Genomic DNA, 243,793 nt, shown 5'->3' on the forward strand with positions numbered 1-243,793 from the left:
GGGTAATATCAATTAAGACAAATTAAGACAAAGAAAGTTGGGTTGGAAGAAATATTATTTCTTCCCAAGAAATATGACTGGCCCCATAGTGAGATTTGGGCCATGGGAGTCAAGAAATGTTTCCATCTGACTCTGAGAAAAGCTTTCATAAATAGTTTATGAACTCTGAAATTACAATCTTTTACCACTTCGGCTGCTTCCCAAACACAACACCAAGACCACCTATATCCAAAAAGAGGGGTGAGCTGTAGAAAGAGCCCACCAAAGAGCTTATTCCTTTCATCTTTGACCTAGGCAGTCACAAATCTCATCTTGCCCTGGTACTGTTAGGATTTTCTGATCCTTGCTCACCCAGGTACAATGAAGAAGCCAAGCTATACTAGGAACTAAAGGCTGGATTTTGCCCACTTCTCATATATCTACCCTCATTCACAGGAAGTGCTCTAAATAGTCTCATTCCAAGCATAGGAGAAGATGCACTGTCCAAGAACACAGATTCTCCAATCAATTTGGGGGCTCTGACACTGACTATCAATGTGATCTCAGATTAATCACAGCTTCTCTTGGCCTCAAGTTATTTATTCATGAGCTGTGGTTAATGAAAGTACCAACCTCTAAGGTTGCTGTGACAATGAAATAAGAGAATGCATACCAAGTGCTGAGCACGATGCCTGGCACGTGTAAAAACTATTACTATCCTGTCTTGCAGAGCTCCCTACTGCACATGAAAGAGGAAGCAAAATTTGCAAGTTTTTGTCCCCTGTAACGATACTGCTGGTGCACTTTTATTATTAAGTCACTGAATGATTAATAATATCATTCAACACCTAAAGTGTTCCTTCACTCTCTGGGCCTTAGCCACCTGACCTGTAAAATGAATGGATTATATTAAATTGCTTATGGAGGTCTCCTCAGTTCCCAGAGGAACTGTTGAGTTATTATGGAGCAATCCTCCAGGTTGCGAGCAAATCCCCAAAGAGCCCCTCCTCAAAGGGGGGATGGGAGCTGAGCCCACATTAGGGCTGCCTGGACTCACACTTTCCCTCCTGGGATCCACTCTGCACCTCTCAATCAAAAAATGTCTGGAGAGAGAAAGATCAACAGTCAGATGTTGGAAAACACACACAATTTTCCCCCACGCAGAAATTCTGGAAAGGCTTCAGCAGCCCCCATGTGCCCACACACCTCACCTTACCTGTCAGCACACCTGCTCTACTTGCACCTCATGCTTCGCCAAGGTTAGATGAGGAAGGTTTGAGGCATGGGGGTAAAAGGAAAGAAAGCCATTTAGAGAAAAGAAAGCCCTCTAAAACTGTTTCTTCCATATCTGAGAAAAGGGATTTGCCAATATTATGGAAATTGACATACTTGATAAAATAGCAGGCCCTCCCCACCTTTAGTGGACATAAAGATCCATATAAATAGCTAAATATATAATTCATACTATCCAGTGGAGATTACCTCTCAACAAAAGTGCATTCATAAAATACCAAATGAGCAAAGCATCCGTGGACATAGGACCAATACAATCCATGTACTCAAACCATGAAATTCAAAATTATCAAATTGATAAGGCTGCCTGTATTTGCTCAGAGCTTACTTGGCTGTAGGAAAAGCCCTGTGTTCCCTAGAATGGTTGGTTGTCAACCTGTCTTCCACTTCAAACTATTTCACAGGTACCTCACATCTATAAGACTTATGTCCTTGCCTAATTCACCAAGGTTAAGTTGATATTGTTTCTTTTTTCTCTCACACCCATAAATCCCAATGCAGTATAAGTGAGGAAAAGAGATATTACAATATAAATAGATTATCTTGAGTATGCTCTGAATTATTTTTTAAGTAAACCATTTACAAATTTGGAACTTTGTTATGCATAATATACTTTTTATGCAGCCATTTAACAAATATACGCTGAGTGGCCAGATTATTATGATCTCTGAATGCATAATAATCTGGTCACTCAGTGTATATTCTATATAATAAAAGGCTAATATGAAAATTGTTCCCTCGACCAGAAGTTTGACCAGCAGGCAGGCCAGCCAACCGCCCATGTCCCCTCTCCCTCGTCAAGCTGGCAGGACCCCACCCATGTACAAATTCATGCACCGGGCCACTAATATGTAAATATACTGAGTGGCCAGATTATTATGCATTCAGAGATCATAATAATCTGGCCATTCAGTGTATATGCGGCACCTGCCAAGGACTGAACTGAAAACAGCAACAGGTCCTCTGTTCTCTGCTTGGAAGACAGACAATTATGTGAGCATTTAGGTAGGGGGCAGACAATCGACTGGTCAATCAGTCGCTATGGCGTGCACTGGCCACCAGGGGGCAGACGCTCTAACCAATGGATTAGTTTGCTGCTGGGGCCGGCCAATTGGGACTGAATGAGATGGGCCAGACACTCCCTGAGCCTTCCTGCAGTCCCTCCCCAGCTGGCAAACTCCTGCATCCCTCCCTGGCCCCATTCATGCACTGGTGGGGTCCCTTGGCCTGTGCCCTCTTGCAATCTGGGACACCTCAGGGGATGTTGGAGAGTTGGTTTTGGCCCAATGGCTGAACAACCGGTGGCTATGACATGCACTAACTACCAGGATCAGACACTCAATGCAGGAGCTTCCCCCTAGTGGTCAGTGCGCTCCCACAGGGGGAACACCGCTCAGCCAGAAGCTGGGCTCACTGCTGGCAAGTGCAGCAGCGGTGGTGAGAGTGGGCCTAAGCTGTCAGTCGGACACCCTCCAAAGGCTCCGGGACTGCAAGAGGCTACAGATGTGCTGAAGGACCACGCCCCACCCCCACCCCCATGTGCACAATTTTTGTGCACCTGGCCTCCAGTTAAGTATAATGAATATGGTGGTAGAGGAAGTACAGAACAATCTGGGGCACATAAAAGGGGCACCAATGTCAAACTGAGAGTGCCAAGAACTGGTTCCCATAAACTTGGTTCCCAATAAACCCGCCATTGCATATAGTGATATCAAGACAGGCAATAGCTATTTCTTTCTCTCTCTCTCTCTCTCTCTCTCTCTCTCTCTCTCTCTCTCTCTCTCACACACACACACACACACACACACACACACACACACACACAAACACACACAGCCAGACTACTTAACCAATGTCTGAGCAGGCAATCCATCAGCTCAATGGGAGGCTCAGAAGTGTCTGCGTTCAAACTGTGTCTCAGCAAGGCACCTCCTCTATTCTGCAAACCATCCTCCCTGGTCCCATAATAGGACACACTGGGACAAATGCCATAAAAAGAGCCTGGCTCCCATTGAGTATAAGGCCATCCAGACTCAATCATGGAAGGGGCCAAATGAAGAGACCCTCAGGCTTCCTGCAGAATCAGGGTTTTGAGAACAGTGAGAAATTACAGGTGTGAGCTCTTCCCTACCAGCCTATGCCTGCAGACAATTACTCCTCCACAGCAAACCAAGTGTCCGTCACGTCTCTTTAGAGAGCAGCCTGCAAACAAAGAGAAGACAACACTGCCACTGTTTCCTAGATGCCCACCCCACACAAGGCTCCTGAGCCCACTGTCACTCAAACAATCCCCTCTGAGGAAGATTAAATCCTGCCTCTCTGACTTTCAGCCGCCTTCAAAGGAAATGACAAATGAAACTCAGCTTTGCTATTGAAGTTTATTTTTAAAAGATGGGTTAGTTTATTAAATAAAAATAGACAATATTCCAGATGTCGAGTGTTCTTCGTTATTAAAGAGATACAGAGTTAATCAAAATCTGCACCTTCACATGCAAAAGTCCTTTTTGACCCCCTTGTCCCCTTGTTAGTTCTCATTATCTTTTCCTAGCTCAGGAAGAGAGGGGAAAAAAAGTCACTTTTTTAAGGACTTACATGTGGATCTTTGGCTCCACTAGCTGGTAGTTAATTTAAACATAAATGATAAATGAAAGGGAAATGGGGGGGGGGAGTGGCTAAGGACAGATCATGGAGAGGTGTAGGTGAAATCCACATGCTTAGGAAACAAGGTGTGTATTGGGAGTTTATAAATCCCCTGTACTAATCCTTAGTGAGTCTTAAAAAAAAAAAAAGCCCATCACCCTCCAGTGTTGAAGAGTTTTTCCCACTAACAAAATGTCCCCAGACCTTAGCTTTACTCAGTGCCCTCTCCCAACTGTTTCCTATAATATTTTAGTGCTTTCCATGTCATCCAACAGCCGCTAGGCCCTTCTGCCACCCATGAGCTCCTTTGTGTGTTGGCATCGCATCCCAGAACAGTTCCTGGCAGGCAGGGCCCATTCTGAGTCCTCTAGTGACAGCTAATCTGATCCAGAGCTAATCCCCTTAAGAATGTTTTGGGAGTCTTAAGATCTGCATCTGGGAAGAAAGACTGTGGAAATTTGTGTCACATTTGATGGCATCCTCCTTGATCCTGAGACCGATTGGGGGAGGGAGAGTGGAAGCAGCGATAGGGCCAAAGAGAAGGTGAAGATAGGCATAGCTATTTTTCCCAGGGAAGAATAGAAAACATTCTCTCAATTCAAAATAAGTCTTGGTCTATGTCTTAAGTTTTCCTCAACTATTACCTCCAAGGGCACAGGGTAATTAATATAAATTGAGTCCCCAAAATTGTATTTATTTAAACTCCCCCCACCATGATTTTCTCCATATCCAGGAGAAATTGTCATGTAGATTGGAGGGCACTATAGTCTCACAAGAGTGAATTTTCTCCTTTGAGGTTGCAATGGTTTAACACATATGCTTGCCTTGAAGACAGAAACAATGACATTGATCTGACTATTCTCCCAACTATCACCACAGGGCCCATAATATATACTCTTCAAATGTTGGTGGATGGGTGAGTGTGTGAGTGATATTATAGTGATTCAGTGTTAGACTCAACTACCTGGGAGTGATTTTAAACTTAATTCATCTCTTGGTGATGGCCTCTTCCATAACTTCATTGTCTATTGCTCTCTCAATATAATTATGGAGCATACATTTCTCACACATCCTTTATAACTATATATTATAAAATTTCAGACTGTGTTGAGAGTATTGTCACAGGATTCTTATGCTGCATCTCACTTTAACCTATCTGGGAGACATCCAGGAGATACCACCCATGTTTGTATATTGGGACTAGCCCCCCATTTATCCAATGTCTCCTTGGATCCCAAATGCCAATCCCTGAGCTCAACCTCTGCCAATCACCAGGACTTCCCAAATTTCTCCAGCTCTCTTCCCCTTCTCTAATCACTTGACCTTTAAGAAATTTTAGAACTATCTTACAACTCTAGATCTGCCCTATTCTGGATTAAATTGTGTTCTCCCAAAATTTATATATTAAATTTTTAATCCTGAGTACCTCAGAATGTGATCTTAAAGTACCTCAGATTGGACCTTTATGGAGGTAGTCAAGTTAACATGTGGTCATTAACACGGGTCCTCCTCCAGAATGACTGGTGTCCTTAATAAAGAAGGGGAATTTAGAGACAAACATGCATACAGAAAGAACACCGGGTGAACATGAAGACAGCCACTTATGAGCCAAGAAAAGAGGTGTGGAGCAGTTCATTTCCAAGCCTCACAGCTCTGAGAAAGAACCAGTTCTGGACAACTTAATATTGGACTTCTAGCCTCCAAACATTAAATTTCTATTGTTTAAGCAACCCAGTTCATAGTACTTTGTAACAGCAGCCCTAGAAAATGAATGCATTCCCCCAACTTCCCCTTTTCATGTTATGACCCCAGGGTCCACAAACACCCTGACTCTCTTTAGTCAAGAAGTAATGTAGTGAGTGATGACAGGGCCCAGAGTCAAACTGCCAGGGCTCAAAGCTTGCTCCCCCCACTTGTGAGATGTATGACTTGAGTTATGTTACCTACCCTCTCTGTCCCTCAGTTTTTGCATCTCTAAAAAGAGACTGCACCAGAATAATACCTCAAATTCCTGCTGTGAGAATTAAATGGGATAATCTAGCCCAATCTCTGATATATAGTAAGAGCTTAGTCGATGTTAGCTGTCGATTTGGGTGGCAATGGTAGTTAACGGTAGTAGTAATTTATATGTGCCTTACGATACATATATCAAAAGGAAAAAGAGTTTCAATATATACAGACCCTGATTCAAACTTCAGCTCCATTTCTTAATAGCTTTATCGCTTTGGGCAACTCATTTCAACCTCTCTAAGCTTCTGAAAATAGTAGATAATCTAAACATGGGAGGTAAAATTGTTGCTATGTAGATTAAATGAAAAAATTGATATGTAGCATGTAGCACTGTCTCAGGCCCAAAGTGAAGCCCTAAGAAATGGCCACTTTTAAATACAGATGACCTGATTCCTCATCTCCCACTTCACTTGTTTTTCTCCAACCACATCCTTTTCCCAAGCCTCAAAAAGATACATAATTTGCCGAAACCAGTTTGGCTCAGTGGTAGAGCGTCGGTCTGCAGACTGAAAGGTCCCTGGTTCGATTCCGGTCAAGGGCATGTACCTTGGTTGCAGGCACATCCCCAGTAGGGAGTGTGCAAGAGGCAGCTGATGGATGATTCTCTCTCATCGATGTTTCTAACTCTCTATTCCTCTCTCTTCCTCTCTGTAAAAAATCAATAAAATATATATTTTTTTAAAAGATACATAATTTTGCCGGGACCGGTTTGGCTCAGTGGATAGAGCGTAGGCCTGCGGACTGAAAAGTCCCGGGTTCAATTCCGGTCAAGGGCATGTTCCTTGGTTGCGGGCACATCCCCAGTGGGGAGTGTGCAAAAGGCAGCTGATTGATGATTCTCTCTCATCGATGTTTCTAACTCTCTGTCCCTCTCAATTCCTCTCTGTGTAAAATCAATAAAATATATTTTTTAAAAAATAAAATAAAATAAAAAGATACATAATTTTGCAAAACAAAAAGGCTGGAAATGGTTAAGCAATAGCTGTTCAGATTTCCGTCTAACTGTAGTGTGAGCAGCAGCATTAAAATGCATTCGTGCCCCGTACTAGAAGGCAGGCTCAAACACAAGAGGGCAGTTCATTTCCAAGCCTGCACGCTCTCCAACCAAAATGAGCCATGCATCCCTGAAAGGCACTTTTGAACAGTATTTCAAGGTCACTACCGAGGATAGAAAGCCATCCCTCAGGAGTCACATAGCTGACATCTCCTTTCTTTCACCTGCAAAGGCTCCTGAAGTCTTCTGAGTGAAATCCTTTTGCCTTCAAAGATTGTGCTGCAGGTAGAAGTTACTGACTGCTGCAGGCCTGGGGCTCTCCATTCCAAATGGTTCATAAAATACCCCTGGTTTTAAAACATACACAATAAAGTAACTGATAAGGTTTCATGAGGAGTAAAAAACCATTTTCTCTCTTTCAGACCATTTGAAGAAACTCAAAAATCTCCTCAAATTTTTATCGATGATATGAAGCATTTGCCATTTTTCTCCACACAAACCAAAGCCTAGCCCTCAAACAGATCCAGGGCAATTGTACAAAGAAGAACAGTTAACTATTGCTTTCGTGATCCTTTGAATGCTTGTATCCAGAAATCACTTTTCATACATTTAGATAAAGTTATTAAAATTTCTGATTCATTCATTCAAAGCAATAATAAAAAATTAATTGACAACTGACCACCAGGTAATTGAGACAGAGAAAGACAAATGCAATATGATAACATTTTTTTGTAGAATCTAAAAAAATCAACTTGTGCCGAAACTGGTTTGGCTCAGTGATAGAGCATCGGTCTGTGGACTGAAAGGTCCCAGGTTCGATTCCCATCGGGGGCATATATGTTGGTTGCGGGCACATCCCTGGTAGGGGGTGTGCAAGAGGCAGCTGGTCGATGTTTCTCTCTCACCGATGTTTCTAGCTCTCTATCTCTCTCCCTTCCTCTCTGTAAAAAATCAATAAAATATATTTTAAAAATAAATAAATAATTAAATAATTAAAAATTCAACTTGTGAAAACAGTGAAATGGTGTTACTGAGGGGTCGGGGAGAAATAGGAGGTGTTTTTAAGGGAACAAACTTGCAACTAGTGGACAAATAAGTCCTGGAGATGCAGTGCACATTTCAGAGAATACAGACAACTACACTGTATAATCATCAAACATGCTAAGACACTAGCTCTTAATTATTCCCACCCTGAAAAACAATGATAATTATGCAACCTGATAGAGGTGCTATTACTATAATAGAAATTATGTAACAATATATACCAACTAAACATGTTGGATACTTTAAATTTCCACAGTGTTATTATGTCAAATATATTTCAATGTGTTTATTTTTTTTTTTTTAAGAGAGGCTGAAAAATACAGTTCTTTAGCAGGGCATTTTTATTTCTCATAATCAAATTAAATTTCTGAGAGTAAAAATTTATATTGGGTAGGCAAAGAGAAGCCTCTGCCAGAAGTGGATCCTTGAACAAATTCAGGGTTTTGAGAAAAAGAAAGGGGCACTGACGATTGGGTAGGTAATCCAGAGTATTTATTACATCCAGTGAAGAAAAGCCGCTTTGGCATCTCTGATAAATAAATGTATTTTGCCACCAATTCATATCACATTGTCCGGTTTAGACAAGAAAAGAAACTGTAAACAAATGTCTTACTTCTCTTTATTTTGATAGGGAATGTCTCAACTGCACTGGGAATTAATGTTCCCTTTTCCCCTGTACACCTTGTCTTAATGATACTGCAAAGAAAAAAAGAAAAATCCTTGAGAGAATCCCTTTCTTTTAGATTCCTCATTTTATCCACCTCCTGGGCATACTGTCCCTTAATTAACATTTTGGATGAAAGGTGATAAAGAAACACCAGTGTCACAAAAAGCAAACTGAAAATATTTTCTTTCTGGCAGAGAGGAATTTTCACCCCCGGATTTCTACCCATGGCATTAGAAATAATGTTTAAAAGTCATTTCCATTTCATTCTCCCATCTGACAAGTTAGCGTTGAGATGATTCTTTAAATATTTAATAATTACTTGAGACATTTCCCTTTATTATAATTCTGTGGTCAGAATCCCCTGGTTCTTTCATCAGTCCCAGGGTCTGGAACAAACAGAGGCAGTTAATTTTCAGGCAAACCTGAAGTCATGTGATCTCTATTCTCATTTCCTGAAGGTCAAATGAGGCACTTAGTTGAAGGGAGTGTGTGCCTGCCTGTCCTTCCTGTTCGCCATTCTTTCAGTGCCCATATGACTCCCCACACCTCCGCCCACGCACCACCTCCACCCATGCACACCTTCCCAATCAAATCAAGCTGGGCTTCTCTTAATCATCATCAGGGAGACAGAAAAGTATAGCTTTGGAGCATCGAGCCACAATTTCACACTCCATTTGCACAAGAACTCAGAAGGCCACTAATGCGCTGTTGGCTTTTTAGCAAGCGTCTCTGCTGTCATCATGAAAATGTATTTTGGCGCATCTCCCAGGGCATGGGGGCTGTTTGTGAAAGCTGGTCTTGAAGAGCCTACATGTAGCATTAGGAGGTCTGCCGCCATCTGCAGCCTGGACGTGGCCCTGAGACCAGAAGAACTTTGATATGTGAGGAAGGTGAAAGTAAATACAATTTTCATTTATTTCAGCCCTGCCTGCCTCTCTACCAGCCCAGTCCCATTTGCCAGGCACTTAGAGGATCTACCCTTCACCAACCCTCTTCTCTATCACTTGCCAGTATAAAATCTCATTTTAACCCATCTTGATGGCAACTCAAGTCACGTCCTGCTTTTCTCTGCACTCTCAACTCATCAATTTAGAATGAAAACTGACTCAGGCTTTCTCTCTTCCCTGCCATCCCATACCTCCAGATCAGTATTCACCACATAAAACCGTCTAGATAGCAAGAGAAACAGTGGCCACATAATCATCTTTGTCACATAATTGTAATCATAATGTTAACACTTCCTGCCACACTTCCTAAGTTCTTTTCTTTTTAAATATATTTTATTAATTTTTCACAGAGAGGAAGGGAAAGGGACAGATAGCTAGAAACATCGACCAGCTGCCTCCTACACACCCCCCACCAGGGATGTGCCTGCAACCAATGTACATGCCCTTGACCGGAATAGATCCTGGGACCTTTCAGTCCACAGACCGACGCTCTACCACTGAACCAAACCGATTTCAGCATACTTTCTAAGTTCTGAACTCTTGCTACTCTAGTCACAAAGAAGCAATTTATGAATAAGATCATTTCCCATTCAGTCTCTAATTACTGAATAACAGCTCTGTGCTAGGACAGAAACTCGGACGAATTCCTTGTCTGGGGAAACTTGCTGTCTACCAGATTTGCTAAAACAAAGAAACTGCGTATCTCCTTTAGTGATATACATATGAATAAATAACATGTACATATCTAAATTAAATGTTAGGATGGTGGTGTGCATACACGGATATATAGGGGCAATTAACAAAACCAGAGAAATTAGAAGCTCTTTCCTGGGGAAGAATGTGCATGATGAGTTAATCTTGAAAAAGGTATAAGTTCCTTCCCCATCAAGTGGTGGGGGGAAGATATATATGGCAGAGAAATTACAGTTGCAAAGGTGCAGAAGCAATAAACCTAAGAGGAGGGGAGAAAACAGCCTGCATTACAAGAGTGAACTTGTGAGGCTAGAAGTAAAATGAATTGAAGCAAGACAGAGAGCTAGGTCAGGTCAAAGAAGGCCACATATACGATGCCAAGGAACATCGGTTTTACTCCTCATGGTGGAGCAATTGAAAGGATTTTAACAGGGGAGCTATCTGGTGAGATTTATGCTTCGGATGGGTCACTCTGGTACCTGAGCAGAGGATGGATTTAAAAGAGAAAAGACAGAAGCAGGTGGCAGTTAGGCTGTGCCATAGAGCAGAAAGGAGGTTATGAGAGCAGGCATCGTGGAGACAAAGGGAGGAGATGGATTTGAGAAAATATGTGGGAGGGAAAACTTGCAGGATTTGGTGATTTTCTGGATCTGTGGAGTGAAAAAGAGGTGGCAGATAAGATGACTCCCACATCTGTGACTTCTGTGATTATGGATGCAAATATACAATAAGGAGTTGGTGTGAGGAGAAAAGACACCGTGTTCTGTTTTGTGCATATGAGTTTTAGAAGATGCATGTAGGACAGCGGTTTGGAATGTCTAGATAACTGGCTGTTAGGATGTGGAACTGGAAGATGAGGTCAGAGCAGGGAGCAGAGATATGTGAGTTATTTGCCTATGGGGGTTATTAAAATCATGACAATATGGAGGTCACTTTATCAAAATATATAACAACAATAAAAGAAGAATCAGTGAAGAGGGGCTAGGAAATACCACTATTAAAGCGAGAAGCAAAATAAGAGCTGCCCATGAAAATTAAATAGAAGGAATAGACAGAGCAAGACAAAGCTAATCAGGGAAGAGGGACTAATAGAAGCCAGGGAGGCATAGAGTTTCAGAAAGATGTATTTGTGCAAAAACAAAGCAAATTCAGCACATATATTCATCACATTTCTCTAAAGAAAATAACAATAAAAAGGACCATAAAATGTTTTTAACCTATAAATGCACAAAAAATATAGACTAGGAGATACCAGCAGATTGAACATGTTAACAAAGTTTCATAAATTGTTAAGGAGATGGGCAAGTACCACTGACTTAGGAGACCAAAGGAAACTAAAACAAATTGACAAGAGTTTGGGGTGAGGTTGAAAATACAAGAAAAAAAGTTTTATTTCTACAGCATGTTCAGGTTCTGGAGAGCAAGTTCTTTGCAGTTCCAGGTATGAATGGGATGAAAACGGAGAGTTTGAAAGTTTGTATAAAGAAGAACTGATGCCCCACAGCTAGTGACTTCTCTGACCCACCCCTCCCAAGACTGGACTGTTAACACCTGGAAAAGTTGAACAAGAGAGATGCTAGTCCGATAAACAACACTTCTGGATGACAAAGGAGCAAGGAAACTCTATGAAAAAAAGAACGAGTTAGTGGAATTCTGGTATTGAACCTTGAGACTTGTCTCTTCTTCTTCCTGGCTCTCAAAATGCTGGCAGCCCTTCTCACCTTCTCCCTCCACATAAACACCACACCACTCCATACCACACACACACACACACACACACACACACACACACACATCTAAGAAAAAAAACAAAAATGTAAAAAGTTCTAGACATAGAGAATTAAGGAAACACAAGAGAGGTTGAAAAGAAAATGATGCCAAAAAACTTTCAAAACTTAAGGACACCAGTTTCCAGAATAAGAGGGTGCAACAATTACCCAGGACAAAGGCTAAATTAACAGCGAGCCAAACTAAAGGAGATGCAATAGCCTCATATTGAGAATAGGAGATAAATAGGTCAAATAATACACTCGCACAATCCCTAAATGTCACAATATCCAATGAGCTAAGAACTAAAAGAACAAATATACACCTTCAAGCATTTAATTTTCTCTACTCAAAATACAAACATGACCCTATTAATCTGAATCAAACCAACAACTTGTAACATTTTTCTCATTTAAAAGACTACTTTTCAAGTAAGCAACTTCAATTTCTAACCCTGAGTTCAAAATTCTAAAAACTCAACCCTGCAGAGTTCAAGAACTCTGGGTCTTTTACGGCAGGAAACATGAGGCAAGATAGTGTGTGATTCACAGGTCACCTCACAAATTCTCCAAAGGGGGCTGGTCAGACCTAATTTCTCCTACCAGGAACAAAGGCATGGAAACTAAGGAGCTGTCTCACATGCAAGTACTGATTTATTTCTCCATCTTTCCTTTCTCTTATTCTGTTATTTGAATCTCTTTCATACTAGTATAAACACTGAATGCTACTACTCTGTTTCCCCGAAAATAAGACAATGTCTTATATTAATTTTTGCTCCCAAAGATGCGCTAGGTCTTATTTTCAGGGGATGTCTTATTTTTCCATGAAGAAGAATACAGTACACATTTATTGTTAAATGAAAATAAAGGAAATTTATTACCTGTATATGGTAAGGTAAATTAATTTTCATTCTGAGACAAAGTCTACGGAGGGACCTTATTTTTGAGGGGATGCCTTATATTTCACTCAGAGGGAAACCTGTAAGTAGGTCTTGTTTTCAAAGGATGTCTTATTTTCGGGGAAACACGGTATGTGTTAAATGGTACATGATTTATGTAGATGAATTGAATATTGCATTTGTTCAGTCACACGTTCTCACTAGGTCTTCCTGGCATGCATTTAAGATTTTGAAGTCAAAATTCATGTACTCAATTTAGATCTCAATTCTCTAATGCTAAACTCATTAGCTCAGTGCCCTTACTAAAAATATTATTATTATTATTAATAATAACAACTACCCATAGACCAATTGTACCATTATTGGTATAGAAATAGTCATAAATATCAAGCAAATGATACAGTTAACTTTTAATTATCCACACTAATGAAGGGGAACAGTGGCATGGTTGTCCCAAAATAGTTTATAATCTGACATTAATTTCTATTAGGATTTGGAATTCATTATGTGAGTTTCTTCCCAGAAGATTTACCTTCTGATTATGTTTTCTGTGATGATTACTTAAGTGAAAAATTTAATTTTTTTTAGAGTTTTAAAATTTGTAAGCTTCAGCCTCCATCCCAGGCTCACAGATCTAAAATATAATGTCTTTCACTAAAGTTTATAATAGCATCTTATAAACCCATTCTGAACTTGCTATGGATGATGAAATATCCTTTGATCCTGTCATCCTTTCCCAACACATAAATACATAAGGGCTCATGAAAACAGGAATCAAGGAAGGAAAGAGCCAATTTGAAATACATTTGGGATATGGGAATCAGAAAAACAATTAGATGGGAGAGAGGAAGAAGAAGGAGCCTGTTTTCCAAGCTTATACAACTAGTTAAAAGGTGAGGCCATTCTTCTTTCCACTTTCCAGAGCACTGTGCACTACTGTTCCTCTTCTCCACATCTCCCCTGGAAAGAATGGATTCTGCCTCTTAGTTCATTGAAAGTGCTAAGGCAGCAGAACAGAAGAGGGGCTGAGGCAAAGAAAGAGTTGCCTGATGGGAAAAGACTGATATGATATATCCCTTCCCATAATCAGTGGAACACAGGTGAATAGATTGAGCAAGTTCTTTATCGAGTCCCTTTAATCACCCAACTCAAATCAATGCTCCTTTACAGCAACATAAATTAATTCTCCAAACAAACAGCTAATGCCTGCAGAGATGCTTGCAGTGTTTACACACTCTAGCTCCCCTGAATGGGAGGGAAGAAGTGATGAAAGAAAGGCAACTCTGAACCCATGCTTGAGAGTACATAGGACCAGGGAACAAAAACTCCAAATTCAACTGACTTATATTATTTCAATGTCGTCCAAATTGATGCTGGTGCAATTACCACAGAAAATACATCTCCCCTTTTCCACCACTAAGCCCTCAGATGCTGAGTAGGATGGCTCTGCTATTTCTCCATTTTTCCAGTGAAAGGGAATGAGCTTGCAAGTAGCTACTAAAACTCCAAGCTCTCAACAGAATCCAGTGGAAAAGAACAGAGATGGACCTGTATGTGGAGCCTGATTCATCACCTGTATGATGTTGAACAAGTCTCTTCAACTCGTTTCAGCATTATATGAATGAAAATACCTACTTCTCTGCTTATAGTGGAGCTGGGATAAGATGACTCCAATGTCTACAACCTCAGGTGCACTCAAAAGTGTTAGAATATTTTCTCCCTGGTTCAATATATTTCTTTGCTAATCTGTGGCTGATTTGCTGAAAGAACTGTGGAATAAAACTGCTTACAAAACTTCCCAAGTTGAACATCTGAAGAGATATGTGGCTGGTGCAATAAGCTAGCATGATGCTCATTTCTTCAATCTTTTTTCTGCTACTTCCTCTGATGAGAAGAGCCAGACAAAACTCTAAAGACCAGCCATCCGTGCTGAGAGCAAGGCCATGGGTTAACACAAGACTTTTTAAATGATCCCAGTTGTTCTAAATAATGGTAGTCATTATCAGCGTTATTGAGAAAGGCTATTTCACCAAACTGGTGTGTGTGTGTCCTGCTTAAATGTGGGCCAGAGAGGTCAAGGCATGAAGGATGAGGTTGGATTTATTTATTTATTTCTTCTTCTTTTTTCCCCAGAATTATCTCAGGGTAATTTCTAAAAGATTCAAATAAAAAGGAAGCAGGCACACCATTTCTTCCTGCTTTGGATTACTTCCACCAGATTAGACATTATTTCTGCAGCCCACAACAACCCCCGCCCCCAACCCCAGTATGAGAATTAATATGCAAATTTCCTAATTATATACATAACCAAGAATTTTACAGGTCTCACCTGGAGTGATAAATAATTTCATAGGTCTCTACATCCTCAGTAGGGGGTCTAAGAACCTCAAGGTCAGGATTGTCATAGAAACCATTAGTGTCACTAAATTAACCAGCTTTCAGAATTAGCCAAGAAAAAAGTGTATATTAATCTGACTTAGCGATGCGAGAACAAAAACACTTTCTTTTGTGATAAACCTTTCACAGTCCTCTTAGGCCACTTGCATATGAGTTGATGGAAAGATTACTGAGAAATCATTAAAATGCTCCTAAAACCATAGTCTTTGTGCTATTATTTCCTTTAAAATAATAAAATTACTTATACCTTCAATTGTAATTCTCTTTTAGAATTATCTGGGCAAAGATATATAGATATAGAAATATAAAATAATGCTCCCTCTCCCTTAGGAAAGTCAGTACTTAACAGATAAAATTATTATTGTCATTTCTATATCTTGCTAAAGTTCACAGAATGCCTTTCATACTCATTATTTCATTAAAATGTTCACAACTATGAAAGATGAATAGTATCTTTACCAAGAGTCTCATAGCTAGGAAGAACCCAGATGAATGGGGCAATTAGTTCTGCAAGAGGAAAGAGAAGTACAGGAGATCAGGAAAACCTACAGAAGATAATGATGTTCTGAGCTTTGAAGGAACAGCACAAGTCTGATGGATCAAAAAATAATTTTTAAAACTTCTGCTATGTGCCAAGCACTGTGCTTGAGTCTGGGACACACAAATGCAAGGCAGCTGCCAACTGGCCTTCAAGTGATTTATAGTCTAACAGTAGACAAGGCATGCAAGGGGCATCTCAAATTCCACGGAGAAAGTACAGCTTCAATCCCCATGGCACAGTATGCCTCTGCCAAAGCCACAGTTTCTCCTCCATCCAGCTACTCCCCATTAAATACTTTTAGTAGAAGCAAAGGAATGGTCAATAGGTCACTCAGAATATAGTACTATCATCTAATCTCAAACCAAGGCCCTTTCAGGTTGGTGAAAATGAATAAAAAAGGCAGAAAAATGGATCCACCCCCTTGATGTCAGGCATCCTCTATAGCCACTATGTGAGCATAAGGAGTCCTGGACTAAAGGGGTCATGGGGCAAATCTCTTACTAGTTAAAGAGAAAACAGCCCAAGAGCCATCTTAGAGACAGGCACTTGCAAAGAATCTTTATGGGCCTTATTTTGGAGAGGACCTCTTAGATGAGTTGGTTTGTTGGGGGGAAGAATGATAAACAGAGGCAGTACAGAGCTTAGATTTGAGGGTCAAACTGCACTGGTTTGAATCCCATCTCTGCTATTTAATTATGTGAACTTGGACAAGTTATAAATCTCTCTTGACTCCATTTACTAACCTGTAACATGGGGATAATTAGTAATAGTGCCTATGTCATAGGGTGTTGTAAGAATTAAAATAATTAATTAACAGATGAAAAGTTCTTAGAATAGTGCCTGGCATATAATAAGCACCATTTAAATGATAATACTCGTACACTGAGTGGCCAGATTATTATGATCTCTGAACGCATAATAATCTGGCTACTCACTGTATATCTTATATAATAAAAGGTTAATATGCAAATTGTCTCCTTGACCAGGAGTTCGACCAGCAGGCAGGCCAGGTAACTGCCCATGTCCCCTCCCCCTGGCCAGGCTGGCCGGACCCCACCTATGCATGAATTCATACACTGGGCCTCTAATATATATATTAGCATGGCCAGATTACTATTTGTTCAGAGATCATAATAATCTGACCACTCAATATATGTCAACACTGAATGTTAATAGAGGGACTCGGTCATTCTAACCTGCTTCAAAAGCTATAATTTAATCAATGAAATTTATTATATTTGGCTCTTCCAATGATTATTTCCAGAACGCAATTCAAATGATCACTTCAGAGCAAGTTATTTACCCCCTTCAAGTCTGCCTAAACCCATCGCCTTAGGAAACAACACAGCTTCCAGTGGGCAAGATAGCTTTTAGGAATATTGTCTGGTATTGACTCACAATTTGCTCTCTGAAACTTTCTCTGATCACATGCACCCAGAAATACTTACACATACACACTTGTACACACACGAATCCATGCAGTGTGGGGTCTTTTGTGTCGATAAACTCAACTTCAAATCCCTTACCACTTACTAACTGTGTGACAGTGGGCAAATTAGTTGAATTTGCAGACCTCAGTCTCCTCGTCTGAAAGTGGGAGTAAGAAAATCCATCTTACATGAAAAGAGGTCCATCTGTCAGCATGTGGTCAGAAGCTGTCAAGAGGAAGCAGTCTTTAAGTGGCAGTTACAACACCCTCTGAGCGTTACTCACCTGGAAAGGGGCCTCATAAAAATGATGCAATTTTTCTTTCCAATGAGGTTATTGATTCCCTTTAAAGAGACTCTCAGTGGGATAAATGACCCTTCATTATTTCCCTGGCAGAATCCTAGCATTTTGGGTTTCCAAACAAATGGGACTTACCACCTCTATGAGTCCCAGAGGTTGATGGACATTGCTTCATAATGGCAGAAAATTATCACATCCGTAAAAGTTGACCATTGTTCAGATACTGATTCCTCCAAATAACACTACCTGCAATAATCTGGAATGGGAAGGCAAGGCTGATCAGGATCTACCATTATCATCCAGAAAGTCCTTAACGGCAGACCAAGCCTGGCGCAGCCACAAAATAAACCAGAGAAGAAAAGAACTACTGGTTTTCTGCCTTTGTCAATCAATCCCTCACACTAATTCTGAAGGGATGCCTTGAAATCTATATTTAATTACATCATTTCCCTTTAATATAATTCCAGGGCTTCCATTTTCCATAAGCTAAAACTTACCCATACTTACCTTCCCTCATTCTACCTCTTTAGCCTCACTTCTTGCCACTCTCTCCCTATAATCCACACCCTATACTTCAGCCCCACCAATTTCACTGAAAACTCATCGTATACAACTTGGACTCAAGACATTTTACATATAACCTTCTTAAGTCAACCATTTTATTGTCGTTTTGCTGCAGTTCAAAAGACTATATACAATGGTTATATTTTTTGCTCCCCTTTCAGCCATGCCCAGTCAACAATCAAACTAGAGAAATATTTTTATAGTGACCAATTTTTCCATACTCTATTTTAGATTATAACCAATTTTCTATCAATTTTTACTTCTATGGAGCTTATTATGTAACCCTCTTAGAACATCAAATTCTGCTTTTGAGAATGTTTACAATATCTGAGGTCACTCATTTACATTGTCCTTCAGCTCATGTTGAAAACAGTATACTAAGAGCAGGAAGGCAGGAACTAAGAATCTTACTCAAGATGAAAACAGTGACCTGGTTGCTTATGTGTGATACTATAAAGAGAGAGCCTTTACCCAACTCAAAGTTTTTGAGAGGATTACTTGAGTCAATAATTGGAAACAGACACACACAGAAAATATGGCCTGGCACATAATAAACACTATACAAATGTTTGTTAAATAAAATAAATACAACATTGTGCAGTTATGGTGCTCATGGCAACAAATGCCCCATGATATCTGTCAAAAGCTGAAATTTCAGAGGTTTCTTTTTTGGATAATAAAATAGGTATTATCTACTGTTGTAAAATAGACCCCAATTTGTTTTTTACTAGAAATGGAAATCAGTACCATTAGCCTTCATTAAACATTATTGACAAAGGTCAGAAACCTTCATTTCTCAGAGAGAAAACCTACACAAAAGCAATGGACATAAAGTGTCAAAACAATGACATCAAAATGTCCAGCTTTATCCAGTGATGATACCCTATTCCTCTTCAAGAAAATTTCAACCAGAAAATAGTAACACCTCCACAAAACATCTTCAGCACCCCTTTAATCCTAAATGATCTCTTATTTATATAGTGATTACTAGCTACCACCAAGAATGAAAACATACATAGAAAAACTACAAGACAGTATCAGGGAATTTCAGAGTAAGGGAAAGTGACTGTCAGCTACTACTGAGTCTACTGCTAGTAGGAAGTCTACTACAGCTTACAGAGATACATCAAGATATGTAAGAGTTCTAAGGGCTTCCATCCTAGACACAGGAGGGAGGAGCAGCTGACTATGCACCTGGAATGATACAGGGAAGGAGCATGCACAAGCTTCCTGGTTTGGAATCCATTGCTCTAACATCTACTGTCTGTGATACCTTGGGCAGCATATCTGCATTCTTTGAGTCTCAGTTTTCCCAACAGTAAAATGTAGATAATCCCTTACTGAGCTGGATTGGTTAACATAAGACTATTGAGCCTTTATGTGCTGCCTGATATACAGAAGACAACCAATTCTTTAGCTCTTCTTTTCTATTCAACAAAAGTAAAAAAAAAAAATCTCCAGAATCTGTGGAAGGAAATTAGGACAGTTATGTGATCCCTATTATCAAATGAGAAGTATACATTCCTGTACTTCACATATCCAAGAGTACTAACTAGTGAGAGTTCTTGTTGCTAGTGGAAGAAAATGACTTCTGAATATTTCAGAAAAAGAATTTGTTGGATCAGTTGGAGGTGCCGTGGTCCAGGCTTGAGAATTAAACAGGAGACAGGAACACTGCAGAGCTCTGCAGCAGGATTCTCTGACAAGAATCACTGAATGGGCACAGGACACACCTGCCATCATGCTGAATCTCATCTTCAAATCTCCCTCCTTCTGTAGGTCCCTTGGGGCTCAATGTCCCTAGATCTAGCATCACTTGGAGAACAGGCCTGTCCATGGCTATTATAGGTCATGAATAGAGAAGGGATTTGACCTCTTTGCTTCCAAAGAAAAAGGGAATAGTCAATATCAGGAATAACCCTCCTACCAACAACATGAAGGACTCTACAGAAAGAAGATGGGGGTAGTAACAGAAAGAAAGGGCTAGATTCTGAAAAAAACAAAAAATAACAAATCATACACATTGAGGGAAAGGGGGAGATAAATGAGCTGCATCCTCTGTCCAGTTTTGAAACAAGCTCCAATGTACCTCCATCCATTCATGCAGCTGATACATATTAACTACAATTTTCATTCACTGAGGACACAGTGGTCAAAGGCTCATGGGTGATCCCTGTCCTCAAAGAGATCAATAAAAACAAGTAATTGTCATAGTAGGTATTACTTGCAAATAAGCACATGTTCCAGAACTTATTCCTGCATGAGCATCATGTAGTTCCACATTCTCTACCCCAGGACACTGGACTCCACCTCTTCTCATAGGGACATTGTATGGTTCCACATAATCTACAGCAAGAAAATTGAGACTCATCCTTCCTCATGGACACCATGTGGTTTCCATGTCCTCTGCTCTAGGAAAACTGGACACCATCTTTTTTTATGATACATGGTTCCCACATTTGCGCCATGGCTAGCATGTGTGTCTTGTTTGGTTATACAGAGACAATCCAATCTTAATTCCAAGTCCTAGCAAGTCCCTGAGTTTTAGATGCAATAGCCACACAGTGCAATTCTTAGCAAATGACCCAAAGAAACATACTGAACACTTAGAGTGTCCTTGGAGGAAGCAGTAGAAATGGTTGCCCTCCTTCCTTGGTGCCTTATCTGGTGCTGTACAGAAGTTTAACTTCTGGAATCACACTGCCTTCCTTTTTGCTTTATTTGACCTTATTGTTACTACATTTGGGAGCCAAATTATAGCCTCATAAAACAGCAGGAGTGCCAGAAAATTGCTTAAATACAGTAACTAGTAAAACTTCAAACTGCTGTGCTAATTAAATTGCCTTATTGCAACAAATTTTATAATACAAGGCAAGTTAAAACGCCAGTCTCCCTTTATGAAAAGAAGAAACAACTCTTTCTGGTTATGCTGACATCTGATTCCCAGGCAGATCTCAGCCCGGGAAGAAAGTGTATGCTGGGATCAACCTCTCTTACCCAGGGAGGTTTCTTCGACTCAGTCAGTGAAGGTGACTTGGAGCTGGTGGATAACAATAGGAAAACAAAGAGGGGCCACTCAACAAGGGTTGATTGCTGACTCGATCCAAAGTTCAGCAGAGAAGCTGGGAAGATTCCGTGCAGCTAGTGCACATGTGTCAAACACAAGGCCCGCGGGCCAAATCCGTCCCGCCAGGCCTTGCAATGTGGCCTGCACCGCGCTGTCATCACTGCACTCTGCTGCATTTCCATCACAATGACAGTTTATGACTGTTCAGTAAACCATTCGGCCCGCGATTTAGGCTGGATTTTAGATTTTGGCCCCTTCTCTGATTGAGTTCGACACCCCTAAGCTAGTGCCTACCATGTAATATGCTAAGTCCTCTGTGCATGAAAAAGGTACACTGGTATCCAGTGACTGCTTAAGGCGAGACATGGGCCAAATGTAAAGGATATATAGTGTACAGATATAATACAAATCAGGAAAGTTAATAACACAGGCTCTAGAGCCAGACTGCCTAATCAGAAGCCTAGTCTACCACTTACTAGCTGAATGAACTTTACTTAGCCTCTCCATGCTATATGTAAAACAAGGGTAGTACCAATAGGTATATGAGAAGGTTGGGTTAGGATTAAATTAATACATGAGAATATCTTAACACAGGTCTACCACAAGTCTACCTACACTAAATTTTTGAAAGCATTGTTACAATTACTATCACTTATCACTGAACAGTATCAAAATTCTGACTAGGAGATTGAAATTCTAGTCCCAACTCTACCTTTAATCTGAGACCATTCCTTCTGAGTCTTCAAACACATTCACTTATAAAGTGGGGGAATAAAAAGGAAGAGTTGAGTTACCTCTTAAACTCCTTCCAGCACTAAAATATTATGACCAATTAGAGTTGTACTGAGTTAACTGAGCAGGGTATCAAGGGGAAGACATTTTGTGTTGACACTATTTTAGCATACAGAATTTTTTTTTTGAATGCCACAGACCACCAGGATATAAGCACCTTTGCCACAGACTTAGAAAAGTTGAAAAGCATACAAATAAAACTCTGTTTAAAAGTATACTTGCTGATGTCATTTTTCCTCAAGTTCCTACAAATTTAACTCCTATAGGACTCTCCACATATATAAAAGCCAGTGACCTAGGCTTCACTTAAAACCATTTGAGGCATGTCCTGGGCAAATAAAACAAGGTTCCTTTTCCAGTCTGACCACACCTTGTTCATAGGTCAATTCCAAGAAGCTAATCTTGAGCACATCGGCAAGCCAAGAGATGCAGCAATACTCAACTAAAAAGCCTACTGGAGTCATCCTTATCACTCCTAATAATGGCAGTCAATTTCAGCCATCTATTCCCATTACAGAGGAAGGAACAAGGATTGATGGCAGAGCACCTCCATGGAGCTCTTATCCATAAAGCGAAGGGCTAAAATACGATAGAAGAGATCTTTTCAGATACACCTGTCTTTGAGATACATAGCATTTCCCACCTTTTTCATCTGGAACTGAATTAATTGCCTGAGATTAGGTAATTGAGTAGTTCCGGGACATCAAGGCAGTTGTAATTAACATATCCTTCCTTGACTCCCTGGCTCTGCCCTCCACTGTCACTCATCTGAAACAAAGAACAGAATGCCTTCCCCAGTCTCCAACCAGTGGAAAATGAAAAAAAAAAAAATCTGACTTTCATCCCATATCATTTTCATCTTTCATCTTAATTATCAAGACTGAAAGTACAGAAATCATTATCTTTACAATGATGAACGTCCAATTAGCATTTCCCATATAAATTTCATATTAAAAAGGAGGTTGTAATGGATAATGCAAATTGCTAATACCTTTTTTTTCTTCCTGAGCTAAGAAATTGAGGTGCTTAACAAATTAAATCTGAGTCATTTTCAAACAAGTCAAGAACTTTAATTACTTCATGAGAAAAGAGGAGAGACAAAGTAAATTTTTAAATGGTTATATTTTTAAATAGTTTCCCTTTCCACCACACTGCTCAAGCTGTCTAGGTAGCTAAATGTTTGTGCTTGATGGTTTTTAAACTATCGTGAAAATTGTTAAATGTGATTTTTTTTTCATTAATAGTACTATTTAGTAAGGTGGAAACTTATTCCAAATAAACATTCCATTTGCTCTATGGCATTTTAATTGGTTCCCATCCAGCATGGCTCCTCAAAAAGACAGATCTTATAGGTGACACCATCTCCTAATTACAATGTCTTGATTTGACCAACACAAGAGACTATGATTTGCAAAAGCAGAATTCTGTACTGACCAGTCAGATAAAGCTGGCAAGGTGGCCCAACTCCTAAGTGGCAGAGCCTGGATTAGAATCTCCCTACAAAATCTTTCCTGTTCTTATTCCAGCATATTGCCTCTTGCTTACCCTCTCTACCAAGCAAATATTTCAATCATCAATAAATTAAAAAGAATTAAACACAGGATCTTAAAGTCCTCCATCTTCTCCAAATTTGAGAAATGTTTTTGATAGACTCAAATATATAATATAACTCAAGAATATTATTCTCCAAGCTACCAAGTCTAGGGCTAGACCAGCCAGTATCAATTTAGCTTTGCTTTATGTTAGAATCGAAGCAGGAATCTTTATAGCCTATAAATCCACTTGGTGTTTGTCTTAAAAATCCAAAAGATTATATGGGAGAGTGCCAAAGTTTTACTACCCACACAGATAAATAACCACCGATTTTTAAATTTCCTTATAGAGAACAAAAACAAGCCAAGTAAAAATCAGTAGCAAGATATGGAATGAAACTCACTTATTAAGATGTATTAATGATAACTGGCAAGTCTTTGCATTTATGGAGGCAGAAAGGTGAGTAAGGAGACATCTTTTGAGTTCCTGACTGATGGCCAAGGATCCAGTTTCTAAAATGCAGCCTTTATAGGAATCAATAAAATACACTCATCACAACACTAAATGGAGACCCCTGCAGTGAGGAAAATGAAACTGAGCTCGGGCTCAGCTCAGGTTCTACTCTTGCCAGGGTTACAGATGTTGATAAACAAACAGAGAATAAAATCACCATAACTGATTTAAAGAAATTAGGGACAATTCATTCATTTTACAAATATGTGGGAATCCACATAGTATAATACAAAAATATGTAGACTTCAGTACAAAACAGACTCAAGATCTCATCCTAGCTCTTCCAGTTAATAGTAATAATTACAATTGTGACTATTGCTAGCATTTATTAATTGTTTATTGTGTGCTTCATACTGTAATATGTATTTGACTGTGTTCTCAAAACAGTCACATAGGTAGTGAGTGATTCTAACCCAGGTCTTTCTGACTTGAAAGCTGCTCTTCACATCAGAAACACCTTCTCACAGATACCTGGGATCTCCTAGCATTTTCAGAAAGGCTAGATTTCTTCCCACAGAGTCCATCATTTTCATCCAATGTACTTACTAGATGTGAGAATTTAGAGAATTGATATGGAGCCTCCACTGCTTCATCTCCAAAGTGTGGGTAAAAGTATTTGCCTCACTGGGTTTTTGAGAGAATTACATGAAATTATGTCCCAGTACAGGGCTTATCTCACGTTGGGATTTTAATAAGTATTAGCTCCAATTGTATATGACTACACTAGGTAGTTATCTGAAACTCAAGAATTATAGAACCCAGCCCATGTCCCTAAAATGTTTATAGTCAATTGCATGTTATCAATAATGTGGAGCAAATAGTCTATCCTTACTAGGCCATGCCTTGACATCCACACTTGAACAAAATTCTGGGCTAGGTGACATACTACGTTGACCCCATGAGACATTTCATTTATATGTAGGTCTTTAGCATATAGAATACCCTCCCATGGTATCTTCTAAAATAAAAAAGAACTTAGGCTGAAACCGGTTTGGCTCAATGGATAGAGCGTCGGCTTGGGGACTGAAGGGTCCCGGGTTCGATTCCGGTCAAGGGCATGTACCTTGATTGTGGGCATACCCCCAGTAGGGGGTGTGCAAGAGGCATCTGATCGATGACTCTCTCTCATTGATATTTTCTCTATCTCTCTCCTTTCCTCTCTGTACAAAATCAATAAAATATATTAAAAATAAATAAAATAAAATAAAAAAGAACTTACCGTAGTCTCAGCCAATAAAAATGCACCCAACTTCCTGGTGCCATCATGTTATAGTTACACCATCTTTCCTCTTATACCCTCTATACTTCTGAGTTTTCTTATAAAACCTCCAGTTAAAGATTAATTACTAGAAGCCCAGGGATGAATTGGTGCATGGGCAGAGTCTACTGGGCCCATCCTTTTGATCAGGGCAGATCAGGCCAGGCCTGTCAGGGGGAGGAGATGCAGGCAGTTGGCCAGCTGGCCCTACCCCCTGGTTGAACTCCTAGTGCACATGTGTCAAACACAAGGCCCGCGGGCCAAATCTGTCCCGCCAGGCCTTGCAATGTGGCCCGCACCACGCTGTCATCACTGCACTCCGCTGCGTTTCCATCACAATGACAGTTTATGACTGTTCAGTAAACCATTCGGCCCGCGATTTAGGCTGGATTTTAGATTTTGGCCCCTTCTCTGATTGAGTTCGACACCCCTATCCTAGTGGAACTTCTGGTTGAGGGGACAATTTGCATATTAGCCTTTTATTATATAGAATTATATCCACATCACATATATCATTAGAAAAGAGACTCTTCCACTGATCCCACTATTCTAAATAATGTTTATTTTCTGCAAAATATATCATTGCTGAAATGTACATTTCCATTCCCTCATCCAAATATTTATTTAGCATCTACCATTTGCATGGTTCTCCACTAGGTATTTACTAAGTTATAAAGATGAATTAAATGAAGACATTGCTTTTCGGGAGTACATAATCCAGTTTTGAGAATAAGACAATCATCAATACCAAATTAATATACCAATAAAGCACAGTAGTTAAAATTTCTAACCTTGGATTCAGATAGATAGCTTAGAGTTGAATTCTAGTTCTGGTAGTTCACAGCTTTGTTTACAGGGAGGGAGAGTGGTGACAATTGTCATTGTATGAGGGAGTATTAGATTGGGACACCTGACTGTGGGGGTCGTGGAGGTAAAAGTTGTCTGAGCACTTTGGTGAGTAATGTGGTTGATAAAGGAGGAACATTTACTGTACAAAATGCTTCCAAGTTCCAAGCTGGGAGGGAGTCATTCCAATGGAGGTTATCAAGAAAGGCCACCAAAGCCAGTTTGGCTCAGTGGTAGAGCGTCAGTCTGCAGACTGAAAGGTCCCAGGTTCGATTCCGGTCAGGGGCATGGACATTGGTTGCGGGCACATCCCCAATAGGGGGTGTGCAAGAGGCAGCTGGTCTATGTTTCTCTCTCATCGATGTTTCTAGCTCTCTATCTCTCTTCCTTTCTTTCTGTTAAAAATCAATAAAATATATTTCAAAAAAATTATTTAAAAAAAAAAAGGCCTTGTGGACTGGCCAGTGTGTCTCAGTGGTTGAGCGTCAACACATAAACCAGGTCACATTTGATTCGCTGTCAAAACGCATGCCTGGATTGTGAGCTTGATCCCCAGTCTCACTCATCATTGATGTTTCTATTTCTCTCCCCTTCTCCCTTTCTCTCTTTGAAATCAATAAAAACATATTTTAAAAAGAAAGAAAGGCCTTGTGGAGAATGTGGCATTCCAGCTTAATCTGGAAGGGTGAGAAATTAAGGGCATATGGAGGAAGACAAAAAAAAGGGCACTGATGCATTATCATAAATAAAAGCGAAATAATGGGAATGTAAGCAGAATATTCTGGAAACACAGTATTTAATCTAAAGCACAAAGACAGAAATAAGGTTAAAGAAAGGTGCAGGTCAGATTATGGAGAATTTTGTTTTATTTTTGATTTTTATTTTTTTTAAATATATTTTATTGATTTTTTTACAGAGAGGAAGGGAGAGAGATAGAGAGCTAGTAACATCGATGACAGAGAAACATCGACCAGCTGCCTCTTGCACATCCCCTACAGGGGATGTGCCCACAACCAAGGTACGTGCCCTTGACCGGAATCGAACCCTGGACCCTTCAATCCGCAGACCGACGCTCTACCACTGAGCCAAACCGGTTTCAGCAGGTTATGGAGAATTTTAAACTTGAAACAAACTAAAGGATTTTGACTTTAATTAGTATGGACATTCACAAGAAGGTGTAGGTTCTAGTACAAGTTGATAGTTTAATACATTTCTATTACTATTATCACAGAAAATCAATAACTTTGCAGTGTATTCCATACTGGAATCATGCCTTCCACCTGTCAACAGATCAAAGAGAAATGATTTTCTGGCAACTAGACATGTAAATTGAGAGAAAATGTGTTTATTGATGTTTACTTTAATTTATTGCTGCTTGAAGGACTTGAAAAAAGAGAGATGATATGCTTAGAGGAAAATTGCAAAGGTGGTAACATGGCTCAGGTCATTTTAAGGAAATACAGAAATTTTTTATTTTCTCAAACTATCAAGACACAAAATCAAGTTACGACTAAAGCAGATCCTTGAAGGATTTAGAAATTGTAAGGTACTCATGAAATCAACCCAGAGGTCACCAAATCAATAATCCCCCATGAGAATTTACTCACTTTTTTGCATTGCAGCTAACAAAATAAAAGTTCTTATATGGCAAAAATCAAAGACCTCTGAAATTTCATAAAGTCGTGCAATTACAGACAACTCTCACTTTAGCTCCTGGTTATAGTAGCCAGGCTTTTTTCAGCTGCAAGTGACAGAAACTCAACTCAAAGTAGTGTAAACAAAAAAAATTAGCTCACATAACTTCAAAGCCTAGGATTTTAGACACAGACAATTCCAAGTGCTCAAATGACCCACATTTGCCATCACTCAGCTCTGCTCTCCTCTGAGTTGGCATCACTGTTTTACTAAGGAGAGAATTACCACAGCAATTCCAACCTAGATTACCTTTGTAACATAAATCCTCTCAAATTAAAATAGCAAGTCTCTCATTTATCCAATAGTCCCCATCCTCATTTGTAAAATCAAGACATCATATCAAGTTTCATGGAATGTTCTGATGGGTCATGCTTAAAACATGTGACCACCCCTGGGATCAATCACTAGGGTCAGTCAGAAAGAATCCAGCCTGTCCAACAGCTGATGTTAGGATATCACACCAACCCTGAAATCTCAGAAACTGAACATAAAAAGTTATTTTTCTTGGTCTAGCATTCATATGTTCAGGTTGTGCCTAGTTGGCAGAGGGGAGCTTGGATCCATGAAGTAATTCAGGGTCTGTGTATGTACTCTATACATATTAGAAAAGTAAAATATTTTTGAGCAAGGAAATGAAATGACCGGGTCTTGTATCTTTGTTTTACAAATAAGGAAAGGTTCATAAAGGGGCAACATAAGACAACTATCTTGTTCAAAGGATCAGAGTCCTAGACCCAGAAAAGTAACTTGTTCATTATGTGACCCATGATGCCTCTCTTCATTTTATCTGAGAGTCCCTACCCTCATTTGTAAAATGAATCCATGGCACTTCCCTGCTCTAAGTGTTTATTTTTAAAATATCTGTACAATGCCTACAGATACAGTATTCAGCATTCCTTACAAAAATTGTTTTCTCTCTCCAAAATATAGATAATTGAACTCACTTTGACACAGTGGGCTCCAGGGAGTGAGAAAGCTGTGGGAGTCCAATATCAAAAACAGAGATGATGCTGCTCTCACAAAATAGAAATAATGTTCCCTACGCCCACATCTTGACATATGGATGCTCATGGGTATGGTGTTGTGATGAAAAAGTGAGAAGTTATTGTCATTTTAAAGTTTATATAATCTTGTGAAAGCCTTGGTCTCTGAGTCAAGCTTGGATTAGGAAACTGTATGAATAAGTTCTCCTAAGATTCTATCTTCCAATAGGCCTCCAATGGGTTATAATTACTGGTAAGAACACAAAGGGCTCCTGGTACTGAAAACACCTAGAATCTAAGCCAATAGACACTTCTGTCCAGAGTAGATTAAGCATCAATAAATGTTCAAAAAAGAGGTAGGAAGGAAGGCAAAAGTAAAGGAACAGAAAAAGAAAGGAAAAGGAGAGTAAGGGAAAGAAAAAAAGCGGAGAAGGAGGAAGAGAAAGGTGAGTTTAAGGTTTTATAATGGTTGGAGAGGCTTGTTTCATTGTGCAAGTATACACAAACACACATACAATCACATATACATACATAAAAATACCCACTTGCCCTTTGCTATAATCATGAAGCATTTCCTTGTGCCCAAGCATTTCCCTGTGCCCTTGTGCTTTCAACAACCTTACCCATCAGGGATAAGAGGGAGTTACTATGGGAAGCAAAAAGGCCCATTAAATGTAATCTTGTCTGCCAGCAACTATGTTGCACAGAAGACATTCCCATGTGTGGTTATCATGAGGCTAATCAGTAGGAAAATATTTTGCTTATGATAACCACTCTATAACACTTAAATATCAGTCAGAGGAGGATAAATGCTATAACTAACAACTTCAAAATGGTACATAGACATTTTTTCATATCACTGTCTAGTGTGGACAAGCCATGGGGAAGTGGGTCATGCACGGTGAATCAAGCTCCTTTTATCTTGGGGCTCCCCAGTCCTCTAAGTCCTTGGAATACTCCCCATTCAGTTGTTGACTGGGGACAAATAATAGAGAATCATTCCTAGACAGTGGGCCAAGCCTAACATTGCCTACAATCCGCCCACATTCCATTGGTCAGACTCAGTCAAAGGGCTCCACCTAACTGCAAGGAGGTGGGAATGTAATCTACCTGTGCTCAGGAGGAGAAACAACCAGCCAGACTCTGACACAAATTACACGTTATTTCGCCCTACTTTTCTCACCAATTCCAGCTTTGTGCTCATTTCTGTGACTTCCAATGCCAACAAGTTTTTTAATAATTTTTATGCTGACTGTAGTCACCCAGAGAGGATTTTACTAAGTGGCAATAAAGAGGCTAAGACAGCACTTCCACCATCCAACTCCCAATTATACAAAAATATTAAGAAGAACAATAAAGAAAAGAAAACTTTTGGGTTGCCCAGGTAAGCATCCCATGTTGACCAACCAGCACATCCTGACCTCTAATCCCTTCTCCAGCCACAATCAGGGAGGATGGTCCAAAAAGGTGAGCAGCCTTGCACCAATGACAGAGAATGGCAAAAACAGCCACATGGAAAACCACCTTAAATTCTGCTGCACAAATCATGTCATATTGTACCTCTCCCTTTAAGATAATAAGGCCATGTTTAATAACTGTTTCTGGTAACTACAAGTGCTGGCAGCCCACACCATTAAGATAGATAAGAAGCTTTGGCTAGTGTGGCTCAGTTGGTTAGGTGTTGTCCTGTGAAATTGAGGATTGCCAGTTTGATTTCTAGTTGGGGCACATGCCCTGATTGTGAGCTCAATCCCCACGGGGAGACTGCAGGAGACAGGCTATCAATGTTCTGCTCTCACATCAGTGTTTTCTCTCTCTCTCCATCTCCCTTCCTCATTCTTAAAAAAAAAATCTATATAAATTCTTAAATTTTAAAAAAGAGAGTGGTGAGAAAGTGTTCATGCTCTTCTGAAACCAGTCTTAGTGTGGAAAGCAGAGCCTGAAGAAAAAGTTTAGGTGGTCCTACTGTATTTGAGAATTTAGACACAGGCAACAGGGTGAGGAACAAGGTAAGTAAAACAAAGAAGGGGAAGAGCTAACTGAAAATACATTATCAAACTGGCTACTGCTAAGCACAGCTAATTGCTCTATCTGTAGGATCATCATCTAGAAAGCTACAAATGCTACTGGGTAATTCTCCCCCAGTCCTATTTCAAATTTCCAGAGAGGAAATCATTTTTAAAGCCATCCTACAAATATCATGACTTATTGGCTATGCTGTCAATCTCCCTGCCTGCCCCCACACTGTGCCACTCCTGGTTGTATTCACTGTGGCTGAGAAATAAGGCTCTGACACTTGCTGCCCATTATTTGAGACTCAAGAAAAGAAAAGCTCCTACCTACCTTTCCAAATTCTAAACAAAGGAGGCCAGCACACGGAGCAAAACCAGCATCAAATTGGTAACCACTTTAGTACTGGGCTTCCTCGCTTTCACCTCTGCTCTGAACTTGTCCACCCAATTATAGACAGAAAGCTCGGAACAGAGAAAGTGGAGGCCTAGCTAGAAGCAGATGCCCTTCGGTCATTTACCAAATGTAAGCCAGAAGGAAAACAGTCCACCCCCTTGAGCAAAAGGACAGCAGCTGATTCTAGTAAACTCCTGGGGACCCACTGGTAACTTGGAACAATTCCTCTAGTCATTAGTCCTTCAAGTAAGAAGTAGGAAAGTGAAAACATATTTAGAGGGAGCAGACGTGCTGATATATGTTCCTTCTATGAGAAGAGTCAGAAAGGTGGTGTGATAAAAGAGAATGGCTCCCCTCTACTGACTCACCAAGGATTGCAGGTGGGAGCTTCTAGCACCCACCGAGAAATGAAAGTCCTGCTTTCCAAAGAAAGTCAGAGCAGAGCTAGGCAGAGAGCACGAAGCAGACAGTTCAGGGATATTTTAAACTCTACGTAATAAAAGCCTATTGTGTTTTCCTTTTGCTTCTAAATTGAAATCCATAAGATGAGGCATCTGGAATCCAAAATGAATTTTAACACCAAGAGGATATTACTCAGAAGAAAGGCAATCAGCATGGGCAATTGTGCATTCCCAGTGGAAAGGCACTGGGGAGGTATTCAGAATTGTTGCCTCTCCTACTGGACTGACAGATTGAAAGCTATTTCTTGGATCTCAGTAGTGAATCTGATCTTTTGCCTATTCGCCTTGCCTTGGGCAGGCTACAGGGCTCTCAGCAAAAGAGATCAATTCCCATAGCACCCCCTGAAAAATCTTCCTTCTCTATTTATGGCTTGAATGATTTGTCTCAGCATTTGCCCAAAGTGGCAATATAACTAGTTCTAAGTAGGCTCTTGATGCACAGATCTGCCTCAACAGATTATCCATGTCCACAGAGGGGTGGGATAAGGAATTGCACATGCTGGGACAGTATCGTCCTCACAGTTTGGGGTGCACTCCAGTGCACAGACAAGTGGGCAATAAACACCCCCAAAATCATTTGCAGACCAACTGTGGGTCTTAGTGTGGGAAAGATGATAAAGTGATTCATACATTCTTTTACTTGCTCTTCATTTAACTATATTTATTTAGTGTCTGCTATGTTCCTATAATTGCTACAGAACTTTTACAAATTTATAGATGCACCAAGAATTTGTAAACTGAATAATATATTCATCTTGCATATATATGAATAACTTTAAAAAAAAACAAAAAACTAGGTATATAATGCAGATAAAAAGCTACACCTGTGCTAACTTCCTCATCTACCTTACATTGCTAATTTGCAGTGCTCCAAGCCTCATATATCTTCTTTACATATACCCATTCTTTGGATAATGTCACTAAATTTCATGAGGGATTTTTTAAGTTCACTCTTTATTATTTTAATTTATTTTTTAATATTGGCAGTATTACAGATGTCCCCTATTACCCCTCTTCCGTCCCCCCATCCACCCAGCTCGCACCTCACTCCAGGCCTTCACCACACTATTTATTGTTTGTGTCCATGGGATATGCATATATGCATAAAAGATCTTAGGTTTTCATAAGTTATCAGTTTTAGATGCCTCTGAAATTTATATATCTATCTCAGACCTCCCCCATAAACCTGAACTTAAACTTCCTCACTGAACTTGAGCCTAAATTTTTCTACTCCCTGATTGCCATCTACCTGCTGATGTATATAGGCTAAACATGGCCAAAACCAAGCTCCTTGTCTTCCTCCAACAAGCACATGCCTTCCACAGTCTTCCCTGTTTAAGTAATGTTAACCCCATCCTTCAATGTGCAAATTTTAAAAGCTTAAGACATCTTTATCACTTCTTTCTTAATGATAAATATAACCAGTCAGCAAATTCTGCTAGCATTGCATTTAAAATATATAGATAAATCATGTAAACTTGCCCTTTGGCTATAAAAAGGCGTAAGTTTACATGTAAACAAGTTTGCTTCTCTATTCCCAGGGCAGAAAAAACAAGGTTTAAAATTATTAGATTTTAAAATTTATTTTAAAAAATATAAAAGTTTATTAATTTAAAAAAAAGGAAATTATAACCCCTGATGAACAATATTAACTGTTGATTATAATAGAATCAGAGATATGGGAGGGGAGTGGACTGACAGTTATTGGGGAAAAGGGGCATGGTGGGTGTGGGAAGAGATTGAACATAAACTGTGCACCTATGGATGAGGACAATGGGGGGTTGGGAAAGGGCAGAGGGTGGGGTGGGAACCTGGTGGGGGGGAAATGAGGAACTTTTGTAATAATATGAACAATAAAGATTGGTTTTAAAAAAAAGGAAATATTAAAAAAAATTTTAAATAAAATATATAGATAAATCAAACCACTTTCTACCACAATCACCACTACAATATCCCTAGACAAAGCCCCTTCATCTCTCCCTGGATTATCATAACTGTCTTCAGTTAATCTCCCTGGCTCTGCCCTTAGCTCTTCAGCATCCATTCTCAAGACACAACCAAAAAGACTCTTTAAAAACATAAATGGAACCCAGATATCAACCCAAATCACTATGCTTAATTACTATTTGACAAAGGAGGCATGAATATACAATGGAGTCAAGACAGTTTCTTCAATAAATGGTGTTGGAAAAATTGGACAGACACATGAAAAAGAATGAAACTAGATCACCAACTTACACCATTCACAAAAATAAACTCAAAATGGATACAGGACTTAAACATCAGACGGGAAACCATAAAAATACTAGAAGCATCCACAGGCAGCAAAATCTCAGACATATGCCAAAAGAACTTCTTCACTGTTACTGCCCCTAGGACAATGGAAGCTAAAGAGAAAATAAACAAATGGGACTACATCAAAATAAAAAGCTTTTGCACAGCAAAAGAAACCATCAACAAAACAAGAAAGCCCACGGTGTGGGAGAACATATTTGCAAATAATACCACTGATAAAGGTTTAATCTCCAACATTTACAGACAGCTTATACAACTAAATAAAAGGAAGATGAATGATCCAATTAAGAAATGGGCAATGGACCTAAATAGAATATTTTCAAAAGAAGACAGAAGGAAGGCCAAAAGGCACATGAAAACATGCTCAAAGTCACTAATTGTCCGAGAGGTACAAATCAAAACAACAATGCGGTACCATCTCACACCTGTCAGAATGTCCAACATCAACAAATCAACAAACGACAAGTGTTGGTGAGGTTGTGGAGAAAAAGGAACCCTTGTGAACTGCTGGTGGGAATGCAGACTGGTGCAACCACTGTGGAGAACAGTGTGGAGTTTCCTCAAAAAACTGAAAATGGAACTCCCATTTGACCCAGTAATCCCACTTATAGGAATATATCCCAAGAAACTAGAAACACCAATCAGAAAGGATATATGCACCCCTATGTTCATAGCAGCACAATCTACAATAGCCAGAATTTGGAAACAGCCTAGGTGCCCATCAGCAGATGATTGGATCCAAAAACTATGATACATCTACACAATGGAATACTATGCTGCCATAAAAAAGGAGTTCTCATCATTTGCAGCAACCTGGATGGAATTGGAGAACATCATGCTGAGTGAAATAAACCAATCAATGAAAGAGAACCACCACATGACCTCACTCATTTGTGGATGATAAAGAACATTATAAACTGATGAACCAAGAGACAGATATAGAGACAGAAAAGCAACAGGCAGACTGTCAAATTACAGTGGGGAGGGGAGGAAGATCTGGGGGAGATAATAGATCAACCGAAGGATTTGTGTACATGCATATAAGTACAACCAATGGACATAAAACTCTGGGGAGGGAGGGTATGTATGGGAGGGAGGGAGGGAGGGGGGCAAAAAAAATCAATAAAATATATTTAAAAAAAAAAAACTAAAACAAAAACCATAAATGACATCAACTCACTCTTCTGTTCCAAATCTTTGGCTTTCCACTCAAAATAAGACCAACATTCCTTCCCATGGCCCATAACTATATCTTAAAGTTGTACAGAATATCGATCAATATTTCAAGCAATCAAACAGGCAAAACATCTTCATTAACTCCAGGCGCAGAGTAATAAGTGCTCAATATAAGTAATAAGTGCTAAAATATACCAATATATTGTAGAGTAATAATATATTGTAGAGTAATAAGTGCTACAATATGCTAATATATTGTAGCTATCATTATTATTATGCTTAGAGCTCTAAACTCTAGCTAATGTTTATTTAAAACAAGGTATAATGAAACCCACTTATATGTATTGTTTCATTTAATGCTTACTGCCTACTTTGCAGATAATGCAATTAAGGCCTAAAGAGAGTGATATGTTGCCAAAATTATATAACTAGACCATAGCAGAAGGAATATTTGTACCCCGATATCTATCCCAGCTATATAACAAAATAGTCCCATACTCAGTGAAAACAGTATTTATTGTCATGCTCTGCAGGTCAACTGTGAATTATCTGATAAACTTCAGCTGGGTGGCTTTGCTTCAGGCTGCAAACTGTAGGTCTGCTCCATGTATTTCTGGATCGCAGGCTGAAAGGAGAGCTGCTACGAGGGCCTTGTCCTTCCTGTGATTGACAACCAAAGCACCACGGTGCAGTCCCAATCATGCTTGCACATTTCAAGCCTCAGTTCCCATCACATCTGCTAACATCTCAAAGCAGGTCACATGGCTAAAACTCAACATCCATGTAAAAGGCAAGTATACCACTCGGTAAGGCAATGGGGAAAGAATATTTTCAAAACAATAATTCAGGCCGAAACCGGTTTGGCTCAGTGGTAGAGCGTCGATCTGCGGACTGAAAGGTCCCAGGTTCGATTCCGGTCAAGGGCATGTACCTTGGTTGCGGGCACATTCCCGGTAGGGGGTGTACAAGAGGCAGCTGGTCGATGTTTCTCTGTCATCGACGTTTCTAGCTCTCTATCTCTCTTCCTCCTCTCTGTAAAAAAAATCAATGAAATATATTTAAAAAAAAAACAAAACAATAATTCAGACTATCACACCAAGTCTCACTAACTCCAGAATGTGAGCCCTTATTTATTATCCTATAGAGCCTCTCGACTGTTCTAAGCAGTACCTCTGTAATGAATAAATAATAAAAAAGTCATTATTAAACATTTTTCTCACTATTAATCTGCATGGGATTCTAGGTTGATCCTTTTACTTATTGCCTATAGTCAGTCACCTGGCTTGGCTCTTCCAAACAGCTGAGAGAGCCCAGCTGGAGGGTAAATGTAAAGCTGATCATCCATCATTCCATGCTCATCGCAGAAGCAAGACTGTAAGGACCCAATAAACAACCTGCTGGGTCTACAAATTTGCCATGCTTCGCTCTGTTAAAACTTTATCTGGACACAGTATGGTGACTCAATTAATGGTGAAAAGGACACTGGCAAGTGTTACCAGAATTGCAAGCAGTTATTTTTTCCCCTTAATATCTTTTTAAATAACAAGCTGACCAAGTTCAACAGGAGGCATGTTCTTCCACAGGGCATATTTAGTCTGTCTCTGCCTTCCACTGGCAGAGTCCCACAACTCTGTACTCACTGCAAGCCTCTCCCTTCTCCCAAAAACAGTGTAGCTTCCCCCCAAAAGAGCTAACTGCAAACACAAATCAGGGGATGTGGCAGGATTTTGTGTTATTGGTAGATTTTTGTTTGTTTTCCCTATAAATCAATAATTTGCTGGCTTTTTTATTCCTCTCAGGGACACTGATTTAGAAAGCACAGACACAGAAACAAACCCCAAGGCCAAAGCCAACCTGAATTACCATCTAAAGAAATGCACAAAGATAAATTCAAAACCAACGAGCACCTACCCTGAAAAAACCTGCTCGTGCCTGGCCTTCTAAGGTGTCCTGGATCCCAGCTGTCCCGTTGGACTCCCCATCTTCAGTCCAAAGTTGAAAATCATCTGAGTCACAATAGCCACCTGGCCTGCACATCCCACGGCTAAAAGTCAGAGGATGACTACTTTTATTCATAAGCAATTGCCTTGCCAATCTATGATCCTCAAAAGATAAAAATTCTACTGTTCACAATGTTCAATCTGAAAAATCTCGTGATTAAGAGTTGTTCTGAGCCTTTTAAGCTGAAGTCCAGATGGGCAGGAATGACCTTCTGTGTTAAACACGTATTTGTCAAGATTGAGGAAGTCTGTGTCATCAGAAAAAAGAAGACATATGTACTTAGAGTTTCTCTTAGAAAAAAAAGAACTTCCAATCTTGTCTCTTGGGAATGGATTCTGAATATTACGGACTGAGGAAGAGACAGAAACCTGAATGGATATTGCTGTGATTGTTGAAACACTGCAGCATCCCTCTCCCACCTCCGATTCTGGCATTTCTTGTGACTCACAGGTTGAGAGCCGCTGCTGTAGAGCCTAAGACCATCAGAAAACACAGATATTTACAATACATTACAATTCATTAACGGTAGCAAAATTAGAGTTAGGAAGTATCAACAAAAATAATTTTATGGTTGGGGGTCACTACAAACTCAATATCTGTCACCTTGCCTCTATACTGACACCCAAGGAGGCCCCACCAGTGAGATATTGATATCAAACTATTGCACAAAGTTCATGGCCAGTCAGAGAGGCTACCAGGAAAAGAATCAGATACAGGGAGGGCGGCTTCCCTTTTGGCATACACATGCCTTCTTCACCTGCTGCAGCTCGCTGAAGTCACCTCTGGAGGCAGTGGCCCCAGCTCTGAGCACAGGACCGTCTGCTTCTGCTTCCATTCCGCTTCCACATTTCTGTGCTGAGTGTGCAGCCTGCCCGCTGCAGCGCTGTGCCTGCACCTGCCCCTGCACCTGTGGTTCTATTTGGCCAATTTTTCCACTGCCAGCCAATTAGTCCAATCCAGCCCTCTGGTTTCATAGCAGTGGGTGACACACTGGTTTCACAGTAACCCTAATGAAAAGCAACCCCTCCTGAGGAGCAGGGGCCTTCCCCTGTGCTGTAATGTCATAACTTTGCCTGGAATGAACTCTTGCATGCCTGAGAATTATCTGAGGGCTTATTAACACACGGGACACGTGTCCCCATTCCCAGAGATCCTAATTCAGTAGATTCTGGGTCAGAAAGGAGATTTTGCTTTCCTAATCACTTTCCAGGTGATGTTGATGCTGCCTATGAGGGGAGAACTATTGTTTACAGACCATGTTTTGAGAACCACTGCTTTGACTCCTAGCAATTCTGAAAGAAAAACATTGGGGATCCCAAGATGGCGAGGCTTGGGACCATTCCCCGTCATCTTCTATCAAAACACAAATTCTCTGTTTTTCACATCTGGTGAGACTTCATTAGGGGACAAGGGACAATTTTTTAAAACAAATGGATTATGTTGATGAACTATGGAGAAGAATGTAGAGAGAGGTTGGAAAAAATAGGCAAAAAAGGAAGTAACACATCAAGAAAGTCCTCAGAGACAAGGTGAAGCCGGTCCTCCCTCCTGGCATGGCCTTTAGGTTGTCTGATTCCCCCCATAATAACAGGGAGACTGTGATAGAAACAGGAGCGCACAGCCACAGAGGAGGAATGCCAAACAGCATGTCTGAGAGAGGCCAAGGCTGAACCACAAATGCATGCCGAGAATGGTTTGGGGTAAGATGGTTCTAGAATAAATTCTAGAATAAAGAGAGATAACATCTCATTGGAACTTTCACTGTCTTCCTCCCACCAACACCACCACCACCAAAATAAAGTTTTCATAGGAAAACAAAGGCATTTTAAAGGAGATGAAATGAAACAAATAGAAGACCTGTTTTAAGATAGTAACTAAGAAATCATTCGATCAATAATCCACTTTTAAAAAAATAATTTCTTTATTGATTAAGGTATTACATATATATCCTTATCTCCCCATTGCCCCACCCATCCACCCCCACTCATGCTCTCACACTCCTGATGTCTGTGTCCATTGGTTATGCTTATATGCATGCATACAAGTCCTTTGATTGATCTCTCCTACCTTCCCTCTGAGGTTTGAAGGTATGATCCATGCTTCTCTGTCTCTGGATCTGCTTTTATTGTCTTTACATTTCAAGTACAAAAGTAAATAAGCCACAGAAATCTCAAATCCAAACGTTGTTGGAGAACCATAGCAAAAGGTTCTTTCAGATTCATTGTAGGATAAAGGGGTTTCTAAAGAGGATTGAAAACAATCCTCTTTCTACTGTAAATACATCATCATATGAAGGTGTACGTAGTCCAAGACTAACCATCTGAATGATGGGTACCTGGAGCTTTATTATACTCTCTATATATAGTATGGAGATGTTTGAAATGTTCCATGACAAAAATGTCATCTTCATCATCACCATTTGTTAAATGCATTAAGAGTTTGCTAGGAGAAACATCTCTTTTAGTTCATAAAATTATTGCCTTCTTTTGAAGAAAAGGAAACGTAAGCTTAAAGAGATTCGCACCCCCAGGAAGTGGCACATTTAAGGTCCCAAAATATATATCAGCTCAAGATATCCACAAGGAAAAGGGGGGAAATATGATATTCTCCAGGGAAAAGAAATGTTTCCTTCTTTGTGCAAACTGTAAGCAAAACCCCAACCTGAAAGCAATGAGACAGCTGTAGACACTTATGTGGCCCGTGGCCTCCTAGGGAATGGAACAAGTAGAGCAGACAGCAGCACTAACTGGGGATGGAGCTTGCAGAAGTGAGGAGACAGCACTTTCATTGAGATTTATCAGGAAGGTAGATCAATCAGAGAATTTAGAATGTGCAGTGCAAAAACTGGAGAAGGATTGAATAATCCATCCTAATGGAGATTTATCCAGATGTTTCTTCTCCAAGGAAAAGTGTGAAGTGAGTACTTTTCTTTGATTTTCAGGAAATTCAGGCAGCATAACCAAGTGAAGTAATTACCCCATCATTTCTCAGACAGAATGCAACTTCACATGCCTGAGAAGGAAGAAAGGAAGTGGCCATTTAAAGTTCAGTGTCAAACAGAAATTTTCAATGACAATAGGAGAGATGCACGCATAGTGCTTTTTGTCAACATGCAACAAATATTTATTGAGCAAATATTATGGTCAGCACTGTGCCATATGCTGAAATACAACAGCAAACAAGATAGATTTAATTCTTCTAAGCCAGTGGGGAAACAGATGTTTAATCAAACAACAAATGAATAAGATAAAAATTTCTAAGTGCCACTATTTGTTATCTGGGGCTGAAATAATAAAATGTCAGAGACTGATATAATAATAATAATAATAATAATAATAATAATAATAATAATGCAACAAAAATTTATTTTCTCACAATTCTGGAGGATAAAAGTCCAAGATCAAGATGCCATCAGGTTTAGTTCTTTGAGGCCACTGTCATTGACCTTCTCACTATGTTCTCACATGGTCATCTCTCAATATATCATCTATGTCCTAATCTCTTTTTTTAATATATTTTATTGATTTTTTACAGAGAGGATGGGAGAGAGATAGAAACATCGATGAGAGTCATCGATCAGCTGCCTCTTGCACGCCCCCTACTGGGGATGTGCCCGCAGCCAAGGTACATGCCCTTGACCAGAATCGAACCCGGGACCCTTCAGTCCGCAGGCTGATACTCTATCCACTGAGCCAAACCGGTTTCGGCATAATCTTTTCTTATAAGGACACTAGTCATGCAGGATTAGGGCCCACTCATATGATCTCATTTTACATTAATCACCTCTCAAAGGCCTTTTGGCCAAACACAGTCACATTCTGAGATAGTAGGGGTTAAAGCTTCAACATATGAATTATGGGGGGATATAATTTAGCCCATGAAGTTGAACAATGAGATTCTGCTCTCACTTCTTCTGGAAAGTTCTATCTATCCAATCTGACTAGATTAGAGTCTAATTCTTTCTGATAACATGGGGCACCTGCTCTTCATGGCACCTTTACATTTGCAATTTTACATTTTTTTGTGATCACCTGCTTAAGGCCTTTTCTCTCCTCACTGTAAGCTCCAAAGGGGCAAGAATCTCTTCTGCTTTTGCTTATCATTGTACTCTAACACTTATCAGTAAGGGTGCCTGGCATATGGCAGGTGACATGCTCATAAATGTGCTAAATAAAAGAATGAATTAATGAATGAGCATCAAGATTGAGAACAATGTGGGATGGTAAGTATCATCTAAACTGAGATTTGAAAGATGAAATGAACAGCTAGCCAGGGGGGTAATAAATGGGAAAATGGCAACACCAACAAAAGGAGGAGTCTATGTGAAAGGCCTGAAAAAAGAACCAGACATGTTATGAAAGATGTTACCAGTGTCACATGTTAAACTTAATATGACATCAAAATAAGACTGTCTTGTGTTTTAATTATTCTTGGATATGCGGGAAAGTTGAGGGGATGTGGGGGAGAAGGGGCTAGCAATATCCTATGAAGCTAATTACTTTAGGGAATTTAAATAAAAGTAAAGCAATAAGAAAACAGCAGGGACTAATAGGTCAATTTTTCCTGATCTCAAACTAGAGGAGTGTCTTCTTCAATAAGAAGTAAACCCTCCAAAAGGGAAAGGGTGAGGGGGGAGGAGGGTGGTCGGGAAAAGATTAACCAAAGAATATATATGCATATACATATTACCCATGGACACAGACAATAGGGTGGTGAAGGCCTGGGGCAGGGAGGGATCTGGGTGGAGGAGGGCAATGTTGGGGGAAAGCAGGCTAGGGGAGCATCTGTAAGACTCTCAACAATAAAGATTTTTTTAAGGTAATCCCTCCCAAATTGCAAAACAGCAATCACAAATCTGCAGAAATTCAGCAACCAAATAACCTATGAATATGATAAGACTTTATTATAACTTTGCAGCTAAATTGTGTATGACCTTGGGCTGTTTATTGTTACTGGATGGGGGGCTTTTTAGTTCTGAAACTCCTACAGTGGAATAACTCTTTCTGTATGTGCACATAACTTTGAAAGACGGCTAACACAGGGCTTTATGAGTCTTCATGGAGAGCTGCAGTTGGTAAGATAAGCAGTAAACATGTTTAAGCTTCTGTGCCTGAGTTACACATTGCTGGAAATAAATAAATGTATACATCTTTTATGAAACAGTCACACATACCATGCACTGTTCACCAGAAAAAAAAACAGAGTCTAATGGTCCAAATATTCAATATTTGAGTCCTAACCTTGGCAGGAACCAGCTGTATGACCTTGATCACATCAGCACAATATATTCCTGAGTGTGTTTATCTCCATCTTTAGATTATAATCTCATAATCAAAAAGGCCATATTTCATTTTCTTTCTTTGACAGGCACTCATCAGATAGATGCTAGTTGACTGCATGGAATAAACAATGCCAGTGAAAGATAATATAGGTGTTATCCTATTTACCAGTGAGTTTTTGGAAATAAAACATATATAAAACAATTACAGTCCAGATGCTGTGGCTCAGCGGTTGAGTGTCAACCCACTCACCAAGAGCTCAGAGGGCCAATTCCTGGTCAGGACACATGTCCCCGTTGCAGGTTTGATCTCCAGTAGAGAGCCTGTAGGAGGCAGCCGGTTGATGTTGGTGTTTCTTTCTCATTGATATCTCTCTCTCTCCTCTCTCTCCCTTCCTCTCTCTTAAAAATAAATATATTTTTTAATTAAAAGTGGAAGGCATATTTAAATAAGGTGAAATTATATGGTATTAATAATAACTTCAATAGAGGGGAGAGAATAAGACAAACCAATTTGTCTCCAAACTTAGCTAAGACTGTGTCTGACTCAATTAAGAATACCTCTGATTGAGGGTGTCTAAGTTGCCCAGCAAGGAAGCAGCAGCAGAATTAGTAACCACCGTGGCATTTGGGTTCTCTATCCTGGGGCACATTCTCTCCCCACTCCTTAAACTCTTTAGAATATAACCATGCTCATGTTCTGCTGTAAAAGGAAGTGAAAACTTCACTTTTTTCCAAATCTAACATTTTTACTTGGTTCTGTTTTAGAAAAATTGCAAATATCTTCCTTATTTCGTTAAGTATATTAATCATACTTATGTTAAATTTTCTTTCCATCTGTTCCAATACTTTTGCTTCAGATGGTAAATGTTAACCAAGTTTGTGTTATCTCTCTTTTGGGTAAATTGTACTCTTCTGGTTATTTTTGACTTATGAGCTCATGTTCCCTAGGGTAAACATCCAGTTTTGTGGTCATACAAATTGAGAAAGGCCCAAAGGCCAGGCTCTTTCTTTGTCTCTACCACAAAGATTAAGGAGAGGAGAAAAGCTGGGTCTCAGGGCATAAAACCCTGCTTGTTGTCACTGCCAGCTAACTCCTCTGGCCAGGTTTCCAACTTTTAAAATCTTATTAAAGGAGAAACAACATGGGGAAGAGGCATATCCCTAGTTTGCAAAATAGTTTCCCCTAACATCTTGTAAGGTAGTAGGAATTAATGCTCCAAAACCGTGAATCCATACTTATTTCCATCAACCAAGCCATCCAATAAAGCAGTCCCTTGTACCGGTAGCCTAGTGCTAAAATAATCAGACATCAATTTGCCCTAAGGCAGTGGGAAAGAGGTGAGAGCAATCCCTAATAATTTCCCTGTGCCCCTAGCCACAGTCACTCACCTCCTATACTCACCATCCAAGGTAGCCTTCAGTCCCCCAGGACTTCTCATGCTTTGCTTTGTTTATTTCGAGATTCCACTATCCCGGATTCTTCTTCTACAGATTCTCTAAGGGTGACACCTGGAATAGGTTGCCAGGAGCTTTTGCTATTATAGTTTGCTTATTTTTAGCACCTGGGAGCCCATCTCCTTGATGGGTTTCTTTTAACTCATTAATCAACAGAGCCAAATATCAACAGTACAATGATTGAAATTTCTTTTGAGAGCCAAATTTTTTAAACTTAAACTTCTTCTAATGCCACTTCTTCAAAACAGACTCGCCCAGGCCATGGTATTTTGTGGAAGAGCCACACTCCGGGGGCCAAAGAGTCACATGTGGCTTAAGAGCTGCAGTTTGCCAACCACAGTAATTTAAGAGATGTTTTAACCTGCTTTCAGGTATCAGGGATCAACATGTAAATTGCAATACCTTTTGAGAAGCAGTTTAGCCATATGAATCAAAGCCTTCTGATGTGCCTAAGCAATTCCACTTTGAGAAGAAATGTATCCTAAGGAGATAAGCTGATATGTATGCAGGCATGTTTAAGGTTGTCCACCTCCATGTATTATTAATAAAAACAATTTGGAAACAACATGATAGTCATCAGCAGGGAATCAACAGGGAAAGCTGGTACACAAATGCAACCCAGTACCAGCCTAAAAATGATGATATAGATCTATATTTCTGAGCATAAGAAAATATTCTCAGTGATTGTTAAATTGCATTTATAATATGGTTTTATTTATGTTAAATAAAAGGAAAAAAAAGGAGAAATTGATCTGGACCACATATGGCAAAATACTAATGATTGCATTAAATTGCACAAGCACACAAAATGACCGTCTCAGAGTTTGGGACTTAAGATTATTGTTGCCGTCTTCATGGTGATTTTTTGTATTTGTAGAGTGGCAGGGGCTTCAGAATAATCTGCCACAGGCCTTCACCAATAATTTGCTTGTTTTATAATTTAATAGCTCCTGTAACCTAAGGGTACAATAAAATAGGAGTGCTCATTCAGTGGAGCTGAAGGAAGACTAATTATCCTGGGGAGAGGGCATCCCCTGTGTTTAGTCACTTGTAACCCATGGTAACACCAGCAGGGGTAAGGAGGGCCACAGCAAGCTGATGAATTATTCATGGCCTTGACTGCTTGAAGGAGATTATTGAAGCACTGTGTATGCTGCTACTTCCAGTTATTGAGGCACTGTTTATGCTGCTACTACCTTTCTGAGGTGACCAATCCGCTTGCCTGTGTTAGGTTGGGAGAAATAGGTAGCATTGAACAGAAATATTGTCAGGGTCGAGTGTTGAAAACAGGAACCAAAAATATGTCATATGACTGGCTAACCACTATGCTGTACCACTGAAATTACTACAAAACAATGTTGAATGCAAACTATAATTTAAAAATTTTTTGAAATAGCCGAAACCGGTTTGGCTCAGTGGATAGAGCGTCAGCCTGTGGACTGAAGGATCCCAGGTCTGATTCCGGTCAAGGGCATGTACCTTGGTTGCGGGCACATCCCCAGTAGGGGGTGTGCAAGAGGCAGCTGATCGATGACTCTCTCTCATCGATGTTTCTAACTATCTATCCGTCTCTCTTTCTCTCTGTAAAAAATCAATAAAATACATTTTTTTAATTTTTTTTGAAATAAAAAATTTTAAAAAGTTTTTAAATAAAGAGTCCCAATCAGAAAAGAACAGTTTTGTGGCTTGCTACAAAGATGACAAAAAGAATTCTGCTTATTACCCTTTTATGCAAACATATATCCTATATAATAAAGAGGTAATATACAAATTGAACATCACTTCAACACACAAGATGGCTGCCTCCATGTGATCAAAGATGGCCACCCCCATGTGGACACAAGATGGCTGCCACAAATGGCCTTCAGGGAAGGGAAGTTAGGGGGAACTCAGGCCTGCAGGGGAGGGCACTTAGGGGTGACCAGGCCAGCAGGGGAGGGCAGTTAAGGGTGATCAGGCCAGCAGGGGAGAGCAGTTAGGGGTAACCAGGCTGGCAGGGGAGGGCAGCTAGGGGCAATTGAGCTGGCAGGGGAGCAGTTAGGCATGGATCAGGCTGGCAGGCGAGTAGTTAGGGGGTGATCAGGCTGGCAGGCACCAGCAGTTAGGGGCAATCAGGCAGGAGAGTGGTTGGGAGCCAGCTGTCCTGGATTGTGAGAGGGATATCTGACTATCCATTTAGGCCCAATCTGGGATCCGGCCTTAAGGGGCAGTCGGAGATCCCTTGAGAGGTCCCAGATTGGTGAGGGTGCAGACTGGGCTGAAGGACACACACTCCTATGCATGAATTTCATAAATGTTGAAATTTTACATAGAAAAAAAATGAGTCAAATAGTTTGCTGATGCTCCACAGCCTTATGACCTTGGGATTCTAGGCTTAGCATGTGGAAACTTAATTCAAATTAGCTTATGGGCTCCCCTGGGGCAAATAGCTTTGGGTCTTGGTGAGAAATGAAGAGACAGCTAGTTTCCTGAAGCATCAGGAAAGGATCAACACTTAGATCAAATATAATGGGTGAGGCTTCCCAGGGCAAGAGAAAAACTACTCCAAGTCAGCAAGATTCGTGGAGCTGCTCACTGTTGGTTATTGATATTAAAATGTGTTTATATTTATTAGAAATTTTAAGAAATCAAGTTTTTACCATGATTTAAAGAAGAGATGCTAAGAATAAGAGACCAAGTTATTTCACAATCTATCTCCACTTCCTATATAAGGAGATACAAAGAGGCAACCACAGCTTGCCTGATGGACTAAATAGCCCAAGGAAGTCATTATGCTTATGATTTCAGAGTCAATTTAGTGACTATAAACTAAAAGGGAACTTATCTACCCTGTGCCATGCATTATACTGGGTATTTTATATGCATAATCTCATTGACTTCTCACAAAAGAATAAGACAGGAAAATTATCCCCAAGTGGCAGATAAGGAAAAATGGGGATCAAAAAGTTATTATCTTGGCCAAGATTCAAAGCCAGTTCAGAGGTTCATACCCAGTTTCAAGAATCAAATCTGATTGGCCGCAGAAACAGAATAAATGCTCTTTATAGTCTTTCGTTCATCACATTGGCTCTCAAACTCCACTCTTGGCCCAAATACTAATAGCTCCAAGTCAAAGCTCTTTAATGTGACTTCTACGATGAGTCTCAAGTCCGAGGCTCTCAAAATTTGGCTAGGTTTGTTGTTTGTTTACTAGGTACACCAAGGCTTCTAACATGGATACTGAATCAGCTTACTCATGGCTGATTCAGTATCCATTCCTTCTTCCCTTTGCTTGATTATCCTTCCAACCAGTTCAAGTACTTCAGGAAATTCTGACTCCATCCTGACCCAGGGCTAAGCCCAATTTATTCAAACCAATCAACACATTCCGTTATCCTAGATGAAATTATTGGATTGGTGGGGAGTGTTAAGGAGAGGGGAGGGGAGGAATCATGTGACTTAAACAAGTCTATTAAGCTAAATTTCAGAATTCTTGCTTGAAATTCTGGTAGAGCCAGGTGTGCAGATGCAAAGCCTAGAACTGCTGCAGTCTTTTTTAACGTCAGGAGGGAAGCACAGTATGGGATGAAACTAACACAGTAAAGGGCAGAATGAAAAAAAAGAAAGAAACTGGATTTGCAATCATAGCATTAAATTGCTAGGTAGGTCAAACTTGTGTCAGGTTTTTCCTATTGTGTAAATAAGTACATCATCATTATTAAGGCAGCATGAATTTTGACATTGTTTTCTAACTGATGCAGAATTTGGTGCCTGAAGTAGAATAATGGAAGTAAAAAACCTATAAATGAGGAATTATCTGGGAAGAGAAGTTCAGTAAGAACCCATGGATCTGAAACCAGAGATTTGATTTTGAAACAGCTGGTTACACTACAACCTATTAATAAAACAATCTGATAGTTTATTGTACAAACTAGATGCTCAGTGCACAAAATTTGTGCACTGGTAGGGTCCCTAATGGCTGCCAGCTGCCAGCCAGTTACTCCCTCCCTTCCCTTAGCCAGACCTATCCCCTGGTCAAACTCCCAGGTGAACTCCTGGTTGAGGGGACAATTTGCATACTACACTTTTATTATACAGGATCAGAGCACATTTGAGAATGAAATAGAAGTGTCATAATTTATATCAAAACAAACATTTACTCTTCAGGTTTTAACCTACTTTTTTTTTTTAACCTTTGGAGCTCAGCAATTCATTTACCATATATATCTGTTGTCATTTATCCAGGATCTGGTGTATTTTAAACTCAGAACACTGTAACAGTTCATTCTGACATGACTGAAGTTGCGTGTAGGAAAAGGCAGGCCAGGAGAATAGAAAATTGCCACAGACAAATCACAGAAAGGTTTTTGCTGAGCTCAGGAGGCAGACTTGATGTGAAAGTGATGGGAAACCACTACAAGAGTTTAAGAAAAGTAGTAACCTATCAAATGCTCCTAATTTTATTAGAAAAATAAAGAGTTTAAGAAAAGTAGTAACCTATCAAATTCTCCTAATTTTATTAGAAAAATAAAATTAGATAGATGTGCCTTTAAACTATCGATAGTTGGATCTGAGGCTGTTAAATACCCGAAGCCAATAGAAACTACATTGAGCCATGCTTGGCACTTTCAGGCCATAAAGTTAATCTTGAGTTTCCTGAAACAAATGCCTAGCTGGGCTTCCAGCTGTGCAAGGTCTTCAGTGGGAAGGTGAGGGGCAGTGATGCAGAGGTGACACTAAGTCCTACTGGAAAAACCTGAAGGATTTCAAGGGCTAGGTCTCCACAATAGATTCTTCCCACTAAGCTGTCCTGGTGATCAGGCAGTCCTATACTGGCTCTTTTCTCAAAGAAATCTCATACACTTGAGGGAACTCCCAAGTTCCATGCTGTCCAGAGCATTTTAGAAACCAATGAAATAGGCAGCCAGCATATCTATAAGCAGTTTTCAAAATGTCCTTATCTATTTGCATATCTTGCTATACCACCTCACCAGACTTAGGGATCTTACAGAAAATAAGTGTGGTGGACTGCAAATGCCTCCTCTACCAAGAGGTAGGGTCTAATTCTCCATCCTGAATGTAGGTTGATTGCCCATGTGATTTGCTTTGGCCAACAGGACACTGGCTAACGGAGAGGAAGGGGTCTCAGTTTACTCACCTCCTAATTGGGGCTATAGTACCAATATGATTCATGTGCTGGTTTATATGGTAGTTGTTAGAATTTGACAACATACTAACATAATATCCTTAGCATAGTAGCTAGCACATTAGGTGATCAACCAACACAGTTTCTTTCCCTATTTTTTCCATACTTATAAAGCTACAGTTGTCCATCTGCTGACATTAATCACTGCCCTATAACCTGAGGGTACAGCAGTATGTGAAGGTCAGCACACTGACCACAGACACTCCTTCTAGTTTTGTGACTTTGAACCAATCATTTAGCCTCTCTGTCAGTTTCTCATGGGCTGAGGATAATAAATGGGATGATTCATTCCATATTAAAACCTAACTTAGGCCTTGATGAAGCTGTGTAGAAAAATAAATAAAACACAAAGGAAAGTCAAATGATTAATGTTGAAAGTCCTTAGGCACTCATTCCCTCCATGTGCCTGTGCTTTGCTGACTCTCTCTTCCCCCTGTCCCCACTCTAAGCCTGCAGCTCCTCAACATGAACAGAAAGCCAAAACTTGGGATGACTATGTGGCAGGAGGCAGAGCTAGAAACAGGCCTAGGGAAATGACACAGTCATAATTTATTGAATACACTCTGTGCTAGGCACTCTGCTATGTCCCTGCCATGGGTTACCTCATCTAATTCTAATAATTCATTAAAGGAAATACTATTAGGTTAAGGCTGGTTGACCTCAAAGCGCACTAGTTTATCCTTTAGAGCAGTGTTTCCCAAACTTTTGACATATGTATATCCCTTCTATCGATATAATTTTCGTAATGCTGAGTACCCCTCTTACTAATGAGAACATAGAATTAGGTGCAGCTAAGCATGGTGTAGTGCATATCCCTACCAAACTCTGGTGCAACGCATTCCCCCACCAAACTCTTCCCGTACCCCTGGGAGTACGCGTACCACACTTTGAGAAACACTGCTTTAGAGTACAATGTGTATTCAAGATCATTACAGCAAAGTGCTTGATATCACAGGGTCTGGAGTCAAGGCCTGGTGTGAATGCAATATCTAAGATATGTGATATGTACAAATATAGGATATCATATGTATGTCCTATTAATCATATTATATAATGTAATATATGTAAATATATGTGACATGACATACAAATATAATAAATACATTATATGGTAAACATAAATGTCATTATGTGATATTTATGTACTTATACATAAATGTCATTTATGTATAAGTACATAAATATATGTAACATGCCACAGTACATATTATATATAAATAATACATATGTAAATATATGTAGTGTGCAATATATTGCATATGTAATAATAATATAACAATAATTTAGTATGTTATATATATGGTATTTATAGTAGACTAGAGGCCCAGTGCACAAATTCATGCACAGGAGGGTCCCTTCAGCCTGGCCCACAAAATTGAGGCCTATTTGAGGGGGCCAACCTGCTGGGGAAGGGACTACTGGAGGTTGGCTCACCAGGGCAGGAGAGGCCACGAGAGGTTGGCTGTGGGAGCACACTGACCACCAGGAGGCAGCTCTTGTATTCAGCATCTACCCCCTGGTAGTCAGTGCACATCATAGCGACTGGTCAACTGGTCGTGTTCATTCTGGTTGTTCATAATGGCCAGTTAGGATTTAATACATATATATAGATTCCCATATACCAGATCTGTTCTTGATGCTCACAACAAATTCATGAGGAATATTATCTCCACTTTACTAATGGAGATAGTGAGACACAAGAGGTGAGAACATCTGTCCGAGATTACACAACTAAGAAACTGGCAGAACCAAGATTCTGAACTTGGCCCGTCTAGTTCCAGGACCTATATCCTCAGCCATCACACCCAGCCTCCACTATGAGAGATGCTCAACTTCAGACCTGACTCTGCCATATTCTTAAGACCTGTTGCTGTTTTCTGGCTTCTCCAGTCTTGAGGCCTGCCAACTTCTAGGAGGCACAAATAAGGTTGTTCCCAGAACCCTCATCACATTTCACTCTGGCCAGGGGCATCATCAGGTGAGTCTAGGAGCTCCTTCAGCTCAGCGAGCATCCCACTAGTCTTGATGCCTGCCAAAGCTTTCTCCTCAGTTCTGACTAGCTAGGGCAGAGATGGAAAAGAAGCCAGGCTCTCTGCATGCAGACAGCCCCAATCTCCATGAGTGGCTCTCTTAGGGCCCCTCTTTTGGCTTGAAATGCTGGGGTGGGGAGAGCAAGTGCCTTCTCCACAAATTTCTTCTGTAGAAAAACACTGTTGCTGTCTCTGCATCTAAGTCCCTTGAGATCTCTTTTATCGGCTCATCCCCCAGCTTCTGCAGTGTCTTGCTGCTGGTGCTGGCATTGGACGACTAAGAGCAAGCCTTGTGTGGGAGAACAGAAGCCCAGTGCCTCAAGAGGGAACAAATTCTGAGGAGTAATTTACATTTCTCAGCTCAGCCTGTAGCAGCCTGCCCAGGGACCTCAGCCAAAATAGGAAACTCACTTGGGTTACCTCTTCCCTGTCCATCCATCCTCCCACTCCCTTGCTGACTTCTCCAAGGAGCTTTACCTTAATAAATCACTTGTACATGAATCTTTGGCTCTGGTTCTGCTTTTGGAAGAACTCAACCTAAAGAAGAAATTTTTGGTTTGGTTTGTTTTTAATGAATTTCTAGACTATTATTAAATGCTCTTGTTCAGAGTGACAGACTTGGTGGCTCTCTTAGCAAGTCTTGCACAGACATGACTGACAGTTCTCTTTGCAGAGGGCGTGAGCATTTATCTACCCATGCCCTGGCTTCAGGGCCTCCGCTGACACTCCAAAAAAGAGCAGGGTATTTTTCAGGTAACCTCCTGTCATATGATTTTTCCCCCCCTCTCAGCATTGTCCAAACTCTAAGATAAAAGGCAAACCTTTTTCTTTTCTCCCTTCTATGGCTGTTTTATAGTGGAGCTTTCTCCTCGGCTCTGACATATTTACTGAGGCACTTATGCCTTAGCTGCCATGGAGATGACTTTGGAGAACTGACAGGCAGGGAAAATGTTTATAAAACAAAAATCAGAACGAAGATACCTGGCTGCCACCTGGAAGCCTGACAGTGCCACACGAGGCTTTCTCGTCCACAGACTCTCGTCAGTCTCTCTCATGCTAACAGGCCACACATTGGTTCTCCCTAGTCCTCTCAGGTTCGTTTCGCAGAGGCCAACAAATTCTTTCCCTGCGGGGTGAGTCCTGATCAGGAACCATAGCCTTCATGTCCTGGGGTCAGCAAGCGTGTGTGGTTGCTAAGAGCTGAAGGTGACTTCCCAGGGGCCCCTGCTGCCCCCCTCCCCCACCCTACCCATCCCACACAGGCCTGGACTCTAACAACAGGAAGCTGTGACCTGGGGAATGAGGAAAGGTGAAGAAAGCATGTGGAGGTCCAAATCTCCCCGGAACAGGCCTGTGTGAAGCCTCCTATTCTACATCAATGACATAAGCTGCCACAAGAGCAGCCTGGAAGAATGCTTAGAGAAAAATCAGTGTTGCATGCCACCTACTGGGAGAGCACCCAGCTTAAAGTCACACAGATGTAAGTAGGAAATGCCTAACTGGGATTGTACCTGAATCAAGTGTATACCTCAAATAAACTCTAACTTCTTAGATCTCAGTTCCTCCATCTGTACACTGCAGTGCCTGCCTTCAAAGGGTGCTCTGAAGATACATGAAATAATCTATGTGGAATAACGTCACAGAACATGGGCTGAGGTTTTGTCTGTTCAGTTCAACCAAGTTAGAACGACGTTTTCCAGACCCTTCCAGGTCACAGAGAAACGTGTGAGATTTGGAAAGCAGAAGTGAAGCCGCAGGAATTGGCTCTGTTGGACTGTGTGGGCACCAGGCTCCACTACAGCTCATATGTGTGATTTCTGATCTATTGGCATCCTGGGTATTGTCCGTTGAACTCACTCTCCAGCTTCTTTGAGCCCCAGGCCAGAGCAAGACAGGACATAACAGCAAACACTCATGGAGTACTTACATGGAGACTGCGTTTTTCTTCACAAAAACACTCTAAGGTGTAGGTTCCATGATGGTACAGAGAAGTAGCTTGCTCGGGAACACTGAAATGTTAAATGGCAGAGTTGTGACTCAAATCCGGGAGATCTGAATGGAAATCTAAATTGTTAACCACTGCTGCACAGTTCAGAAAATGGATGGCTATAGGCATTCATAATAAAAGAAGAAATGGGAGCTGTGGTTACCAAAGGAAATACATTTCATAAAGGATATTGTGTTTTTAACTGGGCTTTAAAAGAATGAAAAGCATAAATGACAAATATAGAAAGGTGAGAGAAATTCTAAGAAGGAGGGGGATCTGAGTAAAGAGAAGATATGAACACAACAGCACTGTATGGGGAGAGGATGAATAAAAATCTTTATTGGGGTTTTTTTTATTCTAGGGAAACAAAGAAACTATATATAAGGTTCAATGTATACCATTACATTCTTATTCCATAATTATTATTTCAGAATACTAATTGGAAGAGAATGAGTTAGCCAAATCCCTGAGCACATTGGTACTGGGGCAATTAACAAGGAAAACCTGTACAAATCTCCCCATCTCTGTGAACAAAGAGGAGCCTCACAGAGTATACTTTGGTATCTGGCTAGCTTTCTAATCAGATAAGTTGGATTCAAAACTCAATTCTGCACCTTACTAGTTATGTGATGATAGGCAAATTATGTAACATCTCTGAGGCTGTTTCCTCATCTGTACAATGGGGTTAAGAATCTCCAAGTGTGGCTCAGTGGTTATAAAGTGGTTTCATCGATGTATAAAACAGGAGGTCACGGTTCAATTCCCAGTCAGGAAATATGCCCAGGTTGCTGGCTCCATCCCCAGTATAGGTCAGCCAATCAATGATTCTCACTTATCATTGATGTTTCTATCTTTCTCGCCCTCTCCCTTCCTCTCTAAAATCAATAAAATATATATATTTTTTTAATCTCTAAATTATGGCATGGCTTTCCAGTTTAAATGAGGTCACTTATGTATGTGCTTAACAGAGTGCCTGACGTAAGTAAATCCCCAATAAATGGCCAACCCTATCAGTAATATTCTTAGTATCAGAATAGAGTAAGAACAAAGGAGCTTATTTGGTGCTGCAAAGATCCAGGCCATTTGGCTGGATCATCTAAGCATCTGTCCCTCTGGAAGGTGGGAAAAAAGAGCCATCAAAGCCAATGGAAACCATCTATCATATCACTTTCCCCTTATAAGCCAAATGCAATACGTTTTTCCAGCCACTGAAATAAGGATGTTCAATCTGCTGGTAATTTGATTCTAATTAGAATTTCCATCCACAATACTGGAATTGTAAGCGGGGTTGGGGAGGGGTGGGGGCGTGAGACAGAATGAAACAGCAATTAACCTTTGGTTCTGAGCTTTATTTGCTCCTACCCAACCCAGGTCAGTTGCCATAGAGATTATACTTAACGTGATCTGCAGATGCAACAAAAGCTGCCTGGAGGCTCTGAACTGGCCTCCTCTCAGTGTGGGCTTCAGAATAATTAAAGATCTGCTGCGAGAGAATTGAAAGTTGATCTGAAACTCTAATCCAGAGCTGACTCGAATGGAAGTAGAAGGAGATGAAGGGGATAGCAAGGACGACAGAGTCAGAGGGAAAAATTAAACAACACACACTATTTTGCCTGACTTTGAAAGAAAACCCATCTCTTTCAACCACAACTGTCCAGTCTGACTATCTGCAGCTTGAAGAGATTGATCTGATGAGGAGGAGGCAATGGTTTGTTGCTTCTGTTAGAAGTGGACTTTCTAGCTTCAGACTGTGACCCAGCCTCCCTTAGGCAGGGAAGCTGAAAGAGAGAAGTGGTTAGCTTCAGTAAGATTTCTAGACTAGTTTCTAGAAAAGAGGGTGATGATGAGGCAAACAAGCAAAGCCAGTGGGTAGCATGCAGATTTCTTGGTTCAGGACCAATAGCATGGGAATAGCTGCCTAGACCATGACATTTAGTGTGAACAGACTAGAGGCCAACAGCCTGAGCCTTGCACTATCACCCCTCTCCAGGAAATCCATTGCCCATTTGCATGGTGGATTCCTTCATAGCCAGATTGAAGTAGGTCTTCATCTGTCTCCAATACCCAGCTAGATCCTTAGTCCTTTCTTCTTTGGACTCAGCACTCACAAAATCAAGGTCAGGCAGATAATTAAGTTATTTCCTCCTCCAAGTCTAAGAGCTGTTAATTAACCAAGACAGTGCTAATCACTATTAGGGAACAAGCTAGCATCTGACTTAAGTGGATTCTAATTAAAACTTGAGTGGTATCTCCTAGAGCAGTGACTTTGGAAGTTTTTGTTTCTTTCATGCATAAGATATATGACACCCGTAGAGGAGGCAACATATCCTAGGAGTCCTTCATAAATGCCCCCTCCTCAGTGAAGCCTTCTCTGACCACTCCCTGTGGAATAACCTCCCACCTCTCCCCCCCATGATTCCTGATCACATCATCCTGTTATAAGACCTTCATAGAACTTATCACTTGCTGGAATAATCTTTTTTTTTTTGTTTGTTTGCTATTATTTGCTATAAGCTTCCTAAGAGCAGGGAACTTGGTGCCTTGCTTTTGACTTTATTTCCAGGGCCTCAAACAATGACCAGAGAAAATACTCAATGTGAGTTTGTTCACTAAATAAATGAATGTTCCCACAAACTTTGTTTATGGGCAACTTAGAGCAAACCAGTTCTCATTCCACCCCTTTCTTTCCCTCTTCAGAAAGTATCTCAGAACATGTGACTAAGAGTGACAGAATTATTGAACTATTCATTCTTTTAACAAATAGTTGTTGAATGTTTACTATATGTCAGGTTCTGTGATAGCTGCTGGCAGTAAAATAATAAATAAGTTAGACAAGACCCTGGCCTTCAGATGGTTCTGTTATACAGGTGACAATAGCTGCTATACATTGATCTACAAATAAAAATTGAAATCTCATCATTGATCATGGTGCTCATTACTATGGGGGAAACCAATGGGGTGATGTGATGGAAAGTGACCAGGACAGCAAGTGTGGGGGGCTATTTCAGCTCAGATAGAGAAACTGAAACTCAAAGAATTAAGTAAGTCAAGTTCAAGTAGTGCTTGGTTGTTTTTTATCTCCTCAGATCCCAAGAGAGATCTCATTATATTCTCCCCTATAATTCAAATAGCACAGTAAAGAGTATAAGGGCAGTCAGGGGGTACTCAATAAACATCTGTTGAATGAATAGATGAATGAGGTAACATTCTCCCATGAGGAAACATTCAAGAGCCCATATGTAAGGGGCTGGGATAAAGGAATTCTAGGCAGAGGAAACAGAAAACACAAAATCCCAGAAATGGCAAAGAACTCAGTACTTTCTACAGCTCAGAAATAGTGGTCTAAGGCAGCGTTTTTCAACCGCTGTTCCGCGGCACACTAGTGTGCCGCGAGATGTTGCCTGGTGTGCCGTAGGTGCAGACAAGACAAGAATTTTATAATTTTTCACTATTTTGTTTACTTAATATTTCATAATAAAGTAATTATAAAATACTTTCTTTGTGTTTATTTGATTCCTATTCAAGAGAATTACTTTATATATAGTCAATATAGGCACAGAGTTAAATTTTTTAACATTTTCTAATGGTGGTGTGCCTCGTGATTTTTTTCATGAAACAAGTGTGCCTTTGCCCAAAAAAGGTTGAAAAACACTGGTCTAAGGGGAGAGAAAAATATGTGAGTGGAAAGGTGTGTTCATTTTACGCAGGGTTTTAAGGATGAGAAAGGGATTAGCATTTTATTTTTAGTACAATGGCAAGGCACCAGCAGATTTAAGCTGGAGAATGACACAATATGATTTACATGTTAAGAAAATTACTCTGACTGCTGGGCAGAGAATGAAAACAGGGGCAAGACTAGATGTGAAAGAGGGTCAGGAGGCTGCTACAGTTAGATGATAGTTCGTGCTTGTCCTTGGCTGGTTACAAAGGCAAACAAGGAAAATAGAGATAAATCCATCTTACTGTAATGTTTTTATTAAATTTTTAAATAAAACCATTTGCAAGTTTGTGTTCCTCATTATAGTAACAAAACACAAATCATACCAATTAGGACATGCAAGCATGCCATGATGCAATGATTAGGAATTGCTGTTCTGGAGGAATTTGCCTGGGAAAGGCAGGCTAAGATGAGGCCTAGGAAGACCAGGGTTTATGCACATGAACTTTTGGTCCTATAGGTACCACTGCTTTGGTGTCCCCTCCTCACCTGATTTATCATCTCTCACCACCAAGGGTCAACCTGGGGCCTGACCTCAGCAATGCTGCTTTGACCGGGTCCCTTCAGAGCAGAGTCCATGGCTGCTGGGTTAGTTAGCACCCTGCCTCCACTGTCAGCACTCTCAGGTGATCAATGAGTGACCCACTGGCTGGGAACTAGTCACATTGAGACAGAGGTAGGAGTGGACAGTGTTTCACCGTCGAAGTCATCTGCCCCCTAGGATTGCCCAGGCCACTGAGTTTCAATCTAGTTGTACAGTTAGAATCACTGGTAGATTTAAAAAATTATAATATTGCTGAGACCAGTTTGGCTCAGTGAATAGAGCGTCGGCCTGCAGATTGAAAAGTCCCAGGTTCAATTCTGGTCAAGGATATGTACCTGGGTTGCGGGCACATCCCCATACTGGGGATGCGCAAGAGGCAGCTGATCAATGATTCTCTCTCATCGATGTTTCTAACTCTCTATCTCTCTTCCTTCCTCTCTGTAAAAAAAGCAATAAAATATCTTTTTAAAAAAATTTTAATATTGTAGAGATAAGAATCTCTGGGTTCAGAGATCATTATGCTTTTAAATCTCTGCACGTGATGCTAATGGATTGAGAACCACAGGTCTTACCCAACTGTTTTATCACAGCCTATAGGACCCTGTGGGATCTCCTGCTCCCCAATTCTCAATCCTATGTTAGACTTTGACAAAAGAACACATTCCAGCAGACTCTAACAATGACCATTTATTTGGTGCTCAGTTGATCAATTGATACTCAGCAAGGTAATCATTATTTTACTAATATTATGTCATTTCACTCTCATAACCACTCTATGGATCTAAAAAACAACAACAACAACAAAAAAAAAACACCTCTGGCCCAAAGAAGTAGTATAATATGTCCACACCAGGTCTTATAATTCCACACAGCCCATGATTTCATCACTAAGAAATTGTAACACTGTCCCTTAGAGAAACCAAGGTTTCAATCCCATACTTTTGCCTTACTAGCTGTGTGATATAGTGAGTTATTCAATGTCTCTGTTCCACCTTCCTCTCTGTAAAGAGTTTTTGCCCATAGTAGCTCTCCTATCATCCACACTATATTCGCATGACTTTGAATATATTATACATCAATCGATGATATATGTATTCAAGGCAAAGTTGTAGATGTAGGACACCAAAGATAAGAGCATTTTCCCACATGTAATGCAGGAGTTAGAAAACCATGCAATTCTACAGAGCATTGAAGCCAAAGTTGGGGCTTCCATATGATCAAAAAAGTGACTCTTTTCAGCATGAAAGGAGAATAAGCCTAGGTTTGAGTTAATGATCAAATATCATGAAATTTAATCGGCATTTCTAGTCTCCACTCCTCCAATCTTTCACTATTATGAAACCTGAACGCTAGAGGAGAGAAAGACATGGGGCTCACTTTTTCACTCTAGATCCCTTAGGAAGCTCCAAGAGAATAACTATAGTTTTGAGGACCTTTGCATTAGAGGAAATCAATCATTCCTTCAATCCCAGAAGAGACTTTTTGTTAAAAAGTCTTTGTGAGATGGCAAGTGCTTACTAAAATAATAATAATTTTATAGTACTGATTCTTGTGTTCATTTATTTATTCATTCATCAAATATTTACTGAATACCTTTCTACCCTTCCCTGTGCTGTTAGGATTATAGGGGAGAATATGATAGGATTATAGGGGAGAATATGATAAGATCTCTGTCGATCCAGAACTCACAATCCAAAGAGACAAAAAGCAACCAAACACTACGTGAACTTGAGTGACTTTCTTTTTTTAGCCTCAGTTTCTCTATCTGAAAAATATAGTATAAAATTCCAATTCTCCATAGTTGGTGTAATAAATTATAACAGTTTCAGTGTGGCTTTTGGCACACAGGTGGTCCTCAATAAATGAGAGTTATCACAGTTATATTGCTATAAGAGAATATAACGAAGGCAATATGAAATCACAGAGATCACATACTTTTTGAAACTATTTAGGGGGGGAAATAAAGGCATCAAGTCACCAAGTCAACACCATACTTCAGGATTTTACAGCATCACTGCTTATGTACCACTTAGCAACTCATGAATGCCTATTAACTTGTCACTTGAGACCTCTGCTCAGGGCTCTGTGTCTCTTTCTGTCCACAGTGACATCTGATGTCTAACTCTTTACTTTCCTGATGGACCTGGGATGTCTGCTAAAGAGAAAAATATAGGAAAATTGAGAGTACATAACCATTAAAATTAATTGCTCACAAACATTAGAACCCAGACATCCATTGCAGTCATGAAATATGGATAAGGATTTTCTGAAAGCTATTTATATTAAATTACTTTTATAATAGTATTTAACTTTTAATCATTAAATATTTAGTGCTCCTTTTTGTCATTTGCAAAGAAATTTCTAGCTGTTTCATAGCTGTAGTAATCTACGCCCACCCTGTTTTGAGGGCCTACAGGGTTGAACGTCAGACCAACAGCTTTTAGAATTGAGACCAGCAGACAACAGTGACTCCAAATCAGCCAACTCACATTCATTCAACAAAAATTTGCTAAAACCCTTGGTGTTCCAGATATGGGGATATAAACATATATAAAGCATGATCTCTGGATTACAAAAACTAGTAAGAGAGACACAAAAAGATTTATGATGTGTTGCCTATATTTCCCCTACTGTCATCTCCAACAAAATTACTTAATACCTTTTGAAATGCATTTCACTCTTTCTCAACTCCAAATCGCCTATTACTTCTGCCTTAAACAGCTCCCTTCTCCCCTACCATCTCCCATTTCTCCTTATGGACATATTTCAACTGATACTGGTAGCAATACTTTCAGGAAGCTTTCCTGGGCACTACTTTCAGTCTGATTTAAATGTCTGTCCTACTAACCCTCAATCCACCCTGTGCATTCTTCAGTCATAACACCAATCACTCTACTCTGCAAATGGTGATTCACTGAAGTCTCCCCTGGCAGCCTGTGAGTTATTTGCATCAAATTCATCATTTTATCCCTGATATCCTCTGCAGTCCCCTGAAACAGAGTAGGCGTTCAATAAACTTTTTCCAAGTCAATAAATTAATTGAGTAATGAATTTAATATAAATGTTATAACAGATAGATTTACTAGGTATAATGCGAATAGATACAATAACTGTTTGTGGGGCATGAGGAAGAGGGATGCTCTCAGGGAATACTTAGAAGTGATCATGACAAGTAAATTCCTAGAAATACCAGGTATATTATAATTATGGTCATTAAAGACTAAAATTATGCAATTATCATTGTGCTCTTAAACTATTACTTCAAATATTTTCATATCTAATTAGCATTGGCCCTTTCCTTACGGTATCATCTATCACTTCACCATCTTATACCCACTAACACCATATTGAACATGCATTTGTTCAGTATGAACAAAGAAAAGAAGAAATAGCCTTTTTCCCATTTCCTACATACTTTAGATAATGTGAAGTCCACAAAATACAATAGTAGCCCTCTGCTAAGGTATACAGAAAGAATTCCAGCCAGGCACCTGTCTTAAGCCTAGTTGTCTCATAAGAAAGTCGCCATCCTAACTCTGATTTCAATCCATAAGCTTATTAAAACCACCCTTTTATGGATAGAACTTTTAATCTACAAAATATTATATCAACAACAGGATTCAGAGAGACACCAATTACTCCTGACTCCATTTCAACCCCTCAGAGAGTTTTTCAAAAGATATAGGGTTGAAGAAGTTCTGGGATCCTCTAGCCCTAAATTAAGTAGAATCCTGTAATTATCATTACCTGATACAACCTCAGTTTGAGCCACCACAAAATAAAGTTGATGATTCACTAAATTGGTTAGAAATGAAACTGTTACTATTTCTAGGAAAAGTATCTGAGAGAGAGAGGGGGGGGGGAGGGAGGGAGGGAGAGAGAGAGAGAGAGAGAGAGAGAGAGAGAGAGAGAGAGAGAGAGAGAGAGAGAGAGAGAGGAATGGGCCAATCTCTGCACACAGGGATGGGACCTCTATCTACTTCTTCTGTAATTTTGGGTTCATTTGGCTTGCAAGATGCTGGAATCCCCTTTAAGCACACCCAAAGGAGGTTACCCACCCTTTGCCATGTATGCAGGCTTTGCTCCATCTGCAAACCCCTTTGACCTGTGCTTGAAACAAACCTTCTGTGACTTCTTGAATTTTTAGATAAAAGTGTTGGTGTAATAGAACAAAAAAAATGTCTAAGCACAAAAGAAGTTTACACATTGTCTATGTATCAGTCTGGGCAGGTGAATGGGTTGTCAGTGGGAACGGGGGTAAGGTCCTGCTCCACACCATCATTTAGGGAACTATGCTGACAGAGACTGCCATCGTTCCCATGTGTGTTCTGTCACCCCAGGGAAAATCTCCATTACAACTAGCTACAAAGACAAGAACACCTGAAAATGAGGCACATTACAGATGCCCCTCTTCCATTGAGTAGACCTTAGTCACATGGCCACATCTATCTGCAAGGGAGGCTGGGAATGTCCTCTATTGGTGTGCTCCAAAAGAAGAGAGGAACACAGATTTTGGTAAACACCTATTATTAATGGAAAACACCTTGAGGTTTTTTTTAAGAGTATTCATGCAACAATAGCAGACAGGACCGCAAGGGCAAGAACACAGTAGACCTGAATTCAAACGCTGGCACTCCTGCCCACAACCCTCTCTGGGGCTTAGGTTCTTCATCCCCCAAATAGAGATAAATACCTATGCAGGATTTACTGAGCTCATGAGTGTAAAACACCTAGCACAGTGCCTGGCACATGCAATAGTAAGTATTCAACAAATGTAGTGATGCTGGTGGCAATTTGCAGGAAGTGGATATTCATGGGTAAGAGATAATCATTTTGCAATATGGAAAAAAAGTAAGTGCCAGTCTCTAACCTGTGTTGGCGGAATTAGTCACCAGTTCAGTTCACGCCTTTCCCCGCCTCGGATTTTGTCTCCATGGGCCCCACTCCACCTGCATGGGAATGCTTAGCCTCTGCTCATGGACCAAATATTCTGCCCCTACCTGAGAATGCTCCTGTTCAGCCGTTACTAGTAACTGCAGCCCAGGCAAGCCACTGGGGTCAGTCTGCCTGTCACAGCACAGAAAAGTCCAACCATCATATGCTGATGGCACTGCACCCACCACTGGGTGCACAAATCACACTGGCTGGAAGGAAGGCTGATTGCCCAGCAAGTCCATTTGTCCTTGCTTTAAAGCGATCAATCATTTACTCAGATTTCAGTGAAATGGCCTGCGTGATAAAAGAGCTCAGAGCTGGGGCACCACCAATGAGAGGCGAGTCTCAGCAGTGGAACCGAGCAGGCAGTCACGTCAGGAGCAGCAAAGCCCTCAGGTTCTGGGTTTCTCAGCCAGGAGGTGAGGGGATGCAGCAAGATTGAGACTCAGTAGGGATCTACTGCTCTGGCGTCTGCTGAACTTCAGATGCAGACACTTGCCAACGCACTTAGAGCTTTTCCAGTTCCAGGTCATTCCTGGAGTCCCATCCTCAACTTCTGGAGCACCAGCCCCTCCAGTTCATTTCAGGCAGCTCTCCTTCAGCAACTACCAATATATGTATGTCAAAAAGCTTTCACTCATTCAGCAATTGTACCATCAGTAACCTATCCTAAGGAAGTAATCCGGAATATGGAAATTGAAAAATGCACAAAGATGCTCACCAGCAATGCAATAATAACAAAACAGTGGAAACAACCTCTACAATTGGTTGGAATTCTATTGCCAGGCCAACAGCAAGGAATGTATTTAGAGTATAGCACACCAAAATGTTAAAATACATGTTTACCATAAATTTATGATAAAGGAATATATGTAGACTATTCAGTTAAGTGAGAGGAGTAAGGAATAACAGCAGTATGAATACAGCTCTGTAAGAAATAAATAAGCAGAACTAAATTTATGTAAGATATTGTCAGTACTGGGTGAAAGGTGCACAGAAAATCACCATCATTTTTGCAACTTCTTGTAAGGTTATCTTAAAATAAAAATTACTTTTTAAAAATAGCAGAAGCAATTGTGCATGAGGAGGTAGTATAAAATAATTGCTTTAACAAAAATAAGCATAGGGGATCAGTTATGGAAGGAATTTTAAATCCAATCCACTCTTTCCATTTAATCTCTGCTTTGCCTCCCTGTTTTATCTGAGAATTCTTTCCCAGTTCCCAAAGGCAGAGCTAAGAATTCTGTCATCCATGTTCCCCTATGTGCCTTAGGCAACCATTAAAAATCCTGACCATGCAGAATCATTAAGAGCACCATTTTGCTCACCTCTCTTATAAGAGTTATTTCTTCTTGAGAGCTGTGCCATGTTCACTCCTGTTCCCCTAGAACAGAGGCAGCAAACTCATTAGTCAATAGAGCCAAACATCAACAGTACGATTGAAATTTCTTTTGAAAGCCAAAGTTCTTTAATTTAAACTTCTTCTAATGCCACTTCTTCAAAATAGACTTGCCAAGGCCATGGTATTTTGTGGAAGAGCCACACTCAAGGGGCCAAAGAGCTGCCTGTGACTCTCGAGCCACAGTTTGCCAACCATGGCCCTAGAATATGGTATGTGTCTAAAACAGTGCCTTAATATTTGTTGAATAATTGAAATAATGGATGGGTGAATGAGCAAGCAAATCCTGTGCTTGGGTTTCACCAAAAGAGGTCCAAATATTTCCAAATAGCTTCTTCTCCAGACCAACTACAAGGTCTCCTGATCAACAGCCACTTCCATTGAAGTCAAATAGGACAGAGTGGTCAGGAGAAGGGGGAGGGTGGGGAAAATGTAGCCAAAGCCAACTTCTCACAACTGAAATCAGGGTTCTCAAACTGACAGTCCAGACACTATACAGCCACAGAGGTGTTTTGTTTGGCCAGAAAGTGTTTTTTTAAAATGAGGACATTTCACAAGTAATCCAGCTCAACACTTCCTCCTCAACTATCAGAGGATTAGGCGGTCCTGGACCTGCATCCTCACCTGGCTACAATGGCTGGAGCTGGAGCTGTTGCCCCCTCTGAGAAAGCACAGTGTGCTCTTCAGTCTGCCATAGTCCCCACCAGTCCCTATTGTCTTCACCCAGCTCCCCTCTAATGCTTCCTGCCTGACCTCTGCGGGCATTTAAATTTGCAACCACTGGCTTAAACAACCTGTTTCGGTAAAGGAGTTAGAATGCCTATGTGTGCTCATTGTTTGTACCAAAGAATTAAAAGATTTTTTCAGCTCCATTTCTCTCCAGGGGAGGGAAATTTAATACAATTCTGCTAATGCTGCATGGATTTAGCTCCAGGATGCTAGGAGCCAGGGCAGAGGAGTAGCTAGGTGTGACACAAGTAGATTCTCTGAAAGTGTGACCCTCTGCTCCACCAGGCTAAGATAAGCTCATGGTGAGACTGTTTCCACAAGGTGAGGAGGAACCTGGACACATACCAAGGCAAGACATTTGAGCAGGAATTCCTGAGCAGGTCTGTGGGACAAGCAGCTGTCTCGTGAAGCTTTAGCTCCACTCACTGGCTGGCTATAAATTAAGTCCCAAGAAGTCAGCAAAGTTCCCTATGCTTTCAGGCACAGAAGGAACAAGGAAGAGGAACTTAGGCCCATGCTTTAGCAGAGCCCCTTGAAAGGAATCAGGACCAGTGTTAAGATCAGCCAGGAAGGGGGTTAAATGCCACTCCCAGAATTCACTCCCAGTGGTCTGTTTCTCACTTTGTCTGTTTCCTCATCTTTTTCCTTTGACTCTGAGACCCAACATCGAGGAGAGAAAGCAGCTCAATCTTTTGAGCACCCACTGCAGTTAGGCTCACAAGTGGACCAAAGTTTAAAGCTTATATAATAAAAAAAAATTACAAAAATATATGTACAAAGTAAACTCAGTGCCTTAAAGGGGAAGTTCCAGCTGGCTGTGTTCCATGTACTATCACAGAGCAGATGTTGGGCTCAAATTCTGACTCTGCCGCCTATTAGCTGGCAGACAAATATCTTAACTTCTCTGTGCCTCAGTTTCCTCTTCTGTAAAACAGGGATAACACTAGCAACTAGCTTGTGTTGTTTTAGGAAGGATTAAGATAATACACATAGATGACATTGGCTTAATGAAAGTTCGTTGTTATTGTTACCTCATTTGATCTTCATGACATCCTGTAAAGCAGCCATTGTTCTCCTGACTTTATAGGAAAGACTGGGAACTCTCCCTCCTCCCCATCCACTGCAGACCACAACCAAGCCTAGTTGTGACAGAGAAGAACCAAAGTGCCTGGACCTCCTCTTTTTATCTCCTCAACTGCAACTAGGATTCACTAGCAGTCTTCTGCTCTGTCAGGGACTGGCTAGCTAATCTGACAACCAAACCCAAGCCATTTGATAACACGACTGTGACATGTTAATAGATGATGTGCTCATAGGTAGCATGCATGGCAGGTAACTCCTCCTTGGAGGACATTTCAACAGACATAAGTTTGTTTGTTTTTTGTCAGTGTTGTTTCAGGTCCCCAGGAGATTTTCACATAGAGCCAGAGTATAGAATAGGGGTGTCAAACTCAATCAGAGAAGGGGCCAAAATCTAAAATCCAGCCTAAATCGCGGGCCGAATGGTTTACTGAACAGTCATAAACTGTCATTGTGATGGAAACGCAGCGGAGTGCAGTGATGACAGCGCGGTGCGGGCCACATTGCAAGGCCTGGCGGGACGGATTTGGCCCGCGGGCCTTGTGTTTGACACATGTGGTATAGAACCACTGCACTAAAGAATTGCTTCTCCGGTAGCTCGGCTGCCTCCTGAGCCACCTGTGTCCCAACTGGCTCATATGGGATCTCTCTGAGACGACAGAAATGAGAGTTACAATCTCAAACATAATATTCCAGTGTCTGTGTTATATTCGAAATGCATTTGCACAGACTCACCTTCACTTGGTTTTCACAAGAACATTGAGAGGCAGATATTGCATTTCATAGTTGAGAAAAGAGGTTCAAGGGCAGGACTGGAATCCAGAAGACAATGCTCACAAGCCAAGAGCACAAATGTCACAGGGTTAAAGACAGAGAATTTTGTGAGGCCCTAGAAAGAGCATCAGAAGGGAAGGCACAAACAATAGGGTGGTGAAGGCTTGCGGGGTGGGGCCAAGTAAAGGGGATTATTTTTCCAATAGAGGGGGGAAAAGGTGGGAGGCATCTGTAATTCTTTCAACAATAAAGATAAATTAAAAAAAAAGAGAGAGCACTGAAAGGATTCAGAACACCTGAGTTTCTAATTCTAGAGGTTTGATCTTGAGCAAGTCACATGCCTTCTCTCTGAGGCATATCACATTGATAACATGAAGAGTCTGACCCCTTGATCTCTCAGCTCCCTTCCACTGGCATGCTGAGATAAGATCTCGAGTCTAGTTCTATTTTTTGCCATTGAAGTATGACTTTCAAAACTTTAACTTCTCTGAATCTCAAATGCTCCGCCTGTCATACGGGGAGAGGGCAAAAGAACAAGATCAGGCAGGGGGTGTAGTGCTGTAGTGCATATGCTGGCTCTCTCTATGATTCTGTCAGCCGAGAAAACAACTCTTGAGCATATTATAGGTGCCCCTTACATTTTTGAAAAAATATCTTTATTATTAATAGTATTACAGATGTCCCCTTTGTGTGTTTTTTTCCACTGACCTCCTCCACCAGCCTTCCATGGGCTGTGCATATAGGCATATAATTTTCTTAATTAATCTCCCCCTACCCCCTGCCTTTCCTCTGAAATTCATGTCTGACCTCTACATTTTTATTAGCTTCTCTTCCTGGGAGTAGGAATGATTCATCTAAAGAGGCAAGTGATAGGAGGCAGGCATCTAGTCACTCACATTTTTCTGTTGAGGGAAGGTGAACATGGTACAGGTCCCTTGCATGGAAGACCTTCCTCTCCTTGGCTACTTGCATTCACCTGGTGGGAGGCAGCTACATTTCTCTGCTCAGCCGGCTACAAGCCCAACCTTTCCCTTCTGGGAAATACATATCCTAAGGTCCAGCTGCAGCAGAAGTGGGTAAGGGGAGTATGAGGAGGGGCACTTGTCATAAAGCAAAGACACGTGACCCATTCCAAGTAATAAATCTGAAGTTGGAATCCTTGACTACTGTGTATATTTTTCAAATGATTCAGGATTCAAAAGAAGGGGTCTGATTAACTGACCACTAAAATCCCACAGCAAAATTTCCCGTATATCTCCAAAGGGTCCTTGTAAGGATCCGAAAAGATCGTGGATGAAATAGTCCTTGCTTCTCCATTACTTCTCTATAGAAGGTGGATTTCTTAGACACTAATTGGCCAGGGTCCCAGGCAAAATGAACACTACTTATTCCAGGGATTCTCTTAGAAAGGCAACCTCATGTTTCATTTATGAATTTCAGTAATTACTTAATTAGCATGGCACTTTCACCTTCCTGATTCCACTGCTGTATGCTGAGCCTCAGAATTCTAATGGGAATTTCTCCTCCAGTCAGGTTCATGCCTGGCTTTTCAAGAAAATGCTCAAAATGGCTTTGTCATTCACTCAGTTGTTTTTCCTAAAAGCAGAGCTGAAGTGAAGCTGTTGATTGAAAAGCACATGAGGGAAAGAAGAGCAGCCTAATGGTTAGAGACTGAATCCTTGCCTCAGACCTTTCAATTCCACAGAATTCCCTCTGCCCAAGTTCGCTTCTCCAGGCCACCTTTAATCCCCCATCTGCTCCTCCTTTCATACCTGAATAAATTCTTTCCTGGTTACTCCATGACCCCACACATGCTCACTGACCTCAGGGCTCGCAGAATCAAGACATCATAGAAGCAAGGTAAAGTCTTACGAGTATTTTAACTGTCCTCTAGAATATAAGGCCCTCTGCAAACACTACCACTAAGTATTCATTCAGATCGCTCCTTAAACACCTTGGTTGAAAAAACTCACCCCCATCCCCACCCTGAAGAAGTCCAACCCACCTTGGTCAACTCTGTCAGAAACTTACACTTAGTCCAGCCCTCTCTCGCCATAGCATCTAACAGTTCCTTGGCTGTGGCTTTACCTTTTGCAGGCTCACAGTATGGGATGACTCTGCCTTCAATATCACAAACTTTGAATTTAGCTTAGGGTGCATGTATATCCTAGCAACCAGATTAAAAGTTTCTAGCAGGCAGTCACCATGTTTTATGTTCTTGGTGTCTAATAAGTGCTTTAATAAATAAAAGTTGGGAACACTTCCTTGCTATGTTGCCTACTTGCTCTTGGTCAGATTCATTCCAGTAGAGCCACCATAAACAATTTTTTTCTCCTGAAGTATTTAACAGTAGAATCTTGTAATGCTAAGTAAATGGAAAGAGAAAAAGAAGGAGGAAAGGACTTTTTTTTTTTAATTCCATCTTCAGGTGCACCGGGAGGCAATTTTCTTTCACAGGCACATTATTTGCAACCTGACAGCCACATATCAAAGTCAGGAACAATCTAAGTGCTGTCCATTTTCCTCCCAGTATGCTTGGGAGCCCACATTACATCCTGATGAACTATAGATAAATGGAAAGAAGTAGAGTGTATTCCTGATTGCTGCTTGCTTGGATTATTTTGAAAGTGGTCAGAGGGCTTTGCACTTTGCTGAGCACTTTATACAATGCATACAAATTTCAACTGAATATGTAAATGTTTGGTCCATGTTCAAGTGTATGACAGCTGACTAGGGGAGTTTTTTCAACAAAGGCAGATAAAGTGCCCTCCCATTTTCTGCAGAATATTGAGGAAGAAATTGTTTGACCGATTTAATACTATCTACAGCCAAGAAACTCCAATCTGGTTAAATTTAGAAAATATTATGATTTTTTAATATAAGAATGCTCAGCATTTTGTTTTTTTGGTATTGGACTAGGGAAATGATGTGATTAGAGACTGTGTTCATTAAAGTTATGCAAAACATGGGCATCTAACCATATCCATTTGCAAGAGAATATTAAAATGGCACTTTTCCTATTGCCTCAGTTTGGACTAAAGCCTAAGGGTTAAGAATAATATGTGCCAGTTATACCCGCACAATAGAACAAGGTGCTGGGTTTGCAAACAGACAGCCAAAATCAGCCTTGTAAATTCACTTCTAGGAATAGATCCTAAAAACTCCAAAACATTTATCAGAAAGAATATATCCACCCCTATGTTCATAGCAGCATTATTTACAATAGCTATGATCTCGAAACAGTGCAAGTGCCCATCAGTAGATGAGTGAATAAAAAGCTGTGGTACATTTACACAATGCAATACTATGCATCTGTAATAAAGATAAATAAATAAATAAATAAATAAATAAATAAATAAAAGCACGGAACAGGCTGATGAATTTCAAAGGGAAGGTGAGGGAGGGTAAGAGGGTGGGGAGAAATTATCCATATTATATGTATATATGCATAGCCCATGGACACAGACAATAGTGTGGAGAAGGCCTGGGAGGGGTGGGTGCAGGATGGAGGTCAATGGTGGGGTGACAGGGAGGACATCTATAATACTTTCAACAACAAAGATAAATTTTTAAAAAGACATATTTGGACAAGTTCAGAAAGTTTCTCAAGAACATAGAACCAAACAAGTCAATAAGAGCTTTGAATCAATCTTGCAGCCGACAAGTGTGTTTTCTCAATTGCCAAATCTATTTGTCACTTTATAAAATCTTTGCTCTGTGGCAGGTATTGTGCTAAGGGCTTTACATATATTATTTCATTTAATACTCTCTGGGTACCTGACACATGCATGTGATATAGATGGGAAATAGGAAGCGCAAATTGCAGCATACACTGTTGATTTTCTCTTCTTTTCTAACAGAGCACTAGTATTTCTCAGGTTCTTCCATGTGATCCTCATCTCAAGCTCCCAGAGTAGATCTTCTTTAGCCTAAATTAATCTTAATAATCTTGTTCCCCTCATGACAGATTTATAAATAAGCATGTAAGCTTCTCTGGCCAGTGAAAAGTGAGGAAAAGTTTGTTGTGGAGCTTAGAGGAAAGGTTTTATCCTTCCTATAGAAGAAACAAAAAATAAATCAGTTTCTCTTCTGAAGATTTTCTATCCTGAATGTGGTACCTAGATTTGCTGCCACCATCTTTCTAATCACTGGAACACTAAGCTGACTGCCTAAGGAGGGCAAAACCAAAAGGATCACAGAGAGGTGTAACCAGAACCCTAATACACTAGGCTGGCAGCCTACCTGGCCTCAGTACTTCTTAAAGTGTGAGATATAATAATTAGTCTTATCTTTAAATCCAATCTAAGTTGGATTTTCTACTAAGTACATTTGTCAAAAACAAGTCCTAGGATTTGAACACGGGTCTGTCTATCTCCAAGGCTGGAGCTCTTAACCTTGACACTCTATTTCTTTTTTTTATTATTATTAAGGTATTATATGTGTACATATCTTACCATTGTCCCACCCCACCCCACTCCCAAACATGCTATTTCTTGTGAGTGCTGAATGCCTACATGATGTCTGGAGTATAGACATAGCATTTCCTCATATCCCTACCAACACATACCCTATATACATATACACAACTTTGTATGAATCAGTGAGATGTAGCCTTTTACACTCCCTCACCAGCCCCCAACAACCAGCAGTGGTATTTCCAACTACTAGAGTTCATCCAGAAACTAGTCTTTTAATGGAAACAGAAATGTATTGAGCATCTGATAACCAGGCTCAGTTCAAGGCACAACTTTCATCTCCACTCTCTTAGTCACTGGAATGGCTCACTACTTTTTAGACCTACCACCACCACTACCACCACCAAGGACTGGTCATTACAGTCTCAGTTGTACTTAGGTTTTTCAATATAGGCAGATATCATTCAGCTTGTGTCTGCTGCCATTGTTTGAGTTACCTGCTATTTCCTACCTTGTCTTCCCAGATTATCTAGATTTTTCTCAAAGAAAATATTTTGTTTCAGTTTCTTTAGAAAACTGGTTAATTTGTCATTTATTTTGTGGGCAAAGCAGTTTCAATTTTCAGTCTCAACTATATAAAATCTACATCATAAGAAGTTTTGCAACTAAAATACAACTCTTGTGCTTAAAGAAGAAAAGAAGCCCTAACCGGTTTGGCTTAGTGGATAGAGCATTGGCCTGTAGACTGAAGGGTCCCAGGTTTGATTCTGGTCAAGGGCATGTACCTTAGTTGTGGGCACATCCCCAGCAGGAGGTGTGCAGGAGGCAGCTGATTGGTGTTCCTCTCTCATTGATGTTTCTAACTCTCTGCCCCTCTCCCTTCCTCTCTACAAAAATCAATAAAATATATTTTTAAAAATAAAATAAAATGTCAGATCTTTACAGCTGCTATCGCCTGAAAGAATGTCATGAAGAAAATAATACAAGAAAAGAACGAAGGTTCATAACTTTGTCATCATGAATTTGCAACCTCCTTCTGGTACATTAAGACAGCATCCATTGCTATTCAAAGAAGGGGACAGTAGAATTAATTGAACATATGTGTCAGACTCTATGTTATACTTTTCATATTATCTCATATTATACTCAGAATCATCCCATGAGATAGGTATTGCTAGTCCCTCAATTAACAGATGAGCAAATGAAAGTAACATTAAACAACTGCCTTTAGGCAATACAACTAGTAAATTTAGAGAGTTGGAACCTATGTCTAGCTGAGGCTGATCTCTGCAAAGGAGAAGGCTGTCCATGAGTATTCTGAACCACCCTGGCATACTTTTCTGATTAAATATGAACATTTATTGGGTTTTAGCTCCAGCCTTTGATGTTATTTTAGCCTGAGACAATGCTTGTGCTCTTCAGACATATTGCCCAGTGCACTAGAGGGGTAAGTACAATAAGCAATTAGATATGACTATTGTAAGAGATTTAATAATAGTTATGACTGCAGAGAAGGAAGTAATTTATGTCATTTTCTGCCTTTAAAAAAAGTGAGTCAGGAAATTACTAAGGTTAAACTAAGTCTGGGGCTCATCATAATTCAACACCATGGCCAGCAAAAGAGGGGCAATAAAACTGAAATATAAGACAGACCAGAGATAAAAGAAGAAGAAAAAAAAATGCTTAACTCCCAGGTTCCTCCAATGAAAATTCAAACTATCGAGGATTTTATTCACCTTTTCACTCAGGGCTATTTATCTTCCTTATGCCATCCAAGCTCCTTCCTGCAGAAAAGCCATACTCCCACCTACCCGACAGTGCAAATGCCATCCTACAAGGGGCTCAAACCAGTTTGTATAAGTTGTTAAGTGGCTTTACTGGCACAGGTGTCAACCAACGAGCTAGAAGCATTTTAAGAAGCATGAGGTGGGGTCTGACTACTACTTCTGGCAGAGGTGAAGAAGCACCTAGGACCAGGAAGAATGTGGCACCAGACTCATCTGTATTAGTTATGCAAGCAAAAATTTTTCCATTTTTTTTAATACCACAGGGAGCACATTTAACCTAGGAAAGTGGGGCCTCTGATAAAAACAAAACAAAACAAAACAAAACAAAACAAAACAAAACAATGTGCCCAGCAAGTGTGGCTCAGTGGTTGAGCATTGACATAAGAACAAGAGGTCATGGTTTGATTCCTGGTCAGGACACATGCCCTGGTTGTGGGCTCGATCCCCAGTATGGGGCATTGTAGGAGGCAGCGGATCAGTGACCTCCTGGTTCATAGGTTGAAGCTCAACCACTAAGCCATGCTGGCTGGGCTAACCATATACATTTCTCCATCTTAGAAGAGAATTGTACCAAAGTGGTCTGAGAAGCTAAATCCCTCACCTCTCACTTTTTTTCTGCTTTATTGAGGTATAATTGACATATAACATTGTAAGCCTAAGGTATACCATGTGATGATTTGATGCATGCATATCTTGCAAAATGTTTACCACAATAAGGTCAGTTACACCCTTCATCTCACATAATTACCATTTTGTTGCTGCTATAGTGAGAACAATGAAGTTCTGTTCTTAGCAACTTTTAAATATACAATAATTATTAACTAGAGTCACCAGGTTATATACTAGACCCCCAGAATTTATTCACCATATAAGTGAAAGTTTGTACCCTTTGACCAACAACTCCCCATTTCTCCCACCGTCCAGTCCTTGGCAACCACTGTTCTTCTGTTTCTATGAGTTCTTTTTGTTGTTCTTCTTCTTTTTTATTGAATTTACTAGGGTAACATTGGCTAACAAAATTATATACGATTCAGGTATACAATTCCTGAATCCTATATATCTGTACATTGCATGTGTGTTCATCCCACCAATTCAAGTATCCTCTCATCACCATTTATCCTCCCTATACCCTCTTGTACCTCCCCCGACTCTTCATCTCTTCAAAGGTTCAGAACATGTTTTCTCTGATCCAAATGCTGCTTGCTTCCTTTTATAACTCAAGACAGTTTCCCTACTTCTGAAATTACATTGTTCTAAACACCATAAAACACATTTCTACATGAAGAGAAAATTAATAAGTCAACTTTCATGGAAGCTAATTTTATATTTTTCCTTCGGCTTTTCAGTGGTTCCATTGCATTCATAAAAATCATGAGAGATTCTTCCAAAGGATAATTAAATAAATTACTTTAGTTTTTACCCAGTGACTATGTAGCCTATAAAATAATTTCACTTTGTGAATTACACTGGTCTGTTCACTACATACTGTATATGGAGTACTACTGATAGTCTCTCTTGCAAATCTTAAGCTATAAAAACATTCTCTCTATATACAGGATTATCTGTTTGATACAGGCTCAATTAAACCTGGAATCTGTTTTAAATGAGCTCCTGGCACTTCAGGCAATTGACCCATGCGGTTTTGTTACCGCTTAGCAGGTGGTTCCTGCTTTTGGTGGTTCCTGCTTCCATACCATGGATAGAGCCTGTCTCCCACCTTTGTAGAGTATATACATATTTATAAGTTTCTTAGGCCTCCACAATTCCCAGCAGTAAATACAGGAACTCAAGGCTAAGTGTAAGAATTATAATGTCTAGGTGTGAGAGAGCAGTTAAGAACCAAAAGCGTACCTGATTTGCCTTTTTTAAGAACAGATGCAACTTTTCCACAAAAGAGACCAAAAGCTGAGCCAAGCATGTTCAAACCCTGTGGAAATTGTGCTTTTTAGAAAAGATGTCCAGTTGAAAGATCTTGAAAAAACCAATTATATTTTATTCCTCCATCTATGTTATTTATCCTACAATTCACACATGTTTCTTGGGATTCAACTCTTCTTAACAGGTATTCAATAAAGTGTACAAGAACTTCTTTTAACTCAGTTGAACTCAATTAAACCAGTTTGGAATAATTTTTATCTTATCATAGTCTTACTGGGGTCTATGTCGTAAGGTTTTTGTTAAGTCTACACTGTAAGGAAGTTACCTGTTTATAAACATAAATCTTAGTTCAGAAAATGTGAAAATATCCCTTCTCCCAAAAAATCTTTAAAAAATAATAAAATGATTTTATTTAAATGACCAAGTGTAATATAAACTAAAATGAACCAGTACAAAAAATGTTTAATATTCATTCATTTTGAAAGCAGGGAAGAAATATAGGCCTAAATCCCTCATTAGAAATCCTTTGGGCCATGTATATTTCAGAATTCAGAATGTTTAATTTTTAGAACAATATAAAATTGCACATTATGTAACTCCCCTAGAAGGATCTGAGACAGCACAAATAAACACTTATATTTATATAGCAAAACCTATAAATATTCACATTGAGTAGGATAAAGAGTACAAATAGCTCACAGGATCAGTAAAAACTTTTCTGCCAAGTGAAATATGATTAAACAGTTGAAGTTTGCCAAGAAGGTTTCAAGACAACAATTTTCACAACTTTTTGGATTTCAAAATTTTGGATATGAGACTGTGGACCTAGATTTATTGAGCAATAGGCATTACACATGCATTAAAAATTAATATTTACAGCAAACCTCTGAGGAGCATTTTATTATTTCCAGTTTATAGATGAGAAAATATAAGCTCAAAAAAATTGAATAATATGAATTAAGTCACACATGAGTGAGAGGGATAACCACAAATCAAAGCAAGTCTTCCTGGCTCCACCACCAGGGCACTTCCTCTTATACCTGCCCCACCCTATCCCTCAAAGAAGCACCACCATGACACGCAATTGGACAGTCATTATTTCTGTCCCCATCCTGGTCAGACTCACAGTGTAGAGGAAATAAGTGCAATATTATTTTATAAGCCACAAATTGTAACTGGAGATTTCTCTAAACATGTTTGTGGCAGAGAAACTTATTCTACTTTATTCCACCTCAAGCATGAGAAATAAGCCTAATTTCCAACTTTATCTCATTCTGATGTCTGTTTCCCTTATGATTTCATGTATGTCATGAATACTACCTGACAGTCATCAATTGCTGAACTTCACAAAATTCTACTTTCTGCACTGGGAGAAAATTAATTAGCAACATTTCCTGTAATCTACCAGATTTTTGCAAAAAAAAAATGTTTTTTGTTAACATGATCCCATGTCCTGAAATGTCTCTCATTGTTGTGACTCATGAAAAGTTTTAAGGAGCCTGATAGATGGAAAAGTCTTTAGTTATCATCCAGCCCAGTGGTCAGCAAACTCATTAGTCAACAGAGCCAAATATCAACAGTACAATTGAAATTTGAGAGCCAAATTTTTTAAACTTAAACATCTTCTAATGCCACTTCTTCAAAATAGACTCGCCCATGCCATGGTATTTTGTAGAAGAGCCACACTCAAGGGGCCAAAGAGCTTCATGTGGCTCACGAGCCTCAGTTTGCCAACCACTGATCTAGCCTAAAGTGTCTGAAGCCCCAATATGCATTTTCTCTTTCACTTTATAGGGCTTATATTGAATCTAATTAAAATGAGAAGAAAACAATATTCACCAAGACAACTAAATGTAATGTTATATTCATCCAGCATCATCTTAAAGTATAATTCTCAAAATAAAAACAGCCCCTGTTAGCAGGAGTAAAGTTTGGAAAACTGCAAGTAAAGGGAGAAATGACCTAGGAACTACCCTGGCTAACTTATATGCAAAAATTTTACCAATGTGCAAATGAGGTGACAGTATTGCCATCAACTAGACACGACTTAACAGATCAGTAGATATTCTTTAAAAGGAGCCAATGTACCATGTACGAACGTCAATTCCATTTGCCCCACTGGCTTTTCCAGTTACATTTGCTAGGATGAGGATGCTACTATCCCCAAAATTCGCTATTTGGCCAAGAAAAGTTCCATACTATTAACCTATGCTAAAGACAGATGGAGCAGTGCAAAACAAGCAAATGCTCTGGACTGAGATGTGCCAGTGTGGTAGATAATAATGACTTTGACCTGGTGTGTGAGTCAGCCAAAGGAGACCAGCACAGGGAAATGATTTCATACAAAACTGTGGTTGAGAGCATAGGTTCCCGGGGAAGACTTAGCCTTGACTGCCACTTATCAGATCAGCATAAATGTTGGCATGTTAGTTATCTGTTGTTTCAAAATTTTGTTTATTCATTATAGATCACTCTCGTAATGAGAAAATAATTAAGTGCGTTAACTGAAAAGTGCTGCCTTTACCATTTATGACTAAGTTATGCTTCCTACACATCCTTTGGGCACCTGGAGGCCAGGAAAAATGAGCAAACCGATATATGGAAGAAAATGGTGTCAGAGAAAGCACTGCCCTCTATAAATCTGTTATTATTGTGTGTTTCCGTTCCCTCATATCCTGTCATCACAATACCCATCTCACATGTTTGCTAGGATATTTGTATTTTTAAAAAAATCCATCCTTGTACTTAGTGTACACTCTATTTTCAGAAATGACAGCTACCATTTTCATGAAGAATGTTAAGGCTATACATTCTCTTTAAAGCCTAATCTAAGTAAATTCACACAAAGACTATTAGGATAATATTTTCTTTTTTATGCATTTCTTTTTTGAGCACATTAAAGCCCTTACTCTCTCCTCCTGTAGGGAACACAGTCTGTTAACTTTGGATCCCATTGAATTGAAACAGCCTGTATCCAGGTGACATACAGGATGTCTCCTCAGGAGGAACCTAGACACGGAGGAAAGCCCAATCTGGTGCTTGGGAATAACTTGGCAGGCACAGTAATATACAGGGGGGAAGAGAACGACAGACAAAAGGAGCACAGTGTCCAGCTGTAGGGGAAAGCACTGAAAAAAACAGGAGCCAGAATTAGATGATGACAATGACGATGATTATGATGGTGACAATGATGGGTGATGATGGAGAAGTGTTAACACTGGTGATGAGAAAACTGAATTACAGTGAAGTTAAGGGAATTGGTCCAGTTTTATACAGCAGGTAGGAGGCAGAATTTAAATTTGAATCTTAGAACTCTGGCTCCAAAGCCTTTGCTCTTAACTCCAAAACAATGAGATAAGCACAAAAGTGGAAAGACAGCCCACTTCACTCCCATGGGAGCAGGCCCAGCTATTTCTGGAACACACTTGCCTCATGTCTACTGCTCAGAGCTTGGCTTTCAGACTCAGCCACTGTTCCTCACTCGCAACACATTTCTTTTTGACTCTGTGGAAAGTAACTAATTATCTTTGTAATGATTGAGATAAAGCACTTCCTACAGGTAGGATGGCCTGCAAGACCCTGTCTATCTCTATAATCCTGAGATTTAGTCAAACATTAAAAAGGGAATATAAACCACACCTGATTTTACTTCACTGATAGTTAATCACTCATTCTGAAGCAGGTAGGTGGGCAATAACCTTGACTTGTTCACAGTATAATTACAGCCTGGAGCACTGATGAAACAGAGTTTGAGAAACAGAATGAGTTTTTCTTAACTGCAGACCAGGGATGTATACGTGCATATAGCCATACAGATGCACGAGACCTGTTGGATATGCCTGCTTGTGTATTTAGAACGATAGAGGAAGAGAGGTTTTCTTTGAAGACATGCCATTGAAAACTGGAACTGGGCCAGTGCCAGCCCCACGTTTCCATTGCGGGAATTAGAAAATGTTCACCTTTTGGGTGAATGCAGCCACAGTGGAACAGTTTGACTAACGTAGGTCTCGTCCAGGTAAATTAGAAAAAGACACCTTTTTCCGATTGGATTCTACTCCATGACAAGGTACATGGCTTGGCAAGCAAACATTAGAATGTAGTTTAACTCCTACTTCCACCCTCAGTTACATGCCCTGTATATAGCACAGTCTGCACAGCATAGATGGTGACCCTGCCTAGGGACATTTAGTTGTCTTAGAGATTAGATTATAAGAATGAGTCAACTAAGCAAATGGCAAGGCATTCTGGGAAGCCAACGGGGACATTCAGACAAATGGCATTGATAGATATAGCATAAGATGCAAGGACTACATAGAACAAAGAAATCTGCCTGCACTGAACACCTCACTGTGGCATCAGAGACATAATTACCCAGAGTTTATAAAGAAAAGGGCTCAAGATCCAGGAGTAAGCATATCACATCAGAATCACTCCTAATTCTTTCTCACTTTTTCTACCAACCTACATAGATGTCCTTAAACTCTGCCATTTATCATCCAAGTTGATTTATGGGGACATAGGATCACTATTAGGCCCTCAGAGAATCAATAACACCCAGACCTAGAACAGATTGAAAGGTCCAAAGAGACATGGGTGATGGAATCCAGTTTAGGGTTAGAAAAGTGACTGTGAAAGGATAAATCCCGGTGGGGTTTTATTCCCTTTCTGGATGATGTTCAAATGTCTTCTGGCATCTTATCATACTTCTGGGAACCTTCAACTCTTTACAGCAGATCCATTCCTTGGCTGTCACCTGCCACATAGTACAGCCTTTACCTTTATAAGAAATCACTCAAAGTGTCTCTTTTGAGTTGGCCTTTCCCATGGCAGTGTGGGGATCCACTGGCGTGGCATGATTTGCAGGACTCCAAAAAGGTCTTTGCACTAATACCATCTCGTTAATTGTCACCTGAAATGCTATTATTAACATTTTCTTTCTCTGAGTTATACATTTCCTTCTGCCCAGTACTTTTGCAATGATAATACAATGCATTTCCTCCAGATATGTACACAGCTCTCTCCTTTACCTCCCCATCTTTGCTTAACTGATAACTTCCCTGATGACCTGATTTAAAATTCAACTCCACCACTGCCTTGCTCTTTCTGCCTTTTGTTCCATAGCACCTACCGCCATCTGACATAAATGTACCTTATTATATTGATTTATTCACTAACTACTTCTCTCTTCCAAATTGAATATCAATTCCATGAAGGCAGAATTTTTTATATATTTTATGTATAACTCCATTCTCAGGGCTAGAACAGTGTCTAGGACATAGTAAGTGTTGAATAAGTATTTGTTGAATGAATAAATCATCAATCAATCAATAAAGACATGATCTATTTAATATAATATAAATTGGTCAAAGCGGTTGTGTTTTGTTTTGTTTTGTTTTGTTTTGTTTTGTTTTGTTTTTAATGGAGAAGACCAGGCAGAAAAAGAGTCTGGAAACGTGAGAAAAATAATTTGAAAAATAGAGAAGAGAACTTGGTGCATTGTTTCCAACCCAATATAGGACTGCCTAAAAATCAATGTTTATACATCAGGGAAAAGATGTGACCATCTTCAACAGATGTGACCCATTATAATCAGATCACCCCCTATCAAGTATAGGTTCCAATAAATGAATTTTAACATTGCTTCCTTCAAGTATGCATAAATTAATTCTCATATCTTCCCACTGCCTCTTTTATATTCGTATGTGTGACTATGAGTCCCCTTGCTCTTTTAAGGTTTGCCTTATTTAATTCCTTTCCTCTACTTTCCTGTATTTTCCTTTAACCCCGCAAGCCAATGCTACCTATCCAGATCTAAAATACTGGAGGTTCCACAAAGAGCACAAACAGAAGAACCCATAAACAAAAGAGGCCCGTGTAGTCCCTCTTATGGACTGTTGAGAGCAGAGTCTATTAGAAGCATAAAAAGCATTTAACCCAATGCATTATTTTCAGCAAAACTTGCTGTTTTGAAATTGTTAGGTCCAAAATTAAGTTTAAAAGTACTGAATACTTTGCATGGTTTTATGTTAATTATTATTATTTAGGTAATTAATGTCTTCCCTTTATGTGTATATTTTAAAGGTTTTTGTGTTATTTAATGTGATTTTATTGCATCTTGAAACCATGTGTTTCCCATAAGTGTTCCAGGTTCAAGGCTCTGCCTTATTTTCCTCTCTCTTTATGATAGTGAGTGGCCCATTAGAAAATATCTAAATGCTAAAAATCACAGAGTGGAGTGTTAGTTAGCAGGAACAGAGGGAGGGGAGAAGTGGGGAGTTATTACTAAGCAACAGACAAAGTTTCATTTGAATAAGATGAATAAACTCTGGAGATCTACTGTGCAATACTATACCCATGAATGTATTGTATTAAAAAAGAGGAAGAAGACTTGAATAGACACTTCTCCAAAAAGGACATACAGAAGGCCAATAGAACATATGAAAAGATGCTTAATTTACTAATTGTAAGAGAAATACAAATTAAAAGCATAATTTGGTATCAGCTCACATCTATCAGAATTGTTATCATTAATAAATCTACAAATTATAAGTGCTGCTGAGAATACGGAGAAAAGGGAACCCTTATGCACTGTTGTTACAGTTGATATTTGTTAAAAGAATAGATCCAATGGTAAGTGTTATCACAATTTTAAAAAATTTTAAGAATGTATTTATATGCCAATTAATTCCCTAACATTTATCTCTAAATCTGATCTCTCCCCCAGAGTGCCTGGCTTATAGATCCAGTTGTTCCCTGGACATCTACACTCCAATATATAAGAAGCAACAATTCAACTGGGACAGTTTTAAATGAAGCTTCTAATTTTTGCCCAGTATTGAACAGTTAAGTAGGATAAGTGAAGCATTTTTCCATTCCTTCATAAACTAAAGTACATAGTTTATTTCCAAGGTTTTATCAGATTTGAGAACACACTTAATAATTGCTGCTCTTAAAACAAACAGCATTGTAGCAAAACCTATGGTTTTCAACTGGAACCAAACTATGGAAGCCCAATAAGCTGCCCTGAAATGAAGGTATTCCTAGAAGTATAATATGGCAGAAGGAGGCTGGATTGCCTACATAAGGGCTAAGAATCTAGTTTACATTGTAGGAGCAGCTGTGGTGCAACTGACTTCAATGTACAATAATAATTAATAACAATAATGACACGTTAGGAAGAGGAAATTAAAATCTGACTTATGCATTCATTTCTGAACATCACCAAGGTCTTACAAGACAGTCAAGAGCCAACTCTGGGTCAAGAGAGAAGAGGCTGGCAGTCTCACCACCATTCTGTGTCAAGTTCTTTAAAAGACACTGATGCTGGGAAACTTTAGTAATGTGCATGCTTACATCTTGGAATTTAGGTTTAAGACACACACTTTCAAGAATTACAGAGAAGCAGTTTTATGAATCCTCTGCCCACTTCATACCACCCATTCTGTCAGTGTCTTTCCTGAGGCCTATGCAATGTCTACCCATCCAATCTCATGTGAGTTTTTAAAGGATTACTTCTAAATGCAGATATACTATAAATCATAAAGATGGGAAGATGATGGCATCAGTTTCCTTGCTTCTTCCAGGAAAAAGTAAGAATATTCCTACAAAATAATGGTAACCATGACTCAGTAGTCAAAGGCCACTAATACATTCAGAATCCCATTGTAACACATGAAACTAATATAAAATAATATTGAATGTCAACTGTAATTGAAAAATAAAATTTAAACAAAAGAATCTTGTTGTAGCATTAAAAAAAATTTAAAAAATAAAAATAAATAAATAAATAAAAAACTAGCTCTGACCCTAGCTGGTTTGCCTCAGGATAGAGTGTCAGCCTGTGGACTGAAGGGTCCCAGGTTCGATTCTGCTCAAGGGCACATGCCAGGGTTGTGTTGTGGGCTGGATCCCTAGTAGGGGGAATGCAGGAAGCAGCCAATTCATCATTGATGTTTCCATCTCTCTCCCTCTGCCTTCCCCTCTAAAACCAATAAAAATATTTTTTTTTAAATTAGCTCTGGAATCTGGTTTCTTGTATAGGGACATACTGACTCTATGCTCTTCTGAATAAGTTACTAAACAGCTATGAGCCTCTATTTTCTCATATATGAATTAAAGATGACCAAACCTACAAGAAAGGCCTACAGTGAGAATTACTTATGTGGTCATATATTTAAAATGCCTTGGCAGTACATATCTCATGGTAAGCCCTCATTATTAGAAGATTAAATCTTAAGCCCATGGTATAATTTTAAGGCGTTATTGTGTTAATATTTACTACATCTTAGGCTCTGCAGGAAGCTGCCTCCAAAAAGGAGAAGGGGAGATTTATCATCTGAATGGATCAGAGTTTCATAAAGCACAAAGAATCATGCCAGAGGCTCTATCAATAACCATAAATAAGTGACCATGCATGTTTTATGAACTCAAATCTCAAATTATTATCATTTTTAGTTTTTATTGAATTTATTTGGGTGACACTGCTTAATAAAATTATGTAGGTTTCAGGTATACAATTCTATAATTCATCATCTATATATTTTATTATTTCACCATCCTGAGTCAATTCTCCTTTATCACCAATTATCTCCCTTTTACCTACTCCTATCTCCTCCCACCCCCATTTCCTCTGGTAATCACCATACTATTGTCTGTATCTATGAGTTGTTTTTTCCATAATCCCTTCACCTTTTTCACTCAGCTCCTCAACACTCTCCCTTCTGACAGCTGTCAGTCAGTTTTCTACACCTATGAGTCTGTTTCTATTTTGTCTGTTAGTTTATTGTGTTCATTAGATTCCATGTAAAAAATGAATGCAGATGGGATCAGTCCAAAAGAGTGAGTAATCTTAACCAAAAAAAAAGGTATTTTAGATTTATTTTCACAGTTGCATTGAGTTCAGTTGAATGGGATATCCAGGAAAAGGGACTTATAATGTATTTTTTATACAAAACTCTGACTCAGGACAATCCGTGTAACCATGGCACTTTCTTATATCTCTTCCCATACAAGGACTAAGAAGATCCTCAGTGAGGTCTATTCAAGAAGATCAGTGCAAGCCAAGCTTCACTGTCTCAAACTTACCCACCAATACTGATAGCTTCACTACCTTAGATAAAATCTGCATGCATGATAAGTTTGAATAGAGTGAATAAAGAGATATCAGCAGAGCAAGTGATTGAGTGACCTCAGATATATCAAAATATATATAATCAAAACATGCATAATAAAGAGTTGTAGTGTTGTCCTTTGGCAATAATTCATGGTATAAGTTTTGCAATGACAGAAGGCCTAGCAAAAAAGATGTTGTTTATGGGGCCTCAGAACCAAAGACAGCATCCATGAAAATGGCCCCATAAAGCAAAGCACTTGCACTGGGCATTGCATTTGTAATTGGAGACAAAGAAAGCACTTCATTCAGTCCCATACAGATTGCTAAACTCTACACCTATATTTTGAAATTTCTAAAACACACACACACACACACACACACACAAAATAGTCTAATGTTTCCTCAGGCCTACAGAAACTAAACCTCCATTGGCCTAAAAAACTATCCCAAGCAAAACACAAGTCTTCTCCAGGCTGTAGAATATTGCTCATAAAACATGGTCTCAATATATCCCTCCCTGCATCCACACTTCTTGCAATGTGACTTTGGAGAGCCTCCCATCAAGAAGAATTTATTTCTCCAATCAGGACCAGCCTTGTGCCTTGCTTTAACCAACAGAAAAGAGAGTCTGCAGGTTCCAGGGCCTAGGCCTTAAAAAGCCTTGCCACTTCTACACTCTGAGAATCTTAGTGGCCATCAGAGGAAGCCTGGGCTAGCCTGCTCTAGGATGATAGTCCACAAGGAGCAGAGATAAGCTATCCTCACTGAGGCCACACTGATTAGGCAGGCACAAGACAGTCTGGCAGTTGATTAAGATAAATGAGTGAGCCTAGTTAGAGAACAGAAAAGCCACCTAGCTGGTCTCAGCCCAAACTTCCAACCAACAGAATTATCAATTAAATAAATGGTTGCTGTTTTAAGCCACTATATTTGGGAGGTGATACAGCAAAAGCTAACTGATACACCATGCCCGGAAAAGATGTATGAAAAACAAGCTTCAATGTGCACCATGAATGACCCTGGATCTGAGGGGAGGATTTCTGGGTAAAGGACTGAGGTTAGAGTAAGGGGGTATTGAAGATAGGGTGAATAATATCAAGACTTGGCATCACTTCATGAGCCTACACATAGCATTTCACCTCAGAACATGAATGGGCTAGATTTTTACAGTTTTCCTACATTTATTCAAGGGCTACAATGAACAACTCTTGTGGTTTTACTAAGAGATAAAGTCCTAATTCTGTAATCTCCAGCAGAATGGCTTCATTAAGTTTCACAGGTTTATATAACTTGTTCAAAGAAAGACCTGACTGAATGAAGGCTTCTGGATCTCTCTTACATGGAGCTGAATTTCTTCACTCTTCAGATTTGATAAACAATTGCTGGGAAATACCTGAGGGCCCAGAATTGCCCTTGGGAATTGGCCTAAAAATAACCAAATTGCTTTCATCTTTACCTAAATCTTTGTTTCTAGATTCCCTCGAGAGGATGAAATTAGTTTAACAGTAGTGGCACGTCACAAACATTTGTTAGGGCAATTTATTTCAGTTTTACAAGTTACAATTAAAGGAATTATTAGAGGCCAAGAGAAGCCTTCTATAGGCAGCAGACAACACAAAACTACAGCACATTGCTTCTGTTCCTTAGAAAGGCAAATTACTCTGGACTCAGAGAGAATGCTGGGCATAATGTTTAGGAACAGAGGACCTAAGCAAAAACTAGGTGACCACGTGAAATATGCTAAGTGAGTATCCGTATCCAGAGGAAAGAGAGAGGTTCACTTTAGTTTAGAAGTCTCCTTCGGTGGGGGGCACATACGTTTGGGGAAAGTTTTTAATATAGCAAACGCCCTAGAGCAGAGGTGAGGAACGTTTTTTCTGCCAAGGACCCTTTGGAAATTTATAACATCATTTGAGAGCCATACAAAATTATCAACTTAAAAATGAGTCTGCCATATTTAGTCAAACATTTAATTAAATCAACCCTAATGCCTTGGCAGGGCCAGACCAAATGATTTATCAGGCCAGATGGTCCCCACCCCTGTTCTAGAAGATCAGGTTAGCAAACACAAAGAGAACATGGGAACATGTAGAATGAGGCACAGTCCTTGAAACAAAATTCAGTTCAGAGAGAAGTTCTAGGTGGATCATTAGTGCTCTATAGACAGAGGAAGAAAGGAAGGAAGGAAGGAAGGAAGGAAGGAAGGAAGGAAGGAAGGAAGGAAGGAAGGAAGGAGGGAGGGAGGGAGGGAGGGAGGGAGGGAGGGAGGGAGGGAGGGAGGGAAGGAAGGAAAGAAGGAAGGAGAAAAGGAGGGAAGCAACGGAGGAAAGTCGGTACGCAAGTAGGGGGGGAGGTATGGCGTTGCTGTAGGCCGTACCTCAGGGAAGGAAGGAAGGAAGGAAGGAAGGAAGGAAGGAAGGAAGGAAGGAAGGAAAGAAGGAAGGAAGGAAGGAAGGAAGGAAGGAGAGGTGAATGGATTGATGGAAGGAAGGAAAGAAGGAAGGAGGAAAGGAGGGAAGGAAGGAAGGCAGGCAGGCAGGAAGAAAGGAAGGAAGGAAGGAAGGGAGGAAGGGAGGAAGGGAGGAAGGCCTGAGAAATAGGTACCAGTAAAACTCTTACTTCTTGAGTCCTAAAAACAAGGATGCCACATCCCTTTCTCCTCATGCATGGCAGGACTTTACTCCCCTTTCTCTATCCTCACTCCACAGAGGCAATAGACTGACAAAAGCCACCACTGTTAGGGGTATCTGCCTCCTGCCAGGAGAGAAAGAGCCTAGGGCTAATGGCTCCTGGATAGAATCAGTTTGATAGAAAGGATGAAACATCAAGAGATCTGTTTAGTTAATATCAGGCTCTCCAAGACACAAAGACAAAGAGCATTTGACCCTTTGGGTGGCTGCCTCACAGTTCATCTCTCCTCTGAGTGCAAGGTCTTACCAGCTCTCTCCAAGTTAATGCATTGTAGCAGTTCTTTGCTCAGGCAGACAGAATAAAAATCGTCATACAGTCATCTCCTCTTGACGGTCTTCTCACTTGTGTGCTTCTGATGGTGTTCTCTCTCCTGCAGCTCCCTCTGATGCTAAGGGTTTAATTTTTAGGGCCTGAACCTAGAAATTGCCATTTGATGGAAACACCCACACAGAATCCCAGGGCGATACAATATATTCCATGGCCAGTGAATTCTGCTGGTGAGCTTTCTCAGTTGTTAGATCCCAGGAAAAATGAGGCCAAGAGATGGAGGGGCGGTTCCCCAGATAGGCTGCCATAAGCCATCATCCCAGTCCCCACCTTGAGAGTGTTAGTGTGGGAAGCTCAGTGCTAATCCAACTCAACAGTGAGGAAATGGATCAACTGGCATGTCTAAGAAACAGGCCAGGAGTGTCATCTACTTCAATGAAGGACGGCTCATTGTGAAAAAGCATTATATTCCTATTCCTCATTCAGAAATCATACCCTTCTCTACCCATAAGGAAGTTGTAAGACTTTACCCAATTGGAGTCCTGTTTCTGCTCAGGACTCTCTGGAAATTTTCCCTCAAAGCCTTGAGAATGTGTGGTGACACTACAAAGAACAAACCTTCAAAACAGTCAAAGTGGTACTGATCTCACTTGCAAGTTTTTCCAAAGCCCACATGAAAAGCCCACAGAAACAGGTCTCCCTGGGGACTTTCTCTCAACAATAAAGTTAAAGAAATCACCTCAGCTCTCTTCCTTCCAACGGAAGCCCAATGGGTATGGCAAGCGCACTAAGTGCCAGGGTGTGTGGATGTGGATGTCTCATTGGAGATAAAATGTTGCCAATATTTTGGCAAACAGGTCTTGTTTTAAAATCCACATTTGCCCATTGGCTACTTCTCTTAAACTTTGCTCTCTGCGACTTCCTATTGCAAAATACAATAGCAGCAGCATTATTCTTAGGTATTACTCCCTGTTGTTGTATACTCCCTTGCTGCTCGCTCTTCATCCATCTAACAGCTCCCATTATGCAGCACTTGGGAGCTGCATTTATAGTACCTAACAATCTACAAATCTACATAACATGCATAATTTTCCACTCTTCCAGGTCGTAAAAGAGCTCAGAGAGGAGGAGGAACTTGCCTAAGGTTGTAAGAGTAAGAAATAACAGCGTGTCAGGACTCTATGTGGCTACAGAGCCAAGCTCCTAAGGACTAAGGACTGTGCTCTATCATCCTTTTACTCATTCACCTGATCATTGGAGGCTTCCTAAACCCACTGCCTGCCTCTGTCAAGGCTGGCAATTGTCATCCCAGAAAATCATGATAGGAACACTTGCTGAAAAGCGCTAACTCTTGCTCAAGATCCCATAAACTATTCTGACCATAGATTCAAACATGTCCTGTCTTCCTAATGTCCACTGTGCTCTTCGACTGGGTGCTCCAATAGAAGTCAGGATCATTCAATGGTCACACGTGCCAGTCTGGAGTCAGCTGTCCCTGCATTAGAATAACAATGTCATCATTTCCTACTGTGCTTTTAGGCAGACTCCTTTCTCTCACTAATTCAGTTTCCTCACAGTAAAAGGAAAAGTCACACCACCCTACCTCCCACTGTATAATTTAGATGATTAAAGTAAACAATATAGATAAACAATATACTTTAGTTGAGATATCATGTAAGGGTTAGTAGAGGGAACTCAGGCATGTTGGTATTGGTGCTATGGGTCATTTTTACACAGAGCAAATTAGATGTGCAGAAAAAAAACCATTTGGTTGCTTGCTCTACTGGATATTAAGTAGCCTCATCTCAGGTGACCACATGCCATTGAGGAGATAATGGAGCAGAGGAGTTTCTGTCCCCTCTGCTTTTTCTTTCCCCTTCCAGTTGGGGTAGAAATTACCTGTCCATCATATTTACCCTCATCTTTACTTGGTAGACATTGCTGCTCCAGTCAGATCCCTACCCCCTTCTTTCATGTGACATCAACTTTTATGGCTTAGCCTAAATACTAGCAGGCAGTATGTAGGGAGAGAAGTGAACTTATCAATAAGGCCATCAAGATCAAAGGAACAACCTTAACTTAAGAAATTCCATAGGTAATGGAAAAGAGACCCATTTCACAGAATTGAAAAATTACAAAGTCTGGATAATGCCAGCATTATGGAAAATGTAGAAAAATGATATTCTCTTTATATAGCTATTAAAAAAAAAAAGTACAAATTGGTATAATCACTTTGAAGAGCAACCTTTCCCACATGATTTCAATTTACCTCTTCTCCACCTCTAATTGAGAATCACTGTTCCTGGAGCTAATCTATAATTGTATGTATGCACATATATATATACCTATATATTTATACATATACATGTACATGACTTGAGAGTTTTGAAGTAAAAAGTACATGTTTAAGAATTATCTGTTCTGTATTATTAGATTGGTCCAAGATGGTAATCATCAGAGGTCCACTAGTCCAGATAATGGAACACTTTCTTCTTGAGGTCATTTAGATGGTTCACTGAATGTATGGCCAGGCATTAACGTACAACCCACTAATGTACATCCAGGTACTGATGCAGGACCGAAAAGTTCAAAAGTTTAAGATCCTGAGTTCAGATAAAACAAGAATGATGGTTTCCTTATGCATCAGCCCACTTGAAGTTAATAATTTAGTAGCTTGACCACAATGACTCCATTTTCTTACTTCCCTCTATTCCTCGAGTTCATTACAAGTTTGATGCTTAATTTTTAAATCTAAGAATTATCAGCCTTTTAGAAATAACTTCTAATACATATTAATGAAAATTAAAAATAGATGAAATAATTTCTTAATGCCTTTATTTTCTCATAAAATCATACACCATTGCCTATATGAGACTCTAGATATTTGAGCAAGTTCTAAAATAACCCCCTTTTATGGGTCTTTATTAAATGTTAGTGGTATTGGCAGAATGATAACTTTGTTATAGTCATGACTTGCTATTTTTTAAAAGATTTTTTAATGTTTTTATTGATTTTAGAGAAAGAGGAAGAGAGAGAGAGAAACATCAATGTTAGAGGGAAACATTGACCAGCCGCCTCCTGCATGCCCTCTACTGGAGATCAAGCCACAGCAAGGACATGTGCCCTGACTGAGAATGGAACCATGACCTCCTGGTTTATAGGTCAATGTTCAACCACTGAGCCATGCTGGCTGAGTGTGGCTTGCTATATTTTGTAAAACTGAGTCAATGGAATACATTCTGGTAGGAGAGAGAATCTCTCGCCAGCCTCTCCTGGACTTCAGGGAGCTGTCATTTAATATAAAATGACAAATGAGCAGTACTAAACACATTTTCACCTAGGTCAGTGGTCAGCAAACTCATTAGTCAACAAAGCCAAATATCAACCGTACAATGATTGAAATTTCTTTTGAGAGCCAAATTTTTTAAACTTAAACTACTTCTAACCCCACTTTTTCAAAATAGACTTGCCCAGGCCGTGGTATTTTGTGGAAGAGCCACACGCAAGGGGCCAAAGAGCCACATGTGGCTCATAAGACATAGTTTGCTGACCATGGACCTAGGCAGTATAACTCAGAATAACATTTAAGACAGCGAGCTCTAGAGTCAGCCTGAGTTCAAATGCTGACTACACCGATTATTAACTGTGTGAACCTGAGTCAATTACTTAACTTTCCTGTGCTTCATTATCTCAAAATGGAGATATTATTCGTATCTGCCCTACAGGACCCTTAGGGATTAATCAGGATAATGAGAGAGAAAGCATGCAGATCAGTGCTGATTCTCAGTAAATGGTAGCTAGATTTACTGTCATATCTTTCTCCTGCTCTTTTTCTGAGGAGAGGGGGCTGTTTACGAAACAGACTGGCTTCAAATCACATCTCACAGAAATGAAAGAACTGAACTCTTACTTAAGAAAAGCCTTCAGAACTACATAACTGCACTTAAGTAGGCACACTGAGTCATCTGAATGATAAATGTCACCAATATCATGTACTTTAATACACTGACAATTGAAATTTAGTAAAGGCAAAATTCTAGAATATTGCTGCAGTTTGCAAAATGCTTGGCAAATGGTCCCAGGACCTGAATGTGGCCAAAATAGAAAACACACTTAACTGAGAGATCAGAAAACAGCTTTTATTCTAGCACTGTTACTTCTGTATGCCCTTGTGTCAACTGCTTCACCTCCTGGAATCCCAGGTGTCTCAATCAGGACATGAGAATAATAACAATCCATGTACTATGTATTGCTACACATGTATTTACATGTATGTATAACTGGTGCTTGTGCAGATAAAAGGCGTATTGCTGCAAAAGCTTTGTACCTTGTAAAATGCTATGCAAATTTGTTATTCGTTATCAGTACTCTCAGAATGTTTCTTTGCCTAGTTGACCTGTAAACAAAACAAAACAAACAAACAAACAAAAAAAACTAAAACAAAGGTTTATTGTGTGTGCATAGTTTGTTTAGAAACATTATCCCCGGGAGCAGGAAGAAGAGAGGTGCAGGGGAAGTGAAATAGAATAAAAGGAAAGACCAACACAAGGATGCATTACTGAGTTAGTCACCACTGTGATGTGAGCTACTAGTTACTGGATCCCCCAGAACTTTCCTGAGTACCTTCCAGTGTACATCTCAGAACCTCCACTGGGAGAATGAAGAGGGAGCATTGTACTTACCAGTTTCTGACAATGCAGATTCCTTTGCATTTGAGGACTATATCTATTCCACAGATGGCCTCCACCATAATGCCAGCAAGGTCCATGGCGGGAAGTGAGAAAGGGGAGCATTCGAGTTGCCTCTATGTGGAGCTGGTCTAAGCCTGCACAGAACTGGGTACCACACAGTGGCTGGAACATAAGGCCTGAGATGATTTGAAGTGGCTCATACACAAGGGATGCCCTACAGAGGCCTACTAAAAGATCTTAACTTTTATTATCTCTCTCTTGGGATAATGAAGAAAGGCAAGCTCAGGGTCATTACAATTTGGAGGCCAGAATTCTAAATTACTTATGTTTCCAGCCTTGCAGTCAAAGGGGTGGTCGCCTGATCCTATTTTACCAAACCTCTGTGAATTTTACTCACTCCTGCATCCCACTGCCCCATCCTAATACTACAAGATGTAGCTTTAATGGAAATCCACAGTTCAAAGATTGTTTGAGACAGCTCCAGGCTGGCTAGTTTTTTGCTTTCCTGTGGAATGAAGTGAAAAATTATAATTGAAAGGCTTGATGGCTGCATGGGCACAATTTCTTGTCTTCCCAACTGTGGCAGAAAGTAATTCGGGCATTTTCAACTGCAATGCTGATGCAGTGGGTCCTGATCCACAATCAGATACATGTTGCATTAGCATTTGGATGGCTTTGATAGCCACTTTTGGGGAAAAGGGGTCAATGGAAGGTGTTGGATAGAGGAGCGTACCCAAGGTATCGTCACTAGGATTTCTTTCCTTGCTCTGGCACATGGAGCTGGATGATCTTAACCCCTCTAAGACTATATTTTCTCATGTGTAAAAAAGAGAGTTTTGAAATGTATGCCACCATAGTAAAGATTAGAAATGACGTGTATTCTCACCCTAAAATGAAGCTAGAAAATAGAAAACATTAAATAGCCATTATTATTATTATCATCAACAACAACATCATCATTGTTATTAATCTTTAAATTTTTGATGCTTCTTACAGAAAATGTAAGCTAATGTTGCCAGTTCCAAAAGCGAGATCGGTGGCAAGCCAGAGAGAGAAGTCATATTTATCACATAGAGAGACCCTCCAGCTCAGTGGGATGTTTGCCAGGCGTAGGTACTCAGTCCATTCAAGAAATATGTATTGAGCACCTAGTATATGCCAGGCACTGTGCTAGATGCTGTGAAGAGTACACATATGGCTAAGGCTCACAATTTGATGGACAGATACCCAGTCTCATCATCTCTACTATTGCTTAGTTTTTTCCTTTAAATTTGCCTTCTTTTAGTTATCTAAAAGATAGGGAGATGGAGGGTCCCAGATTGCCTTCTAAAATTCTTTCTTGAGCTAATTAATTATTGCTCATTAAATGAATCAATTTATCTGCCCTGGCTAATGTGGCTCAGTTGGTTGGAACAGCATCCTGTACACTGAAAGGTGGGTGGGTTAGATTCAGGTCAGGTACATACCTAGGTTGTGGGTTTGACCACCAGTCAGGGCATGTATGAGAGGCAAGAAATCAATGTTTCTCTCTCTCATGTTCTCTCTCGCTGTCTCTTTCTCTTCTCTTCTCTTCTCTTCTCTTCTCTCTCTCTCTCTCTCTCTCTCTCTCTCTCTCTCTCTCTCTCTCTCTCTCTCTCTCTTCCCCTCCTCCACCAGCACCACCCGCTATCTCTTCCTCTCTCAAAACACACAAAAAAAATATATAAAAAATTTAATGAATTGATTCATCAATCAATGTCATGCCTAAATCTGGATCAAGCTGAATTTCCTGACTTGGTCAAATGGACAAAGTGTGTTTTAAGAGAAAGAGACATTTGCAATCTCCAGCAGCAGTTTAAGAGCACCTTGTTTGGCTGCATCTAAAGTTGCATGAACATCCTTCTTCTCATGGTCCATTAGCTTCCAGGAAGCAAGTGACGGGTCTGGCAACTATCTTTTCACTTGATCTTTGCTTCCCTCAAAGAAAGGAAAGTGCTTCTAGGCTGAGCTCTAATGGAACTGGAATCCATCTCTACTTTGGTCATTTTAGTCAACACCCCTTAACCCTCCCAAATCCAACCACTGCCTGAGCTCTGGGCTGAGCATTCATCCATATGAGAGGAGCAGGGCAGCATTAAGAAACAAAGAGGGGTTTCAGACTTATTTCTTCCTGCACAGCAATTTCCATGGGTTGTGTACTGCCACTCTCAGCATTTAATATAATGACCTTTTTTGTCTTTTGCTCCCAATGTGTATTGATTGGTTAGCCTAAACTAAAAGCTATATGCTCTGATATAGTCAAAATATTATGACTGTTAGAATCAGAAATACTTCAATTTTAATCTGCATTTTGCCACTTACTACCTATGAAATCTCAGGCAAACAATGAACCTGAGTGAGCTTCAATTTTATTTCCATAAAAGAAAAAAATACATAGCAACATATGACCATCCAACCTGTTTCACTAAAGAAACCCAACTTTGGGAATTTCCCCTCCTTTATTTTTATTTTATTAATAGTGTCACAGACCAGACAAGAGAAAAGAACAATTTACTCACTCAATCCCTCACTCCTCTCTATAGCCTTCAGAAGGAAATGAATATTTTTCCTGTAGGGAAGATGAAAATGGCCCCAGGGTTTTGTTATATTATATAGGATTACACTTTATTTTCAAGAGTTTCAGAGTGATGATAATACTTTAGCAGAGATTAATTCCCAGTTGAACATGGGAAAGAGCATCATCTGAGGTCAGGAGATCCAGTCCTGGGTCTGCACCTGACTAGCTGGAAAGTGTCCTTAAAGTCAGCCTGTTTGGGGGTCTCAGAGTCCACATCTATAGGTGAGAGGTCTGGAATGCTGCTCCTTATTTATGACTCTATCACACTATCGAGTCCTAAAACACTGTGACTTATAAGACAACCAAAAGAGCAATGCCTTTAAGAGAAGAAAATAGGATCGATTGAACAGATGGTGGGGTTGGAGGGAGTATGGGAGCAAGAGAAGAAAGGACTCAGGAAGGCTTCGTAAAAAGGCAGGCCTGAGGGCCTCCCAGTCAAGCTTTGTCTATTCCCTAATTTCATCCCTAGCTACCTCACTTCTGCCCTCTCCATCCCTGTGTCTTCAGCTGCAAAAACAAGTATGCAACCAAGAGGCCCAGCTGGATGGGTTTACACGTGCCACCTATTCTGATGGCAGTTCCGACTCCCCTACCCCCACCTTTCACTGCACCCTGGCCACTCTCCATTCTCTGTGGCCTGTATATCATCTTTATAGGCTCAGGTACTAAAAACCAGGAAATTATTAAAGCCCAGGTCTGGCAATTCCTCTGAACTTGACAGATCATTAAAAAGATTCATTCTAAATACATTCAGATCAACTCTGGCATCTTCCCCCAGCCTGAAAGACAGGCTCTCGTCACACAGGGCAGAGAGAAAAGCTGGCTTTGTCCTATCAGCCCCCTTTTTCTCTAAGGCTGTCAGGGACTCCTGTTAGGTTTTCTTTGGCATACAATTCCCAGAGCAAGCACTACAATTGTAAATGCTTGGAGCCAGTAACTCTTCTGCAAAAGATAGTGTCCAGTTATCTTTATTTGCATGTTGTTTGCTTATTATTTTGCACATAATTAACATTAATTTTTGTCACTTCTCAAATTGATGTTTTAGTACTATCTTTTGACTTGATTGCATTTCTTATAGCCTATATATTATAAATAGCCATAAACTTCTTTATATTAAGTGTAAAGAGTAGAAGTCTGGGAGATGAAAAAAGCCAATAGATATTAAAAATCACCTATTCCAGTGGTTTCCTGCCTGATATATAAAGAACAATCAATATTTTTTGAATGAATGAATGAGCCAATGAACAAACTCTTACACCAAATGAGATCTTACCCAGATGTTTGTATAAATCATTTGTTGCTGCCTTATAAATAACCACTAACATATCAGTGTCATATAATAATGTGTTTATTTTAACATGCCTCATGTGTCTCACTGAGGATCAGATTGGAGGAGCAGAAGCTACCTGGGTCATATTCTTCTCGTGGCTGATAAAAGCACTGCCTCTTTAAGGCCTAGCCTCAGAAAAGGCACCTTGTCATTTCTACCTACATTCCACTGACCAAGGTAAATCATATAGTTGAGCCTAACATCAATGTGTAGGTAACTCTCCTTGCATGGAGACAAAAGGAGAAAGCAAATTAATAATTACCCAAATAATAAGCTAATCTATCAGAAACTCCAAGTATAAAATAGAGCTTCCCTGCTTGATGATTGGGACAAATCAACCCAGAATCTTCTCTAGAATCCTGGTTTTTGTCTCCCGCCTTCTATGGTGGTTCCTGGGGCACTTCTTCAGAAACTAGGACCCTTCAGGACACAATTTTAAAATAAAATCAAGTGGTTATGTTTGCCCTGGATATGATATCCAAGTACCAAGTTCATGAGTGGGGTGGGAATTCTAGGCTGAGAGAACAAGATACACAAAAGACATGTTTGTTTACTTTAAAAAAACAAAACAAACAAAAAAAAAAAACACTTTATCCCTAGCACCAAGTATCATCCTTAGCACATTATTGGTACTCATTAATCAATGTTTGACAAAAATGAATAAAATTTGAGACCCAGGCTCAACTTAGCTGAACAGAGCAATGTGTAAGATTTTCATCTGGGTTTCTAATTTAAATATAATATCAGCCCAATCAATGTGATTCAGTGAACCATTTCCCTGGTTTGATTCCCAGTTAGGGCATATGAGCAGGTTGTGGGCTTGATTCCCAGTAGGGGGTGGGCAGGGGGCAGTTGATCAATGTTTCTCTCTCATCCATGTTCCCTTCCTCTCTCTCTAAAATCAATAAAAAACATATTTTAAAGTTTTGAAAATAAAAATAAACTTAACACCTAACACTTTTGGTACTTCATCTCAAAAGATGCAAAACGAGTCAAGGTAATTACAATTCTCAAGATGCAGGTAGACTGAATCTTGCACAAGAAACAAGACCTTACAAGCAAGAACCTTGCCCTAACCGGTTTGGCTCCATGGATAGAGCATCAGCCTATGGACTCAAAGGTCCCAGGTCCAATACCGGTCAAGGGCATGTACTTGGTTGCAGGCACATACCCAATAGGGAGTGTGCAGAAGGCAGCTGATCAATGTTTCTCTCTCATCGATGTTTCTAACTCTCTATTCCTCTCCCTTCTTCTCTGTAAAAAATCAATATATTTAAGAAGAAAAAAAAGCAAGAACCTCACACCTGGTTTATTAGGGAAGAACAACTGATTTCCAGGATCTCAAAATACACTAAGAAATTACTAAAGAGATGTTGATGCACAAGTAAAGACATAAACATATCCATTAGGCATTTCATCCTTATGTAGCAACTGACCCATATGCAAAACCTTAGTCCAACTATTGTGCCATTCCAGATCTTGCCTCTTGACCTCAGGGCCCCTGGGCTGGCTGACCCACTTTCCAAACTATTTAGCAACTTCTCAGGAAAGTGTTCATGCAAGCAGACCAAAGGGCCATAAACTTCAGGACCAGCTCACTCTTTCTAAGTATAATACCCAGTAGCAATGAGGCTGGCTGTATTTATTACTATTGCAATGATTTCCAGGTAAGAGAAGCCATGGCTATAGACTATCCCTCTCCCTTGCACCAATGCAGCTTTTAAAATCTGGACAATTTCCCTGCATCCAAATGGGGCCACTTAGAGTTTATCATCCACTGATAGGAAAAGTTATCTGCACAGCTGTGGTTCCACATTACTTATTCTCTGAGCAGGACAACACTGTAAATTATTTGCAATATGCCAGAACACAATATGAACTGAGTTTATAAATATGATATTAAACTCTTAAGAGGCAATTGCAGACCTTTTATAAAGCCATTCATTTTTAAAGTGGTTAAGAAGTCCAAATTAGCAAGCAGGTGTGAGTGTCAGCTTCCAAAAACAGATGGCATTGGCTTCTCTAAAAGCAACAATAAGATTCTGAGTTCAAAAGGGAAGCTCAAGATCTAAATGCCTTTCAGAAATCTATTTCAAAGCCCTGAATAATGAGCAAGATTCAAAATGCTTCTAGAAGTTTCCATGACCACCCTAGTCCATGGTCTGACATGCCCTCTGTACTCCAATTATGCTAGCTACATGCTGCATTCATTTAAAAACTAATCATATATAGCTTAGCATGATTAGTATCTCATTTATTTTATTTATACTTTATTATTTTCCCCTAACTAAATACTAAATGAATAAAAGATTTCTGCTTTCTTCTAGAAATATATTACACAGAAAGAAAATATCTCCTATCATTTGACCTCACAAAGGTAAACACTGTTCACCATTTGATGCAGAGTTCTTCAGGTATTATTTTTGGTCCATGTACTTATGTACTAGTATATGTTATCTTAAAATATAAATTATATCATTCATACTATGTTATACTTTACTTTTTTCATGTTTCTCCAGTGTATACCTTAAGCTCCTTGAATGTAAGGATCATAACTCAATAAATTATTTATTCCATACATGAAATATCTACTATGTATTAGTTGCTACCAGATATAAAAGTGAATAAAGCAAAAAAGCCTCAGATTGAAGGAGCTTACCTACCTGGCAAGGAAAAAAAACACATGGGAAATAATTATTATCTATATATATAAACGTCTAATATGCAAAGTGTCCCCTCAAGAATTCAACCAGGAGTTTGATCACTCACTATGAAGTGCACTGACCACTAGAGGGAGTACATAAAGAAGGAAGACCCCAGCAGACAGCCAGCAGATGGGGAAATGAGTCCCTGTCCCGAAGCCGGAAAGCCTAGATTGGCCCTGATCGCCAGCCAGGCCTAGGGACCCTAACCATGCACAAATTTTGTGCACTGGGCCTCTAGTATTCTTATCAGACAATGTGACACAGGCTGTAGTATAGGTTTGTAAATGTCATGAAGAAATCTTTTAGTCAGCCCACGGAAGAAGAGAACACACACTGGACTAACTCAACCAGCTACAAAAAGATATCTTTGGAATGGGTCTTACTTCTGGGGACCCCTCTCTTTAAGATGCCCATACCTCAAAAATATTGGTTCTAAATGATTCCTTGGAGCCAGTTGATATGCAGTATGGTCAAGACTCTCGCTCTCTCCCTCTTAGCTGCCCACATTGACATGAAAATGTAATATATAATATTATTACACATCTGGGTCTAGTTTTGGAGATTGCTGCACTCTGACCCTAGGACAGCAGGATTTTAAAACTGAATGTTTCAACAAGATGGATGTCTCTAGAAACACTTCCTGCACTTCCACACCCCCAGGCCTACTACCCAACCCTTCCTTGATGTGTGACATGGTCAAGTTTCTCCACATCTCTACGCGCTAGTTTCCTCCCTGTGACGTAAAAAAATAATCATTCTGCTTCGAACACTAAGAGAAAAATAAATGCTCTCCTCAATTCTGGTGATTAAATCAGGTAATATATATTGCCACTCCCAGCTTTTACAGTGGCTGTTTAGTAACTGTTAAGGTAATGGGCACATAAGCAGGACTCAAGAATGTAATCAGCAACTTTATTGTATCTTTCATCTCAGAATCCCTTTAGAATGCTCTGGATAAAATTGTAAGTAGACCCCAAGATTTTTCTGCTCACTCCACGGAGTCCTAGGGTTACATTCAACTGTAAACATTGTCTCAACGCAATAATTCGAATGTCCTGTCCTGTGCAATATTTTAAATTCCAAACCCAATTTTAACTATGAATCTGCCTTTGCCTAGCTGGGGCCTGTTGCCACCATCAATAAAAAGGTGTTGTGGTCTTTCTTATCTTCTCCACACAGGTCTTCCATGTGGTTCCTCTTCCTGATAACAGAGGTTTCTGACTCCATCACAATGGTGCTGGTGGTTGGGAAGTGGAAGGTAAAAATGGGGCAGCCAGGAGAGGTTAGGGGTCAGGGATGTCTTTATGTGACATGCTTACCTTTGATGGCTCTGTACCCTTAGAGCCTACCACATGCTTAAAGCTGACTTTCTCTCATAGTTGCTTTTTTGTTCATTCTTCACAGATCTCCCAACATCTCTCTGACCTAAGCCAGAGTTCTCTACATTAGCACTGTCAACATTTGGAGTGAGTAATTCTTTGTTGTAAAGAACTTTCCTATGCATTGGACTATGGTTAGCTGCACCTTTGCCCTCTACCCACTAGATGCATCTCCCCAGGCTATAACCAAAAATGTCTCCAGACATTGCTAAATGTCTGCTGGAGGGCAAAAATCACCCCTGGTTGAGAATCACTGATCTAGGCAAATACATTCTATTTCCTTCCCATGCTAACACATAAACCCAGCATCCACTTTCAGCTTCCTTTATCTCCAGGTACAGTTGCCATCTATTATAGAAGGTCCCTTTTGAAAAAACCTAAAGTGACCTTATACTGTCTCTTTTGCATGCCAAGTCCACATCCAGTCCATGAGGGGAGAGGAGAGGGTGGAATATAGACACATATATGGGGGGAACACTCCCACACATGTTTCCTTTTGGGATTATATACCAATCACAAAATACAATAAGTTTCCAGACTACCATACCAAAGCATTTACCACTTGCCTCTTGTATTCAGGATTTCCTGGGGAAGTTCAAGGCAGATACTAACTAATCCTCTGTGCCCTCCAACTGCAGAGAACATGTGTCAAGCTGTCCAAATCATGCAGTTGAGGTCTCTTGCACTAGACCTGAGGGAAGAAGCAGATATTCCCTCTCTCTTGGAGAATAAGCTCTAAGAAAAGGATCCTTGCAAATTATTTTCCTATCTTTGTTCACTATATTTTTAGGCCCCTCAACCAAGTAAATGCTAAATTTCTGGGACTCCTGCTTTGAACTTTTTACTAGTGGTCTAGATCACAGCCTATCTGGGTAACTATGTTATCTTATCTCATTACTTCAACCAAAACTTATAGTTTAATATTCTTTTATATGGACACCATGTCCTCTAGCTTTCCTTTATAACCAAACCACAGGCTACATAAAGACAGTAAGAAAATAGCTATTGTAAAAACACTCAAAACCTGGTGGGTAAAAACACTTACTACTCATGGGTCTATGAGTTGACTGAGTAGATTTTTTTTCTCAATTGGACACACTAATGCACCCCTGGTCAACTATGGGCTGGGTAGGCAGCTCTGTGGATCTTAGGTTGGATTTGTCACATTTTTAGGCATCAACAAGCTATCTGAGCTTGTCTAAGATGGCCTTAGTGGTGGAGATGGGGGTCCGGGAGAGTGCACAAACTCTCTTGAGGATCAGGCATAGACTGGCACACTGCCACTTTTACCATATTCTATTGACTAAAGCAAACACAAGCCTGCCAGATTAGAGGAATGGAAAACAGACTACATCTCTTACTGGGAGGAACTTCAATGTCACATTGCAGAGGGTGGACACAGAGAGATGAGAAGGATTGGGGCCATTTTGCAATCAATCTATCACACTGCGTGGTGAAGAATCTAAGTTGTCCATCAATATCCATTCTCCCTTTTTCCATAGTAATAGAATTGTAACCAGCCATGTAAATTACATTTCATAGTCTTTGCAACTGGGTGTGATCATGGGTGACTAAGTTCTCATTATGAACTAAGTTTTTACCAATGGATATTAACAGAGTGATGTGTATTACTTAAGATATCTGGCAATGTTTTCTGGGAGGTTCTATTCACTTATCATCAACTGGAATGTCGATGGAGCATCTTTTATGCTGCTGATGACACTGTCCCAGGAGATAGAGAGGAGTAATGACTTGTGAGGAACTTGGGATCTCAAGTGAACAAGATAAGCAGAGTTTTCTCGTTACCTGAACTGCTCATATTGGGAATGCTATGTGAAAGAGAAATCAACTTTTTTTGTTCTTTAAACTGCTATGTTGTTGGGTCTCTCTATTACGGCAACCTACCTTCTTTTAATCAACACACTGGGGCAACTGAAAGTACAGTGGCCATTCATTTAGAAAATTTAATCAATAGAGACTTCACTCTGCAATTTTTCAGAATAAACCTAAAGGCAGTCTTAAGGCCCCCATAGACCAAAGCTTAAGAGGTGAAAATAAAGCAATGATCTGAGTACTTTTTTAGTGGATTAAGATTAAAAGGACAGCAAGGGGGAAATATCACACTCTGCCAATACTTATCAAATTTATTTATTCTCACAGAAGCTGGGATTTTTTTCATCTGATGAATCCGCAGCATGTATCTTTAACCTTTGCCTGAAGAACTTTTCATTATGGTTGCTTTTCATTTAGGTCTTCATAGCACTAAAGCACTGAAATTCTGACATCACAAGTTACTAATAGAGGGTCTGCCACTGGCTATCCTTCCCTCCCAGCTGGAATCTCTGAAAATGTTGAGAGGTGGTGGAAGAACGACCTGAAGAATGACCAAATCAAACTGAGATCCATTGCTGTTGGATTTTAGGGGAGCCTGGTGACTAGAGAGTAGGATAATATTGCTTCTCCTTGGAAGATTTTTAAAATGTTCAAAGAACTCCTAACCTAAAACCTTGAACAGAGGCTACAAGACCCTGAATGATCTGGCCCTTCTCTAAACAGCCACATCTCCTCCATCCACCCCCTTGCTTATTTCTTTCTCTTTTCCTGCCTCGTTGGCATTCACTCTGTTTCTCTATTGCAGGAAATTTCCTTCTGGGATTCTCTCCATCTGGCTGTTTTCTCTAAGTTCTCTGCCTAAGTCCTTTCATATTTCAGAACACAGCAGTACTGTCAATTACTCGATGATATCTTCCTCGAACCCCCAGACTATGATAGAGCTCTCAATTCACATTCTTGTAGGACCCTTTCCAGCACTACAACAATTCTATGAACCAACATTCCTTTCATGTTGAACACTAGACTAACAGTCTTTTGTGGACAGGAACTGTGTCAACTTTCTTTACTTCTACAATATATCCCAGAACCTAATACAGTAGAGTAGACCCACAGTCAACATTGAATAAATAAACACTTAAATAAAGGAAGAAGGCAGTGTTAGGAAGAGACAGATGGGGAAGAGAGACAGACAGAAAAAAAGGACAAGAAGAAAGGACCAGCTTGCCTTCTAATAGGAAATGAGGCCAGGGAAGATACACTTCTCCATAAGCCATTTGGAAGGCAGGTTGATTCGAGTGATGCACAGGCCAATGAGATCCTGAGGGGACACCCCAGGAGAGCCACACAACATCTCCTCTCCATGTCCAACCAGAAATTTCCAATGTTAGCCAACTCACTTCATTCTCCCTAGGGAGACACAGCCCTGAGGAATTGAAACACACCTCACTGCACATCCCCTTGTAATAGCAAACACGGTGAATTGAATCAGCAGTCTGAGTTTAGGGACAAATTGCATTTGGAAATTGTATTTATGTATCAAAAAACTAATTATTGCCAAGTTCCGCCTCAGCAGTACTTGATGATTTCATTATTGGATCTAATTGCACTTCTAGTCAGGATAAGAGTTTACCATCTTTTAATTGATAATGGAAATTGAAGATACAAAACTGTGAGTGGCTACGAGGCCTCTTTCTTTAGCTGATTTCTGGTCCGTGGAAAACAAAATAGCCTTCACCATGTTCAGGCTAAAAATATAAATATTTGTTTTGTTTATCTGTGTTTGCTGGTCTTTTGGGAGTCTGCTGGCCTTGAAGGATTGGATCTAATAATTTGTACGCACTCTTAGGAATACACCTAAACGACACAAGCTTTCAAATCTGAAGTGCTCACTTTCACAAAATCACAAATGGGCTACTTCACAAACGTTCACCATTCTTTCTCTGATAGAAGAAGTGAGGTGATAAAAGGCACATGTCTCCATCGCCACTTGGAAAGCAGGTTGGTGCCACTGTCCCCAAACTCAGAGCAGCTCTGTTTCCAACTGGGACAGACAGGGTTGCAGGCTGGTTCACAGAGTCACGGGGGAAGAGTTGGGTAGGATATTTTACCCACTCACTAAACCTGGGAGTAGCCAGATCTCCATTCCCTTTGAGTCCTGCCACGTTTTAATGAATAAAACGCTGGATTATCCGTTTACATTGTTGCTGATTTATCACTTCATTGAGTGGCAAAAGGATAGGCATTTAGTAGCTGAAGCATAAGATAGAACCTGAACTCCCAAAATCTAACAGGAAGATCCACATCCTAACCTATGTCCAGAAAGAAGGCATAATAATGGGTTTTATTTTTAAAACAATGACAAAAACAAAAGACCCAGGACAATATCACACAGGGTGCAGGGGTGGGAAGGGGTGGTCAAAACAGTGGCCTTCCTTCCAGCTCCATCAGAAGAACGAGTGTTTGCTGGCTGGCTGGCTGGCTGGCTGGCCTGTTTCCCTCTTCTTTCTCTCATCTTTAGAAAGTGCCTCTATTTAGTTGGTGTCTTGGTAGCCTGAGGTCTTTGTAGTCAGTGAGTTGGAGAAGGAGAGTATGTAACTTCTGTGTGTGGAGGGCCAAGAAGCAGCCAAAAGCCAAGGGCATACCCTTCTTTAGGAGAGGACATCAAAGGGGGACGGACTCCCACTCTTTAATCAAGTTATTAATAGGCTTTACTTCCTGGTTCCCTCACACTTTTGCCTCATCAGAGCAGTTGAAATACTGTGTGTGTGTGTGTGTGTGTGTGTGTGTGTGTGTGTGTCTATCTTAGTCTTTGTTATTTTCTGTCTTGTATTGCTTTTTTTCTCATTCTCTCTCCCCCTCTCCTTTCTCCTTCTCTCTCATCTCTCCTTCTATCTTTCTCTTTTTTCTTTAACCATTTGCAATAGCATGGTTGGAGATCAGACAAAGACTAATATATGATTACACTTAACATGCAGAACCTAAAGAACAAAATAAATAAAATGGAAATAAGACTCATAGATACAGAGAACAAACTGATGATTGCGAGAGGGGTAAGGGGATTAGGGGACTAGGTTAAAAAATTGAAGAGATTAAGAAGTACAAAATGGCCAAAACCGGTTTGGCTCAGTGTGTCAACCTGCGGACTGAGGGGTCCTGTGTTCAGTTCTGGTCAGAGGCATGTACCTTGGTTGTGGGCATATCCCCAGTGGGGGATGTGCAGGAGGCAGCTGATTGATGTTTCTCTCGCATCGATGTTTCTAACTCTTATCCCTCTCTCTTCCTCTCTGTAAAAAATCAATAAAATATATATATTTTTAAAAGAAGTACAAAATGATAGTTACAAAATAGTCATGGGGATGTAAAGTACAGCATATGGAATATAGCCAATACTATTGTAATAACTATTACGGTGTCAAATGGGTGGTACTTGATTTACCAGGGTAATCACTTCATAAAGTATATAAATGTCTAATCACTATGTTGTACACCTGAAACTAATATAATAATGTATGTCAACTATAAATGAAAAATAAAAATATACTTTTTAAATTTAGCCTGTCCATGACCATATGCTATTAATAACCCTAATCCCACATACTAGTAGTTGTCTATCAAATGCACACTGTCAGTTATAAGGAAGAATGCGTGAGAAAGTGTAAACAACATTGGAAATCTATTTCCACTAAAATGAATGATGTTGCGTCATTATAAGATGCAATAAGTGCCACCTGTGTGGAGCCTCTGGGTAATTGTGAGAAAGGTGTCCAGTCTGGGAAAGCCATTTAGATGCAGCACCAAGGCCCAGCTCAGGGTTTAGCTCAGGACTTAGCCACTCTGAATTTCTACCTTTGCTCACCTTAGTCTGGGTGCCTTAGTGCAGTGGTTGGCATACTCATTAGTCAACAGAGCCAAATATCAACAGTACAACGATTGAAATTTTTTTTGAGAGCCAATTTTTTTTAAACTTAAACTATATAGGGAGGTACATTGTTATTAACTTAATTAGGGTGCTCCTAAGCTGGCCTTTGCTAAAAACTCAAGGAGCCAAAGAGCCACATGTGGTTCTCGAGCCGCAGTTTGCTGACCACTGCCTTAGTGCATCCATATTCAGCACCCCCAACAGAAAACTGTATGATCTTAGAATGGCAAATGAGGCCAAAACACTATTTCAAAGAATATTCAGTAGTCATTTAAATTCCAGGACACAGACCATGCTAGAGTAAAGAAATCAGGACTTACAGAGATGGCTAAACCATAATAGAATTTATAATCCTGAGAGTGTCACTTCTCATCTTTCTGATCTCAGTTCTCTCACCTGCAAATAAAGGAATTTGAACTTGCTGACCTCTAAGGATACTTTCAGCTCTGGTTTTCAGGTTTCTAAATTGGCCTGGCACAAAAGTGGTACAGGGTAGCATAGTTTGCAATGACAACAACAAATTTTTTAAATGATAAAGAAAAAAAAATAACCCTGACCACCACCCAAAGGTCTACCAATAAGGAATGGAAGTAAACAATGGTACATCTATACACTATAATAATTTGCAATAATTTTTCAATGAACAGATAAATCTATGGTTAGTAGTATAGAACAGTATTTTTTAAAGCTATAGAAATGTCTGATTAGTATGATTTATATGTGTATAAATAAGTATATGCTTGCTTTAAAGTAAAGTGATCTTAGGTGGATGACACAAGAAGCTATCCACAGTTGTCAGTCCTAAAGACTGTGATGGAGGTATGGTAAAGACAGGTCTTTTACTTTTACTTTACATCCCCTGAGTTTTATTATAAGCTTTGATTACTTTGAGGATAAAAAGGAGATCATAAAAATTTTTAATTAGACAGGCAACAGTTAAGATCAAATTATAGAGGAAATTTGGTTCACTTTGAAAATTGTATGCCAATATCTGGATATTGGGGTTTTCCTGGATCCATAGCAGTGCTGGTAGCATACCCAACATGTTGTTTTGATACTTTGGATTTTCCTGAAATTCCTTCTTCTCCAGGTTCCAGCCCCACTCCTCCCTCCTCAGCTTCTCCTGGTAGAGGAGCAGGCCCTTCCCAGAGTCCTGATTTACCTTGTGAAATACATGGAGGGTTTTTCAAAATAAGACCTCTCTCTTCTAGAAATTAATTAAGAAGCCCAGTTGCAGGTTGACTGACTTTCCTAAGTTCCAAACAGAAAAGTTTAACTTCTCTTACTCCACGGAGACCAATAAAAGCCTCTCTGAGGAGACTCTAGATAAGCAAAGAAAATTCATTTGGAAAGGTGAGGCCCATCAGTCAGCAAGAAGCACTAAATCCCACTGCCGGTGCATGTCAATTTCTGACCTCCACTGCAATAATATCTGTTTCTGTTGAGGGCGAGCTGAATTCCATCAGGCTGGGTTCTCAGGGCCTCAGTGACCTGTGCTGATGCCTCCCAAGGTAAATCTATTTTTTAATCATCTCCTCCGTTACCATTTCCCTGTCTCTTTAATGGGGGTACCTATCCCTCCCTCTCCTGCTTTCAGGTGAGAAGGAATCAATCAGGAATGTCCAAAACACTGTCTATAAAATATGACACAATAATCACAGCTATTATCATTTTAAAACCCTACCAGGGCCTCTAAATCTCTTGGGAAAAGCATTTTATATGTGAATTTAAATCATACCATCTGCTGCACTCCCCTCATTTTTAAATCAGATCACTGCCAAATCCAGATATAAAAAAGGGGGGGGGGAGATAAGACAATTTTTTGCTCTATCAGGCCTTTGGGCCTCTACCTCACAGCAGCTCAGTGTTTCCTTCTAAGACTTGAGTCTTTCTTAAGGATATTCATTCAGATTAACTTTACAATTGATTGATTTTTTTAAATGTACACACATGCCTATACACATACACATACACATACACACACACACACACACACACACACACACACACACATCATTCAGTAGAAGACACTCTCCAAATACTTTTTTTTGGGGGGCGGGGGGGATCTGGCTTGTCAGGTAAGAAGGAAAGAACAGTTTCTAGAGATCTAATTCTGAAGAAGTTGATATAATAAACAGACCAGGAAGTTAAGGACCATCCTCTCATGCAAATGTGTTTGGCCTCCTCCATCTTTATTTAATAAATATGTATTAGTCATCTCCTGGGAAGGAGTAGAAGAGCACAGGCTTTTGGGAAAAATGAATCTGGCTGTCCTAATTGTTAATTCTATGGCTTTGGGCAAGTTGCTTGTCTCCCTGGAAAACTTAGCTCTCTCTTCCGTTAAGTAGGGAATTTTGATATCTTCTTTTTAGAGCTGTTTTGGGAATTTATAGTAAAACATATGCAAAGTACCTAGCACCGCCCCTTGCATAGGGGAGAGATGGAGGATAAGTTAGCTATCCTCATTCTCTGTCCCATGAGATGGTAAGAGAAAAAGAAGAAAAAAGATCGTTTGGACCCTCAAAGGGTTCACCACCTATAAGAGAAACATGCCTCCCAAATTCTTTCTAGTTTGGAGAAATGCTGTCACACCTAGACTGGAGATGTTTACATCACATCTGCTTCCAGATCACAAACACAGCTAAATTACACACACAAGGGAGGATCAGAAACCAAGAAAATCTTTCCAGAGGAAAACTGGGGCCAACCCTGAAATGCAAAACTGCATTATGCCAATTATTCCTGATCTAGGCTGAGGTGTCTGGGTACAGTGGATAATTAGAGGCTGCCCCAGTCTTCACACTGACATGACTGGTGCTGTTTAGTGTAATTACATTACCACAAAATGATGAGTTTTCCCATAATTGGTAGGTACAGCATAATTATGACTACACCGAATATTAACACCCTATTTGCCAGAGCCTTCCAAAATGTTAACTAAGTAAATGTTTTCCTATTCCCTGGGCAGCAAAATGAGAGAACTGAAACATTCTTAGCCTCTCACATCCACCCTTTTTTCCTTTAGATACCAATTAGAGGACCGATGCACGAAGATTAGTGCAAGAATAGGCCTTCCTTCCCCTGGCTGCCGGCATCAGCTTCTCTCTAGCACCCAGGACTGAGCCTTTGCTCTGGCTGTCACCTTCTGCCTTCACTCTGGCCCTGCCACCCTCCTGTGGCTCCTTACACCCCCCGCCCTTTCCTCATAGCAGGCATCCCACCCCACCCCAGCCACTCTGCACCTGTGCATATGCACTGCCCAGAGGTCCATAGCAGCTGGGGAAGGACTGAACACCTGTGTCATCACCATGGTGAGGATGCAAGCATCCCAGCCCAGCCACCACCATCTTTGTCGCAGTTATTTGCATATTCCCTCCTATTGGCTGTGGGGGCCGCCATGTTTGCCACAGAGTGATAGTCAATTTGCATATTGCCCTTTTATTAGATAGTATCCCCACCCATTCTTCAAGAGATACCACTTTTACCCCTGCAAAGTCACAAGGTCATCCACTTTCCACCTTCCTTCTTTATAAAACCTGCTCTTGCCAACTAGCAAACATCTGACAGATTCATTTCATTTGCAAGTATTACAGAGAGCACACGGATTATAAGGAGGCAGTCCTGGTTCAAACCCTGGCTTGCCCACTTTGTTTCCATGTGACTTTGGCAATCAACATTACCTAGCTAAGTCTTTAGTTTCCTTGCCTGGAAAATGGAGATTATACCACACACCTCATGGTGCTAATGTAGTGAGGAAATGTTAGAGCATACAATAGGCACTTAATCAATAGTTGTTGAAATTAAGGATAACTTACTAATTAAAATTAATAAAATGTTATTCCCAGGAGTATTTCCATTTTTTAACAGTAAAAATGATACTTTGAATTAAATCATTCTAGGTCATTATTCAACAGGTTGGTAAAGTATCTGAGGTTTTTCCAAAACTCCTTTAGTCTAGCTACTTCACAAGCGGAATAGGATGATGGCTTAATCTACTTACCCAAAACTCTGATGGCCCAGGTTCAAGTCCCAACTCTGCCACTTTCTAGCTGTGTGACCTTGAGCAAGTGACTTAACCTATCTGTATTATTAACTCCATATATAAAGGAGGAATAATATTTAATTGTATTAAACTCCTGGAGGTGTTATGAGAATCAATTAGGTTAAAACATGTAAAACTAAAAGTAAGTGGCATGTTGTAAACACTCAATAATAGTTTATGTTATTATGATGATTATTCTATTGACTGCTGATCTAATTGTGCCTTCACCCATGAAAGGGATAAAATAATTACCAGAGCCAGAAGAACATTCCCTTGTATCAAGAAAGGTACAAATGCAAAGATGGAGAAGGAATAGATGGTTTATAGTCTCATTGCAACAATAACTCATGTTCACTTTATGATAAATGCTATACCCTAGGAGTCACTATAAATAGAAAAAATATGTGTTCAAACATCCCACCAGTGAGGTAAAGATATGACTGTCACTTTGAGACTTTTTAGGCTACTCTAGAATAGATCAACAGAAGGGCTTATACCAGAATTGGAGTACATGGCCACAAATGATGAACAAGCTCATCAGTAAAAATATACTATTATTTTAAAATCCAAGTATTGGATTAATTAAACTATGGCAGAGTATAAATTTATGCTTATCCCTTTCAAGTGTCTTCCCTTTCAAATTTGACCAATCCAATGAGATGCATTAAACTAGCATTTTTTTATTATTATTATGTTTCTCAACTTCTATTGCCTTATAATTAGAAAGGTGGTTTGAAATATTCAAAAACTAAAAATTTGTCCCTTAAATTAAGTGTCATTTCAGAATCTACATAGAGGTGAACATTAAGATGAACTAGAATTCATTAAATGAGAAGAGACAAGTTACCCCTCTTATAGTAGGATTGTTGTCATTTTCTTGGTAGAAATGTCACCTCCTCACCCCATATACAAACTCTAGCCATGATAATCATATAGGATGTACCACATCTTGTAGATCCCAACCCCATAACCACTAGTGACTCATCCTGGGTCGGGCCCCAGACTCAAACTGAACCCATGATAATATTCCATCCATTTGACTAGAATTGATTGGCTCAGGGAAGCCACCACCTCCAGCCAATCAGATACTCTCCAAGGACGGAAGCCACAGATGTGTGATTAAATCCTCTCCAATGATAGGAGTTATAAGATGAAAAAGTTAGAGCTGTTGCTAGCAATAGTTTCCATCACTGTGAAAAGAAAGAAAGCAATCTTCAGTGAGAAAGCATACAGGTGGCAAAGTGAAAAATAAAGATCTAGTGATACTCCATTCCTTGTTCTAATCTTTCCTGTCTCCAAGATTTCTATGATTTGGTAAGCCAACCCCGCTCCCCACCCCCTCAGATTCTATGGGCTAATAACCTATTCTTCTGGGAAAGTTGTATCTCTTTCCCTTGTAACCAAAGAGCTCTGACTATTATGCCCCTCAATCCCAGGAAGAAGCGCTTAAAAGTCATAAATAGATGAGCATTGACATCTTCACCAAAAAACTTTTCAATTGCTTTCAGAAAAGGAAAGAAGAGACGGGCTGGCCAGTCAGGTGTAGCTCAGGGATTGAATGTTGACCCAGGAACCAAGAAGTCACCGGTTCTATTCCCAGTCAGGGCATATGCCCAGGTTGCGGGCTCAATCCCCAGTGTGTGTGGGGGGGGGGGGGGAGGGGGGGCGTGTGCAGGAGACAGCCAATCAATGATTCTTTATTATTGATGTTTCTATCTCTCTTTCCCTCTCCCTTCCTCTCTGAAATCAATAAAAATATTTTTTTTTTTTTTTTTTGTGGTGTGTTCCATAGGGCAGGCAACAGGAAGAGTGTCAAGCTTTGGGCTAGAGACTTTTCTCTCCCATTCCCTAGTGAGTTACACGGGCAGGCCCTTTAGCCTCTTTAAGTCCGAGCTTCCTCATTCATAAAATAAAAGCATTACAAGACATAGAAGACCCCTCCAAACCCCAAAAGCCTCGTTTTCAGTTTCATTTCTGTAAGTCAATTGCTTCTGAGCTCTCAGGATTCACTGGTATTTGTCTAACAGAAGTTGTTTTTCAAAACGTCTTCCCATTCTCCTTTTGTTAGCCTGGAAACTTGTGTTAGCATTTAAGCCGCTAATTTTTCTCATTCTCATCCTTTCTCCAATTAAATCCAACACTTCTTGGAAACTGGCTGGCAGCCCACAGCTGGGTTGGCAGAGAAAGAGGATTAACAAGAGTGGCTTGTTGGCGTGATAAGACTAATGAAGAAACAGTGTGTGGTGATCACTTCTCTGGGGAGTTTAACCTTGGGAAGGATTTCACCAATAGTGGCTGAAGACATCAACCCTTTGAGAAAGGGTTGCCAACATTAGCCTAGGATAGCATTCCCTGAGAGAGAGAGATCCTTAAGTAAAGGAAGGCACTTGCTATTTATTCAGGGCAATCTATAGGGAGCCGATGTCACCAGGAGCTTGGGGCAGAAATGTGAGCCAAGGTCAAGGAAGAAGTCAGGAAAACCTTAGTGACAAATCTGTTGAGCCAGCGGCCATGTCTGTTATAAAAAATGCAACACTTGCTCCCAACATTCGCAGCCAGCTTTGCTGGATCGGAGTGGAGTTGGAAGGAACATGAAAAGATGACAAGCACCTGCCAAGAAGACAGCAGCCTTGCTGTGGCGTCTGAAATGCCATGTTTAATCACTGCAGCACACGCACCCCAGACTACTCATGACAGAGAGAAGTTCCTAATGAAGTTATTGCTCTGCTGATTGAATTAATGATTTTCCGTTCCAGTGCTTGTAAACACACTGTGTTACGGGCTCACGGGTTCACAGAGGCAGCACTTTGGAGACGATGAATCTCCACAGTTAACTCATTGCGGGACCAAAGTGCTGGGAAAAGACAGGGCTCACCAAGGGAACAGGCTATGGCTGCCACTGCACGCTGAGCCTGGTAAAGTATTCTGATGAGGGAAGGGGGAAAGGAAGAAAGAGAGAGAGAAGGATGAGAGTTGGATAAAACCCAGAAGGAAGGGCACCAGAGGACACATAACCCCATTCATGTCCCTGATCGGTGGCAGTCTCTGCCATCACCTACACCCAACTTCATATCCATCTCTTGTAGCATCACCCTCCCACCTTCAACCCAACTCTCCCATCACAAACCCCAGATTTTGAACCTAATAGGGAGCATGTTTGCCCCATAGCGAATCTCATACTATGATCAAATATGTTGGAGAGAGAGAAAAAAAAAACAACACATTTTTCTGAAGGTGTTTTTTAAAGCCATTAGAAGGGCACGCATGTTTAGAGGTGACAAACTCACCTGTGGCCTCCCAGGGTCCACAGCAAGGGAGACACACACAGGCCAGTCTCAGAGACGAAAGGCTGCATCCCACCGCCACTGGCTGCAGCAGCTGCCACCTGCCTCTGAGTCCGTTTTAAAGAGCTAGGAGTACTTAGAGCGGTGGGAGGGGGAGGGAAGGAGAAAGCTAACTAATAGCTTGCAAGTATGTCTTCTTAAAATCGTGTTAACCAAATGAGCTGCCTTCCCTTGATCCCTCCCACTCCTGCCTGAATGTGCACTAATTGAAAATTAAGTTTTCCATTTTTCTAATTCCGTCTCATTCAAGAGCAGTTAGAGCTGCAGTGTTTTTGCTGAATTCCCAACGTATTTTTTCACGAGCTCCCTCAGAAAGCAGACAAAAGAGCTTTGTCAACAAGTTACTCACAGCAGCGGGAGGGCGGGAAGTTTTGTGTCAAAGGGGAGTCATCTTGGAAGCCAAGAAAAGTGAGACCAGGACCAGGTTTAGGATTCTGCCCATCTTTATTGCAAATGGAAGACATTTCCATGTTCCTTTTCCCACCCATTCCTGCCCCCGCTAAACCATCCTTGCAACCTGGCAAAGGGATCCTCTCACTCCTCACTGTCCTGCCCCCAGGGTGTTGGGAAAGCCTCCCCAATAAAACCATAAGCTTCCTGTGGGCAGGTTCTTGGCCCCCAAGGCTAATTGACCTTGAAATCTACTTAAAAGGAGAGCAAAATGTCACCATAAACAGTGACAAACAGGTTTATTGGGGGCCCTCTACTAAAAACTGAAAAGAAAACTTATAGAAATTGATTTATTTGGGCTTATATTTAACCAAATTTAGGTCATTATTACTCCAGAGCAAAAAATAAATCATGTATTGATTCCTTGAGCATCGTTTCCACACAATTATGTGATTGCACAATGGGGCATTCTTGGTTTCATATTTAACTTTCACAGCAGGAGAAAATAAGAGAGTCATTTCTGAAAAATAGGTAGTCTTCCTCTCTGTTCCCGAAGGACTCAAGATCTTAAGTGTCTTATATTCTAATCCTTCACCTCCTAAGGGTACTCTGCAATCCTGTCTTGCCAAACAGCATGTATGCAATTCAGACAGCCTTCTAACATCAATTCCATTGACTTCATGAAATCCTACACCCTTTGCAGAATCTCTAGGTTTACTTTGCAACCGACTTACATTGAATTCACATTGAATTTTTCAGATGTTTACCCTTCGTAAATCATCAAGAGCCTGACACACACCCACCAAGACACTGGGTAATACAAGGGGGTGGAGGAGAGACTAGGGCTGACCAGGGGAGGCTGCCTGATTGGGAACTGCTGTGAGTGATGAGTTCATTAGTGGATGTTTTCACTTGCAAAGCCTTTCCCTATGCAATTTCATAGAACCCCATGTGATTTGTTAAGTAATTCAGATATCTGCCAAAGGTTGCTACCAAATAGTAATTTAGAGTAATCTAATCCTAATGAATGATTGGGCTATGAGGAAGGAGAAATAAAGAGGCATTATTTAGGAGCTCAATTAATAAGGTCTTTCCAAGGCATCATTATAAATAAACTATGAGGAATGACACAGCCATTACGCCCTCTCAATGTCTATGAAAAGCAAGATTCTCATATGCCTTGACTAGAATGTAGGCCTGAAAATGCACATTTTATGATTTATTGGAACATGGGTGACATAAATGGAATGCTAGAGAAACCAAAATCTTGTGGACAGAAGGAAGTGTGTGGATAATATGTGTGAATTTGTCTAGGGCTTGAGGAATGGGGTAGGGGTAGGGATGGTAGGGCAGAAGCTCAACAAAGCATCAGATGCCAGGTAGAAATAAAAGGATTTGAGGAGACTTTAAGCCCAGGCTTGAGAAAAAAAGTAAAGGAAATATTCGAGGAGTTATCAACTCCCTTTGCTGGAAAGGGCCTAGAACACCTGCTATTAAAAGTACTATTCACAGGGAGAAAATCCGTGGCTCGTGGTTTGATTGCTTTAGAGAATGTAGCTTCAATAAGGAACTTGAGAGTTACACTTGGCTCCCTACCAGACGACTGTGGTTCAAAGTCTGACTCAACTGTTGCATGACCACATGTGACCTAATTTCTCTGACCTGCTGCACCTTGTTAATACAATGAGGATGTCACTCTCCATTTCAAAGAGTTTTGGAGGCTTAGAACTAACATCCATCTTATCGTAGGTACTATATACTATCTGTCCGCCACACATTATTCACTAAGTGAATTTTATGATGACGATAGTATGAATGGAGCTACGGTGTACCCAGCTGACCTGAAGACAGACAGGTGGAACTGTGCTTAGCTAAGCCAACAACAGTTTCAAATCACCATTTCTGTTGCAGAACAGAGCAAGCACTGGGAAATGGGATGCCAAAATGAAGCAAGGAAGAGCCCTTAGCAGTCCAGCGTTGAGGTACACTGAAGAGAAATGCCCCAGGTCTGCTCACACTCTCAGAGGTGACTAGTAGCAATGAAGGAGCAGCTTCCCCAAAGGGGTGGCCTGGACAGTCTCAGCCCAGAGACGACTCGATGTGTTTGAGGTAGCTTTGCCATTCTTGGCATGAGAAGATGAGTAGCAGGAAAAATAAAACACAATTGCTGTATCAAGTCATGGGGAAAGGCAGGAAAATTGGTAGGTTAATTCCTGATTTCCCTAAAAATGATGATAACATCAGTCTCATGCTTTCATCCTTGACACTCATCTTGAACGGGGTTCTCTGAATCCTGAGGCCAGGATTCCGAGGCACATACATAACTTACTGAGGTATTGCTCTCAGGAGGGACTATAAGGGAGTTGAGGCAATAGGGAAGAACTGAGCAAGGATGTGGTCTCAGGTAAGTCCAGCCTTGGTCAGCCAACCAGTTCAGGTTGTCAACCTCCCAGGCACCTTCAATAAAGTGGCTCCGGTCAGCCAAGGACAATTATACATAGAAAGTCACTGATGTGAGCTGTTAGCCATGGCTCAGAAGGGGTGCACCAGCTGGTAAAGGGATCTCAGAGGGGCACCAGCTATTTCTACTACAACATTGTTCTGGATAGGTGCTTTAGGCGTATTAAGTCATGACAACCCTATGAGGTTCTCCTAATTGTCCAAGGAGAAAAGTGAAAGTCAGAGAGGCTAAGCAATTTTCTCTGAGTCACCCAGTGTATGTGGCAGAGTCAGGACTTGAACCGTGGCATTCTAATTCTGGAACCCACACACCTGGCCTTGTTTCTACCTTATGAGACGCTGTTGTTCATTGAATTGTTATCTGCCCCCCTCTCCCCCCACTCCTCCCACAAATAAAGATGTTGAAGTCCTAATTCCCAGTACCACAGAATGTGACCTTATTCAGCTATAGGGTTATTACAGACGTAATTATATTGTTGGGGGTCATACTGGAGTAGCGTGGACCCTTAATCCAAAATGAGAGAAGAAGGCCATGTACAAACGGGCAGAGCTTCGAATTGTGCAGCTACAAATCAAGGAACGCAAAGGATGACTAGCAAGCCATCAGCAGCTTGGAAGAAACAGGAAGAATTCTATCCTAAACATCTCAGAGAGAGCTTGGTCCTGCAGGTGCCTGGATTTCACACAGAACTGGTCAGTTGCTATTGTGTTAAATCAGTGTTTCCCAAAGTGTAGTACGCGTACCTCCAGGGGTACGGGAAGCGTTTGGTGGGGGTACACATTGCACCGGAGTTTGGTGGGGATATGCACTGCACTATGCTTAGCTGTACCTAATTCTACGTTCTCATGAATACAAGGGATACTCAGCATTATGAAAATTATAGAGGGGGTACACATATGTCAAAAGTTTGGGAAACACTGTTAAACCATTCAGCTTGTGGGACTTTGCTACGGCTGTCCTAAGAAACTGAAACAGGTACTAAGAAAAGGTACCAAACATTAGGGAAGAATGCCCTGGTATAATTATTCATTTTAAGCTCAAAATAATGATTTACTCCAAAGTAGGTTATAGTCATAGCTAAGTGTTTCAAAATGACATATATACCCAGAATTTATACAGCCCTTGGAGGGAGCTAAATCTCCCGTGTGTAAGCTCTCAGGCTTGAAGTCATACTGTCTTGAGTTATAATCCTAGATCAATCATTTATTTAGCAGCTGCATGGCCTTCAGCAAGTGTATTGACCTTTCTATGCTGTAGTTTTCTCATTTGTGAAATGGTGACAATAATAGCAGCCTCCCCTTAGAATTATAAGGATTATCTGAAATAATATATTTCGTGTTTAACATAACGGCCTGGTACATGGCATGCGTTGCATGTTAGCTATTATTCGTATTACTAACACTAATTTGAAATCCAATCATGATGGACGCAGAAGACCTGAGCTCATGTCTCTCTTCTGCTGGCTCCTCCCGCACCTCTGAGCCTCCTTAGCTCAGCTATAGATGAGATTGAGCCAAAGTATTGTTGAGAAGGGACAGCAACCCATGACCTTCGGGAATAATAACAATGCAAAGATGACACAGGATGGCACTGCTCGCTTATCCTTCATTCCCCCGCTGAATTCAAGAGAGCCAGCTATCCTTGGGCTTGCCGGAGGAATCCTTTCCATCTGAGATCCCGTAGGCCAGAACTTCTCCAACCTGAATGAATATAGGAGTCATCTGGGTTGCTTGTGACTTATATAAAGCAGATTCTGGGCAGCGACCCTCAACCGCCATGGTTGGGGCTGGCATTGCAGCACCGCGTGGTGGATAGCTGCCGTGTCGTTGCCGGAGGCCTGGCAAGTCTATGGTGAGGACCACCGCCTGGCCACCTTCCGGCACTGGCCCTTCCAGGAGGGCTGCGCCTGCACCCCCGAGCGGATGGCTGCGGCCGGCTTCATCCACTGCCCCACGGAGAACGAGCCCAACCTGATTGAGTGCTTCTTCTGCTTCAAGGAGCTGGAAGGCTGGGAGCCAGAGGACGACCCCGCAGAGGAACATCGAAAGCATTCGCCTGGGTGTGCCTTCCTGTGTCTCAGGAAGCGGGTGGAAGAGCTGTCCTTCGGGGAGTTTTTGGAGTTGGACAAAGAAAGAACTAAGAACAGAATCATGAAGGAAGTGCACCGATGGCGAGAAGGACTGGAGGAAGTTGCAAAGAAGGTCCGCAGTGCCATTGAGCGGCAGCTGGCGGACCCTGAGTGACGGAGTGACGGCTCCTGCAGGCTCCCTGGTCCCAGCACGGGGGCGTCATTGCTAAGGCTGGATCCCCAGTGTTCCCGGCTGCTCGCTGGGGCCAGAAAGCGACTCTGCAAAGGACATTTTGAATTTGAAATAAGAAAACATAAACTCAGTTTGCTCTCTCTAAAAAGTGGTGCCAGGGCTACTTCTGTCTTTGCACCTGGTGTTGCTGGTCCTTTTTCCTTGCCAACTTCCACCCAGCTGAGGTTTTGGCTGGAATAAGTACTGGAGCTACCTCCTGGGCAGGCTGTGTGCCGAGACCGACCCGGGTACACTGGGTAGCTGCTCCTCTCGGGGCATAAAACCACCCCTTGGGCCTGATTCCCGCCTTTGCCCACGCTATCTTACTCTGGCTTCTGAGCCCTCTACCTCCCTCAATCTCATTCATACATGTGTTGCCTCCCTTCTTTCCCACTGAGTTTTTTTTTGTTTGTTTGTTTGTTTGTTGTTGTTTTGAGACATCTCACATGGATTGGTTGTCTCCTGCACAAGCCCAACCAGGGCTCAGCCTGGCGGGGAAGAGCCTGCAACTGAGGTATGTGACCTCGACTGGGCTGGAATCTGGGACCCTTTGGTCCGCAGGCGGGCGCTTTATCTACTGAGCAGGTGGGAGCAGGTGGGAGTTTGTGCTTTACTGAGTATAGGAGCCACCTGGGTTGCTTGTTAAACTGCAGTCTTTGGGCAGCGGCCACCAATCACCGGGTTTGAATCGCAGCACGGCTCAGGGGTGTCAGTGGGAGGGATGCGGGGGCGAAGGGGGGGGGGGGGTGAGAGGTTGGATACATGGGCAGAGACCTCTTCCACAGCGTAGCGTCTGGGCTTCCTGCTGACAGCTGTTACAGATAAATACGTAAACTAATTAATAATTAAGCAGATTCTGATTCCGTGTCTGATTCCACAGCCTACCTTGCCAAGAAGCTCCCAGGTGTGATCCAAAATTCACTTACACATTTCCATGCTTTGCAAAATATCATGAGATTTAACCGTGAGATAGGACTCAACTCCTAACCATTGAGATTGGGTCCCCTCAAGAATATATAAAATATATCATTATATATATCCATATGTGTGTGTGTGTGTGTGTGTGTGTGTGTGTGTGTGTAGTCTTATATGTGTCCTTGTTCTGGGAACAAAATAGATCTTTTCCTACAAACATAAAGTCTGTATCTGTGCTTGCTGTGTTGGGGAGAAACGCCCATTAAAAGGACTCCAGAGAAGTCCTCTGGGTGGCGATGAATGCCTACTTGTGCCCTGAGGGGTGCTTAATGCCTCCCAAAGGAGACTCCTCAGTCTGGATTGTTTCAACCACTCCCAAAGGCCTCCTCCCACAGCAGGCTGAACAGTGAACGCTGGATTTTATTTTATTTCTTCAATGGAAACTTGTCTCCATCTGTTGGATAAAAAAAGAAAAAGTACAGTAAAACATGGGGGTGGGCAAAAGTAAGCTTACAGTTGTGAGTACATGAAACATAAGTTTCTTCTTGTCTTATTGTTTATTGTTTTCTATCGGAACCTTCTTGTCCCACCTTCTATTTCATTGATTCCAGCTCTTAAATCTGAGAAGGGCCACAAAGGGGGGTGAGGAGGTGAGGGTTGATTCTGGAACTGTAAAATACTATGGAGACTGCAGTTTTAACCCTCTGGTCTCCCAGTCCGGCCCTGTAACATAAACCATCTAGACCAGAAGGGGAAAGAGGCATTAAGCAAATCCACAAAGAAATGCATTAAGTAATTGCTTCTTTCAGCATCTCCAGAAAGGGAGGCATCCATTTTAAAGGGCCTGTTGAACCTGAGAAAGAATTTAACTGCTGAGGTGGACTCTTCATGATCAGCCAAAGGCCTAAATCCTATATAATAAAAGCCTAATATGCTAAGTGTCTGGTCAGCCGATTGGCCGTTCAACCAATCAAAGTGTAATATGTTAATGATATGCTAAGGCCACTCAACTGCTCACTATGACATGACCACCAGGAGAACATACAGTCAACCAGTCACTATAATGTGCACTGACCACCAATAGACACTCCCAACTGGTAGGTTAAGTTGCTATTGGGGTCTGGCTGATCAGGACTGAGCAGGCAGACTGGACATACCCTGGAGCCCTCCTGCAGTCTCTCCCCACCTGGTCAACCTCCTGTGTCTCTCCCAGGCCCCAATCATGCACTGGTGGGATCCCTTGGCCTGGCCTGTGCCCTCTATCAGTCCAAGACCCCTCATGGGATGTCAGAGAGCCAGTTTCGGCCCAATTCCCACAGGCCAGGCTGAGGGACCCCACTGGTGCGCAAATTCATGCACCAGGCCTCTAGTTTTACAAATAATGAGACTCTAGAGGTCACCTGATGATCTCACGTACACCAGGAATAATCTCTATCAGCTTCCACACTAGGCCCTGCCTGGACTCTGGTCTCACAGCAACACTGTGATAAAGTGCAAAACATGATGATATATATATATATATATATATATATATATATATATATATATATATATCTTGTGGAAGAATTTCCTCGTTGAGTTAACACATACATCACTTTTTTTGTTTGTTTTTATCTTTGTTGTTGTTGTTGTTGTTGTTGAGAACATTACGAGTTTTAAAATGAAGAAAACTTGCCCTAGCCAGTTTGGCTCAGTGGATAGAGCGGCAGCCTGTGGACTGAAGGGTCCTGGGTTCAGTTCTGGTCAAGGGCACGTACCTAGGTGCAGGCTCCTCTCCAGTACAGGCCCTGGTCAGGGCCCGTGCAGAGGCAACCAATCAATGTGTTTCTCTCACATCAATATTTCTCTGTGTCATTCCCTCTCTCTTCCACTCTATCTAAAAATCAATGGAAAAAATATCTTTGGGTGAGTATTAAAAAATAATAATAATAATAATAAATAAAATGAAGGAAACTTGACAAACTATCACATAGTAAGTACCCAATTGTCATCACAACATAATTGGGGAGTCAAAGAATGTAAAGTCAAAGTTCTAAATCAGACAGACCACCTGCTTTAAATCCTGGCTTGGCTCATCCTGAACTAGCTTTGTTGCTTGGTACATTACCCTCATTCATAAGCTAAGAATAGCAATACCTACCTTAAAGGGTTGTGGTAAGGATTAAATGAGTTAGTTTATGTAAAGATAATTTATGTAAGCTATGCTACAGTTATTAGCACAAGAACTTACTAGGCACTAGAAACTTCTCAATAACGTTTAGCTATTAATATTTTAATACATGATAGAGGGAAATGGAGGGTGAGCGCCATCTACTGGCCCCAACTGCAAGCCAAGTGCAGCAAATACAGTCGAAACACCAGACTTCATTTGAAACTTAATATCCCCAAAGTCAAAGCTTCTAGCCTCACCCCACCCACTTCCTCATAGTCTGGCCAACTTCTAAAAGCTGATATAGCAGGTGGGGGGGGGGGGGAGGTTGAGGGGGGGAAGAGCAAATCAGAGATGTAATTTTCTAAAGCTTTCTGAGCCAGCCCTGGTGAGACACTCAAAGCCCATAAACTGGGGCTTTCTGGAAAGTCTTAAAAGCCCTTGAAGCGCCAGGGATGAAGTTACTAACAGAGTTTAGGGAAGCTGAGCTGCATCTTAGCTGCCTTCCCATCCCCCTCCCTCGTTGGAGAATCCCCCCCCCACACACACACACACACTACATCGTGGTCTTACCCCTGTTTCCTAATGTACCACTACCTCACTTAAGCAAAGCAGCATGGTGCTTAGGCAAGAGCATCCCACGGACCTGAGTTAAGCCCCAACTCTGACCCGACTAGCTCTGAACTTTGGGAAAGTCATTTCATCTCACTAAACCTCAAGTTACCCCATCTATAAAATAGAGTGGTACTGCCCAATGGGAGGTGCTCCTCTCTGTTGTGAAACGGAGCTGGGCTGATGTCCTGAGCGCCAACTTGGCTTCTCTGAACTGCCCATTTCTCTTTCACCAGAGGCAACAAGTGATTCCAACCTTGATGAGTTGTTAGGAACTAATTGTATGGACTAAAGTTTGTAGACCACTGGACTTAACGGACGATACAGAAAATAACATGGCTCTTTTCGTTAGTCATCCTGCAGGTTTGCTGCGAAGGTTGAAATAAAAGGACCTCCATGGAAGTTCACAACACAATATCTGGTCCAGAGTAGAAGCTGGATGTTGTGGATGCTGTGGGACACTACCCAGATCCCCCCAAAACCTTCACTGGTGATAGCTGAGAGCACACAGTGGAGTATCTCCTCTGGTCTTATCTAAAGACAGCAGCCTTGCCTAAGGTCAGGTGCCTTATCGGGGTTGGCCCACACCCAATGACTGTCAATTTGTGGATCTAAAGCACATGTGTCAAACACAAGGCCCGCGGGCCAAATCCATCCCACCAGGCCTTGCAATGTGGCCCGCACCGCGCTGTCATCACTGCACTCCGCTGCGTTTCCATCACAATGACAGTTTATGACTGTTCAGTAAACCATTCAGCCCGGGATTTAGGCTGGATTTTAGATTTTGGCCCCTTCTCTGATTGAGTTCGACACCCCTAATCTAAAGGCTCAACCTGATGCCTCCTTTGGGTCTACTCTGTAGGTTCCTTCCAGCTTCAGAGCTCCCGATAGAATGAGGAAGGTAAACCACACTCAACCTTCCCCCTCTGCCCAGTCCTGCTTCCCTCGCTTCCCCACAGCTGTCATCCCAGAGAGCTTTTCCCAATGACCTCACTTCATGCAAATCTACTGAGTATACTCCCTGGGAATTGTCCTGCAACACTTAAATGTTAGTTCTTTCTTGCGCTCCCCAAGTCCCTGCCCCTTTTTGACCAACCTGTAAATTGAGGATATGGAACAGGTACACTTGTTTCTTGCCACCATAATTGGGCAAGAATTAGGATAACTTGAACAACAGCAAAAGAAAGAACCCTAGCCAAAACCGTTTTTGGCTCAGTGGATGGAGCGTTAGCCTTCGGACTGAAAGGTCCCAGATTCGATTCCAGTCAAGGGCATGTACCTTGGTTGCGGGCACATCCTGGGTAGGGGGTGTGCAAGAGGTAGCTGATCGATGTTTCTCTCTCATCGATGTTTCTAACTTTCTATCCCTCTCCCTTCCTCTCTAAAATCAATAAAATATATTTTTTTTTAAAAGAAAGAAAGAACCCTAACACCTCAACCTCAATTTCCTTCCCTTTAAATACCGTGCTGTCTAATCCCAAGAAATTTCAGGCAAATCAATGAAATACAGAGGTGAGAACATTCAGGAAATAATATAAATATTCTATAAAATTTTCAGAAATCATCCCTGGCTGGTATGGCTCAGTTGGTTGGGTGTTGTCCTGTGCACCAAGAGGTTGCCATTCAATTCCTGGTCAAGGGCATATGCCCAAATTGTGGGGGTTCAAATCCCCCATTCAGTGTGCAGGAGGCAGCTGATCTTTGTTGTATTCTCACCTGGATGTTTCTTTCTCTTCCTCTCCCTCCCTCTTTCTCTTAAAATCAATAAGCTATTATCCTACCTAATAAAAGAGTAATATGCAAATTAATCATCACCCCCACTCCACAAGCTGTGCCCACCAGCCAATCAGAGTGGGTATGCAAATTAACCCCAACCAAGATGGCTGTAGCCACCATATCCATTGCTGGGTTTCTCTGGCAATGGAAGAAGCCAAGCTTTCCGCCTGCCCTAGCTGGCGTAGGCCTCCACTCCAGGCTACAAAGTTTCAATTATAGAAGGTAAACAAGAAACTGCTGCCTCCAAGCTCCAGGCTACATAGTTTTAATTGTAGAAAGTAAATATATATCCCAGATACCCGGGCCTCTGTTTGGGTCGCTGGGAGGCATGGCCAGCTTGCAAATCACAGGCCCCTCACTCAGGCCACCCCATGCACCAAGGGAACCCCCACCCTGATCCTGGACACCCTTCATGGCAAACCAGCTGGCCCCCACCCATGTACCAGGCCTCTATCCTATCTAATAAAAGAGTAATATGCAGATTGACCATCACTCCAACACATAATATGGCTGCCCCCGTGTGGTCAAAGATATTGCCCCTATGTGGATACAAGATGGCCAGCGGGGGAGGGCAGTTGGAAGGGAGCAGGCCTGCAAGGGAGGGCAGTTGTGGGTGATCAGGCAAGTAGGGGAGGGCAGTTGGGAGGCACCAGGCCTGCAAGGGAGGGCAGTTGAGAGGGACCAGGTCTGCAAGGGAGGGCAGTTGAAGGCAATCAACTCTGCAGGGGAGGGCAGTTAGGGGTGACCAGGCCAGCAGAGGAGGGAAGTTGGGGGCAAACGGGTTTGCAGGGGAGCAGTTAGACATCAATCAGGCTGGCATTGGAGTGGTTAGGGGGTGATCAGGCTGGCAGGCAGAAGCAGTTAGGGGCAATCAGAAAAGCAGGCAAGGGAGCAGTTGGGAGCCAGAAGTCCTGGACTGTGAGAGGGATGTCCCAAATTGGAAAGGGTGCAGGCTGGGCTGAGGGACACTCCCCTCCCCAACCCCATGCATGAATTTTGTGCACCAGGCCTCTAGTTTAAAATAATTTTCTAAATCAGGAAACTCTATTGAATTGACTGACAGTGAGCAAGTAATTATAATGGCCACATTTATTGGATGATTAGAATGGGCCAGGCACTGTGATAAATACTTTACATAAATGATGTCATTCAATCATCATTAAAAAAAAAAATCCTGTAAAAGTACCATTCTTATGACCATTTTACAACTGAGGAAACTTAGGCAACGAGTATTATATGATTTGCCAAAGGCCACATAGTGATGAGTGGACAGGAGGCAGGATTTGCACCCATTACCCACCAGGTGGACTCTATTTATATATAACACACTGAAATAGCAACAGAGCGGGACTCTATTTCCTTGATGCTTACCCTTTCCTTTTGCAATAATTCTGATTTTATGTTTTAAGACCATTACTTAGAGTTCTAGGAATTCTAGTAGAAATTCCAGGAAACCCGAGGCTTCTGGGCAATGTGTGGATTGGGGGTCAGAGGCCACCATTTCGTCGGGACAGCTGAGTCACTGTAATGACATAACAAGACGATCAGGCTAAAAGACTTCCATTACGCTGACTTCAGCTGCCGCTTACGCAGCTTGAAGTCACCGGCTCAGACTTCGTGGAGCCTCGGGGGCCGGAGGCAGGAGGAGAGAGACTCCTCCATTCATTTGGAACTCAGTTACTGGCACCTTCCACGCCTGTGACGGCAGCACTCCTTCAGCCATTTCTTTTTTGGCCCTCCTAGAACCTTTTGACAGGGATGCTAACAACATATGCTGCTGACTTTTTCATTTTCCCAGTGCTAGGCCTGAGAAATGAGGGCATCCCACTGCAGGGAGTCGTCAGGAGTGGAGCCATAGCGAGTGGGATGTTCTCAAGAAAATGAGGACACTTGGAACAAGGAGATGAACGTGGCAGGTTGTTTCCCTTATTTACAGCAGCAAAACTAACGGTCCCAGAATGTAGCGGCCTGTATCAGGGCCAGCAAACTACAGTCTGGGGGCCAGATTCAGCTCACCACCTGTTTTTGAAAATAAAGTTTTCTTGGAAGACAACCACACTCATTTGTCTCTGTGTCATCTGTGGCTACTGTCACACCATCATGGCAGAGTTGAGTCATTAGGACAGAAGTCTGTACGGCTTGCAAAGCCTCATTATTTGCTATCTGGCCCTTGCCAGGAAAAGTTTGCAGACTGTCAGCCTACAACAGTGATTTGTTTCTATCTCACAGTCCTATGGTTTGCCTAGGCCAGTGGTCGGCAAACTCATTAGTCAACAGAGCCAAATACCAAAAGGACAAGGATTGAAATTTCTTTTGAGAGCCAAATTTTTTAAACTGAAACTTATTCTAACACCACTTCTTCAACATAGACTCGCCCAGGCCGTGGTATTTTGTGGAAGAGCTACACTCAGGGGGCCAAAGAGCTGCATATGGCTCGAGAGCCGCAGTTTGCCGACCACTGGCCTAGGCTGCTCCTGTTCCGCTGCTGGTTTGTCCTGGCCTCACTCAGGCAATATCAGTCAGCTGTGGGGTGAGCTGGGGGTGGGCTCTGTGGAGACAGCTGGGATAACTGAGCTTGTCTCTCTGTGGTCTTTCAGCCTCAGAAAGGCTAGCCCCTAAGCACAGTACCTAACCACACCCCTACATGGTTGTGGCACAAGTGCTAACACACAAGTATTTATCAAGCCTCTTCTTTTTTTTATATAATATATTTTATTGACTTTTCACAGAGAGGAAGAGAGAGGGATAGAGAGTTAGAAAGATCGATGAGAGAGAATCATCAGTCAGCTGCCTCTTGCACACCCCCCACTGGGGATGTGCCTGCAACCAAGATACATGCCCTTGACCGGAATAGAATCTGGGACCTTTCAATCCACAAGCCGACGCTCTATCCACTGAGCCAAATCGGTTTAGGCTCAAGCCTCTTCTTGAATCATGCTTGTTGCTGTTCCATCAGCCAAAGCAAGTCACATGAGCAAGCTCAGGTTAACGTGGAAGGTCATTACACAGGGTATGAACACTGGGAAGGGTGGGTCCTCGGGAGTCACCTCGACTGCCTTGGGATTGGACCTGCACCCTCAGCTCTCCTGGGTCCCTGCCTGATGGCCAGCACTTCATATTGGAACCTGCCAGACTTCATAACCGCATGAGCCAATTCCTTATAACAAATCTCTGTTTGTATTGGTTCTGTTTCTCAGGACAAATACAAGCCCAATGTGGTTTTAGGGAAAGGGTGTCAGCTGTAATTGTCATTTTCTCAACATTAAGGCAGAGAAAAGATGAGCCACTCACTGTCCCTTGATTTGCAAGGGTGGAGGGGATATTTTTAAAGACCATCATGTTGAGAATCTCTTACACATTGAATAAGGAGCACAGCCAGAATCAGCGCTGACTGACTCCCAAGCATCTGGTCTTAATCCCTTGGAGCAGGTTGAATGGTGGTCCCCAAAATGATGTACCCACTTTCTAATCCCCAGATTCGAGATATGACCTATTTGGGGGGGAAAGTTTCTTTGTAGATGCAATTAAGTTAAGGATCTTCAGATAAGATCATACTAGATTATCTGGGTGGGCCCTAAATCCCACGACAAATGTTCTTATAAGAGACACAAAGGAGATATTAGGTCTAGTAATAATTAATGTCGTTTTCTAATACTTTTTTAAATCGAATTTATTTAAATAATACAACAAAATTTAATCAACAATATAGTTGCCGTTGTTTTCTACTACTTGTGCCCAATGCTCAGGAAGCATTTTAATCCCTCTGTTGTAAAATTCTTGTGATTTTGATGCAAAAAATTCGGTCAGTGCATTTTTGAGGCATTCTTCATTATTACATTTTTTTCCAAGAAGAAAGTTTTGCAAAGAACGAAACAAATGGTAATCGGAAGGGGCAATATCAGGAGAATATGCAGGTTGAGGGAGAACTTCCCATTCCAACTGGTGCAGTTTTTCAGCAGTGATTCTTGCAGTATGCGGTCGTGCGTGATCGTGGTGAAGAATTACGCCCTTCCGATTAATCAGTACGGGTACTTTTTCTCTTAAAGCTTGGGCTAACCTTTCCAATTGGGCACTATACACTGCACTTGTAATGGTTTGGTTAGATGGTAAAAGTTCATAATGAAGAATTCCTTTAAAATTCCACCAAACACACAACATCACTTTTTTCGCATGCAAGTCAGGTTTTGGTGTGGGCTGAGGAGCCTCATTTTTGTCCAACCATTGAGGCCGCCTTTTCAAATTAACATACAGCACCCATTTTTCATCTCCGGTAACAATTTGCTCTAAAAACGGCAAACGGTTTTGACGAGAGAGGAGCGAACTGCAAATTGTGACTCTTTGATTACGGTTGTTGTCGGTCAACTCATGAGGAACCCATTTTCCAAACTTTTGGACTTTGCCAAGTGCACCCAATTGATTGGAAATTGTTTTTTGTGAACAATTTAAAGTTGTCGCAAGCTCTTGTTGGGTAATTTGAGGATTTTGCACCAAAAGAGCTTGAAAAGCTTCTTGATCAAAATTGGACACATGGCCTCGACCACTCTTGTCATCTAACGAAAAATTTCCCTCGTGAAATTTCTCAAACCAATGCTGGCATTTTCTGGTGCTAACTGCATCTTGACCAAGAGCACTACAGATGTTTTTTGCAGCCTCACTTCCTAATTGGAACTCGTAAAGCATGCAGTGCCGAATATGCTCTTCATCCGCCATCTTCTTAGCCCTAGTTTTGCAACAAAAACCAAACCAAACACAAACTTTTTCAAGCAAAACTTGTTAATTGCACTTCACACGTTCTGTAGATACCACGTCTTTGAAGGTTATGTCAATACAAGTCAACGCCAAGCAAGATTTTAAACGAATGTTTGAAAACGACATTAATTATTACTAGACCCGATATTTGATAGACAACAGAAACCCATGTCTGTTGTTTTAAGCCACCAAGTTTGTGGTAGTTTGTTGACTGCCACAGAAAACTAATACACTCCTATTTCTGATACAGGAGATACATTCAGAGGGAGCAAACCCAACTCCAGAGAATAACGTGCAATGACCAAGGGTCACTCATTTTTTTAAATACATGTGATTAAGGTAAGATAGTATTAGAAAAGGAAGCTAACATTGACTGGGGCCTTACTATGGCCCAGGCGCTGTCCTATGCACTGACCTCTAGTATTTTGTTTTATCTTCACAATAATCTTATAAAGTAGGTTCCACCAATAAGTATGTAAATCTCTTTTGGCAAGGCCCACATTAGATTAGACTCTGGATTCCAATAATTACAGGCTGTTGTTGTTCCTCGTGATTAAGTCCCTGTCCCAGTGGTCGGCAAACTCATTTGTCAACAGAGCGGCAAACCGAGGCTCGAGAGCCACCACTGGTTAGGAAGTTGGCTAAGCTTGAATAAAGAACACTGGGACTGCAGAGATAACACATCTAAGAAAAACGTTGACCCAAGAAGTAGTTAGGGGTGCAGCCATCCAAGCCAGACCACCTGGATATGCACTCCAAAGCCTCTATTCACCACCTGTGTGACCCTGGGCAGGTCCTTAGCCTTTCTGTGCCTTGGATTTTCTATCTCTTCAATGGGGATAGTGCAAGAACCGGTCTCACATAAGGTGGTTGTGAATGAAAGCCTGTGAAGCATTTAGGGTCAAGCTTGGCAGCTAGCAGCCTCTCCATAAGGGTTAGCTATTCCTCTAACACACATGCTGTTAGACACACAGCAAACACTCAATGGATATTTGCTATTATTATCATTAGTTCAATTAAGACCCAGCTAGACCTTAATCTTTCTTTGATTATTTTTTTAGAGTCATGATCTTTTTTCTGCTAGAATTAAAAAGGCCTCCTTGGAAGACAGAAATTGGATTAAAATAACAGCTCTCAGAGTGTAGGCTCTAAGATTGTACAAGGCATGTAAAGTAAAGGCAGGGGAGGGGTTGGCACATTGAGCCTTTCACCATATACTTAATAGACAATTAAACCCAATTTCAAGATTGCAAAATAAATAGATTCAAAGATAGTCACAGCACTTGAAATATCACAACAGAAGCCGCTGATTGTTAGGTAGGTTGGGGAAGGGAGAGTAATAAGGAATAGGGAATGGTTTTCCTGAAAATAACCATTTTCCTGAAAATAACCAATAAAAATAAAAACTAAATTCCTTCTGACAAAAGGGTAAAAAAAAAAAAAAAAAAAAAAAATTCCTTCTGACAAAAAGAGCTTTTGCCATACTCTAATAAGCTGTCAGAAAAGTTTGGATTTATTTGTTTATCCCTTAGTTCATGCCTTTATTAATTTAACATTTGTTTACCATGAATAATAGTCCTTGATCTTTATATATCTTATATAATAAAAGGCTAATATGAAAATCAGCCAAATGGCTGAACAACTGGTCACTGTGACGTGCACTGACCACCTGGGGGCAAACGCTCAACACAGGAGCTGCCCTGATGGTCAGTGTTGCTCTCACAGGGAAAGCTGCTCAGCCATAAGCCAGGCTCATGCCTCTGCAGCAGCACTAAGGATGTCAGACTGCGAGAGAGCACAGGCTGGGCAGAAAGACCCCCCCCCCTCCGCCGCCCGAGTGCACAAATTTTGTGCACCAGGCCTCTTTTTATTGATTTCAGAGAGGAAGGGAGAGGGAGAGAGCAATAGAAACATCAATGATGAGAGAAAATCATTAATTGGCTGCTTCTTGCACTCCCTTACTGGGGACTGAACCTGCAACACAGGCATATGCCCTTGACTGGAATCAAATCCTTCAGTCTGCAGGCCAACACTCTATCCACTGAGCCAAAATGTCTAGGGTTTGATCATCAAGTTTTATTAGCTAGTGGTGGGATACACAAACAATTGCAGCCCAGGCTAGGGAAAAAATAGTGCTATAGCAGGACAATAAAAGGGAAGTGACTTCCCAGATCTTAAGGCTGATTCCAGACCATGACATCAGTCACATACCACAGTGTCAGTATATGAAATCTTTCTATCGGTTGGTTGTACTGTGTCTGTTGACATTGTTGCTTTACTTTTGTAAGCCAAATGTGTTTTACTTGTGCATTTTGTTTATGATTACTCTCCCTCTACCAGAATGTGAGCTTCATGCCTTCTTGGCTTTGCTGCATAATAAAGCTCATAGGCGGAAACCGGTTTGGCTCAGTGAATAGAGCATCAGCCTGCGGACTGAAAGGTCCCAGGTTCGATTCCGGTCAAGGGCATGTACCTTGGTTGCGGGCACATCCCCAGTAGGGGGTGTGCAAGAGGCAGCTGATCGATGTTTCTCTCTCATCGACGTTTCTAACTCTCTATCCCTCTCAATTTCTCTCTGTGTAAAATCAATAAAAATATATTAAAAAAATAAAAAATAAAGCTCATAGGAGGTGTTCAGTAAATACTTGTTGAATAAAGAGCCAAACATAGCCCCCACTCAAGCATGCAGCTTGGTAGAATGGAATTCAGGTGGCCTTCAAACATTCTCTGGGACCCACCCCACTCTCTTTCATCTGTATATATGGGCCCCAGCAGCCAAGTTTGCTTTGTTTGACTTGCTTTCCTGTCTTAACTGATTGTACCACAGCAGACATGTGACCTAAGCTAGGCAGTCCATTATTTTCTTTTCTGGGACTTAATTTTGCCTTATAAGAATAAAGGGACCTTGAGAAAACAACCTCTGGACTCACTCACAGATCCAATGGCAAGGAAAGAGAATATAAATAAATTGATAGAAGTCACTATAGAAAAGCTGGACACTTCAGAAAAGCACAAAGTAGGAAATAAAATCACCCATTTATTGGAGTTTATACTGAAGAAAAATAGGAAACAACCGACATGTCCAAAAATAAATGGATAAATCAACAATGGGGCATTGATAGTAGGCAATACTGTCGTTGAAAGATCTATAAAACACATTGCCAAATAAGTAAAACAAGGCACACTGATCAGAAAGAATATATGCACCCCTATGTTCATAGTAGCGTTATTTACAATAGCCAAGATCTGGAAGATCTTGTGCCAGAAACACTAAATGAATTAAAAAACTGTGGTTTCACTAATATGTGGAATCTAATTAACAAAATAAACTGACAAACAAAAAGGAACCAGAAGCACAGATACATGGAACAAACTTTCGGGAGCCAGATGGGAGGTGGGTGGGGTGATTGGATAAAGAAGGTGAAAGGATTAGCTAAAGAACGACACATGCAAATCCCATGGATTCCTGCACTCCGCTGCCACAGGTAACAAGCTTTTTCATGCATGTTAGGCACCAGATTTTTGTGTCTCTCACTACAGGAACACATTTCAGGCTCCTCAGAATGCTCCTAGGACTTGGGGAAAGGAGGTAATAATTGCTTTAAGCTACTCACAAGCAGAGCATCTCTCTCTCAAAAAAGAAGGAGGAGGAGGAGGAGGAGGAGGAGGAGGAGGAGGAGGAGGAGAAGAGAAGAAGAAGAAGAAGAAGAAGAAGAAGAAGAAGAAGAAGAAGAAGAAGAAGAAGAAGAAGAAGAAAGAGGAGGAGGAGAAGGAGGAGGAGAAGGAGGAGGAGAAGGAGGAGAAGAAGGAGAAGAAGAAGGAGAAGGAAGTCTCATCTATCCTCTCCTTCTAATCCTTTTTAATATCTTCAATCTGACTGAGGAGTACAAGGATAGGGGATCTGTTTTGCAACCATTTCCTGCATATATTTCTGTACAAGTGGATCTGGCTTTGAAATTTACCACCTTTTAAAGGTTCATGTTTAAAATTGAGATTTAATGTTAGCATTCTTTTACACATATGCGCATAACTTTGTTTTGTATGCTTTTGTTTTTGTGAAAATTAATTTTGTGCAAGAAATAAATGCACTTTTACTACTTTACTACCCAGCAGAATGGAAGATTTCTTTCCTTTCCCACAACAGCCAATTAGAAACCATCACCACCTGACCTTTGCTTTCCTCCAATAGACTTTCATTTAAAACAGCCTCTTCCAATTTCCTCCTTTTTCTCTATAGGATAACGGTCCTCTCCTTTGTTGAACTTGCCTATGGTTTTTCGCTACAGTTTGCTTATCCTCTGCTATTCCCAAATTAATCCATTTTGCTGATAAAATAACTGGCTGTTTTATTTTTATTAAAGTCATTTGTTTACATGGTGATTATTTTATACCTGTTTTTACAGCTTCCATTTTTAAATTTTAAACTTTTAGAGACTCTTATCAGTAAGTGCATCTAGTTTCATGTACAATATTTGTTACCCTCTTACAATTAGAGACAATCAAACGGCCCTAACTTTACTCTGGAAGCAAGCAAAAATAAACGAACTTTTCCATCAAGCTAAACTTCACCTCAAGATTTGTTTAGATGGATGGACATAGTTTTTATTTATTTTTTTAACAGCATTTGGTTTCTCATTCATTCATTAATAAAACTGAACCCACTGCCTCCTATTGCTAGAGATTTGTTATCTTTCTTGAGTCACGAGGAAATAGAGTTTATGGCTTATCTCATACAGCTTGAGATCTAATTAAGTTAATTAGTGGAATCTAATTAACAAAATTAACTCCCTCCCCTTATTCTATTTTTCTTCCGTTAAGATCACTTTTCTGGCCAACTTCGTGCATTCCTGCCCTCAAAATCAAAAAGCTCCTTAGGCAGGCGTAGTGCTCCCCACAGGCACCGTGCTTACCGCCTTTTGCACCTCCGAGCGTTAGAGGGCAGTGAAACCCCAGGCTGCGCGCCGGCTGTCACTAAAGCCGCTCCCGACGCGCGCACGTCATTACGTATGCGTTGGGGGCGGAGCCTCTCCGTGCGCGGCGACAAGAGGCGGCGCTGGCGGCTCGCGGGCTCGGGGCAGGAACTTCGGGGGCGGCGGTGGAGCCGGCGAGGACAACGACGACCGCAGGAGCGAGCCCTCGGCTTGTCGCCCGCCATGCCGACGGTGGAGGAGCTCTACCGCAACTACGGCATCCTAGCCGACGCCACGGAGCAAGTGGGCCAGGTAAGTCCCCTGGCGGCCTGCAGGCCCTGCGCTCCGCGGCCTTTCGGGAGCGCTCCCCGGGCCGGGGCGGGCCGGGCCGGGCGGGGGGGACCGCGCTGCGCCGTCGCGCGAGCGCCCGGCCGCCCCGGCTGTTTGGCCGCGGTGGGCCCCGGTCTGGGGCAGCCTTTCCTCCCCGTGGCGCTTTCTAGCTCGGCCTCCCGGTATTCTCCTCTCGCGCCTGTCTCCCTCCTCCTTCCCGGTGGAGCTCAGTCCCTCCCAAGGCTAGATGGAGAGTTCTCCAGAGGGTTCTCCAGAGGTCAGACATGTCTTCCTTGGGGTAAAAACCTGCTCTTCATTTAGGAGACAGAAGTTTGTAGGGGGGGGGGGGGAAGAAAAAAAAAAGAAAAGGAAATGAGCCTTTCGCCCGGACTGGAGTGAGGGCTTGAGGTTTCATTTATTCGGGACCTGATTTAAGCGCCTACCACCCACCGGGACGCTGTGCCGGGCGCTGCAGGTACCAGATGGACTGGCCGGCGCTCTGCCGGGATGTATTCTTACAGAGGGAGAGTAGCGAAGAGTCAATAAGGAAGATAGGTTTTTTGTTGTTGTTTTTAATGAAAAGGGTTGTAAAGTATAACGGGCCGAGGGCGGGGGGAGGAGAGGGCAGCGTTATAAATAGAGGTGTCGGCAGCAGGTCTGTCTGCTGCGTTTGTTTGCCCCAAGCAGTTGGAGGAGGGTGTTTGTCTGCACCCCCCTTGGCCTCTTTGTGAGTTTCTCAGCCCCGGGAGGGCGGGGACGTGGAGGAGTTGCTAGCTGGGCGTGTGCCTGTGTTTTGTTGGGAAAAGAACGTTTTGTTGGGAAAAGAACCAGGTTCTCCCGGAGGGTGATCTTGACCGGTTTTTGTCCGAAATCCCATGCCGTCTGTATTTTTTGGTGCTTGGGACTTCATGGGCAGTAGGAAGTGGACGATCCTAGAGCCACTAACGTTAGCTGAGCTGCGGTACCGCCCCCTCCCGGTCCCTTCTCTGGACATGTGTCATTTCTGAGCCGACGAGGGGGAGATGTTGGAACCTTATTTTAGCTTAATCAAGAATTGTAAATATACAGTTTCAGGTATCATGATTTTCCTTCCCCACATACCTCCCGCTTCAGTAGGGAATTTTGACATTATTAATGAGAAAAGTAAGCGGCCTGTTGTAGATGTGTATAAGGTGTGGGTTATAGATCAGCTGTGGAGGAGAAACTGCGTATTAAGAAAAGGTGGAGAAAACTGTGGTCAATCATAGTTCGATTTTGTTGTTGTTCCTGGAAAGAGGTAGTAGTGAAGATATTCTCTTCACTGTGGCTGAGTTGGCAAAGATTATAATAAACTAGAGGCCTGATGTGCGAAATTTGTACAAGAGTAAGCCTTCCCCAGCTGGGCTGCCAGCAGGCACCCGAACCCGGGCTTCCCTGGCAGCCCCTGCTTTTTTCGGAAGGTCGTCCGGAAGGACGTCTAGTCTAATTAGCATATTCTGTCTTTATTAAATAGGATTTTTCTACCTCAAATTGTACATCAGCCACCACAGTAATTCTCAGTCGGTTTGCATATGATGCTCTCCCAAAGAGGTGGATCAGGAATCTTGTAGGGAAACTTTGAAACTATATACATAGATTGATGTCCCATATCTCCACCTTCATCTTTTTAAAATTTTGCAGTGTTGATTACTGCACCTGCCCACCCCCTCTTGCCCACCTCCACCCACTCCCACTTCCTATCCCTTGGTCTTCACCTCACTATTGTCCATGGTATTTGTATATATTTATTTTTAGCTAATCTCTTCACCTTCTTTATCCAATCACCTCCATTTACCTCTCCTCTGGCTCCCGATTCCATTTTGTCAATTCATTTTGCTAATCAGGTTCCATACATTAGTGAGATCATACGGTATTTTGTCTTTCTCTGACTGGCTTATTTCGCTTAGCATAAATGCTCTCCAGATCCATCCATGCTATTGCAAAATTTAAGAGTCCTTTTTTTTAGCAATAAATGTACTGCAGCTTTTTTATCCATTCATGCACTGATGGGACTTTTTCCAGATCTTGGCTATTCCCACCCTTTTGCTGGAATAGAAAAACTGTTGACAGCCACCTATTTACAGTGTACAATAGGGCAAATGAAAGCCAAACTAGAATCTATCTGTGCAGTATGATGGATAATGGAGAATTGCTTGCATTCCCCTCATATGGCATCTTTAATTATAAATACTACCAGATTAGATCCATTTCCCTCAAGAGGTCAGAAATGTCTTTCTCAAAGCAAAGATCTGCTTTTAATTTAGGAAGAGTGCTTAGGAGCCATAAGTTTGTGAAAAGCAGAAAAGGCATCTTTCCTGCAGACTTCACTGAGGGCCCAGGATTTTATTTATTTAGTACATTTTTTGAGTGCCTACCATGTAGCGGACACTGTACTGGGCAATAAAATTTTAGCACAGTTCCCTGTTAACGATGGGAGATCAGTACCTTCATAATACTGTAATGACAGCTGTCAAGCAGCTACTTAAGACAATGCCGAAACCGGTTTGGCTCAGTGGATAAGAGCTTTAGCCTGCGGACTGAAAGGTCCCAGGTTCGATTCTGGTCAAGGGCATGTATCTTGATTGCGGGCACATCTCCAGTGGGGAGTGTGCAGGACGCAGCTGGTCGATGTCTCTCTCTCATCCATGGTTCTAGCTCTCTATCTGTCTCCCTTCCTCTCTGTAAAAAAAAAATCAATAAAATATATATATTTTTAAAAAAGACCTCTGCATAATGAAGTGAATTCTGAGGGACTTAAAGCTCAACTAAGCCATAATGCTTACAAATTCTCTCTTGTGTAATACTTCATCCCTTTTGGGGGGGGGGGGGAAATAATCTCTAAAACTTCAGCCAAAAAGGATGGTGGCTTTTAGGATTCTGCTTGTGAATTTTAACTTAACAAAAGCAAGAGCCAACTTAATGGAAGGGACATTGCTTGCCAGTTGTTGTTTTTTTAAGGAGAGAAAAACATTTTCATTCTTAGTGTAGCAAAGCCTGATTTTCAAGTTAACTTAGATTTACAGTCAAGACTTAAGTTTCCTTGCCCTAGCTGGTTTGGCTCAGTGAATAGTGTCAGACAGCTTACTGAAGGGTCCAAGGTTCGATTCCAGTGTGCAGGAGGCAGCTGATTGATGTTTCTAGCTCTCCCTCTCTTCCTTTCCCTTCCTCTCTGTAAAAAAATTCAATAAAGTATGTATATTTTTTAAAAAGTTAAACACATGACATTAGAGTCTTTCTTAATCCAAAATTGGCTGGCTATATAGAATGATCATTTTCATATTCTAAAATATGAGGCAAAGTAAAGCTTTCTAACCTTTGTGGTAGCGCTTAATTTCAGGAATGTATTCTCTACGCCTGCTTTAAAGTGCTAATTGGAAACAAATACATTTAAACACATGTAACACAATTCTTTGAGGATTCTACCACATTCATTACAATTTTTAAAGAATGATACAGTCACAGGCTGGGGTCAATAATCACTAGGATGAAGAAGTGTTGGTACATCGACAAGCTTCGTTGCTTTTTCCACTTAAAATTAGTATCATTCTTCTCTCTTTCCCTACTCACAAAGTAACTCGTGGGCAGGGAACAGATGGTAGGAAGGTAGGTGTCCATTTTAGGCAGTAACACACCAAAATAAGCCCTATTCTAAGCTTAGCCTTTGTAAAATTTTACTAATTTAGATTGAAACAAGTTTGTTTAGCTTTTCATCATTCAGAATTGTGTTTCTTTTCTGCTTTATTCTTTCAGCATAAAGATGCCTATCAAGTGATATTGGATGGTGTGAAAGGTGGTACCAAGGAAAAAAGATTAGCAGCTCAGTTTATTCCAAAATTCTTCAAGCATTTTCCAGAATTGGCTGATTCTGCTATCAATGCACAGTTAGACCTCTGTGAGGATGAAGATGTATCAGTAAGTTTATGATTGATGCTTTTCAACAAGTTTTCAGATGTTACCATTTCCAGACATTGTATGTGCATAGTTGATATAATTAAGTACCAATCATATCAGTGCCCAGTAAAATACTGCAATATAGCTTGGCACAATGTCAGACTATTTCTCTACATTTGAGAAAATATATTTGCTCTTTCACCACCTTTCAACTGTGAAAAATGCATAGAATTACAAAAGATACTTTGTTTTGCTTATTTGTTAAAAATGGGTTGTGACCATTATTTTATAAATCATTATACACTGTGCATATGAAGTCAGACTAATGTTAGTTTTCAATCAATTTATGCTTAACTTAGATATTTAAAGTATTAGTAGTATTACATCATAAAACATAGTTTCAGCAACCCTAAATATTTCTCATAGCAGAAAAATATTTGATAAGTGTAATAATTGTATATGATAACTAGAATAAGAAGAATTAGCCGTTAGCATTTCTGGCTGCTGATAATAGGTTCCTGAGAATTTTCAGCTATTATGATTTTCAGATGAAATTTGTGAATTAACAACATGTCATGCAGAATTTGTTAGCTTTACCTCCCATACATTTTTATGTTAAACTAAATAAGCCAAGACCTCATATTTGGAGTTAAATACATAAAATACTCAAAAATGTATATTAAGTAGTCAATACTGAATATTGGAAAGTAAATAGTTACAAGAGCTGACATTGCCACTGTAGGCTTTCTTAAGGGATACATATTATGTGCTCTTAAAAAAAAAAAAAAAACAAAAAAACAACAGTTGTATATAATCAGTATATAAACCATGTTTTATAATCTCAAATCTGTCTACTCCAGTCAGACAATCATATTTAATGTCCCTTCCCACCACATTTTACTTTAGTTATTCTGTGAAACTTGAGTGTTAAATTGAAGCAAATTATTTCTGAAACTGCTAGAATTTTCATGTTTTATATTTTTGTGACTCATCTGCCCCCTAATTATGGTTTTTCTATGGTTTTAGTTTTATTTAAAGATTGGGTTTGTTTTTATTGATATAATATTTGGTTAAATTTTTGTTTGAAATTATATCCAGATTCGACGGCAAGCAATTAAAGAGCTTCCTCAATTTGCCACTGGAGAAAATCTTCCCCGAGTGGCAGATATTCTAACCCAACTTTTGCAAACAGGTAAGGAATATTAACATTATCCTTTTAATGAATATAACTTCTCCAGGCTAGAAGGGGTCAATGGGCAGAGAGGAGAACATATGTAACACTTTCAACAATAAAGATTTAAGACAAAGATAGATAAATTCATTTAAATCTGTAATTTAAATATGTGTAACTTCTCACTGAGATGACTCTTTTTAGCTTTTTAAAAAAATAAAATTCTCTTGTATTTAATAGTTTGAAACTTAATGACTTGTGATTATCTAATTTCTAGTGGGGTGTGTTTTTTTGTGTGTGTTTAATTCTATTTATAAAGTCAAAATTACTAGATTCTTAGGGGATTTTGATGCATCATGATCCCCTCCGCTCCAGTTTCCTATAGTTTCATAATTGTATGATCTTAATATAAAACCTTTCCAGGCATGCTATATCAGGTTCTCTCCCTTTTTAAGGAAGATATATTTTCTCAGTACTTAAGAGAATTACTTAAATTATGTGTCTCAATGTAATCTATAAGAATCTATGTTAAATCTTAAGTTTGAAATGAAGCAGATGCTATTTTTCACTTATTTTATGCATTGTGCCACTTTTTCTCTTTGTAGATGACTCTGCAGAATTTAACTTAGTGAACAATGCCCTGTTAAGTATATTTAAGATGGATGCAAAAGGTAAGGCCACTTCTTGTTCCGAATTGTTCTTCTTAGTCTGATGTCTTAAAAATTGGGGAGTTTGGCACAGTTCATAAAGGATAAAGTCTGGAATTCACCCGCATATCTATTTCATAAAAATATTGTGTTCTTTTTAAAAAGCTATTTCGCTCAAGAGGTTTATGAGTTGAAAACCCATCAGAAATAATTGCAAAAGCAGTTCCAAAATGCCTGAGTTTTATTTATTACTAGTAGCTCTGTGCATGAATCTGTTCGCCAGTAGCTCTCCACCTACTGCCTCGCCCTCCTGTTGCTCCCCCCACCCCCATAGCTTGCTGCCCTGCCCCCTCCTGTAGCCCTCCGATGCCCGCTTGTAGCCAGTAGCTTGTTGCTGCCCTCCTGTAGCTCTCCACCCACTGCCCACCCTCCTGTAGCTCCCCCTGCCCCCTCCCCATAGCTTGCTGCCCTGCCCCCTCCTGTAGCTCTCTGCTGCCCTCTTGTAGCTCACTGCCCCACCCTCCTGATAGGATATCTGATCGTTACACGGTCAGTTCTTACGCCACTACTGCCATTTGCATATTACATCTTTATTATATAGAATTAGTAATGATAAGCCCACCTGGTGTGGCTCAGTGGTTTTGAACCAGGAGGTCAGGGCATATGCCTGTGTTTCAGACTCATTTCCCCAGTAGGGGGTGTGCAAGAGGCAGCCAATCAGTGATTCTTATCATTGATGTTTCTATCTCCCTCTCCCTTCCTCTCTGAAATCAATATAAATATTTTTTTAAAAGGTAAGTCATGCTCAGTCTAACTGAATCCATGAAGAAACCATGTGATCACTCTTGAAGTTGGAGCTGTAAAACTTCATACTAATTTAATCAGTATCAGTGATACTCAGGATGTTTGTTAACTCACTTGAGAAGAAATACTGTAAACTGAGTTATATTTTAAAACTTCATTATGATTTAGAATTAACTTACTACACAAAACTATTTTATGTTGCAGGGACTTTAGGTGGCTTATTCAGCCAAATCCTTCAAGGAGAAGACATTGTTAGAGAACGAGCCATCAAATTCCTTTCTACAAAACTTAAGACTTTACCAGATGAAGTCTTAACAAAGGAAGTTGAGGAACTTATTCTAACAGAATCCAAAAAGGTAAGCTTCAGTCATCATTCAATAGAACTTCTCTAAAGCAAAAGCATGTATTTTAACTTAGCAGTATTCATCAGTGTATTTAAAATGACATATCTCACTAGAACCATTGTAGAACTTCAAGCTTTTCTTATATTGTATTTTGTATTTTGCTTGCCTATAATGATGAATGTATGTTAATTTAAAGGGACGTGATCACATTTAAATCCTTTGTGGTTGCTGAACTCAAAATGTATGCATTTTCCAGGAGTCTACAGATGAACTCCTTCAGGAAATTTTACCTAATTCCCACCCGTCTTAGGATAATCTCTCAGTATTCTGGATAGTTTCAAAATAAAAATGAAATCACATTGAAATTACCTATTTTTTTTGTCCTACCTCATGACACACTAAGGTCTTCAAGAGTGTGCCCCCAGATCTAGCATAAGTATAGATGCTGAGATTATCAAGATGTGTCACAAGTAATTTTCACTTATGAAGTGCAAAAGTTAGGGAATAGTTTACTTTTTTATATGTTTAGGAAAATTCCAAAATTCACTTGCTTATTAATAAGGTTTCTTCAATGAGAGAAAAGGGAGCAGTTATTCAGCTGGGAATGTCAGCATATTTTACCTATGCTCCAACCAATAATCTGGTGGAATATGTCTTCTATTTTATATGCAATTACCACATTAGTGTGAATGAAGCTGCTTAAATATAGGAAACTGCATCTGATTTACTATATAATTTCTCAATCTCTATTTTGCTGTCACTCCAAAAGAGCCTTTTTAGACTTATTTTTTCCTTCGCTACCCTTCCAGGCATTTTTAATTCCACAGATATACTGTATATCTTTTTATTTACTGTATGTAAATTTGTGCTTTAGACATAAAAAATTAAAAATTTCCAAGAATTGGAGACAACATTGTGCCCCATCTATAATAACAGAAGTATAATATGCTAATTAGACTGGACGTCCTCTGGACGAAGCTGGGGCTCCGAGGGAACCTGGGTACCTGCCTGCAGCCAGAGGGAAGCCAGTGCCAGCAGCCGAAGGAAGGAAGGCCTATTCTTGCATGAATTTCGTGCATCGGGCCTCTAGTATTGATAACGGGCCTCTGAAGTTAAAATGACGGAAGCTAGAAGTTATACTCTTACTAGTATTTCAGAAACATTAAGAGCAAACTGACTTTAGTAACTGAAATAAATGTTACACTGCTTTAATGTTGATCTTTTCCATTTGAGTGGTAAAGACACTTATTTTTAATTACTATCTCTTTCCAGGTCCTAGAAGATGTGACTGGTGAAGAATTTGTCCTGTTCATGAAGATACTGTCTGGGTTAAAGAGCTTACAGACAGTGAGTGGAAGGCAGCAACTTGTAGAGTTGGTGGCTGAACAGGCTGACCTGGAACAAACCTTCAACCCGTCAGATCCCGACTGTGTGGACAGGCTCTTACAGTGCACTCGGCAGGCGGTACCCCTCTTCTCTGTAAGCTCTTCGTTTTACATAGATGCTATTTTTATTACTCTGTTAGCTTATATTTCTTCTTTTTTTAACTAGATTTTTATTGATTTCAGAGAGGGAGGGAGAGATAGAAACATCAGTGATGACCCCACACTGGGGATCGAGCCCACAACCCCGGGCATGTGCCCTGACCTAGAATTCAAATGTGACTCCTGGTTCCTAGGTCGATGCTCAACCACTGAGTCACACTGGCTGGGCAGCTTATATTTCTATAGATATTCACTTGAGCATTCTCTTCAAACCTTTGCATAAAAGTAACATAGTGGAATCAATATTTAGTTTATGGGGGCTTGAGTAGGGTTGGTGAGAGATCAAAGCGGCAAGAGGTTTCTTTAAAGTCTTTCTAAGAGACTTTAAGTTTTAAGAATTTTGCATAATAAATTATAATTTGACTGAGTTTCTAAAATACTTGCTTTAGTAATTTAACCTTTTTTCTTAAAATTTCTAACAGATTGTTCTAAGTATATATGCTTTTTATCTCTGGCTTTGTGCTATTTCTAGCCATCAGTGTTCTGGGATGTGCATACCATAGTTTAAAAAAAAAAAAAAAAAGTTGAAAGGATCTATCCTTTGTGAAAATGTACAATCTGAAATTCAACACTAAAATCTTCCCCAAAATTTGCAACAGTTAAAAGATGTATAGATGTTGCCCTGCCTGAGTGACTCAGTTGGTTGGAGTGTCATTCTGTGTACCAAAAGATTGCTGGTTAAATCCTGGCGGGGGGTTTGTACAGGAAGCAACCAATTGATATTTCTTGCATTGTCCACCCCTCCCCCCCTCAAAAAAATCAATAAAAACAAAGTGAGGATTTTAAAAAACAGATTTGTTCCTGGGGTGCTCCGGGGTGTGCACTGCATTGTATTTGTAGCCACAGTGCTTGATGTTAGCATTTGGGAATGACATTCTACTGTTTTATTTGAGAGGATATGTCTCCCTTTTTTGACAACTTATTATTTTTTGTTTTTTACAGAAAAATGTGCATTCCACAAGGTTTGTGACTTACTTCTGTGAGCAGGTTCTACCTAACCTCAGCTCCTTAACTACTCCAGTGGAGGGTCTTGATATACAGTTGGAGGTAAGAGAAGATTTCTCCTTCTGGTACTGAAAAGCCATTCTCCTATTTTAATAAAAATATAAACCACTAACTTAAATCCAATTTCTAAGACAACAGAGGTCTGCCGATGGCTAGCAAGTAATCTGTCCTAGGATGAATTACATAGGAATGTTATGAATTCAATTAAAGGTTGTTGTAATGGGAAAGCACTGCTTGTAGTTTTCATTGTAGTTAGTCTCTACCTTTGTAGCCTTAATAATTTTAACCATATTCATCTCCGTGTCCCCAGAATCTAGTGCCTGATTCTGAAAGGCACTTGATGATTGTTGAATCAAACTGAAATATGGAAATGTATTTCCCTCATAGGTGTTTGGGGTAGAGAAGACTCACTGTACACTGTAGTTTGCTTCAAATGTTCTCGGATTGGCTTATCAGACTGGATTGAATAAAGCAAAGATGGGCCTCAAGAATAGTGGCAAATATTAGAGACTAAATTTTAATAGCAAATGAGGCCCTCTCTGAGTGTTAGTAAATAGTTATTTGCTGTTAAGCCCTAGCCAAGTGGTTCCCAATGTGTGGGGCACACACCCCACAGGAGGGCAATTTGATTTTAAAGGGGGGAGGGGGGACAATTAAAGATGGTTATTAACAGTGAATTTTTTGCATTTCTTATGGTTCTCGGGGCCTCAAATACAGTATATAAATATATATTGTGACATATTTATGCATTTCAGTTCTATATTATATGTTTTGAAACTATAAGAGCGTCAGTCTGCGGACCAAAGGGTCCCTGGGATTATTCCAGTCAAGGGCATATATCTCGATCAGGAAGCAACCAATTGATGTTTCTCTGACATCAGTATTTCTCTGTCTTTCCCTCTCTCTCCCACTCTCTCTAAAAATGGAAAAATATCCTTAGGTGAGGATTTTTTTAAAAATGTTATTTGCTCTTAATAGTACTCAGTTTTTTCTACAAATTGTCAACTTAGTTAATGTATTTGTCATTTTTACATTGTATCTATCACTATCATTTATTAACCTGTAGCGGAAAATATGTATATTATTTTCCTTGTTATATTTGATTGTTGAAAATTTAGAATCATTCTTATAGTTCTTGCTCATTCAAGAAAATAATACTAATTACAGTGAATTGTGTATTTGTATTTTAGGTATTGAAACTGTTGGCGGAAATGAGTTCATTTTGTGGTGACATGGAAAAGCTAGAAACAAATTTAAGGAAACTGTTTGATAAGTTATTGGTAAGAAACTCCTCCCCCAGGAAAATTATATAGCCCCTGGTATAATAGTATAGTATTAATTTCTAGATTATGGAGAGCCAGATTTTGAAGTTACAGTATTAGACAATACTAGTAAGTGCTGTTAGCTGCTCAGGCCACATGTTTTCTACTTTTAAAAATATATATTTTTAATCTTTGGCATTTTTTCTGTTGTTGATGCTTGCATAAAGTATAATACAGGATTTATATAGTATGACCTTCTGCTAGCCCTTTATCAAAATATTCCACCATTCAGGTTGCTGCCTAAGGCCTGGTAGGTTTAGCAACTAGGAAATAAAGTCAAATTTAAGCCATAATTGTGGAGAAAATGGGCCAACTGATAAAATCATCAGAATCACCAAAATAGTTGATTGAGTGTGAGCAGTTATGAAGCAGTAATAAGTATTAGGTCCACAGTGTGAATGGAGTCATCCAGTATTTATAATACCTCTAGGGTGCTACAGTACTGATAAAAAATGCCTTTGGTGGTACTTTGAATGAAAAAAGAGTCAATACTTAGAGAATATGGACTAATATTCAAAGAAGATTTTTGGAATTAGCATAATTTAGTAGGTTAAGATCATCAATTTAAGAGGTTGAACATAGATTGACTAACTTTTTCACCATAGGAAAGATAACTACATTTTCAAATTCCACCTACATTGAGTGCCCAATGTTAGCTACTTGAATTGTCATTATTAGTATTAGTAGCAGCTATGACATGTGGAGAATTGACAGTGTATATCATTGATACAATAGGTCTAAAAGACATATCTTACTTAAATTTTTAATCTTCATATGTTTTAATGCTTCATGCCTTACTGTAAAAGCATGCCCTGCAATTAGTTTAATATATGTTCATAATTATTTAGAACAGATTGCAAATATCTCTGTATTTTCATCTCTTAGGAGTATATGCCTCTCCCTCCAGAAGAAGCAGAAAATGGGGAGAATGCTGGTAATGAAGAACCTAAGCTGCAATTCAGTTATGTGGAATGTTTGTTGTACAGCTTCCACCAGTTGGGCCGAAAACTTCCAGATTTCTTAACAGCCAAACTGAATGCAGAAAAGCTCAAAGATTTTAAAATTAGGTAATGTGTGATTGAAGTAGTCCAATCCTTGGCAAAGATGATGGTTATCTGATACTCCCTGGGTTTTATTTTCATTTTTAAAAGAGCTGTCTTCCATCCCTGCCTTACTCCACTGGGACAAAATAGAAGAGCCACAAAAGAGAAATGGGTGCAAACATATAACATCCATTGTATATGGGGGAGAAAGAACTTTTCCAAAAAATGGACTCTGGTTCTCCCCACTTGTTTTATGATTTGGGCAGGTTCCCTAATCTAACACCCCAAATTAACAATGTTACATCTTAAATTTTGAAATGCTTACCTGTTGTATCTGTCACTGTCCTCTACTCTTTGGTAAAGCAGAGGTTTAATATGAAACATTTGATCAGAAGCAGGCAACTTAAGTTACTCTAGCGGGTTAGTATGGTTTTGTCAGCTTCCAACATGGTGTACTGTGGCCAGGGCCAAAAACTGCAGGTGATGGTGCAGCCCATCAACCTCATCTTCACATTTTTGCAGAATAGATCTCTGATTCAAGTGTGACTTTATGAGCAAGAGAATACTCGGATAGAGGGTTCTATTGTTTATGATGTGTATATGAACCTCATATTAGATGATACAGAAGATACTCATTCTAAAACAGACAGGAAAACAAATGGGCTGGATCATGCTAAGAGGAGTTACTACTCTGCTCCAAAGTATCTTCAACTAGAAATGACTGGTTGAAGTCAGAAATTGTTGAGAAGGCAGTATAGATACAGTTTGTGTTTTTTAGGTGTCCTTTGTCTAAGTTGAAGTGGGAAAGCAAAGTTGAAGTGGTAATTTGCTAATTAACAAATACTTCTTCCTTTAGGCTGCAGTACTTTGCACGGGGCCTGCAGGTTTATATCAGACAACTTCGGTTGGCTCTCCAGGGCAAAACAGGCGAGGCCTTAAAAACAGATGAGGTAAGAATACTGGGACACATTTCAAATAAATTTGTTATAATATCCACCATTGATTACCAATTAAGACTGAGTTCATACAGAAATAGTACTATAAGTCTGTGTTGTGATACATGTTAGAAGTTTGTCTACATATTTAGTTATTTGCTAAGTTGTATTTTTGTCATCGTTGCAATATCTTGAATGTTTCTAACGTTTGTGGAAAATGTTACCAAACTTAGATACATACCAATCTTTCACCAGGGTCCCATGAACAGCACATACTAGTGTTGTTTAAATATTTGATTGGTGGTTGTCATATTTTTAATTTCACCTTTTTGAAACCCAAATGTTAAATTGAGGAAAAATATTAAGAAAAACATTAAATTGCCAATTCTATACCAAACTATGTTTTTTTGTGTTGGGATATTTGGTTCCCTGGTTTCATCTATTTTGATCACTCTTCATCCTAATCCTATGAAATATTTTAAGTTTTCATCATGTCTATCTTTAACTTAAACTGATTGTATTCTTAAATATATTTTTATTGATTTCACAGAGAAAGGGGAAGGGAGAGAGAGATAGAAAAATCAGTGATGAAAATCATTAACTAGATGCAAGCTGTACATCCCCCACTGGGGAACAAGCCCTCAACCTGGGCATGTGCCCTGACCAGGAGTAGATACGTGGCCTTGTGGTTCACAGGTCGATGCTAAACTATTAAGCCTCACCTGCCAGGCTAAACTGATGTGTGTTTTTTAAACTGATTAAATAATTCCTATGTGCATATGACCTTTCCCTTATTCATTTTTTCAGGTAGATTGTAGATAACACTTTAATATTCTAACCTATCAAGATTATTGATTATTTGCTTTCTTTGCCATTTCTGCACTGGTTTATAGTGTGTGTGTGTGTGTGTGTGTGTGTGTGTGTGTGTATGTGTGTATGAATAATGATTCTGAAAGAGTAGTGTAATAGAATATACATTGTAAAAGTTATTGGCATTATGTTTTTTTTCTTTTTGCAGAACAAGATTAAAGTTGTTGCATTGAAAATAACAAATAACATCAATGTTTTAATCAAGGTAATAAGTATTCCTTTCTTACCCAATCCTCCCAAGCTTGCTACAAAAGTAGTGTTCTACTTTTGAACTACTTAAAAATATGCAAGAGAAATACTTGTTATTGATATTTTATCCTGAAACATTTAGAAAAAACTTAGTCAGTTTCTTAAATGTTGTGCACAAGGGATTAATAATAATAGGTATACCTTTTAAAAAAATTATTTTTAATATATACTTTTCTTATTGACTTCGGAGAGTAAGGAAGAGGGAGAGGGGAGAGAGAGAGAAACATCAGTGATGAGTCATTGATTGGCTGTCTGCTGCATGCATGACACAGGGGATCAAGCCCACAACCCCAGGCATGTGCCCTGACCTGGAATCCAAACATGACCACCTGGTTCATAGGTCGACGCTCAACCATTGAGCAGCACCAGCAAAACAGTAGTAGGGGTGTAACTTTTAACAGTTTAGTTTGGTTCTTGCAGCATTTTTTAGGACCTTAATCACCAGCACAAGAGCCAGAAAGATAAATTGCAGCTTCCTTTCCTAAAATTAATCTTTAAGATGTCTTTCTGTTTCTTTCCCTTACCACCCAATCACTCTACTCACCAGTCAAATACATAGAAATCTTGTCTAATTTTGTCTCTTCAGGATCTCTTCCACATTCCTCCCTCTTATAAGAGCACAGTAACATTATCCTGGAAACCTGTACAGAAAGTTGAAATTGGGTAAGAATTATATTTAAAAAGAATTTAAGTGTTCTAATACTGAAGACTTACAAATATAAAAATCTGGATTCAGAAGTTACATTTACTGTATGGAATGTACATTATTAAATGATTCTTAATAAGATGTTAAAATATGACTATTAGAAGTATGACTTAAAATATAAAATCTAATTCCAGTACTTATAAAATAAACTGGTGGAATACAGCCCAAGATTTTTCAGCCTATTTGTACTCATATGGCATAACTAGACTTTCTGACAAGTTTTACAAAATGAGTCACTTGCATATAGTCTTTGCAGCTACGTATTTTAGATTATTTTAAAGCCTTGTTTTAAAGCCTATTTTTTATAATGTCTGCATAAATAAGGCACAGTTAGTTTGATGACATCAGAATGTTACTCCTTTTTTCTGGTGTGACTATGATAAAGTGCCTATGCTAACTTATAAGTGCCTCTGGTTTAATGCAATTTTTTTTATTGCTGTTCTTTTTACTGTTATAGGCAGAAGAGAGCCAATGAAGATACAACTTCTGGTTCACCACCCAAGAAATCTCCAGCAGGACCAAAAAGAGATGCAAGGCAGATTTATAATCCTCCTAGTGGGAAATATAGCAGCAATCTGGGCAACTTTAATTATGGTGAGCGTTTCCGTTTGGGTATAAGCAATATGAGAGATTAGACAGAAATTGTGTTGTACTTGATTTTCATTATCAGTTGTATACAAGTGGGAACTTCTTAATTTGACTACCAGCCTTGATTTAAAAAAAAGCCTTTCTGAAGTAGTATCAAAGGTTAGAAATGTTCTAAAACCAAAAGTTGAAATGCACCAGGACAGGAGAAGTTCCCTTGGTGGTCACATCCTGTGGCTTTAAAAGCACCTATTTGACTGTGGACTGCCAAATTTGTGTCTATCATTTCTTATTTAAGAGTTTCACAATAACCTGATCTTCCTGCTAGTACATGACTCTCTAGCCTGCTCTAAACACAGTAGCAAAGAGACATGTACTCCTTTACTTGAAGCTGCAATGAGGAAGTTTCAAAGTTCAAAATTTGAGACTCTTAATTTATGTATGATGAAAGTCCAGGCTTGCTGATAACTTCAAGTCAATTTTCTTTATTGGAAAGACTCCTCAGGAATATGTCTCTGGACCTATAAAAGAGACTGCCTAGTGAGTCAACATCTTATTCTACCATATGATACACATGACTTGATTTTTCAGCAAAAATGTGCTTAATTTATAATCAGTAACCCAAATATCATATGTATATGCATCATCACTTTTTGGCAGCATCTCTGAGCAACTCTTAGCTGATAAAGCAGGGAGAAAAGCTGTCAGCATTTATATCTATATTTTTCTTGAGTTTTGGTGCTTGAAATATGATGACCAAAAACAAATTGCCTTTCTATTGCATTTGAAAGGAAAATTGTGTCAGTCTAGCCCAATGTTTTATAATTGATCATTGATAGTTTAAAATATTTTGCATGTATGTCACCAACTTTTGAAAGCCAGTGGCTTTTTTGTTAATTTCATATTAAGTATAGAAATTTTTGTAGTTTCATTAATTAATATCTGTGATAGTGATAGGCACTGAAATAAAGAATAGTTATCATAACATTGTGACCTTGAAACATCTTTGTTAATAGAATACATTTAATTGAGTACCAACTATGACTGTATTTTGCACCTTGTTATATGTTCTTTGATATATGTGTCCTGGTTTTATGTACAGAATGAGTCTGTGGATGGTGTAGAATAACAATGCTGCTTTTATAGTGCCTACTGCTTACTTCAGAGCACAGCTGTATTTGCTGTACCATGAAGTCCTGAGCAAGACCTAAACCCTTGTTCGCTTTTTCGTAGAGCAGAGAGGAGCCTTCAGGGGAAGTAGAGGTGGCCGAGGATGGGGAGCACGAGGAAATCGAAGTCGAGGAAGACTCTACTGAATAAGACATCACATTCTTCAGCATCGTCATGTGCTTACTATACTTAAATTCTACTACTCATTGGATTGCCGGGGATGTCCGTTAAAAAGGACTGCTGCCTTCAGCTAAAAACTTACTGTTCTTTATACCTTTGTATGTACGATCTACTTTTGTAACAGACCATGGTTGTGTCCAAGGTAAAACCACAGCGATATTTTTGGATGCTTTGTGCGCAATCTTGTTTTTGCAATATCATCATCATTCAGACTTCATATTGTGAATCTTTTAAACATCTTAATTTGTTGAGAGCTATTCAAATCTAAAATATATGAAATTCTATTTCTGATAACTGGTAAAGATTATCAGTTTTGAAGCTTACTGATTTTCTTCTCCCCTCTGTCCTTTCCCCCCCCCATGTATAGAGAAGAGTAATGGTCAATTTTAACATTTGGTTTTCATTGTGTTTTTATATAAAGCTGCTAGGCAATGGTTCAGCATTCCTACCTAGTGTACTAAGAGCAAAATACTTAAATGTAGAAGTATTACATTTTTAGGAGAATGTAAGCTGCTTTGCACTGCTTACTTAACTCTTCTCCATTTGTTGTGATAATAAGCTTATGAATGGGATCCTACTATTTGAATAGAAATGTGTATGTATAATATACATACATACATAAGATATGTGTGTGTGTATATATATATATGTATATGCATGCTGACTACACAACATAAATCACTTTTTAAAATTCCAGCAACAGGTAATCTTTGACATGGTGATTACCCTTTTGAGGCTGAATCCATTAATAACTTGTTATCTAGGTTTTCTTCCCAGTAGTGAGGGATTTTGAGTCCGTTGCACTTACATGATTATTGTTATTTAAAACTGAAAATAAACAAAGGCTGCGTTTTCAAAGATAAGTTTGGCGACCCCTTTTGGAGAAATACAGCCAAAATACTGAATCTGATGTACATATAGGTTTCTACAGGATGACATAGAATAATTTAGACTTTGGGATTTGAATAACCAGGGCAATCCAGGAAAAGTGACTTGATAACATGTTCTACCAATAATAAGGGATACTCTCTGTTTGCTTTTGCCACTTTGAAGATTTTAACTTCTCAGGTTATTAATCAAAATTATTGTATAAGTTAGCCAATAGAATCTTTAGGTTAAAAAACAGATGGGGGGGTTGTGGAGTGTTTAATGTCATGGGCATTTTTAGTAGCATAGATCCTTTTCTCTGCATTTGAATGTTTCATATATTTTTGTTTCACAGTTAATATTCCCTCCCCAAGTTTGCTACTCAAATCCAATGTCTGAATAACATTTTCTAGTAGTTTGGCATATTTTTTGAGGAATAGTTAGTAATTCCAATGGCAGTGTCTTCATTACTGTTAATCTTTACAAGTGGGGGAAAAACAAAACCGCTTTGTTAGAATTACTGCACATGTTTATGGGATAAATATTTTTTAAAGACTAGAATTATACAAGTGAGCATAAGAAATTGGTCAGCTTGATTATGGAGTGGTGGCAATAATCTAAACATTCCAAAAGACAATGAGCTGAACCTGAGCTCCCTTGGAATCTGAACAGACATAGGAACATGGAATTGCTATTTGAAAACTGTGAGCTGTTGGCCGAATGCCATTTCAAGTATAGGAACTGTATTAGGACTACAGTTATATAAATTTGAAATTAAGTGTAACTTTTCCTTTTTTTTTTTTTTTTTAAGAATATTTGTAAACTCAAAGCTGAGCAGAATTGACTACTTTTAAGTTTGATATTGAGTTGACTGTGTTTCTTCCTTTGCCACCTCATTGTTCCCCTTCCCTTTCCTAAGGCAATAATGCACAACTTAGGTTACTTTTGCTTCAAAAATTTGAATGAAAAACTTCATGTCATGATTGTTTTTCTTTTGCAAGACAGCTGTTTATCACATTGTTCAAAAGTAAATGTTTCCTTATGCTTTTGAAATAAATTTCCTTTTGTAATTTTGTTTTGTGTCTTGATGTGTTATGATTATGATAACTTCAGATTCTTGGATATTCATTAAACATTTATTGATTGCTTTTCATGTGCTAAGCAGTGTATCTTATACCATGAAAATACAAAGATAGACAAACTACTGCTCTGCCTTCAAGAAATTCAGTCTTACAAGTTATTTTTAATTTTCATTCTTTTGGATTTATTTTTAGAAGCTAAATCACTCTTCTGAAAAAAAGGGATTTGGCTCTAATCAAAGCATGAAATATTTCCATCCTCAAGTTAATATTCAAACACAAGTTGGAACTTCTTAATTTGACCACCAGCCTTGATTTTAAAAAAAGTCTTCCTGAAGTATTAGGTCTAATAATAATTAATGTCGTTTTCTAATACTTTTTTAAAATCGAATTTATTTAAACAATACAACAAAATTTAATCCATATAGTTGCCGTTGTTTTCTACTACTTGTGCCCAACACTCAGGAAGCATTTTAATCCCTCTGTTGTAAAATTCTTGTGATTTTGATGGAAAAAATTCGGTCAATGCATTTTTGAGGCATTCTTCATTATTACATTTTTTTCCAAGAAGAAAGTTTTGCAAAGAACGAAACAAATGGTAATCGGAAGGGGCAATATCAGGAGAATATGCAGGTTGAGGGAGAACTTCCCATTCCAACTGGTGCAGTTTTTCAACAGTGATTCTTCAGTATGCGGTCAGGCGTTATTGTGAAGAATTACGCCCTTCCGATTAATCAGCACGGATTCTTTTTCTCTTAAAGCTTGGGCTAACCTTTCCAATTGGGCACTATACACTGCACTTGTAATGGTTTGGTTAGATGGTAAAAGTTCATAATGAAGAATTCCTTTAAAATTCCACCAAACACACAACATCACTTTTTTCGCATGCAAGTCAGGTTTTGGCGTGGGCTGCGGAGCCTCATTTTTGTCCAACCATTGAGGCCGCCTTTTCAAATTAACCTACAGCACCCATTCTTCATCTCCGGTAACAATTTGCTCTAAAAACGGCAAACGGTTTTGACGAGAGAGGAGCGAACTGCAAATTGTGACTCTTTGATTACGGTTGTTGTCTGTCAACTCATGAGGAACCCATTTTCCAAACTTTTGGACTTTGCCAAGTGCACGCAATTGATTGGAAATTGTTTTTTGTGAACAATTTAAAGTTGTCGCCAGTTCTTGTTGGGTAATTTGAGGATTTTGCACCAAAAGAGCTTGAAGAGCTTCTTGATCAAAATTGGACACACGGCCTCGACCACTCTTGTCATCTAACGAAAAATTTCCCTTGCGAAATTTCTCAAACCAACGCTGGCATTTTCTGGTGCTAACTGCATCTTGACCAAGAGCACTACAGATGTTTTTTGCAGCCTCGCTTGCTTTTCTTCCTAATTGGAACTCGTAAAGCATGCAGTGCCGAATATGCTCTTCATCCGCCATCTTCTTAGCCCTAGTTTTGCAACAAAAACCAAACCAAACACAAACTTTTTCAAGCAAAACTTGTTAATTGCACTTCACACGTTCTGTAGATACCACGTCTTTGAAGGTTATGTCAAATTCAAGTCAACGCCAAGCAAGATTTTAAACGAATGTTTAAAAACGACATCAATTATTACTAGACCCGATAGTATCAAAGGTTAGAAATGTTCTAAAGCCAAAAGTTGAAATGCACCAGGACAAGATAAGTTCTGTAGGTGGTCACATTCTGTGGCTTTAAAAGCACCTATATGCTGTGGACTGCCAAATTTGTGTCCATCATTTCTTATTGAAGAGTTTCACAATAACCTGATCTTCCTGCTAGTACACGACTCTAGCCTGCTCTAAATGCAGTAGCAAAGAGACATGTATTCCTTTACTTGAAGCTGTTCATTGGCTCCTCACTTCGGAATAAAAATCAAAAGCAATGCTGTGGCTTTAATTTCTGACCCCAGCTGCTGCTCTTCCCCTCCATCACACTGCTCAAGTCAGTTGGCTTCATGCAGGCTAGGCAAACACATTCCTGCTTTAGAATCTGCACTAGCTGTCCCCTCTAGCCACACTTCCTTATGTCTGCTTGCCCACGCCATTTCCTTCAAATCCTCAAAGATCACATCAAGGAATTATTTCATATTGCAATGCCCCTTCCTATCCTGCCAAGACTCCAGATCCCACTTACCCTACCATATGTTTCCTGGAGCACATAATTTGCTTATATGTTGCTTACTCTCTGTCTTCCCCCTGATAAGACTATAATGTGGCTAAAATGCCATAAAGTAAAGATTTTTGCATGTTGCTCAAGCCTCTAAGGACAGTAAGTTTTCAATAAGTCAAAGGTAGTGTTTTGGGCTCTGGATATATAAGTGGTGAACAAGTCAAGCAAACTCATGGAGTTCATTATGCAGAGCCTAATGAGACTTTACAAGGACACTGAAGCATTCTGTTGGGATTGTGTGTGAGAGAGCTAGCATAGACAGAATGGTTAGAAAAAGTCTCTGAGAAAATTGAACAGAGATCTGGATGGTTATTGGAACCAACCTAATAAAGATTTCAAGGAAAAGCGTTTGATTTGGAGGTAGCAAAACTTACCGAACACCTGGCTTTAAGAATGCCAGACTTGCCAAAACCGGTTTGGCTCAGTGGATAGAGGATCGGTCTGCGGACTGAAAAGTCCCAGGTTTGATTCCGGTCAAGGGCATGTATTGTACATTGGTTGTGGGCACATCCCCAGTGGGGGTGTGCAGGAGACATCTGGTTGATGTTTCTCTCTCATCGATGTTTCTAGCTCTCTATCCCTCTTCCTTCCTCTCTGTGGAAAATCAATAAAATATATTTTAAAAAAGAAAATGCCAGACTGTGCTAAAGAGGGTTGCTCAAAGCTTGTAGGCTCCTAGTCTCCACCCCAGAACTCCTAAATTCCTCATCTACTAAGTCTTCATCTGGTTATTTGGTTGATCCTTCAGGTTAGGGTTAGGGTTAGAGTTAACCATTGTCCTGTGTGTTCCCTCAACTTACTATTCTTCATTTTAGAAACTATAGGGGGAATTCAAATTAATTCTGGATGAGTAGGAAACAGGAAGTGAGGTTTAATTTTAGCAAGTATAATGGAAACAAATCTAATTTCTAAAAAAAACCAAAACAAACAAACAAAAAAAACACTAAGAAATTGGATATTTATTCCTAGAAGTTGTATGTTCATTCCCTAAAACTAATGTTACCACAAATAAGAAAATCCAGTAAAAATCTGGTTATCATAGGGTGATATTAGAAATAAGATCTGAGACAAAGTCTAGGTAAAATACTACATACTGTTCTAGTTTGCATTCAAAAATACACTAAGTAGAAAAGGAACAGAGAGGAATAAATAAGGGAATGGTATTCCTATGAGGACAAACTAAAAATCATCATGCTATAAATAATGGATAAGATTTTTTAAAAAGCACAAACTAGCCGAAACCCGGTTTGGCTCAGTGGATAGAGCGTCGGCCTGCGGACTAAAGGGCCTCCGATTCGATTCCGGTCAAGGGCACGTGCATTGGTTGCGGGCACATCCCCAGTGGGGGGTGCGCAGGAGGCAGCCCATCAACAATTCTCTCTCATCATTGAGGTTTCTCTCACTTCTCCCTTCCTCTCTGAAATAAATAAAAATTAATAAACCAATAAAAAAGGAGAGTTAACATGAAAACATAAGACATCTCTCCCCTTTAGGTGCTTTGAAGGCATACCTTTCATTTCTCAACTATTTTTACATACCCAGAAATAAAGATAAAAAGCCAAGGTTTTATTTTAGTGTGTGTGTGTGTGGGTGGGTGTGTGTGTCTTCTCCTTTGGCATACACTCCTTTCCTCTCCCTCTGGTCCCCATGCGCCCACGCTGGACAACAACAACAAAAAAGCGGTCTCCGACCTGTCACCTCGCTGGGCCGGCCACCGGGGGGCCGTCCAAACCCAGAGGGAGAACGCCCATCAGCATCCCGCCGGCTCCTCCTCCTCCTCTTCCTCCTCCTCCTCGTCCAGCGCCGACCTCCCCAAGATGGCGGGCGGAGGGGGCCCACTTCCGCTTCCGGTGCTAGCGGCCCGGCCGGGGGGGCAAGATGGCGGCGGCAGTAAGGGTCCGCGGCCGGTGCGAGCTGCCACCGCGCTCCGGCCCAGGCTGGCTCCTCGGCCTCTCCGCCTTGCTGAGCATGGCGGCTCGCGGGGCCTTGGCCACCACGCACTGGGTCGTCACGGAGGACGGCAAGATCCAGCAGCAGGTAGCGGCGGCGGCGCCCCGCGGCGGCCCTCGTCCTGGGGGTGGGGGTGGGGGATCCCCGCCCCGGCCCGACCCCTGGCTGGCCGTCTGGCTGGCTCCGCGCGGCCCCGCCCCCGGCCCACCTTCCCGGGCCCCCGCGTCCCGGCCCGGGGAACCCCGGGGGACCCCCTTCCCCACGGCCGCCTGCAAGTTCTCAGGCTCCCGCTCCCGGGGCCGCGCGCCGCGTGGGGAGCATCGCCCCTGCGGTCCGGGTTCGGGCCCCGGGGACATTGTAAACCATAGATTCGTTTTTTTCTCTGTCCGCCTCTGGTTCCCCTCGGGCCCACGCGTCGCCAGCGCTCCCGGAGGAAGTGGAGAGCAGGTGGCAGCTCGGGACTCCGGGGCGGTGACAGCTTGGGCACCCGGAGGCAGGGGGGTCATGGCTGGCTGCTTCCCCTCGTCCGGCTCCTTCCCCGCCGCCGGCCTTCCTGTCTGACTGCGGTGTACCGTTACCCAGGTACACGTTTCACCGTGTCCCCAGGTCGGCAGGGGCTCACGGGAGACCAGATGCACTCTCTCTCTCCTTGCGAAGGAATGTATGCAGGAGATGCCTCTGGTGGCGTCGCCTGCATCCTTCCAGCAGGCACGGCCCTCCGTTCCCCGGGGGGCTGGCGCGCTCGGCATTGTGTCTGTACCTCGTTGCTGTAGCCCTGCAAGAAGGATGTGCCATTTCCTGCATTCTTGTGCCTGAACTAATTCCTGCTTTTCTTGCATAACTTTATGGTTGCCTACATTTGGTGCATGCTGATGCCCAAAGAGTACGTCTGTGTGTGTGTGTGTGTGTGTGTGTGTGTGTGTGTGTGTGTGTGTCTGTGGTACAGAATCTTGGTGAACTTCATGGATTTCAACACTCTTGAAAGCAATTCTGAAAAGTTCAGCGAACATGGAGAAAGTGAAGTGTGAGCCCCATGCAGGTTAGCCCAGTTTAGCCCCCTGATCTCAAATGGATTAACCATTCATTGTGTGAAATGCCCGGGCCCCTCAAGTGGCCTGTGATGAACGGTGATAGGAACGCAGTGCAAGGCTCACTTTTGTGTAGAGTCTAGTGCACATTTAGATCTGCCGTGGGATGCGCATTTTATCTCACGTATAATGAAGGAGTTGAAACGTTTAAAAATCAGCGTCGGTGTTGGTGAGTGGTTTTCAGCATAGCTGAGAAAAGATTGACTTCCTATTGGGTGCATCCTCTTTACCTACCTTACACTAGAAAAAAAAAATTTCCTTTCATGTTCGTGCCAGCCGAGGCTTAAAAAATATGTGTTTCAGAAACCCTAGCCGTGACTGGTTTGACTCAGTGGGTAGAGCGTCGGCCTGTGGACTGAAAGGTCCCAGGTTCCATTCCAGTCAAGGGCATGTACTTTGGTTGCAGGCACATCCCCAGTAGGAGGTGTGCAGGAGGCAGCTGATCGATGTTTCTCTCTCATCAGTGTTTCTAACTCTCTATCCTCCCTTCCTCTCTGTAAAAAAATCAATTATTATATATATATATATATATATATATATATATATATATATATTTTTTTTTTTTTTTTTTTTTTTTTTTAAGAAACCCTAGAAAACACTGCACATTCATCTCTAAGGAAAGATTGGAAATCTCATATGAGTCCTGGTTACTTGCCCTCTTCTTTCGCTTCCTGATGATGGTTTCCCTAAGGCCCTCCTGAAGGGAGACAGGGAATTAATTCACTCCTGCTGCAGTTTGGGGATCCCTTCTCCTATTGGCTCTTCTACGGTATTGCTTTTGGCCACAGCTATTTATACTCCATGACATTGATTTCTCCTTCCCATTTTGGTGTCCTGCCACTCAGCTGAGAAAGTAGCCCATCTGGTAGAAATGTATTTATTACTTTTATGCTGAAAGTAATTCCTTCTGTGCTGTAAGGGAAAGTAGAATCTGATTGGGTTTTTATTTTTTAAACAAATTCCTTCATTTTGCACATTGATGTATATGTTTTAGTGGGGAAAGGTACGGGTTGCATCAGAAAGGGAGAAGTCTAGAGAATTTTCTGGATCTCTGCCAAGTCACCACTGCAGTAAGTTATTAGGCTTAACGTTAGGAAAGCAAGGTTCTTTGCTACATGCCTTCTTAAAGGACCCTTTTCAGTGAATTTTCCGGTGTTTTGCTATACAACATATACTTAGATTCGAGCCATCATAAAGATGTATAATAGAATAAAGTTGGTGGCTATATTGAAACAATAGGAAGCTAGGGAAGGAAAGTTGAATTTAATCAGAGGAAAAGGCTACACGTATAAAGAGTTGGATATCATGGTCAGCTTCTAAGTTCCACTCTGATAGCTGTGTGTGCATTACCCATGCTGCCCTTTTGGCAATAATTTGAATGCAGGCAAAATCCAAACTTCTGTTATAACTGTGATTAATTATCACATTTGGATATACTTGTTAAAGAATTGCAAGATCCCTTCAGTATGTAGATTGGAGTATACTGCAGATCCATCCAATCATTCAGAAACATAATTAAAAACTTAGCATATATATTGTGTCCTTCATGACATACCACATTTCTTGTTACTTGTTTTTGGTTATACTATCTATGATTTCCATTTTCATGTTGCCTAATACCAGGGCAAAGGTCAAGGGCAAACTGAAATAACAGATCTTAGAAAACTAGAGTGACAAATACCTTTTGAATCGCTTCACCTGATATTTAAACCTGTTTAAATTAGATATGATAGGCCATTGCTTTCATAGTGAATGTGGAGAAGTACTTGTGAATTAAAAATCAGAGTTGCCAAGTGTAGTTTTAAAGAGACATTTTCTGTCATTATAAAGTTTAAAATAAGCAAGTAGTCCTTCCCAGAAGAAGAGACTGAACATTTGTTTGGTTTTTCTATTCCTGGCCTTCCCAGATGATCAAGATCGGCACCCACAAGCTCAGACTGCAGACTGGTGAACATGCACATATACTGGAAGCCCTGGATCTGTGAAGGGGTTGAAATGGGGATTCAGTCAGAGCCAGGAAGCAGACACTCCTTCACAGCCTCCTCACAGTCAAAGCTGGGCTGCTTCTGGCAATAGCAGGTGTCTAACTAGTTGGCATAGCAGCTCAGGAAATTGTTCTTCCCACAGTCCCTGCTCCAGCCAGGAAGCATATCTGTAGTGTTCTTAGGCTCCATGTGTACTGGGCCACCACTGAACTCCCAGGAGCATTGTCCAGGAAATCCCGGAGCGGGGATGTGAAGAGAATGCTCCAGTCACTAAGTTCATTTCCCACTGAGGTCAGGGGATATCTAAAAAAGGCCCCTTCCTTCCTTCTCTTCTGCAGTTCTGTGTTTTTCTCCTAACTGTGGGCTTTGGAATACAATACTTCTGACCCATTAGTGTCTGTGTACTGAAGACCAAGCTCTCTAATGTTATTTGAGCAGGGTCCTTAACTTGGAGTCCGTGGATTTGAGCAGTGGGCTATTGTAATCTAGTCACTAGAAGGATCGACCCTGTGTGTAATCAGGCCAATGAATCTTTTGGTTGACTTCATTGTGAAGAGGCTTCAAGATAAACATTTTTTTGTTTCATTTTTTAAAATATATTTTATTGATTTTTTACAGAGAGGAATGGAGAGGGATAGAGAGCTAGAAACATCGATGAGAGAGAAACATCGACCAGCTGCCTCCTAAACACCCGCACCAGGGATGTGACCACAACCAATGTACATGCCCTTCACCGGAATCGAACCTGGGACCTTTCGGTCTGCAGGCCGACGCTCTATCCACTGAGCCAAACTGATTTCGGCTTTTTGTTTCATTTTTATGTTCTTTTTGCTTAATTACTAGTGTAGCAACATCTGTTTTCTATTTTTATCAAAAGTGTCTAGCACCCAGCCAGCATGGCTCAGTGGTTGAGCGCCAACCTATGAACCAGGAGTTCACAGTTCAATTCTCATTCAGGGCTTATGCCCCGGTTGTGTGCTCGATTCCCAGTGTGGGGCATGCAGAAGGCAGCCGATCAATGATTCTCATCATTGATGTTTCTATCTCTCCCTTTCTCTCTGAAATCAATAAAAATATATTTTAAAGTGTCTTGCAACTCAATTGCATTGGAGATTAAATATATTGCATTGGAGATTAAATATATTTGTGGATTAGCTTGAGAGCCTAGTTACTATATATTGCATCTTTTTTTAGGGGGGGTGAGGATTGGGAGGGTGGAATTGCTTCCTGTTCTAACATATGGATTCTTGAAATGTTACAAGTTTGTTTGTTGCAGCCTATTGAGTCAAGAAGTTGTACTGTTAGCTAGTACTGGATTCATTGCTCTAAAATTTTAAATAGAGTATCATCTTTTTCAGCTCTCTGATAATATTTATCTTCTTGGCTACTGCTTCTCTCTCTAATCTTAGAATGATAGAATTTTAGATTTGGAAAAATTATTTAAGAATATATAACTCTTAGCCGAAACCGGTTTGGCTCAGTGGATAGAGCATCGGCCTGCAGACTGAAAGGTCCCAGGTTCGATTCCAGTCAAGGGCATGTACCTTGGTTGCGGGTACATCCCCAGTGGGGGATGTGCAAGAGGCAGCTGATCGATGGTTCTCTCTCATCGATGGTTCTCTCTCATCGATGTTTCTAACTCTCTGTTCCTCTCTCTTCCTCTCTGTAAAAAAATCAATAAAATATATATATTTTTAAAAAGAATATATAACTCTTAGACAAGAAAGTCACTCCAAGTCACACAATTAATGAATGGCATTTAGTTGTAACAGTCAGTAAAAATGTATTTATCTGCAGTAGCCTACAAGTGAGCACTTTGTAATCAGAAAATTTGAAGTGCCCATCCCTTTCTGGTAACACCTACAAAGGAAGGAACAAAAATAAAAGCAAAAATAAGACCAATGAAGTAAATATCTTCCCTTTTCCAGTTTGCTTTACCTCTGCAGCATGTTTTGTGGTGACTTCAAATTGGGGGTAGGTGGGCAGGGAGGGTCCCAAATAGGTGTGAATTAACTTACCTCCTCTCTATCAAGTAGATGTGTTAGGAGTGCAGGTCCTTTAACTGTTCAGACAGAACAAACAAGGTTGCTGACAAAATGATGCCCTGAAGCCTAGCAGTCTTGGCAAAGATTCGTTTGATGAGCAGCTATTTCAGTAGCTATGGCTAAAGAAGAGCTATCAGCTTTAGTTGGACAAGACTAAGTCTTTATTGGTTTCTAATAGCTTGTAAGTGAAGGAGTGGCTTAATTTTGGTCAGATGTTAAATAATTTGGTTAATCTGGGAGAGGGCATCGATATAGTACCATTAAACTGACAGTTTTATTTCACAGCTTTTCAAAAGTGAACCCATCTAGCCCTAACCAGTTTGACTCAGTGGAGAGAGCATCTGTCTGTGGACTCAAGGGTCCCAGGTTCAATCCCGGTCAAGGGCATGTACCTTGGCTGCGGGCACATCCCCAGTGGGAGGTGTGCAGGAGGCAGCTGATCGATGTTTCTCTCATCGATGTTTCTTAACTCCCTATCTCTCTCCTCTCTGTAAAAAATCAATAAAATACAATTAAAAAAAAAAAAAAAAAAACGAACCTATCATTTTGCCATGGAGTAGTTTCCTTGTTTATACACTTCAGGGATTTACTTGGACCTTAGAGGACATGGTGGTTATTCACTAACTTACTAGGCACCTGGTAAACCTTTGCAGTTTCTCCTAGACTTTGGTATCAAAATGACTCTTATTCAGTCCACTGTTTTTAGATATTTCCTACTATTGTATTATTTTTCCTCTTATCAATTACCCAAATATTAATTTTGTATATACTGCAGAGTAGTAATAGGAACTTGAAAATATACAGAGATAAACTATAATTTTAAATACTTTCTTCAGTTATTTATTGAGCAAGTATTTATTGGCTGCTTCCCTTTTTTGCCAGCTTTTTTTTTTCCCATTGGCTACTGTGACACAAAATTCTCACTTTTCTTTAGCAGTGAGCAAAGTACAGCTCTTTTTCCACTTTTTTTTTCCCCTCTTCTTACTGCACTTATCTTTTAGATCAATGGTTCTCAAATTTTACTTTGCACAAAAATAATCTGATTCTTGCCTGAATGCAGATTCAGAGGCCACTCAGAGGGTCTAATTCCAGAAGTTGGTGGTGGAGCCAAGGATTCTACATTTTTATCAAACTCCTGGGGAGATTATAATGCAGAAGGGTCACAGATCATTCTGGGAAATCCGGTTTTTTACATTGCTCTTCCTCCACCTTCTGTCCTAAAGCCTTCTCTCTTTACTCTTTACATACACCTGGTCAATCTCATCCCTTCCCAGGCCTTAAGTTACCATCTCTATGTTGAGAATATCCACGTTTCTTTCTACAATTCAGGTTTTTTCTCCAGTTATAGATTCAAGACCTTTATATTAGCGTTTAATTCCATGTGAATGCCCTCTGGGTACCTCAAACTTCATATGACCAAATCTTAACTTATTTTACCCCTACACCTGTGTCATGCTCTATTTTCCCAAATTTAATGAAAGACACTACCATTCACCATTTACACATTTGTCTATGTCAGAAATCTAATTGTCTCTCTTAATTTCTCCCTCTGCCTTAATCCTTACCAACATCTTTCAGTTTTACTTTCTAATTATATCATCTTCCCAAAGCCACTATCATTACTGTAATTCAGTAATGAAAACTTGAATTAGAAAATTAAAGCAGGGCATCGTAAAAATAAATATCTAATATTTTGGGGAGTACTTAAAGAAAAAAAATGGCCCTAGCCAGTTTGGCTCAGTGGATAGAGTGTCAGCCCGCAGACTGAAGGGTCCTGGGTTCGATTCCAGTCAAGGGCACATACCTTGGTTGCAGGTTCTCTGGCCCTGGTCAGGAGTCATGCAGGAGGCAACCAATCAATGTTTCTCCAGACCCGTGGTCGGCAAACTGCAGCTCGAGAGCCACATGCGGCTCTTTGGCCCCTTGAGTATGGCTCTTCCACAAAATACCACAGCCTGGGCGAGTCTATTTTAAAGAAGTGGCGTTAGAAGAAGTTTAAATTTTAAAAATTTGGCTCTCAAAAGAAATTTCTATCGTTGTCCTGTTGATCTTTGGCTCTGCTGACTAATGAGTTTGCCGACCACTGAATTAGACTATTTATTACCTGCTCCATGAGGGGAGTGGCTATATCACCTTCTCTGCAACTCCATCCTTTCTCATGCTGCTTAAACACATTGGCTGGTTTCTGTGGAGTGGATGGTGTAAGGAAAGGACATAAAAGGTTCCTGCCTTTTAGGAATTTACCATTACCTGAATGAAGCCGTACCATACTCATTAATGTGCTAGTCATCTAGAGGCCGGCCTAAAGGAAGCCTCACATGTCCAAGAACCAGCACTCGGCCTTCAGAAATGTGAGAAGAGCCACAGTTTCAGAGATGCCTCCTCCTGTCTGCTGTGATCAGGTTGTGTGTGCAATGGAAGTCATCCACTCCGGCACTGATGTGGCCAATGTTTTTCTCTCCTGCTCCCTCCCTCCCTCTTTCCACTCTCTCTTAAAAATATCCTCAGGTGAGGATTAACAAGGAACAAACAGAATTTATAAGGTCATGACAATTTTATATAAGCCAAAGTATATATTTGCTTTCAAGACACACTACTGGGCGTTCACACTGGCAGATCATACTGCGCCTCCCACATTTGTTTAGTCAAGCAGTAACCACTTCGTGAATCTAACTTTAGAAAAGAACTCACTCATGCATTTTTTACTAACCTCTTACTCCAGTCCTCACTTTCCCTCTGAGGCACTTAGTTATTCTTTAATTAAAATCAGGTGACTGCCAAGAGGGAGCCTAATGGTCAGTCTTTTCCACTCGAGCGGGGAGTTGAGATGGGCAATTAATCTCTAGTAAAACTGAAGAGAGTAAAGTACTGCCAACCATGGCCAAATGGAGTCAGGAACGTTTTTATTTGAGCAAGTATTTGCCGAGTGCTTTTTGTGTGCCCGTTTACACTCGGCTGGCTTAGCGCACACCGTCTCCGCCATGCCTGAGTGATTTCTTTGTTAAGTATAATACTTGGAAGACAGCAGTGAGGGAGATACCGCCCCTGCCTTCATAGAGTTTGTACTTGATACAGTCATACAAATACGTGGAAGTGACTGTAATTTAGGATTTCAACAGGAAACTTTTGTTATAATAAAACAATTTAATGCCTGTATTTATTTCACTGAACACTTTACCCAGTATTTTCCTGTTATCTCATTTTTATTCTCATACAGACCCAGAAAACGTGGGTATTGATCTCTCATGAGTAAAGACATTTAGGCTGAGTGTGGTTAAACTCCTTGCCATGCAGGTAAGAAGTTGCGGAATGTAAACCTAAGCCCAGATTTGATTCTAAAGTTTTCCTTGCTGCAGTGCTCAACATGGGTACTAACAATAACAAAAAATGTTTAGTTTTATTTGTAAAACAAATACCAAAATTAAAGATTGTTTCAATTTTATAATTGAACTTAAAATTATAAAATACATGCTCATTATTCAAGTTTTTCCCCCCAAGCTTCTAAGTATGTTATAAAAGGAAAAGTGAAAGTTTTGTAACTACTCACAAACCTTCCTGGCAGCAATCACGGAATTAGTTGTGCATTCTTCCAAAAAGTTCCTATTCATTTGCAAACACACACACATATACACACACAGATTTGTTCTAAACACACAGCTGGAAACATTATGTCTCACCGCTATCTTTTATTCACTTAATAAGACTTAAACATCTGTCCATGTCAGAAATAAAAAGCTAACCCCTTCTACCTTCAGACCGCAAAGTACTCAGTTGCATAGATGTTCTATGACTTATTTAACCAGTTTCCTAGGGAGGGACATTTATGTATGCTTCATGAGTCTATTGAGTATGTCTGTCTGTAAGATAAATTCTTTGAAATGGAATCTCCTGGTTCTAAGGATACATTATATTTCATTTTCTTAAGTATTGCCCACCTGTCCTCCTAAAGTAAGGTGACCAGACGTCCCGCTTTCGGCGGGACAGTCCCGATTTTTAACAATTTGTCCTGCATCCTGTGGCATTTTTAAAAAGTCCAAAAGATTTAAAAGATTCTTTCCAAAAATTCGGGACTTTTTCAAAACGCCGCGGGACAAATTCTTAAAAATCGGGATTGTCCCGCCAAAAGCGGGACATCTGGTCACCTTATCCTAAGGGACTGCATGAGGAGTGTTTGAAAATACCCAGCAGCGTTTGACTACAAAACCTTTCTAGTGAAAAACCGTTATTCCATCCATCGCACTTCACTAAAGTGTTGCAGCCCTAAGTAGAAGTCTGGACAAAAGGAACCTTCAGTTTGGTTTTACCTTCATAGAAAAATTAAACCTTTGTCATTAATGCTTATTTCACATTGCTGGGAATACAGTCAAACGAGGTTCCCCCCAGCCCTCTGCCTAGGTTGATGAGTAATCAAGTTTTGATGAGTAGTAATCAAGTTAAACTTTACTCCGTTGTGTCTTTTTTAGAGCAACATTTTCTAGCTTGAACAGTAAGTAACTTCCTGGCTGTTGAGTGTGCTATCACCTGAGTAATGATAAAGTTACCAAGATCCCATTTCTGGCACTGATTGTAGTGTCACTTTGCCAATATTTGGTTAACACATCTGCCTCAGCTTTGCTGTAACAAAATACTGTCAACTGGGTGGCTTAAGCAACAGAAGTTTATTTTCTCACAGTTTTGAAGGCAGGAAATCCAAGATCACCAGGGTCAGATTCTGGTGAGGCTCGCACGCAGATAGCTGCATTATTGCTGTCACTGGGCAGAAAGAGAAAGTAAGCTCTCTGGCGTCTCCTCTTAAAAGATCACCACTCCCACCCTGCAGGCCCAACCTCACGACTTCATCTAAACTGGATTACCTCCCAAAGGCCCATTCTCCAGTTATCTTCACTTTGGGGGTCAGGGCTTCAATGTCTGTATTTTAGGAAGATACAACTCGGCACCCATCTAACTAAAAACTTGTAAGCTGTCATGTTTTTATTAATCTCCATTATGTCTAGTATTATTTCTGCTACTTAGTGGGTGCTGATATTAGTTTTCTAATCCTGCTGCTAAAATCAGTAATTGAGTGATTTAAAACAACACCAATTTATTATTTTACCAACTTGTATTTCACTCTACCCAGGGGGACAGAAGCAGTATATATCTTGCTGGTTTTAGGGGAGAAACCATTTCCTTGCCTTTTCTCCCCCCCCCCCCCTTTTTTTTTTTTAAATATATTTTATTGATTTTTTACAGAGAGGAAGGGAGGGAGATAGAGCTAGAGATAGAAACATCGACCAGCTGCCTCCTGCACACCCCCTACCGGGGATGTGCCCGCAACCAATGTGCAATGCCCCTGATAGGAATCGAACCCGGGACCCTTCAGTCTGCAGACCAAACCGCTGAGCCAAACCGGTTTTGGCTCCTTGCCTTTTCCAGTTGCCACCCACATTCCTTGCCTCTTGCCTCCCCCCCCCCCCCCTTTTTTTTCCCAGATATGAAATAGAGGAAATATCTAATGGTGTGCTTTGATATTTTAAACAGGAAATGTTTAATGGTGTGTTTTGATATCATTTTAAACATTGCCAAACCTAAGCAGACAAAAAAAACTTTTAAAAAAAAAAGGAACAGTGATATCAATATGAAAAACGATAGGTCACTGTTGCTTCAAATAACAAAGAATAACAGGAGCAAAGATGGTGCAATGATTTTGCCAGCATCAATCATTACTTTTTTTTTTTAAATATATTTTATTGATTTTGTACAGAGAGGAAGGGAGAGAGATAGAGAGTTAGAAACATCGATGAGAGAGAATCATCGATCAGCTGCCTCTTGCACACCCCCTACTGGGGATATGCCCGCACCAAGGTACATGCCTTTGACCGGAATCGAACCCGGGACCCTTCAGTCCCCAAGCCGACGCTCTATCCACTGAGCCAAACCAGTCTCGGCACTTTTTTTTTTTTTTTCAATCATTACTTTTTTAATAAAAGGGTACAGAAATTAGTTAAATTGTAAAAGCCAGTAGCATTGACACAAAGAAGAATTAGATTCATTTGTGGGATACTTCTGGAAAAATGGGAATTCTATTCATGAGATTGATTATTTGAGAAATGTTAGCAAGTTCCCAATGAAGGGAGAGAGAGGGGTTTCATAGGAAATTAGGATTTCAAGTGCTCAAGCAATTTATATTATTTATCTCTGTTTCAAAGGCAAAGTCTGTCTCTTTATTTTGTTTGTTTGTTAATGCTCACCTGAGAATATGTTTTCATTGATTTTTAGAGAGGAAGGGAGATGTAGAGAGAGAGAGAGAGGAACAATTCCACACGTAACCCTGATCAGGGATGGGGATTGAGCCTGCAACAGAGGTACATGTCCTTAACCACAATTGAACCCAGAGCCCTTTAGTCTGTGAGCTGATGTTCTATCCACTGAGCCAAACCAGCTAGGGAAGCCTCTTTATACTAAATCAAGAATAAACAGTGTAGCCGAAACCAGTTTGGCTCAATGGATAGAGCGTCGGCTTGGGGACTGGAGGGTCCCGGGTTCGATTCTGGTCAAGGGCATGTACCTTGGTTGTGGGCACATCCCCAGTAGGGGGTGTGCAAGATGTTTCTCTCTCATCGATGTTTCTAACTCTCTATCTCTCTCCCTTCCTCTCTGTACAAAATCAATAAAATATATATTTAAAAAAAAAAGAATAAGCAGTGTTTAAAATATTTGCCTGACAGAATTTGCTCCAAGGTGCTTATTATGTTTTTTTTCCTTTTTTCTTACTGTTGTGGCTGAAGTTTATTTATAGTTCAATATACTTGATAAGTAAAAAATTATACTAAGGTAATTTTTTCTTTTGTATGTATACTATGTGTGTGAACCTGGATCTTTTCTACCTTTTAGTCTACCTGCGGATGTTCATGCAACTTTTCTTACTTAAAAGTTTCAGTGAAAGTTCATAACACAGTTTTAAAAATTACGGGGCTCAAGGGGCCAGCTGGTAAACTACATCATCAACACTGAGGGTTTCTTTGCCCAGTTCAGTGAGGAATTAGGTTAAGGAAACATGAAAAGAGATAGCAGGCGTATCCTGGACCCAAGGATAGCTTTGATTTCTCAATTCTCCTTATTCTCTTTTTGCCAGAGGTGTTGGGAAGCATCTGAGAAGACCACTAGTAGCAAATTCGGAGCATATTGGTCCCCTTCCCTGAATATACCACCAGCTATGCCAATTTCATTGAGGAGGAAATGAGTGTGCCAGCATCCCGGGGAAGGCCTCGAGAAAGTTGTGTGGGGAATGCCTGGAGGGAGTCAATGGGGTGGGGAAAGGAATATCTGTATATTTTCAGCAATAAAAATAATTTTTAATGAATACATGTAGCATAGTGCTCTAAAGATTCCTTTTAGCAAGATGACCCATAGATAGCACTTAAAAAAAAAAAAAAAGAACTACTTTATATATTTAAGTAATATGTGTTCCCTGTAGAAAAAAAGTCAGAAAACACAAGAAAAGAATAATTGTTAACCTCCAAAATTTCTTTGCTGGAAGCTTCAGAATGCCAAAACTAAAAATGTCAGTCTGGAGTAAGAAAGGTTTATTGACCAAGAAGGCACCAACCAAGAAGATGGGACCCTGGTAGTTCCTCAGATCCATTTTAAGAAAGTACAAGATTCAGGCTTCTTTTATGTCAAGAGAAGGGAAAATAGGAGGCGCTTTTTTTTTTTTTTTTAATTCAAGCCCCAGGCAGAATTCCTCTAATGATTAGCTTGTCTAAAGCTGGAGCCATGAGAACCATACGGGTTTGAACAAGTGGAGTCAGAGAACAAGTGGAGTCAGAGACAGCATTTCACTGGTTCTTAATCATCCTGAGTCCTTCAACTGGAAACTATCATTCACGAAATATGATATATGAAATGTCAGCTGGATTTAAAGGATATTACCATTACTTTTCACTATTTGTATAAAATACGAGTACATGGGTTCTGAATATTGACTCATAGTGCGCCTGGTTGAGTGGATGGTGTGGTATTTGTAATCCTCTAAGAAGGAGGGGTGTTTGAAAGGAGAGAAATTCGAGCTGATTGACGTTTGCCAAGAATAATTATCATGTCTTACAATTTAAGAACTTGAAGATACCTCAATAAAAATATATGTCAGGCTATAAATCACTTCCTGCTAACCTTTATCTGGCGAAGATCCAGGCCATTTGCTGCCTTGTAAAAACAGAAACACAGCTGTCAGTGGACTCTCTTGTGCAGATCACTTTTACCTCCTCTAGCTGCTGTATCTTGTTGAACTGAAAGCTTCAAGGAAATGAAAAGTATTTCCTTATATTCGTATGTTGGCCAAACCCATGCTATTCAAATATATAAAGCCCTGATTACCTTGTTTCTTTTTAATCTAAAACTAAGATTATACTTTGAATCAGGGGTGGGGAACTTTTTTTCTGCCAAAGACCATTTGAGTATTCATAACATCATTCTCTGGCCATACAAAATTACCAGCTAAAAATTAGCCAAACAATTAACTCACCCCTGATGCGTTGGCAGGGCCAGACATTCCCCACCCCTGCATTTAGTCCTCTAATGTAAACCTTCGTTTATCTCATTCTTTTATTCCTCTTACAATTCTCCAAATACCAGGTCATCAAACTGGTTTAGTATTTTGGAATAGGAATGTCATAGTCCCACTTTCACTCTCACTCCAATTTTTTTTCCTTAAAAATCCTCATTGAAAAAATACTTTATATAAAGTTACATACTGAATAGCCACCTCTTGAGAAATAAAGTTGCAAAGTAAGCAGACTTTCTTTGGCTTTCTTATGCATAGCTCTTTTGTACGCTAGCCACTGGCTGTAGCTTTTACATTTTCTCCTATAAAAATTTTGGTATGCTATAGCATATCACAAGTAATATATCATATTGTAAAGAAGACTGATGGGCTTTGAATTTAAATTGGTCCAATTCAATTTATTATAGTAGCTTTCGTATATACCTGTTGGGAATTTGTTTAACTACTATTGAAAAGAGAAGCAAAATTGACCACCTCTTATTGAGATAAACAACATTTTCGTTATAGGCCTTTGGTAGGCGTGGTTATTTGATATAGATTTACAGCTCAGGTGGCCATGTATAGGCCTTGCTATTATATTTTTAGTGCCTTTTAAATTCAGGAAAGTTTTAATGTTAATTCCAATATAGTGGGAAGGCCAGGTAGCAGTGAAGGGATTTTATCTTAAAAGCAAGACCTGGAGAGGTGATAATTATGTAACTAGATAATGGGAATTATGTAGTTCAGATCAATGCAATGAAAATATGAATGGAAATTATTTGGGACTAGCATCTCTTTTTCTTCTGGCATCTCCAAGATGGTATAATAGAATGAGCAAAGAGGCAAGTTTCATTGTAGTCACATGAAAACAACTGTATATAACTAAAGCCAACTTTATTTTATGTTGTTCTTATCCCCTCTTTTAAAAATAATTTTTAATGGGAATCATATTTACCAAGGTCTAAGCAAGGCTATCTTCTGGAGGTAAAAAGTTAGCTCCAAAATCAATTGAGCAGATGTCAATTTCTTAGAGGTTACAAAAAGATAGTTTCTTCTCAGAATGGAACTTCCTGAAGAGCTGGTATATGCCGTATTTTTCGGACCATAAGACGCACTTTTTTCCCCCCAGAAGTGGGGGGGAAAAGTCCCTGCGTCTTATGGTCCAAATATAGCCTACACATATACTTTATTAAAAAAAAGTTTTTTTACTTGCCCAGATCTGTGTGGTCTCTGTGTGCTTGCCCGGCTCTAAAATGGTTCTAAATGCTGCTGTTTACTTTACAGGGTTGATTACATGTGTTTATGACTGTGATGTTGGGTTTTAATGCACATAAAATATTTTAGGACACTATTTGTTTCAGAATCTTTTTTTCTTCATTTCCCTTTTCTAAAAACTGGTGCGTCTTATGGTCCGAAAAATATGGTAATTTGACAACTCAACACTATGAGATAGCATGAACTTCATTTTATCCCTTAGGTACCAAGGACAGCCAATGTCTTAGATTTTTCTGAAATTCAAAAGATGTATATAAATGTGTGTGAATTGTTTTTCCTTATTTTAAAAGTGTTATGTGGCCGAAACCGGTTTGGCTCAGTGGATAGAGCGTCGGCCTGCGGACTAAAAGGTCCCGGGTTCGATTCCGGTCAAGGGAATATACTTTGGTTGCGGTCACATCCCCCCAGTGGGGGGTGTGCAAGAGGCAGCTGATCGATGACTCTCTCACATCAATGTTTCTAACTCTCTGTCCCTCTCTCTTCCTCTCTGTAGAAAATCAATAAAATATATTTAAAAAAATAAATAAAAGTGTTATGTGTACATTACCAACAATTTAAAAATAAAAATAAATATGAATATATAAAATAAAAACATGAATACACGTCTTCATCCCAATTCCCAAAAAACACCACTATAAGCCGATTTAGTTTTGTGTATACATCTATATCTATAAAAGTATACACACAACTTCTTTTTAAAATCATGGTATACTTATTCTTTATTGTTTTTAACTATACATTGTGAACATTTTTTGCAGAACAGTAGATCTAGCTTTCCATATCCCATTTCATTGGATAATGGATTTCCTTATTGATGGATTAGGTTATTGTTGTGGGTTTGTTTGTTTGTTTCCAACTACAGGTCTTATAGTGAGCATATATCTGCCTACTTGTTTAAGAATGACTATAGGATAGTTCCCTAGAGTTTATATTTCCAGGTCCAAGGGTATGTACTTATAACATTTTGATTATGTTGTCAAATAACCCTTCAAATAAGAATAAATTTATAAGCCTGCTATCAGCATATGAAAGTTCTTTTTTCTACATCTTCAATGGCATAGTTGCTTGTTTATGATCTGAAAAACATAAGTTATAAATAATAAATCTCAAGGTTATTTATATTTTTCATTTCTGGCTTCCATAAATCATTTTCAAAAATTGGTCCTACTCATACAACTTAACAAAAGGAAGATTAACAATCCAATTTTAAAAAATGGGCAAAGGACCTAAAATAGACACTTTTCAAAAGAGGACATTAAAAAATGCCAAGAGACATGAAAACATGCTCAAAGTCACTAATCATCTGAGAGATGCAAATCAAAACTACAGTGAGATACCATCTCACACCTGTCAGGATGGCTGGTGAGGATGAGGAGAAAAAGAAACCCTCATACACTGCTGGTGGGAATGCAGACTGGTGCAGCCACTGTAGAGAACAGTATGCAGTTTCCTTAAAAAATTAAAAATGGAACTCCCATTTGACCCAGTAATCCCACTTCTAGGAATATAGAAATATATCCAATAGGAATATATCCAAAGAAATCAGAAACACCAATTAGAAAGCACATATGCTCCCCTATGTTCATAGCAGCATACAATAGCTAAGATTTGGGAACAGCTTAAGTGCCCATCACAGATGAGTGTATTAGAAAGCTGTGGTACATCTACACAATGGAACACTACCCTGTAGTAAGAAAGAAGGAACTCTTACCATTTGCCACAGCATGGATGGACCTGGAGAGCATCATGCTAAGTGAAATAAGCCAGTCAGAGAAAGATAAATATCACATGATCTCATTCACTTGTGGAATATAATGAACAATGTAAACTGATGAACAAACATAGAGCCAGAGACAGAGAAGTGTCAATCAGATGCTCAAACCTCAGAGGGGAGGTAGGGGAAGTTGGGGGTAAGGACGAGAGGTCAACCAAAGGACTTGTATGCACTCACATAAACCTAACCAACAAACAGACACAGACACGGGGGCGGGGGAGGGGGGGTAAGGGCATGAGTAAGGGATGGGGGAAGGTAATGGGGGGATAAGGACACATATATAATCCTATATAATAAAAGGCTAATATGCAAATCAACCAAACAGCAGAACGACTGGTGGCAGATGCTTAACACAGGAGCTGCCCCCTAGTGGTCAGTGCACTTCCACAGGAGGAGTGCCACTCGGCCACAAGCCAGGCTCTTAAGCCATCAGTCAGACATCTCCCGAGGGCTCCTGGGCTTCTAAAGGGCTCAGGCCCGGCTGAGGGCTGAGGGAACCCTGTTCCCCCTCCAGTGCACGAATGTTGTACACTGGTCTCTAGTACCTTAATAAAGAAAGAGGAGGGAAAAAAAAGAGCCAGAGGGGGGAAAAATAATAATAATTTAGGATATAATTGAAGTAATCCTGTTATTTGTAGATTTTTAATATTTCCTACAACTTTTGTGATATCATAGTATATTAGTAGAGTTTTGGTAATATTATTATACTTAAAATCCTTTTTTTCTTGAAATATTAATGTTTATTGCTCGTAATATTTAAGATCATTTTTCTTGAATAATTGGTGTTTACTGCATGTAACATAATTATATTTAAAATCATTTTTCATTAGAAAAAAAAAGAATAAAGAAAAAAGAAAACATTTTTTAAAAAAAGAGGGAAAAAATTGGTCCTTTTAGTAATTTCCTTTTATTGCTTCCAAATCTGTTCAGATATGGAATATGATAATCAAGACAAGACAATCCCTTTTTGTTATTACAGATGTGAGATATCTTTTAAGGAATTTATCATCTGTTGCCAAATACTTCTCATGTTGAATATTTCTCATCTAACCAGTCAAGTCACAATATTCACTTCAAAAGCTTGCTCTTTCAAGTAGAAGTTCAAGGACAGCTTTGAACCTGTCATGCTCCTTGTTGAAATTTATATATGATCACTTTTGAAAATACCCCTTGAGTTTTATTGAGCACCTAACACTGATTATAATGGGGATTGAATAATAATTTAGAGCATATTAAAGGAAACTTTATTATGTTAACAATATCTGAGCTTTATTTATTTATTGCTTGCTTTTTTGCAGGTGGATTCACCAATGAACTTGAAGCATCCCCATGACTTAGTCATATTAATGAGACAAGAATCAACAGTTAACTACCTCAAAGAACTGGAGGTGAGGCAAGTGGGCATGCAATATGCAACTGAAACTTGTTGCATTTCATAAAAGTTGTGAATGTAGAAACATTCAAACCTCTAAAGGATTTTTTTTTGTTGTTGTTGTTTTTATGAGCCAAACTGTCAACAATTGTTGGGAAGCAGAATCCCAAAGGATTGAGATAGTGCTCCAGAGAATGACATTTTTTAACCTATTTATATATCGATACATTTTAATCAAAGGAGGTGACATAGGTGGGTTACGTGAAATCCATTGATGATGATTAGAGAGGCTGGAGAAAGCAAAGGGGGCGGGGTCACCTTTGGGATTAGATAAAGAGTAAAATGATAGACACTTAATTCTTTTTACTTAGATGGTACAGGATAGTTAGCAATCAACAATTAACATAATAATAACAATAAAGGAATTTGTGGCATCTGTCCTGGCACTCAGCACATTTGGCTGTGCCCTGAGGGGTCCAGAAAAAAGGGAAGTCACAGTTACCTTGACTTTCAATAATATGTTATCTTAGATGCAAAAAGACAATAAGCTCAGTTAAGGTAAAGATTGACCTTGTCAGGGAAGATACCAGCCTACGAATTAATTATCACCATAACTGCTTTTAGTTAAAGTTTAATTTCAGATCATCCTTGTGGTTACTTTAGAGTTTAGAGTTTGCAAGATTGCCATGTAGACCTTCCCTGAGCTTGCCAATATATATATTTATCAGGCTTCATGCTTGGAAGCTTGATCTGTTTTTAAAAAACACAGTGTTCAAAAGATGCAGAGGTACAGAAAATACTTTTTATTTTCAGGTGCATAGGCCCATTGTATATGTTTAATGCTATCCCATTTTTTAGGGGTCATCCTATATAGCAAAAGGGTAATATGCAAATGGACCCTAACTGTGGAATGACTGGGAACAACTGGTCACTATGACATGCAGTGACCACAGGGGGAGCTCTGCTCAGCCACAAGCCAGGTTGATGACTATGAGCGCAGTGGTGGTGGTAAACTCTCCCACCTCCTCAGCAGTGCTAAGGATGTCCAACTAACAGCTTAGGCCTGGGGGAGTGGGCCTAAGCCAGCAGGTGGACATCCCCCCAAGGGGTCCTGGACTGTGAGAGGGCACAGGCCAGGCTGAGGCACCCCCCTGAACATATGAATCTTCATGCACCAGGCCTCTAGTTATGACATAATATAAAGAGAAAGAGCCTTAAATTAGAGTATATACAGGGGGGAATGCCATTCACCATGTCAGTGAAAATACAAATGAGAAATGTTGAATCCGCTAATTGTTGGTTAAGGCATGTTAGACTCTTTTGTCATGTTCAGGAGAAGGTAAAAGAAACTGAATAAATTAAAATCCTGTTGGAAAATTTATGGTCAAACATTAAAAAACGTAAGAATATTGACATTTTTCAAGTTATATTGCCAAAAGTAAGTCTAGGTAAACCACCATGTAATTTGTTTTTCAATATAATTGGTTTCCTGATCTTTAGTATTTTATCTTTTGTTTTAAAAGATTATTCTGACCCGACCAGTGTTGCTCAGTGGTTGAGCATCCACCTATTGAAAATATATTTATTCTCATTAGTGATTGATTAGTTACGATAGTCTATATTTTTTTGAAGTATATTGGTCAATTTTGTATTGGCAAAAAATAGACCCCAAATCTCAGTGTTATTCTCACCTATCTAGAGAAGCTTATTGTTGTCACCTAAATTAATTGAGGGCATATTCAAAATTCTTGTCTTCGTAAAAGATTCTCAGGCTTCTTCAGCACATTAAATTCTCCTTTCTCCTACGTGGAATCTCGATGGAAATATTAGAAAAATCCATTGTGTTATTTTTTTCTCAACAGAAGCAATTAGTTGCTCAAAAAATTCACATAGAAGAGAATGAGGACAGAGACACAGGACTGGAACAAAGACATAATAAAGAAGATCCAGACTGCATCAAAGCCAAGGTGCCCTTAGGGGACCTGGATCTGTATGATGGCACATACATAACTTTGGAGAGCAAAGACATCAGGTAAAGCCAGTCTCTTCCCTCCCCCCAAATTATGTTTTCTTGAACAGTTCTTTCTCAAAGCAATAAATTATTTCTAAATGTGAATAAACTTCAATCACAGATAAGTTTATTGAAATTTGCAAGTTCAAAGTACATACTACTGAAGATACTTAATAACACAGCAGTAAATTGAACAATGTAGAGCAAAAGAAATACAAAAGACTGATAAGCATGTAGAAAACATATTTCTCAGTAATGATCAAGTACGCACAAATTAAAACATTTAGATAGTTTTCGTCTATAAAAATAGGGAGAGGCTATCAACAGAAATGTACATTGGTTTGATATTTCTAGAAAGAATTTAGCAGTGTTATATTAGTTTTTAAAAAGTCCCTGACCTTAACATTCTCTCACCAGCGCATTTTCTCTCTCACTGTTGATTTATCTCCTTTAATCTGAACTCCCAAAATGTTTGACTCTAACAACACTGAAAACATTATGAATGTTGAGTAATACTGGTTGAAAAGTTGAGATGTTTTGAGAATATAGTTCAATTAGGGAAAAATTGAACATTTCTTTCACCTTTTATTCATTGCTTCTTGCTTCTTGATTTTAGCCCTGAAGATTATATAGATACAGAATCTCCTGTCCCTCCAGAGCCTGAGCAACCTGATTGCACTAAAATTCTAGAACTTCCATATAGTATTCATGCTTTTCAGCACTTGCGAGTAAGTAGAGAGCTGTGGGACATTTTTTCTTTTAGTGCATTTTTAGAAATGTAGTCTCTTGTTTATAAATACTCTTTTTCTTTTCCTTTCACATAGCTTTATAATTTTACAAACATCTTGTATTTCTTAAAATCCCTTCAAAATAAATGTTATTAGATACCAAATTATAGTCTTTTATTATCTCCTTTTTCAATTTTTATTCTTCAGGGTGTACAAGAGAGAGTTAATCTTTCTGCACCTCTGTTATCTAAAGAAGATCCAATCTTCACATATTTATCTAAACGATTAGGAAGGAATATAGATGACATTGGTCACCTCATTCATGAAGGCCTACAGAAGGTAAGTCATCACTGACTGAAGAGCCAGGAAACTGTGTGTGAACGGAAGATATTTCACTCTCAGGATACACCTGCCAAGCTTGTTTCTATCTATAATAGACAGTGGTTTTAAATTAGGTTACATTAATAGAAACTGTAAAGTTTAAAGCTAAAGAAAAACATTGGTAATCCTGTGCCATTACCCAGGAAGGAATGCAAAAAAGATGTATTTAAACGAATTCATAAAATAAAATTATATACTAATATAAGCAACAGAGCTTATAGGTTTGAGTATGTATTTTGCATGTGAAAGAAAATTTAATTTTCGAGTCTTTGCTATATCTCCACATAATACATAGATGATCACTATTTTCTGTTCATGAAAAAGAATCACCACCAACAATAAAATCTTCTTGTAATTTTTCTTTTAAGGGATCATCTTCAAAAAATGAAACAGGGAATTGTGCTACAGGAAGGACCCTAGACTTTAAATGTATCAGTTAGGATAACTTGTGGGAATTAGAAAATGCTTTTTGCTCTTCTCTATGCCCAAAGGGTGCATTAAAATGTAGGCTCGTCCCTCAGCATTATTATGGTGGTATTAAGTAAAATGTATAATTGCAACATTTATATATATATAGTTTATTCTCATACATTGTATATTTGTATGGATTATTCAAATACATTGTATATTATATAATGATTATTTTGTTGTTAAGTTACCATCTTCATCTTATTTTTCTGAAAATAATGTAAATTTTGCATTCCCAGAACTCGATGAGTGAGTAATAAGGGAAACTGGCCTAGATTTAAAATATCCTCAGTAGTTCAAGAGAGAGATGAAGATGGTTTGGACTAGAATGGTTAGTTTTGGAAATGAAGGAACTATTTCAGGAAGTGTTTAAAAGTTTAGAATCTGATGAATTTGAACAGGGAGTAAGGGAAAAAGAGGAGTCAAAGATAATTTCTCAACTTTTGACTTGAGCAACTTGAAGGAGGAGCAGGGTGGGGATAAAAGAAGTGAAGGTAAAGTTCTGTTTTGGCAGTGTTGATTTTGAAATACCTGTATAAGCTGGAATTTCAAAAGGGTGTCTAGAAGAATGTGTTTCTAAGAGTCAAGAGAAAAAAGTGTTCCAAATAAGGAAGGAGTAATTAACAGTGCCATTTGAATATTTAGAAATTTGGGGAGAGATTTTATAAGAAATCTTATAGAAACATTTTTCTTGAAGATTTATTTTTCTCTCATAATAAGTAGAATATTCTGCTTATCCTGATGTTTTGAGTAATTCGTGTAGAATTTAAATTAATCTTTTTGTTCCAGTTTACATATGAAGTATGAAAATAAGAGGTAAAAATCAAAGTATTTGATTATTTTAAGGAAAATTTTCTCAAAAGGCTATTGAAAAAGACTTAATCTCAAGTCATAAGTCAAATTATGAAAGAATATAGTAACCTTTAACTGACTGCATATAGTGCTCAAGTCTTTAGTTACATCACTTGAAAATCATACATTTCTTTGAAGATAGAATATATAGACTGATTAATACATAATTATACTTAGTTTTAATCTTAAAAATAAAATTATTGGTCCTTGTAAAAAATGAGATTATATTTTAATAGATTATATTAAAAATCTATGAAGTAAAATTTATAATTTAAAAACTTAGATAAAATTACTGTTTTATTTTTATTTTTTTAAAATATATTTTATTGATTTTTTTACAGAGAGGAAGGGAGAGAGATAGAGAGCCAGAAACGGCGATGAGAGAGAAACATCGGCCAGCTGCCTCCTGCACACCCCCCACCGGGGATGTGCCCGCAACCCACGTACATGCCCCTGACCGGAATCGAACCTGGGACCTTTCAGTCCGCAGACCAACGCTCTACCACTGAGCCAAACCGGCTTCGGCAAAATTACTGTTTTATAATATATTCTTTTGGATTTTTATTTTCACACATTTGTATAATTAAAACTATTTCCGTAGGATAAATTGCTAATATTGGAATTATAGAGTTGAAGGGTTACCACATTCTTAAGGCCTTTTACATACATGTTGTCAAATTGTCCCCCAGAAGTACTAAACGGTACTAACCTAACATTTCTACAGTTAATGTCTGAACTTAATATACAGTGTAGCCAATATTGGCATTTTTTTAATCTTTACCAATTTTTAATATATATTTTCTATTTCAGAGAGGAAGGGAGAGGGAGAAATATAAACATTAATGATGAAAGAAAATTATTGATCAGCTGCCTCCTGCATATCTCCTACTGGGGATCGAGCCTGCAACCTGGGCATGTGCCCTGACTGGCAGTCGTGACCTCCTGGTTCATAGATCGATGCTCAACCACTGATGCCAATTTTTTAAAAGAAACTTGTATCTTTTTTATTTCTATTTTTTGTTGTTGTTGTTGTTAAGTTTTATATCATTTAACCTGCCAATTAGCCGTTGTTTCATATCTTTTAACTGTCATTTTGGACCATGATCTCTTATTTATTAGTTGGTTTGTTTGTTTGTTTTGACTGTTTAGATCTTTTATGAGCTCCTTAAAATAAAAAAGAACTCCTTTTTACGTTGACAAAATAATACACTCATTATAAACATATTATATTGTGAAGGCTTAAATTAGGTTCTGAGCACAAAAGAGAAAATGACAAATACTTAGCATAAGCCTGTCATTTGATAACATATGTACCTCCACTCAGATATTAACTAAATAGGAAACTTTAAAATATGTTAATTTCAGAAATTTCATGGGAAAGCAACTGGCATCTCTAAGTAGGTTGATTCCTGAAATAAGGAAGACCCATTAAATTGTGGCCAATTGGTGGGCTTTTCAGCTTTGTTTCCTCCTTAGAGTAATAGCCTGTACTTGTATGGTCTCTCTGTGAGATCACACCTAATGCACTTGCACAACTGGTGATCAGGAGGCTCTCCTGACAGGTGCAGTTTATTTTTACTTTGTCTCATGCTTTATCTCTACTGTAAGTCTTGCTCTTCATTTTAAATTTCAGAAGAGACAGTAGTAAAGGTGCTCGTTTGGAACATTCTGAGTTCAGAAACTGCCTTGAGTTATGTTTGATTGTCATTTTATTTGTTTAATCTCTAGAACTCTTCCTCATGGGTACTGTATAACATGGCTTCATTTTACTGGAGAATAAAGAATGAGCCATATCAGGTAGTGGAATGTGCCATGCGAGCACTTCACTTTTCTTCCAGGTAAGTTTCCTCCCCTTCTCTACCTTGCATTTTTCCGTATAACTTGGGCTCTTAAAGAAACAAAACATAAGAAAACAATAAAAAAGAGAAAACAATAAGAAGCATTGTGTTATACACTCCTTTATTCCTGTTTAAGAAATTAGTCCCATCACAAAAAAATGACTAATTTCAAAGACTTCAAAGCGATAATAGTATAATATACTTCTGATTTCCATTAGAGAAAAATGTATATAATGTAGATTCCTCTGATTCACTTGAAACTTGAATGCAAAGACTTTGGAGACATTATCATAGATTAAATGTATTTAGCCTCATAGATAAGGCCTAAATACGTGTTAAAATCACAAAACGTCTTTCAGACCTTTCCCCTTTCCCCCAGACCTTATTTTTGCGGTAAAAATCATAACTATCAGATTGAGTAAGCACCATCAAGTATGTAAGAATGAAACATTACGATTTTGTTAAATTGTTTTCTCATCTGTAAGTATACTGAAAGTTATGCCCCTAAGCTCAATAACTTTGAGCTCTGTAATTTCCCTTGCCGGGTAGTTGTGGACCACATGCTTCTTTCCTAACGTCTGATTACTCTCTCCTCTTTTAGGCACAACAAAGACATTGCCCTGGTCAACTTGGCGAATGTGCTGCACAGAGCACACTTCTCTGCTGATGCTGCTGTTGTGGTCCACGCAGCTCTGGACGACAGTGACTTCTTCACCAGCTATTACACGTTGGGAAATATATATGCAGTAAATACAACTTTTTGTTTTCATGAGCCAAATCAGTTGCTGTTTTCTTTTCAATAAAAAATACCTTTTCTGCCCTAACTGGTTCGGCTCAGTGGATAGAGTGTCGGCCTGCGGACTGAAGGGTCCCGGGTTCGATTCCTGTCAAGGGCATGTAACCTGGTTGCAGGCACATCCCCAGTAGGGGGTGTGCAGGAGGCAGCTGATCGATGTTTCTCTCTCATCGATGTTTCTGGCTCTCTATCTCTTTCCCTTCCTCTCTGTAAAAAATCAATAAAAATATATTTTAAAAAAACAACAATAAACCTTTTCCTTTCCTCTTTTGATCCAAATAAGGGAAAGGGGATGGAAATGAATTAGGAGGGAAATCTCAACACAATAATGTATCATAATTGTCCCAGCCTTTTGACAAAAAAAAATAATAATTAAATTGATAGGAATATTAAATTTCTACAGAGCACACCTCTTAAGATAGCAATACTTGCCAATTAAGCCATGCTATAGCATGTTTTTATGTTGTGGATATTTGGCCACTGATCAAAATAATACTTGTTTTAGGGTGAGATGTAGGGGTGACCTCATAAATTATTAGGGGATTTGGATAGATGCAAACAGGTGGTGGCTAATGTTTTTCCCATGTATGTGTTTGCTTTTGTCTCTTCAGATGCTTGGGGAGTATAACCACTCCGTGCTCTGTTATGACCACGCTTTGCAGGCCAGACCTGGGTTTGAGCAAGCTGTAAAGAGGAAGCATGCTGTCCTGTGTCAGCAAAAACTCGAGCAGAAATTGGAAGCTCAACATAGGTAATTGGGAGAAAAATGTCCCTGAAGCACTGGCACCAGAGAACCTTAGCTTAGACCTGTGGATGGTGCTCTCAGTGTTAATTTTTTCATTAGAATTAAGAAAAACATCTTATCACTACTGTTAGTTGTATCCCTTTTCTCCAAATCCAGCATGTTTAGTACAATTTGGTGGTGGCATAGAGGAATCTGTTGATTAGCATGGATTTTAGAACTAGAGAATGATTGCAATAAATGCTGTCAGTTTTGAGCTTTACAGTTGGATCATCATTACTTTTTTGAAGTCAGAGATGCTGCTGGATAATCAGTAATTCTACTATTTAAGTATTTATACCCTTATATACACTATCTGTGAAGTCACTTGCACATCCTGTGATCTTTTCTCCCCTTTGACTCCTAGGCGTGAGCTATTGTTATGTTAGTTAAGTGAGGTTGAGAGACCCGCATTTTAATCAGAAGTGTGTAAATTGAACAGTAATGGAATTCTGTTGTACTTGGTCCTTGCAGTATACTTAATAAAAGTATTTGATTCAATAGATTATGGGCCAGCCAAGAAACATCTCATAACTTAGAAGTGAATTGTTTATCGCATATAGAATTAGCCTTAATGTTTTAAGTCTACTTTGATTATTAGAGAATTAAATGGCGATTTAGAATTCATTCAACTTTTATATTTGCTTATTTTGCAGTCTGTCTAGAGCATATTGTAGTGAGAAGGAAAGAATGACAGCTTTCTTGTTTATACCTGGCTTCTATTACTCCTGATTACATCTTCCCCTGGCTGAGCTTCTTCCAAGATTGTGCTCTTAAGAATCGAATTGGTTCTTTCTTATACAATCTGTACAGCTCCTAAATCTCCATATATTACAATGTAATAGGTAATAAGATTTCTGTCACTAAATATAATCAGGCAACTGATTTTATACCAGGTGGTAGAGAATATTCATTTCTAAAGCAAAATTTCTGTGGTTTATTCCAAGTTCTATAAACCAAGGAGATAGCATGTGAGAACAAGGTAGAGTGTCCCTTACCCTTAAGCTTGTCTTCAGGAAAAATCAAAGGGAGACTCCAGAAAGGCTTTGGCAGTCAGTGGAACTAACAAAACTTCGTGGAGGGAAACAGAATTGTTAAATATGTAAAAGTTAATTGTATATTGTTATGCAACTTTTTTGGCACCTGACAAGTCCAACACACCATTTATTTAATGTCAAGGTATTTGTATTTAAGGGGAGAATTTTGCATCCACCTTTTTGCCCCTAAGTTTAATAAAAACAATATCATCTATTTAGCCTCATTATTCTTGAACTTTGTGGTACAGTGATTGTACATTAAAAGAAAAAAAAAATACCTTGGCAATTATTACTGAGAACCAGAAAATCTATGCATGTAAGTGGGTTTAAAATTCAAAATTTTAAAGTTGGGTAACTTTTTCCTGGTGTTAAAAATGTTAAGATCCCTCCAGCGAACACTCAATGAGTTGAAAGAATATCAAAAGCAGCATGACCACTACCTGAGACAGCAGGAGATCCTGGAAAAACATAAGCTGATTCAAGAAGAGCAAATCTTAAGAAATATCATCCATGAGACACAGATGGCAAAAGAGGCACAATTAGGTAAGTACTGACTCTAAGTAATTGAAGACAGGTTAGGAAGTTCACTTCCCTAACTTTTATAAAGCAGTATAAAGTTGTGCTTATGACTTCCTTTGATCTTAAAGTCTAGCATCATCATAGCAGGTACAGCAGCAGGCCAGGGGAGCTGGTTTGATACCTGTACCTTTTTTAAATTCACATTTAAAGTAAAAGTGAAAATTTTTAGATCCTAGTCTTAACAATGGTTGTTTACCCTCTGTGGCTTACCCTGATACTTCTCCAACTTTAATATGCATGTTAATCTCCTGGAGATCTTGTTAAAATGCAGGTTCTGATTTAGAAGGTCTGAGAAGGGGGCTGAGTCTGTATTTCTAATGAGCTCCCGTTTGATGCCAGTCGCTGTTGGCCTGAAAACACTGCAACTGGAGCCTACCCCAAGTAAAATAAACCGGACACACCTTAGAAACTAAGTATCCACCCTGTTCAGTCCACACTGGCAACAAGGCTAAATAAATACCTTTTTTTCCTCCATAAAAATCAAATGTTTAATTTTAGAGGTAAGATTTTAGATTAGAATTTGGTTCCAACAGGAATTCTTAATTTGTATTAGTGGATCAATTTTAGGGAATTTTGAAATCCTACCCAGAATTATACTTAGAATTTTATTTGTGTATAATTTTTTTTTCTGGGAAGAGGGTATAGAACTCTCTTTAAAATCTCTTAGAGTCTGTGGTTCCACTGGTCTAAGAGAACTTGGGTTGGCAGGAGGTCAGTGATTTGGTTGTATCCAAAATGTTTCATGTCTGATTAAACCTTAAGAGAGCAGATCTCACAGCTTGACACCAAAGAATAAGTTAATAGAATTCCTTATATTACACCTTTCTCCCTTGATAAATATATTGGTCTACAAAGCCTCTTTTTAAAAAAAATTTTGTTTTATTATTTAAAGTATTACATATAATAGTACATATACCTCCTATTTCCTCCCATGGACCTTCGCTGACTGAGCCTCTTAACGTTTGAATCTTAGCAGTGATCATTTACAGTTCATTTTATATTCCATCTAACAAGTATTCTTTGCTATTATGTTTGGTCCTTGGGATTATTTCTTCCTCAGTTTGAACTGAAGTGCAACCAGAGCTCTTATGTATAAATTTGAAGCAGGATTATGAAATATATAAAGCAAATTCTCTCCAGAGAGATGGCCAAAGTCTCTTAAAGCAATATAGTTAATAGATTTTACCATTATAAGATGTAATTGCCGTGATTATCTAGTGGAGCCCCTTTGATTTGTAGATGGAACAGGTGAGGCTTCTTTAGAATGATTTAATTTAATGAACCATTCATTAGTGTTTCCCTGTATAAGTACCTCCTGTGTAAGTACTCTGCCAGGCTCTAAAGAATATAGAGTTGGAACTAAATGTTTTAGACTAAGAAAATCATGTTGGCGTTGCTGATCTTTTTCATCTATTTAATTTTCTTTCTTATTCCAGGAAATCATCAGATATGCCGTCTGGTCAACCAGCAGCATACTTTACATTGCCAGTGGGATCTGCCTGTGCGCTACCATCGTGGAGACATCTTTGAAAACGTGGATTATGTTCAGGTCTTTTTCTTGTTCTCTTCTGGAGTAACATTGTTTCTCCCCCTCCCTCCCTCTTGATTCTTTGTATATTTGATCCCTAAAATTTATGACTCTCATTTAAGGTTTTGAGTATCTGTTATGTTTATGAAATCAGATTTTATAGAAAGTGCTCAGTTCCTCCATGAATGATATTTCTATTTGCCAAAGAATATGTATCATATTTATTCCCTTTCCCCATGTCTTTTGTACACTATTCCATCATGGTCCCATTCTCTTATCTAACAAGATTTTAGAAATACAAAGTCTTGTGAGACTATCAGACATTGTTTTACTTTGCTTTGGAGGAAGTCTATATATATTTGGAATTGGTTATACAATAGTCTATAATTCCTAGGTGATATCTATATTAAAATCTTAAGATCCTTCCTGAAGTTCCCTTGCCTCTACCCATAGAACACTAATTTTATAGAGTAGTTATATTTTAGTCTAAGTAGGGGGTATGCAATAATGAACCAAACTTCAAAATCAGGTAATCTTTAAACCTGAAAGAGACTAAATCATAGAAAGAAAATGAAGGTAATATCTAACACTTAATCAATAAAGAAATTTATACAAAATAAAAAAAGGAGGAGGGGGAGGAGAAGGAAGAGGAAGAGAAAAGAAAATGAAGGGAAGGAGCACAAATCAATAGCATAATTGATTGAAAGTTGCTAACTGTGCATTATCTGTGAGAGAATATTGTTGGGGCATAGTTCTGAGAACTAAAAGATCTGATTGCTTTATTACCCACCTACTTTCTGATTTCCTGCTAATTTTCCATATACACTAAATGTTTTGAATTAAATCTTAGTCACAACTCCTTTTCTGCTTCCAATTGATTGAACTTTTCATTTTCTAGTTTGGTGAAGATTCATCAACCTCCAGTATGATGTCTGTGAACTTTGATGTTCAGACAAATCAGAGTGATGTCAGCAATTTGGCCAAGTCTCCTCCTGTAGCCCATTCTGTTCTCTGGATCTGGGGCAGGGACTCACATGCATATAGGGTAAGTTAATAGGGGATGATGGAGGCATTTTTCTCAAACAGAAAGCTCTTTGAGAGCAGTGGCTCTTAACATGGCCTCATCACAGTTCAGCTTAGTTTAGCAAGCACTTATTAAACTTCTATTAAATGGCAGGCTTTGGCTAGGTAGTGGATAAGTAGACACTGGGTCTGCCTTGAGTTCTTCCCAGTCAAGCGGGAACGATAGACTTCGATTTCAATTTAGCTTTAGCTCTGGGTATAGTTTCCAACCCTAACAAGTTTCTAAACTTGACTTAAACATATGCTTGTATTTACTTTTTTAATCAGCATGCTTTTATTGAGCTTCTAACTGTGTACCAGGCTAGTACTATCAATATATTATAGTACACAAATTCCTTACTCTGCTGGATCTTACATTCTAGCAGAAGATACAGATAATAAGCAAGTTAATAAAGATGTATTTCTAGGCTAAGAAATTTAGTCAATGGAAATACCAAGATATAAGGACAGAGACCATGTATTTTTTATTCACTATTAAGTTTTCAGAATTTGTTTTTATTCTAACAATTAATATAGCCACTTAGATTTAGAAATATGTAATATAAATTCCCCCAAAGTTTGATAGCTTTGGGATATAAGTTTAATAAGCCTTTATATTTAGAAAAACGAACATTTTACAAATCAAAAATAATTGTTAAGCATTGGTATTGGTAAAGAAGAGGTCTTAGTTCAAGGAAAAATAGTTTTCTGTGCCAGTTTTATAAGTATATGTGTGCTTTCAGGTACAAAACACAAATTTCACCTCAAATTGGCTTTAACAAAAGAAAATTTGCCTCATGTTACAGGAATTCCAGAGATGGGGCAGAATTTGGATTTGGTTGATGCAATGGTCCAGTGATGTTACCAGTGACCCATTTCATTCTTTTTTCTTAAATTTGCAGTCACAGAATTGGTTTCATCCTAAAGCTTGTCTTGTTCATGAGGTGACAGCCAGCAGCAACTAGAGCAACGAGTTTTTTGTTCCTATGTGGCATAAAAAACTAAGACTGGCTTTTCTTTCTTTGCGCCCTAAGCAAGCCTCTCTTTGTTTCTCATTGACTCAGCTGACTTAGGCCTGCCCAACCCTGAACCAGTCTGTGGTAAATCAGGTAGAATTACTGATTTAGCCTCCTAACCTGCAGTAGAGAGGGTATTATGGAATCAGCCAAAATGTCTGCATTTATCTTAAAATACTAAATTGTTGTTTAATTATCCTGGTATATTTGTGTCCTTTTTAAAAGTTCATTTAGCATGTTGAAATATTAAATCCAAAGAAATTGATGAGGAACTTTCTTTGTTTTTATTAGGACCAACAGAATATTCTGTGGCCTAAAAGAGCGGATTGCGCAGAAAGCTATCCTAGAGTCCCTGTTAGTGGAGAATTGCCAACCTATTTTCTTCCTCCGGAAAACAAAGGACTCAGGCAAGTGCTGATGGATTGGCAAAGCACTTGATTCTGCATGATTGTCACCTGGCAGTTCTTTGAGAGCACCAGCCTTGGACTTGAAAGGTTAAGTCTTTATCTTGACATCACCCAAACTTTGAAAATATGAAACTTGTTCCTTTTTCTTGTGCCAGGATCCACGAACTCAACAGTGATGATTATTCTTCAGAAGAAGAGGCCCCAACCCCTGACTGTTCCATAACTGACTTCAGAAAAAGCCAGACTCTGTCCTACTTAGTCAAAGAATTAGAGGTCCGCATGGATCTGAAAGCCAAAATGCCAGATGACCATGCACGAAAAGTAAGGCTCATTTAGGCTGGTGTGTATTGCCGTCCATTCTGGGTGACTTCACAAGCCTCTTAGGTGGAACAGAAATTTGATAGAAGGCAATTTTGTTGAGCTTTAACTTTATAAAACGGAAGGATAGAGTTAAAGAATTGTTAAAAATCTTTAAGAAATCAGTCATGCTGTTTGAAGGGTGCCAGGAAGGGGTTCCTCCCGGCTGCTGCTGGCATAGCCACTTAAGCACTGTTCCTCTCGCTGAGAAGTCTGCGAACATGAGTAACTAAGAGCTCTCTGTTGACCTGACGGAGGCCGTCTGACCACTTCAGTTTAGCTTTGTATCCTCCAGAAGTTTGTATAAATTGAAAGCTTGACTCTCTTTCCTTGGCCTTGTGAACTCTGTTTTGGGCTTATACGAGGTCCTTAGGGATTTGTATGAATTGGATAACCACAAGCATTTTTATAAATAAGTTGTGTTATGTTGTTTTCTTTAATTCTCTTAGTTATGTGTAACTAGGAATGTTTTATTACTGACTATAAATTCTGTATTACATACCATTCCATAGATACAAATGAAAAAATAAACTTGTTACAGAGAAAATAGACATCACAATGACCTTCTTTTTAAAATTAATTTTAAAACTGTGAACAGTTGCTACTTACATTTAACAAACATTTACTGAGGCAAAAAATATATATATCATGGATTAGGCACTGTTTTGAGTGCTAGGAATACAAAAATAAATAGGCCATGATTCCTGCCTTGGAGTTGCTCATAGTTATATGAATGCTGCAATAACATAAAGTAGACTGACTGAGGATCTGGTGCATTTCCGGTTAGGAAAGATAGCACTCTTATTGTATCAGATATTGCATGCTGCTATCTTCTGAACATTTCCTCACTTGGTTCTTGACACCTAGGTTGACTTCAATGGGATATGATAGGTCACCTTAATAAGTATATGTCTTTTAACACTTTTTAGTTATAGAAAACTAGGGCATACCTGTGAGCAGGTCAACACCTGTTGCTCTTTCTATGATCTCATTGTTACATGATTATAAATATCTATTCAAATTAGCTGTTCCTGAGGAGCTCAAGTAGAGACTGCTATCTATAGAAATTCTTTTCAAATGTCTTTCTTATTATATTCAATTGAGTCAGTCTTCCTTTTGTTGTTTTCAGATTTTGCTTTCCCGTATTAATAACTATACTATCCCAGAAGAAGAAATTGGGTCTTTCTTATTTCATGCTATTAACAAGGTGAGTCACCTACTTCAGACATCTGAAATTTAAGTGCTTAGTAACTGTTAGGTAAAAATTAAAATGCATAACTTGGGCTAGTACACATGCAATACAATAAATATACAGATGATGTATTGTGGAATTATATACCTGAAATCTGTATAATTTTATTCACCAGTGTCACTCCAATAAATTCAATTAAAATATATAAATAAAATAAAAATTAAAAAGATAGAAAGTGCCTATAGACAAGTGTTCTCTAAAACAAAAACAAAATTGCCAGGCTGGTGTGCCTAAGTGATTGAGCATCGACCCCTGAACCAGGAGGTCAGGGTTCAATTCCCATTCAGATCACAAGCCCAGGCTGGGAGCTTACTCCCCAGTAGGGGGCGTGCCAGAGGCAGCGGATGGATGATTCTCTCTCATCATTGATGCTTCTATCTCTCTCTCCCTCTCCCTTTCCTTTCCTCTCTGAAATTAATAAAAACATATTTTAAAATTTATTTAAAAGAATGAAATGCATATGTTTAAAATTCTTTTTAGAACAAGTGCTGTATTCTTGTACTAATTGAAATATTTGGGTTTTTTTTTTTTTTCAGCCAAATGCTCCTGTCTGGCTGATTCTCAATGAAGCTGGACTCTACTGGAGAGCGGTAGGAAATAGCACTTTCGCTATTGCTTGTCTTCAGAGGGCTTTGAATTTGGCTCCACTTCAATACCAGGACATTCCTCTTGTGAACTTGGCCAACCTTTTGATTCACTATGGCCTTCATCTCGATGCTGCTAAGCTGCTACTTCAAGCTTTGGCCATTAATAGCTCGGAGGTGAGGTTTTAGGTTCCTTTGTAGTCACATACACTATGTGGGGGTAACTCAAGATTTAGAGAAGAATTTGCATATTCAGAGAGGCGTGAAACATTTTGTTTTATTTTTTATGTGTTAATTTCTTTATTTTAAATGAGTGAAATTTATAATTATGCAGTTCTTTTTTTTTTTTTTTTTTTTTAGAAAATTACACTTAAATAAGAATGACATAGCTGCTAAAAATATACTGCCACTTTTTTATGTGAGTCTGAAACATCTGGCTTTTCTTTGTCCTACTCATCGCAATATGCACACTGCTCAATTTTATACTGTTTTACAACTTTAATTGGCAGATCTCTTTATACAAGAAGGCCAGAGCAAGTGTTAAAAGTTATTTTGATAAGAACAGAGGTGGGTTGATATTCATGTTTTGAACCTACTACATGTAGTCCATGGAGTCACATCACTACTTTGCAGTTAATTACTCTATTTCATAGTTTCTAAGAAGCCAATTCTTCTTCTTTTTTTCATATTTTAACATCTCAGAAATAAGGATATATGTTACAATTGATACCATCTTAAGTTTGATAAAATACAGTTATAATACATATATAATTAAATTGCTTTTATACCTAGTGTCTAAATGTTTGTAGATTTTCTATCCAAAGAAATGTTTAGGAACAGTGTGCATGAATGGTTAAGTTTTATTTGAGATATCCCAGAACTAATTTTTTAAGTATGAGAAGAAATATTGCCTTGTTAAGAGAATCCATTGAAATTCATAGCTGTATTTTAAGCATAAGTTTACAATCAGGGTACTACACAACAAGTCAAGTTGCTGAAGAAGTACATCCGAGTATCTATTCAAATATTTATCATGTGCCATGTGTGGTGGGAACAGATGCTTTATATGAAATATGATGAATTGACCTCCAGATGGAAGGCTGATACAGCTGTGTTCCCCTTGCTACTTTTCACTTTCTGCTATCTCCAGCCAAGGCAATTAGGTAGTATTCTTCTGAAGAAAAGAGAGCTCCTTTAGAGCTTACTTGCCTTTCCACTTTTGAATATGATACTAAATTAGCAGTTGTTATAAACTGTGTACTGAAACAAGAAAAAAAAATAAGTCAATTAATCAGGGTAGATACCCCCAAAATAAAACTTAATCAGTACCCCATCCCTAGCTGTCAACATTTGGAAGTATTTCCTTGTTAAGCTTTTCTTCTATGTAAATATTTTGTAGTATTGCAACTCTACCTTACTGGTGACATTTAAAACTTATCATATTAAAATAATTTATTACTGCATAGTTTTTTTTAACCATCAATGTAAATGGTTCTATAAAGGTTCAGTGAATTAGTATATCACAGCTTACTGTTCCGTTGTTGGATGTTTAGGTTACTGATAGTACTTAGCTGTTGTCAGTATGGTTTTCTGCATGAGGCCTTTTCTGTATCCCAGATAATTTTCTTAGTAAAGATAGATAGTACTGAAATTAGTAAGTCAAGAAGAGAATAAATATTTCAATGACTATAATACAAAATGCCAAACAGTCCATCAAAAGACTTGGGCCAATATACATTGCCATAATCAAGGTTTAACAATGTTCATTTCATCTGTATCTTCACCAGAATTGGGCAATTAAAATAACTGCTAACTTTTATTGGTTGTATACTAGAGCCAGGTACCATAGTGAACACTACACATGTAATAACTCATTTGATCTTCACAACCACCCTGTGGGATAGGATTTTCCCATTTGATAGATAAGGAAACTCTAAGAGATATATTAGAAATCAGAGCTCAGATTTAAACTCAGGGAGAGAGGCCACAGAGCTCACATCTTCAGCCGTGTCACAGTGCCTCTGAATTTGCATTTGTGAAACAAGTTTCCTTTAAAATTTTTCACTTCTCTAATATAAATGTATCTTTTAATTTTTAAAGTAAATGCATGTATGTATTTCACTCATTTTGTTAGAATTTAGTTGTTTTTAATTTTATAGGAACTCATATAATAGTATTTATCTGTCATGTTAAAATATTTTCTCTTTTTGTCTTTTTGTCTTAGCTTTTAAAAATTGCCCTTAAATTTGTCCGTCTTTTTTCTTTTCATTCCTGTTGTTAGATATAAGGTGTCCCCATAAGACATTTGAAAAAAAAAAAAAAAAGTTCTGTTTAGTTTTTGTTTGCTATGACTTGTCTTTATATAAGTTAACTCTCAAGTATACAAAAATCTTTTCCTATATTATCATCTAGATGTTTTATGATCTATTTCAAGTTGAATTTTCTTTATGATGTGAGGTAGGGATCAGAGTTCACATCCACATATCAAAGTTCATATCCACATAGATACCCAGTTGTTCCAGCACCATATCTTGAGAACACTATTCTTTCCCTTTGTTCTGAACTCCAGACTCCTTTACCCAACAGCTTACTTGATATCTCCATTTCAGTATCTAAAACACACTAAAAACTAAAGGCCAAAACTAAGCTTCTTAAAATTGTTCCAAGTTGTTGTTCTCTGTCTTCCCCACTTGAGGAAACAGTAAAGCCAGTTCCTCAGGACAAAAACTTGGAGCCATCCTTTCTCCATCTCTTAAGGCAAATCCAATCTATTAGCTAACCTTGTTGATTCTATTTTCAAAATATACCTATAATTTCACTAATTATCATAATCTCCACTGCTGTCTAATTTAAACCACTATTATCTTTTTTCTGGATTATTTCAGCAGCCTTCTAACTGGCTTCTCTGCTCTTGGTTTTTGTCCCCAGATAGTCTATTCACAATGCAGCAACCAGTCAGATCTTTATGAAAACAAAAACAAAAACAGATGTTATTCATCTCTTCAAATCTCTGCAGTGGTTCTCCATGTAACTCACAGTAAAAAAAAACAAGGATTAATAATGGTGAAGAAGATCCTATGTGAATGTGACCTTGTTTTTTTTTGGAATCCTTTACTCATTCTGTTCTAGCTTCACTTGCCTCCTCACATTTCCTTGAACATGCTAGCATGCTCCCACCTCAGGGCCTTTGCACTTTCTATTCTCTCCACTTGGAATACTTCAGTTCCTACCAAGATTTCTTCATAGCTTGCTCCTCCATATCCTTAAATTTTTTTTATAAATACTAACTTCTCAGTAAGTCCTTCCCTTACTATTTAAAATGACACTTCCACCCTGGCAGGATAGGTAAGTTGGTTAGAGCATCGTTCTGATATACCAAGGTTGCGGATTCCATCTCTGGTCAGGGCACATATAAGAAACAACCAATTAATGCATGGATAGGTGGAACAACAAATCAATATTTCTTTCCCTCAAATCAGTAAGTAACTAAACATAAAAGAAAATGGCAATCCCTTCCCCACTCTAGTATTACTTCTATCTCTTCCCTGCTTACTTTTCTCCATCACATTTTTTTTATAATAGTGTAATATTAGACTGTACAGTGAATTGGTATTACTGTTAGCAGTATAAGTTTGTACATCCACTTTGAAAAACTATTTGGTTAAAACTAAATATATGCCCCTTTTAAGCCCACTACTAAGTATATACCCAAGGAAAATGAGTACATATGCCTCTCAGTCAAAAGACATTTACAAGACTATCGATAGTAGCTTTATTCATAATAGCCAAAAACTGGATATAGACCAGTAGGAAAATAGGTGAACAAACTGTAATATATTCACATACTGGAACATCATATATAATTTTAAAAAGAATGAACTGATACACAAAAAAACTTTCAATTTCATGAAACCTAGTTTTTGTATTGAGTGAAGGAAGCTACAAAAGGGTACATATTGTATATACACATAAGAGAACAGTATTTATTCCATTTAAGTGAAATTTAAGAACAGGCAAAGCTAATCTATGGTGATAGAAGTCACAACATCACAATGGTGGTTACCTCTGGGATTGGGGTTCAGTTGCCTAAGGAAACCTCTTGGGATACTAGAAACTGTCTAAATGTTCTATATCTTGAAATGTTAAGGGATCTATACAAAAAGTCATTGAGCTATACACTTAAGACTAATATACGTTACACACTTTGTGTATTTTTTATCTTAGTAACAAGGTAAAAGATAAATTTATATTGTGTTACACAGTTTAGAATTGGCTGGTGCGAATAAAGTGGACAGTTAGACATTAGCTTTTATGGGGTAACCTTAAAAAAAAGCCAAAAGATCTATAATGTAAAAGTATTTTTCAACTCCAGAAATATTAACTCATTAACATTTTGCTGATTTTTTTTTCAGCCCCTGACCTTTCTGAGCCTGGGGAATGCTTACCTCGCTCTGAAGAATATCAGTGGGGCGCTTGAGGCCTTTAGACAGGCTTTGAAATTGACGACTAAATGCCCAGAGTGTGAAAGCAGCCTGAAGCTGATTCGCTGTATGCAGTTTTATCCTTTTCTGTACAACATCACCTCTTCCATTTGCAGTGGTAAGCAGCTATTAAGTGCTGGCAAAATAATGAGTTCAACCAGAATTTCTATTCTGATCAACAGAACACAGAAAATGGTTTTCTTATTTCCCCCAAGGATCTAACCCAACTATTATAATTCTAGATTCATAGTAAATAAATTGTTTATTATTTACTATACAGCTACCTCAAGGTGTTAGGCTTAATTCTCTCCCAAAAACCATTGAGAAAGACTGCCTAAAATGAAGGATATTCAACTGGGATTGGTAGGCTCTGAGCTTTTGTTTTATTTCTTTTCCCTAAATCTCTGATTTTTATAGTGACTGAAATTTGTGGTCAGGGATATTTTTCCCTATCCATGTATTCAAACTGTGCAATAAGATTCGAAGCAATCTTTCTTTTTCTATCCTCTTTCACTGAAGTACAGCCCCTTGCCTTTCAATGAAGGTAATCCAGATCTTACTGCACCTTTAACATAGTCACCTGGCATTAGTGGTATCACTTTGCATTCTTCCACTTTCTTCCATGGCTACTTTGCATTTATGCATGTGCATGTGTATCCACTTGGGTAAAAATATATGAGTTAATATCCAAACTATTACAAATTCATCAGTTCTAAGAGTTCCATGATGTTTGGCAATTTACTTGTTTAACCTTTACTACAAAAAAAAAAAATGAGTTGGACTTGAATTATGAGAGGTATGGTTTACATATGTGTGAATCCTCGTTGCCTTGCCATTGTAGGGCACACAGTGGGTGCTCCATTCATGTTCAAACTTAATTATAATATTAAAGCAGTTCAGTCCTTCACTTGAGAATTTTTTTCCAAGTGACTTCCACTTGGTTAAGCGACTTGTGTAAAAGAGATTGATCCCTAGCTGGTTTGGCTCAGTGGCAAGAGCATCAGCCTGTGGACTGAAGGGTCCCCGGATCCAATTCTGGTCAAGGGCACATACCCAGGATATGGGCTCAATCCCCAATAGGGGTCATGTAGAAGGCAGCCAGTCAATGATTCTCTCTCATCATTGATGTTTCTATGTCTCTCTCCCTCTCCCTTCCTCTTTGAAATCAATAAAAAGTCTATTTAAATAAATAAATAAATAAATAAGTAAATAAATAAATAGTAAAAATATATTTAGTAGATTTGGCACCCAATACTGGTTTTCCTATACCTTGGTCAGCAAATTGCAGCTAGTGAGCTACATGCGGCTCTTTGGCCCCTTGAGTGTGGCTCTTCCACAAAATACCATGGCCTGGGCGAGTCTATTCTGAAGAAGTGGGGTTAGAAGAAGTTTAAATTTAAAAAATTTGGCTCTAAAAAGAAATTTCATTGTCCTGTTGATATTTGGCTGTGTTGATTAATGAGTGTGCCGACCACTGTTCTAGGAAGCTTATCCTGCTGTTATCATCTCAAGAATGCTAGGGCTCCCTGGCATTCTTGCTTGAAATTAGGATGAAATAAGCCAGAAATTTAAATTTAATAATACTAATAGCAGGTATGGCAATTTTCTTTCTTTCTTTCTTTCTTTTTTCAACATAGTATCTGCAAAGGAGCATGTTTCATAGTAAACTTCCCAGGAGCGTTTAGAGATCTGATCTGACCTTTCACATTTCTAGAGGACGTTATGTAGCTGCCAAGCATTTTTGTTCTGCCTGGAGTTGTTTCTCCCACAGTCTACCTGTCACAGTGTCTGTATCTCAACTGACGCTGACTGCTTCCCATGCTTTGTCACTTAAGATGAATGACATGACAAAGAGATCAGATTTACAGCCAATTCTCCTTTTTCTGAAAGGAGGCAGGAAATGTAGGTCTTCAGAAACCAGTGCAACCAAAATTCTGAGACAGAGTAGATTCCCCTGATATGTGTGAACAGAGCTTTCCCAGGATAGCTTTCAACTCCAGAATATGTCGTAAGAGGGATACACACACACTTCCTTGTCTTTGAGGGCACCACTTTTCATTCTTTGTGTTGTTTTTTTTAACTTGCTTCTGACTCATTCACCTCACTAGTGGGAAATGCCTGTAAAATCCTGAGGTTGCTGATTTCAAGTCTTTAATATGGTCTCTTTCCTACCTGGCATTGCACTTTTTTAAAAAAATTCTTTATTGTTTAAAGTATTACATATGTCTCATTTTTTCCTCATTGACCTCTCCCTGATAGTTTCCACCACCAACAACCCCCCCATCACATGCCCTCAACGCACCCCCCCCCTCCATTGTCTGTATTCATGGGTTCTGCTTATATGCATGCATACAAGTCCTTTGGTTGATGTCTTACCCCACACACACACACCCCCACCCGCCTTCCCTCTGAGGTTGGATGGTCTGTTCGATGCTTCTATGTCTATGGATCTATTTTAATTCATCAGTTTATGTTGTTCATTATATTCCACAAATGAGTGGGATCATGTGATATTTATCTTTCTCCAACTAGCTTATTTCGCTTAGCATAATGCTCTCCAATTCCATCCACGCTGTTGCAAATGGTAAAAGTTCCTTCTTTTTTACAGCAGTGTAGTATTCCATTGTTTAGATGTACAAAGTTTTTTAATCCACTCATCTGCTTATGGACACTTAGGCTATTTCCAAATTTTGGCTATTACAAATTGTGCTGCTGTGAACATAGAGGTGTATATATTGCTTTCTTTAGATATATTCCTAGAAGTGGGATCACTGGGTCAAATGGGAATTTCATTTTTAATTTTTTGAGGAAACTCCCTATTGTCTTCCACAGGGGCTGCACCAGTCTGCATTCCTACCAGCAGTGTATGAGGGTTCCTTTCTCCACATCCTCATCAGCACTTGTTATTTATTGATTTGTTGATGATAGCATTCTGACAGGTGTGAGATGGTACCTCATTGTTTTGATTTGCATCTCTTGGGTGATTAGTGACTATGAGCCTGTTTTTATATGTCTCTTGGCCTTCTGTATGTCCTCTTTTGAAAGGTGTCTATTTAGATTCTTTGCCCATTTTTTGATTGGATTGTTTATCTTGCTTTTGTTAAATTGTATGAGTTCCCTATAAATTTTGGAGATTAAACCCTTATCGATATACAATTGTCAATATGTTCTCCCATGCAGTGGGTGGCATTGCGTTTTTAGGTCAGTTAGGACATAATCATTACTTTAAGACCTACAAAGAACTTCATGCTGCAGCAATCGCTGAATGAGGAGCTGTTATTTTCTGTTGAAACTATTTCTTGTCTTTCCTGAGTAGAGGGCAGAGCAAGCGACAGGCTTTACTTGTCTCACGTGCACTCATCACAACCTACGTCTCATCCTGATTCAAGGAATTCCATATGCTTCTATCCACAGTGGTTTCATTAATGCTCTTTCTCAAGAATCCTGTTATATTATAGTAAGACAGTATTAGTTCTCCATTTCAAAATTTCAGATAAAGAATTTAGACATAGAGAAGTAAGTTGATTTGCCTGAGTTCATATGATAAGGCTGCAGTTAAGGCAGAATTTAAATTTATTTTGTGAACTGTCCCTTTTGGGAGGAGGTGGAGATCATAAAGATACCTGTTCCCAGTAAGATTTCTTTCTTCCCATTACTAGTACCAAGCCCCACGTGCCACCCATAGTTATGGTTTCCTGCTAATATTTTAAAGTATGTTTGCACAGCAAAGGTGAGCAATTAAAAAATACACTTTTGTTCACTTCATGATTTATTTTACTACCTTTTCTAAAAGATTATCTTACTAGAGAAATAAATATCACGAAATTATGAGGTAGCTAAAATGGTCATAAAATAAATTACAATGTGTTTTTAAGTTATCTTTTTTTTTTTTTTAAAGGTTTTATAGTTGCATAATTTGAGTGCAATTGAGTGGAACAGTAAAGAGAAAGACATACTCAAAAAGTCACCAATGTCTGTGAAAGGACAGTGTTATCTGTATTTTCCACCCAGGTGCCTTACATTAAATAGAATGTACCCAATGCCTCCTATACGGTAACTTTTCTTCTAGGCAGAAGAAAGAAGACTTTAGAATGAAATAAAACCCTATTAGAACAGGGATAGTAGGAATATTTTTAGAATATTCCACTATTCACAAAAAGCATTTTTTTCTAGCATCTGTTACTTTTACCTTCAACAACATAAAATTTGAATTCTAGTTCCCATTACAATCCGGTTTAATTATTATTTGTGTCTTAGGAATTCATTATGCAATAAGAAGCACATGGGTAATACACTTATTTGTTATATGGGAGGATGGTATGGTAGAGGGAGTATGATTTGGGAGCAGACTGGAGCAACCTGATGGGGATTGTTAAGCAGAGGTAAGTGTTGATTTATCTGAATGTAGTATCTATAACCTGTTTTTATATTGTAAGAGTGAATTCACACAATCTCTTAAAATGTCCTTTAAAGAGCACATAGCAGACTGTGAAGCTGATTTATAAATGTACTAATTAATTTATAATTTAGATATGCTAAACACTTTAATCTGAAATAAATGCTCTTTTCTTCTAAGAGACTTATAGAAACAAACGCTGTATTGTCTCCAGCATTTATGTGCTCCCACAAGCATGCAAACACACACTTTGGAAGGTGAAATTAGGCAAATATCTGGATAACTTTTCAGAATCAGTTGCTCATACTAGAGATTCTGAGTTGGCTACAGCTAAAAGGCCTGTGTGGAAAGAGATTATGTTGGGATAAGTTCTCATTCCTTTGCATCCTGCCATGTGCCAGGCAATGGTCTCCTTTAATCTCAACAACCCAATGAAGTGGATACTATTAATAAATTAAATTTACAGATGAGAAAACTGATTCACAAGAGGTTAAAAGGGATTTGAACTCACTTATTAGTCTGGCTCCCATCTATGCTCTCACCCCCTGTGCTCTACTACTGAAAGACCTACATGATCCTGGCATTGGCTTTACTTGGCTGACTAGTTAACATGGCTCATAACGTTTCTCATGCCTCTCAATTTATTTGTGGCATTTCTTTAGTATAAGTAATCCTCAAGGATCCTAAGATTCCCAACCAGAATCTCTTACCACCTTGAGATTCAGAAGGTAAGAATGCTGTTTTAAACAAGTGGTTACCCAACTCTAGTCAGAAAATAAATATTCTTCTTGGACCTTTGTAAACAGAATTCATATGAGAAGATAGGAGATTTTCTTAACCTTAGAAATGACAGGAATTTCTGAGAAGTTAGTTTACTCTGAAAACCTGTATCCATGGGATAAATTGTGCCTTTATCTCTTAGGAGACTTATACTTTGACAAGTATATTAAACATTTAGTTATTTCCCAGAACACCCTTTTAGGATACGTTAATGTTAGTAACCCAATTTATGCATATGGTATTCTAAGCACAGAAAAAGATGTTAATATGTCTTAAGATCTCATAGCAGTTCCAGAATCAGAAATATCCTCCTTGGAGTTTATGCTTAGTTGGTATTGCCTTGCAGTCTCTTACTTCTGAGAGAAACCAAACTGCCAGGATTTGAATTAGATGCTAAATGCTTTGCAAGCAAGTACAGAGCATTAAGCACAGAAGAGTGTTCCCATTTTCACCTGGGACCTTGTTATCTAAAGCATTTCATTTAAATTCTTTTAAAAAATCATATCTCTCAAGGTTAGTCTAAGCCATAGGCTCCCTTCATTTTTGCATCAGCAAAAAATAAGTCATATGCAAGGAAGATGACTTGCTACTTCATAGGTAGGTATCTTTCCATTTTTCCTTCTCCAATATTTTCTTGTGTTTCTTTAATGAGAACATAATCTCCACCTCTGTGGGGAGACAAGTGATATTTTTCCATTTAAGCAACTTTTTTTAGTTCCCCTTTGAGCTGGAATAGACCTATACTGTAGTCCAAGGAATGGAAACTCATTCTTCCTGGGGTGCTTCAGTTCTTGCTCAGACAACTGGAAGGGGTTGTTTTAAATTAGACAATTTGGCTATTATTAGCCAAGATAGTTATGTAAATCATAATCAGAATGCTAATTTAGCCTTTTTAACTGTCACCCTAAGAAAATCAATATTAACAGTTCTCATCTTACAAGAATATAGTTTTTACTTGATCAGTTTGATTCTGCCTACTTCCAAGAAATATCGGAACATAAACTTCTTACTCTACTTTTTACTCACCCAGTTCTCCCTGGTCCCCTTCTCTGCCCTCTCTCTCAGAGGTTTTGGCCCCAATTTCCTGAGTTGGAGGATGAGACATCCTTAGAATGCACACGGTTTGCTTTAGGATGGTGTCCTTATAAGTTGCTTATGAAGCATTTTAAATATTCCAGACATTTAAAAAGATGAGACCAATTAAATTTTTATAACGAGAAGAGGGTAGGAGAGAAAAATAAGAGACTCAAAGGTTGGAGGAGGCAGTCAGCTGCAGAAAACAGCTGGAAATTTCAATGGGTTCCAGTATTTAAGGTTTGTCCTTTGCTTTTGTAGTGTTAAGCTTTACTCTACCTGTGTCAAGGTGAAAAAGTTTTAGAAGCTAATTCACCAAAGCTGAAGGCAGGAATGTTTGCTGGAAATAACATATGTTTTAAATTATCAGCATCATTGCCATCATTATTTCCTCTCTGCTTTTAATAGTCATGCTTATTTACATCCCAATTAAGAATTGTCTCTTGCCCTGGCCAAGAATGTCATCATGATATACCAAGGTTGTAAGTTCAGTCTCCAGTCAGGGCACATACAAGCATCAATCAATGAATGCTTAAATAAGTGGAACAACAAATCAATGTTCCTCTCTACTCCCTTCTCTAAAATCAATAAATAAAAATTGATTAAATGTGCTTCTCTAGACATCCTTTAAAAAGAAGAATTGTCTCTGAGAAGTATGATGTTCTTCATAGTAGACTTTATGCAATTGAGTATGCAGAGTTATCATTGCTCTGTTTTATTTTAATACTCTTATCTGTAGTTTCCCCATACTTACTTACCTGCCCACACTCAATGGCGAAGTCAGAAGTGGAGGCAATTCAGCAACCTCAGTACTCTCACAGGAGAATCTGCAGTAAGAAACCAGCTATTGCTCATGGCTTTTCTATTAGCCCTCCACGGGCACATATAAACCCACACCCTGGTACCTTCCCTCTCGTATCCCAAACACAAATCAGAATTCCTATTCCTGTTGCTTTGCTCAGCGAATCATTTCTCCCTGCCTATAAGGCCTTCTCTACATTTTCTGCTACTGTAGAAATGTTGACTAGTGGAAACCCCTGAGACTTTATAGTAAGAACTGATTCAAATCCCAGACCTGCCATTTACTGTTAAGTTACTTAATTTCACTGAGAATCGGTTTTCCTTATCTATAAAATGAAAGTTAATATTTCACAAGGTGTTTTTGAGAAGGACGTAGAAGAAAAAGGCAAAGGAAGCATTCGTCAAATATTAGCTTCCTTTCTTGTAGATTCCTCTTTTTAAGTCTTTCCTATTATTCAGAATGCAAGATCTAACTACTCAAAGCTTATTCTCTGAAGGACTTATTTGGCAGGTATACTACCTCTTCATTGCTGGCTATCTTGTATATACTGTCTCCCCAGATTGCTTGTAAGTTTCTTGAGAGTTAAAGCTCTCTTGAAACAGAATCCTGTTTCGATGTAGCCTTGTTGAATATGGTAGCCTCAGATATGTGATAGAACTGATTCAAATCCCAGAGCTACCACTTACTGTGTGATGGTGCAGAAATGGAAAGGGACTCCCCTTACTCTAAACTCAGTGAGTTGGGCAAGGTTTTGAGCCCATCATGTTTCCCTGGCACAATAAGGGAAATGGCATGGCAAGTGTTTTCCTAAATTGTGGAGTCCATAAGGGAGTCATCAAAGCCAAAAAGAGACTTCTTGTATTCCCCCTCCTGTAGAAAGAGCCTGATTGGAATATATATCTCTTTGAGACAACATTCTCTGAAAATAAGCTTTTAGAACATTTTAAATGTCTGGTAAAGGAGATAAATTACTTATACACTCTTACCCAAAGAGAAATAGGAAAGTTACAGGCTTCCACTAAACATGCATCTACAGCCCATGTGCGCATGGAATATAAACAAGGAAGAGAAGACCTGGTCAGCTAACCAGATCGTTGTCTCATCAGACACAACTTCCTCTACCAGAGAAGACCATCAGATGGGACTGGACAGCAGCTCTTTATCCATATTAACATACAGTCCCTAACGGACTCAACTCCCTGGCAAAAAATGTAAGAGGTCAGGCTCACCAGACATATCAAAGTATCTAAGTGCTGCGACTTCATGCAAGATCGGAAATTTTATGCTTCGGTCAATCTTGGTGTCTGTGACCAGAACTTGTTTTCCAAAAGAAAAAGTCCCCTTTGTGATATTGCAGTCTTAAAGGTGGACTTTGCTACCACCATCCTCCTTTAAGTCTTTGTTTTTTTTCATTTATAATCCTTTATCTTTCTATATGCCTTTCATTTTAAGTTATGAGACAAAAATACCACATTTCTCTGCTATAATTAAACTATCTCCAGATTTATTTAGGTAGAAGGCAAACTTTTTAATGATGTTTTTGACTTTCAAGGAAATCTTTTAACAGTCATTCATTATGTATGGAATGAGACCTTGGGGCATGATCTTTGTTGCTACAAACCGCTCCCCCCTTCTCAAATACTTGGTTCTTACTATAGCCTACCTAACAGGTAAATCTTGAACTTCAGTGCTGAATCTCGAGTCACGGAAGTGATCTGGCTTTGGGCCCTCCAGATCATTGATTTTGTATGTTCTGCTGGAGAAACACTGACACTGTCGCCTTTTTGCTCTTGATGCTTAGGGACCTTGAGCCATGGGCCACAGAAGAGCGATGTTTCTAATGTGCTGTATCTGTCTCTTGTCATTGAGGTCATTGTCATGAGAAAACCCCGGACAACAACCATGACAAACAGAAATACTTTGACAACGCCCAGTCACTGGATGCTGCTGAAGAAGAGCCCTCTGAGACAGGCACAGAGGAGGACCCCGTACTCTCTGTTGAGAATTCAGGGAGGGACTCAGATGTGCTTAGACTTGAAAGTAAGTTGATTTGACCTGAGCTGTGCTTCTGGGGTAAAATCAACTCTCAGGCTCTAAGGCTTTTCTCTACTCAAGAGTTTGTTTCCTTCTTTCCTTACTTTGTAAAATGTAAAAATGTTCTTCACATTTCTTTCTTTTTTCTCTGCCTCACTATCTCTTGCTAGAACAAATTTGATATGTTTATATACCAGTCTTCTTAATGTCATTAGTCTATTGAGTAAGTCATTGAAAAAAAGCAAGATAAGTTGTATTGACACTAACCCAATAAAATGTAAAGATTTGGAATAATGGCATACCTGTCAGGCCCCCCACCTAAAATCCCATTCTGTGACCATATTTTGAGTCAGTTCCATAACTGGCGAAATTACTGATTTGTTTTCAATACTCATCCTATTTAACCAACATTTATTGCTTTTGGAACTATGCACAAGTCCCCACTTCTTAACTTTCTCTTCTCTCCTCTTGGCTTCTGGGACATCATTTGCTGTTGGTTCTCTTCCTGTCTTCAGACATCTTTTTCAATTTCCTTCACTTCTTCACTTTTCCCCTTATTTGTTAAGTTATCCAGGATCTTAACTTTGGTCTTCTTTTCTTATTCCTCTATGTGTTATCTTATGGTGTTTCACATACCTTTGAATATACCAATGATTCCATCTATATTTTCAGCTAAGATATTCTCTGAAACTCTAGATCTCATTTCTCCTTTTTTAGTTCTCTTTATCTGGATGTTCCACACACTTCAAACTTAACATATCCAAACTTGAACTTGTCCTCATTTTCACCCTATTTCCTGAATGACTTCTAATTTCTGTATTCCTACTTTCTGTTAATGGCAACGCATCTCACCCAGTCACCACTATACTCAGTTAGCTCCTAAGACCACTTGACTCTTCTCTTCATCTGTTCCTTCTCCCCTGCCAAAATCTTCATTTATTCCTTCTCCCCTGCCTAAAGTCAGACTTTCTTCATTTCTGCCTGGGCTGTTAGAGTGACCTCTTAGGTTGGTTCCTTGTTATCTAGTCTCTTACTTCAGTCTATGTAAGGAGTTAGAGAGGAAGAGAGAAAGGGAAGGATGGAGGGAAGGAAGAAGGGGAGCAATAAGAATGAGAGAGAGAGAGAGAGAATGAGAATGAGAATGAAAGTACATGTAATGGTACAATATTTAAAAAGCAGAAGCAACCCCTGTCACCAATTTCTTGTGTATCCAGAGTTTTTTCTAAAATCAGATCTGATCAGGTAAGTTGACTACATTTAAATTTTTCAATAACTCTATTATTGATAGGGAGAGTCCAAATATCTTAGAATGGGATATGTGATGATTTGCCTAGGTTTCGTCTGTAACTGAACCACCCACTAGTACTGCACATGGCAGAAGTGCAAATCTCTCACCATTCCCCCCACATGCAGTGCTGTTTTGAGCCTCCATGTCCTTGCACAGGCTGGGAAAGGTCCCTGTGTACTCTTTGCTTTTCATGGACAACTCCTAAGCGGCTCCAAGATCCAGCTCCAATGTCACCTCTGTGAAGCATTCACCAAGGACTCCAAGCATTTAGTTGCTGCCTTTTTTCACTTTCTGTCAACCCACATGTCATACAATATTAGTCACTTATCTCCCATCAGACTATAAGCTTCTTATACGCCATGTCTTTTATAACTTTGTATGCCTGCGTACAATAAATATTCATTAAAGTAATAAAACATGGCACTTGCCTTCCTATATAGGTCAGATTAACATATTTGCCAATTACACAATCTTGTTCCCAAGTAATATTGTATATAAAAAATGATGTCTAAGAGAAGCAGTCTAGACCCCATAAGGAGAAGTTGTGACCTTCACATTTGCAGGTTTAGAAAATTAGTTTCCTCAGTTCTGCCAGAAACTGTTGGGCTTTAAGAAAACTCCCTCCCATTTACTAACTCAAAAAAGATTGACTCTCAAAACAGATGGTCATTTATTCATTTACAAGGAAGCGACTCCTCTCCTGTGCCTGACAGACTTCTGTCTCTTTCTGGCATCAGACACCCACACAACCAAATGGACATCAGGAGGTTGCTTAATAAATTTACAGTTAACACAAATGAAACTGAGTCAAGTTCAGGGGCGTTTTATCCAGTTTATAGAAATGCAGTACAACTCACCACTGATCAGAATATTCTTGACTACCAAATTAGAGTCTTTGTTCCTAGGACAACTCAAAATAAAACCAAAATCTTGCTCTTTGTCTCCCTGATTTCTGAATGCACCATTGCGTAAGACAGATTATAACCTGGTGCTTACGTTCTTTATTCTGTTCATCACCCTACTGAGGATAGAGTACAGTTGCCCTGGCTGAGCTTAGGTGTTCCCCAGCTCCCTTCAGCATTGTGCAAACTGTCTCCTGGTGTGGATTCCTTTTCATAATCTATAATATGATGATGACTTTTACTAGTTTTACTATTTGTACTTTTAAAAATTTCCTCCAAAAATATAATACAAAAATTACTTAATGTCTATGCTTGGCTTTTATTATAAGACACTATTTGTATTAAAAAATGGAGTGTTTCTGTCTCTGATGACCACATCTTAGGAAGCCCACTGGTCTGCACATGCCAACTGGTACAACTGTAGTCTCCTTGGACTTGTCATTGTTTAGAGGAATTTCAGAAGAAGGTACTCCCAAAATGTAGACAAATGGGAAAAAAAGTTAGTACACTTTCTAGTAGCCATAAACTATTACGATAATTACTACCTTTTTGTAGTACTTATAATTTATAAAGTATTCTGAATTATGTATTAACTTTATGGATTTTATTACTAAGCCCATCTGATAGAGGAGAAAATTGAGACCCAGTGAGCTTAGATACCTTGCCTAAGATATTCAGTAGGTAGCATAATTAAAATTATTCTTAGGCCTTCTGATTTCATAAACTGTCCTTCTGCACATGGTTCTCAGAAGTAGGGGTTTGATGGATTAGAACTCTGTTTTTCAATTGGTAAGGTCATTTTTAAAGAAAAGTAGAATCTGTCATCACCATTATATAATTAATGCAAAGAATATTTTTTTTGTCAAAAAGGTACAAAGACAATCTCAGAATAAAGATGAGTCTAAGTATCTAGACATGTGTATGTTATAACTTTATATGTGTGTCTTTGTTTTGAGTACTTGCACCGAGTTCTTTCACTTTTCTCTGAATGTGCTGTGCTCTGAAAATCTCTTAAATGGAGGTGCCCAGGCTGAATTAACCATGAATCTCCAGGTAGTCTCAGACATGGCAAGATTGTACTGGACTTCTTTTTCTCTTCCTTTTTCTCTTTCTGTTTACTTCCCCGTTACCCCCCTCCCTTTTTTTTTTCTTTCTTTTTGAAATCAGGGCATCATATGCCTCTCTCCATCATAGCCCCTAGTCCCTGTGATTCTAACAGGTTACCTAACGTGGCGCAAACTCAACTATAAGTTTTTCTGGCACTGAGATAGAATTCATCCAAGTGAAAAACCGTGAACTCATTATAAGCCTCACTGGTGTGCTCATAGTGGCTTCATTTCACCATTTCAACATACTATTTGAATAAAGCCTGAAGAACCCCACATTAAATAATATAATAAACTATCTTTGCCATGTGTGCCTTATATCTATTGGGGTTTTGGAAAAAAATACATATATAAAATAGGCATCCTCCTGCTCACTAGGGATATAAATTGTGACTGCCTGCCATCTTGCTGTCACCATTGTTCTCAGCCAGGCTCTTGACAAATGCTACATGATAAAGATAATATTTTATTATGAATTTTGAAGATGCCGAATAGTATTTTTATGAAAGTGGGCTAGACAGGTGCCTCTAACCAAAGCCAAAATTTTTCTCAAAAAGCAAAGTTGGAGCCACTCAATCACTTGAGTCAATATATGTAATTTTTAATAACATGCTGGCACTTGAATTCCAGGTACAGTAGTCGAAGAAAGCAATGGTTCTGAGGAGATAGAGAATGCAGATGAAACCAAAATGTCAGAAGAGATCTTGGCTTTGGTGGATGAATTTCAACAGGCCTGGCCTCTGGATGGCTTTGGGGGAGCACTAGAGATGAAAGGGCGGCGTCTGGACCTACAGGGGATACGGGTACTAAAGAAAGGGCCCCAGGATGGAGTGGCCAAAAGCTCTTGCTATGGAGACTGCCGAAGTGAAGATGATGAAGCAACAGAATGGGTAAGAGTTGCCAACTCAATTCTTACCAAGTTGTAGCATAATCTTTGGGGGAGGGGAGCTCCTAGTTTTCAAAGTATGATGTTTCTCTTGGATATATGGCACTACTTTGCTCCACACTCCAGTCAGCCTTCACGTTGGAATTGTGGTGCAGGAAGTATGTCATGTAACTTACGTATTGCCAGCTCTTCTTGGAAGGAGAGGAAATGTTGGGAGTGAGGCCACACTCAAACCCTTTATATATGGAACTATCCAGTTCAGACATCTTAATTTTCAGTTTCTTCTGTACATTCTTCAAGGATAGGTTACTATATTTATTCACTAAACATTTTTTATTTAGACCTTAAAGAAATAAACTGAAGGCACAGGACTGGTTTTTCTTAAAGCCAGTATCCACAGATTTAATCATCGGTCTCACTTGTCCCTAACCTGTTTCCATTTCCCAGATCACATTCCAGGTCAAACGTGTGAAGAAACCCAAAGGGGACCATAAAAAGCCTCCTGGGAAAAAGACAGAACCCAATCAAGCAGAAAATGCACATCGCTCCCAAGCAAACCTGGAGATCACTGGCCCGAAGGTGGCATCTCCTGGGCCACAAGGTAAATTTGAATGTTTTATGTGCCAATTTCTTCCTTCAGATTTTACTGTCTCGGTTCTCACAAAGGATATGTTTATGACTTAAAGTAGACAAGAAGATAACTGGGCTAAGTGAGCAAGAAACCAGTCATTGATATAAAAAGTTTATTTTGACAATTTACTTCACTTTTTTACCATTGGCTATTTGGTGTTTATTGTTATTATCTTGAGCTTAAATATCCTATTGATTCTTAACTTGAAAGTCTAGGTTAATATTTTAAAATGTGGGTTTAAGACTGACTCCCTGGGCTCAAACACCAGTTTTGCCATTTAGTTCCTTATGCCTCATTTCCCTTATCCATAAAATGGGAATAATAATTGTGTCTGTCTTATAGGTTGGTTGTGAGGATTATAAGTTCATACATGTAAAGTGCTTGAAATGAACCAGGCACATAAGGCTCAGTACATATTTACTACTCAGTAACATTTTTGTGTGTCATGTATCTCTTTAAGTATAAGATAAATGCTTTAGCACTACTCCCCAGGAAAAATGCCAAGGGTGGGGGATGTCTGGCTCACAGGCCATATACGACTTGCAAAATCATTTGGTCTAGCTCTGCCAAGGCATTAGGAGTGGGTTATTAAATGTTTGGCTAAATATAGCAGGCTAATTTTTAAGTTGCTAATTTTGTTATAAACATCCAATGGCCCTTGGCAGAAAAAATATCCCCACCCCTATCTAAAGCATGGAAGAGACAAGAGAAGACTATATCCCAATTTTCAAATAAATATGGATTCCTTCCATTCCAAGTTATAAGCTTCGTGATGAATTCTGACAAAGGTCTAAGCAAATTATATTTTTAATATATTTTTTATTGATTTCAGAGAAGAAGGGAGGAGATACAGAAACATCAATGATGAAAGAGAATCATTGATTGGCAACCTCCTGCACGGCCCTCCTGGGGATTAAGCCCGCAATCCGGGCATGTGCCCCAACTGGGAATTGAACCAATGACCTCCTGGTTCCTGGGGTCCATGGCTTAACCACTGAGCCACACCCGGCCAGGCCTAAGCAAATTATGAAACAGGTGGTTTGTGAGTTCACGGGGATAAAGTAGAAATCACTAAGATGCATAACAACTGATACATAACTAATTGCATTCTTTTTTTTTTTTTTTTTGGTGAGGGATCCTAGACTGGAAGACCAGGGAAGTTCAATAGACAGTAGACATAGTGGAACTCGATTTAGTAAAGCATTTAATAGAACCTCTTATAATATCATGTGAACAAGGTGGAGAAATGTGGGCCCAAAGCCTCCCCATTGCCTGCAGGACAGAGTCCAAACTTCCAGTGTAGTGTACAAGACCCTTCAGAACCCAGCCTCTCTCTACCCTTCAGCACCATTCTTTGAACTACCCATGCTCTAGTTTTTTTACCTCCTTGCCTTTGCATATACTGTTCCCTCCGCCTGGAATGCCCTCATGCCACCTCAGAGGTGCTAAAATATCACTCATCCTTAAACTTCAAACGCAGATGCCATCTCTTCTTTGGCACTTTCAGAGAGAATTAGTTTGCTCTCTCCTCTCTCCAGTTGTTCTGCGCCATCATTCCAGCAAGTACCCTTTGGTGTCCTAATGATTTGCTCATGTTTACCTTCCTCATTAGACTGGGAGCTCAAGGTCAGGCTCTTTTATTTCTCTCTGTTTCCTTAGTATCTTCACACAATTCTCAGTCCCTTAGAATACATGCTCAGCAAATATTTTTCAAGTGAATTTCTTAAATATAAAAGAAAAATAAGCTTAATTGTGAAATGTATGGTTTAAGTCTTTAAGTTATTAATTTAAACAGTTCATTTGAAACTCTTCCAAACTTTTTTCTATTTTATTAAAATCTAAATCCAAAACCCTGCCTATACATCAAATGATTTTCTGTTATGGATAAATTCCTACAGTATAAAAAGAGCTGTACAGAACCACAGTTCTTCTTCCTGACCATTCGATTATAATTCCTTTAGAAGAACCCTTCCCAGACAAGACTTAGTTCTGCTTTTTTCTTGGCAACTTCATTTCAGTAAAGGGCCTGCACCCAAAAGGTACTATTGGGGAAGGATATCAGTAAACAGAGCTCTAAAAGTGTTATGTAGCTTTAAATAGCATGCTGATTGGGGGCCTGCATACTAGTCAACAGACCTGGATCTGCAGCCCTCTCTGCCACCTATTAGCCAGGTGGCCTTGGGAAAGTCACTTGATATTCTGTGCCTCCATTTTCTCACCTGAGAAATGAGGTTTAAAACCTGCCTCATGGTTCTGGACAGGTAGCTCAGTTGGTTAGAGCAGTGCTCACCAACCTTTCGGATCTCATGGACCACCAGTGGTCCGCGGTCCAACGGTTGGCGACCACTGGATTAGAGCATGGTCCTGGTACACCAAGGTTGCGGGTTTAATCCCTGGTCAACCAATGAATGGATGAATAAGTGGAACAAAAAAATCAGTGTTTTGCTTTTTCTCTCTCTCTCTCTCTCTCCTTCCCTCTCTCTCTGTCTAAAATCAATATAAATTCCTTAAAAACAGTACCTGCATCATGAAGTTATGAATGTAAAGCACTTAGCACAGGACCTGAACACACAGTAAGTGCTCTGGAAATAAGTTGCCTCTCATTATCATCATTATTCCCCACCCTGCTGCTTTTCTCTACCAGGACTGATTTTGCACCCCCTCTTACCGGCCCCCTCTCCCCACCGCCAGGGGACATTTGGCAATATCCAGAGACATTTTTATTTTTATTTTGGTCACATCAAGTGGGTAGAGGCCAGGGATGCTGCTAAGTCTCCTCCAATGCACAGGACAGTCCCCACAACAAAGCATTATCCAGCCTACGGTGCTTACAGGCCCAGTTAGAGAAACCTGCTTTAGAGGTGTGATTCTCCTGACTGAGTTAGAGTTCTCTTTAAAATCAAAGTGCAGCCAAAACCAGTTTGGTTCAGTGGATAGAGTGTCGGCCTGTGGACTGAAAGGTCCCGGGTTCAATTCCGGTCAAGGGCATGTACCTTGTTGCGGGCACATCCCCAGTGAGGGGTGTGCAGGAGGCAGCTGATCGATGTTTCTCTCTCATTGATGTTTCTAGCTCTCTATCTCTCTTCCTTCCTCTCTGTAAAAAATCAATAAAAAATTTAAAAAATAAAATAAAATCAAAGTGCAGAGGGTTGAAAATTAAGTTTGGTAAGAATGTTAACATCGAAGAACATCTTAACCCTTATCTCATGTTGACTAGTCTGGAATCCAGTGAAGGATCATTTATTCTCTCTCTTGGAGAAGAAGGCTTTGCTCAGAGGGATCTTTATTCCCGTTGCTGTGAATGACAAGTTTTTAATTAGCTCTCTATATGGTAGAAATTCTGAAAACTAGAAGAATGACAAGCACCTTTAAAACGCCAGTCTGGATGAAGTAATCACCCAGGCATGAGACACTGGATTCTGTTCCTTTGCAACTGTGTCATTAACGACATGCTTCTTTCCCAGAAAAAAAGCGTGACTACCAGAGTCTGGGGTGGCCCAGCCCAGACGAGTGCGTCAAACTCCGCTGGGTAGAGCTGACTGCCATCGTGAGTACCTGGCTTGCAGTTTCTTCAAAAAACATTGAGTGAGTATCTTAAACCTCTCCCTTTTCCCTGGCATTCATGTACCGGTGACCGCCCTGGGCCTCAGCGACATCCTGATGCCCTCCTTTGTCAGCAGCTGTGAGCAGAGGTGGTGCCTTTGCCAGGCAGGAAGAGTTGGTGGTTCAGAGGATGACCATTGCTGACCACAGCCCACAGATGGGCGCAGCCAATGCACTAAACAGTCATTGTGCCCCATTCTCGGTGCCTTTACCCACACTTCTGTAACTTACCAGATTTACTTCGGATTGAAGATTGGGTCCCTCTTAGAAGCATGAAACCTATAGTCTCACTGACATTATGCACTTGAAAAAGGAGTTGGAGCAAATCTGGAAAACACCTTCCAAAACATGTGGCTGCCTCTGTGAGAACTTCTTTTTCCTTCTCAGGCACTTGTTCAAGTGTTGGAGTTTCCCAAGATTTACCACTCAGCCTTTATAATCACCCTATTCAGACTGATCAACTCCCAGAACTTCTAGCAGTTTGTTTTCTATTTTTTATTCCTACTAAGTGCCTCTAGCAGTGCTTAGGCCAAAAGTTTGGGAGTCATCCTTAACCACCTTCCACCTTACCCCTCAGATCCAGTCAGTTACCACTTCTTATCATTTCTACCTGATGAGTTTTTTTGCAAAACCATCTGCTTTTCTCCACCTCCATTGCTGCCTCCTTAAATCAGATCACCATCATCTCCACTTACATTCTTTCGGTGTCTCCTGCTGATCCTCTTGCTTTATTTCCTCTTGGCTCTATTCAATCCACTCTCCCCACAGTACTCAGAATTCTTCCGCAATTATAAGTCAGTTCTTCAAATGCTCTACTTTGTACTGCTCTTTCCAGTGGTCTGCACTGTCAGTCTGCTCCTGTGCATCTCTCCGTCCCCAACTCTGTCCTCTCTCCCATCAGGGCCTTCATATGGCGTGTCTTCCTTTGCTCTGTCCTTACCACCTTCTCCCTGCCAGGTTAATGCATACTCATCCTTCCGGTCTCGCTTAAATCATCCTTCCTCGGGGAACGAACTCTTCACTATCTCCCTCCTCCATCATGGAGAGGAAATAGGTATCCTCCTATGGTGTGGCACTGGCATTGTACCATGTTTTTGTCTTTTATAACTTAGCGCATCTTCAACAGTTAAGTCACTCACAAGACTATGAGCACCATAACGGGGGGACTGGGTATGTTTTGCTAATTCTGATAGCCCTGGAATTAAATAGCTATAAATAAAATTTACTATCTAAACTTCTGTGGGGAGGAGTATGTTTGTGTCAAAAGGGAAAATAAAAGAGGAACAACTTGTGGCTCTTTACCATTTTCTATACCCTGGAAAAAGACATCCTAGAAGAAAGCCCATCTGGCTTAAAACCTCCCCAGTGAGAGAAGGTGGCCAGCAGGAGTGAGCAAATCCGGCTCCATGCTGCAGAGGAAGGAGCCGCTACGGGGGCCGGGAACTCCTTGAGCACAGGACTCAGATCCCAGCACTGCTCCTCTGATCTGGGATGGATCCTGAGTCATTCATCCAACAGGCAGTTACTGCCAGGCACGGAGTCCTCACCCTGGTGTCATGAGAGAACAGACTAAATAACTTCAGAGATCTCTTCCAATCTGAGAGTCTGTGGTTCCAGGCAATCTTGATAACATATTGAAGTCATGACCAGCTGATTAGTAACACACTTTCTCCCACCCAGTCAAATGTTTCTTGGCTAATGTGGCCATCTCCATTTTCAGCATCACGGAACACATAGATTTTGCCACTCCGATCCAGCAGCCAGCAATGGAGCCGCTTTGCAACGGCAATCTCCCTACCAGCATGCACACCCTGGACCACTTGCACGGGGTTTCCAACCGAGCCAGCCTGCACTACACAGGCGAGAGCCAGCTCACGGAGGTGAGTGCTTCGTTTCACTCAGCTTGTCTGTGGTTCTTATCCCCCAGTCTTGGCTCAACTAAGAGCAGAAAGCACTATTGCCAGGCGATGTTTTTTTATTGTTTTTAAATAATTTTTATTGATTTCAGAGAGGAAGGGAGAGGGAGAGGGAACTAGAAACACCAATGATGAGAATTATTATGGGCTATCTCCTGCACACCTCCCACTGGGGATGGAGCTGTAACCCGGGCATGTGCCCTTGACTGGAATCGAACCCAGGACCTTTCAGTCCGCAGGCCAAAGCTCTGTCCACTGAGCCAAACCAGCTAAGGCAGGCCATGTTTTTTTTGCCTTTTTTTTCTTTTCTTTTTAAATATATTTTTTATTGATTTTGTACAGAGAGGAAGAGAGGGGGATAGAGAGTTAGAAACATCGATGAGAGTCATCAATCAGCTGCCTCTTGCACACCCCCTACTGGGGATATGCCCGCAACCAAGGTACATGCCCTTGACCGGAATCGAACCCGGGACCCTTCAGTCCCCAAGCCGACACTCTATCCACTGAGCCAAACCAGTTTCGGCGCCTTTTTTTCATTGGCTGTCATTTTGGTGGCTTTAGGTTCAGCCTGATTATTTCAGGCCCCAGGACTAAGCTTATGCTTTCTTTCTATGACCAGGCAGTCTTCATTCTAACTCACTGCTCGGGGTAGGTAGCATTCTGCTTGCTGTCAGACAGAGGCTCCCACGAGAAATATTGGGGCAGTTGATTCTCCTGTTGGCATTCTAAAAAAGGAAAGAAAGGAGGGCAGACCCAGAATATACCAAGAAGAAATGGGAAAACGTACCACAAATGTCCAACAATAGAGAATTTGTTACATAAATGTTGGTATAGATGTGTGATAGTAAAAAGTGGAATCATTAAGAAAGATGTATAGGAATATATTTAGTCACACAAAGAAATTTATTACGTGAAAATGGTGACAGTATGCAGTGGGATCCCATATTCTGTGAGAGAAATATGTGAATACACAGAAAAATCGGAAAGATATATGTGAAGATATTAACAGTGGGTATGTTTGGGTGACAGGATTACAAACGGCTTCTATCAATATTTTCTTTATTCTGTTTTCTAACATTGCTAGAACGAATGTGCTTTACGTGTCTATAATTTTTGTTAACTCGGAGAGGACTGAAGGGATGAGATATAATGGCCTTGAACGCATCTCCATAAAATGCCTTACCAACAGGACCACAGATTGTGCCCTAGGGAAAGAGCTTGCGTTTGTGGGAGAGTGCCCTACTCAGCGGCAGAAGCGTTGTCTAGACGCTGCCTCACTTTCACTCCTCTCATCTCCCGTCTTCCTCCCTGTGCCAGGTATTACAAAATCTCGGCAAAGACCAGTATCCACAGCAGTCCCTTGAGCAAATTGGCACCCGAATTGCCAAAGTGTTGGAAAAGGTAAGTCACCCTGTAGAGAAGCTGGGAATTATTGCCACCCTCTGATGTCTCCAGAGTATTTGTCACTTGGTGCTGGTAACCTCCTCTGGTAGTTACTTGGCACTTGGTAACTAAAGGGACGACGTGCAGTAGCCCCACACAGAACGTTTCAGTCATTTTCCTGTTACTGTTCTCACCACTTGGTTAGTATTTTTCTGCTGCTTCACTTACCGTCTGTGAAGAAAACTACCTCATTGGTTTTCTCCAGCATGGGAGTGAGAGCTGGTGGTCCGGGGAACCCCGCAATCTCGGCATGAAACAAGCCAGGCGTTTCAGGTGAAGAATAGTAGTTGTGGGTGGGAAACACACCTTTAAATACCCATTGCTCTTGAAATTGTGAAATAAGATATTTGGAAAACCGCATTTTCATACAGCCTACAGAAAATAGAATGAGTCTCCCACACTGCTCCTCTGCCGCCTCTGTGTGAGATGTGTGTAGAGCAGCGATTGTCAACTGCTGTGCTGCTAGAATTTATGAAACGTGCAACAGCTGAGTGTTTAGTCAGGGCACTAACCACTTTTCCCTTAGACTATTTAAAAAAAACAAACCAAAAACCAACACTCAACAATAGCCATCTGCTGTAAATGAATCAAAAGTATACCTATTTTTGGTCTGATCAGCAAAAAGTATATTTTTGGTATGCTGCAGAATCTTAGTAATTAGTTTGTGTGTGCTATGAGATGAAAAAGGTTGAAAATCGCTGATGTAGAGAACACAGCTTTTTACATTAAAATTAATTACTTTATGGTCCCATATCTCTCTACTTTATTACTATATATATTGAAGAATACAGTGATTAAGAGGATCAACTTCCAGCCTGACTTTGCTATACAATAGGAATAGTATAATCACACCAATTTAAGAGAGGAAGCTGAAAGCATGTAGCAATCACTGTTCCGTGTCATTCTGAAATCCATCTGGACATATGTCATCACTCCCCCTACTTCCAGAGTAGGGACTGTTTCTGGCAGTTGATAAAGTTTCATTTTCTAACCCTGCAAGTCCTCCCCGCCAGGCCCGCACTGCGTTAGGTACTTTTTCTGAATTGAGAGATGCAGCCTCACTGTGTTTTGCCAATAAACAGCAGTGCCTCCTTCCAGCCTCCAGCAGCCAGTTCCCCGAGCTCTCCCAGCTCCTGCAAGAGTCTCACGGCCGCGCCTTCAGCAGATGTCTACAGCCATTCTCAAACAGATGCCACACGTTTTAACTTTGTCATGGCCACACTCCATTCTTGATCCAAAATACTAGTTCAGTTAGCTGCTTCTGCCTAAAAAAAAACACCCGAAATTTACTGGCTAAAGCAGAACGGTTATTTGCTCAGTTATTCTGCAGTCTGAGTGGAGCTCAGCTGGGCATTTCTTCTGGACTCCCTTGGCATCATTCATGCGGCTGCAGACATGTGGAACCTCCTGTGGGGCTGCCACCGAAGCAGGCTTTCCCCACATGCATGGTGCCTCAGCCAGAGCGGCCGGAATAGCCAGGCTCAGCTGGGAAAGCACTCCCTCCACGTAGTCTCTCAGCGCCCTGGCTGCACCTGTTTACACGAGGCCTCACCTCAGGGCTCTACGAGGACGAAAGCAGGAGCATCCAGCCTCCCAGCCCATGCAGGGGCCTGGAGCGGCACCACTGCCCAAGCAAGTGCCAGGGCCTCTCAGATCCACGGCAGGGAAGTGTCCTCCGCCTGCTCGCAGTGACAGAGCATGTGAGGCCCGCCCTCACTCTACCACAGTTCCCCTCACAGGAGCCACGAGGCTGACAGCTTCGCACCAGAAATGATGGCAACCCGAAGCCAGTCCACACCGCTAAAGGTAGGAGAAGAAAACAAGCCTAAAATTCTCTACCAGCACAGACATCCTTCAAGTATGAAGGTGCAATAAAGATGTGTTCAAACAAATAGGAATTCAGACTTCAACACCGGTAGGCCTGCCCTGAAATAAGAATTAAAGGGAGTTCTTCGAACAAGCAAGGGGGAATAAAGAGCTTCGGAGAGGAAAATATAAATGACAGAACTACACAAAATAAGGCCTGCAGTACCCTGAGGAGCTTCAGTTTTATACATACTAAAATTCACCGGAACAGTAACATGATGGGAGGGGAGTGAATGGAATTTAAAGTCCTAAGATTTAATTAGTATCAGCCACGTAGTAAAAGTAATCCTTTGCATTGGACTGTCATAAGTTAGAATGCATGTTTCAAGCGGCTGTCTAACTATTAAAAAATGGTTTCAAAATATAATTTAATTGAAGGATAATGGAACAATGTAAAACATTTAATTCAAAGAAAGGCTTGAAAATAGAACACAAATACAGAGCCAAGTATACTGGTAGTTAAATACAAAAGGATTATATAATTTAAGCATTTAGTATGGAATAGATTTTTTAAAAAAATCTGTACGCTGCTTATAAGAGAAACACTTTAAGATGTTAGGGTACAGAGTGTTGAGAGTACAAAGATGGAAAATAATATACCATGCAAACAATGAAAAAAGAAAGCTGGGAGAGCTACACTCTTGTTAGAAAAAAAATAAACCTTGAAGCAAGAAGCATGACTAGAATTGTAGGGCTACAATGAAAGAGTGGTAATGGGAAATATTAGTGGTGGTATAGAGCGAGCATGGCAAACTCTCACATGCGGCCCACAACGAATATTTTTGCGGCCCAGCCAATATAACGGTATGTAAGAAACATTTTAATAAAAATTTCGTAACTTAATTTTTACAATATCCTCTTATACATAATTGTTAAGAACGAACTACAACTAATGACTGATTATTATAATCATGTTGCATTCGTTTGCCTTATGCTCCTTACGCGCAGGCGCGCCATTACTCTCCACTAATATTAGCAGCGAATATTTTAGTAGCCGATTGCCACGTCATTTGTCTTGTACTGACTTGTTTGGTGTGCACAACAGGAAATATTTTGCTTTCAGAGAACAAGAAAAATAGATTTTCATTATGCTTATTTGTGCAGTTATTCAGTGTCTGGTAAGTTAATGGTCAAGAAAAAATATTAATTTTTATTAAAATGTTCTATTTTTATGTTAACGATTACTCATTTATTTCAGCCCTTTGTATTCAGCAGGTATATAAAAATAAATCTACGTTTCTATGAAAATTGAAGCTTTTGTCTTTTTGTGGCCTTTTTTAAAGCTTGTTTATTTGGCCCGGGTTAGCCTTTGAGCTTGACATGCTTGATATAGAGTAACATTTAGGATGGTGTGTGCCTCTGGAGAAGAGGCCAGAGGCTGGAATAGTGTAAGAATATGTCGGTAGGCGCAAGTTTATTCTTCGATAGGGTGGCAGTTTCTAGGATATTCATTATTTTGTGCTTCAAAGCATAAGTACACGTTTTATACAGTTACATATTTATTATATATAATTATGTAAATGTTATTTTGTATGTGTCAAGTATAATATTAGCATTGACGAAAGATGATTGTATTTGTAATATATTTTTAAAGTATATTTTTATTGATTTCAGAGAGGAAGGGAGAGGGAGAGAGAAATAGAAACATCATTGATGAGAGAGTATCATTGATGGACTGACTCCTGCATGTCCCCTACAGGGGATTGAGCCTGCAACCTGAACCTGTGCCCTGACCAGGCATTGAACCATGACCTCCTGGTTCACAGGTCAATGCTCAACCACTGAGCCATGCCTGCCGAGCCAATTGTATTTCTTTAAAAAAGAATCCTTTAGGGAAGCCAGTCAATGTATGAAGTCACTAAGAAGGAGGAATAAAATAGGCTGGCTTCAGATTTCTCTGCAGCAGCCATCCATGCCAAGAGGAAATGGAGCAATGCCAACATGATATTCAAGGAAAGAAAGAATGAGCCACGATTTTATATCCAGCCAGCTGGCCCTCAAGTGTGAAGGCTGCAGACAGAAAGTTTTGAACATATACGATTGTGCTAGTGTCCTAGGGCTGCCATAATAAACTACCACTGACTGGGTGGCTTAAACAACAATTTTTTATCTCACGTTTCTGGAGGCTACAAGACCAAGATCCAGGTGCCAGGAGGGTTGGTTTCCTCTGAGTCCTCTCTCCTTGGCTTGCAAATGGCAGTCCTCTTGCCGCCTCTTCACATGCTCATGCCTTTTTACACTGACCTTGGGATGTCTCTTTCTCTTCCGTAACTCCTTCACAGACACAGTCAGCCTGGAGGAGAGCCCCATACAAATGGCCTCTTTACTGTAACCACATCTTCAAAGTTCTTGTCTCCAAATACAAGTTACATTCTGAGGTACTAGCACTAGAGGTTGAGACTTCAAATATGAATTTTGGAAGAACACATATCAGTCCATAACAATCTCAAGAGAATATTATTCCTGTGCATTCTTCTGGAGGAAACTACTAGAAGACCAACTTAGCCAACCAGAGATGATTGGGGGAACCAGATAAAAGTTTATGTCAGTGATCAATTAATATATTTAATTGCAGAACTAATATAGAAACAAAAGTAGGCAATAGGGTGACAGGACAAAATAGAAGGGCAATGTGCCCTGACAATGAACAACGATAAAATTACCAAAATATTAGACTGGGAGAACAAAATAAGCTAGGAAGCATGGTTAGCTTTCTGATTGCTTCATCTGTAATTGCTGGGAGGTAGAGACCATCCATCAAAAAGGGCAAGTTAAATAGATAGGAAAATCCAAAATTAGACCTAAATTAAGTACTAGAATTTTGTCTTTGGTAAAGGCAGAATCTCAGTGGGGGGAGAGATGAATTATCCATTAAATTTTATTAGGACAATTTAATAGCCATCTGGAAAAAGTAAGCTGGAGCCATATTACTTATGCCAAGTTAAATTTCAAGTGGATCAAAATTTTATGAAAAATAAAACTATAAAAGTTCTGCAAAGACGTATTGATCACCTTGAAATAAGCAAGACCTTTCTAACCACCACTGAAAATCCAGCTGTCATCAGAGGTAAATACACTGAACTGTGTAGAAATGAAAACCGACGTCACATAAGCACCACAAGTTCAGGTGGGCTGCGAAAACTGAGGGAGTGCGTCTGTAATTCATGTCACCGGCCATGGACCAATCTTGCGAATACGTGAAGAGCTCTCTCAAATGGATAAGATGAAAGCCTCACAGAAAATTTTAACAAAATATAAGAATAGATACATAAAAATACAAAAGAATGTCAAACATGAAACGATCAGCTCAATCATAAGAAATACAGATTCAAACCGCATTTTTCACCCCACCAAAGGTATAAGAGTTTAATAACACACTTGGCGGAGAGGCTATAAGGAAGCAGGACACGCACGTATTTCTGGTGGGAGACTAATTTGTACGATCCTATGGAGGACAGACACTGTGATTTCTATCAAAATGACAAGTGTGAATCCCCTTGACACCTGGAAATGTATCCTCCAAGTGCACCCGCACAAATGCAGAATTGCCCCTAGACTGGTTATCTGTGCAGCATTATTTGTAACTAACAATGGGAGAGAGGAATATCCACTAATAAGGATCTATTTTAATAAATAATGGTGCCTCCATACAATGAAATACTATGCAGTTGATAACAAGGAGGAGGTTTCCTGTACTCTGATGGAGAAAGATCTCCAAGTTGTATTGTTTAGTGAAAAAAATCTAAGTGTAGGTATATAAGGAATAAGTTATATTAAAAAAGAGCAGGGTATAAGTCTGTATTCATAGCTGCAGGTATAACAGAAAATTCTAGAAGGTTACATAAGAAACTAAAAATAGTGTTTATTGATACACTGTAGAGACAAGGATGGAAGGAAGGCTTTTGACTGTATATAACTGTATAATTTCCAGTTTTTGAAACATGTGAATGAGTTACCTGTTCCAAAAATTAAGTCATTGTAGATGAAGAACATGGACCTGAAATACAGCTCTGCTGTTCAGTAATTGAGTAGATTTGGAAAAGATACTCGACCTCTCTATGAGTCATAGTTTCTCATCTATAAAAAGGCTGAAATAGTAGAATCAAGCTCATAAGATTGTTCCTAGGATTAATGAGAGGATGGAGATAAGGTGCGTAGCGGGGTACCAGCACTTACAATAGTAAACACTCAGTTAAGTGGTTATTAACTCGTGTTACTGTTCCTAATCTTGGTGGTAAATGAACACGGTGTTTAAGAGACATTGGCTTTACTGTCCATTCCTCCGTAGAACCAGACGTCCTGGGTCCTCTCCAGCATGGCAGCCCTCTACTGGAGAGTGAAAGGCCAAGGGAAGAAGGCCATCGACTGCCTGCGCCAGGCCCTCCACTATGCTCCACACCAGATGAAGGTGCGTGGGCCTCCCAGGTCTGACTCTCTGCCCCTGGGTCCTTTCCATCGCCCAGTGGAGTATGCTTAGGTCTCAGCTGGCTCAGCCAGGACGATGGCAGAGGCTGGGATAGGGCAGAAGAGCCTGTGGCCGCCCTGATGCCAGGCTGCAGGCTTGTGAGTAAACGCATCCTCATGCCTTCTCCGCCTCAGCAAGTTGGGGCATAGCGGAAGCACTTCAAGGTCACTGTCAGAGATGGCATCATTGAATACCCCTTCCACCGTATCAGAGCCACCCAGCATATGGCAGGCCCACTGGCCTGGCCGGGCCACCACCTTAGAGGTCGTCCTGGAATTAGCTACCTCCTGGGCCTGGGGCCTGCTGTATTGTGTTACTATACTTCTGAAGTAAGCTTGCTTCCAGACATCGAAACAAGAAAATTTCAATTTCTTCATGCACATCAGCCAATTCCTGTTCCTCGTTCAACTTCACCACACACACACACACACACACACACACACACACACACACACACGGCTAACCCCCTATAACCTCAGTCTTTTCAAAAAGCCCATTATTGCTGTGATGACTGAAAATGCTCAGTGTTTTTAACAGCACATTGTACCCACACGTGCTGAGGTCTGCATTAACCTCCAGATCTCATTCTCCCTAAAGACACGCTGATGTCTGTGTTTACAGGGCAGCACAGGGAAAGGGGAGGGCCCCAGGCTCTTTCCCCAGGCATTGCCGAGTTCTAAATGCAGCTCTGCCTCTCACTAGCTTTGTGATCGAGGCACGTTATTAAGCCTCTGTGACCTCATTTATCGTTACACACTCTTATGGGTGTCCACTTAGGTCTAAAATGGCTCCTTCTCCCACCCCCAACCCATTTCTTCTGAATCTCCTATAGAGCCCAGTACAATATGATATAGATAGTTGCTCAGGTAACACATTTAAAGGGAATAAATATTTGTGATGATGATAATGTTGCCGTTGTTCAACCCATCACTCGTGCTCTTTACTGCCAGGCAATAGGGAAAGGGATCAGAGAGCTTCTACTGCAGAGGGCCAGATAGTAAGAAATGTTAGTGTGGCGAGCTCAACAGCTTCTGCTGCAACTGCTCAGTTCTGTACAGTAACATAAAACAGCCACAGAAGTAAGTAAAGGGATGGGGTGCTTGTGTTCCAATAAAATGTACTAAAACTGGCAGCAGCTGGATATGGCCCGTTTGCCAGAGTTTGCCAGCCCCTGCTTCAGAGGTGTGGTGGTCTTTGCAGGAAGTACTTTTGCTCGATGACAACGTGACCCACGGTGTGGCCTGTGACAGGTGTCAGCCCATTAATTGTTTAATGCTGGTTTGAAGTGAGGTGAGGAGATTGCACCAGAATGTAAGACAACAGCTCCCCTCAGCAGAGCGTTTCTTCAGCTTTGTTTTGCTTGTGTGTGTGTGTGTGTTTTGTTGATTTTAGAGAGAGTGGAAAATAGAGAGAGAAACATTGATTTGTTGTTCCACCCATTTGTGTATTCATTGGTTGCTTTTTGTATGTACCATGACCGGGGATCAAACCTGCAACCTTGGAGTATCCGGACAAGGCCCTAACCAACTGAGCTACTCAGTCAGGGCTCTTTGTGGTGTTTGTTTGTTTGTTTGTTTTTTGAGGCAGGACTTTCTCAGTGAGAGAAGTAATGCATTGGTTTATAGTCTGGTGCCAGCTCCTTCCCTGTCACAGACCAGTAGCCACCAGCAGACTAGCTCAACGAGTTACCAGGAAAGCCGGCTGCATTGTTTATGACCACAAACACCAAGAACGAAAGCTCACTGTTCTTCCCTTCTCTCCCTTCTCCTTCCTCTCCCAGGACGTCCCCCTGATCAGCCTGGCCAACATCCTGCACAATGCCAAGCTCTGGAATGACGCTGTCATCGTGGCCACCATGGCGGTAGAGATCGCGCCACACTTCGCTGTGAACCACTTCACCCTGGGCAACGTCTACGTGGCGATGGTGAGGCTGGCGTGTGGGCAGGCACACCTGCTCTGCCACCGTCTCTCGGGGCTCTGTTTTGCTTTCAGATCTCATGTGACTGTCTGTCCTCCAGTTTCCTGGAAGGTTTGTGTCCAAAATTGGTAGCTAGCTCCACCAAAGGTATATTTTATAGATAAGGGGTTTGTGAGTTTTTTAAAATAGTAAATGGAATTCATCTACATAGTCTCAAGTAACAATGACAACAGAGTCCGATTCACCTAAGTTTTCTGGAGACACCACCTGTTCCGGAAAACCTCACTCACACTCCACATGGTCGTTGGGCCTCAGACCTAGCACTGTGCCCACGGTGCCCTGTGCATTTTTCTCTTGCTGTCTTTTCACTGTGCTTTAGAATTTCTGTTTAAGTATTTGTCTTCCCCAGACTAGGCGCTCCTTAGGAAAAACACTGCTCTTCATCTCCCTGTTCCCAGCACTTAGTGTTTGGCACACAGTAGATGCTCACCAAATGTTCAGTAGATGATGAAGTGCCTCTAGCTTCATGGGATACCATTGACAGAGAAAAAAAGCAAACCCCCCCCCCATCCAGAACGCTCATTCTGGTCAGAAACAAGGACCCATTTGAGAACTTGGAAGTTCTGGCGGGTCGCAGAAGCTACAGAGCTGAATTTAACATGAGAATCATGTCGTCCGCTTCCCTCTAAAACCCGGAGTCCCACCGTGGGGCTGTTCCAGGGCGCGCCGAGGAAAGGGTCACAGAAGGAGCAGCTGCAGGCTGCTTCAGGGGTCATCCTCAACTTCAAGGGCAGGAAGTGTAGTTTGGCCTGGGGGGTATTGGTCAATGTGCGATTGCCCTCTGCTGCTTGAAACTGAAGAATCTACTTTCATCCCCAGCAAGTGTGGCATTTTCTGCTCTGAAGAGGCATTCTTCCTCTTATCTGCCTAGAAGGAGTCATTTAACCAGCTGGTGTGGGCTGGTTTTTGGGAGGATTAGTCTGCATAAAAGATAAACACCTTTGGTGGCAGTGATCATTTCTAAACCAGGCCCATGTTTTTAGATGTTAGGGAGAATAAAAATTGTTTCTAAGTCTTAATTGAGGTATGTATCTGATGTTACTTCCATCTTTCCTGCTGCAGTAGAGTATTCAGGCAGATGAGAAATGAGCATTTGTCGGGCATGTTTCTAGAGGTTTCCATGGGGATTGAATGGAGGAACTTGATAAAGCACCTAGCACAGTGCCTGGCACACACAGGTACTCAGGATGCTAGTTCCTACTCTTACCGCCCCAGCTACTCCCGCCTTAGCAGTCCTGTGTGAAGCGACATGCCCTCTGCTTCCTGGCGCCGCATGGTTCTCTTTGTGATGTTGCAGGTGGGGGTGGAGGCAGTTGTTTCCTCTCAAACCTGGTTTCTCAGCACTTAGGTCCATTGAGAAAGTGCGGCAGCTTGTCACTAGCACAGAGGTGTATTTTGAGGGGTTCCCAGTATATATTTTGTCTGGCGCTAGTACCTCTCACATTTGTCCCTTTTCCTTTTGCAGGAGGAGTTTGAAAAGGCACTGGTGTGGTACGAGTCAACTCTGAAGCTGCAGCCCGAGTTTGTCCCGGCCAAGAACCGAATCCAGACCATTCAGTGTCACTTAATGCTGAAGAAGGGACGACGTTCCCCGTAGGGCACCCTTCTTTCCTCTCTCTCTCTCTCTCTCCCCCCCCCTCTCTCTCTCTCTCTCTCTCTCATGCTCCTAAAAAAAGAATAAGAAAAGAAACCAATCATTGTCTATCTACTTTTAATGACGTGTGAAAATAACCGAGTAAGACTTATAACAGGACTTTTATGTATGTGGGAATGGTTTTGTTTTGTTTTTAAGCTCCTTCCCCCAGCCAACCTCAGAAACAGATTTCCGAAAGGAAAATGCAGCTGAAAGACGGTGTGTAAATACTGAGCCAAGGCGTTTCTGGAGCCGTGCTGTCTCCAAAGCCTCGAGGCCTTCAGGGCTCTCCGCAGTGGTCCAGCCAGCCTCCCCCTCTGGGCGGGGGACGAACCGCACACTACGCTCTCCGCTTCCCGTCCCAGCCTCACAGCCTCGGCTGCAGAAGCCCAGCCAGCTCCACTGGGTGAGAAGCAGCGCCCTTCGCTCTCCGCCAGATCTCCCTGCTGCCCAGTCTCGCCCATTCCGTTCCGTGCTGCTATGTGACAAACTCGGAGGTAGCCTGCAGGGGAGGCAGGGGGGAAATTATTTTTAAAACAAATTATTCACAACAGCGAAAACCCTTAGAATCACCTGACCATTGTATGTTATTTATGTTGGGGAGGGAGGGGGGCTGAGGAGGGGAAACCAGTGGTGTACAACATCTTTATCATGTGTACGTTGATTACAAATCACAAGGGAACCAATAAGTGGAAATCTTATATCCCAGGTCTATATATATAGAATATGTATATTTGAAGCCCTCTACAGACTGGGTCTGTGTTTTACTAATTCTCTGTTCGCTGTGTAACCCATCTTGGAATAAGGTGTGAGTGGCAGCTCCTTCTCCCCAAGGCCTTCAAACTTAGCTCCTCAGGGGAGAGCTGAGCCAGGGTCCAGTGTTTCAGTACAATGCTGTCACCTCTGGTCCCAGGGGAATCAGAAACTCCAGACATTTGGGAATCTTCAAGGGCACATACTGAGAACAAAAATAAAAGTCGTCTATGATCAAAGCAGGTGTGTCGTGTGGTTTTTCTTCAGAGCGGGCTACCTGGGACAGCTGGGAAGCCCGCCTGTCACTGCATCTGAGCTGGAGTCCTAGGCTGCCTTTTTCTTTCCACAGCCCGGGGAGGGGAGAAACATCTTCACTAGCCTTTATGGTCCATGAACGTATTAGCATGAACCTTTGGCCAGGAAGGATGTGGGATGAGCAGGTGTTCAGAGTTGGGTGTGTGTGGACCTTCCCAGGAAGGGAGGAGCAATGTAAGCCAGTCACATCCCCTCCTGGGAGAGCTGGTCCTCAAGTTTATCAAGTAAGCTTCACGGAGACTTGGTGAGAGTTTCACAGAATGAAATTGAGCAGCCCATTGGGACAGGACTCCACGGGAGACGGAACTTGTGCAGACGTCCCAAGAACATGATCAGACATCAATCACCTCAGACACTGGAGCACAGACCATGTGAGTGCCTAGAAGAGATGCGCAGTCAGACATGCCTGTGAACTCTCTGTCCTTCATGCAACTAGAGTCCAATCAATCCCACACAGTTTTGTCCACTGTATTCTGAGAATAAGCTCATTGGTTGCAGAACAAAGTGAGACTTGAATCACTAGCAAGATATTTATAAATTAATGTGTGTATATTCCTTTCTACCCCACTTATTCACAGTTTGGTGCTCAGGTTCCTGAAACGCTCAACAGTTGTTTTGGGTTTGTTTTTTTAATTTGCATACAATGAAATTCAATCTTCGGTGTGCAGTTCTGTGAATTTTGACAAATGCATAGTCACGTAGCCACGACAACATCATCCCCTAAAAGACCCTCATGCTGAGTCTTTGTAGTCAAACACATCTTTAACACTTGGCAACCGCCAATATGTTCTCCATTTCTTCCTTTAACATATTGTCACAGAATGGAATTCTGTAGTATGTAGCCTCTTAAGTCTGACTTTGTCCATTTAGCATGAGGCACTTAAAATTCATCAGTGTTGCCTGAACCAGTTCATTGCTCTCTATTGCTGAATAGTGTTCCATTGTTTATTCACCTGTTGGGAGACACTGGGATGTTTCCACCTTTGGGAGATTATGAATAAAGCTGCAATCAGCATTCATTACAGGTTTTCATTTCTCTTGTGTAAACAATTTAGTGTTTGTTTTCCTGTTGTTGATGTACCGAGTTCCTCCTATGTTCCAAGAGTACTCTAAAAGTTCTCATGGAATAAAACTCATATAAGCCTCACTCCAACCCAAAAGTACAGGTACTGTTGTTACTTCAATTTTAAGAATGAGTGAGATTACATGACTTGCTCAAGACCTTTGCTGGGAAGTGATCGAGTCAGACTAACTCTGGGCCAGCATGCCCAAACACCATGCTCTCTACATCCAGTATCTTATTTATTCCTCACAACTACAAAATGAGGTAGACAATACTATTCCAATTTTATAGATGAGAGGACCAAGCTCACAGGTGAAGTAATGGTTCATAATTACACAGTATATGCTGGAGATTTGCCTCAATTAGTACATCTTCCCTGCTCTGCTATACTTTCCTGTATAACTTAATTCTAGTGACTATACTTCAACCTTAAATGTTCCTTATTTGCTTTCCAGGGCGTTGATCTTGTCTCTCTCATATGTGTTTCATATGTCCTATGTCTGTGTCTCCTAGCACTAAGTACACTATATTATGTTAAAAATTTATACTTAATAAATGCTGAAAATTTTATAAACAATGCAATTAATATGTTCCTCTTCTTCCTGCTATTGGAGTTCTGAGGGCTTTCCATCCACATCTTACAATTGTTTAGAAAACCAATCTCAGAGAAATGAAATATCTTGCTTCTCTAGGATGGAACTTGCAAACACACACATTTCTGCCTCAGGCTCCCTGCTCTCAATCTGGCTAAGAGGAAGAAAGGTAGTCTATCCTTCACTACCCAAGGGCTCTGCATCATTGGTTAAGAAGAAGGTGGGGGTGGGGGCAGCTTTGTGCAGATAATTTCCCTTTCCTGGGCCTCCAGCAATTCCTATGCCTGCCATTGTCTCCCAACTAGTGGTTGAATCAACAGCTGAGAAGACTGGCTTCTAACTTCAGCTTTATGTGGTGATTCTAATGGTCAGACTTCTAGTGATCAGATGTGCCTTGCCTAGATCTAGTCCCATGTTTTCCCTTTCCATGAAAATGCAACCAGGCAAGTCCAGCTCTACCTACAAGCATTCCATTCAGCACTTGTTGATGTCCAACACTGTGAATGAGACACTAGACATCGTTTCTGCCCTCAAAGAGTCACATCTAGTTGAAGAGACAGAGACTTAAAAGACAGAGTCCACTCCAGCAGAAACCTGAATGTTGAAGACTCAGAAACAGTTCTCTGACGGACCTATTATACGAGTCCCCTGGGATTGCATAGACTTTTCTAGGTGCACACGCCTTGGTTTGGACACCCCAAGCAGAGTCCTCCATGGCTCAGCCCTGCCTGCCTTTCCATGCTTTTCTTTTGCCGCTCATTTTTCATTCAGCAAACATAGATTGGACAGAATACAAATTTGAAAAGATATTTGCACCCATGTAGCACTATTTACAATAGAATACCCAAGATATAAAAGTAACCTAAATGTCCATCAGTAGATGACGGTACATAAAATATGTGGTACATCTATACAATGGAATATTAACCATAAAAAAGAATGGAATCTTACTATTTGGGAGGGACAGGAATGGACCTAGAGGATACCCTGTTTCCCCAAAAATAAGACAGTGTCTTATATTAATTTTTTCTCCCAAAGTTGCGCTAGGTCTTATTTTCTGAGGATGTCTTATTTTTGGGGAAACACGGTATTATGCTAAGTGAAATAAGTCAAACAGACTAAGACAAATTAAGATTTCACTTATTTGTGGAATCTAAAATAAATAAATGAATAAACAAACATTCATAGATTCAGAGAGCAGCTGATGGTTGGGTGTCTGGGTGGAAAAGTGAAACATCACTCATCGTTGATGTTTCTATCCCTCTCTCTCCTTTCTCTGAAATCAATTTAAAAAACATTTTTTAAGAGAAATAAAAGGTGAAGAGATTAGGAAGTACAAATTGGCAGTTACCAAATATCACAGGGATATAAAGTACAGCATAGGGAACATAGTCAATATTGTAATATGTTTCCAGGTGGGCACTAGATTTATCAGGGGCATCATTAGTTATATAAATGTCTAACTATATGTTGTACACCTGAATTAATATAATATTGAATGTCAGCTGTAATTGAAAACAATACAAATTAAAATAATAAAAAACATGGATTGAATGCTATTCTGTGCCTGGGATTGTGTTGCCACTGCAGGTAAATCTGTACATTGGGGGGCAGCAGAGGAGGTGTGTGTGTGGGAGGGGAAGAGGTGAGAGATGAGTCTGGGGCCAGATCATGAGCAACATCATAAGCAGAGCTAAGGAGCTTGGGCTCTATCCTGAGGAAAATGGAGAACCACTCTTGGGCTCTATCCTGAGGAAAATGGAGAACACTAATTCGTAGCTTAAAGTACTTTAAGCTACGAATTAGTGTTCCCTCCACACATCAAACTTCCCCATTTCTGTGCCTGGGATCATGCTATGCCCACTGCCTGAATGCCAGCTCCTCCCACCCTTCTCCTATACTCACTCCTTTAATTCCACTCGTCTTGTGAGGGGCTGTCCAAATATCACAGGACACCATGCTCCTACAGCATCTGTGTTAACCCAGTTCGTGACAGTCATCACATTGAATGGAAATGAGCTACATATCTTTTCTATGATTGGATGCTTAGCTCCATGTTTAATGTCTATATCTCCTGCTATAACAACATATAGGCCTGGAACAAAACAATCCTATATAATAAAAGGGTAATATGCAAATTGACCAAATGGTGGAACGACTGATTGCTATGATGCGCACAGAGAACCAAGGGGCAGACACTCAATGCAGGAGCTGCCCCCTGCTGGTCAGTGTGCTTTCACAGGTGGAGTGCCACTCAGCACAATCTGGGCTCATGGCTAATGAGCAGAGTGGTGGTGGAGGGAGCCTCTCATGAGGAGCAGGCCTAAACCATCAGTAGGACATCCTCCGAGGGCTCCAAGACTGTGAGAGGGCGCAGGCCCGGCTGAGGGGACCCCCCCACCACCACCACCAAGTGCATGAATGTTGTGCACTGGGTCTCTAGTTATTTGATAAAAAGAATAGTTACTGAACTACTGAACAAATGATGAATAGCAACACCAGGGAGAAGAGACTAGAAGCAGATAGCTATTGAAAGGGAGAGAGAAACCCTACCTGCTTTGGCTCAGTGGATAGAGCCTTAGCCTAGGACTGAAGGGTCCTGGGTTCAATTTCATTTAAGGGCACATGCCTGGGTTGAGGGCCCAATTCCCAGTAGGGGGTGTGCAGGAGGCAGCCAATCAATGATTCTCATCAACAATGTTTCTATCTCTCTCTCCCTCTCTAAAATCAATAAAAATATTTTTATGGAAGGAAGGAAGGAAGGAAGGAAGGAAGGAAGGAAGGAAGGAAGGAAGGAAGGAAGGAAGGAAGGAAGGAAGGAAGGAAGGAAGGGGAAGGGAAACAAGGGAGGGAGGGAGAAGGAGGAGGGAGGGAGAAATGGATGGAGGGAGGGAGAGAGAAGACTCAGTTAGGGAAAACTCCAGAGGACATGTGGCGAAGCTGTTCTCTCTTTATCTCAACCCAGACTCTGAGCCACCCACACCTCCTGATCCCTTAAAGCGCTTTGACTAGCAGCAGGCATACCCTACACAACTAAGTAATGTTAGCACTTCTTCATATATATTGTATATATATATTATTGATTTTTTTTTTTTTTTTACAGAGAGGAAGGGAGAGGGAGAGAGAGCTAGAAACATCAACCAGCTGCCTCCTGCATACCCCCTACTGGGGATGTGCCTGCAACCAAGGTACATGCCCTTGACCAGAATCGAACCTGGGACTTTCAGTCCACAGGCTGACGCTCTATCTACTGAGCCAAGCTGGTTTCAGTGTTGTTAGCTCTTCTTATTAGCAGAAGTCTGCAATCCTGCCACACATCTCCTACTTCCATAAATAAATTACCTTTTGCACTATCCGATTTGACTCAGTGGATAGAGCATTGGCCTGTCTACTAAAGGGTCCCAGGTTCTATTTTGGTCAAGGGCATGTGCTCAGGTTGTGGGCTTGATCCCCAGTAGGAGGCATGCAGGAGGGAGCCAACCAGTGATTCTCTCTCATCAGTGATGTTTCTATCTACCTCTCTCTCTCTTCCTCTCTGAAAGCAATAAAAATATTTTTTTTAAAAAATAACAAATAAATTACCTTTTCCTTTCAGTTAAGTGTTTTGTTCCATTTCTGGACTCTGATTCAAAAGATTGACTGCTCTTGAGACAGTGATTCCTAGCCTAAGGTAAGGAGCCTGCCCATAAAAGCATGTAATAGAAATCCCTGGGGAAATGTGTATCTTTCTGTTTTTCACTTTGGTGGATTTCTTCTGTTCTACCATATCTCCCAATTCCCTATTAGAAAATAAAGCCTAGACCCTGGTTAAGAGTAAGGCCCAGCCAGACCCTTACCACATGCTGGCTTCCTAACAATGGCAGGGAGGAGCCAGGGCTTCTTCACTGCGGGCTCTCCAAGAATTTGAGAACCTGTTTCAGAGTCAGTCTCATCAGCCAATCTCTCTACAGCCAGTGCCTTGGGCAAGGCTCCAGAGGATCAGGGAGCCTGGAGATAGGGAATCAGCCAACTTCTGCCCATTGCTCTCCAAATCCTGCAGGTGGCAGCTGGACACAAGGCTGAGCATTGAAGCACCAAACTGGGCAACTAAGGGGCGGAACCTATGACTCTCCTGGCTTAGGAGCTCCCAGCGGCTGGCTGCAGAGGATGGAGAGGCGAAAGGGAGGTGGGTGGAACCCCCAGACCTGTGCTGTCCAGCACAGTAGCCCCTAAAGGGCTGCATATTGACATTTACATTTGAATTCATTAAAATGGAATCCAGTTAGAAATTCAGCTCTTCGATTATACCAGCCACATCCTAGGGGCTACGGTAGGATGGCACAGGCATGCAACATTTCCATCCTCGGGCCCATGGGCGAGTGCTGCCCTGGCTAATGACCTTCATCCACAGCCCAGGCGCGCCACCATCCAGACCTCAGAGGGAGTCTGACATGGAGCTCAACCCTAGAGAACGCCCTCAGAAGGCCCCAAAGCATGGGTCCCTTTGAAGCAGACCTCTCCTCATCTCCTTCTCAGAAATTATTTCTGCTCCGGGCTTGATGGGACTTGGGGTTCAGGGCTACAGATGAAAGCGGGTGTGAAATGGGACAGCACCTGGTTCTTTGGCTAAAGGAGTACTTGGAGGTGTTTTGAGGGCCAGCTGAAGGTGCTGCCACACCCCGCTCCTTTGGGCCTTAGTGCCTTTGGTGACCAGGGAGCCTGAGGATAGCGAATGAGCAGACTTCTGCCCATTGCTGCCTATCACCTCTAGCCTGGCTGCACCTTCCTTCACATCTACTTACCACACAGCGGGCACGGTACTAGAGTTATGGGTGCCTTCTCCCTCAGCACCTCTGCTACTGCTGGCCTTGCCTGCTGGGACTCTGCCAGGGGGGTTGTTGTGGCTGTGGGAGCACATTGGCCCTCGCTGTGCTGCCTGGGCAGATAGATACCCCCGATGAAGTCTCCTCTAGCCTTTCTCCCAGAGGCCTCCAGGGGATTTAATTGTGGTGACCTACCCCCCCCCCCCCGGGGGGCAACTGGCCTGACAGGACACCCTTCACTGGCTTTCTCCACCCCCCCTGCTTCCTCAGCTCACTTCCCAAATAAATGACTTGCACTAGAATCTTAAGAGTCTTCTAGGCAACTCAACTCAAGCCAAGCACAGAAGAAAGGGGTTTTAAAAAGCAAACTCAAGGCCCTGTTGGTGTGGCTCAGTGGTTGAGCATTGACCCATGAGCCAAGAGGTCATGAACCAGTCAGGGCACTTGCTCGATCCCCGATGGGGGGCGTGCAGGAAACAGCTGATGGATGTTCCTCTCTCATCAGTGTTTCTATCTCTCTGTCCCTTCCTATCTCTCTCATAAAAATCAATTAAAAACTATTTTTAAAAAGCAAACTCGGTTCCTCCCCATGAGTGCGTTTGAGGCAGGCAGATAAAAAGGTAATCAGGAGACAGCGAGGTAAGCAGCACTGGGATGGACAAGAGAAGGTGTAAGAAGCCCTGAGGAGCTGCCCAGCCTGGGGAAGGAGGGTTAGGAGTGGTGCCTGTGGGGGAGCAGGAGAGGGGGAAGGTGGGGGTTAAGCTGAGTGCAAAGAGGATGAGGGAGGGCTACAAGCTCCAGACAGAAACACTCCTGAAGGTAGTGAATGATAAAATACTGGCTCTGTGCTTTCTCTGAAAGGATTTGTCACTTTTGAGTGAATGTAGTGTCAATGTGGGTGAAGTTTTGGGGTGCCCCTTCCCCTGTTCTCTCTCTGTTATACAACTTCCCACATGAGCTACAGTGGATTCTTTGTGGGCCTGCCTCTGGGAGCTCTTGTCTTATTTATCTAGGGCCCAGAGTGGGCGTCAGCCAGTATCCTGGATGCTGTATGGATGGAGGCATGTTCCTGGCCACCACTTCCCTGTCCTCTCACTTCCCACACTCATTCCTTTGGCCCTTTATCTCATCTGGGTATTGTTACTTTATCTATCAGGCTTACAAGTCATCATAAATTCATGAGGCTGACGTTTTTACTGATTGATCAGAGCCTGTAGAGCAGTCACCTCAAAAAAACGTTATCTCCTGCTTTCCCACGCTGAATTCTGAAGGAAGTGTTAGGAATCCCCACAGTGATGCCATCCTGTTCCTTTGAATACTCCTAGGGTGACAAATCTTTGCCTAGTTAAATTGGATGGAATTTTTGGAAACAGCTAATAGTCAACGGTTTTGGCTTCAAAGCTGGTGACTAAAGTGGGTGATGAAGATGAGACATTCTGGGGACAAAAACAAGGTGTGATCAGAAACAAATGAGCCTGAGATTATTCCATAGTTTCAAGTTATCCCCGGGGACAGCCCAAAGGAGCCCCTAATAGAAGCAGACGGCATCATCTAAACATGGTTATCCCCCAAAAAGTGACTACCGTTAAAAGGCCCAGACAGGAAAATTCTGCTCACTCATTTTGGCTATGGTTGTCATTCTTTCAGATCCTTTGGGCATCTGATGAAAGATCTGGACCCTCTGTCCAAAAAAAAAAAAAAAAATGCTCATGAGGCTACAATTTGCATATATGTTCAGGGGACCCATGGACTAATCCAAGGATCCCAGGTAAGAACACCTGTGTGGAATGCACACATTACTGAGACTGGAGGCACTGGAGAGCAACAGGAGGGTTTTCTTGGTCTCTTTGTTTCTGCCTCGCACCCCACAAAGAGCCCAGCCCGGAGCTAGGATGGAACAGGATTTCCCAAAATAGTCTGTGAAAGACTTGTGCCATCTTCTTCACTCCGAGATTACCTTTGCAGGAGAGATGCCTGCAGCCCTCCCACCTCTGCTGGGCAGCGCAGTCTGAGTGTGTTGCGGTTCTCAGAATGACTGCATTTCAACCTCCACAAGGTTCTTGCAGAGAAAGCAGAGCCATTAGACTTGGGGGAGGGGCAGCAGGCCAGGATTGAATTGACTTTGGGTGCACAAGGGCCAGGCAGACCAGATCCCCTCAGTCCTAGACTCAGCTCTCCCTGGTGCCCTTCCCTTCAGACACCTGCAGGAGTGCTCTGTGCAGCCCCCAATGCAGGGGGATGGGGAGTGTTGAGATAAGCAAGGGCTATGAGGCTTTGCAGCCACAAGAGGGACCCATTTGTTCTGCAAGGACGAGATGTCTGGCCTGAGTCGTGACTCCCGCCTCCATCCTACGCCCACGCAGCTCTACTGGGCCTGTTGGGTGCTGACTGCAGTGTGAGGACAGAGCATGGGGTGCAGGGCCAGGCCTCTGCTCTGGGACCCTGGCTCCGTGGCCACCAGCCGAGACAGGCTGACCCCAAGCCACCTGCTTCTACCCAGGCGGGTGCAATGGACAAATGGCCCAGGACATCACCCTCCAGGCCGGGCCGGCCCCTCCCAGGGCCTCTGAGCTCTCAGGCCTTCTGTGAGGTGTGCTTCACCCCCCTTTTCTTTATTTAAGGCAAAGCAACCCTCATTAAAAGGGAAAATTCAGACAGGCAAAGGACACCTGTAACCAGGTCACCTTAGAAACCCCTCGTCACCACCAGAGGGCCCATCCTGCCCAAGCCTTCACAGACTAAGCTCCTCAGGAGGCTTTGAGGAGAATGGGGAGCATTGGTGTCCGGGGCATCTCTGCAGTTTGTGCAGCCCTGGGAGGTGCCCCCAGAGATCCGGGTTACAGGCGCTCGGAAGGAGAAGCACGTGGCCGGGGAAGGAGAGGAAGGGCCGCCAGCCCACAATGAGCGATGCTGTCTGGCAAGGTGCTCACAGCGCCATCCTGCCTTCACTCCGACCAGGCCAAGGCCGGGCCCTTCCTGCTTTGATGCTGGGGAAACTGTTGCAAGAGAGGACAAGTCATCCCGCAAGGTGACGGGGCCAGACCTGAAGCCAGGACTGTCTCCCTCCAGAAGCTGACAGTGTCACAAAGCCCCAGGGCCTCTCAGGCTTGGAGAATGCTCCCCCTCATCCCCAGCACCCCGGCCCCCACTCCCATCATCTGCACCGTCTCAGGTGGAGCCTCTGCTGCCCTTGGCCTCCAGGGCCCGCTTTCACAGCCCCTGCCCTAAGCAGCCTCTGGAGGCCTGGAGCAGGAGGGAGGCCGCGCCTTAGAGAAGGTCCTGGCTCTGCAGAATGGTCCTCTGCTCTGGGAAGGGGGCCCTGCCGCTCTTCTTGGGGGGCAGGCAGCTCTGAGAACAAGGTCCCGTCCCCCCCCCCCCCCCCCACTCCCCCGCCATCCACCCCTTTCTTTCCCGGCCTCCCTTTCTCAGGACACCTCTTCCCAGACTCAGCCTTGAGGCCCAGGGAGAGGCTCCCCTGGTTGCCAGGGCAACGGCTCCATTGTTCCCCAGCGGGTGTTTAGCTGCCAGGCCCCCTCAGTCCCTGAACCCGCTCTCCCCACCGTTCGTTCTAGAGGCAGTGGAGCCCACAGGGCCCCATTCTGCTGGAAGGGCCTCTTTGTCAGGTCAGCGTGCAGAGGAGGGGGGGGAGGACTGGCTGCCTGGTCACCATGCCAACACCCTGTGGGGAGGGAGGGTACCGGGGGCTGGGGCCATCTGACATTCCGCCTAGTGATAGGATGGCCTAGCTCCTGGGTCACCCATCCAAGAGCCCTGCTGGTGGCACAGCCACGGGCGGCGGGGTCCACTGTGGGAGGGGATGTCTGCGCTCCCTGCTTTTTTACAGTGTGCTCTGTTTCCACTTGGTTAAGCAAAGCTTGGGGCTTAAGCTTTCTCTTCGTCGTCCTGAATTTTCAGCAGCCGCCTGGGTCCCGCCACCCAGCCTGAGGGAGGCCATAGCCCCGCCTCCATTCACTCAGTCCCTCCCTCTGTCTCCTTCATTCAACATCCACTGAGGCGGGCTCAGGGCCTTCCCGCAAGTTGCATGTTAGTGAAACTACTTTATAGGAGAGACAGTTACTCAAAAAGAGAAATGGCACAAGGTGGGCAAACTAGGGTCCGGGGCAGGATTCGATCTCAGGTCTGCTTGGCACCAACATCAAGAAGGGGTTGATCGCCCTGACTGGTTTGGCTCGGTGCATAGAGCGTCGGCCTGTGGACTGGAAGGTCCCAGGTTTGAATCCGGTCAAGGGCATGTATCTTGGTTGTGGGCACATCCCTAGTGGGAGTTGTGCAGGAGGCAGCTGATTGGTGTTTCTCTCTCATCAATGTTTCTGACTCTCTATTCTTCTTCCTTCCTCTCTGTAAAAAATCAATAAGTTGTGTTTTGTTTTGTTTTTTAAGAGAGAGAGAGAGAGAGAGAGAGAGAGAGAGAGAGAGAAAAGGGGTTGTTCTCCCCACCACTGACAGCATCTTTACTCTGCTCACGAGGTAGATTGTTTATGGACTAAAAATAAAGCCATTGACGAGGGATTTAAGGCCAGGATGTCTTGAATATAGTAGTTCTTAATAAGTATGGGATGGGTGGATGGATGGATGGATGGATGGACATAATCAGGGTAACTTCTCGATATTAAGGCCAATAACCTAGAAGACAGCCATTCACTCACTTCATTCACTCATGTGTACGTTCATTCAGTAAATAAGTACTGAGGACTTCTGTATGCCCAGTACAGGCACCATGGTGGGCACTGGGGACACGATAAAAACAAGACAGATATCTGGCTCCACATCTGGTGAGAGAGGCAGGCAGGGAAGCTGCCCATCACTGTGCAGGGTGGTGAGAGCGATGACGGGCGAGTCCAGGGCTGACCTCAGTGGCATTTCTCATCTTCTCAACCCCCGAGTCACAGACGCTCTGAGCCGAAACAGATCCTAATTCAGTTTGTCCCTGCTTTGGCCATTTCATGTCTCACTGTCACCAGTGTTGCCATATCTGTACACCGCTTGCTGTGATGTCTTTCAACTGACTCACTCATTAAATCTGAAAAAAGATTTACATAAGATGGAAACTTTACATCACGACCAGACATAGAAGGTCAACATCGTGGATAAAATCAATTCATTGTCATCAAACCATGATAGTAAGTCCTGGGGAGATAATGTTGATGGAGTGGGCCCTGATTCTAAGACCCACTCCCTTATTTAAGGAGGATGTTCAGTGACATGTTAAAAACATGGGCACCAAGTGGTTCCTTCTTGTGAACTTAAAAGACTTAAAAGAGAATTGAAAGGGGGAGGCACTGTTCTTAGTGGGCGTTTTAATGTTACTTGGGGCTGGCAGGCCCCCAAACGTGTTTCAGGTGAGCCACTGAACATCATATACGCCGTTCAGTCTGTGCCCCCAGTTTGACAAACACTGATGAGCCCTGCCCCATCCTGTGCTGGTTACTCTGACCCCATGAAGAGCTGTCTGTGTGGGTGGAAGGAAAAATGGGGGCTTCTGGGTGACCCTCCCAGTCCTCTGGGGCAGTGCTGTGGGTCCACCACGGCCTCCCCTCTCTCCACTCGACCTGCCACCTCCAGACCAGCAATGTTTGTCTATTCCCTCCGGTGCCTTCACACAGTCAGCTGGTCTTCCCCTCAAGAGGGGAGCCCCAAGGCAGAGATCCCTCCCTTCTTTCGTGCAATGCTCAGCAGGGCCTCAGCCGCTGCAGTGACTCACTGGCCTTCTCCCGGAGTCTCCTGGACTGGTTTTTGACATTTTCCTTCCCAAGCACTTATAATAGAAAAACACACACACACACACAAATGGACTAGCGTTATGCATAGAGGAAGCAGGGTCTGAATCTCCAAGTCCTGAATCTCCAACACACACACACACACACACACACACACACACACACATTCTGCTAGTGCCTGAGTGGCTACAGTTAGTGCTTCATTCTTTTGCATTGAAGAATTATTCCAGTTAAAATAAAAAACAGTTTAAGAAGGCAATTTGCTTTCCATGCATTCTGGTTCCACTTATATGAAATGTCCAGAATGGGCAAATATATTGATACAAAAAGTAGATTAGTGGTTTCCTAGGGCCAGAGGTGATGGGGATTTGGGGATGATAACTAAAGTAATGGGTTTTTTAAACAAATGTTCTATAATTCATCGTAATGATGGTTGTACAACTTATGTGAATATACTAAAAATCATTGAAGTGTACAACATAAATGGGTGGGTTGTAGGGTGTGTGAATTATCATCTTGATAAAGGAAAGAGAGAGGGAGGGAGGGGAAAAGAAAGAAAGGGCACATGGAATAAAAGTTTTTTGGTTTTTTTTTTTAAATATGGCTTTGGCACAACGAATGGCAAACGCCATAACACAGTTTGCTAGTCATCTATACATATAGAAGGCTAATATGCTAAGAGTCTGTCAAACCGGTAGCTATGATACACACTGACCACCAGGAGGCAGATGCTCAATGTAGGATCTGCTAAGCTGTGGTGACTTGGCAGTGGCAGTTCTTGGGTGATGAACTCCAAAACCAGAGAGGAGGGAGCCCGATTCCTCTCGGGGCTGCACAATTCCATCTTCGGCTGTGGATTACGTTGTCGCTGGGGTACTGTCAGCTCTGAATCTGGTTTAGTGCACACTTTCATTTGTGTTCCACACCCTATAATACAGCAGCTTTGCAAAGTGCCATCTCATACTCCAGGACCTCTGGGGGATGTCAGGGACCCCCTCCAGCCAGAGGGACCCCACACACTCTGAAGACGCCACCTCAGGTGCAGCTGGCTGGGGAAGGACAGCAGGAGGTTGTCTCCAGGGTGTGTCCGGTCCATCTCGCCCAGTCCCACCCGGCTGGCCACCTTCTAATTAATTTCCTTTCAGTGTGCACGAATCCGTGCACTGGGTCATTAGTAAAGAATATAAGGACTATGAAATAGGCTGGCTGCTTTTAACCATCCAGGAGAGTTTAAAGAAATAGCCTAACAAGTTCAGGCTTTAAATTTATGGCTCAAGATACAGCCAGAGAACCAAGGACTTCCATAACTGTCCTAAGAGGGCATTTTACGATTGCCCTAAAATAAGAGCAACTCTCTTAGAGCTAATGAGTTGATGTAGCCAAAATCAGGTATAAATTCTTACCCTCTAGATTGCTGATTGACAAAATGGATTCAATTCACTGCCTCAGCAGATTTCTTAAGTTAGGGCAATAATGAGGAAATACCAGAGACCCCCCCCCCCCCCAAAAAAAAAAAAAAAAAAAAAAACTAGAATGGTAATATTTAGGAGAACCTAGTTAAATCTGAAGACCCTCATAGCTCCACCAGGCTTCTCTCACCAATAGAAACAGCCACTCCTGTGCTGTCAAAGGAGGTTGGCCCTGCCTTGCTTGAGGGCTCTGTGGCTATTCTCCACCACACACGTTAGCCAGATCCATGGGCAAAAACAAGATATCCCCAGGATGCCAATTACAAAGTAATTACAAAGTAGTTGGCCTAGAATGCTTATATGTCAAATTTTCAAAATGTCTATAGCAATGAAAACCTGGGGCTTATTCACACGAATAGGCTTTAATTGTGCCAGAAGGCAAGAAAAGATTATAGTTTTCAACCTGGCTAGAATTTTCAGTATGGTTGTTCCTACCAGAGCTTCTGACATTGGTATATCAGCTCAAGGATCTGCTAAAAGTTCTATTGTTACTTCGGTGCGTAACAACTGAAGCCTGGGCTTGGGGAGAGTCAAATGTAATTGAGATGCCCCCCAAAATTCCTGGAAGTAATGTAGGAGAAATTTAAAGAAGACTTAGGGAGCCAGGTACAGTGAAGTGGATTTATCACATGTGGCTGGCTTACCCATGCTTTAGCTATATTCCCTGAGAGGGACTGAAGGATTTTCCTACCATCCAGATATAGAGAAATACATTGATGAGGAGAGAGCATCAGCACTCATCATAAGTGTTATAGTTACAGCCCTCTATGTGCTGGGGATGACGATGGGAGTTACTGCCATGGAAATGTGTTCCTGAGTGTTAATGGGGATAATGAGATCCCAGTATTGGCTATGTATTCACTCACTGCCCTAAGCAAAGTGGACATAGATGGCAGCCTCTCCTGCCTTCAAGGCAGTTGGACACCCCCCAAAAGGTCTCAGGGCCAGAGTGATAGTCAGAATAGACTACCATACAGGGGTCTTGGGTGATGGCTAATTGATCATGAATACTAAGGACTTAAATATATGGAGAACTGATTAAGGTTCCACCTGATCTGTAGAATTTCTTTAAAACACACACACACACACACACACACACACACACACACGAGCCTAGAGTTCTGATAAGTGAAATACCAGGACATCAGAGCGTCACAGGTTTTCATTAAATTCCCAGACCTAAGGCAGGTGCATAGAAAAAAAAAGGTGTACAATGTACCATAGGACATTCCCCAAGCAAACTGGGGTCATTTAGTAGAGTGAGTGTTCATGGATGGATGGATGGATGATGGATGGATGGATGGATGGATGGATGGATGGATGGATGGGGGGGGAAAAAACTAAACTTTTCAGGGCTTATTACTGGTTCTGCGATCATGCTTATTTCTGGTCATGGGTTGAGTGGGAATGAACTGGAGTGAGCCAACCCACTTCCCAGTGGAGTTTTATCCCCCTTTTCATTACTGCTCTAGGTCCTGAATGTATATTTGGAATATATATACTCAGCAACTGCCTGACCTATGGGTTAAGGACTGTCATGATAGGAAGGATCAAGTGAAAACTGGTGAGTTTCTTTCTAACGAAAACAGTAAATCAAAATCGATAACAGGTTTCCAGGAGAATCAGAGATTAGTGCTGTCACAGAAGCTTGAAAAATGCGAGTTTGGTGGCACAGCGGTGTGCTGGAATCAGCGTGTACAGGCTCATAAGAATTGTTATCATTATTCAAGAAAATTGTTATGAGAGTTACCTTGCAACTTCCTCTTTCAGTGACGTCACTTTGGTAGCTTGAAATCGACCAAGGTGGGAATGATTTCAACCACAGAAATTGACAAATGTTACAAATTAGGAATTTCTTTCCCCTTTGAAGAGCCAGTTTACCACCAAACCACTGTTGATCCTTATCACATCCTCCTTTAACTTACCTATTTGGGTTGGGCAGATGTATCTTGGACTTGGAGAATGATGGCAGATTATGTGAGAGCAATCAGACTGTGATTTCAATGCAGCTGCTGTTTTAGATCTGGTCTATTTACTGTTCCATAGAAACAGAGGCTCTGATGCCTATTGTGGATGGATGGATGGATGGATGAATGGATGGATGGATGATGAATGCATGTTATCACAATAACTAAGATATGAAAATAACCTAAATGGCTGTCTATGGATGAATGAATAAAGAAAATAAGATGTGCTATTTAGCCACTGGAAAACAAAAGGAAATTTTGCCATTTGTGACAACATGGATGACCCTGGAGAGCATTATGCTAAGTGAAATAATCCAGACACAAAGAGACAAATCCTGCATGATCTCACTTATACTAAAATCATCAAACTCATAGAAGCAAAGAGTAGACTGTCTGATAGGGGTTGGGAGGAGGAGGTAAATGAGGAGATGTTGGTCAAAGGATCAAAGTTTCATTTCTGCAACATGAATAAGTTCTGGGGGAGTCTAATGTACAGCATGGTGACTGCAGAGAAATTTACTAAGAGTTTGTAGGTATTAACTGTTCTCACAGAAAGAAAAAAGGAAGGAAGGGAGGGAGGGGAGGAAGAAGGAGGAAAAGAAGGAAGGAGGAAATTATAACTATGTCAGGTGATAGATGCTAACTATCTTGACTGTGATAATCATGTCACAGTGTTTATATATATAAAAACATCATTATATATATATATATATATATATATATATATATCTTAACTGAGAATGTCTTTGCTTTTTCTTTTCTTTTTTCTTTTTCTTTCTTTTTTTTTTATATCCATTTGTCATTGTAGGTGGATATCTCCCCCCCCCCCCCCCCCGCTTTCTTTCAAACTTTAGTTCTGAATTATGTTGATCAGGTGGAGATTTTCCTGCCCAGCACCACTGCCATGATCCCCTTCAGATGTAGTCTGTCCTTGGTAGAAGTCCATTTGCATGATGGACCCAGTTCCAATCTGTAACACGAGGGGACTATTACCCGGGGCTTGCTTCGCTGTCAGAGTTACTACACGTAAGAATAAGAGAGGTGCAAATGTTTGCAACTCATGCAGCTTCCCAGGGCTTGCAGGTTACCAGGTCCATTGGGAAGTAGTTATTGTCCACTCCCAGTCATCTCCCTAGGGCCCAAATTATGCAGCCCACAGAATGCCTCCACCTCAGGGACGTGGATTGACACGATTCTTGCTCTGGGGAGCAGGCCCCCTAGATACCCTCATGCTTCCCCTTCCAGCTCTGGAATTCTGGGGTTCAAAGGCTCTGTCACCTCATCTGTCTCAGCTTCTGGCTCCCCAGTGCCACACCCTGGCCACCTGACCTTTCTCTCACCTGACCTTTGTGCTCTGCAACTTTGGCCTCAGAGCAAGGGCTCTGACATGAAGCCTGCTTGCTACAGAAGATGCTGGTTCCTATGGCCATAGGCTGAATATGCCCTCCTTTCATAAATATCTTATAAACATCTATGCTCTCGATTGTCCTTGAGTAAGCCAGGCTACCTCTCTCCTCGTTTCTGGAGCCTGATCGCCTCCATTTTCCTCAGTGGCAGGTGCATTCTCTCCCTTTGCATTCAGAGTGTGTCCTTCTCAGAGAGGTTGTGTCCTTCCTCTGCAGGCACTTCCCACTGAGGAAAAGGGATGCAGAGGAAACAGGGACAGAGGGAAAATGATGCAGGACCATGGATCTCCTTGCCTCCCAGCCCCACAGAGGCTCAGACTACTGTTCAGGGGGATGGTGTATCTGGGAGGGACACCCATGGGGGGTGACCCCTGTCAACAGCTGTTCTCCTACCAGACTAGTGGTGGAGGGGGTCTCCAAAGCAGGAAGCCCCTTTGCCCAGGTTGAGGTTTCGGGGGGCTTCATGGAGATGTAGGAATGGGGGGGTGCTGGTAAGAGTGGCTGCCCTGAACCCAGGATGCCTGATGCCCCCCCCCCCAACAGCCCACCCTCCTACCAGCTGGGGTTCCCACCCTTTCGCTGGGATGAATTTTTTTCTCCCCTCTAAATCTTTTTTAAACATTAAAAAAGAAAAAGAAAAAAGCCAAATCACGAACTCCGAGCACAATAACAAGCAAAAAAAGGAGGGAAAATAACAAGGGATGAAAGCTCTCAATCCCAGTCACAGATAGAAACCCGCTCTGACGTCCTTGGGCGCCCCAGAAGGCTTAACCCTCTGCTGCCCGAGGAAGCTGCCTCCCTCCCGGCCGGCTCCGCCCCGCGCCCTTTCAGCAGAGAGGGGGTACTTATTGCCTCCAGTCCGGCTCTACATAGATGACTTTCGGGCTCTATGTTGGCCAGCCCTGGCCAGCCCTGCAGGAGCTCGTCTGCAGCCCCCACCCCACCTCCACCTCCACCATGAAACCTTTTGTCTCAGCGCCTTCGCAGTCAAAGACATCCCCTGGTGGAGCTGAACCACAAGCCAGATTCTTTGGGGGCCAGACGTGGATGCCTGTGTGTGTTCCTCCCCATCACCTCTCTCCTTCCTTTCAGACTCCCTCCAATGGCAGAGACAGTCCCGGCGCCCCTGCAGCCCATCCCTGTGCCATTAGTGACAGCTTTTGTTGTCTTGCAGGCAGGAAGCAGTGGACAAAGGACCCCAGATGATTGAAGCCA

The 243,793-nt window shown here is 40.6% G+C and overlaps 3 protein-coding genes and 1 pseudogene across 13 annotated transcripts; all 4 read left to right on the plus strand.

Annotated features, from left to right (window-relative positions):
• The first annotated feature begins 77,548 nt into the window (after positions 1–77,548).
• Positions 77,549–117,459, plus strand: LOC118713057 (baculoviral IAP repeat-containing protein 5-like). Its single transcript, XM_036427409.2, has 2 exons — positions 77,549–77,664; positions 116,896–117,459. Exons 1-2 carry the CDS (start codon positions 77,549–77,551, stop codon positions 117,386–117,388), a joined length of 609 nt encoding a protein of 202 aa, XP_036283302.1. The 3' UTR covers positions 117,389–117,459.
• Positions 117,460–132,677: 15,218 nt separating this feature from the next.
• On the plus strand, positions 132,678–151,311 carry API5 (apoptosis inhibitor 5). Of its 4 annotated transcripts, none has more exons than XM_036428387.2 (14): positions 132,679–132,868; positions 136,655–136,816; positions 137,894–137,987; positions 138,572–138,637; positions 139,622–139,773; positions 141,034–141,240; positions 142,248–142,352; positions 143,501–143,590; positions 144,518–144,699; positions 145,532–145,625; positions 146,629–146,685; positions 147,316–147,392; positions 147,893–148,029; positions 149,254–151,311. In XM_036428387.2, the coding sequence occupies exons 1-14, from the start codon at positions 132,800–132,802 to the stop codon at positions 149,334–149,336; spliced, it is 1,575 nt and encodes a 524-aa protein (XP_036284280.1). In that variant the 5' UTR covers positions 132,679–132,799; the 3' UTR covers positions 149,337–151,311. The 4 variants fall into 4 exon arrangements, with proteins under 4 accessions (XP_045433360.1, XP_036284280.1, XP_036284282.1 ...); XM_036428389.2 differs by lacking the exon at positions 149,254–151,311 and adding an exon at positions 149,123–149,247; XM_036428388.2 differs by having other exon boundaries at positions 132,680–132,868; positions 149,259–151,311.
• On the plus strand, positions 144,706–145,625 carry LOC118713628 (annotated as a pseudogene).
• Positions 151,312–155,339: 4,028 nt separating the features above from the next.
• Positions 155,340–225,464, plus strand: TTC17 (tetratricopeptide repeat domain 17). Of its 8 annotated transcripts, none has more exons than XM_036428379.2 (26): positions 155,341–155,538; positions 173,438–173,527; positions 175,374–175,543; positions 176,139–176,250; positions 176,458–176,589; positions 179,680–179,789; positions 180,391–180,535; positions 181,197–181,336; positions 182,786–182,946; positions 184,419–184,531; positions 185,409–185,555; positions 186,880–186,995; positions 187,151–187,316; positions 188,482–188,559; positions 189,141–189,365; positions 193,601–193,787; positions 202,591–202,761; positions 206,682–206,941; positions 207,385–207,538; positions 211,033–211,153; positions 212,892–213,051; positions 214,405–214,488; positions 220,685–220,804; positions 222,642–222,785; positions 224,305–224,461; positions 224,497–225,464. In XM_036428379.2, the coding sequence occupies exons 1-25, from the start codon at positions 155,380–155,382 to the stop codon at positions 224,434–224,436; spliced, it is 3,597 nt and encodes a 1,198-aa protein (XP_036284272.1). In that variant the 5' UTR covers positions 155,341–155,379; the 3' UTR covers positions 224,437–224,461; positions 224,497–225,464. The 8 variants fall into 8 exon arrangements, with proteins under 8 accessions (XP_036284277.1, XP_036284272.1, XP_036284273.1 ...); XM_036428380.2 differs by having other exon boundaries at positions 224,305–224,448; positions 224,484–225,464; XM_045578114.1 differs by having other exon boundaries at positions 224,305–224,442; positions 224,475–225,464.
• Positions 225,465–243,793: the final 18,329 nt, after the last annotated feature.

This window comes from Pipistrellus kuhlii, unplaced genomic scaffold (assembly GCF_014108245.1).
Source record: "Pipistrellus kuhlii isolate mPipKuh1 unplaced genomic scaffold, mPipKuh1.p scaffold_m20_p_9, whole genome shotgun sequence".
In the NCBI taxonomy this organism is placed as follows: Eukaryota; Metazoa; Chordata; class Mammalia; order Chiroptera; family Vespertilionidae; genus Pipistrellus; species Pipistrellus kuhlii.

Bases quoted from the DNA above. Each gene is read 5' to 3' on its own strand.
- LOC118713057 (XM_036427409.2), top strand. From the start codon at position 77,549: ATGACGATGATTATGATGGTGACAATGATGGGTGATGATGGAGAAGTG. The intron at 77,665-116,895 runs GTAGGAGGCAGA...TATATAAAGCAG, and splicing joins GGTCCAGTTTTATACAGCAG to ATTCTGGGCAGCGACCCTCA.
- API5 (XM_036428387.2), top strand. From the start codon at position 132,800: ATGCCGACGGTGGAGGAGCTCTACCGCAACTACGGCATCCTAGCCGAC. The intron at 141,241-142,247 runs GTAAGCTCTTCG...TGTTTTTTACAG, and splicing joins AGGCGGTACCCCTCTTCTCT to AAAAATGTGCATTCCACAAG. The intron at 144,700-145,531 runs GTAATGTGTGAT...TTCTTCCTTTAG, and splicing joins CTCAAAGATTTTAAAATTAG to GCTGCAGTACTTTGCACGGG.
- TTC17 (XM_036428379.2), top strand. From the start codon at position 155,380: ATGGCGGCGGCAGTAAGGGTCCGCGGCCGGTGCGAGCTGCCACCGCGC. The intron at 211,154-212,891 runs GTGAGTATCTTA...CTCCATTTTCAG, and splicing joins GTTTCTTCAAAAAACATTGA to CATCACGGAACACATAGATT. The intron at 220,805-222,641 runs GTGCGTGGGCCT...TTCCTCTCCCAG, and splicing joins ATGCTCCACACCAGATGAAG to GACGTCCCCCTGATCAGCCT.